General features: G+C 40.9%; 3 protein-coding genes and 1 long non-coding RNA gene across 5 annotated transcripts; 2 read left to right on the top strand and 2 right to left on the bottom strand.

Moving 5' to 3' along the window:
• Positions 1–26,710: 26,710 nt before the first annotated feature.
• Positions 26,711–40,462, bottom strand: LOC129211547 (uncharacterized). Its single transcript, XR_008578860.1, has 3 exons — positions 40,112–40,462; positions 32,719–32,855; positions 26,711–26,929 (listed from the first exon to the last, which is right to left on the bottom strand). It is a non-coding gene; the product is annotated as an uncharacterized LOC129211547 (long non-coding RNA).
• Positions 39,364–61,221, top strand: DBX2 (developing brain homeobox 2). 2 transcript variants are annotated; one of them, XM_054838784.1, is made up of 4 exons: positions 39,364–39,992; positions 52,506–52,601; positions 57,274–57,461; positions 59,854–61,221. In XM_054838784.1, the coding sequence occupies exons 1-4, from the start codon at positions 39,656–39,658 to the stop codon at positions 60,172–60,174; spliced, it is 942 nt and encodes a 313-aa protein (XP_054694759.1). In that variant the 5' UTR covers positions 39,364–39,655; the 3' UTR covers positions 60,175–61,221. The 2 variants fall into 2 exon arrangements, with proteins under 2 accessions (XP_054694759.1, XP_054694769.1); XM_054838794.1 differs by having other exon boundaries at positions 39,501–39,992; positions 59,872–61,221.
• Positions 61,222–68,400: 7,179 nt separating this feature from the next.
• Positions 68,401–72,436, bottom strand: LOC129201015 (prolactin-like). The gene is made up of 5 exons (XM_054812242.1): positions 72,406–72,436; positions 72,114–72,265; positions 71,911–72,018; positions 70,321–70,500; positions 68,401–68,595 (listed from the first exon to the last, which is right to left on the bottom strand). Exons 1-5 carry the CDS (start codon positions 72,434–72,436, stop codon positions 68,401–68,403), a joined length of 666 nt encoding a protein of 221 aa, XP_054668217.1.
• Positions 72,437–120,998: 48,562 nt separating this feature from the next.
• NELL2 (neural EGFL like 2) lies at positions 120,999–281,601 on the top strand. Its single transcript, XM_054806789.1, has 20 exons — positions 120,999–121,459; positions 121,632–121,760; positions 144,598–144,748; positions 158,210–158,383; positions 158,491–158,587; positions 162,519–162,591; positions 162,765–162,847; positions 163,898–164,026; positions 165,303–165,405; positions 185,688–185,779; positions 188,537–188,639; positions 191,665–191,793; positions 212,239–212,364; positions 239,002–239,124; positions 241,633–241,728; positions 263,139–263,279; positions 274,335–274,528; positions 275,485–275,661; positions 277,817–278,041; positions 280,793–281,601. The coding sequence occupies exons 1-20, from the start codon at positions 121,405–121,407 to the stop codon at positions 280,841–280,843; spliced, it is 2,451 nt and encodes an 816-aa protein (XP_054662764.1). The 5' UTR covers positions 120,999–121,404; the 3' UTR covers positions 280,844–281,601.
• Positions 281,602–285,559: the final 3,958 nt, after the last annotated feature.

Below are 285,559 nucleotides of genomic sequence, written 5' to 3'. Positions count from 1 at the left end.
AGATGACCTCCAAAGGTGCCTTCCAACCTCAACCTCAACCTCAACCATTCTGTGATTCTGTCGATGGACATCAGGTATCAGATCCTCATCATATAATAACAACAATAACAAACTAATTTTTGGACAGGTCTTTTATACTCAAGAGCAAAAAATTACTACAGCATGATTCTTTTGCATCAGAATTTCACTTACTTTCACCTCCATAAATTTTAGGCAAGTCTGCTTGAAGTTCCTTAAGGAACTTTTCCTTTCAGCTAGGCTGAAAGGAAAAGGAATGGTATATGTGATGTGCTGTAACCTTCTTCCCATCTTCCTGTTGTTAAGAGGGTAGGGTCTTCTGCTGACAAGTAGACTGTGGTTGGTTCTACTGGAGTACAGGCCTCCTGGGCTTAACACAGGCAACAGTCTTCAATTTTACTCTTGTGGACTATGTCCTTTTTTATGAATATAGTCCATTTTTTACATTGTTCTGCTGTTTCTTGTGCTTATGCAGCTACATCCACACTTCATTTCTGCCATCTTAATACCTCCATTACAAGTCAGTACCTCTGTACACCTTCTTTCATTGCCTAACCCTTTCTTTTAAGGTACAGTGCCCAACAACAAATACTGTATTCCAGGTAAGAACTCACCCACAGTGAATACTATTGCTGTACTGTTGTGAATGTGATGCTCCTTCTAACATATCCCAGAGCGACAATTACTTTTTTTGCAGCAGTGTCACGTTGTCATCTCATATTTCTATTGTGCTCTGCAATAAATCTTAGATTAGTTTCTGCAGGTAAGTTCTTTGTCAGGCTATTTCCCCTTTTGTATTTCTGTAGTTGATTTTCTTCTTCTAAGTGGACATTTTTTCCCCCTTGTTTTTATTACTTTTCCTCATTTGATCAACTCTTTCTCATTTGTCAAGACAATTGGGAATTCAAGTGTTGACTTTCACAGTGCTTGCGAGCTGCTGGGGGACAAAATCCATACTGCTTAAACCATAGTCATAGCAGAATAAAGACCGTGAGCATCATGAAGGCAGACAGTCAGCAAAAGTGGAGGATTGGTAGGTCAAGTGTGCTTAAAAAAATACTTGGAGGGAAAGAGTTTTGTGGGAAAGCTATCAGTTATTGAAAGATACTGTATTAAGGTTGCTACAGCAAGTTATATCGGTGAAGACAAAATTTGGGAAGAATAGCAGGAGACAAGTAATGCTGTGTGAGGAATTCTTTAAGGATATGAAGGTCAAAGTGGTCCCTCACTGTGGGATTCATTCAGAGCAGAGAACACAGTCGTCTTTCTGTTCTGCATTCTTAGGTGGAATGAAAGAAGTAATTATCCCAGAGACCAAACAAAGTCTATTATTTCACATTTCATAAAACATTAGACTTTTTAATAACTGCTGGGATATTTTACCTTTGTGTCTGAAAGCAGGCGAATTTTAAAGCATTACTGAAAGAGTTTGAAACTCAGTAACAGAGAAGAGACCATTTGAAATGTTCTATTAGATAGCCTGCAAAGCCCCTGTTCTAATGGAGAAATAACATCAGAGAGAAAATAAAACCAAACAAAATGGTCATTTCCCATAAGAAATTCCCTTAAGTGCACCGAATTATTCAGAAATTTGCTGCATTAAAAGTCAGCAAAAGAAAATGTAGGAGAATGTACTTCCAGTTCACCAAACCACATTTTTTCCCTGGTACTGTTAAATTAGTGCTTACGGTCTGTTCAAGACTAGAGAAAAATGACTGTGAAGAGTTTGGAGTTCATTTTATTTCACCAAGCTCTTGTGATTATTTCAGTGCAATTCACAGATAGGGAGAGCAGTGAGGCATTAAGGGAAATTAAAATTACCCAAACCCTGTACAGCTCTAGCATTTTTCTTTTACTTTGGTCATGTTTCCAATTGTATGTAATCCTCCCAGATTTCTTAATTCTCACTCTTGCATGCAACCGCCAGTCTGAGATGACAATTTCAGTCTCTTTTGCCCTCTATTGAAGTGAATTGGTAATAACAATTGCCAATAAAATGTGAGCTACAATATATAAAAGAGGATATAAATAATTGATCTCAGACCAGCGGCATGTGTAATTACTTTATGTAGAAGTCTCCTAAGTGCTGCCAAGTCTTCTGCTGGCTCCTACCTATGTGTTCATTTTACTTTCTTTCACTAGCTGTCCTTCATGTGGGATGTAGACACGGTAATTGTACGGCAAACTTTTTGTCTGATATTTCTAACCTGTTTAATACAAAGCTTTCAATTCTTAGGAAAGGTTTATACATGGCTAATGGATACCTTAGAACAATAGACTCAGAGTTCAAATAGTTTTCTTTTTCTAACACAAATGTCTCACCTCAAATAGTTCAGCATATTTAAATTTCAGGGAGTTAATGGGGTTATTTAACCAGGTGAATTACGAACAATCACATACAATCATTTCATTTGCAGTGTGCTATACTGGTTTTATGATACTTTAATTGTACTTACAAACAAATAAATTAGTCCCACATCTGTCTGGATATCCCTAAGTCACAGGAAATGACTGTAGCAAATCTTACTCATCCTTCAAGAGAGAGCACATTCTCAGTCATCTTGGCTCACCCTGCAAGCGCTCAGGAGGCTACAACATTACCACAGCTAGGTGGTGGGGAAGGCAGTCACTCACACAAGTTAGTTAGTTCAGGTATGGTACGTTACTAACATGACTAGTCCTTTCAAAGGTGGCGCTAGTACCTCGGTGTGGTGCTGCCCTTTGCATGGGGATGTACCAAGCTGCTCCGAATTAGCTGCGGTACCTGGGCGTCGTGCTCAACTGACGGAGAAGGTACGTCCCACACTTGTGAGACCGCAAACAGATTTTGTCTTAGTGCTCTGACAAGATGCGAAGAGGTGCATTTAGTACTTACCTGAACCCCACGGAAATTGTTAAACTAATTTGAGTAGTGTAGTGCAGCATTACTGAGTCCAAGCACTGGTACAGTCTGGATGGGAAAGGAGAGGAGTACACACAGCCACATCGCTCGACTGAGTGTTCAGACTACACTGGGCAGTGCTAAGAGAGGGATATATATTCTCAAAATAAAACCCTGAACTTACCTTGTGATAAATATGCATATGGGAGTTAATTGATGTTAAGGTCACAAAGGGCGGTCATGACACAGTCAGGCTAAGTCATGTGGGTTACATGCCCTCCCCTCATCATCACCCTCTCCCCTTCCTGTGGTGGCCAGTGCATCCCACACTGCAGCTAGAGTTCATTTTTACCGTACTTCCAGCGGGATAAGCAAGTGCTCCTTCTGCGTGCCGTCAGAAAGGCTCTGTGTGGTAAGCAAAGTGCTTTCAGTGACTGCTGCTGAGCATCTCCCCCACCAATTGCAAGCATGGATTTTCCATCAAAAGTTGGAGAGAGGGAAAGAAAGAGGAATTCTGAAATCAATCCTACAATTAGATAAGTGAAAACTTAATGTCAAAATACTTCACAGCACTTTTAAGGATAATTTGGTCCTATCCTGTGGCCATGCAACAATCTTGAAATAACTTGTCAATAATGGTATCCTGCAGGGATAGAATAGGACCTTCTGGCTTTAATGAAAAACCTGGCAATCAAGCTTCATAAGGCTTTACTTATAGCTGAAAGCTTGAATATAAATGCACAAGAAAACACTTAGCAACGGTTTGATTCATGTTTGCAATTTTGCTACTCAGCAGTTCCTCCCAACAGGTAGAGGGAAGCTTCAAACTCCTTTGGCTCCTTCCCTTCCAGCAGAAACGAAACAGCTTTCTGCTATTTCCGGATCAGACTTTCTAAATCAGTATGGGCAGCTCTGCTGCTGGGGCTGGTCTTAATTTGCAACAGGCCCTCATTTAATCTTCAGTAACATCCCTGTTGCTGGGTTGTTCTGCTGTTAGATGCTACGTCTGTACTTGCTTGTGGTCGTGTAACTGGTGTTCATCAGTGGACTCTATAACTCATGATGTGAGAGCTTTGATGCTTGCGCAGGAGGTGGAGGAGCACATACGTCTGTCTGTATGTGCACGTCAACTCCCCTTCCTCTCTGCTGCAAAGGGAAACGGTCTGATCACCAGTCCTTCCTCCTTCTCCACTCCGTTGTGCCATGTGGCACCTCACTGTATTTCACCTTTTTGATCCAGGGAGGAATTATGCTGATAAGCAGACAGGCAGAGTCCTGATCCTCCTAAAAGATGTGGAAGGAGGGGTTGTGCTGTATGCTGGGTTGGAGCCCCAGGAGGAATACCAATGTGCTCTGCAAGGTCTCCTCATTGCACACAAAAGAGAAATTGATCCTTTTTCACATATCTTCCATGCCTTGTAAAATGCAAGATAGAAAAACACTCTTACTTATTTCTATGAAGCATTAAAAAATAATAATCTACAGAGTGAATTTCCTAACCTCAAGGTATGAGTCAGTTCTAAGCAGCTTCTTTTTTGGATGGAGCACCTCTCCTATGAGGACAGGCTGAGAGAGTTGGGATTGTTCAGCCTGGAGAAAAGAAGGCTCCGGGGAGATCTAATTGTGGCTTACCAGTACCTGAAGGGGCCTACAGGAAAGATGGTGAGGGACTGTTTATCAGGGAGTGTAGTGATGGGACAAGGGGTAATGGGTTTAAGCTGAAGGATGGTCAATTTAGATTAGATGTTAGAAAGAAATTCTTTACTGTTAGAGTGGTGAGGTACTGGAACAGGTTGCCCAGAGAGGTTGTGGATGCCCCATCCCTGGAAGTGTTCAAGGCCAGGTTGGATGAGGCTTTGGGCAACGTGGTCTAGTGGAGGGTGTCCCTGCCCATGGCAGGGGGGTTGGAACTAGCAGATCTTTGAGGTCCCTTCCAACCCAAACCATTCTATGATTCTATGATTCTATGATTCTTTCCCTGTGTCATTTTTCTCTTTTATTTTCTATCAAGAGTGACCTTATATGAGCCTTAAGCTATTAGTTGGATAAGACCAATATCAGTCACCAGATAGAAGTAGGAAAGGGAACAGATAGATGTGTGAGGAAGTTAGGACCACAGACTGAGTTACCCGTCCTTTGCCGTGCGTTTGACACCTGCGGTGATTTTAAAGTGAGGAGTTTGCTCTGTTTGTCTCTGTGGCTTCAGCCTCCTCAGCGCAGGCTTCTGCATTGCCAGGAATGTGGATGCTTTCTGCTGCCCGGGATCCTGTTTTGTTACCACTTCCTCCTTCAGCCTCTCGCCAGAAAATCACCTTGGAAACCCAGGCACCAGTTACCATGGTCACTTGGAGAAGCATACGTTTCCTTCCATTGCATTGGCTAGTAGGAGGAGGAAACCCACAAGCTTTTTTTGCCAGAGTAAGTTTGGTGAGGTTGGACTCAGAGACCTGCATCCCGACCTTATTTCCTCATCAGATGCCCAGCGAAACCACCGGAGCTGCAGAGTGTAAACAAAGGCAGAATGTGGCTTTACGTGAATGTGCTCACAGGGCTGTGAAATGACGTCTTGCAAACAACTTGCTTCTGACATTACCAACCCAGAGAAACTCAAGAGTGAGATAAACAGGAGTAAACCAGAACCTTGTTCTCCCCTAAATGCAGGCACATAGAATTCCTTGAACAAGAAATAAAAGCCTTTGAAAGCACTCACCTGATGGTTGAGGTGAAAACCAGCAGTAGCTGGTCAAACTGAAGGTATGACTGTGCCAAGTATCCCGTACTCAAAAATGGCTTGGGGATGGTTGTGAAAAAAAGAAATAGCGTGAGCTTTTTTACTAACTCCCAGGGTCTGGAAATCAGCTAGTTGGGTTCAAGCACTGTAGGATCAAAGGTTAACTGTCCAGATGAGGAACTTGTTGACTTCCTCTAAGGAAAACCAGAAATGTTCCTCTAGCTGGTGTGTGAAGAGCTGAAGCTCCTTTCTATTGTGACCACACACGCTGCAGCAGAAACATCCTCACATCAGGTATTGTATTCAGGCCAGGGGAAATACAGCAAATACATAACGCTCCTCTGTAGCCTGAACTTTTCCAGGTAAAGGTTGTCACCATTCCCCTTCCATCTCAAGGCTAGTTTCCTTCTGAAAGGTGCTATACCCATCTAGTTCCTTACAGAAAAAAGGTGCCTAACCAGAGGGTCCAGGATGCTGATGAACTGATAGATGACAAAGTGACCAAGGCCACACTGTGATCCTGCAGAGTACCAGGGTATCTATTTAACACTTTGCAGCAGTTTTCCAAATCTGCAATCTGAAGCCATTGTGATTGCTTGGTGAACAGTAACTCTGCTCGTTGCAATTGGAAATGAACGCTTCAAAGCAAGAAATCCTCCCCATTTACAGGTGTGACCGTTCTCAAGCATGGGTCTGAGACACCAAATCACTACAGCTCCTGCTTCTTCATTCTCCCTTTTCCTAACCTTCCATTTTGAAGCAAAATTATTAGGGAAACAGTAAATCCAAAGTCAAATACCACAAGAGTATTTTCTGTGAAATTCGATGTTTCACTATGGGGATGTAAGTGGAGACACATCACTGCCAAGGCACAGAAGGGTGTGAACAGATTTGAGCTTATTTTGCCCAAGCTATGAGCTGACTAGATGCCAGCCAGCCAGTCCAGAAGCTACATAAACATGGTAGCATGTCTGATGTATTAGTATCTCTCTCTCAGCCAATATGCCCTTGCAACCCAAAATAGCCCTGCATATTATTTCCCACATTATACTGAAGTATGAAAAAATGAAATTATAGCATTGCTGTGGTCCTTTCAAAACCAGTTTAAAGAGAATCAGTTCAGAAAATTCAGGTTGCTCTGTCCACGCTGGATAGTCCATCAAATCACGCTAACTCTCACGGCAACATATCTGTGGAAGCTGCTGTTGCACGATCAGTTATGTGATATGGGATGCTTTTACTGTATTTGTATTGCCATCAGCAACTTTGATTCCCCTGAAAGCAGCTGATGGTTTTCAGTAACCACAGCTCAAGTGAAGTGATCAATTTTGTGCATATCCTGCAGTCGTGCATAGAGTTACAGCCTTTTACTGCTAACAAGTAAGAGGAGAATCAACTCTGCTTATATTAACTTGCAAGCTCACTTCAGAAACATCTATCTGCACTTTCACTATCTATTCATTTGCAACGTCAGCACCATGTTTTAGTATTGCATAACTTATGAAGTTCAGTTTCTAAACAGATACAATAAATTCTGTGGAAATACTGCAGCACAGCCTTCATCTTACCATGGGCAGGGTGCAATCAGAATTGGACCCTTCCCTATGCCTCAAGGCTCCCCAAGAGACTGTGTTCACTTTTAGTGATTTTTTTGTTGGCCATACACTCTGATTGCCCTGTACATGAACTGTTCCAGCAAAGTCTAATATTAGGCCTGGCTCAGTAACCTTTATTTACTTCTTTGTTATGAGGTTACCTTCTTTCTAATTATCCATCCCTAAACTGCAAACATCAGTTTCTCTTAACCTTCTTCTCTTAACTGCACAAGACTAATATTAATGCTGTTACAGTTAATTTCTGCTAAAATTGTTTTCAATAATCCATTATTTTCTGGTCCAGTTTTTTAGCCAGGAGGAACTTGGCTTGGATGTAGGAATGTGGCATGTCTAACTACTCTATTTGTCACTCTTCATCAAAAGACATTAAAAATAATTAAACAACATGAAATGGCTGCGATATTAATTGAGAAGAATTTAGGAAATGCCAAAATGCTGGCTGTCTGAACATCCTTAGTGGATTTACTCAGTGTATGTACTTTAGTGTACACCCCATAAAACAGCATCATGTTACTTTTTTCCCATAAGTCTTATGGGAAAAGCAATAATAATAACATAATTACACATAATTATTATGTGGACAAAAAAGTCCACATAATAACTAGCCCTCAGGAACGGAGCCTTAGCTAGCTAAAATAAGATAATATTAGAGCACCGCCATGGGAAGCCTTATGAATAAATGCTTGTGAGAGAGTCACTTTAGAGAAGGAGCGTCACAGCAGAGCCCGTAGGAGAACTAGTTGAACCCAACCCTGCACATGGACCATGGGAGATGCAGACAGCACGATTAAAGCAAAACATTAAATGGTGTCTGAGTGGGTCACACTTGCTGTCCAATGGGTCCTGTGGCAAAAATAGTATTTTATAATGTAAGTGCAGTTAGTGTCAGAATGTAAGCTGCAAAAGCCTTTTCTAACTTGGAGATTCCTGAATTTACAACTTCCAAGTTTTTTCAACAGCAGTCTACATGTAATACAAACCAGTTTATATTGTCTGTACAGCATTTACTTCATTTACAACAGAGAAGGAAACTTCAATAAAATAATTGCCCTGACTGTTTCTGTAATTGGTGGATATCAGCCACAGGAATGCCACAGAATATATATTGTATCCAGCTTTATTCTCAGTCACTGAGTATAAATGTCTTGCTCCACGCTGGACTCGGTTGCATCTGTGATTTTTCTGGTTCCAAATGTGACTGGCAGCTCTTTAGAAGTCTTATCAAACAATGTCCACATGCTGCAGGTATCTGCGGATGCAACGCTGGTAACTTCCCTCGTGTTTGCCAACGCGCGTTAATGTTTTGACGGTCAGTAAGACCTTTTCAACACAAGGTCATGCATTAAGAGGAAGGAGGATGTGGTATTTTAGCCAGGCACACGGACCACCAGTAGGCTGCCCTGGCAGTGACCTACCCTTTGCGTTTGCAGCAAGAAGCTCCTTGTGAATCCCTACACAGTCTTCAGCACAACTCGGCACAGATAAAATGGATTTTGATTTGGTTTCTTTGGGCTTGGTTTAAGACACAGGAGGTTGTACAAGCCAGAAGGAAAACACCCCAATGCTCTAGTCTAGAGGGCCATGAAAAGCACTCCAGTATTTCAGGGAGGAGATGAGGATTTTAAACCTTCCTATTTCATTCTCAGGGAATGTGGGAATCCATCCGTCTCTCTGTTAGCAGGGGTAGGGGAGGGGGCAGCCCTTGGTGGGGCTCACCTCTACGCTGGTGTGAGGGAAATGTGGTCCCTTTTCATTCCTTCCATGCACGTCTCTCCGCTTAGGGCCCTGGAGATCCTTCACGTTTCTGGTCCTTCTGGCCTTGGAGATACACCTCTCCCAGTCCCACAAAGGGCCCTAAGCATGCTTTTTCCCAGATGTTTCTGGGGATCACCCTCCTGGTGCGGCCTTGCAGGGATAAGAAACAGTGATGTTCTGTGACATGAGTGTGCTGCCACACTAAGGGACATCAGACAGCACTGGTCTTTAAAATTACAGCCAGGCACACCTGGTTGTGAGCTGAGACCAATGTGCTGATGGGTTGGATGATGACAGGAGCCCAGTATAAGACAAGAGTTTCCTGTGGTCATAAGGGAGGTCAAATCTCAAAGTCAGAATTTCATTCTGCAAGATGGTTTCAGTGAGGGTTAGGGTGCATTAGGCTAGAGCTTGGACAAAATCTCCTTGTAGCTGCTGTCCTAACAGCTGTTTTTCATTCAGAATAAAATGTAAGAAACAGTAAAGCTCCTTCATAGAATTAGATAGCTGAAACAAAAAGAGCTATTGCCAAGAACATAGCAATACACACCATTGTAAGGATCCAAGATAAAAGAAGTTTTCTTTGGGCTGAATATAAATGCAGAGGTGTGGGCAGTTTGATGGAGCTAGACATGAAGAGAAGTAGCAAAACTATCACAGGCTGAGACAGAAACATCAGAAAAGCAAGGAGATAACCAGACCAAGCATTAGGCATGTGGCCTCATAAAAAATCTATAACCAGAGATGACTTTCCATAAGAGGTCTGCTGAAAGAATTTTGAAATTGAGAAGAAAGTGCTTGCCCTTTTTTTTATAATTTCATTTTAGTCTTTGTAAGTAAAAAGGACAAAAATCAGAAAAAGATCTGACTTCAACATCAATTTTTCTTCCTGAAGGAAACTTCCAGTAAGACTCCAAACACTGAATAGGAGTTAATATCCAAAAAGGAAAAGCACCTCTCCCCACAATCTTGCCATTGTTCCAGCAGGCTCTGGGTGGGAGCTGGGCTGGGGCAGCCAAATCCTGTCTGGCAAAGGGCAATTCAAATTGTAACCATTTGAAAACATTGTAACCACTTAAAGAATGCAAAAATTGAAAAAAAAAAGTAAAAACCCTAAATCGTAACTATTTAAAAAAAGGTGAAACTCCTTCAATGTACCACGCCATGAATAATTAATAGGACAGTAACAAGAGCAAGACAGAAACATCATTATAGCCTCTGCTTGTTTCTACCTCAACTAGAACGACTCCCACTCTCCTCCCCTACTTTCACACCAAGCCAGGACAGACCCAGCTGGCAGTGGTAGCACCTCTCCACAGAGACGTGCTGTGCCCAGCCAACGGGAGCGGGGTGTCTGGCCCAGGCGCTCTGACCTCGGTCAGACTGGAGGAAGATCCTTCTGCCCCTTACTGGGAAGAGCAATGGCATTTCCAGACTACCTAGCTTCAAGTAGCATTTGGAACCTTGAAAGCTAGGAGTAGAGTTTCTTTCTGATCCCACAAGGAGCTATAGTTGGCCATGGAAGCATCATGGAAGGCCAGCCACTAGGTCTAACTGAGTTTGAGCATTAGATTCTCATTCTCTGGTGGGTTTCTCACCTGTACAGTAGTTCGGACTTCCTTGAGGAAAGCCTCTTCCTACATAATCTGCAAAGCTTCCTGATAGCTTCCTCAGACAAGAAAAATCTTCTTTTCCTGTGAGGTCAAAGGGCCAGCACCTGTGGAGCATCCTTTTGACTCAACTGGTCAAAGTTTAAAGAGACTCCGTACACCACGATGTATGAAAAAGGAAAGGGTGGTTGTAGCAGAAGGCCTTCAGGGGTTGTGCACACAAAATGAGTCACCAAGGGAAACTGTATATTAAAGTGAAAGTAGGTAGGAAGCTCCAGCCTGAAGCACAGACTAGCAGCAGTTCCTCTGAAGTTTGTTTGTGCATTCGTTAGCCTGAGCCTTGTGGGACTAGTTAGTTCTTCAGTGAATTTCCATTTCCTAGAGCTCTTTGAAACTTTCTCTAGTTGCACTCATCCCTGAAAATCCAGGCTAGACTTAGTATTTAAAATGTGTTTATCATTTTTGAAGTGCAGAATATGGGATGAGGGTGCTGACACAAACAGGGTACAGACAGAAAACAAAGCAAAATGATAATTTTCTAAACATATGCTTTCATTAAGAATGAATTACCAGATGGTTCTGGCTGCTTTTGTTATGGCCAGTGGTACAATGCACTCACAAATTCAAAGGGGAGCCGCTATCTCTTGTGACTAGGAGAACAGCTTAGTAGGGGAAATAGTCTCAGAATAAATACCACCAGTACGAAAGAAAAAAAGGCTGCCCCTTAGCTCCTAATAAAACTAGAAAATAGAGTGGCCCTTGAAAATTGGCCGTTCCTATTTACATTTTGAAACAGGTATGGCCATGCAAATGTTACGGGCTTTGAATATCTGGACATTGAGAAACTGCCTCTTCAGGGTTCAGGAGAGGTGCCCATCAAGTAAGCCAAACTGTTGGGATCTGTCTGGCTTTTGGGAGGGGTGCAGGAAGGCAGACCGATGGGCACAGGCAAGCAATGTCTTCTGGCTGCTTTTGGGAGATCGGGACCTTTCAGCCATGCCTGCCAGCACATACGAACAGTATGCAACTGTCCCCATCTCCCGCTGCCACCTTCAGACGGTCTCAGTGTTCAGTGGAGGAGCCAACTGTCTACCTGGTATTATGGATATTTGGGTGTTTTAAGGGGTCTAGATGAATCGCATTGCTAATCACAACTATAGATGAGCCCTTCCCCTAGTCATACCTGGGGTGGCTTTTCAGGGAAACAATTTATTAACTAATGTTCATTAGGATCTATAAGGTGGTGTGTGTAACAATGGTACTGAGATAGTATGTGTGAAAAAGGCATTTGTAAGCTGCTTCACCCCTATAATGTCACTCACCACTGTGGGAGGCAAGCTGTTACTGCACTCTCCTGGGGAAGGGAAGCCATTAGGCATTTCGTCTGGAGGCAAATGCTTCAGAACTCCTTTCCAGTCCCACAGAGATTAATACCTGATGATTATTTAGTTGATCTTGATCTAAGGATCACAAGACACTGCTAGGCTAAGAAACTCACCCAAGATCACAGGTCTATCATTGATAGACCAAGGAAAGGCAATGGAAAGAACCCAGACTCACAGATCTGTAAAGACAAGTATGTTTTACTTACAAGAGGACTTGTGTCTGTCTATAAAAATGAGTCTTTATGGAAAAGGTTAGCTGAATAGTCCAGGATTGGATGGTTAGATTCTCTAGGAAAAAGGAAACTCCTCATTAGCATTGGATAAAGTCTTCTATTTTTCTTTTTTGGTGTATAAGTTTTTCTAGAAACAACATTAAATAAATGATCAGAGACTGTAAGGGCAGCATGGAGCTGCAGTACGAGCATTTTTTTACAGAGAAAGTCTTAGGGAAAGCTCTTCAACTGACACATATTGAGGTAGCTCCAGTGACTCCAGTTGTGTTAGGAGGCTTACACCTGCCCAGTAAGTATACATATGTCTGTAATCTAGAAATATACTTAAATTGGTACTGAAAGTAACTAAAAAAAAATCCTAATACAAATACAATGTTTGACTAATAAGATTAATATCAAGTTGTCATCTTATAAGAAAGAGTACACAGTTACTTCATCTGGGCACTTCTTAGTTTCCTGATCCTGGTTTGAAAAAGTCACCGCTAATGTGGAGTGATTTCCACTGCTGTGTTTAGCAATACGTGGCAGTCATGCTAGTGCAATTAAACACACACTCACTCATGCATGCCCGGTGTAGGCACTAATAGCCACTTAACTAAAGTCACTTTTAGCCATAATTTATATGCAGCCCTGGGGTAGCTCATTAGTTCTCTCTCATTGCTATTTATATACCCACGAGCCTTGTCAAAGAGCTGGGGATTGTTTATAGCTACCTTTGAAGCAGAAGGCGAGCCGCTGGAGGAAACCCAGAGCCAAGGCAGCCGGCCTGAGGGTGGCAGCACGGCCCCGCTCACCGCCCCGGCAACGCAGCCGCGGCGCAGCGCGCTCGCCCTCCCCGGCAACCGGCAGAGAAGGGGCAGCAGTTGGCGGGGGGGAGGAAAAAAATGGGGAAAAAAAAAAGAAAAAAAAGGAGAAAAAAGAACAGAAAAAAAAAAAAGAGAGAAAAGAGAAAAAGGAGAAAAAAGATAAAAAAGATAAAAGACAAAAAAGAGGAAAAGAGGAAAAAATAAAATGGAAAAGAAGGGAAGGGAAGGGAAGGGAAGGGAAGGGAAGGGAAGGGAAGGGAAGGGAAGGGAAGGGAAGGGAAGGGAAGGGAAGGGAAGGGAAGGGAAGGGAAGGGAAGGGAAGGGAAGGGAAGGGAAGGGAAGAAGGAGGCTTGTTATGCTAACAGGTTGGGGTTTGGAAATGTTATTAAACAGAGTAGGTGACATTTCTCTAGAAAAATAAAAATACATTTAATTACTGTTTTAAACTTCTGGAGGCCTTTAAAAAATAATAATAATAAAAAAACCCAGACATCTGTTGGCATTTTAATATAAATTTGACCACACACAATGTAAGGAGGAAAATATTTTGTATCATTTATATCCTCATGTATGCAGTCAGTATTTGAATACACTGATTTCTTTCCACCGTATGTAAGTTCCTTTAGTAAACAGGATTTAACTCATAACTTAATGGAATAAGAATGCAATGGTATTTTTAACCATGCAAAGAATTAATACACAAGAAAATACACAAGTTCTAGTCAGATTTTGCCTCCCAGTTTCTTATTTCAGTGCCTAGTAGATGATTTTTGAAAGGAAAGAAAAGCTTTCACTTGCACAAATTAACTTGTAGTACTGAAAATGTAGGTTTGCCAACCCAGCCTGGGGGGTGCAAAATAGAACACTGCATGAGAATCTGAGAAACAGACTTGTGGAAAATTGTTCCCCCAAACAGGCGGTCTTGGTCCCAGGGAGTCCTTTCTTGACATCTGTGTACTGGAAATAAATTTGCATCTAGGAGAAGGTGATGCAGTGTGCTCATGGAGTTTCCATCCATTCCTCCTGCTGATCCCCATACCAAGAATTAAAAAATAGGCAAAATTTAACACAGAGAAAATTAAGAGTGAAATCCTGAACATTTTGATCAACTTTAACCTTTTTTTTTTTTTAAGACTTACCTTCTTCCCTTTCCAACCTTAGCCCACCAAAGGCATTTATCCCAAATCCACCCCACCAAAAAGGCATTACTTTAGGGTTTTTTAAAAAATACTTTTTTTTTTTTTCAGCTGGGCCACTCTTAAGTTTCATTCAGTATAGCTCAGCAGGAGAAGGAGGGTAAAAGAGAAGTTGTCAGGACGCTTATAGTAATTTCTTGAGTTTCATTCACTTGATGCTGTTAGAAACTCAGAGACAGGTATGTCCCATCCCTGTTAAGCAAGGTCTGTCTGGACCTCCCTTTGGTGGAAAACCAAATTGTAGAACTCCAGTTTGCCACGTCCAGCTACTCTCAGTCCCTGGTAGGCTCCTTCCTTGACTCTGACATGCCCGTTTTCCCCTCTTCAGGAAGGAAACCCCAGGGGCAGACCGAAAAGTAGCGGCTTCCACCAGCTGGATTTCCATGTAGGTTGGTTTTACAGAGAGGGAAGGGACCTTCGCTATGGAGACGCGCTCAGTTAAACTAATGGCAGATGAATGCCTACAGGAACTTTCCCTTAGCAAGGAAGAGGGACAATGCAATAACATTTTGGGATTTTGCTCATTTGTTTGCTTTCAAATGCAAAAAACTGAGTTCTGACCATGAGTCCTGTGTGCTGGATAACATGTTTTTTGTGTTGAGAGTGGTGCTTAGAGGCTGTGTGTTCACTACATTTTAGGTTTAACATATTTTTCTTCTGTCTGCAAGGGGCATTATTTTTTTCCCCAGAAAATAAATGAAAATGGAGGTTATCTTTATCCAGCATTCCCATCTTTGCTAAACACTTAAGTAGAAGCAGTTGCCTTAGCAGAAGAAATGGGGTCCCTTATAGGACCCTATGGAGTCCACTATGGGACCCCATTTTGCTGTGAAAGTAATCTACCCAAGTTCTGTATGCTGAAGTAAAATAACTGGATTCAAAGTGTTAGCCTTTATATTTTAGTCTTCTTCCTCTACTCTCAGCCACACGAAGAAGTGCATTATCTGTTTTCACTGTGACAGACTGGTACTTAATCTGACTCACTAGACTGCAAATCCATTTGCAAATAAAAGGAATTCAGACAGGATGCAACCATTATGCAGGAGTGATTCAGATGTTTGATTTTGCCTACAAGGGAAATGATGTCTCATGGGCTACAAAAATAGAGGAAAGTTATGCTCACATGTCCCATGTTGTCTCTCAGAGTCCTTGCCAGGCTTCCCTCTAGCACAATGCAAAACAGGTATGATATATTGACGTGATGCTTCTTTGAGGGTAGAAGTAAGATACCCTTCGGTACTTAACCAGATGGGAAAATATTTGTTGTTACACATTTTGCACCTTCACGCTAGGAAGAGAAGATCCATTATTCTGATCATTTGAGTGTAGTTTTGAGGATTTGCCTAAGTTTGAGACTGGAGTATTTATTCTTCATTTTATCATTGGTTTTAATTCTGTCTGAACAAATAACTGTTAATTTACCATTACTGGAGAGACAATCTAAGCCCAGGACACTGACCATTGAACAGGCACACTTTCCCCTGACAGGCTACCTATATTCTCAGAAAGTTTTGTAGGCAGAGCTCTTGCTACCATTGCTATACTGAAAAATGGTATTTTTTCAGAATGAAAAAACAGATTCCAGATTTCCAGGAAAGGAATGGTATTGCTAATTTCATTGTTTGCACTCTTAACTTTTAGAAGATGGAATACTTTTAGTTTGGAGTCACGTGTACTTGTACTCTTGACTATTATGATTTGAGTTTGAAGTAAGTCGAGTTAGCCTTACCGTACTCATTCTTCTCCAGCTGGCAGATGCAGTCCAGGATTTCAGTGGCAGTTGGGGGAGAAACGTGGCCACAGCCCTGACTTGTCTGTTGGTGTTAGTGCACAGCCTTGTGCGAAAGCTGCTACTGGAAATGCATTTATTGAGCTCTGTTGTTGCAAACGAATATAACAGGATAACAGGTTATCGCTATATTTTATTTCTGTCACCTTTGTCAGGGAGAAGATTGTCCTATGTTTGCTGTCAGACTATTGTGAAATGGCATATGTTATTATTCTAAGTATATTAATATGGTAACATACACTACATCATTCCTACAAAGGTAGAATTTTGTGGTAATGGCTTTTGCATCCTGTTTCTGTTCTCTCCATCACCACAAGTGAGATAGACCACTTCTGATAAGATCTGTTCTGGTCTCTGTGAGCGCTCACATAAGTGTATCAGCACTTATAGTACATCTTTGACTGCTGGGAATGAGCATAAATTCAGCTAAAAGCTAAGTGATACATGACATAATACATTATTGGAATGAATACTTACAATCTAAATACAAGAGACTTCAAGATCCAAGATACACAGCAATGCATGTTCTGGAGAGTTTGCTCCAGTTCCTCAGAGTTTGCTAGATCTCTCTCATTTATTTCTAACAATGTAAACAGGTAAAGAATGGATTTTTTTGATTTTCAGTGAAGCAAGATGGAGTGACATCTGGCTAAGTGACTATTTTATTAACAGTAGTAGTAGTATAAATGTTAAAATATAATTCAGAAGTTATATAGCTCCTGAGAGAGAAAAAGCATTATAAAAGCACATTCCTTACCTACGAATGGGATGTTCTGCTGCTGTTCTGTAAGACACTCTGAGTGTGTTTATCCTCCTGCTCTTCAGAGCCCTGCACAATATAATAGGTTTTCGAAATGACTAGTTCCTTTTCAAAACTTGCATGGACACATAGGTGAGGCCCTCATATCTAGGCAGAGAGATATAAACTGGAATAAAACTTACTATGCATAAACTTCATATTCCTGTATTTTGCAAGGTTTATTATTTTTTCTAAGTATGTTCCATTTTTTTTAAATACACACACATATATATGTATACATATATATATGTGCACACATTGTTATAATTCCTTAAGAGAGATTTTTATTCCTCAAGAGAGAAGCTGGGAGACAGACAAGCAATTTCTGGTGTCACTTCTTCTGGAGCTCATGAATTTTATATTTTGAGTGCATCTGCTGCATGCTAGACTTATGTCCAGTCGAGTATATGCCTCTGAGTATGGATTGTACTTTCTTATTGAATTAGAAAACCTGGGACACTTGGTTTTCTCTGGAAAACACCAATGTCTTCAGGCCAAGTGAGAACAGTGAGAAGTCACATACCATATTAGCCTGAGGAGCTTCATGATTAAAGTAAACTGGTATGAAATATCAAACAGAAATGAAATTAGCTGGCCACAGCTCTAACCCTCATGTTCCAAAGACCATACGGTCTGAAGATGTTATCTTTTTCTTTACTTACTGCATCATCCACACCAAACTTCATGAGACGTGTGGTCTGAGTCAGATCGTTAAAAATCAGAGCACAGGTCCCCATTCAATCAGTGCATCTCAAACCCACCACCTGAAATCACATCTGAAAAGTGATCTAGAAGACCTAAATGATGAGCAGGAAGCTGTCTAAGCTTAACCAGTGGAAAATGCAAGACAGAAAAGCCTAACACCCCTACTTGCCTCTTTAACTAAGGCATATTTCATATATTCATATATAGTCCTATTTCAATACTTCACATACCACTTGTTCAAGAACTAAGAGAACTGGTTTCAAGTCCTCCTCTGAGTTTGTGTTGCTTAAATTCTTGATTTAATGCAGTGTTTCCTTGATGATTTCACCCACTGCTCAAAATAATTTGTGACTTCATAACATTTTATTTATACAATAATTACTTTGATTCTCATTAAGCTTGGTTCATAACTGGATTGTTTCATTGTAGTTAGTTTTCCTAAAGTTAGAATAGTTTGGTTCAGATTTTAATTAACTTTGAATTGCTGGCTTCATAATTTTTCAATAAAAAGCTTAAAATCCTGCAGAGGTTTTGTTTTCTTTCAAGGCTGCAACATATGTTTGCCAACCATGGATGGTATGAAGTAACCTCAGATGATAAACTTGAAAGTCGTTTTGTTCTCCTTCTGTCATGGTTTAACCCCAGCTGGCAACTAAGCACCACACAGCCTCTTGCTAACTCCTCCCCCACCCGGTGGGATGGGGGAGAGAATCAGAAGGGTAAAAGTGGGAAAACTTGTGGGTTGAGATAAAGACAGTTTAATAATTGAATTGAAATAAAATAACAACAATAAAATTCTAATGAAAAGGAAAATAACAAGAGAAAGAAACAAAACCCAAGAAAAACAAGTGATGTACCTGAGAAACAATTGCTCACCATCGGCCGACTGATGCCCCGTCAGTCCCCAAGCAGCGATCACTGCCCCCAGTTTACGTGCTGAGCATGATGTCATATGATACGGAATATCCCTTTGGCCGGTTTGGGTCAGCTGTCCTGGCTGTGTCCCCTCCTAGGTTTTTGTGCACCCCCAGCCTTTTCGCTGGCATGAAAAGCTGAAAAGTTCTTGACTTGGTGTAAGCACTACTTCGCAACAACTAAAACATCAGTGTGTTATCAACATTATTCTCATCCTAAATCCAAAACACGGCACTATACCATCTGCTTGGAAGAAAATTAACTCTATCCCAGCCAAAACCACGACACCTTCTGATCTGATCTGATAGTCTCTGGTCACTTTGCTTACATTGCAGTGGGGAAAAAGGCACCTACTGTCCTGGAGCTCTGAGTATGTCCTCACTGACAGAGGGAGGAAGTTGGTTTTTTGTGTCTGAGTCAAATTCAAAATGGAACAGAGTCCTAAGTCAGAGAAGATGTTCTGAAGATGTTACTTTAACTTCAGTGTTGATAAAATTTAAGCTCATAATTGATGCAGACATGCATACTCCTGCACTAGAGCTGCATTTCCATCCAGCATGGTGGTCTAGCAGAGCGTCACCTTCTTGACTATAATTCTGGTGTCCTTGTTCTTGTGGTAACTTGCCAGCGGTGCTGCTACTGGAAAGTGCCAGGTTCAGCCATGTAGGGCTTCTCCATGCAAAGCTTTGAGCTATACCAAAGTCTGGGAAATCATATTAGAATACGTGAGTTCAGCGAGCTTTCCTTCCCTACTCATGAACACTGAGTTCAAAATTTTAAAACACAGACAACCTTCAAAATAATTTAAGAATAATGATTAATATTTAAAGAATTATTATGTTTTATGATGTTTTAATGATTAAATGAAATGTTGTACCATTAACTTTCAAAAATGGAGGATGAGCACCGAATTCTTCTGCAAGAGGCAGCAAATAGTAAAGTTAGTAATATTAACCCTCTTTGAGTGCCGTGGCAATTACCTTGGTTCCCCATCTTTCTCTAGCAGTCATGACAGAAGTCAGGGAAGCAATTTCTCTCTTTGCTTTTCATAACCTCCTCCTCCATTGTACAGCCTGGCTTGCTGTCCAGACCTGAGAAGTCTGGAAATGTGGCCAAGCTGATCAGCTGGCTTTAGAAGCACAACTGTCATGGGCTCAGTTTTCGTGCTGGACAGGGAGGTCTCCACCCAAGTCCCCCAGTGAGACAACCACAGTTTTATGAAGTTTCTGCTGCCACCTCTGGATGTTGGACCAGCCCAGCTCAGCATCTCCCATCATCTCCCTGATCAACTCAGGGAAGGCTCAGCAGCATGCGAGTTTCTACACAAAGTCTCTGTGGAAAGAAAGGCACCCCCGGAAGAGGACTTGTTTCCATCAACCTATCAACCTTTAATTAACCTCAGAACAAAGAAAAAAAAATAATCTGTATTTTAAATACCGTGTTTGCAACTGTCCTATGGCAGAAAAGCAGTCGATGCTGCTCCATTATTTTCAGTTGCTGACCAACAGAAGAGACCAGCCCTCCTGTCCCTTGGGAGTCCCCAGGCAGGTTGGGGTCATTCTTCGTTCCCATCACCTGCAAGCACGTACTGGTGAATGCCAGGTTAGAATGACGTCAAATGGGAAAACGTCTTTCATTCAAAGTAAAAAGATTTTTTAATTTAATTTTCTCAAATTAAATATAATTAATAAATTTACCAATATTTGTTTTGCTTAATTTTTGTTTCCCATTTCAAGCACATCTGTGTGGGGCCTTAGTTCAATGGGACAATACACACTCCTCATAGAGTAGCTGCTCCTTGAAGTATACTATTGGAAAGTATTTTGCTCTCAGTTAGTCACTAAAAGAGAAAGTAAACTCTGCCCAATGGAAAATTATTTTTTCAGAAATGCCTTTTTGCCCCTTTCAGAAAGCTCACCAAATCACTATTTATATGTACATTTTAATTCTTCTAACAACACAAAATGGAGACAATAATAAAAGCTCCTTATCTACAAATAAAGTTTAATATAGGGTTATTTCAAATATAGTGTTAAGCACTTCTGGGCTTACAAACATATGCCTATGAAGAGAAGTTAAATAATTATTAAATAAGCTGTTGAATTGCTGATCCCTGGTGTTCCTGAATAACTATTTATTCCTTTGCTTTAATTAGGGATTTCATTAGCACATGCTACTTTATTGTTTCATATTAAAATGAATGTTAGAGTCAAGAAGGCTCAGGCCGCTGAGCATTGGTTCGTAATTTAGCATGAGTTATCAATTAACTTTACATTAGTCAGATGAAACATTATTTGCACAAATAAGCATTTCAGGGCTAAACTAAAAGTGAGAAATCTCATCTACTTTCTAATAAAATCATTGATCTACCAGTACTGGAATGTCAGCCACTGAATGAATAAGCTCTTTCCTTCTCATATGCAAATAGTCTCTTACAGCAATCTGATAGATTAGAGGGTTTTTTTACACATGGGTTTTTCAAGGTCCAAGATTAATGAGAGGTTCTGATTAATATTATTGGCTAGATATGACATTTAACACACATTAATGTAATTAATCATTTAGGGCATGTAGGTAAATTGTGGTGTTTATAATACAAGGATGCATTGCAAAGTTATTTCATACATGGGGGATTTTCAAAGTCCCGCGTGATGACATTGATATAGTGCTACTACTCTGTTATAATCTTTGTATATTATTTAAGTGTAACAAATACTTCATTCATTGCCTGCCCTAAACTTTGCATTTGGTGACATTCTTGCTGCTGTGTTAATATCGGGTCTATTAAGCTGGACCTCATGGTCCATTACCCTTTCTTTAGGCCTGACCCCATGAAGTTTAAGGGTCTTGAGCACAGTGTGAAAAAGCAAAGGGTTTCACTCTCACCCAAGGAGCTCATTAGGACTTTATAGAAACACAAAAAATACTCACACAGTACCAACATTTGCACTGAGGGATACTCACCAGACAAACAGCCTGGTGTCAGGAGGTGTTCATTGTTCTCTTTTTCCAGGCCTGCACACCAATTTAGCAGGCTAACTAAAGGGATCGCTCATTTGTAATCCCCCATTTCAGCCTTTGTAGCAGAGATTCATTTGCCAGCATCTTTTAACTTTGCTTCCTTGAAATACCCATTTCACTTAGGACAGTGTATTTGAAATGAACTGAAATAAGCTGGCTAGGATTACATTTGCCAATTGCTACAGTGGGATTTGGAGATTGTCTTTGTTTGCTGCCTCAAGGCAAGTAAACAGTCATTCACAGTACATTTTTAAAAGACCTTTCTGCAAATCACTTATTGACTGAGGGCCAGGTTCTGCTCTGTTTACCTGCCTTGAATAATACTCCTTTTCTCCTGGATTGCAATTGAGTTACTGAAGGAGTAAGGCACTACAAAAGCTGCAGAAGCTGTCAGAGTCTGACCCTAACCAAGATAAGACTAAAGAACTGCTCTTCTGCCATTAACAAAACAAGTTTGCTCTTCTTGGGCCGTAGTCCACCTGTCTACCTGTCTCTACAAAGTGTCAGCATCTTTGGTAAATATCCTGTGTGCCATTAGTGGACGATAACACAGTTCACTGTAGCTTTGGGGTCAGTATACAACATCTCCCTACATAAGACACTGGATTGTTAAGGCTTTTGCAGCATTCAGCCTCTAAGCACAACGATGTAGGTAGTGTCTTGACCATATTTTAAACTGTTTTTTTGTTTTTTGTATTTAAGACTCTGACATGAAAACTCGAAGTATTGATTTTTAAATCATTTTTCTTTCTTTGAAAGCTGGTGCTCATTGCCTTGGGCAGCAGCAGGCAGCTCGCCAGGCAACAGCCTTCAGTATCATTTTCAGAATTCCAACACTTTCAGTAAAGACAGTAACAACAAATTTGCACATCACAGGGACCCACTTTACATCAAACCGTAAGGGCTTTTTATTTTTCAGGGAAACAGGAAAATTGTATAGATAATTCTGTCTGGCAAACTTTCGGTATTTCACAATAAGGTACCTTTCATCAGAATGTATTTAGATTCCTGGCCATTTCCCACGTTCACTGTGCAAGGTTTTGCTCTAAGAAAGGGCAGCTGACATTAAAATAACTACAGCCTCGGGTTTTGCCAGGTGTGGGAAGCTGAAGTAAGAAAATTGTTGCTTGCACATATATGGCATCTAGGTGGGGTATTCCTGTTATTCCCTTATGTTGATATACATTATGCTACGAAATCAATGGAGAAACTTATGGCAAGTGTTTGTTATTCTGTTTTAATATATCAGCAACACAAAAATAGCACTGCATGACACCTGTGTATCTTCGCTGTGAGCAAAACTAGTTTTGTTAGTCAATGTGGAATTTTTCTACTTTAAAAAGAGCTACCCTGTAAGTCAATTTGCTGCTGTCAGTGGATACAATGTAAAATAAATACAAACAACACAGTCTGCTAAGGAAATGCCATATCGCTTTGGACTCACCAGAATGGATTTGGGTCACTGGCACAGTGCAGGAATGCTGTACATTTGCTGACATATAAATTCAAAGTCAATCCTTGGTCAATGAACCCTGCCTGGCAAATCAAGTGTGATTTATCCATGGTCATGCCTAACATAGAAAAGCCTGTATCCTGCTTGTTTGAGAGCCATTACGAAGCAAAATCCTGGGATTTCCACAGCCACAATTTGGTTATTTTTTAGTTACTATGCCATCTCCATGTATTACCTCAACTCATAAGATTATAACTCTCAGAGTTCCTTAGCTCCAGCCCCCAACTGTCTCATCTCAGCTTACCTTTAACTAAGCCAAAACAGTTAATATAATTTTGAAAGGAATTATGAGGGAGCGGGAAGGAAGAGGCCAATGGAAAATTCTGTGCCTTATTCAAAGGCAATTGAAAGAGTGAAGGCAGATGCTGAGAAAGATGCAATTAGGTGAGGTGGTAGAAAAGGGAAGGAACCACTGGTCGTCTGGGTCACATGCAGCACAAATGGGGAATTTTTGAAGATAAGCAGCCACATACAACTTCAGTCCCTTCGACAAGTGGGAGGGCCAAAGGACAAAACACAAAACCAGTTAACAGCAATTTCAACATAGCCTCAAACAGCAACGTATCCAAAACGGCTCATGTGAGGACTCATGCTTCCTTCACTGCAAAGGCACTGAATATTTCCTAAACAGGTCTTCACAGCCCATTAAATTTATCTGATATTGCTGATATTTGGATTCAGGAAGAAGCAGAGCCCTTTACACAATCTGTTTTGGCATCTCCACTTTGGGGATGCAGAGAAAGGGGGCATGGAAGGGCAGTGGCATTCAAACAAGTGTCATTTCTGCAGTGAATATCTGATTGTGGCCTAGGATTTTGGCCTTTGGCCTCCAAATATATTTAGTCTGAGACATGGTCAAGACACTGTAAACAGGAAGGCTCCTGAAGCTATCACATTAATAATCTGGGATTTTCACTTTGTTCTCTCAGAAGCAGCACAAACAAACAAATGCAGAAACACTTCTTCCAGCTGCCATTGTTTTTAATTACAACACAGAGGAAAAGTTAAGTCAGCAGTTAATTGAACTGACTCCAGTAAAAGTCACTGCTCTTTAACAGCAAAATTATATGGCTTGAAGGCTTGTTAGATAAATTGTAGCATAAAAATCACCAGTAGGTCATTGACGATTTTAATGTTTCCCGTATGGATTTATTGGCATTCTTAAACAGGCAGAAGCTGTGTGTAACATTATTCTTTCAGCATTTTTCAGGATAATATTTTTATATTAGATAAAAAATAAGCTGCATCTTCACTCTGGGTTCTGTTGTGTTCACCAGAATTTTACTCCCAGGTGCCTAAGTACAAGTCCTTGGTGAGACGGCAGAAGCTAAAAAGGAGTGCCTGCTGTGCACCACCATGGGTGCAAGAAATAAAGGAATAATGTATTAAAATCTTACAAATAGCATTGGACCCTCATTGCTGCGTTTCAAGGGTCCGTGCTCTATCTGATAGTACTGCTCAACTTCAAAGTTTTCTTCAGACTTACTTGAAATAGAAATTGAGGTTTCTAAGTGCTATCAGTGAATAGTCATAATGTACCTATGGCTAAATAAAACTCTCATCGATTTTTATATTTGCATATACAGCTCTTTGCACAATGGACCATGAACAGCTGATCTCTAGACTTCCAATTATATTACCACTGATAATGTAAAAGTAATATAATATAGTAAGTATAATATAATAACATCAATTAGGATAACTAATAGGACAACTAGAATAGCTGTAAAATAAATTTATGTTTTCTAGTGTTACCTTTACAAAAAACAAACCAGATGTACAGCACCTATAAAGGATCATACAGGAAATTCAACAGAACCCCATACAATGGAATGATCCTGTACAATGATATAAGAGTAGTAGGCCTTCTAAAGTGGTATCAAATGGCAAAAAATTCATAAAGGTGGGTTGAAGTAAGACCAAAGAAAAGGGTGATTGCATGAGATCTGAAAAGAAGGAGAGATTTATTGCATGAGGTGCAAAGGTTGGGCAGGGGTCTAATAAGGGCTAGGATATTACAAATGCGTCTTCAAGCGGAGTTATGAAAACATACTCAAGTACAGCTATGGGTTTGATATCTAGGAAAAAAACAAAGAGGTAACTGGATTTTGAATCAAAACAGAGTAACATTTTTGTAAATTAGACACAACAGTAAAAAAAACCCCATGTTGTCAGCAGCTGATGAGGTATTGCCTGGAAGGGTCAAAGAAAAGATCCTGTAGTGGTGACCAGCAATATTATATTTCAAGTAGCTTGAGAATAAAAACCGTCCCTCCTGTTGAGGCTGTCATGAGGACAGTCAGAAAACCACATAGCCATAAACCCTGCAAGTAATCTATTTCACAATCACAATTTCTGACCTTTTGAAATTGCATTCCCAACTGTAATAATAACTGGGGACATTATCATTTCCGACAAAGAGAAATTTCAGGTAAGTGTTGCCCCTGAAACATGTAGATGATTTTACTGTTTCATTTTGATGAGAGCGATTACTCGGAATTTTAACATCAAACCCAAGTGACAATAGTAACAAAATGTAAGGTTTCAGTTTTGTTAATGAACTTGTAGACAAAAATTACTGTGGTATTTTCAAATGAGTGTTTTCCAACCCAAAACATTTTGTCAGCAAGTGTTTGACTAGCTGTAATGACTTTAATAATGAAAAGCAAATGGTTCTTATATGGTACCATTGAGATGTTATTCATTCTTCTGTGGAGTAGAAAAATAAGACATTTAAAGTACATGAGTGTGTGGGGAAGAAAGAAGAGAAGAAGTAATTGTATACAAGGGAGTAGGTGCTATGCAAATACCTGGTTAGATTACAATCTACCTTAATTGAGTAATTTATCATGTCCTTTTGACTTCTATTTCAATGACCTGAGAAGAGGGGTTAAATAGGAGTTACTGTGTGCAGTAATGTGCTTACAGAATCAAAGTTTATGTAAATAGGACAGACAGACTAACAAACAGTGATAGGTTAAATAACATGGTAAACATGTACGAGGGCCATTCCCTGGCAATTACATCTCTTTGTAACATTAGGATATCTCCTAAATATTTTTTCCCTGTTGGCCCAGTGTCTCAGTCAACCCATCTCCTCCCAAATACATAATACCTGGGTATGATTTGTTACATTGAAAAAAACCCCCAAAACACAAAAAATGTTTCAGTAATTATTTTGAAAGATAAGGAAACATCTGAACCAATACGCACTAGTCAGCATGGATATATAAACGGAAAATTGTGTTTAACTAACGTGATTAACTTCTTCATGGGAAAGACAATAAAAACTGACAGGTGTGAAGTAGGAGACATCCGAAGTTGACTACAAAGAAGCTTTTTGATTTAGCATCACATAAAAGATTGATGTGTAACATCATCAAATGCGGTATTGATGGTGACATTGTGGAAAAATGGTTCCTTAAATGAAATAAGAAAGATGTATTAAATGGATATAAATTGAGGGATGTCATAAGAATTGTAATTAGGTATAGCATTTTTTCCAGTAATATATAAACACTCCATAACAGATGCGCATTTGTGCAAGGCAGAAAAAAAATCGTAAGGCTGAATTTTAGTGAAAAGAAAGAAAATTAATTGGTGAAAGTATTGGAAAAGACAGATATTTTAAAGTAATGTATCTTAGATCGCATTTATTGTCAAAATTTATTCTTGCATTTCTGTGAAAATAATCAGTAAAAGTTTTTTAGAGTAATAAGAGAAATTCAAACACATCACTTGATACTTGTAAAAATATGGGGAAGGAAATAGCTTTGTTATTTGTTTGCTTGGAAAGCAAAATTTAAATTAACATCTACAGCTTGGTATGCTAATTTGGCAGCACATTAAAAGCAGACAAGTGAAGAATGCAAAAGACATCGAGTGCAGGTAATAACAGAGCATATCTCTCATCTGAGGAGCTTCTAATCTACAGAAACAATTCTTTTCATGCCGACCTGTCAGGTATGAAAAGAAGAAAAAGAAGATTTCTTATATGCAATCCTGTATTTTCACCACAGCACAGTTTTATGCACATAGACTTGCACCCCATGATACTCTGAATCCCATCACTCTCAAAACATTTAAGGTATAACCTTAATCTTAAGTGAAAGCTTAACAGTATTAACACATGCTGGAAATAGTGTTCCATGTCAGGAAAAAGCCATCGGTACACTGAGAGAATGAGCACTATTCTAATTTGAAAAGAAGTGTTTCTAAAATAGATAATGATCTTTTCACTAATTTTGACTTATGAATTTTCTAAGTCAAATGCTCAAATTGGGTAAGACCCAAAACAAAGGTGAGAGAGAACTTTCATTTTTATATTTGACTTCATAAACCCTGAGTATCTCTGTGGTTAGGATGAAAAATACTATTGCTGCTTCATACTGCTTATAATATAGTTAATCTCCAAAGACGTAAGTACCCTCCTACTGGCTATAATCATTCTAGCTACAATTAGCTCCAACATAAACCCCTGGAAATTTTAATCATATGCTTTCAACCAGATCCTCATCAGACATAACCTTTGAAGTACAATTACAGGACCCTGTGTCTATGGCATTGGCACGACCAGACTTCTCGCCAGCTTTTGGGCAACTACAAAACCTGTATTTTCAACAGTTAAACACCCCATGAGCTCTGAGATCTCCCACGGCCCAGGAGAGTCAGTCACCCCCCAAGGCAGAGGTCAGCACCCCAGTGTCCATCCCATGCCTAAGCCTTCACTGGACCCCATGGGTAGGTTTGGTTTTCCATCTCTGGAAGGGTGGGTATAATGGATGGAAAACCTTAAAATTAGATACAGTAGTTAGGGCCTCTTTTAGCCAAAATACATTCAGTGACAAAGACAATACTCATTTTTTATGCTTTAGCCAAGTGTATAGCTAGGCAGCCTCGGGCCAGCTGATGCAAAACCTAGAAGCAATGCCAGAGTAGAACATGAGGACTCATCCCCACGTCGCAGAGTGGGGCTTTTCTTAATGTCTTCTCTCCTGCCCCACAGACCTCCTAGTCTTCACTGTGCTCAGCTTAAGTGCCATGGCCTGTGACATATGAAATAAAAAAACCAGTATTTTGGTCTAAAAAAGGGTATCTGCAAAAATAGGAGCTTACAATCTTTACCCAGAAGATGCCTAAATACAGAAGGACTTGAGGTTTTGTGGATCCTAGTCTTATTGCAGTATAAGGACCTGTAAGTAAGGGCTGTAGAGGTTCTCTAGGAAGACCTAGGAATATTCTTTCTTCACGACCTTCTCTCAGCTCAGGCAGCTCTCTCTTGAGGTCCAATATACATTCTGAAGCCTACTACATGGAAAATTCCCAGTTACAACATTATTAAAAATTGGTTTGATGTTGCATCATAGTTTACACAGACCTTTCGTCAGGAGCTTTGTTCCTGAATATTAAAATTGGCTCATAGGATAATTCAGGCTGGAAAGACCACAGGAGGTCTCTAGTCCAACCTCCTGCTCAAAGCAGGGACATCTCTCAGCTCAGACCAGGCTGGTCAGGTCTTTATCAAATTGGGTCTTGGAAACCTCTGGGGATGGAGACTGCACAGCCTGTATGAGCAGCCTCTTCCACTGCCTGACTATCCTCAAGGGAAAAACGTTTTTCCTTCTATCCCGTCTGAATGCCTCTTGTTTCAATTTATGCCTGTTGCCTCTTTTTCTCTCTCCATGCTTTGCTGTGAGGAGCCCGACTCTTCTTGCTAACCTCCCCATAGGTACTGGGGGGCTGCTGGTTGCCCCCTGAAGCTGTGTCTGTTCCAGGCTGAACAAGCCTCCTCACTGGGCAAGTGCTCCAGTCCCCAATCAGCTTGGGGGCCTCTGCTGAACCCACTCCCGTTTGTCAATCTCTTTCTTGCATTGGTGGGCTCAAAATTGGATGCAGTATCTAGATGTGGTCTAATAAGTGCTGAGAAATGGGTAATGATCCCTTCCTACAGTCCAAACGCTGCATCCCTGTTCATGAGGCAGCTGGCTGCTCTTGCTGCCTACCGGGTCCCCAGGGTGGGCCATTCCCACAGAGCTGCCCCCCAGCCTGGGCGGCTGTTCCCCTCCTGGGGACAGCACTTGGCATTTGTCCTTGCTGAATCTCACAAGGTTCCCTTGGTTCTTGTAGTTCCCCAGCTTGCCCTTTTTGGGGATGTCTCCAGTTGTTAGGGACCTCTAATTCTCTAGGACCTTTCAAAGATGACAGATAATAGAGAATCATGTGTTATACATGAGGATATAGTTAAATACAATTTATTCCTATTTGCTACAGGGAAAAAAAAAAGTTTTAACAATGTTAGGGAGACATCATTTTGTTCAGAGACCTCAGATGCAGTGGGTGAAATTTTGGCTCGCTGGAAGCCTCTAGCACAGTTCCTGCTGTGTCCAGAGGGAAATATAATAGCATTTATAGTTCAGTTAGCACTTGGATTTCCTTGCTCTGAAGCTGTACTTCTCAAAGTAATAAAAAGCAACTTTTATTTTTTGAAATATACCTATGTTTGCTCTAAGCATGACTCAAAGCCGCCCTGACAATGAAAGACTATAATTTTTTAGTGTACATTAAATCAGATATTTAATGTGAAAATTTCTGTAATTAATTAACCTTGTTAATCAAGGGAAAAATAAAAAATCTGCAGGGATCTTCTAGCTGCCATACAAAGTTAGGAGGGTTAGCACTGCTGTACTGTGCTCTATATATCTCCGCTATTTTGCATTATTTTAATTGCAAGAACAGAGGAAATTTTCAGAAGAGAATAAATGGATGCAACAGGTCATTTTTTCTAATTAATCTTAGGAAGACAGGCAGATTTTATTGCTGCGGGAACGCTTGGGCTAAACATATTTATTTTACTTTGTCTAAATCTAAAAGTTACTTATCTGAAATTGTCTTTCTACCTGACAATCAAAGAAATAGTGGGTTCCTGTAGAGATTAAGTCAGGAAGCAGTTTTTAACAACAACAACAAATTGAAACGTTTACACAAGGAAGTGTTGCTTTTATAAGTGATGGGAAACTTCAAATTTGATTACAAGCAACCTTTGGCTTCCTATCTGTTCAACAATAGGCCATGTTGTTAAGGGCAATTTCCATGCACAGCATGTGGGTCCCATTTTTTCATCCTTAGACATGGTTGTTTACTGTTCAGAACTGTTTATGCATTTTAATCAGGCTTATTCAGCAGCCCTTAATAAATCACCACTAAGTGAATGTACCAAAACAAGAACTATTATACAGGATTTGTTCCCCTTATGCAGTATTTGCTGCCCTTAGATTTCACTGGATATAAAAATAAAGACTAAATGGGTAATTGAGTCAAAAGAATAATTATGAGACATATGATTTTAATGCCTTTTGCTGAGCCGTTGCCTCCAGCAACTTCCGCTAGCTACAGGAGCCTGCCTTTAAATTCAGCCCAGGCCAAAATGACTTAACAATTGGAACCTGCCTTCAGCTCATGGCACTGGAAGGCTTTTTGATGGGATGAAGCTGACAGCCCAGTTCCTGCCTGGCAGACGTTCACATGAGACAAGGCTGAAGTCATATAGATAAGCACTTAAACATTCAGGTGTCTTGGGCTCTGGAAACAACAGAGGAGAGCACTGTTGGTAAGAAATTGGTACACAGAAGTAAATACATCTTTTTGGTTATTCATATCAGGAACAACTAGAATTTTTTTTTTTCCATAGTCTGGTGAACAAAAAAATTCCAGAGGAATTTTAATAAATGCTAATGGTTTTCTGTGATAGTTCTAGTTCATAAATAGAAAGAATTTCCAGAATTTAAGTTATTTAATTTTCAGTAAAGGAGTATTTAATCTTGAAAGATTTTTCCAATCCTGCTTTTACTGGATGTTACTAGATTACTATCCCTTCCTGTGAAAAACAGGGGTATTTTACAGACCTATAGATCACATGCAGAAAAGATATGACACACATGGCATGGTGCCCTACACATGTCAAAGAGTTACGTCTGGGAAAAACAAAGTAAAACACAACAACAAAAAAGGCTTGTACCACGTAGGCCAGACTTTCCCAGAAAATACTACTGAAATGCAAAATATCATTTTGGAGATTATTTAGCAGGATCCTTGCCTCGGTCTGTCAGTTTGCCCCACTGAAGCCAGTAGGATAAATTAGGGTGGGTAGATCTGAGCTCTATTCTCTTTGCTTGCAGAAATCCTGCTTTCCTTTGGGTCAGTGCGGTCAGTCAGGCTGCCCGGACCCTAGGTTGCTCATAGCAATAAAAGCTTTGTCCAGCAGTCAGCACCCATGCAAGATTCTCCACCTACCCCCCTGCTGGACCATAACGCCGACTGCAGCTTCGCAGACCTTTTCTTCTCTCCTCCCGCCCCCCAAATTGTTTGTGAAGCATTTATGCTTGTTTCCCAAGAAGCAGGATATTTGGGAGTTTTGCTTCAATCTGTTATTGTTTACCATGATAATGAAAGGTTCCTTTGTGAGCAGAAAAATTGCCACAACATAGCAAAACTCTGATAGCTAAATAGTGAGATTTCCTTTGGGAAATTATAAGGCCCTGTTCTCCAAAAGCCTAACTAATATGAATGGTCATCTTGACTTTAGTGGTGCTCAGCTACCATGATCAGCACAGCGTGTAACCTTTCAGCTAGCTGGATCAGGTAGGCTCGAACCTTTCAAGAATACCACACTGAAATACTACTATTTTCTTTAGTAACATCTTGGCTAGACCCACACAAAAGACGATCCCTGAATTGTGCAGGCAAAGTGCTCAATTACTAATATCAAACGGGCAATTGCACCATTCTTCCTTTGAAAATAGATTACAGTCATTCCACCTGCCGAAAGAGAAAGGATGTTGTCCTTGGATAAATGAATGGCTATATTCAACAACAATGCTGTTTTATTTAATTGTTTGTTATTAAGGAAAACATAGCCAAACCTCTGTTTGTTGTGCACCATTTGCAAAGCATGTCCAGCTCAGACCACATTTTCCTCTTTGTTCTGAATGTAGATTTTTTGTTATTCTAGTAACAGCCTTGCTTCTCTTGGTGAAAAAAATAAAATCTCCATGATGTTATGATGGTGTCCAGTGAAGAGAAACTGCCACAGGAAACCAGTCCAGTACTTTCTATGCAGTGTTACCTGAGCAGGACTTTTGCTTGACTAATGAACCTTGTAATTGTATCGTAAATGTTGGGTTGAGACCTAGCTGTCAAGATTTTACTTCTTTTGCAACTGCAGAATTTGTGTTTTTCTGTTAGTGTTTTTCTTTGCCTTGAAATTTCATTATACTACCTAACACTTCAGTCAGGAAGTGTCAGTCATCCAAGTCAGCCATTTGGGATCTAACCAAATTGTGAACCTTCACTTCTTGAGGGTAAAATGCTTCTGAATGCAGTAACCCACCTCACATGCTATGTTACAAAGTTTAAAGAAATAAATGATGTCAACAAGTGGACAAATACTCTCTTTTTCACACACACACCCCACACTTGATTCTCTGCTATTTTTGAGGGAAAAATATTTCTAATGTTTAAGGAACAACGTTTAAAAAAATAACTGAAGTTGTTCTTTCAAAGGAAGCATGAAGAGGGTACGCACCCTCTGATAATATGATGGTGACTGATTTCTCTTTTAATAGCATTATCTGCATGTGCCTTATTGTAGAGCTCTTCTAGGTACAGTAAAGAAACCAGTACAGTAATTGAAACATATGTAGGTAATAGAAACTGTCCCTCTGTCCCAGTTATTTTGAGACAGACTCACCTGTGCTGAAGCAGTGCAGCAGCAAGCCGCTCCCTCTGACCTGGAGATGTTAAAGCTTTGGAAACAGTGGCAGCAGCTGTAAAACAGGAAACAGCTTGTTCTCTCCCATGGTCCATCTTCCTCCTGTTTCCTGGCTCCTGGAAAGGGAGAGGAAATAAAGAAAACTGTGACCCTCTCGCCTTCTTTAAACTACTTAAATCTATAAATTGTTAGGAGGACATTTAATAATTTAGTCTTTTGCTAAAAATACAGCCTGAAACTATGATCTGTGAGAGGATCACAGTGCTCTGACCATTGAAATAGCTGGTACTTTTGAGTACTACGTGGATTTCAGCTGGTTAATCCAATATTGAAAAACATTCCTTAAAACAATTACACAAGTCTCTAACCCCATCACTTTCCCAAGAGGACAAAGGTACACAACAGAAGTGTGAAATACCCAAGACATTCAGAAAACACCTTGCTCTGTTTTTTATATCACCAGATGCCTGAAGTATCAACACTGCTGTAAATCATACCAAGGTACAGAAGATGATGCTGGACAGACTATTGGATAAGCTCTGTATTTCACATCAGCAGAGCTGTAGATATGATTTATTCTTAGGAATATCAGTAATGTTCTGAGAAATCATCGTATGTTTTATATACTGCCTTCTGAATCCTTTGTATCAGAGTGGGAGCAGTAGATCCTGCTACTGTCTAATTAAATGTGAATTACAAGTTCCATTATATAAGCTCTCTTTCACACACTCTGCTTTATTCCCGATATGTCACAGATGTGAAAAAAAATCCAAACTATGAAAATGAAATTTCCAAGTAAAATCCTGTAGGACCAAAGTTTTCCATGTGTGGTTTTTGCAGGGAGAAGCATAGTTTTAAAAGTTTGAGTCACATCCATATAGCTAGCTTTCAACATGTGTTAAAATCATGCACGAAAGTCAGGGTGCATGCTGCAGTAAAATTTTGTGCACATCTGCAAGATAACTTGACAGGGAATCAATTTCTTTTCACACTTCAACATTTCAGTTCTGTGTATTTTTTTGCAACTTGCTGAGATCTAATGCCAAGCCAGATTTGACGGAAATGACTTCAGTCATTTGAAACTGAGCTCTTGAAGCTTTTTATGGAACTGGATTGAAAGAATGCTAATTCCATCTGTGTTTGTTCAGAATGATGGTGATTCCTAAGCACAGCAGAGTTTCCTGGTGAATGGTTAAGTTCAGCCGGGAGTGCTGTGAAATGCTTTAGCTAAATCTAGACTTCTCAAAAGCCTGACTAACCTGGCAAAGTTTATATTGCTTTCAGGATGTCAGGACTGTAAAAAAAAACCAGCAGGAGGTAGGAAGAGAAGTAAGTGTCAAGGCGAACTGCCTCCTCAGAAATTAAAATGGCAACAACAGGGTGCCCCAAATCTTCTAATGTTGTGGGCTGGATGCCAGTTTTGCTCCTCCCTCATAAGGCAGCTGTGGCTTGCAAGGTTTGGGAAGCTTGCAATGGCTTGTGTGGGCAGCTACAGCGGAAGCCCATATCCAACACAAGCCCACCCAGGCTCTCCTTGAGGCTGCCCCTTGCCGCTACACACAGAGCAAGACAGCAGCATAGTTTCCTACTCTGTTTTGTGAATGCTGCCTCTGCCTCCCAACTCACAGAAAATACTTCCAAGCCAAATGGAGGAAATACTGAGCGGTGACAGGACCCCAGCCTGGCCAGAGTGCACAAATCTAATTTTTCTCTCCTTCGACACCCTGCCCTTTCCTGGAAAGAGATACCAAAGGCTTCCCCAGGCTGTCTGTGATGACCGAATCATGAAGTCATGATGACCCAATCATAAAGTGGTGCAGGTAACGCTCATCCAGTGAAAGTCTGCACAGGGCAAGTCACTACAACATTTTTTGGTGTAAGCTACGCTTAAGAAGTCAGTTTATAACAGGTTCATGCCACACATTACACAGGTGCCATACTTTTTATTTGAACTGTGTCCTAAACTTCATGGTACACAAAGCAGCAGGTGTAAACTGAGGATGGTACTAGAACATAGATATAAACTTACGGTCAAAACTTAAATCCCTCCTGCAGAGCTGGAGCTTTGCTCCTAGTTTGCTGAGTACCTGTGCTACTTCTATCACTGCTGTTCTGTGCGTTCGCTGGGTTGGAGCTAACCACAGTGGTTTGCACCCAGGTTAGCAGAACCTGCCAGTGAGTTGCTTTCTCAGGCTGGGACACTCAGGCTCCCCATATATGATCATCACCAAAATGTCAAAGGAGTGATTTTTGAGTAGGGAGGGGAAATTTAGAGCAAAATAAATAAAAAAGTCTACAGCAGCTCTGCAGTGATGACACGGCCCAGCCTCAGCTTGCCAAGCTTGGTATTACTTTGAAGAACGTACTTTTGCAGACTCTTGTCTACCATGCTCAGGTTAGTCAAAACAGTATGAGGCACCTATCTCCAAGAGTGTGGAAAATGCATTCACTTAGAAAATGGCAGAGAATTATGTTATGAGAAGTGCATTTTGATGCCTAAATCCAGGGCATTTTTTGCCAGAGAACTTCAAGAACAATCTCAAGAAGTGCATGTACACTCTGGTAGGATTTGTGTATTATTCCTTTGGCTAGAATACGTCATTCCAAAGCTTACAAGCAGAAAAGAGAGAAAGTACAGTATTATTTTTGCTGGAAAAGCAAAGTTGGAAATAATTAATAAGTGAGTTCAAATAGATGTCTCTGAAGTGTCATACACAGAATCCAGTAAAATTATGACTGGGTAGAGCTGCCTTTAGCACGCCTAAGCAAAGAGAGCATTAGAAAAGACCTGTATTCAATTACCTCATCTCTGTCTTCTGCAAGTGTGCATCTGTTTCTGTATCAAGGTCCTCTTAGCTATATGGAATAAAATGGTAGTAATGCAGTTTGAGCATCTCAGGCTGCCTAAGAGGAACATTGTTTGGAGGCAGGGAGGCAGACAGCTCACACGTGAGGTGTTCACACCCAGAAATGGCAGGTGTGCTCAAGTTTTTGTGTACCTGATTTTAACAGAATGTAAAGAGTATTTAAATGACCAATTTCTTTTCTTAAATCAATTTCAGGCATTTTATCCATGCTGATTGGAGATGCCTTTGGGAAGACTCAAGTCAGTGTGAATTTGCCCTGGGCTAGGTAGGACTTTTACCCTATTTACATGCTGCTTTTGAATTACAAGGCTTTTCAGCTGCTGCCATCACAAGGTCCTGGAAAATACATCTTCTCCTGAGATAGCTATGCTACCAGTTTCCAACATAGCCCATGCAGTAAAATAAAGGAGCCTCCCCATTATCCTTTGGATACCTTGAAGTAATTTACTGGAGTGCAGACCTAAACCTTAGCTGCTTAAACCTTAAGCAGCTGTCTTAGCCAGGGAGGTTCTCCTTGTCAAAAAGCACTCGCAGAAAAATTACATCTATGTAAATCTGGCAAATAATGTAGATGGTGATTGAATCTGGTAGAGTGTAAAATAAGGACATTAATAAAGAATTGTTTCTGTTATTTGGATTTTGTGGTTGGCTACTGCAGCTTATGGCTAGCCATACATTTGGTAACTTTAGAAGAAAGTAAAATGTCAACAAGTTAGTGAGAAATTACTGGAAAGAAAGTTAACACCTGATGGCTAATATGCATGCTTCCTGTTAAGCAATGGGAAGGTTCATAAGAAAAGTTTGAACTAATGACAGGATTCAGCTTCACGTGAATTGCTACAGGGAAGGAGCTGCAAGGGAGAGATCCCCCAGCTCAAAGATGGAAATGCCATCTGAGAAAGGGCAGAGCTGATGTAAAAGAGGGATCAGGAGGGAGACTTTGATTTAGCTGCACAGATCTTGTGCTTGGGACATTAAATCAATTGTCTGCCTTGGCAGTAAGAGTGTATCCAGGACTCTCATTGGGGAAGGCATAACAGAGAGTGCAGAGCATTTCATGTATATTCCATGTACCCCATTTTCTGAGCTCTGCAACCCGAGAAGCTCATCTTCATGTTTTCCATCTAATGCAAGCCAAGATATCCAGTTAAGGCAAACTTTCTGCTCCTTTAGTCTGGCTAAGGTAAAAGTAAATTAATAAATTGGCAAAATCCAAATACAAAGTAAGCACCTTCCAAGTGTTCAGAACCAAATGAAATGAGAGCTATTCATCATGTGAATACCATCTCCACTTACTGTATGTATCCTGGTAATACACAAGCAATGACTTTCCAGGTCCTTGGCTAAGGATCTGTTTGTCACACATTTCTAGGCTGCATTCACCGGAAAGGATCTGGGTTTAGGGATGCCACTTGTTTTTACACTCAAATTAGTTCATACTCCACATCTGAACAAGGAACCTGTACTTGTACTGTGCTCTCCAGCATTTGACAGGTACTATCTCTTGGGCCTGACTGCACCCAATTATTGCATGCCCAGAGGATAAACAGAATTTGCTAGCTACTGCTCAGCAAGGTTATAGACGTGTCCCCAAGACCAAGTGCTCAGGGGGCTGCCCTGGTTTCATAAATTCATTCAGCTATTCTACTCTACCACACTTACTTAGATTCACATAACTGGTTTTAGGCCTGCACTGGGAATCTCTTGAAAAATAAGATTTTCTGACTGTCTTATTTAAAACCTGGATGGGCTCTCTGATCTGGTTCATGGTGCTTTGTTAGTATTTTTTTAGGCTATGAGTGGAGCCAGAATATGACTGAGAGGCCACTGATGGATGAAAATGTGACAGAGGAAGGGTACTGCGTCAACACGTGTTGCCATGAATGGGTTGAACCCTGGAACTACAGATGAAACCTGACATGAATTGTTAACCTATCATGTGGCAACTGATCACTCTTCCATGAAGCACAGCAAATTGTCAAATGCTACCTGTGTTGGGCTTCTATTTCACAGAAATGTGCAACTTGCTAATCATACTTTACCGAGATTAATGCAATAGTAGCCACTTTGGCATGAGAAATGGCTTTGGAGGAAACCAAACCCCAAGCTTGTCTTTGAAGGGTACTGTCTTAGAGCCATCTTTTCCTTGGTGAATACCTTTTATTCATGCAGCACAGCTGCATGGACTAACTGCACTTTCCCAAGTGTTGAATTATGGTTTTCAGTGTCTCAAGCCCTTGGAAACTCTGTGAGAACTTGGTCAGTGAAAGGAGAGACAGAATAAATCCTTAAGTGGGAATAAATTTATGAGGGGTAATTGGAAAGGCAGCTACTTGCAATGCTCAAAGCAGGTGCCCTCTTGGGAAGACTGATTTCTTTCCCTTAGAAATGTGACAAATATATATTTCTGCATCTTAATATTATGACAATAAATATTACCTTCTGGTGCACTCTGAGATCCACTAGGCTAGATTCTGTCCTCTTCTATGGCAAGAAGCAACTCCAGTCTCAAAATACTCACAGGTAAAATACTTGCATTAATACCGTGAGTTTACAAAAATGAAAGCCTCAGCTACAAGTGCTTAAGCTTTAAGCTGAGAACAGTTAGAAAATAGGACTGTATCAGGGCAAAACTATCAAAACTATACATTCCTCATGCTCTTATTCTTCCTCATACTTACAGCCACCGCTGAAGACAGGTCAGACTACATGGACCCCTGGCATCCTTACCAACTCTTAGGTTTCCATTCACCACAGGTAACAACATCTTGGTGCCAATAGATTAAGTGTCCAAACTCTGGCAGGGTCAATCTATCCAAGGATGTGAAGGAAAGCTTGGGACATCCAAGCACTTAATTCCCATCTCCCAAGGTATTACTTAGTACTGTAGCAGTTACACCATCCTTCCCATCTGGTGTTTGAGGACACGGACGATTCCACTTCTCCAGCTAGTTTTAGCTATGAACTACCCTGATATCCAAGGAGTTATGCCCCTACTGCTATAGAAAAATAAGGGACACCTGCTCCAGAGGATATCGCAGGGAATATCCTTGAGATTAGATTGGTGAATAGCTGCTTTGAAATGAGAGGATTTCTCTGCAGAACAGTGAGATGCTTTCAGGTCTTTGGGAACAGCATCCAATTTTAACTTTCTGCATGTGCGTTTCAACAGGAAAATGAGACATCTTTGCCAAATTACATGGTTTGTAAGAGAATAAATAAGCATACATGCAAGGAAGCATAAACCAACAAAGCCACCCTTGCCAAAGGATGTTTATGCCACAGAAAGCCCACGTCTTGAGGAAAACATGATTAACAGCGCCACGCTGATCTTAATCAGATTTATTGAGACAAATGTTGAAAATCCAGCGTGTGTGTGTGTTTGGGAGGGGTAAGGAAAAAAAAAAAAGCCCAGATAAAAATGCCCAGAGGGACTGAGCTAATGACTGTCTTCCCATTACCTCATGGGATCATTAGGTCGACATGATCTCGCCGCGGCCTGCACCGAAGCCACCTCCCCGCCGGGACGGAGGCCGGAGGCCTTTCCCTTCCCCTCCACACAGGTGCAGCCCCCACTGCGGGAGGCCCGGGCCCGCCGCCATGTCGGGACGCCGGGGGCGCCCCTCGGGGGACGCCCCCGGCGTCCCGACATGGCGGCGGGGCCGGGAGGGCGGGCGGGTAAAGCGGGACAACCACCCCCGCATCAGGACGCAGCCGGGTCCGCTCAGCTCCCCGCCCTACCCCCCCCCCCTTCCCCCGGGGCCTGCCGGGCAAAGCGGCATTGTTGGCCGCGTCCATCACTCCCCGTCCCCGGCTGACATAATGAATGCGCTTGGACACACCTTCCAGCCCGGCGAAGAGGCGCGCCGCGTCTCCACGGAGAGCCCCTGCGAGCTCTCCGCTCCGTTCCCCTCAGCCCTCGGGGAGGCGCCCCGCAAGCCCGCCCGGCCCCATAGCCCGGCGCCCCGTCCCAGCCCAGTGAGGGGCCGCGGCGGCCGGGCTGGGCTGGGCCGGGCCGGGCAAGGCGAGGCGGGGTAAAAGCCCTCGCTATGCTGCCCAGCGCCCTGTACTGGGACCTGGTGGGCTCCTCGGCTCTTCTCAACCTGCCGGCGGCGCCGGGCTTCGGCAACCTGGGCAAAAGTTTCCTCATCGAGAACTTGCTGCGGGCCGGGGCGCCGCCGAGCCCTGCCCAGCTCCGTCCCCTCCCCGCCAGCCCCGTCCCCCTCAAGCTGTGCCCCGCGGCGGAACAAATCAGCCCCTCAGGGGGTCCCTACCCGACAAGATGGGCTTTTCAAGTGCTTAACCCCTCCGCAGCGGACGGCGGCCGCCTGCCAGCGCGGGCTCCGGCAGCGGAGAGAGGCAGCGTCTTCCCGCCGGCAGCCACAGGTGAGCGCCGGCCCCTTCCCGCGTCCCGCCACCGGGGAGACAGGCAGAAGGGGCTTCGCGACGGGTCAGCCCCAACCTCCGCACAGCGGGGACGGCAGCAGAGAGACGCGGCCGCTCACCTCCTGCCAGTCGCTCCGACGAGCCTGGAGGCGGCGGCGGGACGCCGTGCCGTGCCCTGCTGGGTGCCGCACCACCGGGGGCTTACCTCCCCGCGGCGGGGTGCTGCCGGCGGGACTCCGGCGGAGAGTCCCGCCGCCAGCGCGGGACCCCTAGGAGCTGGTGAAGGGTAGCCGGACGGCGGCTTTAAACTACGCGGTCCGGCGCACCTGTGGGCGTAGTGAGTGCGGCAAAGCCTTGCGCTGGTAGCGATCAGTGCTTTTAACTGCCCTTAACCGCAGTTCTTTCAGGTCTACTAGTTCTTCACAGCCTGAGGTGACGGTAAAAGAGCGTTACCGCCAACTGCTATGTAAAAGGTCTGTACTTAGCCATTCGGGCGGGTGTTAAAGTGAAAGCGCTTTGCTGGGTGGTGGGATGCGTCACTCGGGCGGGTTTGAGCCGTTCTCCGGCGGCCCGGCCTGCCCACAGGCTTTGCTGTCGCGGGGGGTGGCTGTGACTTTCTACCGGACAGGCCCGCAGTAAGCTGTGTCACTGAATTGGAAAGAAATAGTTCTACAAAACAGGTTTTGTTTCTTGAATGTGCCGATTTTCTTACACGTCTCTTTTGTCTGGGCATGAATAACCTTTAAAAGCATTTTTTGGAATTTTTTGAAGTTGAATTCAAAGTTAATTCATAATTCATAAAATTCGGTGTCAGACTCACCATGTATATTGAATTTTGCCTTTCTGTTATACTATACCAACTTATTTCAGCCTTTTGTACTGTCAGAGTTTTTATATATGATCACGCAGTTTTAAATGTGCTTAAAGTGAAAATCAAACAATAATATTTATTGAAGTAAGGCTTTAAGGTATGAAACCAAAAGGCTCGTTTTAGAACCAGAATTAATAACAGTTGATTTCAAGAATATTTTTACTTCAGTTAAATCCTACAAACTGTTCTCCAATATCCAAAACAGATTTTAATCCTTTAGCAGGATGTACTTTAAAGGTGGACAGGAGAGAGTTAAAGAAGTGTACATTAACATTTCTTGAATATTCCAGACCTCAGCTGCCAGAAGTGTTATCTTAAGCATATTGGTTATTTAAATATGTTTATTTTAACTAACTGTAGGCCAGGCCAGGAAACAGGACAAGTATCATCCTTCTGGAATTAGGTGCGTATTTCCCTCCCCCCCCAAAAAAAAATCTCTAGAGAAAATGCTACATTTATGTGTACAGAATACATGTAAAAAGGGAGATAGCAGATGCCCCAGCACTTATCGCTATAGATAAACTTTTTCTAAGTATTGCTGAAGTTCCTGACTGCCAAATTTTTCAAATGCTTGCTTCTGGGATTAATTCTTTGATCGCCCTACAGTGGTACTTGTGAACTTAGCAAAGTGTTTCAGGTCTGCCTGGTGATTGGGAGTCCAATCCTATGTTTCTTCTGATCCCACAGCTCCCAGGGATTTCAGAGGGAGCTTTGGGCAAAAGCATCAGGCTCTTATATTTGAGCAGTGAAAAATACTAGGTTTTCTCATGCATTATGCACTCAGAAAAAAGTCTCCTGTGAATGTAGATGTGCAACAAAGATGTATATATTCTGATAGGAATCTATTGATTCTGATCTGACTTACATGTTTTAAAGTGATGAGGGCTGTTAGGTGTCTGAACTTCCATAAATGTAAATTAGATTGGAACTGTCCTGCTGAGCCAGATTTTGTGGTTTCTAAAGAGTCTCTTCTCTCTAGCGTAGGCGTACGCTGGGGGGACTGTTCAGACTGGACACTTGCATTTGCGAGCAAGACTGGGGTGGTCAGGCTGTGTGTTATGTTTCTTGTTTATGCAGTCATAGGGCAAAAGAGTGTTTTGTCAGAATAAGAATTTTAGCGTTCACGGACTAAGGAAGGTATTTTAACTAAGGAATTCATACTAGGTAGGGGTTTTTAATTTACTGATTTTTGTGACTATTCACTGTTTTTTGGGAGTTTTTTGAGGAATAAACTCTTTTCTATTTGGACCCCTCAAATCACATGGCATTTTGGAATACTTGATCTAAGTCTTTAGTAAGACTATTGAACATGATAAAGCAAAATGTTTTTTTAATCTTTCTGAACTAGCAAATGCTTTACAGATCATGCAGGGACTAGAAGTGCTCTAACAAACTAGCTTGGCATAGTCCAAGATTTTTAAAATTAAAAAAAAAAAGCTATAGAAAAGATAATTGAACTAATCAGACTTTTTTGGAATCTAATCTGTATTGCTCACGTAGTCCCAAATTCTGGTGAGGTCACCAGAAGTTCTCAGAAAGAAAGGAATATAAAAGCATACCAGGGACTGAGCTGAATAAGCTGAACCTTTTTACAGTTCCAAAACCAGCATGTATCCACAGCACCTATCAAGGAAAGACATGAAGAGAGCACTCCATTTTAGGGTACCTTTTAACATTCCATAAAAGTGTTAAAGAACGAAAATCCTGTATTCTTTCTGTAAACTGGAAAACTCTTATCCATCGCTGCAAAGGAGACAGAGTGAGATGGCACTCTTGACCTGTGACATCTGGTCATGGTAGCTTTTCCCTTTGTAACTTCTCTGCAGCAGAGTTTTATCAGCAAGTTTCCATTCCTGTAATTTACAGGTTCAAAGGATTTAGTTTGACCATCTAAAGTGCTAATCTGCATATGTATTTTGAGTTCTCCTCCAAAGTTATCCTAAATGAAAAACTGAAAAAGTACTCTCAAAGTATCACACCATAAGATACATCATCTAATGAGTGTGCTTGAGAGAAATATATTTGTTGCCTGTAAAAGATTAAAATCATCACTTTCCATCATTACACTGATTTTTAAAAATGAAATGTAATCAAATCATAGGTTTTTAAAATTAATTTAGTTTATTTTGACTTAAGAGTGCAACTGCATGAACAGGCAGCATATTACATAAAACTTAAGAAGGAAAAGCAGAAGGACTGCTATTGTTAGATGATAAACTCACTTGCCTTCTGCAGTGGTATGCTGGTTTATACCAGCTTGGAATTCCTGTAGGCTTTCTGGCATCTTGCTCTGAAGCCCCGGTGCTGGTGATGAAACACTGAACTGGGCTCACTGGCTCCAGCAGGCATGGTGAGCACCGTGTTTCTGTCTAGCTGAACTGAATTTCTCCTAACCTGTGTGCTATGGGCCTGATTCTTCTCTTTTAAGACCTTTTGCCTTGATAAAATAGATGTATAATGCAGTCTTCTACTTTGTGAGAACTTTGCATACCGTGTGTATTCGTAGCCCTGAGTAGGTAAAGCAGTGCAGAATCTGGTTCTGATTTTTAAACACTGGATGCCCAGACTGTGTTCTTCCTGGCTAAATACTCTAAAAATTGCACTATTGTAAAGCAGCATTTCTCAATGAAACATATTACAGCTATGCAGCTTATACTTGCACTGCCTCTTAAAGGATGAGGGAAGCTCCAGATAAAAGTTCTGAGCAAATTAATAGACCCTTAAGTGTGGAGGAAGTCCTCAATTTCTGCTTGCTAATCTGGGATTTGGTCCCTCTCCTTGTACTTCAGTCCTATCATTATCTTCTGGATAAATAAGAAGACTTGATAGTTTTGCTCAGTGCTTTCTGACATAGGAAAATTGTCTGGAGGATGCTGAGATGCGGTCTGTTGTAGCACAGGTGCTTTGAAGAGGTCCACTCCACATTTTTCCTCATGACTTGGTTTCCAGAAGTACTGGCTGACACCAGGTCAGAGTAACCTCCTTGAGAAATGCAAAGTTACTCTGCTACCTGAAATTATATTCTGAAAATCTCTGCTTTTCTCAAGTAATTTGCTCTGGAGGAGGATGAAAGTAAGTGCTTTACAGCCTGAATATGGTCAGTAGTAGTATGACTATGAATATCGTCATATGTGGCAAGAACCTGGCTTTCTGCTTTCATCTTGGCATTTTGATAGATTAACAGAGAAAGGAAACTGAAAACCACAATGAAACAAATAAATATAACAGTGAGATACTTCCATTGCAAAACTTGCTGAAAAATTGAGTTTATTCTGAGCATCAGAATACAGTAGAGCAGAATAAAGTACAGTACATAGAACACAAAAGAAAGCAATTAGAACAAGTATATCATAAACATAAATTGGACTTACAATAATAAACATCCATTTTGTGATATAGATGTAACTTTTCTTTCTGCAACAGTTGAGTACTTTACATTTTAATGCATTTATCATCACAGTGTGCCAGTGAGATAGGAGAGATTTCTACTGCGTAGAGGAGGAGCTGGAGCAAGAAGAAATGAGGTGACTTGCCTAAGGTAATACAGAAAACCAGTAGCATTGCAGGGAAATAAAACCAAGCCTTCCTCTGCAGGCCAACTCTTTGGACCAGTGTCAGTTTTTCCCCCCTCATGTGATGACAGCAATTCTATGCTGCAACACTCCTATTTTAATCAATATACCTTGTTGCCCATTTTTAGTAAAATCTCTTGTGTTTATGACAACCAGGAGATAGTTGAATTACTGAAATTAAGTGGGGTTTTTTCCCTTCATTTTGGACCTTCTCTTAGTGAATAAATGCTTATTAATTACTGATTTCAAACCAACTAGCAGCCAGAATGTGTCCTCAAGCAACATGTAACACTAACTTTCAGTAAAATAAAAGGCAGGAAAGGGCCAAGTGTTTTATCTCAGCTCCCACTAGGCTTGCACTAGCCTCTGGAAAGTGCTACCCTCACGCAGGCAACAAGTTGACTAACAAGTCTCAGGATTTTCCTGTTTCGTTGGTGTTTTCTGGGGATAATTAGTTTCTTTAGAGTGGGGAGATCTATTTGGCATCTTTTCTTATGCCCTGATTGCCAGGAGCACTGAGACACCTTCATTGTTTTAAGTTTGTCTTTGGAGACAGAGACGTTTCTGTAAGTATTAGAAATCACAGACTGTGTGCAGCATCTTTTCCTGCTTCCAGTTAACTTTGTGAGCTGTTTAATAGAATCATTTTGGGGTGCCCAGCATACCATAAAAGAGTGGCTGCAAAATGTCTTTTAAAGGACAAATCTTTGTCCTCATTGTAAGGTTGCCAGAGCCAGACTAATGCCAGCTACTCTCCGACCCTGCCACCAGTCTGGCAGTCCGGACTCAGCAGGGCATATGAGCATTGGCTGGGCAGTGCTCTTGCCTCTGGCAACTCCTGCTGTGCCATCTCTGAGAAAGGAAGAGGAACCCGAGTGTGGTCCTTAGTAAGATTTAAGCACTGCCAGAAGATCTCAAAGCTGCACTAGGAAGACCTGTGGTGGGGGTTTGTAGAAAAGCAGTTCGCTGAGGGGAAGCTGTGGAATCAGTCATGCCTTCAGGTAGTGAATTAACTTATGTAAAATGTATTCTGTATTGCAGAATGATCTGATCTTCTGAAATCTTGTAGTATATTCTTCATGGTTTTAGAAGACGTATGAGTGTGATAAGGATTAATCTCATCAGGCAAGTTCTCTACTTGAGTGCAGATTTCAGGTTTCATTGTACTGTGAATTTTTTGCATTAATGAATTCCCCTGAATTTTGGAATCATAAAATCATAGAAGCATGGAATGGTTTGGGTTGGAAAGGACCTTAAAGATCATCTAGTTCCAACCCCCATGCCATGGGCAGGGACACCCTCCACTAGACCAAATTGCCCAAAGGCAAGTTCTCTGTCTCCATTGGCCACCAAAGATGTTATGCATTCTTGTATAATGCAGTTCTGCAAAATAACTCTTATTGTAATTTTTCTAAATGGTACTTTTGTGGTCCATCATGACCCATTGCAGAATTTTGAAGGGCTTTTTTTCCAAAGTGAAAAAAAGTGCATGTATATAGAGCAGTAGGAGGCTGTTTCAAATGTCAGATGTGTAGACCCTGATCCTTCTAAAGTTGGACACCTAAATATTTTCAGTAACTTGGGCTGTGTTTCTTTGAGGTGAGTCATCATGTAGGAGGATAAGTGGCCTTTGCTTTGTGCTGAAAAGCTCATAAAAGTTTCCCTTGAGAGGCTGCCTTTTTCTGAAGTTATACCACATAATTCTGTTGAGGTGTTTTGTATGTATGTTGAGGATTTTACCTCTTCTGCATGAATCTTGGACGATATGGTGTTGCTAAAGTCCTCACCCCTGGAATCTCAGATTTCAACTTGAAAAAGTATTTCCTTTTACAAATGTAAAAAGACTAAAACCCTCATTTGCTAAAAAAAAAAAAAAGAAAAAAAATAAGAATCCACTGTTTGTTATTTTTTCTTTTTAACAATGGTTAGCTGATCTTGTGACTTTTGTCTGGTTGGAGCTGGCAATACTAGAACAAGTGAAGATTGGTCCTGGCACTAAATTTTAGCTAATCAGTGCACACCACTGCAATAAATGGTGCATTTTAACCTGTGGTAAGATTTCAAATTAGGGCTGCACCAATGAAAAACCAGCGAATTGTCCTCTTGCAGCATATGACCCTAATTTTGCCTCGCTTGAGGAAGTTATTCCTACATGTTTAAATATGTTAAAAATCAAAGAAAATAACTTTAGTGCCTTTATGGCTGAATTTTATAATTTTTTTACAGAGTCTTTATGGCTGTACAGAGGACTGTATTCTTTTAACATTGCCTATAAAGGATAAGAAGAATGTCAAAGCAATCCAACTGTTTAATAAAAAATACGTGTCTTGTCTAATCTAGTTGTCTAAATACCTTGTCTAATAGTCAATACAGAGAGACTCCACCAGAGGATGACACAACTTATCTTCTTAGACATCTGTTTTAAGGTGATGAGTCATTATGTAGAGCTACTTATCTCTTCTTATTGACTGTACAGGAGGCCCAGACGAGGAGCTTAGACAGCACACTGAACTTTTAGACAGAGAAGTGACAGTAATGCCCCTTTTGACAAGAACCAGTAAGCAAGACATGGTGGGGCATACTAGCGCATGGGCATCTCCTTCAGGAGAAGGACAAAGCTGGAGACAAAGCTAGTGAATCCACAGCTTTCCAGATCCCCGTCTTTCTTCTCAGTAGCAAGGGTGGAGGCCACCTTTAGTACTGACACCAGGAGACCCATGGAGTCTTTGGCAACTGGTGCGGGGTTTGGTTGTTGCTTTGGGTTGTCACAGAGGTGAAATCTGACCATGTATAGTCACCAGCCTGAGGCTCTTACGTTTCCTCAGGCGGAGAAAAAAAAATCATACATGTACAGCAAATCATGCCCTAATAATAAGGCATGTGAATGATGCCTCTGAAAATTGACACTGATTCCCGTGATCTCAGCTAATCTGCAGCGTGACTCTGTCAGCCACTATGTTGCTATAGATGTAAGGAAATGACCATCATACTGTTAGCACATTTCAAACCCTTTTTGGTGTGACTACTCTGCTAATTTTTGAAAGCCCCACTGAGACCCAACATAAAAATGCAAGTCCACTTCTCGGATCTGCCTTTTGTATAGGATTTAAAATTATTTATTTAGAGCTCCAGAACCCTTTCTATGGACATTTGCAGTATTTTAAAACTGCTCTACGTATGCTGCTCTGCCCTGCCGTTTTGGCTTCACTTCGTTTGAGCATTCATGTGGTCGTGTTTTACAGGAATGAATGGGAAGCAAATAGACAGTGACTTTGGGAGTGCAGGAAAGCCACCTCTGAGGGATGCTGTACCACAGGCTCTTGCAGTAAGTTTTGCCAGGTCCATGCGGTGGTAACTGCCTTTGGTGGCATGTGGCAGCAGCTGTTGCTTCCTTCTCACGGTCAGGGGCTCCCCTTCAGCTGGCTGAAATGCTTTGGGGGTGCACAACTGCTGCTGGAACATTGCACTCTAAGCACAGTAACTGCTGGGGACAGAGCCATGGTTCATTGTGAGGCCCAGGGCTTGTGGTTCAGGAGCAGAAGTGGTGCCTTGTGGCTCAGCTGGACCAGTAACCTGGCAGAGCTGCTGCTGGACTATTTGCAGGGAGCTCTTCATCACGTGAAACTTTACTGCAGCTTTGCAAAAGCCTGCTTTAATCATTGCCAAGAATGGATGTAGGTAGGAATTTGCAGTTTACTTGTGCCCGCTTCATGGGCACAAACCATCCAAGGTTCTCAAATGATATGGGATCATTTTACTAATAATATTTTTAATTTGCCTGCTAGGGCTGGAGCCTGGACATCACTGTGGAAAGCAGTTCTTGTGGGCTTATCAATACTTGGAGAACTAAAATGTTCATGCAGCTTGAGGTCTGTCTGTTCCTATGCTTACTGTTTATTGTTAGCTGGCTCTAGGCAGCTTTCTGAATCATTCTTTGGAGGTGTTTCAGCTCTCTTCACAGGTTTATACCACATTTTTATCAGTTAGCTTTAAAAAAAACCAACAAACTTAACGGCATGTGCAGTGAAGGAGGCCTGTGTGGGTAATACCAGAAATTTACTGTCGATTCACTTTTCCTCAATAGCCATTTTTCCTTCATACCTGCCCCCTTTCCTGCTGGCTAATGGTCTACACTATTTCCTGAATCATTTCACAACACTAGGATTAGGAAAAGCAAACAGTGTCTTTAACAATAAGCCATTTTAAAATTATATATCCATTTGAACTGAATTGTACTTAGGAACCTTATTCTCAAAATGGTGGATAGTTAGAAGGAAAACTTCTGGTCCCACTGTCAGCATGACTTTTTAGTATGGGAGGGCTTTTGAATTTAGTGTATCCTCAGAGCTAGCAATATGTTTTAAAATATCAGTATCTGAACTAATCTCTGATTTTTAGCACTAGATGAGCTTGGGGTCCATTTGCATGTTTAGTATCATTTTATTGTCTGTTTGTAAAATGCTTTTTATTCACAAAGCTGAATGTAAATGAGCATTATTACTATAATTGTGCATGTAGCAACAGTGTCAAAAGAATTTATCTTTTGTGAAAAAATAAAAATTATTTATTTAATTTTAGATATTTCATCCCTTCATATTTATGACCTGATAGATTTTCTTTTAAAGCATATAGTACAATTTTTAGAGTGCCAAAAGGCACTTATATTGTACTCTGATATTTCATTTTCATGCATCTGTGAAGCTAAACCTGTGAAGTCTGACTCTTGTGAAACATTTAGTTCCACACAGTCTCCGTTTTTATGAAATGAGAATGCAAAGCAGAAGAAAATTAAGTATCTTGAATACAAATTATTAGGATTTAGCCCCTGGTTAACGTGTACTCTACATGACTGGAAGCAACAGCTACCTTTTGGTTACTGTGTACTTTATTCTGGCCAATAAATACAGAATATTCTGACATTTCAGCAATTTTCAGCGTTATGTGAACAACAAACAATGTTTGCTTCAGATTTCTTGACCAACAAATATTGGTAGAGTGGCCATGATGTATGTGAACAGAAAATAAAAGCATAGGCAATGCTTTCCGTATATTGTCCTCAGCACTGCTAGGTATTGTGTCATTCCTACAGGTACAATCATAGTATAATTCTGAAATACATGTATGTTAAATACATAATTTTTCTCTGAGCAATTTTCATTCTGTTAAAGCAGTTTCACACAGACAGTGGCAGCCATTTAATGCAATGAATAGTCTCTGTTGTTTCTATCAAAGATAAAAAATACACTTGGATGCGTTGGGTTGAAGCATTAACATTTTTCTCTACATAGAGCTCCCAAGCTAGAGCTGAGTATCTGCCAGATTTTTTTACTGATATAACTCTGTAACTGCTACACATTGGTTTAAGTGCAATGGCTTCAGCAGATGTGACCTGGGGATGTGGTTTGATATACTTAACATAGAATTCACTTGTGCATCAGTGTAGTTGGAGCACATGGAAGAAGTTTATAAACTAGACATACATGTTGGCTGTAGGCTTAAGGGGACATAATGCCATTGTTTATTCCACAGGATCTGGAATAAATCAGTCTTGAGAAATGGTCTCAGGAACCGTTTGGTTCAGAGTTATATGAGGGTATCACCTGCACCTTACTTCTTAAGCAAATGTTCTGCCTTAAAGGGGTATGTGCCATGCAGGCAGAAAAGACAGCAGTTGGTTGAGGGAATTAAGTAAAAAGCCCAAGAAATGCAGAAGCATGATTTCCATCGACTTGAACAGAATTGGTGCCAAGATCTCTACTGTTTGCATCATGGTGCTGTGCTAGTGCATTAAATCATTGCCAGCAACATCCATGGAAATAGGTGGTTTGATTGGAGTTTCCTTAAGCAAAATGTCTCAAGTTTTGACCCTGATCCATCTCCTGACCTTTATGCTTGCAGCTTGCTTGTTGAGAGATTTAGTGAATGGAGAAAGCCTATCCTCTCCTATTCCTCTTTATTTGCAGGAGTGTGCTATCTGAAGCAATAACTTACTCAATTCTGATTTATCCAGGTATCTCCTGGCTGTATCACATATCATTATGAGCACCACATTATCAAAAAAGAGCAAGGGACTGGAGAGAGTTAAGAAACTATAATGGGGAATATCAAGAACAGGCCAACACGTCTGACAAAAATCATATAGTACACTGTTCTATTTTTAGAAGTAGAAAGCTTTACCTGACTAAGGGAAACTTGATAATGACGTGATGAATGTGGCTCCCAAGGAAGGGAGGAAAAGCTCTTTACCTGGGAGTTTGGGAACTGCAGCAGATAAAAGATACTGTCAAGAAAAAGTTCTCATGTTCAGGAGGATGGCTGTCTGGCAGGTCTTTACCTTCTCTGTCTCCTCTGCTTCTTCAGTTACTTAGACACCCCACCAGTTGCATTCAAGCCCCCTGGATACATAAGATAGGTAATATTTGGCTGCACATTCTTGACTCTTTTAAGCTCCTTAAGGATGCAGTTCCATGTTTGATGGTCACGTGTGGAAGAGAAGCTTTAGAATACTAACGCCTGCTATAAATCATTCCTTTTCGTAAATGTTTTGCAAACATACACCTTAAATATAGGCAATTAGTTCCTTTCAGAGTATATTTATATTTCATTAGAAAGAGCAAAGTGTTGATGAAAAGCTGTAGTAATAAAACACTTAGCAATTTATAATTACAGTTGAAGAAATTTTCACCTAAGCTTGTAAGAATTCAGAAAAAAAATAGAGGTAAATATTTTAAAAATGTTTAGAGTTAGGCTTCTACAGCAATAGCTTATTGCTTTGGAAGATCAGCAGATTTGACAGTCAGAAAACATAATATGATGCCCTAAATTGTACTCAGGAACCTAATTTTGAGTGATTTTTTTTTTTTTTAATAATTCCAGTTGAAAAACCTTTAAAAAATTAACAACGTGCCTTAGATACTTTTCTCTATTTATCTGTCTTTATTCCTGATTATAGATTTCTTATTTTTTTATCTTAATGTACTTTTTTTTTTTTTTTTAATTAATCAGGTTATTTCTAGAGATTTGGACAAACTATAGTACAGGGTATAGAGCTGTTTATTTTCTACCTAAACCAAAACAGAAAAGTGATGTAAATGTTTTGATGTTGATCACATTTTAGAAGTGTACAGTTCTAGCAAGCACGATGTATCTATTTAAAAAAAAAAATTCCAAGTTTCATAGTTGACTAGTACAAGCAGAAATTAAAAGGTGATTAAGATTAATGGAAAAGTCCATGAGCTTTATAAAAAAAAAATAAGGGATTATTAGATAATGAAGACCTTTCTAAGATTTGGAAGCACTTTTTAGACATAACAGAGACTTTTGATTCATTGGTTCAAAAAATTCTGTAGAAATTTTACCAAATATTACTTAATTCTGTGGGATGATTTTGCAATTTTTTATTGTGTTAAGCAGAACCTTCTTCAGCAAGTGGTTTATTTAAATTTAGCACACTTTCCCAGCAAGAATGAGTTTACCATCAGGATAGCAGAGTCAGGCCCTGTAGTTTGTGCCTGTAGAGCTCAGTTGGATCATCTCATTGCATTTTATAGAATTTATTTGTAAAGGTTTCTTATTTTTTGAAGTCCTTATTGGTTTAGGTGCTAAGAACAGCATCGGAGTACAAGCAGAAGAGACAGGATTTACTTTTAGATTCTGTTTTTCTAGGATATCATGCTTACTAGAATTATTTAAAAGAACTTTTTCAGATGCATTATACTCTTTATTTCAACAATATATTATTTAAACATGTTAAATCCCAATATTTACAGAAAAAAACCCATAATTGTAACAATTACAGAAGTAAATTTCAGATCTGCAGAGTTTCATTCTTATGATAAAGATATCAAGAGTTTTACATATTATATTGAAGCTACATGTATAAAATAACCTTGCTAAATTAAAGAGCAATTACTTGGTTTATCATTGTTTGCCGTAAAAATATCACCATCTTGAAAAAAGGAAAAAGAACTTGTGGGGCAGGACTTTACACACTGACTTTTTGGAGGACTGTTGTTATGAATATCACCTAAGCTCAATGGATAATCAATTAGATCTATGCTTTCTTTGCAGCTCTTTCCAAACACTTTTTTCTCCGAGCCCCGCCATTCTACTCAGCATGCTGCGGTGGGTCCTGTCAGCACCCTGCATCCCCCACTGCTTTTCCAAGTAAGTTTTTATGCTTCATCAGTAATGCTTGAGTTATTCTGTAAACCAAAGCAGCAGGATTTAATGTGTTCTGGAAAACTAATTGGTGATGCAATGGCAGCAGCTAATTCCTTAGTAAAATCACAGCAATCCTATTCAGAGGGTTTCCAAAGATTTATCAAACTTAAGTACACTGAGCAATTGTGAGAGGTTTCTAATGGCATTGAGACACCCAGACAGAGCTAACCTAGGAAAGCTCCTTGTTTTCAGTTTGCTAGAAAAGATTCTTTAAAATCAGTAACTCTTTAAAAAATCTGTCTCAATAAACATTTGCAAATAGGAAAATAAAAGAGTTGAAAGATCTTAAAATGGATGCTGCATTTTAATCTCTGTTAGGGATAAATTATGATTCAGGAAGCCTTAGCATTATTTAAATAAAACAGTCATTCTTTTTGTAGCAGTCAAATGCATGCACATGTTTAATTTGTTTTTCTTTTTTAATTATAATGTAAAAAAACGAAGAAGTAAGTTGAAGAGAATTTTGGCCCGTATATACTATATGTTCAGGATTAAGACCTGGCACACACTTCCATTTAATCAAAATCTAAATTTAACCTTGATTGTGAAGTTTGCATGCAATAGTGTAAGAATGGATATTCATGATTTTATGTGTTTATGGCTCAGGAATGCAAACAGAGGCAGCATTTCCTACTCCTTCAAAATGAAGAAAAAGCACAAATTGCCTTTCAAATCCAAATGAAAATTGGAACTTATGCGTGCTCTAGCATATACTTTTTTATCACAGTTATATTCAATTCTTTCCTGACTACGTGTGTGTGTTTTATGAATGTTTCAGAAGGGCAGTTGCTAAGTTGAATGATTCTTGACAAGTGAGGCAGCAAATGCTGGCAGTTTAATGAGCTGCAAGTTTCTGAGCACCTCTTTAGGGGGCTGACACTTTCCCACAGAGCATTTTACATGGCCCCGGCTCTCCCACAATGGCTGACAGCACCATGACCAATCACCACTTTCACTTTACTCATCCACACGCGACCTCACCACAATTTTTCACTGTGCAGATGAACTTTAGGAACCATTTCACATTGAAAAGGCCTGGGCAAGGGTCAGTTGCCCTTTTGTATGGCCATAAAGCAATACTCTATGTGCCAGTCTTTTCTGCTGTCTCACATTCCAAGAGATTTTCTGGACACCATTTAAAGCACTTGACTGAAAAATAAAGCAGTGAATGAAACTGACTTTTATAGACTCATTCTAGCTCATCTTCCCATATAACCCTGTCTACCTGAAAAGGGATTTAGTGGATGAGCTGAGTGTATACAGGGACTTGCTGAATACATAGGCCCATTATCAACTGTGGGGATTGTTTATTAACCAGGACTGATACACTACTATTTTGGAAGTGACCTATTAATTGTCCATTTAACTAGAATGTATTGAATTCAAATGAAAAAATGGAAACCATGACTAAAGCTTTTACTTGCTCCTTCAAGGTGGTCTCTGCCATGAAGGCAAATGAAGATTGTTCCACAGATTAAGAGGACATTTATCACTATATATTAGGATACAAAGGAAAGACTTAAAAAAACAAAGCAAACCAAAAATCAAACCAACAACATAGGAAATAGTTGGTAACAGATTCACATTTATGTCAGCAGAGTACTAAACCTTTTCATGCACATTCAGAGCCACAGGCTGCAAACTGACATTTCATTTTGATAGAATTGTTGTGATGTACGAACAGCTACCTATCCCGACATACAGAAAAATCCTTTAGTCCACAAACGGAAATTTAGGTTTTGTGTGAACAATCGGGATGCACTTTGGAATATGGGGCATTCTTAAAAAAATTCTCAAGGCTAGTCAATTGAGGGTGAGTATTCATTATCCCAAACATGAGCTTCACATTTTTTGACCCAGTGGCTGTTTGCTAATGCTTGTGAGCATTCTGCTCACCATTAAATTTTGTTTAGTTAATCTTTTAAAAACAGTTACATATTGTGCCTTAGAGTGTGTAGATTCTTCACTGTTAAGTTAGTCTAACACAGGTGTTAAGCTGTACCCTACATACTGCCTGTATGGGAATTAATTGGCACCTCGGGGCTCTGGCAGGAGGTTGTTTCTTTGCTGATTGACTGTTAACAACCAGCCAGGAAAGACAAATTTTAAGGGGTCACATAATCTGGCATCCTCTGTCCTTGGCTGACAACTCCATTGTGGAATGGAGGCCAGGAGGCAAGGACCAGCCCTGTTACGCCTCTTCCCTCACTGGTGTCTCTCATCCCACAGTGAGGATGAGGGAAGGTACCAGCTCTTCTGCTGTCAGACTATGCCTTCCAGTAGACTTGAGAATGGCTGGTGACTCATCAGAAATTGCTCAGAAGTTACCTGGAAAAAGATACCTAAATTCACCACATTTGAGCAAGAAGGAGAGAAAACATGCTTGAGGAAGAAGGGCCAATGTTTGCCCCCAGCTTCATGGGCAGGATGGGAGCTCAGGGTGGGAGTCATGAGCAGGCTACACACTTCTCAGAGAAATGTGAACCTGGCTTGCCCTTTGCAGAAACCTCCATTGTGGCATTTTGACTTTTGTTCTGCAGATAGTTTATTTTGGTTTGGATGTAGTCTGACTATGTCTCACTGTGTCATAAATATCAGGATAATAACCAGTAGGTTATGATTTTTGTATCTGATCTCAGATATAATTTTGAAAATTGAAATATGTCTGTATAAATTTAGATTTATTTATACTGTAGCATTTTAAATCATAATAATTACTTTTTGCCGCAGGCTGGTATGGGGGACAAATACAAAGATGGGTTCTTAAAGCGTAGAAAAATTCAAGAAAGGCATGTCTAGCAGAATGCAATCATCCCTAAATCAGTAATGTTTGACACTGGCAGTGTATTTTAGGGAAGGATCGTTGTACACTTACGCAGCTTCTGATATTATTCTTCTGCTGGTCACAGCTGGAGGCAGGATACAGCGGTAATGTATGTAGTATCAAACCAGTCACACATGCACCACAAAAGTATTTAGTCGACTTTGTAAGACATACACATATACACTTTAGTTTCTCATCATTATACACACACAGTTCTACAATATCCTTGGTATATGTTTGTTTGTTTCTCTGTGGGTGCTTAAAGATACGCATACCCATGTGTATATATGTATAATACACAGAAGTTGAAATGTGACGTAGCCCAAAGGAACAGTTTGTGAAAGCTGCATCTGGATTTAATTAGTATTTTCAAGAGCATTATATCTATTGAACAAATGTATTTACACCCCCTCTCTCCCGCTACAGCTGACTAGAATAGATAGACTTTTTCATGAAAGAATGTGCAATCTTTTAGAAAATCTGCTTTATATGGGAATTTTGCCATTGGCTTCAATATGAAAATGATCCTTGACAGAAATCGAACACCAGCACACCTTTGCAGCTGCTATAACTATAAACTGGGATGGCAATCTTGGCCCATGTACATGGGAAGGCGGACAACAGGAGGACAGCTTGCACCTGTAGAGTCTAACTTGCATGCAGTACACACCAAAGCTATCTTCGTGGCTGCCCTCTCACATAAAGATTGTAGGTGTCAGTGGCTGTATAGCCATGGCACAGGTTTCTGAATCAAAGGGCAGCTCTTTCCTGGCCTGCTTCTAACTGCCCCATGCAATTATCACACCCAACACTTGGTGACAGGCCCTATTCAGCTGGCCTCTGGCACTGCTCCCCGGGACGAGCATTTGGGGAAGCTGGGAGTGCTGGAGGTGTACCAAACCTCACCAGGGACTGCTCCCCATACAGCGCATCCTTCTAGGGGAGAGGGAGCATGGGAAAGCACTATGGCTTTAGGCTTTATTGGGAGTGAGGAAGGCGAGCGATTTATCTGGATTTGAGTTTTCTGTCCTCTTTGTGAGGCCAATGAAGGGACAATGTGAACACTTCTCCGCTCTAGCTCTTTCCCCCAATTTTGAGGTTGTTTTCCAGGGTAGGGTTCCCTCTAGGCATGGATCAAGGGGATGTGATTGGATTCATTAAAAACTGCCCTCCCAGGACTTGCTATGAGATGTCAAAGGATTAGAAACCAGGCTGAAAGGAGTAAGTTCAAGTACTCCTCAAATCCTGTAATAAAGAAATTGCTGCAGTTTCCAGAATGAGTAAGTGAATGGCCAGGGATTTTCTGAGAAATAGTTCACTCTGAAAGCCTTTCGTTAGTAAACAAAACTAAAGAAAGCCTATTTAGTTTCTTTGAATCAGTATTACAGACCACTTTTATCTGGTTCTGCATTTCACACAAGGAGAAAATAAACTCCTAGGAAAACTTACTGCAGTTTACTCAGTGATGATAATGTGCAAAGGAAAATGGAAAAGTTTCTCCCTGATTATATTTGAATTTTACAGTAGCATGGGCCCTGTGTTAATGTTCCTCTATGAACTCATCTGATTTACTTTTTACCATGTCAAGGGGAGACTTTTGACCACTGACAACACCTCTAGATCCAAGTGAGGATTTAGTCCTTAATGAACATGACTGAAGCATTACGACACACTTATAACACCAACAAATCAAAAGTGGGACAGTAGTCTGCTAGCATTATAATGAACAGCATTTAATATTTCTCTGATATGTGTTAGATACTATGTGAAACTCTCATCCATTTCCACTAGGAGAGGAAAGTGTCCTGCCTCTTCTGACCCAGGAGTCTAACTCCAAAGCCCGGAGAGGTATATTAAGAAGAGCTGTCTTTTCCGAAGACCAGAGGAAAGCTTTGGAGAAAATGTTTCAGAAGCAGAAATATATCAGTAAAACAGACAGGAAGAAACTGGCAATTAACCTGGGTCTAAAGGAGTCTCAGGTAAGGAATGACAGAACATCTGTGACTTTCTGTCTTTTTGAGGAAAAATCTTTAAAATGGCTTCGAAGGAGGAAAATTGAACAGCACAGGGGCAGCCCTGAGCTCCTTCACTGAGCAAAGACCTCAGTAAATCAATGGCAGTTTTAACCAAGGAATGCTTGAACAGGCTCCTACTTTATTTCCTGAAAGTGTGCATTCAAAAGTTGATCGCTCCATTTTCACACAAAGTGGGAGAAACACCACCTCTGCATTTCATTTCCAACTCCCATTTTGCTGTCTGACAGAGCCCCCTCCGGAACTCTGGGCAGGGAACTATGCTCCGTCCCACTGTCTGATAGGCGGAGATCCAGGCAGAAAACAGCCGAGCATAGAGCCCTCCTGCATTCCTCTACGCACCCTTTGCGCTTGCAGATGAACAGCTAGTGACAACGCAATCAACAGCACCGCTCTGAAACCATTCTGCCCTAAGACACAGGCAGCCATCCCTACAAAAAGAAACTTAGCTGCACAAGGAAAGAGATCCTTGGAGCAGAGAGGAACTCTAGAAGGAAAAATTTTGCAGGGTGGCCTTCTAAAATGCTCCCACTTTACTTACCAATTCACATTTCATGGGATTTTTCACGAGTCCACGTTGGCCTACTGCAGGACTTGAGAGTTTAGCTGAGGGTCTGATACCTCCAGTGAGCTGTTCTAACTGAACTGTTAGTGGCAGTGCTGAGGGGCAGTAGCCCAATCTGGAATCTCAGGGCCCTGACCTAGCTGCAGATAAAAGCAAAGGAAAAGTGCCTGGCTTGAAGAGCACAAAACCTGAAAGAAACTGGAAAAAATGTTTGTGAAGGCGTGTAACAGGAGAAAATGAACGTGGTAGCAGCTGGCAGGTGGGATTCTGAAGGTGCTGAAGTAGATGCAGATACCTAGAGTACAGCTAGAAAGAGTGAGAGAGTGACAGTACAATTTTATTTCCTTGCATGCAGCAGGAGCGAAAGTGCTTAAGATATGTAGGGCAGAAAAACCTGGGAATGATGATGGGAGCTCTCATCATCTTTATCTTGGAGATTTTCAGAACTTGACAAAACCCTCAACAATTTGATCCAACGTTGCAGTTGGCTCCACTTTGCGCAAGAGGTTAGATCTTGTGGTCTGTAGTGGTTCCTTGCAACCTGACTCTGATTTCCATCACAAGTGCTGCAACTACAAACAAAAAAAGCAGCACAGTGTGGTGCTTCTCAGTGTGATGAACAGAGCTGTAATCTCTGCGGGATAAACTATTTCAATGAAAATGTGTAATTGCACTCACCAGTGCACTGCCTAAAAATTTCCCAATATGTAGTCAAATTCCTAATATTACAATTATTTCCTTGAGTTTTTCTTCTGTGTTCTTTATATTCAAGAGAGCCCAGGGGAGAAAAAACAGTGGAATGGCAAATATATAACAACTACCACTACAGGAAAATAATTTAATGATAGTCTGTGTCTTTTTAATTTTTTTTCCTCATGAAAGGAAGAGCAGTTGCCATGAAGGTTACTTCTTCAATTTTCTGACCAGTTGTGCTGGAGGAACAGTACCTGCCATCTAAGGCAATGATTCTCAAACCTTTGAAAGCTTGGCCACTTTGTCTTCATATCAAGCATCTAAATACTACAACTAAATGCAAATATTAAAGGGAGAATAGAACACAGTCTGAATAATTTGATTGATCCTTCTCCTCCCTATTTCTTCTCTTTATGTAAAACCAGTTCCCAGATGTATATTTCCCCAAGATTTTCCCAACATTTCATAAACGCCTTTGAACGCTTGTGATCAAGCTTCAGAAGTTTTTGAAAAATTAATTTATCTCAAAAGCACATAGATTCTAGGCAACTCCTGGAAAACTATAGTCAGGCAGACAAAATGTCTTTAAATCCTCACTACCCTCTTATATGTCATAACACACATTTTGAAGCTATATGGCCAAGCTGGTTTTAGCTATGCTTGTGAATGGGACAGTCATAGTTCTTAGAGCCTCTTTTAAATAGAAGGCTTCGCATCACCAGTAGTATCACTTAGCTTTGTTAATGATGATGCTGATTTACTCTGAGAATCCTTTTCTGTCTAGAAAGTTGTTGCTATAGGAAGTTTCTCTATCCCTAGCCACTGGGCTGTCCTTTTTCCAGTCTAAGCCAAATAATCACCCGTTTGAGGTGGTGAAAGTGAAGGAGAGCGTTTAGCCCAGCTGAGGTAAATAGCGATGGGAAAATCCTCAGATAATGTCGGTCAACTTCACTGGATCTACTATAACAATGAATAAGGATGGAATTTGAAACTAAGGGGATGGAAAGAAAAAAACCCTTGTTAGGGCAAAGTTGTTTAAAAAAAAAGGATGATAATAAACTCTCATTAACTTGCAAACAGGTGAAAATTTGGTTTCAGAATCGAAGGATGAAATGGCGAAACTCCAAAGAAAAAGAAGTGCTTTCAAACAGGTGCCTCCAAGAAGAAGGTCTTCAGGAGAACTACCTCTCACGATCCACCGTGAATTTTACCTCGCCGTGCCCATCTGTGTGGGAAGTGTCTCAGGAGCAGGCAAGTCCAAGGTGGAGGGAGAATTCTCCAGGAAATTCTGAAAGACTGACTAGTACACAACCACCTCCAAGAGCAAATTCATCGCAGAGCCCGTTGTATTTGTATCCTGACCAAGACACTGCAAATAAAGCAGTTACATCATCGGCCTAAGGAAATAGGGGCAGTTTGTAAATTGAGTGGAGAGCACAGGCTTCAAGTAAGCAGTCTTCTAAGACTAACAATATTTGGACATTGTAAAGCTAACTAGTTTATGCTTCAGAAATTTGCTAAAGTCTAACACCATTAAAATGACAAACAACTAATGATTTAAGAAGTATTCTTCAATACTCAGTCTTTTCTTGTGTCTTTTCCAGTCTTGTACTGACCTTAAAAGTGAAATAGGAACTGATGGTAAGTAAAATGAAGCGAAGAGCATGAAGCTGAAGTTGTGCTCTGATTTATACATCTCCGTTGTATACAATATTCATTGAAAACACACTGATAGAGAATCACTTTTATCTCTCATTGCAGTCAGACCAAGTAATTTCTTTTGTGCACGAGATAAGAATAACCCTGTTTCCCTCAAAATAATAAGTTGCTTTGGGTTGTTTTTGAAATGAATTAAATGACACAATAGGTTTATATTAGACAAAGATAAGCATTTTTACTATGTTTTCTCCATCTGTCCCACCTGTATCAGTATTTAGTTAGTTTTAAATAGAATGGTCACAGGTCAGCTGATAACCCTGGTAAAGTATGCAATAGTAAAAGACAACCAACCAAGCCTGTAAAATATTCCGTGTTTAAATCACTTTGATTTGAATGCGTACTGGGAAACGCAGTTCACTAACTCCTGCCCTTTCTCTTGTAGATGAACCTTCCAGCATTCTTTACTCTGAATTTCAGTGGCTTTTGTCAACTGTTAGTGCAATCTCTTGTAATCTCTTCTGTATTTCAAAACTGTAATGGTAATATGCAGAATTGTAGCCCAAATGCACTAAGCAACAGAACTATAATTGGAAAAGCTGCCACTACAGCCATCTCAGAGAAGTACTCAAGGAGATAACGTACTGTAGTGGCCTTATTCCTGACTTATTCCTATTTAAACTGGTGCCAGTAAGTACACATTAGCATATGTCTGTATCAAAGACAGGACAGTACTCTGTGTAATACAAGTAGCCTGAAATAATATTATTAAAACTGCTTTACTTAAAATGATTTGCATGCTTCCTCCACTTTAAGGAAATCACTCTCTGAATTTAAGTATCGTTTGTTGTTTATTTGCAAGGCTTTCTAGCTCAACACGGGCGCAGAACTGGTTTTTCTTTGTCATACATTGATGAATGCATTTGTTGAGAAGAAAGACTAAAGGTATTTTATGTTACAGGCAAAACCGTTTGGAGAACCTTATACTTTTATAGGGACTAATTAATATCTGGCAGATTCATATATTTTATAGTCAAAAGAGATGATTATGTTAATCTAGTCTGGCTTTTCTCATCATGCATGCTATGAATGTTTCTAATTATTCTTGCCTTGAGCTCCAAAGCTTTTTGAACTCTATTGTACATCTTTCAAAAAGCCATACAATTGTTACTTAACATTTTACCTTTTGGTAAAGGTAAACAAGTATTCCCCTTGTTATGTTGTATTATCTGGGAAGTGAAGTTTAGGTACGTTTGCAGCTATAAAACTTGAGATTGCAGTGATGAAGCCTGTATCATAAACTTTATGCATGATCAGGCAAGTTTTGTATCCCGCCTTGTGCATGTCTTGCCTTCTAAGTGGTCAACTGTGCAGTCCTAATCTTGCACTATGTCATTTGTTGCATGTGATTTCCTATGTTTGTTTTAAAGAAAAAAGAAATGGCAGAAAAATTAAGAAGTGATCTCTTCCTGTGGTTGCAAACCATTATTAGCGCAAGCTGCCTAGATACCTACCCTCAGAAGGCACTTGTACACATTTAGTATGCCATGTGTTATATGCTGTTCAGTAACGTGAAAAGTTTATCCCTATCCTGCAATTGAAATCCCAAAACCAACTCATATTCTGCCTAAGACCTTTAGGGATAGATGGACAGATTGTCTACACATGGGGATGAATTTACTCTCTAATTGTCCTATTGAAGTCATAGTCCTGCCCTGTTTGACTAACTCCTGCCTGAAGGACCAGCAAGTGTTGGTGGCCCAGATTCTTCTGAAATGGCATTTACTAGTATCTGCCTGCAGTGAAAGGCATGCAGGTATTTCCAAATTACCATGAAATGATCACATGAGGATACATGTGTGGGGGTATTCATCAGTGCTTCCCGTGTTGGGGGAAATCAGTGTGTGGTGGGGGTGATTGGGGTTTTCCCATCTCACCTTTCAGAAAAAGGGAGTCTTCACAGCTGCTCATATCCTTTTACTGGAAGTCAGTCGAGCATCAGTGTTAGAAGCAATACTTCTGGAGAGGGGAGTCAGCGTGCTCCCTGGGAAATTCTTTCAGTTGATGGTGTTCTAAGTACCGAATGTGAACTGCTGTCAAAACTCTGAGCTGATGTGCTAAACAGAATACAGTTGAGGAATGTCTCACTGAGGCAAAGATTAAGCAAGGCAGAATTGGTTTCACAGTTATAATGTTGTATGTGTTTTAAATTGAGCAAGTCCTGGTTTCACTGTAGCTATTAAAACTTACACCATTTCATGGCCCTCTCTTAACACCTCCTACCAGTATTCTTATTCCACAGCTAGAATAAAGTTTCAATGTGCCAGATAAAACATTCTTTGCTCAAAGATGCTGATCAAGCTTTCTTAACTCTGAAAGTATACAGTGAACTTTGAACTATACCTAAAATAGTCTGATTCAATTAGTCAAAATGTATTTAGGCCCATGACACATACGACCTTGATTCCTCTCATTTTAAGCTATTTAAAGGAGAAGTTTCCCTTCAGTCCATACTGTGAAAACTTGGTAAATGAGAAACAGCAGACAGTATGAATACAAAAATATTACATGCTTACAGTGCCAGTTGTTTCTGTGTGAAAGATCAAGTACTAAGTATTCGTTTTCTTCAAATAATGTATGCACACTAGTTATAAAAGAATGAAGCACAAATTATACGCAAAATCCCCAGCAGGTGTTTGAAGTGCTTTGTGAGAGGTACATTGCAGAGGTGTAAGGCACAGAATGCATCTGGTGTTATGGAGTGACATGATAGATACCCATGGCGTCTCACAGTTAAAACCAGCAACGCATCACTTTGACTTCAAATGCATGGTCTGGTGGATGACCTTGCAGCATGGTTGGAGGGTGTCTATCTGAGGTATTTCCTCTGTGTGGCATTTTGAGACTCTAGTTCCAGGCTGTAGAATATCATGAAAGACATTTGTTGGGATCCTGGGGCTGGGCAGAGTTCAGGTACCTCAAATTCCAAACCGCAGTTTAAAAACCCACCTCTTCAGAGGCCATTAACAATGCAGATACTTATACTCGCTGGGCACCTCCCTGTTTAGTCTGGCAACTTATCAATGCTAATGTAATACAGAATACAACAGGGAAAGGGAGAAAGGGCTGAGACTCAGTACTGGCTTTGTTACCGGAGCTGCAGGCTGCCATGCCCTCAGGCTGTGTTGCTGACATAGGGATCTGGCTGCACAACCCAGCAGCCTCGGGAACAGGAGAGGCTTTTCTCACCGCACCTCTTGGAGATCCTCCAGACAGGTCTGAATGCAGATCTTGAAAGTCTATTCTTAAGGTCAGGCACTCAAAGGAGCTTCTCTGATACCTAACAAGAAGGTCATGGTTTCCATTCCTAGGTCTGGCTCTTGGATTTTTAAAAGGTATCACAAATGATGCAGATGATGGCAGTCTACATCAGGCACAGTCACGTTTTATTGCGTGTGAACAGCTGTGAGACTCTGAACGTGAGAGGTCAACTAGCTCCTCCATTGACCTCATATAACATTGCTAAAAGCTGGATTTGCTGACCACACCTGTGTCAGCACTCACACTTTGGTTGTACAGATTTATAGCATCAAATAATTTTCTAAAAGTTATCTTCTTTTTATTGATTCTTTGCCAAATAGGAATTAATTGTTACGATCTGCTGAGGAGAACAGGACTGCTTTAAGGCACAAAACTGCATTACTAACTTCAGTGTCAGAACAATAGTACAACGGTCGAATGTCACTCTTGAGCTGCAGTAGTACATTGGATTTGTTTTATCCGCTGTGATTTACTAGTACTGGGTTTTAAATACCAGTTGCCATCACTGTAGCCACACAGCTCCTCTGATGAATATATGTTCCACAGTCGAAAGACTGGCATAAATTAAGCACATTCACATGCTTCAGCACCCTCTTACCAACAAGACCATTACTGATTTTCACAAACTAGAAGGGAAGATGAACCAATTTCAAGCAAGTTAGCTGTGAATTCAGCACCCTCAGAAAGGCCTGGAGAGATATTAGGGCCCAATTAACTTCAGACTTAGTTTTGGGCCACAGGGAGACCAAAAGGCCCCTGGAGAGAAAGGTTCACAGTGGACAGAATTGCCATTGACTATAGAAGTCTTCAGTGACCGTGCTGCTGAGTTACGTGCCTGATGGCTGCTGCTGTGTAAGATAACCTGAGGTACGTAAGCCTGCATCTGAGATGCTCCCCGTGCGGACTCACACCTAAATTAGCTGCCAGAAAACAGCAACTCCCACTTCTTGGTTTCCTATGGATACCGATTGTATTTCTAAGCAATGCAGCTGGGCATGGCGGATGGGGATGTCACAAGGCAACATGTCATCAGCGATCCTTCTGTACTCCCCCAAACACACAGACATCTCGCCTTTTACAAACATCCAGCCCTCGAGGAATTCTTAAGTTTTTCCAAGTCTTTTTTTTTTTTCTTTGCACGTCAGTATTTGAATGTAATATGAGGTAGCTGAAAGTTAATGCATATTGTTCAAAGAAGTCTGTTTCCGTTTGTGTCTGCTTTGCTATCATAGTTTTAGATAAGAGTTAAACTACAAGTTTGTCTTGTGACATCTGTCACTTAATCTGCCATGCAAACATCAGCACGTATCAGATTCAGTCTAAATTTAAGAAACACTATCAAAGCCATTTAGCACATTATGAAAGAAACAAAATGAATTCTCAGTCACTGAGTGTGTCTCTGTCATATCCTCCATCATCCTGAAAAAAAGAAAAGTTATGACAAGGAAATCTCTAACGTACAAAAGCAACTTCTAATAACTGAAAAAATGAATTGGACTATACAAAAATGTCAATATTCTGGGGCTATCCCGCAACTTTTCATGTAATAAGGTGTGAAGAACGATGGAGATATTTTTAATTCTTAAATTTGTTTGGCTGACAAGGAAAGTTAATGGAAACATGCCATTCCACAAACTGAAATGACACCATGACTGACCTGTAACATACACTGTTACAGATAGTTGCATGTGAGCCCAGCACTTAACTGGAAGCCCATCCTGATTTTCTCATTTTCCATCACTTTGCAAAGTTGTTTCTCCTAATATTCTCAGACACAAATGCTGCGTTTTTCAACTCTGAAGCGTTTGACTATAGCGCACAATCTTACATTTTCAAATATTCCTGACTAGTGTCACTGCTGTCTTGGAGACAAATCGTGCAGGAGATGAAGCATTCCCCTGTGCAAAAGGAAGCGTCGCTGGTGTTTCTGTTTGGGGCGTCAGTGGCCACAGAGCAAAACGTGCCCTTTTCAGCCAACTGCTCAGTGTTTTCTCAATCAAAAGAGGAAGCAAGGTGATGTCGGCAATATAGGGAGGCTTTTGTTTCACCAACACGCCTTGCTTAGGCCAAAGGCAAATCTTGAAATGTAACACTAATTTGTGACGGCAAATGAGTATGAATGACTGTGGGTAATACTTTGGTGCATTGTTGTTCCTCCTGTGGCACCCACTTCCTCATTTTCTCCACTGCAAAACATTCCCAGGGTTTTGCTCTTTATAGGAGATGAAAATTGGTTTTATCATCTGCTCCATTTGCAACATGTTTGCCACCTGACCCTCAGCTGCAACCCCTGCGGTGTCTTCCCAGCTGCGGAAGTTCCTAGTAGCGGTCATGGTTGATTTCCGAGACACCTTGCAACTCACTCAGAGAGATACCAGGCTCCCCGCCCGCGGGGACACGGCCACTGCCCACGGGGACATGGCGACCTCCCACCCTCGGGGACACGGCCACCCCCGCGGGGACACGGCCACCCCCGGGGGGACACGGCCACCTCCCACCCTCGGGGACACGGCCACCCCCGCGGGGACACGGCCACCTCCCTCCCGCGGGGACACGGCCACCTCCCACCCGCGGGGACACGGCCACCTCCCACCCGCGGGGACACGGCCACCTCTCACCCTCGGGGACACGGCCACCTCCCTCGGGGACACGGCCACCTCCCGCCCGCGGGGACACGGCCACCTCCCGCCCGCGGGGCCCCGCGGCGCCCCCCTGTGGCAGCGCGTGGCACAGCGCGTCAGCCCCGTCCGCAGGGCTCGGGGGAGCGGAACGGAACGGGACCGGCCGGGCCGGGGCGGGACACTGCCGGTCCCGGAGGGAGCGTCCTTCCGCCAGCCTGGTTTGGCCCAGTAACCCCCGCCCCCGCGTCTGTCACCTTTCGCGTCTGATGTAGGGCAGCCGTGGCGGACCTGCTGTGCGCAGCGCCGCCTTTGCCGAGGTGCGGAGGGGTTACAGGCTAACGCCGCTGTGGTTCTTAAGGAACGCACGCTGGCCCAGCTGCAGCATTTCAGAGACAGCGATGATCCCTTGCTGGCACAGGAGACACACCACCACCACCACCACGCTGCTGTACTCTGGGGCTACTGTCCCACTGTGTGATGGGATAAATGCTGCAACTATTAATTGCTGCTACATCTTCTGTGATTGCGGAGACATGCAGGCAGAGTGGGCGTCCCTCTCTGGTTCTGTTTGCCCAGAGGAGCCTTCCTGTACTCTCTTTGGAGCTGTCTTTTCTTTCCAGAATTTCTTCAAAATTTGCACATGAATGCTGCTATTTTGTTATGTGTTTGTAGTATCTCGCTGCTCAAGGAACTGCAGCTAGTAACTTCTTCAGGGCAGGCACCATAAAACCCCTTGCATTTCCACCATACGTGGCACAACAGGGACCAGATGTGAACACTCACAGCTTCTAGCTGAGCAAGTACATCAGCTGACAAAGTACATCAGCTGTCTACTAGACAGTAGATATCTGAGGATATCGGCAGTTACAGAGAAGTAACTGAAAAGGTTGTTCCTCTGTTCTGCATAAATGTTTCTTTGAAACGTTTTCCTGCTGAGTTTCTCCAGCGCAAATCCAGTATCATTATTAAATAATCATCAGCATTTTACTCTCCATTCTTGGCAGCCTGAGCTCCAGCTACTGTCAACAACCATCAAGATCAGAGGAGGCCAGAAAAGAGCATTCAGGGATGAAATAGTCAAGAATATTAAAGATAAATCCATGTTGATTATAAATGCCTGTTCAAATGGCTCATTTAGGATCTGAATGCAAAGATGTTTTGTTCTGTAAACAGCCATCAGCACCACCCCACTTGTAGGAAAATGGGATTGCTATAAAATATCTGTCAGCTTTCAGATTTTTATTTGCTATGGAGTTTATCATCATTACTGTAAAACCCAAGCCCTGTGTCAGCAGGTGTCATAGGATAGAGACTTATTGCTACCTCAGCCATGCTCAGCCCTCAGACTGAAACGGTATTTGGACCAGAATTCTCACTTACCTTTCATACAGAAACTTTATCTTCAGGCATTTCCACTGAAATCGGTGAAGCCATTACAGGTATAAAAAAAGCATTCCAAATGAATACAAGTGCTACAACTAGATCTTATAGGATATACGTGAAGGCCCTTCGAAATTAGTAATTATGACGTGAACATAAAAGTCTGCCATGGGCCCTGCTGTTACATGAACTGATCAACAGCAATACCACTCTTCAGTGTTAAGCAATATTCTGCAGGTATGTATGTATGTAGAAATGAGGGGAATTTTTTTTTAACATAAAAATATACTGTATTGATAGTATATAGATGTATTTGTACCAAGGTTTAACAGACTGAACTTCACTTTCAACTATGTATATATCTAAACTGTGTGAATCAGCCATAATATAGTCTGCCACAGTGTAATGTGCAAGGACATTTATTTATCTACTGCTAGAGTACTCCTTTTTATCTGGAGTGTTAACCCACATACACACACGATGCTTTATTTAAATATTTCATCTGCATAGGTCAACTGTGTCAAGTAGCTGCCAAAGAATTTCAAACCCACTTTCCTATTAAAATTACTGTAAGTGTGATAATCTATAAATTCTATTTTTTCATCTTTATAAACAACATGCTGAAGACTACTTGTCAAGAGATTACAACTCAACAACTATTTCCTGGCATAATCCTACACTTAAGAATTTTTAAGTAGCTTTGTACTTTATTGGAGTCTCTCCTGAAACAGTGAATGAAGTCAGAGTCACTCATCATGTTCGCTTCATTACTAATTGATAAACCAGCAGCTTCAGATGATGCCATTCCATTTAAAGAATTGCTGATGATCCCCATTGACTGCATCTGTATTGAAAACAAGAAAAGAAGTACAACTCGTAACTACACATACAACAAATCCTTAAAATACCAGTGCAGAAGTCAACCGAGGCATCACTATGTTGGACTGTTCGACTCCAGATCTTTCACATGCTTACTGAAGATATAGGTGAAGGCTCCTTACATAGAATAACATTGTCGTTTTATTTTAACAGTATCTATACAACCTTTAGACTAGCCTGAAATGAACTGATATATGCAAGAATACTGGGGTATAACTCCATCTGAATTTAACTAGAGGAACCCCTGTTATTTGGCAATCATTATTTCCTCTTGAAGTAATAGAGCAAATCAGTCTTGAGATTTTTTAGTCATTTATTTTAATGAATTTTGTGAAGGAAAGCTTCTAACGTCAGCAGTCATCAGTGCTGTTTAACCTGGTGAACTCTGCAGGCTGTTATCAACTCTCAAAGTAGGAGCTTCACAACAGAACCAAGCTTAGTGTCTTACAGAAAAACACAGCTGCAAAATATTGAAATACACTTGCATTGTTTGCTTAATTTTTTAAATTACATTTCTACCTTGTGCTATGTCCATAGTACAGAGGTGTCAAAACTTCAAAGCTTTCCTTCTTAGTAATTCCTTCAAAGGTGTTTTAGAAAAATAAAATCAGGTAAATATACCAGAAGTGTGTAGCTAGTTTAGAGTTTGATGGCTTGCTTCAGTTACAGAATGAAGCAAACAAAGGTCAAGCTTTGAGGTTGACACCTCTGAACTTCAAGGCCATTTTAACCCAGAACCATGGCTGCACTTGGAAGATGGACTTTCCATTTGTAACTCTGAGTCACCCTAACCAGGGCTGCATTTTAGAACAGGGTAGGATTCCTCTTATTATAGTGATGAGCTGCTCATCATTTTAAAGCTTGTATTCCCCACCTGTGTTCATGAAGCTGAAAGGTGAGCTACTAGCGTAAGATACTAGTTTATTATTCACTTTTTTGTGAAACAGACTCCTTGGCAGTGTAGCCATTTCAGAGAATGGACATACAGCCCTCATTTCTTTAGCCAAAATGACAAATAATTTTAGATATGAATGCACAAGAAATACAAAGATCAGGACTTCTGGCTAGTAGTGAGAAGACAGAAATGGAAATAACAAAAAATTACATCCAATAATTTATATATGATCTGCCAGAATTTGGAACGGAGTTTTGAAATTGTTTTGGGACTGGCATCTAACTTAAGCAATGCCACTGTTGTCTTGAAGAACTTATCCCAGCATAAAATTGTTGCCTTAGGAAGGAGCTCTTTGCAGCAGACAGCAGTGATACTTGAATTATTTAGAATGTAAATCCAAATAAAACTGAAAACAATAATTAAGTATTTGTCACGGTCTATCCACATCTCCTCTACTGCCCTAGAAAAGTCAAGTCATTACTGGCTCATATATGAAGCTGTAAATGGCTCTAGTCTTGGTACTTGTGTCTTTCTTCCATATATTTCAGATATTAATAAAATATTGCTCTACACATATAGGCATATATAATGTCATCTATTTGCCAATCCATAAACTAAGTCACATCCTTTGACTGAAAAATTCCTGTATCTGTAACAAAGTGCAGCGTTGCTGGCTCGAAGCCTCTGTTGGCATTAAGGCTATAGCCCAAGTGAGAGCAGACGTTGCCCCTTTTCCCCGCCAAGTCACTCACATCACATGACTGGTATAAATAAAAGCTACATTGAAAATCTTGCCTTTTCTGTTACTTTCTCAACTCCAGTCTTCAGCTCATGTACCATATTGCTGATTTGCTTAGCTTTGCTAAGGCTGTCATCAGGCAGCTCTTGATGGTGCTCAATATGCTGGTTAAAGTGGGAAAGGGGTTCTTTCCAGGCTTGCAAAAGTTTCAGTATCAAGTGAGTCAGTTCTTCTCTCTTATAAATTAAAATAGTAAAGAGTTTCTCTGTTAGTTTGCAGCAGGTCATATGAACACTGTCTTACTGTGAAATCTCAGTGGGATTAAGATTTAAATCTGCAATTCAGTATTTTTCAAATATTCAGAACTTAAGGGCCACTCTGTCTCTGGTTGTTTGCTTAAATATAAGCAACACCCAAAAGTTGTATTTGTCTTGTTTTCAGCTTTCTTAGGCTCCTAAGCTCTGTAATACCTAAAACTATGGAGAACAGCATTAGCAAAATGATAGCATTCCTGTCAAATGTACTTGTTATTGAAAAAGTTTTCAGGAACTCTTAGATGTCTCAAAAGCCCAAGAAGCCTCATCTAGACATCTCTGTTTGCTGGTATGGAAGTGCAGGGGTTTCCTCACACCTGCCGTGGTTATGGCCGTGTTGGGAAGAGGTTCACTGCAGGCGTACTTCCCAGAAGGTGCCCGGTGCTCAGGACGGTTGTTTCTCTAACAGAAACTCAATGGCCGTAAGACCTCTCTTGCAATGTATGTTCAGAAATACAGTTGACTGGTTAAAGCTTTCTAAAGCCAGCAGGGCCTCATTTCCCATGCCCTTTCTACGCATCTTGGGGCAATCTCCTCACTCCCATCACAACCAAGAGCAAAACGTTAACATTTGTCGCTGCCTGTCTCCTCCTAGAGGCAAAAGTTTCTCCTGCTGCTGTATCCTCGACTTTACAATATGCTTTTTCTCTGTCTGAAGAAACCCTTTTTGCCCTTCTCTAAATTAATAACGATTTTTTTCTCTTTGCCATTACATCTGTCTAAAACAATTTGCTGTTCTTTTCCTCTTGCCTAACTACTGATTCAGAGATAACGACTGTTATTTCTTTCTCCTGATTGCTTTTTGTACTTTGCAGTGACACTGATTAATTTATCTGTCACGTGCCCAGTTTTCTAACTTGCTGTTCCACAGACACTGCCACAACAAAATCAAAAGGATGTCTATCTGTCAGCCATTTGGACAAAGTACTGCTGCGATACCTCTGTTATAACTAATAAATATGATCTAAACATATGGAACCATATACAGCTTTTTTTAACAGAACTAATGATTTATATGCAACACCTCTGTGATGTGCACCTGTTTGGAGTCAAAACTTAGCAGCTTCTTCAATCCAAACTGTTGGTGAAGCAACGGAGGCAGAAAAACCTCTCTGCCTATCTCCAGCCCCACTGGGGTGGGGGATCACCACAGCGCGATGGGTGAGACTTTTGGGGGCTCTGACGGGACGAGGGGTATTTTCCCCTTTCTTCAGGGGGGAGCAAGGAGGCGGTGTGACCCGAGGGGCCCTCTCCCAGTCCCCCAACCCCAAGGGGGGTCCGCGGTGCCCCCCACCCGCCCCGTCTCCGCCCTCCGCCGCCGTCCAGCCTTACCGGGATTTTTTGGGCGTATTCTTTGCCGTTGGGGGTCAGCATCCCCGACGTGTGGCACTTCCGAAAGGGCTTCCCCAGCTCGTTGTCACGGGGAGGAAAGTGCTTTTCCTATGGCGGAAGAAAACCTAAAGAAACACTGAGAGCACCCCCTCGCCCCGGCGGCAGCCTCTCCCAAGGCGGCGGGAGCCCGGCCCGGCACTCACCAGCTCGGCGTAGAGCGCCGTGGAGAGGCTGTGGATCCTGCCCGAGTGCCGGATGACCCGGTCGAAGAGATCGGCCACGCTCAGGAGGCGGCAGCCGGCGTCCCCCGGGGCGCAGACCAGCAGCCACAGCAGCGCCAGCGCCGCGGCGGCACCTGCGAAGAGCCCGGCGGCGTCGGGGGGCGCGGGACGTCGGGGGGCGCGGGACGTCGGGGGGGGCCGCCCGGCCCGACCCGGTCCTCTCTGCTCTGCTCCGCTCCCCTCCGCCCCGCCTCGCTCCGCCCGCCGCCCTCACCTGCTCGCCCCGCCGCCCGGGTGAGGGCCATGGCGCCGCGGAGCTCGCTGCCCGGCGTGGAGCGACTGGGACCGGCCGGCGCCGGCGTTGCTCCCGCGTCCCCTATATATGCCGGGTGGGGATGTGCGCGGCGCGGGGGGGATCTCCTGGTCATGACGGGTCCCTCCCTGACGTGCGCAGCCCGCGGCCACCGTAAGCAAGCCGCCCAGAGCGGGGCTCCCGGCTCGGCGGGCGGGCGGGAGTCCCCTCACACAGACGGGGCCAGTCCTCCCCCGCCCCCGGCAGCCCACAGGACCCGGCAGAAATTGGTCTCCCGGGCTCTGTGATCTGCCGGGCTCTGTGGTGGGGCTGCTACAGACCCGCGCAGCGCCCGTCCGCCGTGGGACCGGGGCTGCCCCGGTGTCGGTGTCACAGCCGACCCCCGTGGGCAGAGGCGGGCGGCTCCTGCGCCCGCACAGAAGTGGCGTGGCCAGGTCTATACCAGCATGTCCACGGCCATCGAGGGGGTAAAGGTGTGAGAATTGAGAACAGGCGAATAAACTGGGGGGTTTATACAAGGACAGCAATGGGCAACATGAGGGGTAGAAGACTGGCCTGATGACATTAATCTCTTAACCATCTCTTCAAATCACACAGTTAAGATCAGATCTGCTTTCCCTGCTCCCTTGCAGGTGGTCAGAGGTAAGACCACTGACAGTGTGATAGCTGGTGACTGCATGCTTGGTGGTGCAAGCATGCCTGAAGACAGTTGGTGATGCCCCATATGGCTAAAAGATTAAGGGAGTAACATGGCAAAGCATGGCAGATCAGGATCCCCAAAGGGCTGCAAGTCCGAATGAACTCGGTTGCTGTCCTCAGTTTCTTGGTGTGAGATCCTGAGCAACCCTGCAAGACGTATAAGGAAAGTTGAGATGTTTGTCATGAGGCTCATGACTGCTGACATTTAGATTTCCTTTCACCCAAAGGAAGGTTGAAAAGATAGCACATGAGAATGAATATTCAAATGTCTTTCTCAGACAATCTACATTGCCTTCATTCATACAGACATCTCAAATGAAGGTTATTTCTCTCTGAGAGCCACCCACAAATCTTGTGTCCTTCCAGGGAACTTGTCTTGCCATGATGTGCACTGAGCTAGCTAGATTTGATTTAGTTAAATGAGTGCAATTTCCAAAAATAAGTTACTTTTTTCTTAACAGAGTTGGATCAATATAAGCAAATACTAGAAATCTCACTACTGGGCTAGTCCACACGCTCCTCAGGCTCTACCAGCAATGCAGCTTAGACAGCCCTTCAAACCAATACATCTCTGAACCCAACAGACCAAACTCACTTCTCTAAAATTCCCCAAAGTCACTTCTGAAGTTCGATAGCATGATGCATCCATAAGACACTTTTTATCCCTCATTTTTTTGAATTTCTAAAATTAGTTTTAAAAGCAGTTCATTAAGATATGCTTAAAGATCTACGCTATTTAGCAGAGGTTGTTCTCATTCTCTTACCTCTTACTGTTTTATCTCTAATGAATAAAACAATGCAGTTAATTTCAGTGGTTAGAGCTGCTGAGCCAGTTCTTAATGGGGATCATACAGGAAGCCTTGGCAATAGCTCCGAGCTCGTTGGTAGCTGATAAAATACTGCTGGCTTGTGGTCCAACTGAAGGCTTGGAATATTAGTATTGTTTCTGATAACTATCAGAAAATGAGCAATCATGCGTATGACAGGATCTGACAAACACTGGTAGCGTGCATATGGGAAGCACATAGATCGGTAACTTATTTTTATGGGCCAATAGCCATTTTCTTTTGGTTTTCACATGTCTTGGAGAAATCCTGACTAATACAAATCTTATCCTAGAAAAGGCTCCTTAAAATGTTAAGACAATTTTTGAGTTATGAAGGAGCTGTGAACTTGTGCTATGTAAAATGACTTACATGGCAAAAAATGCAGTGCAACTTAGAGGAAAAAATCCACAGTAAAAGATGAAGTTTTATTTAAGGTTCCAGTTTCTAAAACGAATGGTATTTTCTTAACCAGTGATATATTAATGTTAAAATAACTGTTTTTCCTGGTTCTTCACTGATATTTTAAGTTTGTAGATGACACCAAACCAGAAGAAGTCACTAGCATTTTAGAATATAACATGATCTTGAAAATTAGAGAAATGGCCTGAAGAAAGTAGGGTACAGTTCAGCAAAGAAAAATGCGAAGTACTATACTTACACAGGAACTTAGACTGCCTAAATACAGAACGAGGCAGCAGTTGCACAGAAGCGGATTACAACTTGTAAGAAATAGCAAGCTGTACCTAAGTCAGAAGTATCTTACTGTTGCTTTGCATTGTTTATGTAGTCATTTGTTTTGCAATCTGGGGTTTGTACTTTGAAGAAGAGTTAGAATCATAGAATCATAGAATGGTTTGGGTTGGAAGGGACCTCAAAGACCATCTAGTTCCAACCCCCCTGCCATGGGCAGGGACACCCTCCACTAGACCACGTTGCCCAAAGCCCCATCCAACCTGGCCTTGAACACTTCCAGGGATGGGGCATCCACAGCTTCTCTGGGCAACCTCTTCCAGTGCCTCACCACCCTCACAGTCAAGAATTTCTTTCTAACATCGAATCTAAATCGACCCCCCTTCAGTTTAAACCCATTACCCCTTGTCCTGTCACTACACTCCCTGATAAACAGTCCCTCTCCATCTTTCCTGTAGGCCCCTTCAGGTACTGGTAAGCTGCAATTAGATCTCCCCTGAGCCTTCTTTTCTCCAGGCTGAACAACCCCAACTCTCTCAGCCTGTCCTCATAGGAGAGGTGCTCCAGCCCTCTGATCAGCTTCATGGCCCTCCTCTGGACTCACTCCAACAGCTCCATGTCTCTCTTGTACTGGGGCCCCCAGAGCTGGATGCAGTACTCCGGGTGGGGTCTCACAAGAGCAGAGTAGAGGGGCAGGATCACCTCCCTTGACCTGCTGGTCACGCTGCTTTTGATGCAGCCCAGGATGTGGCTGGCTTTCTGGGCTGCAAGCGCACACTGCCGGCTCATGTTGAGCTTAGAGTTCTTCTGCTATACCTTGCGTTTTTAACGCCTCCGCTAGAATAGTGTGTTCAGTGTTGGACATCCCATTTCAAGAGACATATGAGCCAGATGGAGAACCCGGAGGAGAAAAGCAAGAATGATCAAAGGTTAACCCCCCCCCTCCCTCCATGTCTTACAAGGAAAGACTGAAGGAAGTGGGGTTGTTTACTCTAGCAGGGAAAGACAAGGCAAGGATACAATTTTCAAGATGTGCAGAAGAGGAAGGGAATCAATTATTCACCACATTCATTATGGATACAAGATATAATGGGATTAAACTGCAATAAGGGAAATTTAAATTAGACATTAGAAAGAACCTCTTAATGGTTAGGAGAGTTAAAGACTGGAACAGATTGCTCTGGGACACCATGAAATCTCCATCATTATCTAACCTTTCTTATAAACTTTCAAACAGTTTTCAGACAGTCAGCAGTGGTGTTCATCCTGCCGTGGGCAGGAAGGTGAGTGGGCAACATCAGACCTCTCCTCCTTCCAGCCTGCTGAAGTTTTATAGTGCAAGACCAACTGGAGTTCATTATGTATTCAAAACCACTCCTAAATTTACATCATGAAGGCGTAAAAGCTGAAATGAAAATGTTGGTTTCAAACAAACATTTTCCATTATTGATTTACCCTTTTCTTATGGCGACAGGCACATTTTACGGCATGAGAAGGGGCAAGTCACATGCTTTTGCTCTGAAAGTTAATAATACGAGCTCTTGAATAAAACAATATGAAAACTATGTAATCTGGATCTTAGAAGTGAAATGAAAAAAGAGCTGACTACCCACTTGAAGGCGTTGGCCATTTTTGGAAGGCTGGATCACAGACCCATGGTTTTTCCTAGTTCTGTAAAGAAAAAGGCATACTTCTGCTTTTATCACTTCATGTAGAAGTGTTTTCTCACTTCTAACTTTTCTGTTCTTCTTTCTCTCCTCTCTTGAAAAAAGCTTTGTCCAATTCAGTGTCTCCCAACCTGCAGTTATACATTAATCACTGGATTTGGACTGTTCTTGATTGTTGCAGCCTTGAAAATCCAAAGACATAGGCAATACAAGGTAAGTAATAACAGATCGTATTTTATATAGCTGGAAAAAATGAAAACAAGCTTTTGGGCAAACATGACCTTTCTCTGAGTGAATCTGAAAAAAATTGTCTGTTTGTCCAACTATCCATTTCTTTAAAAATTAATTGTTATCAAACCTTGTCTTGCTCTTGGTTGTATATTTCTTGCCTTTATATCTTTCTTTTACTCCTTCCTCTCACCCTTTCTTCACAGTATAAATAATCTTTAGTCCCCTCATCTTGATTCCATTTGTCTCTCTGGGCAAAATCCTTCCCCACCCTCCATCACTTTTAATAACTCTTCACTCACTGAAAATTTGTTTACATTCACCAAATAGATCTCTTTCCCTTTTATGATCTTTTCAGTCATGTTTCCCTGTTGTGATCTTCACTGAATCTTCTTTTGTTTATGCCTATAATGACATTTTATAATCGAAGCTCTCCATTGTCATCTCCTATAAAGTCTCCTGCTTTTCTTGTCCTCTCTTGGTTTCTACAACTATGCCCTTCACTGTTTCTACTGCTGCTTCTCTTATTTCTTACATGGACAACCCTCCTCATCTCTTCTCCAGGTTTATGTCAAGGCTTTACAGGAGTTTGTCTTGCATTTTACAGTCTCATCAGCAAAAGCAAAAATTCAGCTACGGCTTCTTCCTGTCACTTGGAGTGTGCCTTCCTGCTCCATATTGGTTTCCTTATGTCCAAAAGAAATCTCAGCTTGCCTCTTCAACATGTGCTTTTGGGTGCTTAGCTTTCAGTTCAAACATAAAACAACTAAAGGAAAGCACAGCTCCTTCCCCCCCCCTCATATAAAAAACATTTTATTTTTATTCTCTGTGCATCTCAGAGTGCTTGAACTAGAGATATGCATGTGTTTGGTATGTATGCTGATGAGTTCTTGATCCATGGCATTCCAGAAAAGGAGTTTGATTGAAGACTAGCCTGGGCTGCCAGAGCTGCTTTCTGCATTTGTCATGTTAATTTGGGGAAGATGGTTCAACAGAATGAAGTGTAGCACCCTCAGCTCTCCTTCCACAAATCCCATCTTGTTCTCTTCTGCACTGTCTTGCTTATGGCCTTACTCTGACCCAAGGAATAACGTCCTTAAAAGATCTGATCCTCCTTTCAGCACTCTGGAAAATGAGGCATCGAAATAAGAATTTTTCCTGTGGAGGATGAGGCCTTTATGGGACAAACTTCTAGAGGAAAGGACTTTGTCATCCTTCATTTGCAAAATACTAAAGAGAAATGTGTGTTCAGAGCATGCAGTGCGATTCTCTTCCAGTCGTTCAGGACAGGATTTCTCCCCTCCAATTTTAGGCATCTACACTTTAGAAATGGGCACCTTCTGAGGTTCATCTGGAGATAGGTGTCCATCACTAATCTCTGGTGGTGCTTGGTTTTGCCTGTTGATTACCAGAGGAGCTTAGGGTCATGACTATAAACTAAGTTAGGCCAGTGGAATCTCATTTTCTGTTTGCACATGTAGACCGGGAACTGGTGGAGCATGTGCTTGACACACCAAGTGGAGCAGGAATGCTGCTTCTCTTGCTACTCCTCTCCTGGACAACCTGTTAGACATGTTGCATGTTTGCCTCCTCCAGGACTACAAAGATTATCCTTAGCAGCCAGGAAAACATCCTCCTTACTATTTGTGATAGTGATGGTAGTACACAAGTAGGGAGAAACATGGTTTTGAAATATCTGCTCTATTCCAACTCTCTGGAGAAGATTGCCACAACTGTATCCTGGGCTGCGTCAAAAGAAGTGTGGCCAGCAGGTCCAGGGAAGTGACTCTGCCCCTCTACTGCGCTCTGGTGCGCTCTGGTGAGACCCCACCTGGAGTACTGCGTCCAGCTCTGGGGTCTCCAGTACAAGAAGGACATGGAGCTGTTGATGCGAGTCTAGAGGAGGCCTACAAAAATGGTCAGAGAGCTGGAGCACCTCTCCTATGAAGACAGGCTGAGAGGGTTGGGATTGTTCAGCCTGGAGAAGAGAAGGCTCCGGGAAGACCTTATAGCAGCCTTCCAGTACCTGAAGGGGGCTTGTAAGAAAGATGGGGACAGACTTTTTAGCAGGGTCTGTAGCGATAGGAGAAGGGGTAGATTTAGACTAGAAGAAATTTTTTACAGTAAGGGTGGTGAGACACTGGAACAGAGAGGTTGTGGATGCCCCCTCCCTGGAAACATTCAAGGTCATGTTGGACAGGGCTCTGAGCAATCTGATCTAGTTGAAGGTGTCCCTGCCCATGGCAGGGGGGTTGGAACTAGATGACCTTTAAGGGTCCCTTCCAACCCAAACTATTCCATGATTCTATGATTAATTCCTTAGCTGATCTGCTGACTACTCATCAGAATGAACTGCTGTGCTATTTTAGGGAAGGACTGTATGCACTTAAAGATCAAGTAAAACTGAAGATAAAAACCCAGTTATAAATTCAGGTACTTTAAGTTGTGGAGCCCTTCATCATACATCCTGCTAAAGAGGTAGAATCAATTGTGTAAGGATGGATTGGGGTCTATGTGGAGTGTCTGAGCAAAAATTTGCCACGTTAAAGAGATATTACTGTAAATCAATGGTTTCCACCATACTAAGCATCACACAAGTCAAGTGGGAAAATCAATGTCTCAATGTTTTATTTATGAAGCTATGTTTCTTTTGGATATTGTTTCAATTTATTTTTTGAGAGGAGAACATTTCTATTCTCATCTCTGTTGACTTCAGTGGGATTGCTTATACGTGTGCATTTAGTTCTACCTGATAAAAGATTTACTTAATCATAATGATTTGGAGGGACTGATCCAATCACAGGGAAAGGTAGGTTCTATGAAAACTCTGATCTTCCCTGAAACTTGAAAGGGTAATATGTCCTTTCAGGTCGTGACTTTGAATTTTAGATCCTTTTCTACACAAACTTTTGTTTGTGAAATTTAACTATTTCAAATTTAAGTTGTATATTTTATATTAGATTTTGTATATGTCAATTTTACAACACGTCAGTGTGGCCCGGAGAAGCAAACTACTGAATTTGAACATGAAAGTTAGAATCTATAATTAAAATATTTAATATTATTTAGACAATGAAACATTAGGAGAATATAAGCTCTGCACTCTGGGATGTACAATTCCATTGAAGAATGAACTTGTAAAATATTTCTAAAATATAAAAATGGAAGAATATAAAAAAAGATTTTTAAAAGAGAAAGGTGTGATTGAATCCTACTATTTGAATATTTACAAATTATTTTATTGCCTAAAAAAAGAGAGATGGATGAGATGTCACATTTAACAGCTACGGATTTTGTGAAGTGGAACTTGATTTTCCTCTAAACCGCTATAAAAGAAGCCAGTCTTCTCAAAAAAAGCCACACTCTAACTATAGAGGTGCATCGCCGTCCTTTTTACTCCTTACAGTGTCCATATAGGATAGTCTGTACAGTACCTCTGATGTGCTATAACAATACTAAATATTTCAAGCTTAGCCATGTTTCTTCCAATATAATCCTATGCCAGCAGGATCAGCAGTAGCATAATAAAGAGATGTGTTAAATCTTACAGGAGACAGACTCCTATTTGGAGCAACCTTTTTTGAACATAAAGATAAAATTATGCATTTAATGTTTGTAAGTGCCTCAAGCAAAAATGCATTCTTTGGCTCATGATCAAAATTATTTGGAGATAAATTTCAGGCAAGGTCATTACCCCAAATCTGAGATTTTTAAGTAAATATAGATATCTTCATCGTGCACTGGAGGCAATCTCAAGGTGATACCCTAGTGCCACTGAAATCTGTAGTTGGCTTTGGCTGACTGTCATAAACACTGGGGTAGACCATCACGCTGGCATGGCTCAATTAACTTTGATGAATTCACTTTTGGTTCACACCAGTGTCACAGAGACCAGGTTCAGGTCCTGAGTCTGTATTACTGATAAGCACGCACAGTTGAAAATGAACTGTAACCCCCGGGGTTAGTTCTGTAATACCCATCTGGAAAAAATACATGGTATGTCCTCTGTTTAGGGTATCAGATTATTTAGAGCATTTAGTGAAGTAGGGAAGAAGACACTAGCATTACGCTATGCACATTTTGGGTTTTTTTCAGGACTGTCCACAAATTTGAAGTGATGCTTCATTTAAATTGTGACTTCCCATCTGTCACCATATTGAAATCATCGTTGTAGAAGAGAAGCATGTCAGAGGTACCAAAGGTCCAAGTTTTTTATGAGTGTAGAATGGACATAAGTTAACTACAGTTCATTTAACATCTGGCTAGTGTCAGGTGTTGCCAAGCTGTGTCTTCCCCCCTGGCATAATAATATTTTACAGCATAGAATAGTTGGCAAGATCTCAAGCTTTGCTCTTTTATAGCAGGACTCATGGGCAAAATGACATAAATATACGAGTCCTCCATTTTGTGAAATACTTTGCAATTTCTGCTATACTCTTTTCATATTCTCAAATATTATAAATAAATTTATTATTATAAAATGCTCCTTACTGCAGTTGAAAATGCTAAGTATGCTACGGAATCTTCATTCTCACTCCTCGTGCACATAAGCATTATAGGCTTTAATGACATGACCGAATGTTTGTTGTTTTTTCTTCACATGGTTTCTGCTTGGTTTAGTATACTGTAATCAGCTGAATAAGCAGCTATTGAGTTTTGTTTTTCTCTTGTTGCTCACTGTGTGCTCCCATGCCTTATTCACAGCACACTGTTCAAAACCATTCTGAATACATAATAATTTTCCTCCTTGATTCTCTCTATTGCTCTTGAATATCTGTCTGTTCACAAGCATTAATTGATTTATTATCCCAGCATACTCCTGAGGTGAGGGGATGTTATCATACCCGTTTTCCAGATAAGTGAAGAGGCACAGTGAAATTACATACTCATTTGGATAGTCAATTTGCAATGTAAAAGATATGAGGAATAGCCTCACATCAGATTATGAAAAACTTCATATATAAGTACTACCTTTACTGAATTCAGATATAAAAATCTTTTGTTTAGGTCCCAGCTCTGCTATTCTCAAGACACTTTTATCCCCCCCTACCATAGGGGAAAAAATACGTAGTTTCACCCAGCTCTGCTTGGAACCTTGAGGTCTGTTTTCAAACTTTTTTCTTTTAGGGTAAGAAATTGATAGCAGTGGTAAGTTGTCACTCATTTGTGAGGAAAGGGTAAAGATATTTGCTGACACTAAGGTGACTGTAGGTAAGTGAGACCTGGGAACATTTTGTTCCATCTCAAACTGTAAAGGGGCTGTGCTGTAGTCAGATACAACTGATCTCCATTTACATCTTGTTTCTTTGGTACCGAGACGCCAACACACGGTAAGTATTCCCTTCACCAAATACGCTTAGTATTTAGATTTTTTCCCCAGTTCTCCCTTGCCTTCTTGTTTTGAGATATCTGTTTAGCCCCTTGCATCCTTTCTTCCTACCTCTTCTAGCAGTCTTTGTCCACAAACTTAGCTTCTAGTTATCCTGTCTGCCCTATAACCTGTCTTCATTAAACCCTAATGTTCATTTCCTTGCTTGCACCAAAATTTTTGCCCCGTTCTATTTGCCTTCTCACAAGTCAGGCCTGCAGCTTGATAGGACATACCTGAAGCTTGGTAGGACAAATTCAGGTCCTCCTTTCCTCCACCTGTGCTTCCCAAACTGCTCTATGCAGGACTAGTCCGTATCCTCTCTGTATTTGAATTGGGCAAATTCCTCTTCCAGGGTTTCAGAGCACAGCATGGAAGCAGAGGCAATGCAGAAGAGATGTTGCATATTCTGAATTCAAGTGTCATAGCCAAGATCTTTAATGCCCTAGTAGCTTAGAGCTGCATCATCTCTAATGGAGGATGCTGAGTGGAGGCGGGATTGCTTGGAAAGTTTGCAGCTAATACCGAGAAGGTTATATTGCATGTATACAGTGTTTTCCAAAGGGTTACAGTTTGACCATGTGAGAGCTGATTTGCACAAGAATAAAAAATACCTATCCCAGATAGGAAAACAACTCCTGATACCATGTGTCCAATCTCTTCTTTGAAAGTGGGGTTGAAAGGAGAGTACTGGAATTTTATAAAGCAAATGTTGCCTGCTCTTTTTGGAACATAAACAAAACAATCTTTTTCCCTCCTCTCTTTTTTTTTTTTTTGGAAACAGCCCCCATGATTCAGGCTGAAGTCTTTCAGAAAATCAATAAACGTTCACTAGATCCTGAATTTTTTGTAATTTCAATCTAAAAAAGCAAGGCTTGGGAAATTATAAGGAATCGGGAACGAGGAAAATACGCAACCTCCTTTGTGATAGGCACTGTTATCAGCCTGGATTACAATGAGAAATAACAGAAAAACATGAGAAGTCATTTTTAATATGTAGTTCCCTAATCATCTTTGAAGGTTGTGTGTCCAAGACGCTCTTCAGTTGTGACACCTTCCCTGCTTTTCCTTTGTTTAAGGGAGGGTGGCTGAGGATTTTCTGTGCTGCTTCCATGGGTGGTATTTTCTCATTTAGCCCCACTAAGATGCCAGTATGTGAGCCAGTGAGTGTGGGTGGAGTGGAAACAAGGTGCAGAAACTATTTCTTCTCTCCAGTTCTCCAATTCGTTGATTCCGAGTAGGAATGCAAGAGAGCTAGCAGGCAGCTGGCCCTATTATACCTGCAGAATGAAAACCAAGGAGAAAAGTGACGACTTTTTTTTTATCTTTTCCTGAACATGGGTAGACTAGTTAGGAGTTCATACCTCCATATGGGACAGGAAGTTTTTCCTATTTTCCTTGACAAATGTTTTTCCTGGATTTGCACTATTGCTAAGACTCCCTGCTCTGAAGCTTACAGGACACCTGTGTAGGACAGCTTATAGCTGTCCCGTACGTGACTTCTGCTGAACAAATTCTGCTCCCTTAACTCAAAGGCTTTTCCAGCCCCTGCTCACCACACCAGCAGTGCTCAGGGGCCAGGGGAGCCGGAGAACCAGCTCTATTTCTCATAGGAAGTACTAACAGTATGCACTATCCCACTTAGGGGTTAGGAGGTGTTTTTCAATTCCATTGTTCGATGGAAGAAATACTGAGTGGAAAAGTGACTTATCCAAGGTGGTGCAAGGAGTTTTCCTGGCTAGGAATAAAATCCTTGCCTTTCGGTTCCTGTGCTCCAACCTCAGGAATCCTTCCCTGAACAGACTGGGTGCTCCTTGGTGAGGCAGGACTGGTGCACATGCTTCTGACATTTATGTTCTGGCATCTGTAGGAAGTTCCAAATTATACTCTTGTAGCTTTTTAATAAATATTGTATAAAGTGACAAATTATTCAGAATCAGAAAAGAAAAATTGCTCCCTCTTGTTCTCTTAATGTTGTTTTTCTAGAGGTTTTTTTGTGCGTTTCCAAATCACTGACTTGTACTTCCATTTGTGTTTACATGCTTATGGGCTTTATTCTTCTGTCATTCCCTGACCGCAGCCATGTGACAGCATAACGATAGTGAGAAAGCCTGCAGGTTTCCTTACCAAACTGCTGCAAACCATTTAATAGATTGGAATAAGTGGTTAACCTTCCACTTTCTTATGTAAGATGAACATAGATTATTTATAGAGGCTGCTGTCTCTAAATTTGTTTACTGTCACATGGACTGGGTGCCTGTCTTTCACGTGTCTCTGTCAAAACTCCTTGGAAAAAATCAACCTACCACCAAATGCTAAGAACCCACTGGTCTTGTTGTGTGTTGTAGTTGACAAGGATGAAAAATGACATACTTATAATAAAAGAAATTGGAATGAGTAGTTGTGTATATATGTATAATTATCATGCTCATATGTTTACATCTAACTCATGCCAAAGGAAATCATTAAATGCCAAATTACTGTAATGTAACTTTAGGCTTCATTTCAGCATTTTCTAATAATCCTTTGAGTTCTGAGGACAGGAGTTATTTAAAGTGGGTGGCTAGAACATCCTTCCAAAAGGGAGAAGCAGTCATGAAAGTTAAAATTTGCTTTCTCCTGTGTATCTCCTATAACTGACCTTTGTGTGAAAGAAGTGCAGAGAAGTAAAAATCCTCCTATCCTGAACCAAGCATAACCAGGCAGGAGTACAAGATCCTTCCAGTCTGCTCTTCTCATCTTCTCGTATTTCTGAGAGAAGGAGTAACCATCTTTACTACACTCCATACTGGAACCATAGGATCTGTGCAACTGCAGAGTTCTTCTGGACTGCGCTGAGGGGACCAGGTGTGTCACTTGTCAAGATCTCCACGGCTCTTGGGAGCATCCCTTCTTGCTCCAGCCGAGCCCAGGATGCAAAGGGAGCAGGAGGCCAAGCGCTGCTCTTCCTTGTCCACTGACCATCATCTGGTGCTCCTCATGCTCCATCGGCCCTACAGCCCTGTGCATATTGATGTGCCTGGTCCTGCCAGGAGCCAGTGCTATTGAATGACAGAGTTTAAATCACAAATGATGGGAAGAGTTCTCACCCAGAAAATGTTTCTGAAAATGCCTGCTGACGTCCCCAATTTGTATACCAGACACCCTATCACTTCTTAGTCCATATCTGTTGCCAGGGATGAGTCATTCCAGATGCAAGTAGGAAGGGTAGAGACTGTCAGAAGAAAGGGGAATTGCAGCTTTGAGCAGTCCAAAGCTATGTGCAACACTGGCATGCAGAAGACTTTTCCTCCTCCTGACTCCTCTCTCATCAACCTGACTACAAGATGGAATAGATGGAAGAATGACGTGAGCAGAGACAAAGTGACCTGCTTATGGTGCTTATGACCAGCATAATGGTTTGTGTTTCTGATTAATTCCATGATGTTATAAGACTCAAAGCCTATCTGGTCTTGCAGTGTTGTGTGGCACACTATCTGACCACTCCACTCAGCCACATCTCCTTCTGAGGGGTTCATAAGTCTGTCTAAGGTGTAGGTGACTGGCTGTTCAGTAGCCTTAAGGCATGTCTGAGTAACACCCAACTCTTTTCTTATTGGGTGTCCAACATGGTAAAGTATATAGTGTTGAAAGAAGGAAAAAAGTGGAAAAAATGGTCTGGAAATAAATTGGCTCAGGCTAAGCGAAAATCTGAGAAGGAAAAAGTAAACACTGTTAACAAGAAACATGAGCCCAGCTGGAAGGAACTAATGGACTTTTATGCAAAAATGGCTCTGATTGCTTTTCTCTGCAATGACGGAGGAAAATGTGAAGCCTGGAAGGAATAGGAGAAATAGGAGGGAAAGCCATTCTGAGGGCTAGCTACCCTGGTGAAAGGAGGATGGTCCTGGGGGTGTGGGGGGGAGATGTTCAGCATTTCAAGCTCGCTGCACAGACTGGTCTGTCACTCAGCGAGTGAGCAAAGTTTTCCTCAACTCTGAGACAGGCCAGAGAAAGCTTTGTGTTCCCATCCTTTCTGATTTACATTTCTCATTTCCTTGATAAGTGGACTGTTAATAATGTTGTGGTGGTTTTTTTTGTTTTGGGTTTGTTGTGTTTTTTTTTTTTTTTTTAAATCTCAGCTGAAAATAATTTTATTGGAAGAAAAAAAGAGAAGAAAACCCAAAACTATACTTTTCTCATCATTGTCCAATGGATGCGTTGTGGGAGTTTTCCTTTGTTCTTAGGTATGCAGGTATTTTAGTTCACGTTGCACAAAAATGAATGAACCATCACATGATCACGTGGAAAACTGTATGTGGCATTAAGAAATAAATTATAATTGTGTGTCACCAGCTATGAGTGGTCTTCAAGAACTGACAATTCTGATCAGTGAAAAATTGTCCTAGACTTTGTAGTGGAACATGTGAACCCTGAAGGAACCATTACAGGCAGACTCATTAGCAAATGCTCATTTATTTAAACTACAGACAGAATATGTTGACAGTGAAACTTAATTGCCAAGAATGTATTTGGTTTAGAATTACTGAACCAAATACTAGGAGACTTTTATAGGGAAGTATGTTGTCACACCATCTTTCTTATTTAAATGGGGCCATTAATCATCATGCTACAAATCCAATGCTTAGCAAGAACAGTTCTATTTTTTCTTAAATGTGTATAGATATTGCACTGTAGCTATTTCATCATTCTTCTCTCCTAATGCAGCATTAATATTTTCCTATCTCCCACTGTCAGGTCTATCATGTAAGTGTACATAAGTGTACAAGGCATTAAGTGTGAGATTAAGTAGCCGTACTGAGTTATAGTGACTGTTTTCTTGAATAGCAGTATACGTAAGCCTGGAATAATGAAATTAAAGTGGTGTGGTTGTCTGTTTCTTTGTCAGTGGCAGAGTATGTCTTTAGAAGGGAAAAACTGTCAAAGAACATGAATATAAAGACATCAGCTCTGCAGAGTATGAAAATATATGGCTATGAATGTATGCTAGTTGGACTGATCAGTCTGACAGCTGCAGGATTACTCAACGTTACATCTAAACACCTTTTGGAATCAAAGCCTGAAGTCTTAAGGGGTAGATCCACATAAGACGTTCTGCAGCTGTGGAGAATCCAGGCCTGATACGGTGCTGTGAAGGACTGACAGCAACAAGGAAGCTCTGCAGAACCACGTCTGCTATTTTAGGAAGTGGCAGCTGAAATTAAATACTCACAGCTGAGATTTTCCTTTTACTTGAGATTCTCATTCACATCCAGAGCTAATATAAAACTAACTTCAGGCGAGATTTTAAAGTTCTTCTTCATTTGAAGTAATGACTATTTATAATACCAGCGATGTGACAAATAATATTAACTAGAATGAGGATTATTAAAATCTACAGTGCTAGTGAATAGATTGATTTGCTATTTTCTCTGTAGCGTGCATTGCACATCGTTTAATCGGAGAGATCTGTGTTTTGGAGTTACATTGTTGCCTAAGTAGTCTGACATTTATTGGATGATTTTTCAAAGGGACAGAAAGACAGAACAGCAAAGAGATGGGAAAGTCAGTGAGAGCTGGAGTCAGGGTCTTTGAGCATGTTCTTTTTAATTGTTTTTTAGGTAATGTGTAAATATTGTCCAAGAAGTTCAGTCTATTGTTTAACAAGTTAATATTTTGTCTTTGCCCATTAGCAAATATTTGACTCATACAATTCAAATCATTAAAAGTGTTCTTCAAGCATGAACACGTGTGGAACTAATTTTTGACTGGTGTCCTTATCATGTGGTAGGTTTTAAAGATTAGGAGGCATTGAATGAGTCACTTCATAATGCAAGGTTAAATAAGGATGACCTTTACTAGGGTTTATTCTGTCTTGAAGGGAAGGAGATCAAAACACGGGTTTTTCTCCATTGCTCTGTAAATTCACCTTAATTTTGACCTGCAGCAATAGTCTCTAGTTAGGCAACAGGGAATTTTAGTTTTATACTTAATTAATTTTTAGTCATCCTTTGAAGTTGGATGCTGGCCTTCCTGCTCTTGTCGTAATTTGTGGTATTTGTCAGTTACATGACAAAGTGAAGTTGATTTGAATTAAAGGCTACCAAAGGCCACCAAACTTATGTCAATTGTAAGCAATAAATCCAAAGACGGTATAGTATTAGTGGTTTATCTTGTAACTGGATTTTTTTTCTTCATATCTATTGTACATGGTATGTGTTGCCTTTACTGTTAGTTCAGTTTTTTATCATAGCTATTTTGACAGAGCATCACTGACTTCCATGGAGCTGTGTTTGCTTATAGCAGCAGATCTTCCAACCCTAACAGGAAAGTTTGATTCTTTTTGCATTGCAGATTAGAGTTTCTTTCTCTCTTCTGCAGATAAATACTCCATAACACTTCAGAAAAGAGAAAATCAAGGAGGAGATCAGTCAACTGAGCAGAGGTGGGTGTTGAACAGCAAAAGCAGTACTTCCACAGAGCTATGGCTCGGTATTAGAGAGCAGCTAAATACCAACCTCCCGTTATCCACATCCCAGTCAGCCCTTGCCTCTGGGGGCAAAAAGTCGGGGCATAGCATTTTACACTCAGTTTGAAGAGCATAAAGAGGATCAAGGACCAGGATGGCAAGGCTGAAGGTGATGACAAACTGTCTCTGATGAATCTGGCGTTAGCACTGGGTGACTTAATGGATACAGTGACACTGAAGCTGATGAAAGGCAGCATCACAATAACAAAGAGATGCAAAACCGTATAGTCGGAATGGGAATGGAGGATGACAAAGTATAAGCAGCCCTGAGGAAGAGTGTGACTGCCTGCCCTGTGGCACCATTAGCAATCAGGATGCCCTGACACAGGACAGGCGTACAGGCAGATCTCCCCAGCATGGTCTCTGGGAAGTGGATGGAGGGGACATGATTCAATGGAAACCCAAAGGGGAAAGATGGGGCCATTCAGTCCATTTGTGGGGATATTTGTGGACCAGGTTGGAGAGAAGAGCACTATTAAGAGAGAACAAATGCAGAAGAAAAGTGCAGGGCTGGCTCACTTATGAGCAGAGTGGGTCACTGAGGGTGGCAGAATTACTAGAGATGGGCAGATAGTTTTTGCTTTGGCTTGCTGAAGTCAGTAGGCCATCCACCTTGATGAAAGTTGCATGACATTTTAATACAAGTGTAAAGCTAACTGAAATTACATGGAATTCAACATCTGAAAGCAAAATAATTTTTCAGTCCTTCTGGGAGGAATAAATCAAACCTGAATAAATCAAACCCAAATAAATGTGGCAGTTTCCTGATGCAAAGGAAAGAATAGATCAGTATGATTTCTAAACATCCAAAGATTCATCTGGCCAGAGCAAAAAGCCATTCAAACAATGGGCCCTCAATCGAATGCAAACATGCCAAGCCTCCATGATATTTGGCAAGAATGTTTTAGTTTAATATGTGTATATATTCCCTTTTTTATCCATAGAATTGTAAAAGGTATGGAGCTGAAGAATAACTTCAAAATAAACACTTTTATTGTTAGAAGAGTTTAGCATTTAATCATTTAGGAAACATCTTTAAAATTATATTTACAGTCATAAGGCACCTACTGAAGAAAGTATTTTGCAGCTTCCTAAAAACTTCACAAAACTCCACACTTTCTTGCCTTGCAATTCTATAATCTGTTATTCACTGGAAAATGTCAGGTTTTGGGGAGGGACGGTTGTTCTAGCATTGTGTAATAGGGAAAAGAACCTAAAATACATTACAAAAAAATTGCAGACAGTATTATTACAAGCTGTAAATCATGAGAAATGTTTCTAGAGGAAAAAATTCTTAAGCAGTTCAGTGCTCTTGTTTCTCTTCAGCCAAATGGCAAAAAGAAACAGCGTTTTGATATCTAACTCTGCATTGTGGTCACAGGCAACACCTGTGTTTGCAATCCAGGAGCTAAATGTCAGTGCTCTGCTTTTTATTCAGATATGAATGCAGAGGTCCTGGTGAGGGCTCTTCGGAGATGTGACCTACATGTCTAGCATGTTACTGATAATACATTTTTAAAGACAGAAAGGTAAAGGAGAAATTGGGATTAAAACCTAACTATAGCAGTTAAAGCAAAATGGCTGCTGGGGAAAGGGTCATGGCTTCAGGAGTTGCTTTGCTGCAAATTGATGCCTCCTGTCTGTAAAGACATATGTAGATAGTTAACAGAGGATTGGTAAAAGTACAATATATCCCAGAGTAAAGAAAAAACCCCAACCTCCTGAACAAGCAAACTCTTCTTTCTTTAATGTTGAGGCTTTTTTTCTTTGCTGAGGTGAACACTGAAGAGTATTGCATTTCATTCCTTTTTTCTCTCTTTCTTCCTCTAAAAAGAAATTCAAAAGAAAAGGAGACAGGTTATTTTTTCATCTGGAAAAAAAAAAACACTCCAGAAAATTTAGAGCAGAACTTCCCCCCCCCGCCCAAGCTGTATTTCCATTAAGACATTAAGTTTTATTTACTTTTTCCTAATAGTTGTCTTCCTGAACTATGCAAAGTGTGAGGGATGTGTGTAAATATTTGAAGGACTGGAGCTTTACTCATTTGTCTTTGATTTTTGTTGGACCAACTGGCTATCAGAGCATGAGGTTTTAGACCATTGTTTATTATGAGAAAATTTATACTAAAAGAAAGCTTCCCAGGAGACTCTCTCAACTTTATTATTACCTCGTTTGTCCACCTGTTCTTTTCCAAAGTTTCAGATTGACTTTTTTTAAAATTTTTTTTTTTTAACAGGTTTTGGCATTAACAAGATTTCTGGATTGCTTGTTCTGACCTACTCAAGGCTTTCATTAATCTAAAAGTACTTCTATTCCATGACTAGATAATACACCCTACATCTACCAGTTCAATGGTTTGTAGCTGTTGTAAAGTATCGGTAATCCGTGCCCAATTTGTGTTAGTCTAGTCCTGCAATGTTACACTTAGTTTTCACACTCTCCAGATTTTATACCTCTTTTTTCTTTCTTTTCTTTTTCCTTTTTTTGTTTTTGTTATCAGATACTGCAAATTTCTCTGTCTCTAGCACATGTTTAGCCAGCATCATCACACATGCTGTTCCCTTTCATTAAATACCTCTAACAGGAACTAAGACTGATCTAAACAATTAGTATATTGTATAATGCTTTTTATCTGGTGTAAGCATGCTGGAATTAGATCTGACAGCAATTAAATGTTCTCAGATTATCACACATGTGAGTTGAACCTGATCTGCTCTATATACTTTGTCTCTGCCTTTGAAAATTGATTGTTACTGACTGTAACGGGCTGGGCAGTTCTCGCTGGTTGGAACGCTCAAAAAAAGCATGATGTCTCCAGCTACCTGAATAATAGCCACTGAATATGTACAGGAAATTTATGGTCCTTTAAAACAAAGAATTCTACAACTTTAATGATTTTTCCATTTTATGCATCCGAACTAATAGTCTGTGCAGACGAGTAAGTGACTTTTTTTTCTTGCTCTCTCATTGGGACCAACTCTTGTTGAGAATCTCTGCAGAATGATGACTCTGCATATCGAAGCACTGATATGAGACACCAGTATATATGAGATTTTCTAGCTCGTTATGATTAGGTATGGGAACACATGCTAGGGTTGCTCAGCAGGGATTTCCAGAGCCTGAATCTATTCATGAGAGGGATGGGAGTGCCTCTAAACTAAAGATTTGTAGATAGAGATTTCCAAATTTCTTCCTGGTGCTAGGGTGGGTTCAAGTGGTAGCTGTTGTAGCAGTATTTCTGAAACAGAGAAAATGCTTATTCAACAAAACTAAAAATCTTTCTAGCAGGAAATCTCTCAATGCAACTGCAATATAATAGTCAATTTTTCGTGGTTCTTTGCATAACATTCTGTGCAAGCAACTCTATGAGATGTACATTATGAATATATCATGGAATGTAAGCATATAATCAACATAACCTACCTAAAACAATGCATAAATCTGCATCTGTGCAGGAGGAAGAGATGTGGAGATGCTGGGGCTAAGGAGTGAAGACAGGTTGGTGTCAGGATGATCATACAGAAAAACACACTGATGAGTTTCTGGGCTGGTCTCAGGGACAGATATTGGTGCTGGGCACATATGGGGTGCTTTCTGAGGGTGCCATGGATGCCAAAAGCACCCTGAGGACATCAAGCTGGGATTGTTGGTTTAGGGATGGTACCTCAAACTACCGATATTGTCAGGAAGTTTGTGTGTTTCCACTGCCTAAAGTATTGAACATCTTTTATTGGTGTGTTTGACACCACAACTCAATGGGAGAATCTCTTGCCAAGAAGAGACCACTTGAAGCACTTGGGAAACCCGTAGTGGAAACCTGATGAAGAGTGGGGAGAATTACTACCTTGAATCCCTTTTTAGGAAACCTCTAGCAGAGAATAGTCATTCCTTAAATCAGATCCTCTGTTTAATATTTAAAGCTTTTTATTTCCTAGCCACAAACAGTAGCCTATTGGCAATTTAAAATGGATTTTTCTGCCACACGATGGCACTGCAATCCTTTAGATAACAACGAGGGACGGTGGCAAACTATCTTCGCTTTCTAGACAAAAACTTTCAGAACATCCACACAAAACAATGCTTTGAAGAATCTCTTTTCAACAGGTTTTAGAGTTTAAGGAAAAAAAGGGCATGATAGTTGTTTTAACTGTTATTATTCACAATGATGGCCAAAATAATTTCCCCTATGCCTGAACATGTGCAACTGCTGTATAATTATTTGGCACATAAAAACAGTTCCATTAAATAGATTTGAACAGCAAATGAGGGATTTTGTGGTGATACACTTTATATGCATCCCAGATGGCTGCAATATATGGATGGCTTATTACAGTACATTTCTTTTGCCTGTACCTAAATGTAATCTCCTGCTGCCTGGAAGAAGGTTGCATCTTAGAGTGTGCCTAACTGCTTTGTGGAAACAAGATCCTAGACCACTTTCTAGTTTGAAGTCTGGCACTTCTTTAGCTTCCTGTCCTGGTTTCGGCTATAGCTGGTATAGTGCTGTGGTTTGGATTTAGTATGAGAATACTGTCGATAACACACTGATGTTTTCAGTTGTTGCTAGGTAGTTGTAGTGTCTACACCAAGTCAAGGACTTTTCAGCTTCCCACGCCCTGCCAGGTGCCCAAGAAGCTGGGAGAGCACAGCCAGGACAGCTGGCCCAGGCTGGCCAAAGGGATATTCCCGACCATATAGCAACATGCTCCGGATAGAACTGGAGAAGCTGCCAGGAGGTGGGATCGCTGCTTGGAAACAGACTAGGCATCAGGTTTTTTTTTCTCTGCAAGTAGTGAGCAATTGCCTTTGTGCATCACTTGCTTTATATGTTATTATTATCATTGTTATTGTTATTCTCTTCCTTTTTTATCCTGTTAAACTGTCTTTATCTCAAACCACAAGTTTTTTTCCCCTTCTCCTCCCCATCCCCTTGGTGGGGGGAAGGCTGAGTGAGCAGCTGTGTGGTGCTTAGTGAGCGGCTGTGTGGTGGTTAGTTACCGGCTGGAGTTAAACCACGACACTTCCCCAACCTCCCTGCCACAGTGTCAAATTAACTGCAAGAGCATTGTTGGCTTTTATTTTTCTTTTCTCAATTGCCTAGAAGTTTCCATCTATGTACCAGCTGAGATAAATTCTGTGAAGAAATGAAGAATTCCAGCTCAGAGAATGAATCAAAGATGGCAAGGTAGGAAAATAAGATGAGCCAAGGACCACAGTTCACTCCTCCAAATGCTTCCTTCATAGAGATGTGGTAAGCTGTATGATTTGGAAAGTTCCTTGAAGGAGTTTCCATTCTTTTTATGTACAGCCAAAGGCACTCAAAGATAGTTTGAAAAGGTTAACTTAAAAACCTGCTTTGTTGTTAAGGATTTAAAACACAATGCCTGCCATCAGTATATAATCAGCATATAATAAAGGCAATTAAGGAGACACAAATTTGTCTAATTAAGTATAATAAGATATGTCAAAATGTCTCATTTTTGTTGTTGCATTGACTTGCAAAAGCTGCCTTAGGTAGGACATGGTTAAAGTCTGGGCTTGGCACTCAAAAGCAGCTGAGTGCAATTCTGCTCACTGCCATGCTTCTGCGTGACCTTGGAGTCAAGGAGATGCAGAGAAGAACAGGGAGAGTAGTTTTTCTCTCAGTGCCTCAGTCCTCATCTCTGAAAACAGAATTACAATTCATTCCCACTTTCTCATTTGATATCCCACCTATTTTGAACATAAGCACTTTAAATGCTTCTGTTTCTGTACATTTGCAAAATTTATTCAACTGAATTGTGTCTTCCAGCTACTACTGTGATATGGCTAACACTGTAATTAAATGCACTATCATTGTAAGAATTAAACTGCACTGTGACTTGGCAATCTTGTGTTAGATAAGAGATTTTCTCATGGATTTATTATACCAGGTCAGTGTTATACACTGTCCTTATTTACATGCTTGCTAATATGGAGATTTTTTTTTCCCCTCAGAATACTTCAATTCACCATTTTTCTCTAACAACAACACATTTCTCTGGCAGTACGAAGTGTTACAAACTGGCTTTTTATTTAGCTGAATTACTAAAAACAGTCAGGACAGGTGTAAGTGAGGTTAACAGGAGCTCCAGTGACATGTGCATGGAGGATTGCAGTCTACTACATGCTCTATAATTTGTAAAACAGTTCAGCTTTTGGGGAATTGCTTTCATAAAGTTTATCTTTGTTCATAAAAATAATGCAGTGTTGATGCATGAGAGCCACAGGTTTTTTTCTACTTTAAACCTTTCCAGGCAAACAGGCCACAAAGCTTCCTTCAGTGGCTGGCAAGGAGCAGGCGCTGCAGTCCCTGCCCCATGGTTTACCTCCATCGCGACATGTGCCCTACAGCTGCCCAGTGCAGCGTTCTCTGCTTCTGGCTCCACTGTGGGTATGTGCAGGTAAGCCCTAGCTGCTGCCACGAGACCGGCCCTGGCAAAGGAGGCAGACAGCAGTGACCTGTTAGTGCAAAATAATCATGGGGTTCCTCTCCAGCTTTCCCCTGTTTGAGCAGGTCAGAGGCTGTAGGCTGGATGAGTTGGTTCGACTGTGCCTTCATGGACACCCCATGCCACAACAGGAGATGGACAGGACACAGGGCAGCCAAGCCTTACGAGAGGCAGTGACCCAGTGCCACCTCCACAACAAGGTGTTTGCTCTGGGACAGCTGCTGGGGAGCATCCAAGGAGGGTCTGGAAGGAGGAAGGATGTGGTTGCTGGACACGCTGTGTTGGTTGGTTGGTTGGTTGGTTCGTTGGTTGGTTGGTTGTAGGCTGACCATCTCCACCTTAAGGAAACTGCCAGGTTGGGAATGGTGTATTTGTAAATAGAAACTAAAAATTCTCAGGCTTACAAGTAATAAATGATGCCTCTTTTTTCTTAACAGTCACCTTGTCTCCCCATTTTGCATTGTATGAGGAAGAGCATGAATGCATGAGACCTAGTTGGAAAGAGCTGAGTTAGTGTCAAGAACACCTACACTTGTTAATGAAGCATGAAATAAAACTCTGTGTTGTAGCTAAAGAAAATTAATATCGACCATGAAACTTTCTGTTTTATAAATTGGATTAAGTGTATCTGGTGCAGTATATCACTTTTAATAGATTATGCTTTAGTAATCTTAGAGAACTGACTCTTCGGTATATCTGTGGCCTGTAGCACTACATACCACTAAGCCTGCCTGATTATAAAAGACAATTTTAACCAATTTTTATGATAAAGCTGAAGTCTGTTTTGTTTGAAATTCTCCACACTGAGATTATAGCCTCTCAGCAGAATTATTTTAACAGTTTTGGCTAAAGCAGCCCAGCCATTCGTTGGGAAAGAGATTGTTTTGCTCACCAGCCTAGGGAAGGAGGCCAGAGACTGGGGAGGAAGTGGAAAATCACTGGGCAAGGACATGATGAAAAGTCTGGATGACTCTAATGTGAAGACTGAGACTGAGTATTACTTGGCAGGAAGAGACAGACTGGAGAGAAATTGAAGGACTCTTCTGGAAGAAGAATTAGTACTGAGATAAGAAACTTGAGATATAGAAATACAGATTTTCTGTAAAAGAAAATACGATTGTACTGAATGGAGAGGAAAGAGACTGACAAAGAATCTTGAGAGCAAATTAGAAAGAGCTACAGAAATAGCAAAAGCATTTGCACTTGTTAGTGAAGAGTTGGAGGAGAAATAGTCTGAGGATATGGATAGGAAAGCAACCAATCAGAAGCAAGCTTGGAGGAAATGGTCAATGAAGGTCACATATCCCTCTACGCTGGAAAGGGAACCTTAAATTTAACAGCAAACATCTTCAGACTATATGTATATGTCACCTGAAACTGATTACTAATTTTCTGATGTACAGACATTTGTTGCACAATATTAATTTCCTTCTTTTTCTTTTTTAAAAACAAGAACATAAATACCATACTCCAAAGGAGAGGTTTCTCAGGTTAGGGAAGGACTTCTTAATCAGAAGGAGGGAGAAATACATACATGCAGATGGGATCTAATACCTGATTTCCTGCACAATCTGAACTCTTCTTGGACAACAATTATTCATTTCCATCTTGGCTTTTATTATCACATCAGAATGTCCCATACATGCAAAGCCATCTTCATGACAGTCCTGTGGGATGTGTGTGTGTGGTTACCAGGATCCTCCTCAGATGAAGACTTCAAGCATAAAAGCTTAAAGAAGAAAGTGCCCACTGGTTCTGAGATGTTTAAGAACTGGTTTTCAAAGCACGAGCTCTTTTATGTCCGGCACAGTTTCCACTCAAGAATCTGCCTTATGTTTTGGCTGGAGCGTCAAGAAATTGCCAATGGCCCTGATTTTTATCCAGCTCACTTGACAAAACACAGTCCTACCCCTGCCAGAACTGGAAACCTTGTTCTTTGGTGACCCCACACGTCCTCACACCTGACAGAAAAGGGAAAATTTGAATCCAAGCTTCAGGAGTCTGACCCAAAGGTATGAGGTTGCTCATGGTGTTTCCTCCTCTCATCTTCATAGCTCTCTCTGTGGTTTCCTCACTTTACAGGTACTCTGAGTTTTTTTCTCCTGAAGTATTAGTTGCTACAAATCACTTCAAGATGGTGTTACCTATGTTTTCTGAGACTTGTCCCTCATTTCCGACATTTCCTTCTACAGGGTTTGTAGGATGCACAGATCAGTGCGTGCTGCGTATGAACTGCCCATGGATGCTTGGCCCACACGTCCCATCAACCAACCCAAAGTTCCTTGTCAGTCACTTGAATTAACATCCAGGCATTCCAAATACCCCTTTACTCAGATTGCTCTGTGATTTTCTTAAAAATCCCCTGTGTATACACATTATACACAGAAGATTGAGTCTAAGCAGGTGTAAAGAACTGTCATATTCAGAAACTTACTGAGCTTTGGAAATATCTGTTTACTGTGTATGAAAACACCTGCAGAGAAGAGCATTTGATTTAAATAACGTGCATTTGTTTTCACTAATGACTTTTCTTCCTTTATGCTTCTACTAAATATTTACCAAGCAACAACCACAAGTTGACCAGGGTCCAGACCACCTGCATGCACGTGATAATGATGATCCTTACTAGTTACTGGGCTTTTGTCTTCTCCTCCTTTACTGGCCAGCCCGGGCTGCAGGCTGTGATGCTACCCATCAAACCTTGTCCTCGTTCAATACAGCTTTGTGTCACTGAAGCCACGCAGATTCGGAAGTGCATGAAAACCTCTTGTTCCCTTTTGTTTCTTGTCAATCTCTGCCTAAAAAACCATAGTTCCTATAGCCCTAAACCTACATTAAACAAGGTTATTATGACTGGAGGCTGAAAATTCACACTCGGTGACCTGAGTCAGGTTGTTATTGCTTCTCTCACCTGTGAGCGCCTTCTGTGCTAGCAGATGAACTCTTTACCAGGAGCTTCTGGTGCTATGATATAAACATGTAGAGACAGTGAGTAAACATTTCTAAAATTAAAAGAGTGTTTTATTGTGCGTCCAGTCATAAAATGGCTTCAACAATTAATGACTGTGTTTGCATCATTTGGACAGATTTTGCAGGAAATGGTTAATCCTTGCTTTAATTTTTCTTTGCATTGTTTCTGATTACATCCAGGAAGGTCATTAATTCAGCTTTGCTAATTAAATTCCAAGAAATTGCATCTTTCCTCCCTGAACCAGAGTAATTACACTGTCGGAGCACTGGCTGTGGACTCCCCTGCTAATAAGACTGTGGAAAACGCAGTCACAAAATCCTTGTGGATTATACAATACTTGGGAATCCAGCAATTTATACACACAGCTTTTTTTAAATAGGAGGGAGTTGTAAAGAGGAGGGTATTTGCCAGCATAAAGTTAATGGAGAAAAGCATGCTGACTTCTGCTTTGCTTTTGATAAAGTCAGTTTGGAAAAAAAAAAGTTTGAAAAAAAAAAGTTTAAAAAAAAAGTGATATTCAAATCTACAAGCCCTCCTCTAGCATCAGGGCAGCAGAACGAGACTAGACTCATGGTTAACACCAGAATGATTTAAGGCAAAAGCCAAAACCTGGAGGAAACACATCTGACTACTTCACTTTTCCTTTTCTGCACCACTTCACTGTTGCTTTTCTTCAGCTACTCTCTTTCCCCATCTCCATTTGGGATACATTGGGAAATGCATAAAACCCAAAATGACTGAAATAAGCACAAGTAGAAAGAAGAGGCAGCTGCAAGAGCACAAATCAGTCAAAGTAAATACACCAGAAGGCAAACAATTCAAAGAGCATATTAGAAATTATGACATGAATTCAGCTGACAGTGTGATTTATCATTTGGGGCCTTTCACCATCACAGCTGAGAGTCCTTCACTGAATGAATTGTAAGTGTTCGGGTACAGTATCTGTTACCATTTCTATGGGAAAGGAGATCTTCTGAAAATGGGCCTAGTTAGTTCACAGCTGATATTTTCAGTGGAATAAAAATAGCCAGTGTGGGGGAAGGGATCATGGAAAGTGGCAAAAAGCAGGGACTTGTGGGTGTAAGCCTGAAGGACTGATGGAGAAGCTGCTCTCTCTGCTGCAGCAACCTCCTTCCAAGGTGAACATACGCTGTGCAGGCCCCAGAAAAGCAAACGGTTTGTGGGAAGTAGTTTTTAAGAGAGATTGAAAGAAGCCTTAGCAAACCTTCCCTGTCAGCAGTATGGTGCACAACCTCCCTGTTGGTCTATGGCCCAAAAGTCTCCTCAGTGAATCACCACCCAGGGCTAAGAGATGCTGCAGACTCTGGCTGAGGCTTTAGCAGGTTGGGTTAGAGGAAAGTGAGGTCTCCAGATGACCTGTCTTTAAAGTGCAATGTTATCGTGGTTTAACCCCAGCTGGCAACTAAGCCCCACAGAGCCGCTCGCTCACTTCCCCTGGTGGGATGGGGGAGAGAAGGGTAAAAGTGAGAAAACTCATGGGTTGAGATAAAGACAGTTTAATAGGTAAAGCAAAAGTCGCACACAAGCAACGCAAAACAAGGAATTCATTCACCACTTCCCATGGGCAGGCAGGTGTTCAGCCATCTCCAGGAAAGCAGGGCTCCATCATGCGTAACGGTGACTTGGGGAGACAAACGCCATCACTCCAAACATGTGTGTCCCCCCCCTTCCTTCTTCTTCTCCCAGCTGTATATGCTGAGTATGATGTCATATGGTATGGAATGTCAGTTGGGGTCAGCTGTCCCGGCTGTGTCCCCTCCCAACTCCTTGTGCACCCCCAGCCCCCTTGCTGGTGGGGTGGGGTGAGAAGCAGAAGAGGCCTTGGCTCTGTGTCAGCACTGCTCAGCAGGAATGAAAACATCCCTGGGTTATCAACACTGTTTTCAGCACAAATCCCAAACACAGCCCCATACTAGCTACTACGAAGAAAATTAACTCTATCCCAGACCAAACCAGCACAAATGTGAATGTACTCAAGTCTACTCAGGATTTGACTTTCTCACCTTCTCTGCTGAGCCTTGCTTTGACAGGTGCTCTGTGCAGCCACGTTAATGTTGCCTTGGGTTCAACTAAATGTCCTGACATTTCATATCTGACACACTATGGACACACCATGGACACACCCTTTGCCAGATTTGATTTATTTCTAATAGGACTTCTTTGGGAAAGTAGAGCTTTTGGAGATTCATTAAAGTCTATTAAGAGAAATCTAGTTTCACTTCATCTTCTCTAGAGCTTCAGAGACTTTAATCCTTTCGCATGCCTTGAAAGCTTTGGAGATTTCATGGTAAGAAAGATAGACAGAATGGTTTTACAAAGGTAACTGGGCTGCAGAAGTCACTGTCCACATCAAGGGGCAAAACTGAACAGAATAAGCTCTCATACAGGATCTTTTTGAACTGTCACTTGTTACCTGAACTCCAGAGAGAGAATAGAAGTTGATACTTGGAAATGAAACTTAGTACTACACTGCTTATTGATCACAGTTTAAGGAAATACTGCTTCTTAAGATACGTATGTTTGATAAAGGCTCCATTTAAGCCCTTTAAAATGACTAAGTCTTTCAGGACAGACCTATCCATCTCTGGCAAGTACAGATGTCACATTGCATAAGGCAAAGCTGGTGGCAGAACTTGGATCAATTTTCTAACTCGCATTATTCTGTGAAAAACTTGCTGTGTTTGGTGATGAATTGGTATGCATCTAGGTCTGGGCTGGTCATCTAGACTTCCTTTATGGAGGGAAATGGGGTCTTCTATGATATTAATAATCTCACTCTGAAGCCAACATCTAAAATGGGCCAGATGAATCAACACCTAGAAGTGTCTCCTTCAGATGAAGGGAATTTAGTGTGATAAGCTCAGATGGAAGCACTTGTATTGCAAATGTTTCAAGTGAGGTGAAATGAATCTACCTATTCACCTTTCTTTCCTGGACTGTACTGTAGAAGACTGAGAAGATTTCTCAAGAAGAACTCAATGCCTACTTTACTTCTAATTTCTTTAGTTCTATTTGGTCATGTTTCCTGGACTGTCTGTTTGAGATCATTGGTTATCAAAGCAATAAAATCTTAATTCTCTAGAGTGTCAGATCTCAGATATCTTGAATTCTTTTCCGCAAGGAGCATGATACTGTTTATCTTGAACAATACCTTGTTGAATTGTTAATGGTGGTCCATATTAGCAAAAAAAAAATTAATTTTATCAGATCTTCTGTGACAAGAAAAGTACTGAAGAAAAATGTGATGCTTTCCTCCATAGGAAGATAAAGCCACAATCCAATCAAATACAGGCAGAAAGGTTGTGTTATGTCATAAGATCTTAGTCCCGGGATGAGGAGCATATGTGCTGTAGCAGGTCATGCTGATGGTGAAGTAAGGTGGTTACAGCCCCTCTGAACTTTCTTTTCTCTCCATTCAGTAAATCTATACTTGCTTTACTCTTGTCAATGGGAAGTCAATCTGAATGAGAGCTGAGAGCAAAATACAGTGTGCTATTCATCAGTTGCAATGGGGGAAATGTTCCTTCCTTCGGGGAAGGAATAACATCTTCTACCCTCTTGTCTTTATATGTGACCTATTCACCGCATACTCATACAAATGAAGTGCCCATCTACCTGTTTCAAGTTCCAAGATGTCCCAATGTGGCACTCTGGTACCTATCACCCCATTGCATGCAGTGATTATAATCTGATATGAAATGTTATAAGCTCACACAAAAATACTAACTGTCCCCCCAGGTTTTTAATCCGTTCTGTGTCATTTTCCAAGGCACATACTTATTCTCTTTCCTCACATGGAGCATTTGTATGACTCAGAAGTCTAAGCAGGTAGAAAGCTGGCACAAACAATGGATAATTGTAGAGACACTTAGCTGTCAGACAGAAGATCTAAGATGCAAAACTCTGGACATTCAGTTGATACTGTGATGTGGTTTTGTTAATATTTTTAGAAACAAGTGTACAGCATGTAGAATATATACTAGAGGATGAAACAAAGCTCTGCCTTCCTGAAGAAAATAGAAGCCATGTGGAATGTTAACTAAATTGTTCTTGCTTTCTTTTTTTTTCTCTTTTGCAAAGGAAAAAAGAGCTTTTTCCTGCTCTCCTAAAAATAAAAGATTGATGAAAACAATGCATGACATGCACATCAGGAAAATGCACCCTGACATTTTTGCACAGAATATGCGTTGCATGTTGACAGATTTTTGCTATAAAACTGACAGTTTTGGTGCAAGCTGTTCCTGCCATGACTATAGGGAATAGATAGCAAAAGGGAAAAGTATAATTTACACTGTGCACACTGGAAATGAACCTGACAGGCTACAAGGTGGCTCAGTTGTTCCATGTAAAGGTACCATAAGGTATCTAAAACTAGTTTCCTTGCCCTTTATAGAACATCATTCCTAAACATTATACTTAAAATGTGGTGTACTGATTACAGGAAAATCACATGTCTCTCTACAGATTTTCACACATATTTTAGAAGTATCGGTGTGGACCAGTGAATTGAAGTCCTTGCGAGATTCCATTTCTTCCCCCAAACCTTCATTGTGCAAGACCAAATTTCCTTTAAAAATTTAGATGAAACAAGACTGCTTATTCGTGAAAAGATTAACAAAGGTGACTATGCTATGTCTGCGTAGTTCTAAAGATTTTTTACAAGAAATAAAGATGGTAGCAGTCCTTGTAGCAAATTAAACATTTGGCTGCACAGAATGTATATCTATTAATTTTAAATGAGAGTACATCCAAAAAAATTCTTTCTTGTTGTATAAAGGTTATCATCAAAGCTATAATATATTCAAATTCAATACAAAATGTCATTTTACTAATAAATTCCTTATGCTTTGAAATTTCAAAGTGGAAAGATCTTTAAAAAGCAATGATTAAATATGCAAATACCATCCTTGCAGCCTTTTTTTTTTTAAGAGAGAAATGTACCTTTTAGAAACCTATCTGCAGAGAAATCTTACTTTTTTCTCATCTTATTTTTCTTCTCCGCCTCTTCTATTTTTAATGATGGATTGCTGTACAGTAGGCTGAACACCACACAGCTTCAGTCTTCCCTATTTAGATTAATCTAGGGAGAACATTAGATTTCTAATCTTGGGCAGTCTCACTTCCATTCTCCCATTGCTTGAGGGCTTATCTCCTGTCACCTCAAGCTAAATCCTTCTCATTTATTCACATGAACCATCAACTTTCATGAGACTGCCAAAATAAATAAGACCAGCAGGTTATGGCCCCATATTTATTTCAGTAACAGCTTTCTTCAGTGTAAGTGCCACACAGTAACTGCTACACACGAGGGCTCAGCTCTTCACACCCACTAGTTTCTAGGAGAACGACTTGATTTTTGTTTTCTTACAGCGTGAGCTATTTAGTAAAGTTGTAAGAAATGGGTAGGTTAGGCATATCCTCCAAACTCAACTCAGTTTTGAGGTATTTTTGTTTTCCTTGGCATTATGGTCTGCTGCTATTCTGCTCAGTACCTCTTGAGGCTCTCTTTTTTTAACTTTTACATGCCTGATCCAGGTTTGGCTCCTTTCTAGAGCTCTCTCAATGGGCCATGTTTGGAAAGTCACACGATTGATAGAGCTAGCCTGATGAAGTACTGGGGGCTCAAGGGTGAAATTTTAAAGCTCACCCAGAAGGTGAATGAATATGATTCTTCATATTCATTCAAGAAGAAGAATCCTTCATACTCAGAGAAGCTGCTGCACACCAGCTAGTGTCAGAGACCCATAAACCTGCTGGAGCTCAGCTGCATCCTTTGGTGCTCATCCCATCTGAGTGCAGGAAACAAGTTGTGGAGTTACATAGGAGAAACCTGGGATCAGAGCCATAAAATAATTTCAATGCCCCTGTAACAGCTTGTGATTCTCAAGACCTTACCTTTTGGGGTCTTTTTATTGGAAATTAACATTTCTCTGGACCCTGAACTGTATGTGTATTCTGCTAATCCAGAGGTCCTCCTGCACCTAAGTGGTCCAGCAGGTTACTGTGGCCAAGACATGAAATTGTGACCAGCAGCACTGAAAGAGGTGATGTGGCTGGCATTACATCTGGCCACCTTTCACTTTCCACCTTTAAAGACCCTAAGTCTAAACAGTAAAGGCAGCTACTGCCCAGTGCATGACGGAAGGCAGAAATGGGGCAGAAGGGTATTCCGGGTCTAGCAATAGCAGCGAGTCCTGGCATCCGATCTCGTTGGTTTGTTTAGGTCTAGAGCAGTGGTTGTCTTGTTTCTTTAAACAGCCCATACGGGCTCTGCCCTCTTCTCCATGCTGGAAGGGACACAGGGCATAAACAGCCTCCCCACGGTGTCTCTCCCTCCCCTTCTCACTTTACTGGAGCTGCTGTGCTAGGTCTCCCAGAATTGATGCTGCCTCTCTATACATCCCTTGCAATCAGCAGCAGAGCAACTGGACCTGGGCTGTCAGGCAGTGACACAGCAGAGGAGGGAGGAGGTTGGGGAGATGGTGTAGTTGATCCAGAGCGTGCAAGGAGAGGCTTACATTGAGCAAAACGCATCCCTGACTTTTGCCTTTTCCTTATACATCTGGTCAATGTGTAGTGCTGCACCTTGTTAAAAAGGCAGTAGGGCTAGAAAAACATCTGCTGCTGCCTACCCCCATTTCTATATTCAGTGTCAGGGTGTCTCACTGCTATGGGAGACCATCCACCAAGGAAGCTGCTGCTAGCTTCATACAAGTAACAGCAGTAGGAATGCAAATTCTCTCCCAGTCTATCCCTCTCCCACAGGAGATGATACAATTTGGGGGCAGCTGAAACTTTAGATCTGCCATCTGCTTCCACAGAGCTGTAAGAAAGAGACTATTGCTGGTCAAAACCACAGATGACAGATCAGTACAAGACAGAAATGTGCTGAGCAATCCAAAAGAAGACAAGCTTCTCTCCTAAAACCAGAATGCAATAATGATTCTGAAGAAAGCAAGGCTGTGTAGTAAGCTGTTAAAAAATGATACTCTGAATGATATTGAATTATGGGATAATTCTGAGTTGGAGAGCTAGAAGTTCATTACCCACTTTTCTGAGCTCAGCCATTACAGTAGTTTCATCTTGGCTACCTTCTTCAAGAGGACTACAGATCCTCCATAATCGCCTACCTCCCCCACAGCATGTCACCCAGAGAGCAGAGTTATCATCTCTCATAGGCTAGTATCCAAAAACATCTTCAGTGTGCTACTGATTTGTTGCAGAGCAATCTATCAAGAATGCAAGCCAGGAGGAGGTAGGAAGAAGTAAGAGTGGAGGGGAAAGGAAGAGTGATGCTTATTGTCATGGAAACAATTCCCCAGAGTATTGTTGGCCAGCACTTACAGATGTGGCTTACCAAACAGTGGGGCAGACCTACAGAATCTGTCAGCAGGGGTACATGTGACCCCGTGTGTGGTGGATGGGGTATTTGCAGTTTTGCTACCATTGCATAGCTACTTGTACATCAGAATCAATAAACTACTTGAGCCTGGTACTCCAAGACACTTGCAGTAACCTGGATACTACACTACTGATGAAGACAAATGTAGGATATCTGCAGACAGCAAAATCTGCTATGAGGCTCTTCTGCATTCTAATGGTTGATTCTAAGTAATGTATTTTCTGACCTTGAGCTCTGCATTTATTTTTGAAGAAGCTTGAGAATCAGTTTCAAATTATTGGAGGGATAGTTGTAATCTCCATTTTCTTCCAACTGCATTGCTTTCAATTCCCATCTGTCCTTTCAGACACCTCCTCTATTAAATGGTCACAGAAGATGAATAACAGTGGTGTGAATTCTTCAAAATTGCATTACATGTTATTCTACTCCTTATTAATGTTCTGTGTTGTTTTATTTACGATAACCTTGTGAACATTAAGATGAGATGGCATCCACATGGTCTCTACACCCAGCTGAAAAATGACGCAGGTGTATTATTAACATTCAAGGATGGGATAAACAATAAAAAGCAGGAACAAAGGATAGAAAGTACATTTTCAAAATTAGGTCAGAAATTAAAGGAGGACTGTTAGTGTTATGTATTTGGATGAGCTCTTTCTTAGTTGCCAAGGTTTTAAAGATCTATTTGTGTAATTCATTTAATTGTCACAAGTTCATATGCTTCTCTTGTAACACCTACTGTATGCTAATGTATCTTTTTCTAATGGATTTTATTCAGAGTTATTTAATACACACAAAAATGAACACTGCAAATTTTGTATTGCCTTTACTGGCTTCAAATACAATGTATATCAGGGAGCTTTGAGATTAAGGGAAGATAGGTTTTCCTTCTACTATGTATTTGCTTCACAGATTGGACTACTCCAGCATTTTCACTATTAGGATGACATGGTCTATGTTGCTTATTCAAAGTATCTTAACAGTATGGTAAACATTCCCTAGATAAGAAGCATGTAGTAGGTATTTAACCATTTTCTACATCATTGCATCTGTAATAAAATATTTTTTAAGTCTATTACGTGTGAAGCTATGTTCTGTACCACTTTCCTGGCTGCTTGAGAAGACTTTCAGGTTATGAAATCTGCTTCGCCTCATGGTTCTTGGTGGCAATGATAGAAAGATATGTGCAATTTTAATACAAGAATTGTGAATCTGCAGGTCCGTTCTGTGTGTGGGTTCCCCTTTCCATTTTCACAGCGCACACAGGCATCAAGTTCTCTCTGCCTCCATTTAGCATGGTATTGCCACCAAGCTCAACACTCAAGAACTGCGGCTCAGACTCCAAAATTCTTCACACTGCTTAAATTGGGATTTTTTAAAAATTCATTTCAGGTATCTCTTCATTTCCTTCTTAGCTTCACAGTGTTTAGGTGCATCTGAGTCATAGTTTCAAGCTTTTATCTATGAACATGAGTGACGAACGCTTTCCTTTTTTCTTTTTTTCTTTAATGAAAGCTGATAGTCTCATGCAATTGCTTGCTGCTAGCTGTGGCCTTCAGAAAAACAGCAAACATCCCAAGAGTCAAAGTAAAATATGAGTGCTGCCGAGATAGCCATCAAAACTTATCTGCTTTTTAGGCTTTTCATGGGGAAGCTGCATAATTATGAAGGGCAAGAAAAGGTGTTAGTAAGTTGTGCAGGGCTTTATGGTGGGAATAAGAGGTACAGGAACAGAAGCTTTCTGATGAACAGAAGGCAGAGAGTAGAAAATATGTTTCTGTCAGAGCCATCTGTTATGGATCTCCCCAGGCTCAGCTGTGGATACGGGTGGAGATCTCTGTAAGATGATGGAAGAATTATCTGTTGGTAGGAGTTTTTAACTTGTATATATAGATTGGAAAGTTATGCTACAAGTAATCGTAAAGTCCTGGTATTCTTGGATGAGAAAGTCTGCATGTTCTGCTATAGGGTCACTATTACCAAGTAAAGATGATCCTGCTTTAAACTCAGATCTTTACAGAGTTACAAAGGACCTGGCTGTCAAAAATCATCTTTGATCAGGTGATTATAAATCAGTTAAATCAGGTCTGTAAGTAAGGTTTTTGGATTCAGAATGGCAATTTTTTCTGGGTATGAAATAAGGCTCAGTGAAGTAAGGAGCTCAAGAATTGTAATGTGAAGGAGGCTTGGAGTTAATTTAAGTCAGAAGTGTATATTATTTAAGAGTTTTCTTGTGTATTGCAGGCACAAAGGGAAAATGGTAGGAAAGGAAGCTTGACCTGCCTGGCAAAAATAAGCACCCACAGAAAGTGTTTAAGAGTGAGAAGAAACCTGCCTCTAGTGGAAAAGATAGTTAGGAGAGCTAGATCTCAAAGGTCAGAAAATGCAGACATAAACTAAAAATATTCAAAAGACTCACTGAGCTGCACCTCATGAAGAAAATTAAAATAAATAGCAGGAGATACTATATCCTCCGAAATAAACAGAACACAAGAAGGCAAGAAGTGGGGGAACTGCTGACTGACAGATGGAAATGAAAGGTTAATCCAGGTATGGCCAAGCAGTAAATGAATCCTGTTCCCAGGATCTCGGAAGGCGATAGCGCTGGGATGTGAATGAGGATGGCGGGGTGATGGAAGTCATCCTTTCCCGAGGCAAAAGCAAAACGGAGGGCACATTCGCACAGCGTGTTGCAGTCAGGCGTGGAGCAGCTCTGCCGCTGCTGTGGCCTGCCCAGGTGGGAGCCAGCTCTGGAGCAGGCACTGCCGAGCTGCATCCGTGCGGTGCTGGCAGCGAGCTAACGTGCCCCGCTGCCAAGGCTTATGGCTGTGGAAAAGCAAACATAGCTCGCATGCAGCCCTACCACCTAGCACTGATTGGCAGCTCGAAAGGCCTCATCCAGTTTCGAGACGTCTTTAGTAAAAACCCAAAGTAAGACTGGCTTCATCGCCCACTCGGAAATGTGGGAAATGTGGTTCCAGTCTGAGCAAGTAGTGGGTGACACTTCCCCACTCCCAAACTACGAGTTAGGCAGATGGCCTTAAGCAAACAGAAATTTTATTGTAGGGTTTAAACATATCGAGAGGGGAAACCTGAGCAATCTGCCATGAGCAGGGCAAACACTTCAAATAATTTACTGGCAATAGTCCTGACCACATCTTCTCCTCCACTGCTGAGTGTTGGGTGAGGTGAGAAGTGCTCGCTGGCTGCCAGGCTGATATGTAAAATGGGGTGCTGAGGGGCCCGGAGAGCCGATGCTTCCCTGCTATATAGAAACTCAGGCAGCTGCATATATATTAAAAACTCCACGAGTCCTGAGCTGTCAGAGCCCTGCACATGTATCTGAAAGGCATCTCAGTCGACTCCCTCGTCCAGCTGAGAAGCCAGTGGATGAGGGAGCTGGTGCCTTTGAGCTGCTCCTGCTCATGTTTTGGCGGATGAGCATATCTGTTGTCATTGCTCAGCAGTCCTGCCCTCTCTGCTCTCTAAGTCCGTCCTCAGGCTGCAGTTTTACCTCGCTTCTGGCATGGCCTGGTCTTCAGCCCTGCCTTTCCCAAGAACCCTCCCCTCTTTGTTTTGGAAAAGCTGCAAGGACAGCCAGGATCCATATGGAGTCCTTGCCAGTACAGGGAAATTTTTCTGAACGCTCTTTCCCTTCATTAAGTCTCTCAGGGTCTTTGAAAGAAATACCCCCAATACTATTGAAACGTATGTTTGATAAACCTATTAAAGATTTAGTGAAAAAAACCCACCACTACCAAAAGTAGGACTGGGTGATGTCCCAAACATTACTTCTCTCTATCCTGACACTTCACCTGCTCAGTAGCTCCTCTTCTTCCCAGAAGATGCTGGCAGAGTACTTGTCCTCTGCTGGCACCTCTCCTCCTGCCATTTCTAGAGAGAAACATGCTGCTTCATGTCAGGAGCAAAAGAAAAAAAAGAAAAAAAAAAAAGGAGTGGAGGAGGGAGATAATCACAGCTCAGTTGGATTTTGTCCTATATGAACCCCAGAAAAGATTTTAGGGAATAAATATGGATGAAAAAGCAAATTAAAAGTGGACTGAATCTATCTAGATTTAAGGAAAGTGTTGAGACAGGGTGTGCCTCACAGGAACTAATATTTGAGTAAGAGATGACAGAGGATTAATTCTGACATTGTAGAACAGAGGAGGCTGCTGAATTACAGGAGCAGAGAGCAGTAGTTACGTTCCTTGTGTGGGCAGCCTTGGACCCAGTCTGGTTTGATGTTTTCCTTTGTGACCTTGGTGCAAAAACTAGACGTGCGCTTACAAAATCTGCAGCTGACACAAAGCTGGTATGTACAACTAATACAGACCAGAGGAAGACTTGATTATTATGCAGGAAAAATTAGATGACCTTGTGGAACAGCAGAATAGAAACAGCATGAAATTTAATAATCCAAAGTGCAAAATCATGCCCTTGAAGACTAATCACCAGAACTTTTGCTGTAGGAAAGGGGTTCATGAACCAGAGGAAGGAGGGATGAAAACTGATTGACCATAGGATGGCCATGAGCCCCCCTGTGCTATATGGCCGTGAAAACAGCTAATGATATTCCAAAATGTACCTGGTGAGAATTTGCAGCAGAGATGGGAAGGAATTAGTAGCAAGGTGAAAGGTATTGGGCTCAGAAGATCATACGTGTTTCTGTTCACCTCTGTTCAAAAGATACTTTAAACCAAACATGCAAAGAAAGGCACATATGCACAAGTAGGAAAGGTCAGACAGGGTAGCAATGATTACCATTTCTGTGTCGTGTGCCTTTTATTCTCCTCCCTCCCTGCAAGCTTTCATACGCTTACAAGATTTGCCGCTCTGCGTTTATGTTGTCCTTACTGAGTTAATCCCATCCCCTAAGGGATACTCCAGTCACCTGAACAGGTGAAGAAGTGAATTCCCCTTTCCACTGATGAATAACTTCATTATGGGGAAGGGGAAATGTTTACCTTCCTTTCATTCATTAGAGGTTGGCTACAGTAGGATATTACGGCAAGCACGTAGAGTCTTCTCATAGTCCTGGGAAATCAGCCCGTGCCTGTCAGCTGTACCCTCTTCACCTGCTCAGGGCTGAAGTGACCCACAGGGCTGCGCAGGAGTGATGGAGATGCCAGTAGCATCCACATTGTGGGGCTGGGTACCACCAACGACAGCTCGGTACTCAAGTGCTGGTCCATCCCCACGCTGCTCTCTCTCACAGCTCTATTGCTGAGTCATCTCTTCTCTGGACTTTGCTGAGCTACTCTGCGTTTACATCAGTGCGAGGGAAAAAAGAGGCTTGGGTTCAGTGCACCTCTGGCATTTTCCTCCTCTTCCTTCTGCCTTTCATGTTTTCCGGAGCCATTTGGGGTGAGAAGGAGGAACGGAAATGCTTCAGAGGATTGGCCAACGGGAGCTTTCAGCAAACTCCCTCCCATCAGCACTGTAATCTGTGAAAAATATCGTGCAATAAGGACAGGCTGTTCATTTTCCTCAGTGCAGAGTCTGGCTTGCCCTGTGTAAGCAGAGGCTATCTTTAGCATGCCGCCGGTCTTTTTTATGAAGAGATATAAAAGCTCCCGCAGCAGGAGTCCTCTGGCTCTGAGACTGGGTGAAGGAATGAGGCTATGACAGACTGCTTAGCTGGCCCCACCGTTCAGAGCCATCTGCTTGCCAAGATTTCTCAGCTATGAAGAGAGAGGCAGACACTGCCCTTCTCAGCGGTGGTATGTCACCGTATGTACTGAGCACTACCCAGAGATTAGGAAGGGTTCAGATAAAATGAAACCCAAACAATTTAAATAGAGGAAGAGAGGATACTTTATACTATCTGCTATTTTAAAATAATCCCTCTAGTTGTAAATAAGCAACAAAATGTAGTAGTTCTCCTCTCCCAAATGCAAATCAGCAAGGCTCTCCCATAACTCGTTCAGACCCCACTAATGAGTCTAAGCAGTTTAAGCAGTTTGCTTTATAGCCATATCTCTGCAGTAGCTTATGCTGAACATAATTTCCTTTCCTGTTGCTAGCTTTGCAACAAGTCCCAAGAGTTATTTACAGACACCTTAGTTTTATCTAATTTAATAGGTTTGTGTTGTCAGTGGTTTTGCCATCTCATTGTATTCCCTCTCTTCCTGGCCATTAATAAATAGATGGGTCCGGAGAAAGAGTGGCATTAATCCTCGCAGCGATCCTCTGGTACAGTCCCTGTGGCATCACACTCTACCACCTTTTCATCCCAATCATCTGCCATTCATCCCCATCCTTTTCTCTCTCTTTAACCCGTAACAAAGACCTTATCTCCTACCTCAGGGTTACTGAGTTTCCTTAAAAGCCTCATGTGAATGATATTATCAAATGTCTCTGTAAATGCATATCCCGTGATTCTCTTTTAGTCAATATTTTGCTAACTCTCTATAACATTTGAACAGATTAGGAAAGCACAATTTATCTTTACTGATAAGTATATCAATTTATCTCTGCAGATCTGTGCTGACTTGCAATTTATTCATCCTGATTTTTTCTCTCTCCTACGTATCACCTGTAGGTGTTTCATAAGTATTTAAAATGATTTTCTCAACTATTTTCCCTGTTAATGAATTAAGATGCTCTAGATTTCATTTCTGAGGGTCAGTCTTAAGAGCTATTTTGAAGATTGCTACAGCGTTGGCCATTTTCCAGCTATCCAGCTGAGTGGCTGTTTTAATGATGAATTACATATCTTTAATGATAAATTATGGTAGGCTGGAATTGTGCTTCATTCTTAGAATTTCCTCAGAATCTCTGATGAATTCCATTTGGTACCATGAATTATTGGAACATATATTTCTGGAGTAGTTACACCACTGCTGTTTTTAATATCTTTTATCCAACAGGGCTTTCACATCATTGCATGTAACTTCAGAGTAAAGATTCACCCCCAGCCCTTCTTTTCTGACACCCAAATAAATCATTTAACTTCACTGCAATTTTTCTCACCCTGTGCTTTCTTCCTTTATACTTAGCAGTCCAATAAGCCTATATATAATAGTCAGCTTTCCATACGTGATTTACTTGCATTACTTACTATTTGTCGCTGTGTGTTTGACTGTGTTTGAGTACTTTCTGAGCTTCATCTTACTGTATGAGTTGTATCGTGCCTGTCAAATCTTCTATTTTATTTGCACTCCTTTAACGTGGTATCCATTCCTGAAAGATGCTTTGGAGATCAAAATTAATCCTTGAATTTTACCATTTAATTATCCTGTGCCTTCCCTTGTTTCTTTGTTCTGAACTGTGGAGATCTGCTAAAGCACAGGTTATAAATAGCTTCCATTCTAAAGTTATGAATCACATTTTTTTAAAATGATTATTTCTCTGGAAGAAAAAGTCCTGTTTTAAATACTGCTATTTTATTTTAAAAATGCTGATGCTTTGCATATAGCTTCAATTATTTAGCCTGAGTGTGATTTCATTCACCCATACTTGTAATTCTATTGGCTTCAAGGGAAATATTCATGTAAATAGGGATATCATAATTATTCTCATCTTAATTATTTTACTTGGGACCATACTCTCTGAACCAAGCCCCATTGTTACTGAGCTAATGAACTCCATTACACATAGCATTTCTTCATGCTTACTCATTTTGATCCACAGGTATGTGGAGTGTTTACAGCTCTGGATTTATTTTTCTAGGATCTAGAATTTGTGTGCTAACAGTTAGTTTCTCCTACACATCCTTAACAGTTTAGGTGGCACACTTTAACTCCTACCTTTATCCTCCTCTAAAAGAAATGATCATCATTGAACATCTTTTTGTGTTCCCTTCTAATAAAAGTTACTTATTCACAGTTGTTTCATTTCTTCCCAACTAGGTGCTGGTTTCTCAACCACCAGTAACCCTCCTGTCCTGTATCTCTGTCCCTTTCTGTGACTTACACACCTGTGATTTAGCATGCTGGCTCCTGAATCCTCTTCCCCATCCAAGAATGGGGAAGTACCTAACCACCGATGTTATTTTAGATGTTTAATTTATTTCTCAAGGTTACACTGTTGTTAGAATTCAAAACCAAGAATGTGAGGAATTCCCAGCTTCTAAAATTGTTTTTTCATCAGTGGTTACTTCAGTGGTACTGAAGCTATTGACCGCCACCTGTCCCCATTAACAGTCTAAATCCCATAGCCAAGCAGGTATGTTCAAATACAGGATCTCTAGCTTTACATGTGCTTGAACAAGTAAGGAGTAAGACTGCAAGTGATGTTCATGAGAAATGTCTAGTGCTCAGACTTTTGAAAAACAGACCACTTAGATTAGGACTAATCAAGCATTTTATGGTAAAATAATTTTCTGCTGGAAATAACTCAAGAGTTGGGTGCTCAGTAGCAATAGAGATAAGCCAGGATGAAGCATATGCTGTAATCAGACGAAGCAGGTACTTGAACCTGGTCCTCCTAGCCCTATGTACGTTTCTGCTATTAGAGGGACAAGGAGTGGGATCTAAAATATGTGTTAGAATTTGTCTCTAGATGCTAATTTTTAAGAAAATGTGGGCCCAAATCTTTATCTTCCTTTTGTTTGTTCAAAAAAGGGAATAATGGAATTTAGTATCATGTTCAGTAATGATTTAGCTATATTAATTAATGGTAAATTGTAATTTTGTGGCTTAAAAAGCAATGCTAAAATGATACAAATTTTAAAATACATGATGTACATGTACACTCTGGAATTGCCAATCAAATTTGTCACCAGACTGTTGGTTCTGGCTCTTTGGAATTAGGGTTTCTTTCATTACATCTGTAGGACTAACCCAATGAAGCGTGGGCCAAGGCGCAGCATGCATTTCCTCTTCTGGACGATGCAAGTCAGGAGGTCTCCCTTCAGCCGCAGGCAGATTTGGAGAGGCTGGCACTGGGCATGTTTAGCATGTGCATTGAAGCAGGCTTCAGAAATCCCCAGACGTCGCTGTGCCGGAGCGCTGCGCTGTTCAAACTTGCCTCCTCGGGTCCAGAAGCCACCCACCGTGTCCCAGCACCACAGCATCTCAGCTAACAAGTATTTACAGATCTCCCAGCAGAAGAGTCTGATACGGCTCAGGTGTCTGCACCAAAGTGTAGAAGGCCCCTCACCCCCCAGGTTTTCACCTTTCTTCTACATTTTTGTCTCTAGGCAGTAGAAACACAAGGTCCTTTAAGAACTGGAGTTTGATGATGTGTTGATGCTGCTACATAATGCTACTCTACTTAAAGGCCTTCTTAATTATCTGATATACTGATAGAATCATTGAAGCTATTCCAGTTTGCCCAATAAATATGCCTTTGGGTATGAAAACTGTACAGATCAAGTTTGAAAAGCCTATTATTTGTCAGGCAGTGTAAAAGATCCTGTGATACTTTCTTTCCAGATATTGCAGAAGTAATTAGACTACACTAGGAACTGTTAAATTTGTACCTTTGAGGTCACAAGCACATTTTAAACTGTTTTTTTCCTCTCTCTGCAATGCAAGAGCCAAAATCTGGCTTTGCTCAACTGAAAACTAAATGGATGTATGACAGGTATTAATATTCTGTTCCACTGCAGTCCCACTCATGACACACCAGGCAGACGGGATTTCTTTGAAATTATCTGTGCTGGATTTGGGGAATTTGTTGGTACGGCAGCTTGTGCACACGAGAGGGAAAGCAGAGCCCAGTACCGCAAGTGTCTGCCATGCTTTTCGAGTGAGCAGGGTCTGGGGACAGGGTCTGGATCTGCTTCCTCATCCAAAGTAGCCTGGAATCTCTCCACTGACTCCGACCACCACAGCAAGCTGTAAATGTCACCCACTGACATCTGTGTCAAACCTGTAAGAACAGCCTGTTCTCTAAAATGGCATCTGCTTTTAATGAGAATAAAGCCTGGAGAATTCGTCAAACCCTTTGCGGTCATGAACAAATTCTGCTGTCAAGTATGGATTTGTTCTGATTTGATTCTCAGCTACAGGATTTTGTTTTCCCTTTGTTTTCTACAGTAGAGAGTCTTCTACTGTCAGAAATCCTCTCTCCACTTTGGTACTTGCAGATGGAATTACCGTATTACATTAGGTGGTGGAAGAAGAAAAAAATTGCACCACCCTCTTTCAGGGACTCGTACTCCAGCCAGTGTCTAGCTCTAGTGTGGGCTGCATAGACGTTTTTTTCTTCTTTATTATAAGAGTAAAACACACCAGATTAAAGTCTTTCCATGCCAGCTTTGTTATCATAAATATTTGTGATGGATATGCTGATCTATTTTTTAACAGGGGATAATATTTCAGATGGCAAAATGATCAAAACACAGAGTACACTTGGGTCAAGGTAATTTAACTCTAATCTTGCCTAATTGTTATTGCGGCCTGGACTGACAGAACTGAGATAATTAAATCCTGATCATGAACTATCCTCGTCTTACTTCATATGGTTCCACGCACCAAATACAACGCCAGCACTCCTAGCTGACATTTTCTGTGGAAAGACATTTTTAGGCATCATAATGTGTGAAGGCTGCCAGCAGGGCAGTCTATCACTTCTACCTTACATCAAAGGGATGTGCACCCTCTTCGAGGAAGAAAATAATGCTAGTATAAAAAACAAGACTTTAGCAAAGAAGGTTAATGTGGGCACCTTGCAACTTTGAAGAATCAAGGTTCAAGTTTGGGGAAAAGAGAGCGTAGCCTGCACTTCCAGCCCTTCTTCCTTGCCCTTGAATCAAACAAGAATCTTTGGGAAAACTTCCGAAAAATACCTTCATCTCTACCTCTCATTAATGTAATTGCTTCCATTTCTCTTTCTGCACCCAGAAGAATGCAGCCGTAACAACCACCTCGTAATTTCCACCACTCCTGGTGCTGCTTCCGCACTGCTGACTGCGCCAGTCCGCTTGCCAAAGCTGCAACCTCAGGCACAAGACATGAAGTATCCTCAAGTGGGATAAAAAGCCAGGAAGATGTGAAACTTTAAGAGACGTAAGCTGTGTTCCTTAAATAGCTATAGCTTTTGTTTCACATCTCTGTTTTCTGATGGTAAGATGGTAAGTAATTTTTGCAATTACAAGTGGGGCAATATCAAATCTGTATGAAACATTCATAACTGTAACTAAAATGGGTGACATCTCTTCAGCTGATGTGTGCTTGAGAGGAACGCCTTTGACGCCAAGGCATTTTAACTGGACTGGTACTGTCACGGTCGGGTGTGTAGCTTAGTCATTTTGACAGTCTCTGCTGGGTCTTAGCCAAATGCTGTATTTAAATCCCAAGTTCTTCAAGGCTTTCCTGGTCAGAAAGACAGAGTTCATTTCGGAGACGGGAAACCTGCAGCATGCAGGATGCTAATACAGATACCAGCTCCTACGTAGGGGAGGCTGCAAGACAGACAAATTGCAAAGAGAAGATGAGCAAAGGAGTGGGTGTGCATCCACGTTTGTGTGTGAGAAAGGGGAAAAGAGAGACAGCCCCTGTGCGAGGGAAAGATGCTAAAGGGCAGAAAGCATTTGGGGGATCAGGAAGAGAAGACTATGCAAGTGGGGAGATGTGAGGAGGGTAATGAAGCAGCAAAAGTAAATCGTCTGCTTTATAGAAACAAATAGATGTGTGTATGTGTTGGAGGGAGAGGGTGCCACAGGAGAAGTTCCCAGATCTGGTCAGGAAGCTGGCAAGAGAAAACTATCTAATAAACACCTGAGGTTTATTCAAGAAGAGCATCCGAGCTTTGCTCCTCGCTGTTGAAGCCATCATTTAGAAAACAAGTGAAAATTAGTTTGGTGGTCTCACCTTAGTCCCACAAGGCATTTTACACATCACACAACAACTGTACGGTCTTTACACACGACTGTTTTCATAGAAGGAAAATCTGGATCATAATGATATAACGGTGCAGACAGAAGTCCACATTGAAGGGTATTAACGGAAACTGCAGCAGCATAATTTGCCTGCATTTTCCCTGACAGTAACTAATAAAAGCCCTCATCCCTTGCAGTATCAAATTTACTCAAATTAAAATGCTGCTTCTCTATGACAACAGACTATTCTCCTTGTTCCACTTCAAAAAGTATTAATTATGGAACATCATGTTTTACAAATATTTTTCTGTATAAATGCTGCATTAAAGCAGTATAATGTTGGGTAAACAACTGTGTGTGTTTTGCAATATAAGGAAGATAGTTTTCTATACTCTCAGAAAAGAAGTTGCATCAGTGTTTTATAAGTAGGTCAGTGACAGTTCCTTACGTATTTCTTAAATTCACATGGACTCTCCAGGTTCCGGCATAGGAATACATGGGTAAAACTACTGTGAATGAAATATTCATGCTTTTCTTTAAAAATAAATAGACCCAGATAAGCTGCAGTAAGAGAGGTAATGCCTTCCCAGTGCAGGATTGTCATCTACATGCTTTAAGAGCTTTACTCAGTTCAGTTTATTAGCATATAATTAATATGAGTGTAATTAATATGAGATTCCCTTTGCAATGAAATCATTCATGAATTTGGGGCTTGTAACACAGCCCTTAACTTTTCATTTGGCATGAAAATTGTTGTATTAGTCATTATTCAGAAGACTTACTGATTTTTTTAGGATCTAGTAAGAGGTTAGATGGGGGTGTGGGTCAATATCACGATATCTGTTTAACCCAAAAATCTAATTGAAATTGAAACACTGATGACCAGAAGACTGTTTGTAAGTCAGTTGTATTACAGAGCGTCAAAGTTGTGTTACACAGTGAGCTCCTGCTAGTGTGACTCAAGCATGGTGGACTCACTTGCCTGTCGGGCAGCGACATCACCGCCAGGGCCATTCCCCCTTCCAGGAGATTTGGTGGCTGAGCCCAGGTCAGCTCCTCAGGAAGCCTTTCCACTTGGACAAACTGTCTATGTGGTACTGTTGACATATCCATTGCTGTGGAATTACAGGATGTCACTGCATCCTAGAGGTTTCGTAAAGAGAAGGCTGTTTCACTGTAGGTGTGGTAAGGCCTATGACCAGTTGGTATTCTGAAGAAAGTCACAGGAGAAGTCCCATGGGCAACACAAAAGATGAGCCTTGTCTCCTGTGGATGTCTCTGTGAGCAATCCTACTTCTAATGTTTGTAGAGATCAGAACTCTCTTAGCTCACAAAAAAACCCCCAAACAAAAAAAAACCCCAACCCACAAAAAAGAAGATACCTCTGAGACTCTAGAGAGCCTTGAAACTTGCAGAGAGCCTTAAAGGTTAATATCTGGAATGGGCTGCTTTAGACAGAGACCTTGCTTAATATAGAAAGCACTAGAATATTGTGCTTTCACCAGTACGTGGTACTTTTATGCTGTGCCACTTTCTTAGGTCTGCTACCCTTTGCCCTGTGTGGAGTAGATGATGGTGAGCCTCAGTGTGATGTGTGCGTAGATCTCTTGGCTCAAAGACATGGTTCCCATCAAAGGGAAGAGCATTCCAGCCAACTGAAGGCATAAATCCCATTTTCTTTCAGGTATTTCCATAATACCCAGATTTGAGTAAGGACATGCATAGAAAGACTGCAAAACTATATGTTTCTAGAGTGATCGAAAGTGATTCTATGGGTAGAAATACATGTGAGGTTTAGCCAACTATTTGAAAGATCTAATCATCAATATCATATTCCTTGTACTGGTAGAAATTCTCATTTTGCTGTTCGCTTACTTCTTGGTTAGCTGAATTATGTCACTATTGACATCTCACACAGCAGAAACACAGCTCTGTGCAATGCATATAATGTCTGCCCTGGGCTCCACATGGATAAGAGGGAATAAATAAAACAGGTTGGATGGTGTTTTGAGTGATTTTTCATGTATGTGACATGAAGATGAGTGGCCACTCCCCAGAGATCTATTGAGAGAGAAATGGATTATCAAAGGGGCGGACTCCACCTGATTTACACGCTTACTCCACTCTGGCAGCCCCAGCTGATGGAAATGGTCAGTGGCTGCTGGCAGATGCGAAGAATTCAAGGCAGATGTTTGCCTCTTTGGGTTTGTTCACCTGTGTGCCTGACTCAACTGGCGGTGGGGCTCATTACGCACCATTATTGCTCTAGACTTTCTATTTCTTCTCAAATTAATTGCTTCTGGTTCAGTTATCTGTAACCAATGTGATTGAAATAGCATGAAAACAATCACTGATGTGTGGCTGTTGTCCATTAACTGCCCCAAGAAAACACATCATCCATTAGACTGCTCCGGCAGCCAGCGGATTTTGAGTTCGGAAGCACAGTTCCACAGGCTGGAGACAAAGCTTTGGTGCAGAAGAGGTGCTCGGCTGGTTAGGATGGGGATGGGATGCCACTATCTCCTCTGCCTATGCAAGACACAACAACAGGGATGCCGTGTGGCCAGTTACATAGCTGGTACCAGCAGCAGGACTCCTTTTTTGGTTTTCAGGTGAGTTGCAATGGGCAGTGGCTGTAGAAGCACCTCTCACAGGGCTGGACTTGCTCCACCACCTGGAGGAGAAGCCTGTAGCTCTTCCAAGGGTGACACCTGTGGTGGGGCATGCTGGAGCTGTGTTCTAACACCCCTGTTGTGGATTTGGGTTGAGGGATAGATTGCATTTTCCCGCTTTCATCTTTAGACCCTCCTCTCTCCTTTTTTCTTATAGGAAAGAAAGTGTTTGCTTTGTACGTTGCCTACAATCTCAGTTGGTTAATCTGGCCTGGAAGGGACATTTACCATCGACTCCCATGGTCATCTTTGAAGAAAAAAAAAAAAGGGAAAAAAAATCCCTCTTCTAGCCTTTGGAATTATTGGGAAAGATTTGTAAAAGTTACTTGTAAAGATGTTATTATTTGTAAAGATCATAGAGGATGAATTTGGCGGAGGTCAATAAACAATACTGGAATCATCAGCTGACATCAGGGTCTTGCTGACATGCATGTGAAACTAGAAAAAAAATTAACCCCCCAATCCTTTATTCCACAGAATTTGACAAACTGGCAACAAGACATTTCTGCCTTGCACGTTGGGAGTCTATGAAAGGGAAGGGAAGAACAAGGCTATTCTTAGCCCCCTTTATAGGCACACAAAGTGAGGCACAGAAATGTCACTTGCTGGGGGGGAGGAAGGTTTGTTAAGGAACCGAGGACAGGACTGCTGTGTAAAATCGACCTTCACGTCAGGGCAAACGGGAACCTGCGACTGACAGCCCTGCCCTAGCTCCGCACACTCCCATCTTAGTCAACTACTGGAAACCTCCCGGTTTCTTTTTCACCCCGCAAATTGTTTTTATTCGTGCTCAAAGATGAGGCTGAGGTTTCGCCAGAGCCTGGACGGCATTACCTCGGGATGGGAATTCAAGCCGTGACTTCAACACGGGCGGACGCCAACAAAGCGCCGAGGCCGCACCGCCGGGAGGCAGGGGAGCGCCCCGAGGGCTCGTTCCAAGCGCCGCCCGGCCGCTGCCAGCCGCTGCCTCCCGCGGGGCAGCCCGGCCCTCCCCGCCGCCCCCGGCCCTCCCGCGGCGAAGCTCCCGGGCGGCTCCCCTCAAACTTCCCAGCCCGCAGCCCCCCGACGGCGGGTCCCTCTCCCCTCCGCGCCCGGCGATCCCCCGACGGACGGGGCGGCGGGGCGGCGCCTCCCCCCGGCCCTGCCCTGCCCGGCCCTGCCCGGCCCGGTGGAGGCGGTGGGCGGCTCCTACAGCCGCGGCATAAACCGGCGGCCCCTCCCGCCGGCCCCGCTGTCCCCACTGGACGGCGGGGAGGAGACCGGCGCTCCCGCGGGAGCCGGGCGGAGGCTGCGGCGGCTCCCCAGCCGAGGGGCTGCGCCTGGTGCCGGCGGGGCGGGGAGCTGCGGGGCACGGGCGCGCCGCCTCCGCCTCCTGGCTGCCGCGGCCTCGCTTGCTCGCTCGCACGGCGGCGGCAGGCTCCGGCGGGCTCCCCCCATTGTCTGCCCGCGGGCGGAGGGCTGCGCTGCCCGCCCGCCCCCCGCCCTCGCCTTTGTGTGCTCCGGCCGGCGGCGGGGCGGCGCGGCGCCCGCGGTGATGCGCGCTGCGGGGCGGCGGGGGGTCCGCTCCTCCCGGTGAGAGGCGGGGAGGGACCCAGCCTCTGCCCCGGAGGTTTTTCACCCGCAGCAGCCGGAGGAGGGGGACTATGGACTAAGCGCATCGGTGTACCATGGAGTCGGGCATCCGCTTGAGCACGCTCTGCCTTCTCCTCTGTCTGGGGCCAGGTAGGCGGATGCCGGACCCGCCGGGCGGGCACCGGGGACCGGAGGAGCTTCGCGGCGGCGATGCCCTGGTCCCCGGGCGGCCGCAGGTGCGGGGCGCGGCGGCGGCGGAGGGAGGGGGGTGCTCGGAAAGTTGCAGTGTCGGCGGGTGGGGTAACGGCACTTTCTGGGTCAGTTGCAGGCTTTGGCGTGGACCCCTCGCTGCAGATCGACGTGCTGTCCGAGCTACAGCTGGGAGGCTCCGCGGAGGGCGTGCGCCAGGTGCCGGGGCTGCACAACGGGAGCAAAGCCTTCCTCTTCCCAGGTACCGTGCCTCCAGCCCGCCCGGCCCCGCTCAACTTCGGCCGCCGCGGTCGGGCCCCTGCGCCGCGCACGGGGGGCTCGTCCGCCCCCCCCCCCCCCCCCGCCGCCCGGGGTTTGCCCGCTCCTGAACCACTCGGGGTCCTCACCCATCCCTTCCTGCCCGCTTTTCTTCCACTCTTTTTGTCCCCCCCGCCCTTTTTTTCCTCTCTTTCACCCCCCCCCCCCCTTTTTTTTTTCTTTGACTGGTAGACGCTTAATTAAAGTACAGCAGGAACGGGGATGGCAGATGGCTTATTTTGTAAGTCGTGGGGTGCAGTGATGAATAATAGCACCACCCACTCTTCTGCTTTACTTGGGAAACGCTAAACATACCCCAATTCCAGCTAAGGAAATGCTCACTGAAAGTTTCAAGCAAAATGCTGAAATGAAGTGCCCCGGAGGAGTGAGGCAGATGGCTGAAAATAAGACGACCCTTTTTTTTTACCGAGGGAAAGTGGCCCTTGTGAGCTTCTATGTCATAACCCTTGTGAGAAACAAAGAATGAGTTTTAGTCTCTTTTAGTGCTCGTGATTGGGTTTTAGTTCATATTGCAAATAGAAATGAAATGGTAATCTTGTTCCATCTTTCAAAAATACATTTAGGAGGTTTATTAAAATAATTAAACTTCCTTATACTGTAATTCATAAAGGACTGTAAAATAACTGTCAATGGCTAGTTGAATTTATTGGCATAGGTTACATTGCCTACACTCGCTCATTATCAGTGTATTTTTGAATTATACTTTAATAACGTACTGATGCGTTAAATGAAGCTGGAGTCAAGAACACTTTCAGGAAAAAAAAACCCTGTCTTAATTAAAAAAAAAAAGCCTAAAAATGACCTTTAGAAGCAAGTCTCTTCTCTGAAAGATGATGAAATGCTCCTTGGAAACATGACTAAACAAGAGCAAGGAATATGGCTCAACATCTGGTGGAGCAAGAGCAAATCTTCGCATCAGCCTGTAGTTTTAAAATAGGGAGACTTGAGCGCTGGCTCCTTGTGTCATGCCAGGAGTTTCAGCTCCGATCTGAAAGCATTTCTAGCGCAACAGGCAAGAGGCTGTGTTACCCGTACAGAAGAGTTATAATTCAAGGGAGATAAGATCTGGAAAGGGAATTTCTTTTTCATGTTTGCATTAATGAGATAATTTATCAGAAGCTAATAGTTGCCAAAGGCTTTTTTTTTTTTAAGGTGATCTCTCTAGTGGTGTTCTTCCCTGGTACAGCCAGCATGTGTCACTATGGACATTAATGTGGAGACGCATGGGTATATGTGTTCAGAAACACTGACACATGCTGGTTTTAAGCATCGTGATGGGCTTGTGGCTGCAGGGCAGAGTCCCCTGTGAAGGGGGCGACTGCTTGGAACCACAACACGTTTGTGTGGCTGTGGGCTTCGTGTCCTAAAATAGCTGTAATTTTAAAGTTACGGCTCTGAGTTGAGGCCCCATTGTGCTATAATGGGTTGGGGTGAGGGGGAAGTCAAAACTCCCTTTGACTTCATTGGTAACAGGATTAGAGGTTTGTAAGAATAAGACATTTCATTGTATATTTTCCCACTGTTGGGACAAAAAAATTCCTGGGATACTAAAGAATTTTTTTAAGTTGTTCCCTCTTTCTTTGTAATTATGAGGGTACATAGTTCCCAAGTGGGTTAGCAATTTAGTTGTAACAAAAGGAGATAGGAGTTTTAAATTTTCACGCCAACCTTCTTATTTTGTTGAGAAAAATTGGAGGAATAACAAGGATGAAAACACTTGAGTCTAAATGGTGGTTGAAGTCACTCTGTATCCCTTGGGAAGTCTTCAGCTCCCTGCAGGACTGGAGATATTTTTCCTGCTACTGCATAAGATGACTGCTGATTTTTCTTATAGTAAATGGGGTCCTTACTGAGCAGACAGATTTTCATTTTTGAACTTGCATTTAGAAATAGAGACATTTCCTTCCTTTATCAGACCACTGGGTCCACTTAGTCATTTTTGTTCTGCTCTTAGAGCTCACACTGTGTGAACATTGCTGCAATGTATGCCTCTTAATGTACGTATTTGCAGTATGTGAATCTCAAATATATGTACATGCTGACTTTAAATTTTGTTTTGCCTATGTGTTTTTTCCTTATTCCAGCTAAAGCCTTAGTCCTAGACACAGATGATTTTGTGAAGAGGCCACAAATTACTTTAAATGATCTGTGAACTTACTCTGGAAGCTTTAACTTGTGATCCTTTGCCTTTTGGTTTCTTCTATACATGTTTATGACATTTTAGTATGTTGCCTTTTTTGATAGACCGCATTCTCAACTGGTGTAAAGCCTTACTTTACATAGGCATAAAACATACAGAAAGCCTAAATGCTGTTCTGTATTTTAGAAACAAATTATGAAAGCGGCAGGTTGAACTGCCAACAGGTAACAGACAATTAAAGATACATGATGGGAAAATTGTACATACAGCTAAAGCAGAATAGTCTCTTTCCTTCTGTTTCTAGGTGAAAAGTCAGTTTTGACTGCTTAATTAGATGTAGTAACAATTTTCAATACAAGGGTTTTAGCATCTAATTGGCTGTTCTGACAAATTCTTTGCATAATTGATTTTCAAAGGTACTTACATTTCTAGGCCATATAACACAGTAAGCAGTTACTCTCTGAAGGTAGTTTTAGTCTGTTATAATCCATTCAAGAGCATTTACATTGGTCCTTATACAGCTCCTGATTTAAAAATAATTATAACCATTTGAAATTTACAGTGATTTGGACTTTCTTTTTGTGTTCAATCTGCTCTGTCACTGTACAAATCTCATAGAAAGTATCATATTCGGGAAGCAGAACTCTTCCCACTGATTTCAGCAGGATTAGATGCTTTGGTCTTGAATTCTAAAGCTTTTTAGGTGCCTGACGCTCCTTGGTTGTAGTGGATGGTAGCACCTGAATGCTACTGTAATCTGGCTCTAGTTAGCTCCAGGGACTTCTCTTTCTGGAAATGTGATTTGCAAAGTAATTGTAAAATGTTCCAGTGTAGCTTGTGGGAAGATACAATTATGAACAGAAAACAGGAGGAAGTCTTCCAAAATGTTAGTGTTGCTGTATGTGAACATCTGCCAGCACTTCCTAGCCAACAGCAGATATTATTATGTCAAAATATGTTGAGAGGAAAATTATTCCTCTTCTGGTCAGAGTGGCAGAACAGAAGTCAGAATATCTACACCACGAAGTTCTCTCTGTTTGTGACCGTTTATGTAAGTCAGTGAAATTTTCAATACCTTAGTTTTCCCTTTGCAAAACAGAGATGACACTAAAGGTAAAGCCCACAGATGACACTAAAGGTAAAACCCAAATTACTGAAGTGTAATTAATGTAGTTGAAGAAGGCTTTTGGAGGAATACCAATTGTCATTCTTACAATTCTTTCTTTGTAAATATATTGTGTTAATACAATTTGAGGAGATTGGTGAAGATGAAAGTCAATGTAGCCATTTTCCGATGCAAATACAAAAATCATATTGCTGCAAGAGCACTTGTTGCGTATGTAACTGCAGGGAAATTTGAGAAGGCAGACAAAACCCCAGCAACAGAGGCTGGAGGGTGCTGAGGGTTTTGGGTGGGTCAGACATACCTGACTGAAGTCTATGCTCAGGAGACTTAACGTTAACCACATGCAAGGTCCCCATGGAGCCAGGTATTTCAACTTGCAATAGGAGATGGTGTTCTGAGGTGTGAGGATCTAAATACGGGCTGCAGGAGTAACTTGGTCTCCTCTGGCACTCCTCTAGGCGGTAACTTTTTGTCACCCTCCCTCCTCCCTTTAGACTCTGTATTATATAACTTTTATAGATATAGTATTTTTATAGTCTTTCTGGATCTTACTTGCTGTCGAAAGCAAATACTACGTATCAGACTATCTTTGTCCAAAGAGTGTATGTGGAGACACCCTCCAACTGCCTCCAGCAGCAGTGGAGGGTGGTGGAAGGTACACTGTAAATCAAGTGATGAGAGGCACTAAAAATGAAAGCCAAGTGATATGTAAGGAAGATATACGCCCATCAAAAGGTGTATATACTCCTCAAAGAGGAGGCTAAAGGGTGGACAGCAGCGTGCAGTCAGATGGTTGCCAGTACAGGAACATGCCTTTAAGGAAAAGATGAAAAGGATACGACAGTCATGAAAATGTGGGAGCTTGTGTATCTGAATGCAGAACTTGGAACTCATTCAGAGGATAAGCTTTTTCTCTGCCAGTTAGGATATGCAACTCTTAATATGGTTATAAATAATATTTAGATATTTCTGATGAGGTGGGACAGTTCTAGAGGCAAGATATGGTATAGTCTGATGGGGAACAAAATGTGCTATAAAACAGCAAAGAAATGATATAATCTGTCAGTGGGATGCGTGAAAGAACTCAGCACTACTGTTCTTTGAATTGGGGCTTGCTGGCACAAACTACTGGCAGGAAAAAAAAACCCCTCTAAAATAGGCCTCTTGGTGTAAATGATTTGTTACCTATTGCTGCATGACTGGATCATTAGCCCATTATTTTAAAATGCTAGCAAGACAATATTACTATGTATATAATATCTATCTTGTATCCCTTTGGAAAGATCACTGATTTTTTGCCCATGACATCATCTCTGGACATTACTAAAGGAGCTAAAAAAAAAAAAAGCTTTAAGACCAGATATGAGTAAACTTTCTCTTACAGAAAGAATATTTACATTACCTATGCACTTCACACACACTTTTTTCCTTGCCACCTGTCATTGGAACTATGGACAGATGCTTTCTCCAGGTTCCAGCTGAGCGTGCTGAAAATATTACTGTTCCCAGCTGCTTGTCACCGCCCGGGAGCTAGAGGTTACTGTCCCCACAACTTTTCCAAAGCAAGAGATCATATCATCGTTCCCACGTCTGCTGATGGCAGAGTCGGCCAGCTTCAGGAGCGAACCTGGCTGACTGCAGTGACATGGATTAGAGAGTCCCGTAAAATCTCCTTTCTCCAGCTGTACTCATCTCCCAGAGGAGCAGTAAGAGACAGCTGGGGGAGAGGATGCTAATGTTGCCAACTGGCATGGCTGACTGCAGAGTGAATACCTATCTGCAGCTTTTTTTTTTTTTTTGTCTTGGAAGCAAGCTGGTTTCTCTCAGAATCACTGAATCCTCAAAATGTTGGACCTCCAGCATAGAGATCATCTGTAGATAATAAAAATTCCCAGAATTTTTCAGAGAGACAAAGAAAATCCCTTGCCCCCTAGTTTTCAGAAAGACTGAAATAATTGAGTTTAATTTCAGTAAGTACTGGAGTGTTTTTCAATGTTAGAAACATCTGGTGTAAGCAATTACTCTATGATAATGTGGTAGCCAGAGAGATCCAGATCTTGGTGTATCTAGAACAACAGCCTATGCTTGCCCACCATTGCCCCCACCCCCTTCCACATCTGGCATGTCCCAAAGTCACCTCTCCACCTGTGCAAACAGTAACCATTGTGGTACGGCACTACCAGGGTTGTGATTGATGCTGCTGGGGAGTTGGGCTGGATGTTGAAGGCGAGCCCTAAAGAGCTGGGCTGCTTCTGCTAGGGCCTGCAGAGCAGGGACTGCTGCCGTGAGGCATCCCCTTGCTCCCGAAGAAATGAATATTCAGCATCCTTCTGTTAGCAGTGGTAACAAAAGGAGGTGTTTGGGAAGCATCTGCTGCTTGAAGAGCCTGCCCAAAAAAGGAGGAGGTAGTATGTGAGAATCCTGCATCCAGTTCCCATCCCCAACCATGCTGAGTTACCACGCATGGAGAACTAGGATGGGTTTACCCACTGCATAACCATACACTGCTGAATAATCATGGGTATACCTAGTACTGGAGGCTGCGTTGCTTGCTGACTACTGCCATGCTGGCTTATTTGTAAAATAGAAAGGGAAAAAGTTATGGGAAGAAAAAAACCTTAAATACCGCGGGCTGGTGATTGATGCTTGTAAGGGTACAGCAGAGGGTAGGACTGAGAAATGGAAAGTAAATGAGGTCCTAATATATGGCAGATACCGAGGAAAGTCAGGTTTCCAGAGAAGAAAAGCTTGTAATCCCTGTATGTGGTCATTAGTGCACAGTTGATACAAAATAATGTTAAGGAATGACAGAAAACTTGGCCTGTGGCATTTGGGGATTGCAACTGTCTTAGTGCTGAAAGTTTCAAATAAATAATGTTGCTGAGAGCATGTATTAGGCATATAAAGCATCACAAAGCCGTAAGTGTAGAACAATAAAGTTGTTTTAAGTACGGCTCTAAAAATTATGTCGTTCATCGCAAGAAAAGGTATTTTGCATAAAATTTTCTTGTCTTTTTTTTTTTGTTTTGTTTTTCAACAATGGGCTTTTTGGGGAGATGGAAAGGAAATAAGCAGAAATTAAATATTCCCTCCATAGCCTTTAGGTTTTAATTTTTTCGTACTCACATCTCTTGCCGTATGTCTTGATATGGTCACCTTCCAGTCTGTTAAATTCTTAAGAGCATGGATTCTGGAAGAAGCTACAGCGTGAGGAGAGAAATGATACCTGCTTGTTGGTGGAGGCACCGTACCTTACCTGCCTAGATCCCCTTGGGAGATGGTGCCAAGCAGCTCGACTTCCACGGCTTTGCCTGGGCTTGGTGGGACAGCTGATGTCTCCAGCCTTTGGAGTGAATTAGTACCTGCTTCTATTAGTCAGTGAGGGTGTGACTCCTTTTAGAGGAATGTCATATTTTATTGTGTTCTCATGGGCCTGACCCAGTGCTTTTCACGGCCAGATGCATCTAATATCTGCAATAAATTGAAGTCCCTGGGGGTCTGTTTTCTACTGGGGCAATGCTGATTCTCTGAAACTTTTTTTTTTAATGACTGTTTGGTTGTTCAGGTTAATTCAAATAACCATAGAATCATAGAATGGTTTGGGTTGGAAGGGACCTCAGAGATCATCTAGTTCCAACCCCCCTGCCATGGGCAGGGACACCCTCCACTAGACCAGGTTGCCCAAAGCCCCATCCAACCTGGCCTTGAACACTTCCAGGGATGGGACATCCACAACCTCTCTGGGCAACCTGTTCTAGTACCTCACCATGTTCTGTTTCTACATTCAGCATTGCCCAAAACAATTCATACTGATTAATAACGGACAGAATTGCATTTGCTTGTTCCTACCTCTACAATGAGGCCTCTTCTAAAATATTGCAAGTACAAAAGCCTTGTTGAGGCTACTATTATGTCAGGGCTCAACCCAGCACATTTGTTGGAAAGCTGAAGATGAGTATGATGTGCAGCTCTGGGGCATGTATGGAAGCAAATACCTGAAGACAGTGTCAGTGTGGTGATGCGAGGCAGAGCCCTGGTTGGTGCCGTGAGAAGGGGCAGGATGGTTGGAGGAATGGAGGCCAAGGAGGCCTCTCTCCATGCTGACGTCCCCATCAGGAGCAGCCAAGTGCAGATGGCTGCTCACCAGGCAGCCTCTCCTGGCAGCATAGCATGGGATAGTGGTCTCAGCTGAAGTTAAAGATGAGATGTTGACAGCCGGACGGCATCTGTCCTGCGTGCCAGACAGAACCCAGCACCTGCAGCACGTGTGCCATCAGAGGGGGGACAGTGACTCTTCTGGGTAGCTGTCAAGCACATCTTTCCATATTGCTGGGGGAGGATTGCATTAGCAAGGGGTAGTGACATGGGAAAACGAGGTCTTGCTACCCTTATGTAATTGCTTTTGCTGTGACATAGTTCTGTAGTCACGAAGCATGGCTGAGACTAGTTAGGTTAATGGGTTTTTTTATAGTATCTCCCCTCACTGCAGCATGGTTCATTCTCCAGTGAGGTTTCACAGAGGACAGCAGCATTTCCTATACATCCCTTCATCTAGATCAGTCGTAATGTCTGTTTTTCCCCTACTGTTTGCTTATAAGATGTGGGACGTAGGTTTCCGACTCTTCCCCCCATTGCTTATGTTCTTCTAGTCTGTATCCTCCAGGGCATATAGGTGCCGGCTTGGAAAAATAACTTCAAGAATGGTTAACTTCACTGCTTCTACTGAGTCTTAAGGGAGGCACAGAACTGAGCTCGTAAGTTATTTAAAACCAGTGGATAAGAGCTGGAGATTATATATAGCTGTCACGGGAAACTGTACTTCCATGTAGTGACTCTTCAGGTCCCTATATTTTGTTCTGTTTGGTTGTGTGCCAAGGTGCAGATCCACAGAGCAGCTGTATTCTCCTACCTGCACTCCTAAGGTACAGCTAAATAAGGGGTGAAAAATGATTTTTCACTGATTTTTTTCTGACAATCTGTTTTGGCTAAATTCCTCTATATTTTATCTCAATGTTTAAGAAACGCTATTTTTTCCATCTTGGTGTTGTCCAAAAGATTTCTTCTCAGGAAAATCTGAGAAGAAATATGCTAAGAAAGGGTACTTCAGTTCTTCATTTTTTTTGCCTGGTCATGTTTTCCATGGTAAATAACCATTATGAATGTTCCGTCAGATATTTCAGGTAGCTGTTAATGAACTTTAAAAACTTATATCAAACTTGTACCAAACATGTTATTTAAGTTATGGTCCCATTTGGGGAGTAAATGTCTTTTTTTTTTTTTTTCTTTTATTCCCCTTTTCTTTAAACCATGTTTGGGTGGAAAAAATGCTGTAGCCCTTTTCAACATGGGAGAATTTTACAGCAAAATTTTCTCATTATTTGTTATGTTAAGCAATATTTTGTTTGCTTTTCTTTTTTTATGTGCACACTTTTTTGGGGGTGTGTGACCCTAATGACTTCAGAGAGAAATGCAAGCTTAGAAAACTAACTTTTGTGTTGAGCCATCTTGGGAGACGCTACTCACAACTGTGCTGTTGCAAGATGCTAAAGCAATGAGCACAGTCTAAAGGGATGTGTAGTCTAAAAGAGACTTCTGAAGACGGTGTTCAAAAGGGTTTAAGCAGATTAACATATTTGCAGCAGCAACAACATTGCTACGATAGACTGTAATGTTTCCAAAGGAGCTATTACAATCAATCTTGCTAGTGATCCATAACTGAGAACTCTTTCAGTGGAATTTGAGTGGCAATTTCCCTCTCTGAAAACATAGAGGGAGTATAATAAGAAAAAGACCTCCAGTTGTAGAATTGTTCTCTCTGTTAGACAGAGCAATGTTTATACGGTTTCCCCAGCATAAATGCTTATTTAAGTATAATTAGACAGTGGTAACATCCATACTGTTTATGCTATCAAGAGAAGAAGACATGTGCCAGCCTTGACTCCATGGCTGAAAGTCTACCAGTCTCTAAATACAGCTGTGTAATGATCTGGAAGGGTTCCAAAGGAGCTTTTGTGGTTTTGAGGTCAATAACCTGTGTTTTAATAACTCCCCAAGCATGCATTTGTGTATTGGGCCACGGCTGTTCCGACGGCGCTCTTAAGATTTCCTGTAACATTGGCTAATAGCCCTTGAACTTGAAACAGTCCCCACAGTTGCTCAGCACCCATTCAAGGAGTAGGGTAGACTTGAGGAAAAACTTGTGTACCTTGAACTTGAATTGTTTTTTAAAGTGAGATTGCATCTGGGTTATTGCATTCACTCTGGGTTTCTCCATTGCAGAAAAATATCAATGAATTGCAGGGAGTGAAGAGAACAGCAGCAAACCTGATAATACAGTAAAAAGGACTGGCTTACTAAAAAAGCTTTTGAAAGAACTTGAGTATGTACGGCTTGTCTAAGCAGTGACAGAAGTGTTGTATGATAAGTGTCTAGTATTAGAAGATTCTTAGGGGTTTAAAATGAAGGAAATATTTAGTATTCAGAGAGCTAGAGGTAAGAGTAATGTAATGATATTATAAATGGAGAGGATTTGAGATAAAAGGAGACTTTCACAGTGAACTAGTTTAGATTGTGAAATAGCTACCGAAAGGAAGTGGTGGAAATCTCCAGACTTTTGATTTTGTAGAAGATAGCATGAAATAAAAAATCCAGGAAATATTAGCTACGCTGTAGTCATTGTGTGACATTCAGGCAGTGTGCTAAGGATGGGGTGGATGACCGCGTAAGTCTTTTCTGTACTCTGGAAATCTGGGGTGTTGGTGGAATTATTCTAGTATAGGGAGAAATTTTCAAAGACACAAAGGGATATCAAACACCTAATACTCATTAAAATCAAACTGGTGCCTTTACATTCTCCCTAAAACTGTTCTTTTGTGCACTTAAGTATATTTTAATGGTACTCACCTACAAGAGCAAGGAAGTCAGGGTTTTGAACATTTCTAATTTTAACTCATCCAAGCTTATAAATTAGGCATGTGTTTAAAACCTGTAGCTGATTCACCAGGGCTAGCAGGCACATTCATAGAAGCATGGACTCCATTAATGCCTGATTTAAATGAAATGTTCTTGCAGGAGAATCTGAACTCTGGTCCTCCTCAGCTTCCTTGGGACCTCTGGTAACTAGCTTGAGTCCCTGTGGTGGGTTGACCCTGGCTGGGGGCCAGGTGCCCACCAGAGCCGCTCTATCACTGCCCTCATTCACTAGACAGGGGAGAAAAGGCATAACGAAATGCTTGTAGGTCGAGATAAGGACAGGGAGAGATCACTCACTAATTATCGTCACGAGCAAAACAGACCAAACTTAGAGAGGGAATTCATCTAATTTATTACTAGGCAAAACAGAGTAGAGGAATGAGAAAATAAAATCAACTCTTAAAACACCTCCCCCCACCCCTCCCATCTTCCCAGGCTCAACTTCACTCCTGGCTTCAACCTTCCCCCCACCTCAGCGGCACAGGGGGACGGGGAATGGGGGTTACGGTCAGTTCATCACACGGTGTTTCTGCCGCTTCTTCATCCTCAGGGGGAGGACTCCTCTCATCGTTCCCCTGCTCCAGCATGGAGTCCCTCTCACGGGGTGCAGACCTTCAGGAGCAAACCGCTCCAGTGTGGGGTCCCCCACGGGGTCACAAGTCCTGCCAGCAAACCTGCCCTGGCGTGGGCTCCCCTCTTCACGGGTCCACTGGTCCAGCCAGGAACTTGCTCCAGCGTGGGCTTCCCACAGGCCACAGCCTCCTTCAGGTGCCTCCACCTGCTCCAGCGTGGGGTCCTCCACGGGCTGCAGGTGGAATCTCTACACCCCCTCATCCTTCCTCCATGGGCTGCAGGGGGACAGCCTGCTTCACTATGGTCTTCACCACGGGCTGCAGGGGGATCTCTGCTCCGGCGCCTGGAGCACCTCCTCCCCCTCCTTCTGCACTGACCTTGGTGTCTGCAGAGTTTCTTACATCTTCTCACTCCTCTCTCCAGCTGCAAAAGCTCTCTCTCTCTAAGTGTTTTCTTCTTCTTAAATATGTTATCACAGAGGCGCTGATTGGCTTGGCCTTGGCCAGCGGCAGGCCCGTCTTAGAGCTGGCTGGCATTGGCTCTATCAGACACAGGGGGAGCTTCTAGCAGCTTCTCACAGAAGCCACCCCTGTAGCGCGCCCCCACTACCAAAACCTTGCCACGCAAACCCACACCCAGGTACTTTCTGTCTGTCTGCCTGGCTTATAGCTGAGCTCTGTGTATGGTATTCCTTGGTATCCCTTCTCTTTGATGTTCCCTATTAAAAATCTTTCTAACCTTTTCTTTTCCTGGCATCAAAACAGATGTCAGGTGAGTGGAGATTTTTTCTGAGAATGCCAGTAAGACTGGTGGCTTGGGTGTCCCTCCTCTCCCCTCAGGCGTGGTCCCTCTGCTGCTTCCCTCTTGTTTCTCCTGGTACCTGAAATCTCTTTACGGTTCAGTCTCCTGCCTTCTCCTCCCATCTGCTGCTGTTTGCTCAGCCCGCTGCCAGAGAGCTGTGGCTAGCAACAAAGTAGTTGGATGTGTTTGGCATGCTTCAGATGATAGAATTTTTTCCAGTGGTGGCCTCCCTCCCCCTGCCTTGCTGTGCTGTTTTTGCTGTTGGGATGAAGGTTTGGGTTTTCTGGAGCTTTCTGAGTTGGTGACTGTTGAGTGTTCTCTTGTGTCAGAAGTTAATCTTCCATGCAGACCACATCATCGTGGTCATCTGGGAAATTAGGGTTAATTCTTAAGCTCACCATTGTGTTGTATGAAAATAAATCAGCCTTAACACTTAAAGTTTGGTGAGCTGAAGGCAATTAGCCCAAATGTGGGTAAAACCCAATTATACCCCAGAAAGCCAGAGGTGAAGGAAAACTAAGATGAGAGATCCAAACCATTTGAAAGTGGGAGAAACAGATTCTTAATGGGGAAAAAAGCTAAACCCTCCAAGGCATCCACAAATGATTGGGGTTGGGCTAGATGACCTCAAGAGGTCCCTTCCAGCCTAAATGATTCTGTGAAACACATGCTGCAGGTCGTAGGTCCTCAGGAGCACCATACTGGTCACAGGCAAAGGAGGGTTTGAGAGAAAATGATGGAGCGGAGACCGTGAGTAGGTCTTACTGATGCTTGCACAGTGAGAACCAAGTGAGGGAGAGGTGTGGTGTGTTGCTCAGAGGATGTAGGAGTTTCCACACCCAGCATGATCCTAATCCAGAGGTGCCCTGGTGAGTGCTGGTCTTCTACAGTCTATCATCATATGACCCAATTCACCACTGGAATATGATATATTTGAGAAGTCTGAATTGTGACATATCTTTGGGAGGAGGGTAGTCCAAGTACTCTAGCTTGATCTACACCTAGAATAATCTGCCTGCACTGTTTATTATTGCCATTAAGTTTGTACTTTTTTTTTTTTTAATTGATTAGGCTTTGTTTACCTTAGGTAGCTTGCTTTTTCATTTGGAAAAGGCTGACAACACTGCTTCCTCCTCCTGTCCTCCCCCTCGGCGTGACTTTTTAAATCCTGACCATGCAATACGACTAGGGACTGGAAATAAATTCAATCTTTTAGCAGTTCTCATGTGTGTCATGCCCTTATTACAGTACCACTAGGGCTGGAAGGCGATGCATTTTTTTTCTTGTGCTCTTCAATCTGTGTCCCAGTGTTAACAGCATTGCTTGGTGTAATATTTTTGTTTGTTGTTAGGTCAGTTTGACACAAAGTGCTCGTATGACAGTATGCAGCCAAGCATAACTAGGTGCATATGCCACAGATGGCAGCAGCAAGGAAAACAAGACAGGCTTGATTTTCTCCACAGGTTTCAAGGTGTTCTCAAAGCAGCTTCTAGAAAACTGCTTTGTGGCTAAAGAGGTGTGAGCTGTGCATGTAGATATACACATATATATTTATAAAGCTATAGTAGGTGCAACCTTTTAAATGTAGCTGGAACCTGTCTTGAAGAAGCAGACAGAAATCCCACTCTGTGCTACCTCTGTGTCGCTGTTCAAACATAATAGGTTTTATAGTGGCATTGGTCCTGAAAAACCTAAACAACATAATCGTAAGTAGCAGCGCTTGATACTACCTATGAAGGAGTGAATATAAAGAGTTTTCAGAATTTAAAGAGGAATTGAGAATAGTGTTGGAATATAGAACAGGGAAAACTAGTAATCAAAAAAGCTATTGCATCATATAATTGCTAATCTGGAACCTATAAATCACCAGAAAGCATTACAATAATAAATACCTGGGGCAGAGCATACCATACAGTACACATTTTAATTTCTTAGGAGTGGAATTTCTGTAACAAGAACAGAAGTAATCTTTTGTCTTTGTCACCTTGTTATCATGTAGTAAGTCCCCACTGAGTAGCACCCTCTCTCCTGGTGATAGTAACTAGCATGATGACAGAGTTACAGTGAAAAGGATAGTATTTCTTGTGGGCAAGGAACAGTGGTTTTCTGTATCATGTGTGCCTTTAAAAATTCCTGATAGTACTTTTGTATAGTGCTTCCCCCTGTGTTGATGTGCACATTTCTTATATTCCTTTCAGAAACGTTCAGGAGTGCACATTCACATTTTCTTTGGCAGTTTGGTGGGAGTTGTTTTAGTAGCAATCTAGCGTGGTAGGATCTGTGTTGTTTGTTAAGCAAATCAGCTGCTTCAGCCTCCTGTGCTAAGAACAGACTTCTAATCTGGAGCCCTACACATTTAAAGTTCAGATTTTCCTACAGTTAGGTTTCTTATCCTTTCATTTGCAAAATGTTTGAAAAATTGTCAGAAATACGCTGTTGTAGATGCAGTCCGCTCTTTTGGAAGAGCACACCTGACTTATTGCGGTGCAGCCAGGCTGCTTTACCTTACAGTACATGGCTTCCACTTGTAATCCTGGTGTAAATCCCTTCTTTGCCAGGGGGACCACAGCCAAAGGGAGGATGAGAGACGTCTGAGTGTCTTAGCATTGTGCTCTGGCAAATTAAGGCTGAGATGGAGAGAGCTGTGATACTTAGTCCTGATGCTTAAATGGATGTTCATAGTGGTGTGAACCTGCCACTTGATCTCTCTGCATCTATTTCCCCGTGTCGTTCGGATCTACTAACGGAGCACAGGTGCTAGGTATGGCTGTTTGTATTGTGCTACTGACACAGTGAGATACGCCACCGTTGAAGGGACATTTCCCTGATCTGTAATTCAGGTGGGGAATCATGCCAAGCAGCTGCACCGTTCATTTAACAGCTTCGCTGAAGCAATTGGATTCTGCTTGGGTGGTAGGTGGTTGGGCTGGAAGCAAAGATCCACCTTCCCCACTCCACACAGCGTGGTCTAGTTAAGTACGTGTGTGCCAGAAAGAATGGCTTCATAGCCCCAATCTCAAGATCATTTCAGGGGTTTGGCCATGTTTTGAAAGAACTTGATTGTATGTTAGTGGCTAGCACCCGAATAATTGTTTTGTAGACTCACAGGGATGTGAAGAAGGTTGTTTCAGCAGGAGAAGTTAGTAGTCAGGCTGTGGGAAGGTAAGCTTCGCATTACAGAAAGATTCAGCTTGATGTGACTTTCCTTGGTTTCTTGAAGCAGCCAGTACATAAGCTCGGAGGCTTAACCCAGCCACTAGTATAATCACTCTCAAACTTGCATTGTATCATCTTTTGCAGAACGCTTCTAGTCAGATTTCAGTGGTATTATTGTCAATTTACAGTGAATGCATAATATATTAGAGCCGTAGTTTGCCCCAGACAGTCTTGGATTTGCAAACTCTTTCCTTAAGAGTCATCCAAGTCAGTGCCAGGAGCTGGCAGAAATGTTTGTGGACTTGCTGCCGCTCAATTATCCCATTCTGTCATATCGGGTAGAAGGTTTTCCCCCTATTAAATATATTCTATTTTAATTTCATTCGCATAGTTGACAATTTTAAATGTTCCTTTGGCTTAAAAAAAAAAAAAGTTAAAAAAGCAAACAAGCTTAACAAACCAAGCAAAAATTCCCTGGGGACTTTGACCATGGAGAAGAAAACATTACAAACAAAGTGCTTTGAATGAAATCGTGATTACTTATGCAAATGCACAAACTACTTCCGATTACGCAAGCAAGTTAGGTCCTTAATAATGGTTTGGTTATTTCAGATCAGAAAAATTGCAGCTGTACACAAGAATATGTGTTCAGGCTCTCAATACCTTTCCCCCCACTTGTCCCACAGTGGATTTGTGTTCTCAGCTATGCCAAAATGACTTTAAACGCGTAAGTACGTAGCTTGTAGGTGAGCCAGAGTTTTGGCCAGAAGTGATATGATTAACATTTTTTGAGGATATAAGTATGAGCAGTCAATATAATTGTGGGAAAAAAATGTATGCGTTCAGAGACAGGTCCTCTTTGTAGTCTCCTGTGTTAGTTCGTAGTGACTCCTGGGACTTTGCATACAGTTTGAGCTGGAGGAAAGCCCTTGCTGGATGACACACCAAAGCTGTAGCTGACATTCAGAATAGAGAAAGCTACAAAGCAAAGGCAATTGGAACCTCCCCAAATGCTGCAAGAACAAACTGTGACATTTCCCCCTTGTTTTTATTTGATTTAATGATTTGGCTTCAAGTCAGTTTTTGTTTCGATTGTTTAGTTTCAGCCGAAGTGCATGTTGCCCTCCTCCTTTTCTCCTTCCCATCCACTGCAGTTCTTTCTGCGTATATCCTCGCTGAGGCATTTCTGTAATGGAAATAAGAAGCGAGGCACACAGAATTGGTGATCACTGTGGTGGTGTCTAAACTATAAGGGCAGTTGGTGTGATATCCCCTTTAAACGTTCTGTGGGGTATCCCAAGCTCCTGGTCATTCAGCTTGGGAGCTTTATTAGAATCTTTACTTTGTTCTGGTGAGACCAGGTTGTACCCAGGTTTTAAGGAGCACTTGGGTGCATAAAAGTCTAGATGCACCCAGTTGGATTCTGATGTACAATTAGATTGTAGTCCCAGTGTTCACCCAGACTTGGGAACTGGGCAGTGCTCCTGGGCCCTGCAGGTCATGCACACCCTTTGGGAACAGCCCCAGTGGGAGTCTTACAGGGTCAGTGTTTACCCCGTATCTTGTAGTCTTTCACACTTGAGGTGTAACTGCAACACCTTCCCCCAAAACTCCCGCAGAGTTCCTTCCTACAGCCTTGGAGAAATCAAATCAGGTTCACGTGGATTTGAAAAACTGTAGCTGCTCCTGTTTTGCTATTCTCTCTGAAACAATTGGGAATCTATGAGAATATAATGAACAAATGTATAGGAAAAGTAGCTCAAAATGTTTTATCAATCAGTATCTTATGCATCAGTTCAAAGAGAGTTAGATGTATTTAAAAAAAAAAAAGGCAAACCAATCAACCTTCCCACTGAAGTATCTAAAGCATAACACATCTAGCAGGGTTTTGGTCTAATAAAGGTTGTTTTACTTCTTTCTATCTTCAGTTTTCATTACAGGAATGCAAGTCCTGAATTTGAATGCACCATGCTCCACTTAAAAACCCGCTGTACCCTTTCAACCTTGTAAAGATTCTGGTTTTGGATTGGCTTTGCATGCTGCCCCATTTGCTGGGAGCAGCTTAGCCCACGTTGGTTATTTAAATAAAAGAACAATATAAAGTAAACAGTCTCAGAAACTGTTGCCCCTTGTAGGCTGCGTGAAATCCCTAGTTAAGAAAAAGATTAGCCAAAAATTTTAATATAGGGAAGTGACACGATGTGAATATATGCTTGTGACACTGATCTCAGCTAGTGTGAGAAAATGAAACAAAATTAAGCTAGCCTTATTATATTTTTCAGGCTCTTTGTAGCCTGCAGTCCTCCTTTTCTCACAAACCACTAGAATTTAATTTGAGTAGTTCAGACAACCTACGGTCAGATGCAGAATTGATTTATAGATGCTGCTATTAAAAGCTGATTATGTGCACACGAAACAAACTGTAGAGCTCAATTAATTAGAATGCCTCCTTCAAAGACTCTTCTGCAGGAGTTTGTTTTATAATTTAGTTCGTACTGTACGTTTAGCTTTAGATGCACTTCAGAAAGTCAAGAGCACACCCTTTGCTAAGGCAAGTTATCCATTCCATTTAATAACTGTTTGTTTTTATTGTGGACTGGAAAACATCTGTAATGAATGGCTTGTCCTAAACCATATTTGCATGTAGTCTTTTCACTGTGCAATTTAGTACGCTGCTGGTGCTGTGTATGGAAGTTTTCCTGCTTACCTCTGGTAACTTGTTCATGGCTACTTCCAACACCTTTTTTTATCTTTTTTTTTTTTTTGCAAGGCAGAGCTTGGCTAGTAATAGCTGGAGCAGTTGCCCGATACAGTTCCTCGTATGTTTGCATGAATTCAGTTGTCACCATAGGGATGAGGAGAAGGAATTAAAGGCTGGTGGCAGAACAAAGGGTGAAACCACCTCTTTCTGCAGCGCAAGTTTAGACTGGCGGACGTGCCTTTGGACTTGTGGAGTGAGTACTGTTAAAAGTTAGACTTACTATCTTGGTTATAGCGTAGTGACTGTCATGTCATGAGCATGACTGAAATATCAATGTCTACACTTGACACCTCTAGGAGACACTTGTGTGGCTTTGGTGTTTGCTGCAAAGCTCTGACTGCAGATTGTCTGTGAGAGGGAAAATGAGTCCCAGTTGTGATGGTTGTTGCAAGCGCATGGTAGAGGCAGCCACTCAGATTGCCCTCTGAAGGGTTGACTTCCTGCAGGTCTTATGGTCAGTGGTTTTCTTCACTGGGTTTTCAGCTTGCTTTGCAATGTTAGATTTTAAAAGACTTGGTTTTCTGCATCTGTGGCCAGCTGATCACCTCATAACTAGGTGTTGCAGCTGAAGGTTGACCACCACCTACTGTCAGTCTGTGTCTTTGTAAATCATTATCATTGCCAGCTATGGTATGAGTTAATTCTCCCTTCCTCCAGCCTCCTTCCCCCAGTCTGCTGTGTTGTTTTCAGTACTTTTACTAACTTGCATATCTCAAACCAGCTGCATGTATTACCACATGAGCGTTATTATTCCTTGTAAAGGCATTTCCGTGCTATAACCTTTGACTTGAACAAGGAGTGCGACATGCTTTGAGTTTGGGTTTTTGTTCCTTTCATTGTCACTTTGCACTTCATTTTTCTATAAATTAAAGATGGAGTGTTGACACTATGGGTTTGTGAGTTGTTATGGTGTGGTCACACCAAACGTGCAATATTCTAGGAAAGTAAACCCAATATGTAGGTATTATGGCTAGAGACAAATTTCTCATTCAAACTAATAGTTCTCTCCTTATTTTTGCACTCTAATATCACAAGATTTATGCCTTTGGTTTTGTGTATTAGAAATGTTCACAGTATGAAGTTTTTATGTAACTGTTGAGAAACCACAAATTATTATCTGAGATACACCAGTTTGATTTTCCAAGCTATTATGGAAGAAGTCCAGTTCCAGTAAAGTATTTTCCTCGGGTCTTAAAATGATTACTAGAAGCCAAATGTCAAGAGCAAGCCTGAATCAGTATTTATTGAGCACAGCTGGTGATCTATCAAGCACCTACCGCTAGTGTTCAAAGGCAGTTGGAATGAGGGATTTGCACTGTTGTGTTAGTGTAAAAAGAATGGATCTAATGGATCAAGGACCTTCAGGTGGTCTTTAAGAAATCCAGCTGGTGCCTGCCCTGAGCAAAGGGTGCTGTGCTTCATCAGAGTAGTAATAATTCAGAAGGCTGGGTTGCTTTTTGGTACAGCAAATATGAACTGACCTATTTGCAATACCAAAAGCGAGTGGCCATGTGTTTTGGCAACTTAATACTCTAGCAGTTAATGTGGCAATAATATATAGGCTTTCAGCATGATCTAATCGGGTCTTGATACTTTCATCTGTATACAAGAAGGTAGTGTAAGGTCGTGATGAATGGTTATAGGGTACCCAGATACGGCTTTATAGATAAAAGGATGGAAAACTCTCATTCAACCTAGTGATCGGGTAATGATTCACAGGGGTGACATGAATAGACATTAAAAAAGATTCCTCTCTTGCAGGCATAGAGACAGCTCTGTGTTTCCCCCTCCTCTTCCAGCGCAGCAATGAGCACTGGGAGGGCTCTGGAGAGCTCCAGGGATGGCGAGGGTTTGTTTTGTTGCTAAAGCACAGGCCATCTGTAGCACGGTGTTTGCATCCCAATAGCTTCAATTAGAATAAAAGTGCATGGAGGAGGAGGAGGAGGTAATTATTTATGTGGATTGGAACTGGCCTTGTATAATGGTAGGGGTGTTATGCATATACTTTCTTTCATCAGTTGCTAATGAGAATATCATAGGAATTTGGTGGAAATTAATATTTCTTTCTAACTGAAAAGTTGTGGATTTTATTTTTGTTAGGTAAGCATATTCTCCGTGGACTATTTTCCATCTCCAGCATAGAGCATTTATGATTTACACTGGTAGGGTGTGATAGTAGTTAAAAATAGGAATGATGTAGAGGGATAAACCAGGGGGTAACCGGGACAGAGAGGCACCCTAGTATTTTCCAGGGTTCAGAGCTGCGCAGGGATAATCTGCAATCTTTGGAAAAAGGTAGTTGTTCTGCATTTCTCATCTTCCTTATTACTACCATTTCATTGTCTTGAGGGAAACCTGGAAGAAATCCATTGGAGACAATGGGAACAGAACAAGAACACCCAGGGAATTTTCTGCAGTTCTGCTGTTTCCCACAATTCTGACCTGACTTCCTCTTTTTTGTCTTGCTTGACTTTTTTCCCTCCAATCCTCTTCCTATCTCTGTCTTTGCATCAAATTCACATTTGATATGTATACCTCCTATCTGTTCCTGCTGCCATATTAAACCATAAATATTGTGTGTCCAACTCCAATGTACATCCATGGAAATTGATAGTATCTATTCAGTACCTTAATGCCTCTATAGATTCCTGTGTGCTCACTCTCTAAATCAGAGTGAGACTGAAGTGTCCAGACCCAGGAGCTGTTGGATGAAGGACCTGCGCAGTTTCTTCACTAGCACGTTCGCGTGGATGTGTGCTTTATCAGCCCTGTATAAATGGCAGGGAGGTGAGAAATTATGATGTGGCAATCATCTTCATAGCCCTTTTTCTCCACCCTCCCCTTTTCTCCTAGCAACTCTTGCAATGTTTCAGGTGAGGAGGAATCAGCCTGAATTAATGTGGCTGAAAAAGCATAGGGTGTTCATGGTATATACTCTATAGGCTTGGTTTCTATAATCTTATCATCTACTGAAGTGAAAGAGAAATATCTCTACCAAGAAAGTTTAAAAGAAGTATAAAAGGTTGTTGGAGGGACAAGAGTGTTGTTACAAAGGAGTAACAATTATTAATACGTAAGCAAGATGACTTCCCACAGTGGTCTCAGCTTGCTCTGGGTTTTGTTTTCTCACTTTTATTTAGTTTAAGTTACAGGGCTCATCCTGACTGAGGCTTCTGAGGCTGCAAGCCCTTCAGGCAGGGGAGCTCTGCCCCTCAGGGCAGACACTCTTGACTACGCACACAAGCATGCAAACATAGTTTGATTATGCTTCATCAGATCATCTGTCATTAGTCAAAATGACATTGGGCTCATTTCAGTGTAAACATGTAATATGTTTGTGGGCCCAAAAGCAGACTGTAGATGTACTAATGGTAATGAACCTGTGATAGAAGAGGATGTTGGTTGGGCTTTCTAAGCTGAGAAACCCGTCTCCCCCTCATAGCATACAGGGTTGGAGGATGTGCTTTGCATCTAGGAATCAGACTCTACAGGCTTTTAAGTGAGTTCCACATCTGTATTTTCCTGTGTTCTTCTCTATCTTGGTAGGAAAGCTGCTGCTGAGAGTTGCAGTGCGTGAAGATCCCGTGATCGTGATTAGAGAATATGTTCCTTGTGTGTCCTTCCTCTGCTCTGTCTCTTGGGAGTAGATTGTTTATATTGCTAGAAATTGTTAATGCAGTTAAACTATCTTCCAGCATGCAAACCTATGTCATTCCACTCTGTTAGTGTCCCTTGGCTAAAAATGAACGCTTTGATGTAATTGTATTTGAGTTGCCTTATGATTTATTAACAATTCCATTAAAATACCATGGAATTCTGCTACAGTGAGGGAGTTATGCAATCCACAGTAGAAAAGACGTGAACTTTCACCAAAAAAAAAGCTTTACATGATCTTTTCTTTCTCCCTCTCCCCCCTTTTTTTTTTTCTGTCTTTTGGATTCCCCTTTGTAAAAAATGAATCAAATTCAACCTGGTGTGACAGTGTGCAGGAGCTTCGTTAGGATTGCAGGGTTGTACAGGTTGTTGCATTTCTTAAACACATATTAAAAAAATATTCCTGGTCCATAAAGCACAGTAAACTGCTGTTAATACAGAGTAGCATCTTCATAGATACAGCTTAAAGCATAAACCTGTTTTACAGCAGAACAGCAGTGTAAGCTTACTTGAGAGCTCAGCTCTGGCACTGCCGAAAGAAAAACAGTTTCTGTTGCGGTTAGCTCTCTGCTGCTGTTGCTGTCCTTGAATTAGTGTCCCTGAGCTAGAGCTGGATGGTCAAATTGCAATGACAAGAAGCTTGTGAATTGATTTAATTCTTACACAGTTGATTACACACACTAATGAATTGATTTTGTGCATTAAAAATATATATTAATTTTTTTCTAGTGTAATGTATTATGGAAAACCTTGGGAATTGTTTTTCTAGCATTTGACATCTTATTTTGTAAATTATCTCTCTAGAGGGCTTAAGGTTGGGCCTTTTTATTTTCTATGTGTGTTCCATGCAAATTCAGCAGAAACATTGCTTCAGTCTTGGTTGTGTGGGGTTTTTCAAAAGCAAAATCTTTATTGTGTGTGTGCAATTACTCCATCAAATGTTCATGACATCTTGTGCAAGAAGCAGCAGCAACATATTGCACAGCTGGAGTATATAGTGATTAATTAGTGACAATATATTTTGAAAGATGGTGAGTTTTTAAGTTAATTTATAACTATTACTTAAAGTTGAGTAAATTGTCCCTAAAGAGATGCTACTCTTTTTAAAAAATAAAATAAAATAAAAACAATTAATTGTGTGTAGCTATTAAGCATAACATTTTTGTAGAAGTCATTAAAAAGTTGCTCAGGTTGCGCTTCACAGCTCAGGCTCATGTCCAGTGTTGTCACTCTGTGCTTTGCTGCTACTGAGTCCATATTTAGGACAAGATATTAAAGGTACCATCTGGCCATCCATGGAGAAAGTAAAGGAGTTATGACCCTGTCTTAAAACCAAAACAACACTTCCCCCTCCCCCGAATAGAGTGGATGTCCTAGAAATGTGTTCTCTTTCATTGAAACGACTCCCATTGCATGTAAAAGCAGATGTTTAATAAAATACTTTGGTCCCTGCTTTTGCCTGTCTGTTTGTTTATGCTACTCAGGAGTAGCTTGTTATTTTGTAAGCTCTTTGAGTTGAGGATGTAAAGTAAAATAAGATTTTATACTGAGTGTTTTTTCTGTTACCTTTTTTTTAGATACTTCAAGAAGTGTCAAGGCATCTCCAGAAACAGCTGAAATCTTTTTTCAGAAGTTAAGAAATAAATTTGAATTCACAATCCTGGTGACCTTAAAACAAGCCCATTTGAATTCAGGGGTTATTCTCTCTATTCATCATTTAGATCACAGGTAAGTACTGCCACCTGTATGCTAGTTAATGAAAGCGGATGTATCTATGCAGTCAAAAATTGAACATAAATTAGGGCAAAATTGTTGTGTGGCAGGCCATTTGCAGATATTTATAGTGTTTGGGCAGGCATATTGTGCAGATCCATAAAAAATCACAAGTCCAAATCAGCCAAGGGAAAGTGGAACAGCTGTTACTCTTTAAACATCTCTTGCCACCAAGGGCACGAAAAGCCAGCTCTCTCTTGTCGTTCATAACCGTAAGGACCAGATCCTCAGCTGGTGTAAAACTGTCACGTCAATATAGCTACACTGATTCACGAAGCCTGGCCCTGTACGTCCACCTCTTCACCAGTTGGTTTTTAATGCTGCAAGCAGTTTAAATAAAGCAAAAAAAAATCCACCAGTTACGGGCTTACACCTCCCATGAACGGCGGAGCACTTTACTCAAAATGTCAGCCTTAAAAAACTAAAGTGAATGACACAGAGCATTTAAGGATTATCCCTTTGATAGGATAACGACTGCTAGAGAAATAAAATATTCTTTATATATCTGTCTGAGTAATAGCTATTAAAGATAACCGCCCCATGATTCTGTGACAGAACAAAAAGGCGTTTTAAAATGTGTACTTTCTAAGCAGTTATTAGCACAAGCAACAGATGATCTCTGCCTTAGGTTCATAGTCCTTTTTATTTTCCTGTGTACAATCCCAGAATTCTCTCTTGACAGTCTCACTACAAGATAGGGAAAAAAAAAGTAAAGACAGATGTTCAAGCAAAGCAAAATGTCTGTTTCTTTGACTTGAGTGTACAAGTTATTAGCAGGCATGGTGACAATTATTTAGTGGTGGAAGACGATCCAATTCTACTTTTATTCTATTTCCCAGAGGCCCCATCTTCTGCAATTCACCTATTTAAAAAACCAAACAAACCCCCCAAAATACTCCAAAACAAACAAGAAAAAGAAGAAAAAAAGGGAAAACATTCCCAAGGATCATTATGCCAGGTTTATAATAGCATGTTTAAACATTGCATGGGAGTGGCTGAGTGCCTTCTGTATGATGTTTACAGATGTTATATCATAGAAGAGCCAAGGGGCTTCATGTGCAGGAGCGAGCAATTTGCAAGGGACAGAACTGGGCAACTGTGATTATTGAGTTTTGAACTCGGACTGTACAACCATATGTGCAAATCATCCCAGATGGAAAAGTTTATTCTGTCTCAGATGTGAGACTAGGTCTGCAGAGCCAGCTGCGTCCTGACAAAGCTTGTTTCTACATTTGTAGGAAGAACACGGATTGATTGGGCTGCTGGTAGGGCTAATGCAGCTATATTTGAAGTTTCAAAATTAGAGATGAAACCTTCATGTGCCAAAATAGCTGCAGAGGTGGGCAAAGAGGTCACCAACGTGAAAGTCTCAGAGTCTGGAATAACCATAGCCTTTTGGAAAGGAGGCAATGTTTGCTAGAAAACCTTTCCTGGCCTCAGGAATGGCATGAAGACAGACATGCCGTAGAAGATCAAAAAAATGTGTAGTGTATAACTGAGTAAAACTCGACAAATAAACTTGGACGGTGGCCAACTGGGAGAAAACACTGCCACTTAGTGAACATAAAGAGTGATAAAAGTGCAAAAAATAATGTGCAATGAACTTTCATTGAAGGATTGCAGAAGAATTTGAGGTATTGTTTGGGAAAATTAATTAATTCTTGAAGTAAGTAAGGCTGGGCAAGTAGACCCGCCACTGCTCTTACACAAACAAGAATGCGTTCAATTGGTTCTATCCAGCCATAGCAAAGAAAAGGAAAGGTTAGAGCAGCGCTGGTGTCCACGTTGCATGGCCGTATAAGTGTAATGCTGCTTATCTCATTTGAATCTGAATCATCCATGTCATCTGCCTATGCCCATATAAAATATGGTTATAAAAAGGTGACAAACAGGACTCTGAAAATCCTATTATTTTATACTGGTATATTTTTATGGATGGGTGATTAGATTTTTAACAAAATATGGATAATGTTTTTACTTTTTGAAGAAATTTGCAGGTTTTATTTTTATATTTTCACCATCTTTTGTTTATCTGCATATTGGAAACTGTCTTAACTGCAATGGAAAGCATTTGTCAAGGTTTCTAGCTGAAATCAGGTCTGCATTGTGTGCATAGGTATTTTAACTGTGGATGTATAACTGAGTGGCACTGTTGAGCATTTCTGAGGCCCTTTTTTCTCTTAACTGTGCAAACTGTTAGTACTCTTATTGTAATGTTAAAATGTTAAAGCTATGAAAAATGAAGGCAATACCCAGTTCACACCTTGCTGAAAAAACCTCCTACCTCTGTTTTAGCCCATGTGACCTCTTTATCTTACTATGTCCTCTTAAGTGATGCCTGGTGTTTACAATTTTTTATATAGGGATATATGCTTTATGGTTTTGGGGTCTCCTTATAAGCTTTTGGATAATCAAAGAGGAAGAAAAAAGCCTTCTAGGTTATTTAGGCAAAGAGAGTCACTCATCAGGTCAGCTTTGGATGAATTAGCTAAAGAACAATCTACTTGTGCGTATTTCATTGCTTGCTTTGCGAGTTTATTAGGTAATCTATTTAAAAAGAAACTTGAAAAATTTGTTTTAAAAATGTTAGACCTAATTGATCCCCTTACAGTCAGGGAAAATCTTCATTATCTTCAGCAAGTGTAAAATCAGTCTCAACAAACGTATGGCCAGAAAGAGCTTGTGGCTGTTAAATTAGATGTGCCATTAAGCTTTTAATAAACACATTCTGGTTTATTCTGTGCTAGGATGTGCAGAAAGATGTCTGTGTGCCATAGTAGGGTTTGTTCTATTTAATTGTGCTAAAATGAGGGCTGACTCAGGTGCGGATCTAGCATCTCTGAGTCTCCTATAGTATCTCTTATGGTTTTCATTTTCTTTTATGATGAATGACAACAAAGACAAGAGAATGCAGAAGTTAAAAGGAAGCATTTGGATGGGTTACGTTAAATAACTGCTTCTTCAGTGCTGGATTTCCATGTCTCTGACCTTGCCCACTTCTAACCAGGGACTTGTCTGTAACAACACTTTAGCTGTTAACTTCTTGTGAACTCTCTGTCACAGCAGTCATCATAGTTGGTAGAAGTAGCAATGCCACTCCTTTGCACCAGCTTTAGCCTTGTATAGCTCCTCTGATGTCAAAAAAGTGCTTGTATTGAAGCGCTGCCTTGTGCAATAGAATCACACCTGGCTATATTCTTAATTTACAGAAGTCAGTACTAGCTCTTACTTTTCTGCAGTGAGGAGTGGAACGGTGGTGAGGAGGGCTGGAGGTGGCTGTAACTGGAGGATATAATCAGTTATCACACAAGTACCTTTTAATATGTTTTATTTTACAGAGGTTTCATAACAACTAATGGTTCTAGGGGAAAAGAATTTCTAGGGTACAAGAAAATCAAAATGTTTGTTTAAAAAGTGGAAAAAGGTATGTTCATTTATTCAGTGCCTTGGGAAATCTTTTATGCATTTTTGAAAGTAAGTCAGAGTAAACAACTCATCCTCTCTTTGCATGGGTCTAGGGACTTCGGTGCAAATATGCTAGGACATTTCCTAAATTGCAGTTACTATTTCAATTTTATAATTTTCTTTAAAACTATATACTTAAAATAGTTTACATGATTCAGAGCTTACTGATTCACTCTGTGTTGTCTAGTTTATGGGGGTTTTTTGTTGTTGTTTTTTCTTTTTTTGCTGGTTCGCTTTTGGAGAACATAAAAAATGAATACTTCCACTGAGATATGGTCATGCAACTACTTAAGGCTTTGAGTCTTAAGAAGTTGACAGGACTGCTCTCCCAAAGTTTCCTCTCTTAATGTCATGTGGTGAATGCTATCCCTGGGCTATCAGATAGATGCAGAAGTTCTCCATGTGAATCTGAGGCTTGGGCATTTGCTGAGCCTGGGCTGTTGCTGTCACCACAAAATGTAGCTCCTGAAAGGATTTTCTGCAGATATAGTCATCTTTTGTACTCTATTAAATACTTTTATTTTTCTTTTCCTAATTGAGTATCAAAGCAGTCTTCCCTTTTTATAATGATTATGCTTTTCCCTAGTATTTAATGTATTCAAATCTTTTAAAACTGATCTTAAAGTGAAGGAATCTGAAAAGATACCTGTAACCATCCCTTTCTAATTTGCTCATATTCTTCCACAGAAATTGCTTTTTCCCCCACTGACGAGAGCAGCCAAGAAGTTCAGGCAGTGATAGTTTTGGGTACAGCTTGGAGGTGATACTTTCAAGAAAACTCTTGTGGTGTCGGGGAATCCAAATTGCACATCAGTAATTGTTCAGATGAGTTCCAGACAGCTGAATGCATCTTTCTGGGCAGATTTATGTATGGCATATATCTGAAAGATAGAAGCTACAAATGTTTTCTTAACTTGAGAACATCACCTTGAGCACATAGAGTGCCCTGCCTAAAATGCATTGTACTTTACAATAACAAGGTAAATATTTTTAATTATGTTAATGAAGTGATGCCTTAAGTCCAAGTGGAAGCACTGTTAAACACTGATTGCTGTGTGCTTGCTCTCAGCCTTCAGTTTAACCTGTATTATCCTCCTCATTTCACTTCTGAATTTGTCTCACCTTCTTTTTGATGGAAGAATCAGCAGAGAGATGATTTTAATCTGCAACCGGGTTGTAATATGTGTTAGGTCTCACTATTACATGATATATTTTCATTTTACTGGCAACAGCGGAGTGATGTAATAAAGCTTTTTCCTCCCTTCATGGCTAGATGGCTTTATGCAACTAAAGTTGTATTCATATCTCTTGAGATACTGCGTATTAGGGCCCTTAAAGGATGAAATCGCTGGTTGCAGTTTAACCATTCTTTCCTTCAGTTAATGCTTTTTATATCCTGAAACGGAGCACTGAAATCAATAGAATATTATGGACAGGCATTCCCTATACTTAATTGTGTATCTCGACTAATTTATTCAGTTTCGGCCTTACTTAGCGTTTGTTTTCACAGCTGTCGGTGTCCTGTGACTATCTGCTGTCAAATGGGCTGCACTCTACAGCCGTTTCAGACTTCTTTCAGTGTCCAGGAGGAAATTATCTGCGACAATTTCTCTCTCTTACAGATTTAGCCGTACAAGGAGATAAGTTGCCAGAGGTGAACTCCCAATGCGTGAATTTTGTTCTGTCATTTGACCACTGTATTAAAATAGAGGTGGAACTGTATGTTCCCTGCTTTTGATGTATGAGTGTCTGTATTTCTGGACTGCAGTGTGAAGTTTCCTCTCTGACACCACAAAATCCGCTGCAAACACATTATGCTGAGAAAAACTTCCAATATTTACCACTTAAGCCAATACTGTAGAGTTATGTGGGTTTTGTTTGAGGGGTGCTCTCCCCCTCCCTATCAATAACTTGCAGAGTAGACGTTAGGTAAGAATAGCATAGGATTCATTTTCAAACATTTAAGCTGTATGTGGCTGTTCCCTGTGCCTAAAGAAGTTGTAGCTTATTTCTGCTTTTTAAACCACTCTGTGCTATTCTTTGCAGGAAGAGTGGAGGGTCATAATGTTCTGGATTTTTTGGGGTTTTTTTTTTTTTGGTAGGAAATCTCAGTTTCTTACTATTCTGACAATAATTATGAACCCTCTTAAATTTATTCATAACAATCAGTTGCTTTTGAATTGACTTCCTTTAGCGATTTACAACTCCTCTGGTGTCAGCCTTCTTTTCTTTTGATGCAGTTTGCATGTTTCATGAAAGGGTCAAAAAAAAAAAAAGTATTTTCTTTCGTTCATTCATTGCTTTTCTAGTGCCTGAGAAGATTCTGTGGGACAAAGGATTCTCTGTGTAGCCACTGACAGTTTGGCTTGGCTCTTGCTTATACCCCAAAAGAGAAAAGTTCCTTGTTTCTGTTGGTTTGGAAGATTAACTTCTATCCCCAGGTGATGATTGGAGGAGAGTATTTGTAAAGCAGCAGTTTTGTGTTATACTCTAATTTAATGTCTTCATAACATTGGGAATGACCTGTTTCTTTAAGTGTTGGTTGTAAGGGATAATATTAAATTGATTGATGCCTTGTCACTGTTGCCTGGGTTTTTTTGCTTCGGTTTAGTTTATGCTTCGTGACCAAAAGAAAAAAGAAAAAAAAGAAAAACAATTGCCAATAGGATGTAAATTCTTGTAATGCACTCACCTTAAAACCACCTTCCTGTAACTTTTGTTAAATCAAGTGTAGTCTGCCTGCCTGTCTGCTGATGTAAATCATTGCAGTGCCAACTCATCCAGGGTTATTTGGTCGAGAACTTATTACAAAATGCTCATACGAGCCCAGATCCTGTAGTTTGAGTTGAGACTAGTGACAGACCTACTTGAATAAGAGACAAAAGATTTTTCCCTGCCTAGGACTCTGAAAACCACCACTGAAATAGTTGAAAAGTGAGTTTTGACAGATGTCATTATTTTTCTCCTGTTGTTTGAAAGGATTTCTATTAATGAATAAATAACAAAGAAATTTGTATTCTGTCAGGGCAGGAAACAGAGAGAGTTATGTTGAAACTGGCTCTTGCTTTTACTAATATAAATATATTGGAAAGTTGTTTTTTATATTTGCAGTCCTCTTGCTCTCCATGGAGAAACTTTGTCAAGAAAGGGAGTGAGAGGGATGGTTTATGCCATTTGTTTTTACAGTGTTTGATCTGGGAAAGTTTCTTCCCTCCTCAATTTTTAGCAGAAAAGGAAGCTTCAGATAGACAAAATTGATTTTATTGGGGCTGTTTGATAGTGAGAACAAAATGGGAATAAATATATTCATAAATGGGGTTAGTGGGAGAGATGGGAGGTATGAGAGCAATTGCTCAAAGGCAAGAATTGCGTTTCAAAAAGTATTTCCTGGTTTGGTGGTTTGATTTCATATTCACAGCTTGAACAGGGACGGCATGGACAATGTGCTGTAATGCCAAGTTTAAACTTTTGCAAGACCATGCCAGGACTTTTTGGGAGAATAGCTCCTCTTGGCGTCCTTTGAGGAGCTCGGTGGGACCTCAGGTCTTGCTTCTTGCTCCTGCTGAGCTTCCACAAGCGCTGTGGGAAGGCTGGCTGGGAGCCTCGCTTGGTCATCAGCAGTAACATTAGAGGCTCCAGGGCATCATGCCCCTGTGATGACCAGGGGCTCTTGGATCATAGTGCTAAACTCAGCAGAAGCTGTGCAAACTCTGCAGGTGGGGAAGGCAACATTCTCTCCCATAAACGTCCCAACAGGGAGGGTGTTCCTCGCTGCATGTCCCAGCATGGGGCTCCGTCTCCTGTACACATCAGGAATGCACCTTCCTCCTCCCCAGCTGTCCTCCATAGCTATCCAGTGCGATGAGCAGTCGTCGTGCTGGAACAAAGCTGAAATGGTTGACCTTTTTTGTGGTAGAAGAAAATAAACAGCAGAAGAGATGTAAATGCCAGAACGATCAGTAGCTCGCTGGCTGGGGTGCTTCAGAGGCATTTTCCTCGCATTGTTAATCTTTGCTTTGCCCGATTTGGAGCAGCGACTTGAACTTGGTTCTTTTCCATCTGAGACAAGTGTCCTGAGGAATGTAATTTTCTTTTTTTCTTCCCACTCGATGCAGTAAAAAGCTTTGTTGGCAGTGCCTGGCCTGGGCTGTGCTAGTAAGCCAGACAGCGCTCAGGCCCAGGCTGGAGCACTGGCCTGCTGTTGTCCATCCTGCATAGTTGTTAGCATCTTCCTTGGCATGCTTTTGTTTCCTACAATTAGCACCCTTGCAGATGGTGCTGGGGCACGGTTTGTGGCGTAGTATTGGCCAGGGACTGTTCCCAACAGGCATTGTGGAAAAAACCACCCATTTCAGGGGAAAAAGTGGGAGAGTGTGCCTGTATGGATGTGAGTTGTAGTGGAGCACCGCTGTTAATGTTTGTCTTCAGGACCAGGGAATGGGGCTTGCTGCCTTTATTTGTTAGTATAGACATAGGATTTGAGATCAGCTTACTGTATTTAGGTTGCTCTTGTACCTGACTTACTCTTTTTGATTGATGAATTCTGCGTAGTGGGAGAGTCTCACCAGGTCAACCTGAGAGACTGGTTTTACTGTCCTGTTGTTAGTGCCCTCTGTTTCGAGATGGGAAATACCCTCTTCTGATTTAGACCTCTCTTCACTTGGGATCTCTGCTTTCAAATAGGTAATAACTGTGACATTAAAGTATTTGAGAAAGTCTTTCAGAGCGCCTTAGATTTGCTCTGTCTGTCTCTCATTTTAACAAGCATTTCATCCTGGACCCCACAAACCTTGCTGCGAGAATGTTTGTTTCTATCAAAAGATTTGGTTTTAATGAATGTCCTATGTCAGAAGATTTTTGTCTGGCTCTAAAACTGTATTCAGCAAAAGAAAGGGACAGAAACTGAACTGGTGGCTTTCCTGTCCGCTGTGCACTTGTGCTAAGTGCTACCAACTTATCCAGAAAAGTAAAGACCATTTTTTTATTTATCACTCCATGGAAGAACTGCTGGTTATCTCTTGCCTAGGTAGACCTCTAGATTGTCAGGGAAAAGGGCAAAGTCAGTAAGGCCAAGCAGTACTGTAAATGAGAGGTGGGGACTGGGTTTTTACAGGTATAGTGCAATTACCACTTGGCATATAGAATCCATCTGGGGATATTTTGATGCCATATTGTTCTAGGGGATGCACCAAGCAGTAAAACCTCCTAGTTAATGTTTCAGAACACTTTAAGTGTTACTTCCAAACAGAAAAATAAGACTCACACTCCTGACTGCTCAGTCATCGTGCCGTGGAAAATAGCAAATAATGCATTGCTGAACGTGGTGGCTGCGCGGCGTGAATTGCTTTTACATCTTCATAATGTACACCCAGCAGAGTGGCTTACTGCTACTGTAGCCATAGTTTGCATTGGGTGGGGTCTACTGAGTAGAATCTCTTTTTTATATTTTATGTAATTACATCTAACAAAAAAGCCAGAACTTTTGTATCAAAAATCTTCAGATAAAGGTTTTTGTAAGTAATGGAGATAAAAATTTTAATTTTTTTCTTAAGTACATATTCCTCTTTAATTATATTGGTTTTGCCTTTTCTTTTTAGTGTAGATCAAAGAGCTACAAAGAACTCTTTTAACATTATACTTATAAATGTGAGTAGTAAAAGTTTAAAAAAATCCCCACCCTGTAATAAATTCATAAGCAGCAGACATGATATCTTGCCTTTGGCTTCTAAAATATTTGTCTACATGCTGTAAATTGAAGTCGATTTTTATTAGTTGCCTGGAGTAAAAGTGAGCAGCTGCAGTGTGTGTTTGCTGTGTGAGCAGGGATGCCAAATGAGCGAGCGAGCGAGCGAGCCATCAAAGACTTCATGTTACCAACCCTGGCCGTTAGCTGGAAGGGTCACACCTCCCTCTTCTCAAAGACTGCTACTGCGTACACCAGGACCGCCTGGTGTTTCACCTCCTAAAGCTCCAGCTTTTTGCTGTACATCCTGACTTCTGCTTCCACAGTCTCCCCCATGCTGGTCTGTCGCAGCCTGAAGAGCAGGTCCTGGGCAGGCTCGTGCAGACCACGTGCCCTTTGCCCGGACGGGCGGTAGCAGCTCCAGAGCTGAGTGGATCTGCTGACTCTCAACTCTTATCTAGCAGTTACGATGGATCAGTGCTGGGCAGCAGTAAAAACATCGCTGTTTTCTGTCTCAAATTCCTCTGGGGCATTTGAGACAAATTTCTTCCTCTTATGAAAATAGGCTCAGCCTTAGTACATAAGGGATTGCTATCTGGCTGGTTTCCAAGCAGAGCGGCTGATCTTATGGTGGCCTTGGCTGTTGCCTTTGCAATGATTGTGCATGCACAGCGTTCTGCGGAGGTGTAACAACCTTTTTTCCAGTTGGCATTTTCTTCTCCATATGTCAACCTTAGTAAACCTGAGCACGTATCATCTCCCCATTAAGTTAAATCCATTTGACCCAAAGCATATGTGGTTTTGGGGGGGTTAAAATCAAGTAGGCTGGTATTGATTAAACAACCACAGAGATCATGGACGTTAGTACAAGGGAAGCAGGTTCTGCTGTCGTAATGTATTTCTCATTGTGGTTTATTTTTCACTCCAAGAGCCGTTTGCCTTTTGCAGCGTAGAAGAGCGCCTAGGAGCTGTTGGGAGAAGCAGTAGTGATGTTAGTAATGGGAATTCTTTGGCTGATGCTTTCCCTGTGATGGGTGGCCTGGGCTGGTGTGGATAAGAAACCAGTGATTCAGCTGATGACGTTCCCCTGAACCTTTTCAGTAATGTGTTTCTTGGTCAGGAGAAGACTGCAGTACGATGCAGTTATTGTTTCCTTTGGGAGTAAGTCCTTTAGGAAACAAGATCACCTCTTTTCTCTCTCAAAAGATTAGTAATCCTGAGCATACAGAGAAGTTTAGAGTATTTTTGTCACTATAAATGAGTTTTTAAAATCCAAGTGTTTTTGTTAATGCTTAGCTTGCTCTCTCAAAGACTCTTCCAAATCTTTGGAAAGTGCATACCCAAGTGTGTGCTTTGTTACAGCTTTACTGACAGCACGAGAAGCCTCACTGCGGGCAGACTTTGCATTTCCACCCGTACCTGTTCGTCAGTGCTGAGTCTTGTCCCATCTTCTGAAGCTGACGAGACTGAGCCAGAGCCATTTAACTCCAGGCAGTTAAGCAAATATAGAAAAGTGGAATAGCAAGCACAGTATTTTGTAAAATAAAATGCTTCCCTGTGTTTCAGTGTTACAATGTTAGTCCAAGCTGAAGGGACAGTTCCGGCTGTCATTCCACTTGCTTTTCTAATTGTGTTTTCCTGCTGCCTCTACAGATTATTAGTAAACCATAAATTATTCCCCTAATAATTCTCTTAATGGCTATTATTTTCTTTTGTGTTTTGATGCACATTTTCTCTAGCAATCATCAAGCCTTTGGAAGGTAGATGTATTTGTTAGTTTACCAAATGGAAGAATAAAAGAGATTGCATGTGGATTTCAAAACAGTGCGTTGATCACAGTTAAAACAAACCCCCAAGTGTCCACAGTTTTTGCACAGCTTTGTGTAGGAAGATTTCCTTGCTTATTGCAGCATCATTGAATGTCAGCATCATCTCTCAGCAGTTCTTAATTCCTGAAATTTTTACAGCAATCTCTTCTTTTTATTTGGAAATCCATGTTTCTTTCTCAGAGATTTCACTTTCTCACCTGCGTAAGGGGCAACGTGAGTTTTCATTTTATACCTTCTGTACTGACTGTATGTCTGCTGCTGTGTTTTGTTCCCTGCCTGCATCTCTATGTGCTAGCATCAGTTCTGCCATTGACTTTGAAGAGGGTAGGAGCTAGCTGTTGGTTCTGCCAAGAGATAATGTTTCAACATATCCATCCTTTTCTTTTTCCAGATTGTATCTGCAACTGGGTGGAGAAACTTAAAAGTTACTGGAGGACTCCAGTTCCATAATGTTCCTTTTCTTTGTTAGGTCGCGAGTGACCTTATTTTTATCCTTGAAGCTTGAGTTATGAAGGAGGTTATTAAGTTGACTGATGTCCTGCCACTATTGCCCAATTTTTTCCAGCCAGGCCTTCAATTAGTTTACACTTCTTGCCAATGCAAAAATTATTTTTAGGCCATGAGGAGGTAAATTATCTCAGATTATAAAATTTATTGCTGACTCTAGTTAACTGCTGTGTTAATACTGGGGAGGAAAAAGAAATTGCCCTTTGCCAGTTTTGCAAAAGGATAGCTGTTTTTGTGCTGTGCTAGCCACGTTCCCCTGTGAAACACCCTGAAGGAAGGAGAGATGTGCAGTAAGCCCGCCCTCCTCTGAGGGATAATGATTGTACAAGATGGTTTTGATTTGGTCTCATCTTCACTCCTGAAAACTGCAATCATTGTCTTGACTGTTCTTTAATATAGATAGCCTGTTAAAGTAAACGACATCACCCTAAACCACGTGTGCACTCAGATTACAAACCACCGTCATGCCTGATTACAGATGTAGCAGCAAAAATAGACAAAAATGACTTGTCCATTCTCCCAGTTGTTGTGCTTCTCACCACATACTATGTTATTTTCCTTGCTCATTAGCTGTAGGTTGCACATGATTATTAGAGAATATCCATTTCTGTTTTTCTTTCCTATTTTAAAAGTGTTTTAGAGGGGGACTTTAAAATGAGAAACTTACTACTTAGAAGACAAATGGTTTGTCAAGCTTGTTCCTAGAAGAGGTCTGATATGCAAGAAACAGGCCTGTCTGACTAAGTACCAAGTTCGGTTATGGGGTGCTTTTTAAAATGATCCTCAGGAGTTTCACCAGCAAAGCTTGTGTTTGCAATCTGCAAATCTGGTGTACGGTGCGTTTACCTTGGTACAGCTGCAATACTGTTTTTTTACCATGTTTATACATATATGTGCATACATATACATACATATGTACATACATACACGCACACACCACAAATACACATTCTTATTTAACAAAGTAAATATGTACATAAATATAAATTGTTCTGAAGAGTTAGACTTCCTGATTTTGTATTTCTTTGGAGAAATTTCATTATGAAAAATGAAAGGAGATGTTAAGAGTGTAGAATCATAGAATAATTTGGGTTGGAAGGGACCATTAAAGGTCATCTAGTCCAACCCCCCTGCCATAGGCAGGGGCTTCTTCAACTAGATCAGGTTGCTCAGAGCAACTGACCAGCTGGCCTTGAATGTTTACAGGGATGAGGCATCTACCACCTCTCTGGGCAACCTGCTCCAGTGTTTCACCACCCTCATTGTAAAAAGTACATTCCTTATGTCCAATCTAAATCTACCCACTTTCAGTTTAAAGCCATTACCCCTTGTCCTATCACAACAGGCCCTACTAAAAAGTCTGTCCCCATCTTTCTTATAAGCCCCCTTTAAGTATGGAAAGGCCGCAATTAGATCTCCCTGGAGCCTTCTCTTCTCCACGCTGAACAACCCCAACTCTCTCAGCCTTACATCCAAAAGCAAACAAAGCAGTGTTCAGTCTCAGTTCTTGCTGACTTCCCTGACTGGTAATGGCTAATGATGTCCCTATTGCAAAACTTGGTGTTATCTTTTGTGCATTCATGGCTTCAGAGTATCCTTACTCCACTTTCAGGATATGATGCAATTATTCATAATAGGGTAATTATATTTCCAATCAGATCATGTCATGGAAAATAGTCTTGCTAGAGGAAAAAAAATATTTGGCGTGGAATCTTGTGTACTTATATGAAAGTTGGAACCTGCTATTATGTGTTATTGAGCAGAAGGATGCAGTGCAAATCGGGAAAGTGTCTACTTTCATCTTTGTATCTCCTTGCTTGTATTTCCCCCCCTTTTAAATAGGTCCTGCATGATAGCGAGAAGTTGTGTTATGTAAAATGTTGCTGTGCTGATAAGAATGGTTCATGACATGATGATACATTTATCGTACAGGTACCTGGAGCTGGAAAGCAGCGGTCATCGAAATGAAATCAGGTTGCATTATCGTTCAGGCAGTCATCGCTCCCACACAGAAGTATTCCCATACATTTTGGCAGATGATAAATGGCACAGGCTTTCCTTAGCAATCAGTGCCTCTCATTTGATTTTACATGTGGACTGCAATAAGTAAGTAAAAAGTATTGTTTTATAAGCGTTGTCACATTTGGAACATTCCAGCTCTGAGTAAATGAAATTATAACAACTTGGGACTATATTTTTCCTTTTCTTTTCAGAATTTATGAAAGAGTTGTGGAGAAGCCCTTCATGGACTTACCTTTGGGTACAACCTTTTGGCTGGGACAGAGGAATAATGCACATGGTTATTTTAAGGTATGCATTCCCTGAAAGGAAAAGAGTGAACTTAAATAAAAATAATAGAACTTGGACTATCTTCCATATGAGGAGAGGCTGAGAGTTGAGATTGTTCAGTCTAGAGAAGAGAAGGCTCAGGGAGCATCTCATCAATGTGTTTAGATACCTGAATGGGAGGGAATGAAGATGAGAGACTCAGACTCTTCTCTGTAACTCCCACTGACAGGCCAAGAAGCAGTGAGCAAAAACTGAAACACCTGAAATTCCATCTAAACATCAGAAAACAGTTCTACTGTGAGACTAAGAGTAAGACTACTGTGGAAATTTTCAAAAGCCACCTGGACACAGTCCTGGGCAACCTGCTGTAGCTGATCCTGCCTGGGCAGGGAAGTCGGAGTAGATGATCTCAGGAGGTGCCTCCCAACCAATCTGTGGCTCTGTAATCACAGTGCAGTTCTTAGTGCTGTGGTGTGTTGTGTATCAGCATATCAGATGCAGTGAGCTGTGTTTCCATCAAACTGGACTTCACTAAATAAAGTTGCAGAGCCAGATGTATAGGGCTTAGTGTCACCAAATGACATGGCCAACAGCAGTGTAAGACAGGGAAAGGAAAATGGCTGAGTGCTACCGAATTCTGGGAAATAAATAGATTATTTTCTGTTTTGTAGTTAGATGCATTTATTTTGTGTGTGTCATGGAACAAGACAGTCTAGGGAACTTCAATTTCGTTACCTCTGTAGGATTTAGATTTCATCACAGCATCTTCTTGGCTCAGAAATGAATGAGATGACTAACATCAATGAAGAGGATGCTTTTTCCCCCAGAGGAAGAATATTTGTACATGCTTTTTGCTTACTACTTCTACTTTAACATGTATATATAGCAAGCACCTGGTGTATAGCAAGACTGAAGAAGTGAATACCTTGTTGAACTGGAGTGTAAATTTTGATTCCTCTGAGTCCATTAGGTAGCACTCATTGGTCACAGCCACTATCTGTGGTTTGGCCTCAGTCTTCTTTGGAGCTGCTTTAACAAATGATGGCACCCCTGTGGATGCCTTCCACACTGCTGTCCCATTTTGCTCCCTGTAGGCATCTTTTTACTTGAGCTGCAAAATAGAATTGATGATGTTGATCACAGACCCAATCACTTTTAAAAATATGGCCTGCTAAATCTTTTTTTCAGCCTAAAACACTTTGACTATGATTTTCACAGCAAGTTCTGTGCTTTTGTGCTAAAGTCAGTTTTTGGGTGTTGAAATACTGTTTGCTAAACTTTAATGCCAATTTATATCCTTGTTGTGTATGAAGTATGGAGTTCCAGTGAGGCACTCAGATTTGAAAACCGAAGCATGACTTTGTTTTTATTTTTCAATTCAATTTGTGTTTCCTTTTCCTCCAAAAGACTAAGAAGTCTGCTAAACAAGCTGCAAAATTATATTTCTGGCTTAAATAAACAATTGACTCCAAGAATAAAATCAGAAAATACTAATGCATTGCTTCATCTGATGTCACATACACTTCATTTATTCTACGTGCTTATAATTAATACTTTTTATTATATTCCTTTTATTTTTTTGTGCCTTCTCAGTTTTTGACTTTATTATATTCTTCTTTTTGCCAAATCATAGTCACTGTGAAGAAGCTCATTAGGTGTAGAAAGATAAATACTCCGGCAGTGGACTGTATTTTTTTGTTTCTTTCTTTCTTTTCAAGAAAGATAAAATTAAACAAAATACATGGGGAATTTTGCCTCAGTTACAAATATAAACCAGCTTAACAGAAATACAGAAACGGATAGCTGTTAAAAGAGCATCAATATAGCCAAAATATACTGTGCTAACTGATTTCTCCAGCATAATATAGTACCAATGGGCAAACTGCATCTGAAAATGTGACACTGTTGTACAGGAGATTCATTGGTTTAGCAGATGAGAACTTTCAATGCTTAGTATTTTGGAGAGCATACAGTTTTAGACACTCACTGTGAGACAACTCCCACTGATTTGATTTTGAGAGGTCAGGATGCTTAGCTGTTTCTGAAAACCAGGCTGCTTTGAGTAGATTAAATGGATTGTCCAGAGGGATCATGGTACTCAAATCTGAAAAAAAGATTTTATTTGTCTGTATTTTATTTTGAACCTAATATTGCTGCACTAAACCAATGCGCCTGTAGGCATATTCAGACTGGGATGTATTCGTATCTGTTTCATTGTAAGGTCTGAAGTCTGAGAGCGCAATTCTGGCTATCTGATTTCTGGTACCATGTAACTTCTCTCAATACCTAGCATCCAGCGGTGTGTTAATTTGAGCCACCAGGTTCTTTAGGAGCCGGTGCAAAGCCTCTTATGTACTGTCAGGAGGTCCTGACTTGGGAGCCCAGGTGGGCTAGGTGTCACAGCTCCCTCTTGTGACTTTGGGAGAATGAGAAGGACCCTGAATTCCTGGCAAGTGGCAGAGTCCGGCTCACATCAAAGCTGATGTATGATGAATAAAGCTCCTCAAATAGTTGGAGGAGCTTTACTGTTGGTTAATAGCTAAATTATTTGAATACTTGCCTGTGTGTTCAGTGAAGAGTGTTTTAAACTTGAATGAGTCAGACCCTGCCATTCCTCCTTTTCATGAAAATGCCATAACTTGGCACCGAGGAAGGAAGGGAGGAGAAATTAATACAGTGAGGTTTTTTTGTGTGCTCTTCAAAGAGGTCTTTGCTCCTGACTTCCAGAACACGTGCTGTGGGAGGTCCTGACGTGGAGCCCTGTCTCAGGCACACCTATTTTTTTCACTGTTAGCTAATCATTGCAGCTCCTGGCAGCATCCAGTTGCCCTGGATGGTAGCTTTATTACTAAGGGAGAAAGGTAGGCATGGTACTCAAGTTACCCTCCTAGTTGCCCTCCAGTGACACCTACTCTTCTCTGTAGGTCACTTAGGTTGTTAAGTGACCCCGACGCATTCCCTTGAGATCAAAATTGTAGCTGACTTTGCAACATCAGTATTGAATGCCATGTGTATGTGGATGAAATGTGGACTTTTGCATTTAGTTTGCATTGCGTTCTTAGTGTTGTGAAATGTTGCATTTTTAAGCGTGCTGCAGCATGTGGTAATTATTTTGCTTTTCTTTCTGAGATGGAGTTTTGGAGATGCAGGGAGGGAGGCATGGATGAAAGGGACATCTGGAGTGAATATGATAGGATGGCTCACTGAAATTGCTATTTGGCCTTTGCTTTTGGAGAACAGCAAAGTGGCTACTAATTATATCTTAATGACTAAGGATGCATGTAAATTCTGCCTGCAAGCATGGGATCTATTCTTCTGGGTGAAACCAGCCCTTTCCAGATGGTGTAGTTGAATTTCATGTTAAACTTCCCGTAAGTTCTTGCCAACATGTGACTCTGCAGCTGCGTAACAGACATGTAGTTTCTTGGCATTCTGCATGCTTTATGGAAAGAACCCCATCGAAATCATAAAGGGTTTGCGTGAACGTGTTTCTCCTGACTCAGGTTTCTTTAATCTTCACTTCTATTTGACAGTTTTGGCTTAGTAAAAAATTTGCATTTTATTTAAAAGAGTGTTTCGAAGTAACTGAAACTGCAACTGTTTTCCAAATTACTTTTAAAGGTCATTTTCAAGCTTTTCTGCAATGGCTAACTAAAAATAACAATGCATTCAAAACAACCAAAGTCTCGCCACATAATTACATCTTGACATTTAATCTTATGTCTTTAAAAATGATTCAGTATGTCTGTATTTGTACATCTATCTATTTTACTTTCTGTTTATTCTTCTATCACTGCATTGGGTCCAGGCAAGGAGCTGTGTATTCATAAATATTGTTTTTATCAGGCAGTTTTTCTGTGTGGGCTTTAATGTTTTACATAGTGAATGGAAAACATAATTTTGACAGGTAAAAATAAAGTATCCTTTTTTTCTTCTCTCCACTTACACGTAGGGCATAATGCAAGATGTGCAATTACTTGTCATGCCTCAAGGATTTATTTCTCAATGCCCAGATCTTAATCGCAGTAAGTCTATTAATTCTTATACAAAAAAATGAAAGGTGTGCTTGGTACCCACTTTCTATCCTACTAGCTTTCCTAAACCCTTGAGTTTCAGTGTATTGGTCGTCAACTTTGATGTGATTGAACCTATTGTGAATACATTTTTTTTAATTAGCATACATATTTTCTTATTCTAGCATGCCCAACTTGTAATGACTTCCATGGACTCGTGCAGAAAATTATGGAACTGCAAGACATTTTAGCCAAAACATCAGCTAAGGTAATGTTCACTAGGAGTCTTGGTATGGGAGAAATGAGGACTAAGGGTTTAATTTCTGTCTTTTTAATTATTTGTGCATATGTGGGAGTGTGTGTGGAACATCCCTGCATGGTATGTTTATATATTTGTATTTATATATCTGTGTCTATACATACAAATTCCTAGTTCAGAGAGCTTTCTTGTGTTTTAATATTTTTATAGAATCATATCTTTTAATAGTAAACAGAATCCAAATCCCTGAGCAGGGAAAGGGCTCACAGATATCCAAGCTCTATCTATGAGGCTAACAAGTCAATACACCTCAAATGAAATAGGTTACTGTGCGCTTATAGTGCTTATTGCAGCAAGACTTATTGGTCCAAGGCTTTTCTAGACCTGGGCTGCCAAAGGCATGTTCAGGCACAATATATGCAAGACAAGGAATTAAGAATCCAAAGCAGCATTTTCTTCTTTCCCCCCCTAGAATATCACACCAAAAGCATTGATGTCAGCTGGTGAACATAGACTAGTCTTCTGGTTTTAAATGTCAATTCTTTAAATATCTGCAGGAATGCTGTTACCTGGCTGATTCGATACGCATATGTTAAAAATGCCTTGGTCGAAGTGGAGAAACAATTTCTAACATGTTGTTTTTGAGCTTTACCTCCAATTTTGCCTCTCTACTCAGATTCGTGTCTTTTGCGCATAACCTAATATCTGCAAGTAGTTTACGTAGAGCAAGATTCTTGGTCAGTTCACACATGAGAAATCAGGAGCCATACTCATCTTGACCTACTCACTTTGTTTCATGATGTCCCTGATGTTAGAAAAAGATGAAATGCATTGTGTCTTGCTTCTTAATTTCCATTAAGCTGATGGCTTAATCTTATTGTATTTAACAATAATTGTTTTATTGTATTTGACAATAATTGTTTTATTATCTTTGACTACATTTTTCTACATGTGTTCTCTCATCTGCGTGCTTGACTAATGGGGACAGTTTCAATCATGTTTATACTAATGTGGAAACCACTTACAAATTCAAAACTTTTTTGTGACCTGTAAATGCAGTTGTCCCAAGCTGAGCAGAGGATGAACAAGTTGGATCAGTGCTACTGTGAGAGGACCTGCACAATGAAAGGCACGACTTACAGAGAGTTTGAATCCTGGACAGATGGCTGTAAGAACTGCACTTGCATGGTATGGCTACAGTTTGAGTGGAGACTCAGGCACTCTAGTGCTTCCTCTGATTACAGTTTTATTGAGGCAAATGATGAGAAAACTTCCACGTGTATGCTAGATAGTAACAACAAAGTGCTAGAAAACCTGTTCTAAATTTAAGAAATGGTATTAATAAGTACATTTTCCTATTGTTTCAGCAGTGCCAGCATATAGCTCTCCAATATTTCATGTCACCATACACAGATGCTATGCACTATACTTGGCTGTCATGTTATTCCCATGCACTGAGTTGCAAGCAGTTTGTCTGGATAATTAATTCCCTGCTTTTTGTCACTATAAACACAGCCTTTTTCTTAGCAAATGATTTAACAGATCCCTTGTGTCTGATTCTCTTTGGTTGCCTTCGGTTACATCTCAATAAGTAATAAAGACTAAAATGTCAGGGTCATGGGCATGCTCTGTTATATCACAAAGGAAAAGATTTGTTAGGTGGATGGAAGATTCCCAAAGGTATCACAACTCCAGAAGTGATTGCAAATATCCTTTCAGGTACCAAACCATGACAACTTTGATATTGTCCATTCATGTAAAACTCATTAATTCCATTTGAACTCATTAAATGCTTAATCCAAAGGCCATTAGAATTGGTGAAGAGGATGTTGTCTGTATTGCACCTTAGATTGATTTGCTGCTATCTATAATTTGCTAAATGGTTCTCCTTAAGCTTAGTATGATTTTGATCTTTATATTTCTGGAGGGATATTCATTTTGGTTTTAGTGTTTTGTGGTTGACAAGAAGACTTAGTCCATGATATCAAATCTGGCTGATAGTGATTTAAAATTCTTTTAATTTAGCGTTAAATGCATTACGTATTTTTGTCTCAGATTTTTCTTGCAGCTATTATTTTATTACCTTTTAGAAATGTATTGTCTCTTATGTAAAAATCAGAAGGCAGAGTATTGTTCTGGGAGATTGTTATTTCACACTAATCTGTCAATTTGCTGCTGATTGGCAGAATGTTTTACCTCCAAATAGATTTGCCTCTAAAAAAAAAAAATTTGCTCATTATCATTTCAAAGAACACATCGTACATGTCTAAAAGATTGTATGCATGATATTCTAAAGGTATAGTTTCTGTTCTTGTAGTTATAAAAAGAACCATGTTAAAATGTCTTTTTGGGTGTTGTTAGAGAGTTCATTGCATTTAAAAATAGAATTTTAAGTTCCTGTGTTTGAGAACATCTCTACTCTTGCTAAATATTACTGCCAGTTAAGCCCTTTTTATTCTTCTAGAATGGTACCGTGCAGTGCGAGGCTTTGATTTGCCCCCTCTCTGACTGCCCGCTTAACTCTGCTCTGGCCTATGTGGATGGCAAGTGCTGCAAAGAATGTCAATGTAAGTTTTACTGTGGTGCTTCTTTCTAACGAATATTTTGAAATCTGTAAAGAAAATGGACCTTTCTGTAAGCATGTCAGTGAAAGAACTGGTCAGGGAATGAAATATTTGGGTTGAGAAACTGGGGAACTTAGACTTCTCTGAAGTATTTTGGGAAATTTTTGACCAGAACGTTTTAATTTTTCAGGTGTAGGTATTTTGTTTTATTTTAGTTATGTTATGGTTTTTTAAGCATAGATTTTTCTTATCAATGTTTAAAAAGACAATCAATGTGTAAAAAATTTTCTGCAGACTTCCGTAGCCTATCTTTTAGGCCGAACTACTAGAAATTCAAGAACGATTGCCTGGTGTTTGTTTTGATCAGTTTTTCTCACACCTCCGTCTCAAGAAGAATGTACTTTCAACCTTATGTTGTAGTGCTAGAAATGAAGGTTCAGATTTATGATTCTTCTTCTGTAATTAAGGGAAGAGAAAACTCATACTAGACCCAAGAGACCAGCAAAAACCAGACACCTAGAAATGTTCTTTCACAAAAGGTCAGATAGAATTATACAGGAAACTGGATAAAGGTAATTCAATATTGCCATTTAAGATAGGTGATTACCTTTTGGTTTTATAGCATTTCAGTTTTGTTGCAAATAGGGCCAGAGAAGGGGAATTTTAGGTTAATCACTGTCTGGATGGACTACATATAATATTTCAGGTTGATTATGGACGTGTATCGCATATGTGATGGTTATTTATTTTAGGCTATGGTGGAATCCATTCTTGAAATTGAGCATGAAATGCACAGACTTCTTTAATCTGTAAACGTTGAGATTTTTCTGTGTGGTTTCATCACTCTGCTGCTGCCGTATAAAACTTCTTACAGAGTATAGAGAAATATATAACTGGTTAAAATGACATGTTGTAAGATAAAATTCAGGAAGACGTTTTGTACTCCATTGATCTTGCTCCCACAGGAGTTTATTAATATTTAATTGTGTTAGAAGTTACACAAACCATCCCATTTTATGAAACCTTATTAACTTACTCAAGTAGATTAATTCTAATGGAGAGGAAATGAGAATTCAAATACTTTTTTTTTTTTTAACCAGCTACACAAAATTTCCATGCATATTAGATGGCTCAGGGAATTGGTAATTCAGGGATGTGAGATGTGTGGAGTTCAAGCCTCTACTTGAATCTTTGACCATGTTGGCAGAGTTTGAGAACCTGATCCTCTGAAGTATGTTTTTGTAATGTACTGCCTGTGAATTGAGTTGGGAATTCTCCATCCAGATGTTCATGGGGAACACTCACATCATATGAATTCTTAAAAAGTTGTTTTTATTGGGAGTCTTGACAAAGGTCAAGAAATGTGAATGAGCATATGGACACTGACCTTGTCATACAGCATTGCTACTTCTCCTTCCAATTAAGATACAGCTCTAGTACAGCACACTGTGAAGTTTACTCTGATATTGCCTTTTTGATATTCTTAATATCATCAAAAGCCTGTTAGCTTCCAGTGTTGTTAATTTGATGCCCGTACATAATACAATTTATAACTAACATGCACACATACAACTCTCTTGACAAACTACCAGAAAAATTATATAGATCAAAAATTATAAATAAAAATGTCTTTTTAATTGAACATAATTTCATCTAGGTTATATAAAGTGCCTTTTACAAAAAAAACAAACAACTTTTAAAGTGGCCAAATCCCTGGAACCAATGGATGGAGAGTGTAAATTGGAGTCCCATTGACAAGGTAGTTAAATTCCAGTGAAAGGGTGTAAAGAGTGGAAGTTAGAGGGAATGGAGACTGCAGGACCCTCACTTATTCTCCAGGCGAGTTTGGTGAAATGCTGAGTTGTCAATGAGTTCATGTATATGTGCCAGATGTATCCTGTCTTCTTGGTGAGAAGGTCTCAATCAGCTCAAGGTCTGAGCTGATTGAGGTCACTGTGCTCAGCGACTACTGTTCTTGCGCGAGGGGTCAAAACTGAGTTCCCCCATTTGGATAGGTTCTGAGAATAACCTTTTTTGTTCTCAGTTCTTGGATCAATATCAGGGAACGTAGCATCTGACTAGATATGTAGAGCGAACACAGATGGCACATAATTGGGAAAACAGTGACCAGCAAGCAGGCTTCCCAGTTTTTTGGTTTTATTTTCTTTGTTGTTTTTTTTCTTTTTCCGAGTGATTGAAGATGGATTCATTTTGCATGCTTGAGGCATGCAGAATTTGGGAATATAATCTGAAGTGACTTCATTTACGCTAGTAAATAAAACATGGCAGACACAGTCCTGTGGCTAGGTGGCACTTGTGGCTCACATCTACATGGCTAAACTCTCTTCCCCTTCCCCCCCCAACAGAGTATCTGCATCCAGATGGCTGACTGGGAATGGCCTCTGATCAGTGCTGTCCCCCCAGCCATGCCTGGCATTGTTTCAGAGCATGTTGGCTGGTACAGGCTACAATGGTGCCATGACGTGTGCTAATGCTCAAACTGAACGGAGGATTACAGACCGTAGTCAAGCATTTTCAAACCTGTTGTCTTTTACTGTTTCATTTACCTGTTGTGTTTCATTTACTAGTTATGGGCATCACCAGTTAGGCTCTCTTGATAGTCCATGAAAGAGACTGGTACCTCTAGAGAACACTTGGTGCTGAGGGGGCTAGAAAGGATGGGCTGAATTGCCTTCTGGAGGTGGACGTCTCGTTCCATGGACTGTATAGGGAGCCAAAGCGATTAGATTAGATACTGAACTTTTATACAGCTAAAGTTGTGAGGTTAATCTTTCCATCAGTTACTGTAATGAATATCAGGTATATCAGATAGGAATGGAAAGCGCTGGATTTTTAAACCTGGTCGTAACATTAAGCAGTTATGCTAAGAGACCTGTGGGAGCCTACCATGCTGCCAAGCCCTAGGAACTGAACTTCGGCCCAGCATCTACATATTGGACAGTGCAGCTTTGTTTTATCTCATTTGATGACATTTTCAGCACTTAGAAATTTCAGCACAACTGACTTCATTTTTTTCTTAAATGTTTAGTTCAGGGAAGAACACTTAGTAAGGAATGTTGTACTCTTCTTTTTTTTTTTTTTTGTTAATTAATATTGTTTTGACTTTGGTTCTTCTTGTGAGCCAAAAGAAAAAAACCCAGCCACCCCAACACTGACCTTCTCCCCTAACTCTGTACCTTTGTTTGAGGACATTCAGACAACTCATTCTGTTTTGTCTTGTGTGAAGGTCGATGCTGGTAGCATAAGGAATGGCAATGCATGCAAATTATCATTGTGTTTTCTATTAGCTGTAATAGGCTAAAGGAAGCAACGATCTTCCAAGGCACATAAATTGGCCAGTGTGTGGATATATGTTTCAGCTGCAGACAAACTATTCAACACAAAATTCAGTCCAGCTACCAGAGCATACATCTTAGATCAATGGGAGCTTCCTGTGGAGAATTGTTTGGAGCTGGAAAGCAGAGACTACTTTCTTTTCTATTCCCAGTGCAAGTTTAAACCTGTCTGAGAAGGTATGTGCAAGAGATCATTAAATTCTTTTCTCCTCTGCAAAGACAAATGCATTGTGTGGTGATAGGCACTGATACAAATCAGGGAGAGATTAAGCTCCCCTACTGACCCTATAAAGTATTGCTTTAGACCATGGACTTGGCTTGAGAAGTACAAGGACGAGTTCATTTATTTTAAGTGAATTGTGGAAGGACTGCCAATGTCTTAGTAGCTGAGACAATTGGTACTTGGTCAGCAAATCTTTTTATGGCAACATTTTTATTAGTCAGTGTATTAACACTAAGGCATCACTTCCAATAGCTATGTGATATATGTATTTTTTTTTAAAATGTAGCCAATGTATTTTTAACAAACTAGCTGATTTTCATTTTTTAAAGGACAGAAACGATATTTGTACCCGTATCTGGTGCAGTAATAATTACCATCACCAAAGACTGATCTCCAGGAAGAAATTGCTCTCTTGTCATCACTGTCCTTCTCCCAGTGACACTGCAGATACTTATAGACCTAATCCCAAACTATTTAAATCTATCCCAACAGATTTCAGTGCAGATTAAAGTCTGAGCCATTATGTTCAAATCTGCAGGCTGTGATTTTTGCATGCACTTGTTTTTTTCTGAAACGGGCATTTGATTGTTTTCTGGTGCATTGTAGCCAAATCTGCCCTCTAACCCAAGTATTTTAAGCAACTGTGAGAAGCACAGGGCTGCATTGGATCAGCTCACACTTGTGTTGCTAGCAGGTGTGGGGTGAGTGCGTAAAGGGGTTATGTAACTTGGAAAGGATTTTTGAAGAAAATAGTTAAAACACAAATATGGACATGGTAACTCTTATAATATGCATGGGTTTCTGATGCAGTGATCTCTCTTGCTAGCTTACAGAAACCTTTAATTTTATAATTAAAATTAAGAGGATTTCCACTCTTGCTCTTCATGACGCACTGATTTTTTCCCCAAAACTACACACACTTCCGCAAGCTCCAGCACTTGCAGCCTACTGACACAGAGAGAAAGAGATGTAAAAGTCCATCTGCTTCTCATTTGCACAGCAACTGACCACCAGCAAGAGTGCAAAACTTTTATCTAGAAACTTAGGGAATATTGATTAAGCTTCCTCTGAAATTCGTCACTTATCCAGGTGGCTTGAAGCATTATGGACTTAAGCCTGCGCTGCTCTCTAAGCTTCATCTTCTCACAAAATTGCCACCTTTTTTTCTAAGCTGAAGGAGTGGCACCGTCTTGCCTTAGGTGATGTCCATCAGTGGCAGGGTGCCTCACCAGCCCCCGCCTTGTTCGCCCAAGTGCCGGGGGAGATTCTCCTGCATTCAGTGTGGCACAGAGAAGAGGTTGCAGCCCAGAGAAATGATTGAACAACAGGATTAGTAACCACTGACCGAACAGACCATCTTATCCTTGCAGTACATCAGAAGAAGGGTCAGTCTGGAAAGCAAAGAGCAGCTCCAGCAGGCTGGCTGGGGCACAGCAGGAGTCAGAGGGCTGCGGGGCAGCCAGCAGGCTCAGGGTGACAGAGCAGCCATCGGTACTGGAGGAAGAAGAGGCAGTTTTTAGCAGTGAAGCAATGATTAGTCATTTATCATAGCTTTTTTAAAAAAATGCGCACTTCAGAATATAAAGGAGAAGGAGCATTCTGGCTAATGCAAAAGATTAGTTGTTTTTTGATTATAAATATTTATATGTGGCTTTTTAAAGATACAAGTGCAAATAGAGCATAAATTCTGTTATTTTGAGATTTTTTTTTTTAAATATGAAAAATCAGATAAATTAGCCTACTTCAGAATAGTACTAAAAGACATTGGGAATATAGCCACCACTGAGTTATTTCTTAGAGCCACGTTATTTATTATAACCTGCTGTAGTCAGCATGCAGAATTTCTGAATGTTATTCAACATTTAGCAGAAGTGTCCGTTCAGCCTCTGCTTTCTGGATTTTCTATGCTGAAATGATTCACATCATCCTTATTTCTCAGGCTTTTGACTCACATACACTGATAGTATCACATTGTAATGACAGATAAAAAGCATTATATACACACGTGTACTGCTGAGATGAATTACGCTGTCCATTTTACTGTCCATTTATACCATTTTATTACTTCAGCAACTCTGTGTCTTCAAAAGAAAGGCAGTATTTATATTTGGTTAGAAATAGGACACAAATAATTTTTCTAAAAAATAATTTTGAAGGGAAAAAAATATATCCTTGAACTCATATAGGTCAATAAAATCAGTGGAGCTATTTTAGATTTACAAAGCTATAGTGGAAAAGCATAATTGATGCCTGTATCATTTGTGAATGCAGCATAGCTCCTACAATCTCAGTGTCTCACAAAATGTTTGACGTTGGAAGGGACCTCTGGAGGTCATCTGGTCCAACCCCCCGCTCAAGCAGGGCCACCTAGAGCAGGTTGCCCAGGACTGTATCCAGACATTTTGAATATCTACACAGATGGAGACTCCACAACCTCTCTGGGCAACCCGTGCCAGTGCTCGGTCACCCTCACAGTAGAGAAGTGCTTTCTTGTGTCCAAATGGATTTTCATGTGTTTTAATTCATGCCCATTGCCATTCGTGTCCTGTCACTGGGCACCACTGAGAACAGTCTGTCTCCTTCTTCATTCCCTTCCTGCAGGCATTTGCACACATCATTGGGAAGATCTCCTCAGAGCCTTCTCTTCTCCAGGAAGCGTAACATCTGAGGAAGCTGAGCACTGAGACACTCTAAAAATGTTTTGGGGCTTTTCCTGTGCCAAACTCAAAGCCAGGGGAGACAGGGGAAGGCTCCCCTTGGCTTTGATAGGCAGGGCCAGTCTCACCCTTGACCCTGGCTGCTTGGTCTCTGCTATATTTTCCATGGTAAAGCTACAGAAATTTTCAAACTACTCTTATACCATAGCAATATATTTGGTTTATATCTGTTATATATCCAATGGCAGAATTGTCAAGGGCTTTTTGATGCAGAGCTTGTAGTCTCCAATGACCTTTGTTCTTTGTAAGCTGGGCAGCATACCTCCATCAGAAGGGAAATGTTGAGTCTTTTCGCTTGCAGTTCCCTTCTGAGCAGGGAACTCATGCCTCATATGTCTGTTCTGTGTAAATTAAAATACAGCTTACAGTAATCGGACTCCTCAGAATATTTTGCTCCTACGTTTCCTTTCCTCCTTCCCCACGTCCTTTGCATTTCATTGTTCCACGTTAGCAGAGGAGGACTGGGGCAGTCGCTGCGCTGTGCCTCAGTCAGACTTTTCACGCATCAAAGTGTGGCTCCCTCCTAGGTGAGTGACTTTTTAGCTATTCTGGACCCCATGCATTATGGAATTCCACTGCAAGACTCTAAATCTGGAGGCAATGTATCACTATATGAGGAGAATTCCAGTTAATGGTAAAGTCATCCAGGTTTAGTCTTACTGTGTGCCTGAGGAATGAATTATAAAATAAAGCGTGCTTAAGAAAAGCCTTATTCCATTAAAATACATTACACTGCGTGTATAGCAATCTGCACTAAAGAAGAAATTGGAAGCATAATATTGGTAATTTTATCGACAGAGAATTAAAAATATTTTTTACATGGAAAATTTTGCTGTAGACCATGCTCTGTTCTCCCCTGCTCTTCTTATAACCTATTTTGTTGAGGCTGTCTGGGAAAAGAACCTGTTTTTTCCATCCTTTTTTCATTATGTTCTTACCAGGGATTACACAGAATATAAAATACCTGCAACATATTATTATTTTATTTTATTTCCAGTGCAAATAAAACATGAACATATGTTGGATATGAATATTTTGGCTTTCAGACAGCTGGAAGTGGACAGATTGGCAGTGTTCCAGTTTAATAAGTTACTACCCTGGCTTTAGTAATGCTGATTTCACCAGAATTTGCTTAGTCAGGTGGTAATGAAATAATAATAATAAACCCAAATCTATTCTGTTTATAATTACAAAAATCACCTAGAATATGTGGGTGTTCACGTGGCTATGTGTTGACTTCAGTATGCTTGTTCTCACCACTAATGTGCTAATGTCATTCTGCACCAGCATCATTAGATTGTGTTTTGTGGGTTTTTTTGGTTGTTTTTTTTTTTTCCTTGGGAGGGGCGGGTGGGATTTTTTTTTTTTGTCCCTTATCCAGGAGCACATTACCAAATCAGCAGCTTGTAGCTGATGTTCCAGTGTATGTCTGGAGCTTTTCCTCTTTTTTTTTTTTCTTTTGCAAAATTTCTGTAGTACCTCTAACAATTATCTTTAATGGGCATGTGTTCTGAAAAGAGCAGAATTTGACTTTAGCTAAAAACACCAAAACGGCAGGTTTTGGACAAGGTCACAGAAAAGTAACAAGTTGGAGGCAGAGAGCATTTCATGGACCTGAATAGAGTAGAATATCAAAACTCAACCAACCAAAAGATTCATGGCTTGTTGAGACCTGTACAGTTTTGCAAAGACAAGTTTGCACCTGACGTACTCTTATTTGTAACAGGACTGCCACATCGACAAGGGTCATCTGGGTGGAAAGCTGGCCTAAGGGAGACACTGCTAGGAGTGTAAAAGAAGGCACAGAGTTTTCTGACAGTGCTTGTCATGTGAGATGAAAAAATTGGAAGGTTGTGAAGGCTGAAACTCAATAAATAAAATACTGAACCCCCCACCACAGAATCATCAAAAATGTGATCTTATTTCCCTGGCAGTCTAAGGAAAGGATGGTAAAATATGAACGAAGTTGATTCAGTGAGAGCAATACAAAATGATGTATACTGTTATTCTTTATTTATCTTTTTGTAAAGATAATGATTTAAACTGGTAGCTTTTAGTCTTTTGGACTGCAGAAGTTTGAATTTTTTTCAGTGGAAGCATGTAGCAAATAAAACCTTCTTACTGTTTGGTTTACTTCTCTTAGCCATCACTTGCAGATATCTGAAGTGTGATGTATAGACCTCCAGGCTGTTATTGATCACTGTTTCCACATCTGTCAGCTCATAAAATATATTCGGCTTCAAATAATGGCCACTTTGTCCCATGTGAGACAGAACTTTAAAATTGAAATCTCAGCAGATATGGTGTAACAGTCCTTTCTCATACTTTCCTCATCTGTTTCTTTCAAAACAATCATCGCAGTCCTCTTTATTTGGAGAGTTTCTGCTATTTGCTTTCTTCACTGTATTGGGCACAGCACTGTATCTACAGTGATTCTCATGTTTTTGTATCACTGCATCTTTGCCCATATAGAGAGCGTTTTTACTAATTTTTGCCTTTTTTAGGGGGTTTTACTTGGTACCAGCTTCCACTAAGAAGAAAGCTCTGTCCATTTGTTTGCGAGGGCAGTTGTCCATCATAAGCCTTCCTGTACGGAGTAACTGACTAGTATTTTTTTTCCTACTACTTGTTGAAATTATTTCTATAACTTTCTGCTTGGAAATGAAAATTCTGATACTCCCCTGGTTGCTCTTTGAAAAAATTATATAAACTTCTTTCAAGTATAATTTTGACTGGTTTACCAGATTTCATTTTATTTATAATTGATGACATTTGGTTAAAATCCCTTAAAATTATTTGTCATCTAGATTTTTTCCCTAACAGATGAATAAAATTTGAAGATATTATTAGGTTTGTTGTTTTGCATTGTCGTAAGCTATTATGGTGAAGAAGGGCTTTTGTATCTTGCTTATTTCTGATAGCGAGTATATAATAATATATAGTAGTGTTAGAATGGTATTACAGTGACATCATTGTTTGATGTAATAAATTGGGGCAGAAAATGCCTGGTTTCAATTATAAGATTTTTTTTCTATCCTGAAAGCAAGACAAGAAAATATGCTGAAGTCATCTGGAAAATAGACATATAGCTGTTATTTCTAATGAGGGAGTGCTTCAAATATGTTGAAGGTAGGGAAGATGAATTGGCATGATTCTCCCTATATCATTATTACTTTGACAAAGAGATGTAAATTCAGGTGTTATTTCCTTAAGATGTTTCTTCAGGTTATATTCATGTTCACCAAAGTGCAGCATGCTCTCTAGGCACATTTTGCAGGCCTGTGAAGAGGGTTTGTTTTGTAGATGTTTCCATCATGCCATATCCAGAAGCTTTGTTAGATCCTCAAGGCACCTAAATGAGAAATCAAATCTGATTATAGCATAGAAGAGATAACAATCTTGCATATGGTTGTTATGAAGTTCTCAGACAGGCTTCTTAATAGTAGTAGACTATGACTTTAGAATGCTTAAATCTTGTTCATGGTGTTCTGTGGCTCCGTATGTATAGAGTTGGTAGAATGGTTTAAGCACCTAACCACAATTTTTTTAATTTTACTAATTTTGCAGTATTTTATTGCAGAGTTGCTATGAAGAAATGTGAGAATAAGTCAATATATTTTTAAAAATAAAAAAAATAAAATAGACATGTAAATAAATAAAGGAATCACATCCTCATTTTCATGCATCAGTTCAACCATCTTGATTTGCACATTTGTACCTTTGTTCCTGTTTCCAGTGCGACATCTTGAGTCCTGTGAAAATACAATGGAAGTAACAGGTTGATTCTTATGGTGTGAACAAATAGATTAAAAATCCTCACTTTGGCTTCTGCTGTACTCTGAAAACTAGTCTGTATGTACCTTGCAACAGTTTTTTGTCATCTAGGAAGTTATTTACCAGTACTGTTTAAAGCAAGTCCCAATCATTCTTCTTTCTTGCTGACAATTGATCATGGACAGCAAGAGTGCTGTCCTTCATTCTTTCCAATAAAATTCCTTGTTTTGAAGTCTAACCTCTCCTAAACATATGTGGACAGATATCAAGGTCTGTTGAATAAAATCCTAAGGTGATTGTTGAAATAAAATATTTTGTGGAACAGAAGAAACTCTCTCCCGTGGAGAATGACAGTGCTTTGCATTTTTTCCCCTGCCAAAAGCTTGAAGGTCATATTGCAAGACAAACTGGATGCTGCCTTTTAGAGTGCAGTTCTTAGCAGACCATGATTGACTTGGAAGTAGTTAGATACAGTGAGCAAATTTATTTAAGTAGCTGTACTTGTTATCGCTATTCATTATTTGTATTAAGGTACCTTTAAAACCCTGCTGTTACGAAGAGCCATCAGTCTGGTTACTGTACCCACAAAAGACAGTCCTCCGTTCTGCAGGATTTGACAATTTAAGTGTAAGAGAAGAGAAAAGTCACTGGATATAGAAACAAAGATGTGGGGAGAGTAAGGGAAAATGAAAATAAATGAGTCATTGTCCTATCAGGTTTCTCTCTCAGGTGTGTCCCTGCACTTCTGGCTAGATGGTCATGAGCTCTGCCCTGGAGCTGTTGGCACTGTGGGCTATGCCTTGTTTTCATAGTCTGGATTGTGTCCTGCAGGAAATGCACATACTGAGTTACTGATATTTATTCAAGATTTGAGGACACAACTTTTCATTTTTCTTTTGTCTTTCGCTCAAGATATTTACTCCCATTGTTTTAGCTCTTGGAACAACAGAATTTAGAGGGAGGGGAAAGGAGAAACTAATTTGACTTTACAATATAATTCAGTATTGTAATAAAGTTATCTTATGTCTTCAAACCATGTTTCTAGTATTATGGTATTTTGCTCCTCACATTTATACTGAAGTATACTGAAGTATTCCCCATGTATTGAGGTGATGTGATCACAGGCAATGTGATCACAGGTGGATTCATTTTCTCATTCACAATAAAGTTCGCTCTAACAAAACTAGATTGTTCCACAGGAAAGTTAGTACTTGTTCTTGCCAGGGCAACACCCTAAATTTCTTATCTGTCAGGTTTGATCATCATAAGTCCACAGGTCCTTTATAATTCTACTAAATGTCCGTACTAGATCTCTGCAGTTAACAAAAACAAGGTCTTTGCTAATAATATCTTGAAGCCAAATTCAAGAATTTGTCAATGCAAAGTGCTGTTTTTCTCTCAGCCTTTCAAGTGCTTGGAAAAAATTAAAAACAAGTTTCATAAAATTCATTAAGCATTTTATCTTACTGCTATTTAACCCATTCCAGTAATTTCTGAGATTCTTGGTAATGAAATGAATTACATTTAAAGATGTACCTATTTATTTTCTGTGCCATTGAAATTGCAGAATTGTACTTTGCCTTATGCAGGTTTGATGCTAATAGGCAATAATTAAAAATGAATTTTTTTTTTTTTTTAACTATACTTTCTGGTTCTTGGTTTCCATGCAAAGGTAGTGGTAGACAAAGGAAAAGGAAAAAGAGAGAGTAGGCTGACATATCCGTAAGATGAAAATATTGCAGCTTTCCTAGAGACTGGCGTACACTACAGTCCCATATAGAGAAACGCACGTGGTTGCACAAGCACACAAAATCTGAGTCTAATGTCTGGAAAAGTCCCCTGGATGACAATAGGAGTGTTACCATAGATATAATATATAATTTTTTTTTGGTATTATCAGTGACTTTAAGGCTTTCCCTCATTAATGTAGTTCTCAAACAAAGAAGGAATAGTCCCATTAACAGTTGGTATGAACTCCAGCTTACTGTTTTTCTATGACTGGGTTGGAGCATCGACAGATGCACTCTGGAGAAATTAGCTATGACAAACCAGAATCTGTGAACATCTGCTCCAGCTACTTTTACATTTTTAATTATTTCAAATCCTGAACTGGCTTTAGACACGAAGTATTGTATTGTTTGGGAATGCACAACGGATAATAGTGACTTCTGGGAGCCTTGAGAAACAGGGGCGTGATGTTAAGTATACATAGGTTTCTATTTAAAGTTGTCTTTTGAAAATTTCCAACTCTATTGGTAGCAACTGATTTTTTTCTTTAGATTAGTTTTTGATTAAATGCTATTTGATAATGAATGTTGAGAGTGAGTATATAACAAATTTGGAAAGTGATTTGCATAACTGACTTTAATCAAGATTTCCAAAAATGTGTTTACCTTGCTGTCTGTGTTAAAAACCTTTTGCTGAACTAATGCTAAGGACTTAGCTTAAGAATGTTAAGTAGAGTTCTCTGGAGTGTTTGTGATTATGCCAACTAATCCTGTCATTCCGGCTGAAGTGAGGGAGGAAGATGATGGGTCTCAGAAGAGGGATGGGAGGATGGGCAGATTCCTTATGTGGGAATGCAAATGAGTGGAAGAAGAGTTGGGAGCGTGAAACCCTGTTCAGTTCCTGTATGGACCTCGATACAGGTGCTCTGAAAGAACTGACATCTGACAACAGCAATAGATGTGGTGCTTCATCTGTGCACTAATCCACTCCTGGGAACATCTAAACACATTAGACTGGCCTGTGCCATAATGCAAATAAGGCATACGTGATTCTTACTGTAATATCCAAGTTAACAAGGGGCAGCCATTTGTAAGGGCGAGTGAAAGCGCTTGGATTTGGGAGGAAAGTAAATATGGTAAAGTGGAGCGACATGATGCCAGGTCACAAGAAGTCGTGCCTTTGCCATGGAGGCTTGTGCAGCAAAGTCACAGTGCAGAATTTCTAGCTAAAGTGTCTGAGGAAATTGTTCTGGGCCAAAGAGAGTCTCGTTGAGAATGAGAGCATCAGCAGGGTCCCTGATAGTCACTCAGATATGAGTGTGGTCTGTGAGTACTTAAATAACATGGCAATTTTTTGGAGCAGCTGGTTGGAACCTCTATGGCTTTGGAGCATGGAAATGTTGCTTCCAAGTTATTTTCACCCAAATAAATGCCAGATTTACTATTTTGCGGTGAACTGAGTAGTTTTACTGTTTGCATAGGATGCTTTTTAATGCTGTCAAATGAAACACTGTCAAAATCTCTGAAGGTGCTGCCATTCAGAGGGACTTGCCTTTTACTGAATATGCTTACATGATCTGTGTCCACAAGGCTGCAGAAAACAACCATCTCACTAGTCATGTGCAAAAATGTGTCTTTGAAAGTTATGTGTAATTGGTGCACACTATTTTTCTTGGCAAATATGGGAAAAAATATGACTAGTATCCCAAAATGCTTTATTTCTGCCCCCCGCCTTGTTTGAAGTCTCTGTGGAGCAGAGTAAGTTACATCATGTAAGGGCTGTTGGAGGAGTAGGTGTCCTCTCTTGTTATGTCCGTGGGTGATCTTAACTTACAACATGGCAATGGAGAATGTAACCTGCTTTTTATATAGTAAATTAATGGTGATGGGTGATAACTGTTTACCTCTCATAGATTTGAAATAGCGACTCAAAACTCTGCAGGTCTTTAGCAGTTCTTCATTAATTTCAGAAATGCCCAATACTCAGTCCTAATCAATTAATCAAATTTCATCTTGCATGTGAATCTCTGTGACTTGAGGTTTTCTGATGGGTATATGTGGAAGTTTAAGCATGTCATGAAGTATAAGGTGGTTTAGGGAGGTGTCTATTTACTTTTCTACACTGCACCGTTTTTCTCTTAACAAAGTTTTTAGAAAAGCACCTTTTATGTATGGTTAATCCAGCTGAGAGAAGGTGGAACTGAAGCAGAAATTTCCCTGTCATTAGTAGCTGTTTGCATTTGATAAAATATCTGTTTGCACCTTTACTAAGATACCACCATGTCACTACTATTGCAAATAGCTTGCATAAGGAGTCCATCAGATAATGTCTAATCCCACTTTTATGAGGATTAAGTGGGCGTGTAATGTTTGCACTGGAGTTCTTTTGGTCTTGCAGACTGTTGTGCTATTTATAAACCTTTAATATAATTGTAATACAGCAGTCATATAATTAATATTAACCTTAATTGCTTTTCTTCTCTTGACACCCTCTAGGGTTTTTGTCTTTGCATTTGATTTTATTGTTTGACATTTTGCTGCGGAAGTTGTTTATCAGATGGCCAACATAGTTAATTCGGCATAAAATGGATGGGCATTTTGATCGCATTAGTCATGCCCAAGTTTTCAAAATCCTGTTTAGAGTCCAAAATATTTCAGTTCTGATTGACAAGCAGAATATAGTCCATTGCTCTAAAGGCAATGATGTTGTCCATGTCAGTCAGCAGAAATGTTTTGGCTGCCATACTTAACCAAGCTAAAGTTGCACTGTAGATAGCAACAATGCCATTTTTAAGAGACATTGTCCAGATTGGATCTTTGCTTAACTGGAGACAACCACATGCTCACTTTGTGCTCTATGATATCCATTGGCTTTGATCAGTTGTGAACTCTTTCCCAGACTCCTTGTCCTGCAGCCTCCTTTAAAAGCTTTACTTCATCTGTCAGGTCTATTTGCCTCAGCTGACAACAGAGTTTTTAGTCACATTTTGACATGCTTTTTCAGTGTTCAGATTGCTTTTTTAGTCATTAAAGATGCCTCAAGGAGCCCTCACTCTATGGCTCAGATGAATTCTACAGAAGACTTCCCAGCAAGAACACATAGGATAGATGAATTATGTCATTTTCTCATAGTAGTTGATGGAAATATAGGAAACATAAGAGGTAGGTGAAAAAATTTATAATTTTAGATTGACTCCTTGCCAATAGGACTACACAACCTGTTAGTGTTGTTGGAGGTGGCTTACGCCACAGATGCTTTTAAATGATCGTAAAAGTACTGTAGAACAACGACTTCATGTTTTTGGTGTAATAGAGACATTTAGCTTCTCCAGCTAACAAGAAATAAGATACAAATAGTAACTGATTCCTTATCAGAATGAAATTTCAAATCAGATTTTCTTTTTTCAGCTGAGGAAGCAGATATATGCAGCTTTTCAGCAGTGATTGACTGGAAAAATTAGCAATATATTTTCCAGCTTGAAATCTGGAATCGTTCTGAATTGTTGAGGGAGATGGCATGAAATGAAGTAAGTCTTCAGCCTCGCTGACTGCAGTAACAGAGGAGCTTGTGCTCTCCAGAAAATGAGCAAAGAAGAAATAATGCCTGAATCCCTGCAAAGATGGATGAGAAAGGGGTGAGAGCAATGCCTAGCAATGGCGTAGCAGTCAAGAGAGAGAAATTCAGGAAAGGTGACGATTATCTCTGTGTGTATTTCTAATGATAAAGCAACACAGTGGTTTTGCAGTATGTAAGCTTGCAAAGTAGGATTAATGGGACTTACACAATGCCCAAGCCTTGATCTCTGAATAGTGGAATATGTAATTGAGGCAGTTCCACGGAGGAGGCTGGAAAATCAAATGAATGAGATAGGGTTGGTTTTTTTTTTTTAAAAATGCTAATTTTGAGTGGTGTGTCGTGTCCCCCCCCCAAACCAGCATATGTGAACAAAGAATGCAGCAACATACACTTAATTACCAGATTTAAATTATACATTTATAATTACTGACAAATTTCACAAGGCTTCCAGTCACGTATGCCACTCATTGGGCAATTATGAATACAAGAAAATAAAGTGGTTTGAGGAGTTCACCAATGTGCTAAACTTTCTGCTTTCCCTTTGTGATAAATCTGAATCAAAATCAGCTTAGATACCACAGGGTATCTAAGGGTACATGCGTTCCTCAGAGGAAGGCATATGCAATCTAGATAGCAAAGGTGATAAATACAGAAATGAGAAAAGGTACTACATGATATCCTGTGAACTCAGTGAATGGAAGGCAGGAGTTAGCTGGGTCATGAATTTTGCATGGACATTTTAAGAAATGCAGAAGGAAAGTGTCTTTTGGAGGGCCAGTGGGAAGAAGAAAGGATTGTGGAAGAGAAGTGATGGTTTGACAAACTGTTGATAATTCACTGAGTGAACACAACAGCCAGCTGGGTCCTGAAAGATTCCTTTTGCTGGATGAATATGGAGAAGATGCCATGTCATCACAATGTGTTAAATAATACTACAGGGAATAGTTGTATTATCACTACACCTGCATAAATGTAAGCCGACCTTGCTAATAATTTTTTAGACCCTGTACTAATGCCTATCAATGTAATATTTGATCACCTTCTGTATACAAATAGATCAAGAGTAGTCGAACTTCCTAACGGGTTTTGTAGACTTCCTGTTTCATCTTCTTAGAAACCTGTAGATAATATATGTTGTTTTAGGCACTGGGGGAATGTGGAAGTTTGATGGCAAGAGGAAATGGTTGATGTAATTCAACTGTAGATGAAATCCTACATAGGCAATAACTATCAAGTTCTGGAACAACTAATCATCAGGTAATTTCTTGACTGTGACTCAGTCTGTCAAATGAAAGGACTTAGGAAGATGAAAGATGATATGTTTCCCCAGAGAGATACCAATCACAAACTAATCACAGTATCCTGGGAAGCATCTAGCCAAGCAGAAATTAAATCTTCACTGGACTTTCCAATTACACAGTTCTAGTCCAGATGTTCATGTTGTTGAAATATCTTTATTTCCGAAGGAAAATAAAGACATGAAACACCACCATCATGGGATGTGTACTGGCTGTGACAGTTGCTGTCAGGAAGCAGGAAAAATGTTCTGTTCCACACTGCCTGGGACGTGGGTCCTGGGGTCTTAGGAGCAAAGTGGGGCAGTAGAAAGTTAGTAGCTTTGTCTTTCTAGAAATCTGTCAACCTTAGAGTAAATTTTTTAGAAGCCTTCAGGTAGCTTGATGAAAATCTGCCCTGTGCTGTCTGGCAGGGTGCCTCCTCGGTGGGCAGCAGCAGAAGAATGGGGCTGGCAAGAGAACAGGAAAGAGACAGACATTTATGGGAGTATTGGAGCAGAAAAGTCAGTGTGCACTGGCAAACTTAGACCATCACTAAACCCACTGGTATCTGTCTTGTTAAATAAACATGGAGCCAGTGGTGCTGGTGTAGATGAGGGCCTGTGTGGTTTTCGTAAGCTTGTTCGGCTAGATTAGCATAGGTGAGATGAGAAAAAAAGTTAGCGCTCGGAATTAGAGCTTCTGAGCGTACCTTAGTTCTTGCTGCTTTTTAATGGAAGGAACTGCCCAAATATGGTGGAACCCTCATGATTTAGAGAACACTAGCAGGAGAGAAATAATCCATGTAGTGTTGATTTTGATGATTTTAAGAAGAAATGTCCCTTTTGAATGCAGTCAGTGAGAGCAGCAGTCCATAAGAAGACATGCTTGGGCTTGTGTTCACATTATGCAGGTTAACAGGTGTTCAATTTAGTTTCATTTTAGTTTTTCAATTGGGCATTTATTGTTTGTTGGGTTTTCTCTCTTTTCTTAAACATAATTTGGTCACTCTGTGTAGGCAGGTCCCTGATACCTGGGGGCTTTATAACCTTGCTGACAAAGCCACAGGAAAATCCAGTAGTTGGAAATGTTTATTTAAAGGAATTCAATGAATGAGATGTAATTTTCTTAGCTGCATGATGGCCAGTTGTTGTGGTTGTGGAGGTGGGGATGTGAGCACTGCTGGAAATTTCTGGGACCTGCACAAGCAAGTATCTTGGAACATGCACTCTGCTGCCACATTCTAGCCTTTGAGAAACAATCTTTGAGTGTATAAAGACACATGGGAAAGAGGCAAGGGCTGTCTCGGCAGAGCCATCTCTCACAGCCCCAAAATTTGTAAGTGTTTCTTTTTTCCAAGGCTTTATGGAGAGAGTTGATTTTCTTGCTGAAAGCAGTGTTTGGGATATTGCATCACTGCATTACAATGATTTCATATGCCAAGACTTCTGAAAGCTGTTGGTGGAATCAAGCAATAACTCCATGATTTCACACTAGGCTGGATGTGTTCTTTTAATGTTTTTCCTGTGTACATTAATTTCTAACTTTCTCTGAAGAATCAGAGGTTTGTTGCCATTGATAAGGAGATTGGATTCAGTGGACTATGCTTTGAGGCTGTATGGATACTTTTTTTTTAAAAAAAAGATATATTTGTGGTCTTATTCATATGTTAAAAGTATTTTGGCTTCAGGAGAGTGTTTTCTTCCAAGACAGAATGACAGTGATTTTGGTGTTTTTTGCCTTTCCTGTGAACAGGCTTAGTCTGCCAGTTGGAAACATGGATGTGTTATCCACATGTCCATTGCCATTGTGTGGTCCTCAGGCATTGCTATACTTCCTTTTGTCCTGTCACATGGAGTTGTTCTTAGAAGCTTGAAATGTATGGGGCAAGGGAAAGGACTTAATATATGAGTATTTCAGTTTAGTGTCATGGCCTGTAATACACAGGAGGTGATATATATGACTGGATGATTGCCTTGTCCTGTCTGGATTCAAGATCTGCTAGTCCCCAGTAAAGATTTATATAGATTTTTTTTCACTTCCTTCTAGAAGAGCTTGTTTTCTGGGAGAGGAAAGGGGCATTCTATTGAGCTTTTTTGACTCATTGTGACCTTTCTTTGTGGATGTTGTACAAACTTTCTCCTTCTGTTAGCCCTAGGACTCTGCCCTTGACTCTTTCCTGTGGCTCTTTTCTGCGCTTTCTTTATTAAATCTGACTGCAAGCTCTGCCATTCATGGGATTTGGAGTCTTGCAACGTGCTGTGGTATTACTTCTTGAAAGTGCTGTGCAGGCTTATATCACACAATATACTTTATAAGATATTATAACTCATACTTTGGAATTTGAAAAAAACCCCGCTTTTTTGTCACTATTGTCCATCATGTTTTTTTCAACATCAGTTCCAAGAGTTGACTTTGTACATGCTGACAAAGTAATAAGTTTGTAAAATCAAGAAGCTACAAGTTGAAAAAAAATCTAAGGGAGAATTGAAAATAACAGCAGTAATGGTAATTAATATAGGTCACGCAATAAAAACTCTTGTACTTTTAGATATTTTAAAATTGTTTGCAAATTGTGGTCTATTTAAACAGAATAGATAAATTTATCTCTGTGAATGAATTGCAGTATAATTGATTTACATCTCCAAATCAATGATTAGCAAATTAGACCTCTAACATGTAATCTAGAACTTGAAAGTGGTAACCTACTCCTGTTATTTCATGATTATGCTTACTTGATGAGCCTTGACTGTGTCCTAAGCAACAGAGACAGACATCCGATTTTCTGTACCTAGCAGTTACATTACTTAGCCTTTATACTTTGCATAATGGCACTGCAGTAATGGACCCATTTAAAAAAAAAAAAAGGTAAGACAGTTTGCTGTGAAGATATTTTATGTAACCCTTAAATACTGAATAGGAACTTTAGTGAGCAATCCAGTATAAGCTGTGTCAGCATGCTACTGTAAAACCCGGTACTGCCAGGGCGCAGGAGCGGCGCTGGGCCAGGTCGTGGTATAACAAATGCTGATCCTGGGAGGGGGGGTCATTCTGTCATTTGATCACTGGAGACTCGATCCTACTTCTGTTGGGGAAAAAAGCCAAAGACAGTCACTGAAGGTCAGTTCCTGTGCAGTAAAATTAATTTATCCTAATATACTTCAGCAGTAATAGTAAATAACTGGGATAATCAAGATACTAATACATAACATTTAAATACCTGCATGGGGTGATGAAACATCAGAGGGCTGTGATAACAAATAAATATTTGACCTCAGTGATCACCCTTTGTCATGTAACATTCCTCTTCAAGAAACTGATTATCTATTAATGCCACTCGCACTGTTCTCACATCTCCGTTTTCCTTTTTGACCTGAGCTCCATATTGCTTCACCATCCTCCACCTTCTACTTATGTGTGCTTTTCTGGTTCTTTTGTGGTTTTTTTTGTCTTCTGATTTTTTTTTTTCTTGTGATATCCAGACTCCTGCAGGTGAGTTTAGAATAGTCTTGCAGCTGATTGAATGTTTTCATTTTGAAATGCAGTTGTCTTTAAGAAAGTGCATCGGTTCTATAAGCAGAGTGGTAACACTTTTTTACAAAATCATTGTGGTTTTTTTTTCTATTTTCTCCTGAAGCGGTGTGCATATTTGAAGGCAGAACCTACTTTGAAGGACAAAGAGAAACTGTGTATTCAAGCTCAGGGGACTGTGTTCTGTTTGAGTGCAAGGTAAGAATACTGTTGATGGAAAAAGAATTTCTTGCATGTTAGAAATATCAAAGTCCCATTGAAAGAAACTGTTGAAATACAGGCAGGTCTGCCTTAGGAAGTGGCAACAGAAAAGGCATCTAAGGGGTCCTGTGTTTATTTTGTCTTACTGAGTTCCACATCAAATTTTGCAAATAAATTTACTTTGCATAGCTGCAAGCTTTGATTACGCAGCTTGACAATCAGACTGCATTCTTTCCTCCTTAGGTATCGTCTCCATCATCAGTAATAAAAGCCCACCAGACTACCTCATGTTTCCATTGACACATGTGCAATGTTATTGTTCAAAATTATGTGCTCAGGTATGAGAGATGCACAGACGTGATGGGGGCATAATTTGGAATTCAGGATAAATCTTAGTGGAAAAGCTAGATGAAAAAGAAGGAAAAGAGCTGGCACACCAGGTGTCCGGTTGTATTCCTGGTGATGGAAATTGGGCAGGGTCATTGTTTTATTTGTAAACAGAACGCATCTGATGCTGAGTCAGTCTTGTCCTGCTGCAGGAACAGAGTTGCTCTTCAGGGCACAAATGGACTTTAAGGGCAAAATATACCCCAGGGGCAGCTGCGGGTTGAGAATCACACAAAGTGCTGCAGTGGGTCCTGCGTTGCCTCTCCAGGGGAGGGACAGGGAGGAATTCCCTCCCGTTAGAGAGCTGCATGCTGCGGAGTGGAGTTGGAAACCTGAGCACACATTTCTAGGGCAGAGAAAGAGAGGGGAGCAACTCCTCTGGCCACGCTGCAGCTATCGGACCAGTTTCTGGAAATCGCAAAACATTTTCATACAGTTGTGAAAAAGTGTGTTTTACAAAGTAGAACTGAGGACCGTTGTCTTACTGTTGATTTTAATCTTTGTGAGCTTAGTTCCTGGAATAGATGCTTTGAAACCCTTTTGAAAAAGGAAAGGAGAAGCTTACCAGAAATAATTTTGGATTCAGTCATATGCTTTTCAGGACTGTGGACTCATATTTTCAGTGTGACACCTGGGACATGCATTCCGTGACTAGTTAATGGGTATAGTTAACAACCATCAAAAGTTATGTGATGTCGCCTCATATTTCTTGCAGCTGGCAAGTGCGATGTATGAACAAAATGCCTCTGTTGGCTGCACTGGCCTGTATTTTGTTGATTATAGTTGTTTTGCTGGTGGGCTGCCTGTCTGTCCTGGTAGAAATACAAAGCAGCAACTTTGGCAGATTCAAATGCTGCTTTTTCAAGGGCTGAAATACATACGGTTTCTGCTGAGCACCCTTGTGAATCATAATTCAGAGCAGAAAATCCACATGCTGTAAACTGTGTTGGTCAGTTAGGAAGTCATAGATGGGCACTATTTTATTACTACCAGAATTCTCATAAAAGGATATAATTAATGATTCCAGCTCAAGAGTGGCACAAGTACTGATTTTGTGCTTGAAGGCTTATAATGATGTTATCAAGGGAATGTAGGGAATGTCTTCTTTTTGTCTGCATGTAATTCTAAACATTTTTTGTTTTGTTTGGCTGCTGCAGTTGTGCCTGCTATAGGCAGTCACTTTTCTGTTTGAATATTATAAAACAAGTGAATGAAAAATTCTCATCCAAATTAGAATTTGTAAAAGAGTTAAATGCAATCCAGACTACTCTAATTGATATTATTTCTGTCAAAAGGGATTTTTTTCTCTATTTTGTGGAATTACTAGATTTTGCTTGCCCTGTTGTACAACATACCTGTGGCTGGTTTGCTTTCCTGTATTATCAGGTTAGGGTTGGTTTCTCTGTCAAGATTATTTAAGGCAAAGTTTGAGCTGTAATTTTTATATTGGCCATATTGTTCATGTTTCATCTTTATATTTCATGCTTAAAGAGGATTTAAAATTAAATGCTAGACCCATAATAATAATAATAACAACAGTAACAACAACAACAATAGTACATGCAATGACATATGCATGATGTTAGGCACTTTTCTTGCATGCAGAAATACATGGTCCTGAGTTCAGTGAGGCAGATGTCTCTGAGGAACATGTTGTTGTTTGCCTTGTTTTCTGTCTTTGCCATATCATGACTAGAGCACCGCAAGACACATTAATTAGGGCCCAAGGGAGCCTAAAGGTGGTACATCTGCAGTAGCAGGATTGCTAAGGCAGGCATTTCATGTGATCAAACTGCAATGATTAGTGACCTGCACTAAGTGCCTAAAGATATTCAGATATCATCTTGGCATTGGACATTTCCAGACGTCTGATCCAAACTTAGCTGAGAAATCCTCTCTTTCCTCTTGGGGAATCAGTGCCAGTTTCCCTCAGTGTTACTACCACAGCGTTGAGCTCAGAGATGTTCAAGTTTGATTGTACTTGCTGTATAAATGACAAGCTGCTTTAGAGCATTCATTATGAGGACTCTTGATTCTGGAATCTGCTGCCTTACTTTTTGAGAAATTATTATTACTCTTTCAGGCATAATTTTAAGAGAAACTTCTGAGGCAAGTTGCTTGACAGCTAAGATAAGAGAAGAATGAGAGCTGTTGCCACAATTTTGCGTGCTTGAAAAGGTTTGAGTATAGGGGAGCTCCTGATGTTTTTGTTGCGCTACCTTGTCCTTTCAAATGGTTTTCAAAGGTAACCAGAGTTTGGCATAGGCAGGGATTTTTTTGTACATTATAAAGCTAAAACTCCACTAAACTTATCATTTATCTTTATTTCTTATCTCACAGTATTAATCAATTACCTCAATTTAACAGGACCACAAAATGCAGCGTATTCCAAAAGACGGTTGCACAGCTTTGAACTGCCCAGAATCTCAACAGATTCCTTTATCTCACAGTTGCTGCAAAATCTGTAAAGGTAAGGTAATAGTGGGATATATATATAAGTTCAGTGCAATTTTCCATTCTTATAGCTTACACAGACTTTTTTCTGATCGTTTTGAGTAGGACACTCCTACGCATGATAATCACTGTAGATCTTGGGAAGCTAAATAGATAACATCTGCATTGTGACATCTGAAAATTGTTTGTAAAATGTCTAATAGTGTAAATTCTGTGAAACATGTTTATGTATTTCATTCTAGCCAAAAAGTAAAAAAAAATCATATACATAATTAGTGATTTTCTGCCCTTTGCCCACTCGTGTCCAAACAAAATGAGATTGGAGACATGTCCACGGTCACCAGCATCTTTCTGAGATGCTTTGAGATGTCTCTTTCAGAGAACTGTTTGTGCTATGCAGTTGTTCGAAGGCTGGAGTAACTTGTTTACCTGTTTGGGGTTGTAGTCTGCATTTAGAAGCAGAACCTTTGGGGAATATTTTTGTGTGTTACAGACCTTTGTGTGTTACACCCAGACTGATCCTTACCAAACACCAAATGCTCTGTGTCTTCAGTCTACTCTTTTGATCTGGACTAATACCGATATCTTCAAAGCTATGAGCAATTGCATCTTCAAGTGGCTACATCTGTTTCTTCTATAGCTAAATAATGATAAATTGATACCTGGCATGAAAGAAGATGTTAGACTCTCGGGCTGGTTTTAGGTATACTTCAGTGAGAAGAAGAGTGCAGCTATACTTGTTTCTGTGCTACTCAGCACGAACACAAAGGATATGATTAATGACATCAAGCAGAGAGATAAGAAAGTAGAAGAAAAGAACTTAAGAAAAGTTGATAGGTCTCGAGGTCTATCACAGTCAAAAAGGATTTTTTAATGATAATTTTCTATAAAATCTTCAGTGGCTTAGAGAAAAGAGTTCTGTTTCTTGTGCCTGATGTAGCTAGAAAATTTTAATATATGTCAGATGAGTGTTCTCTGAACATTTTTAATCCTACCTGAACCATGCTGTCTTGGCCTCTCATAAGCTATGGAGCTTATTCTTTAAACAAGAAGCAGCTGTATGCTATTATTCAGCAGCATGTATTTTGTTTATTAATACAGCTAATATGTAAGTGTTAAGAATCTTAAGAAAACCAAAAAATCAGTAAAAAAGCCCTTACCCTTTCTGGAAAACATGTACGTTCTTAGTTAATTAATGCCAAAGTCTGATACAAACCAGTCCAGACCAGGAAATCAAAAAATAAGACTATTGCTTTGTCATTAACTTGGGCTTCAATGAGAAAGACAACAAAAAGGCAAAGAGTCGATGTCACCATGGCCAGAGGTTTCTCTTGACACACACTTCTGCTGTCATCAGTGAGTACTGAAGACCCTCTAATGCTAGTAAAACTGTAGAGCTTTTTTCTTCTGGATGTTCTATGTTAGATAACAGCACTGTGGTAGCTACAGTGAATTATAATATTTAAGTAACATTATCTAAGCGTATCTCTAGGTTACAGGGAGACAATCCACAGCAGAAAAGAAAGAGAGAAAGAAAATCATCTGCCTCATGTCACAGTAGGTCTGTGATGTTTGCATCATGACCATGTCACTGGGTCTCAGCACTAAAACATTCTGCCTTTATGGGCTCTTCTGTTTCTCTTGTCATGTTCTGCTTGGTTCGTGTTGCTTCACACTGTTCCTGAACTGCCCAAGTGCAAAACACCTCTCTGACCTGAGCCCCAAGCAGACTTTCTTCATTGTCCTGCTTGAAGCGCTCATTTAACGTAGCTTCTGTGAAGGGTAGAAGCTCTTTCATAGCAAAATATGAAGCAGAGGCCAGGTGGAGTGATAAAAATAATAATCTTTACTGCCAAAAAATACTTGTTTGTTATTTTGTAAGAGACCTGTGTTGCAGCCTGATTCCAGCTTGCATTCTGGAGCTGTTGGTGTTACACTAGTCCTGCTCCCCTAAGACTGACCCACATTCCCCAGTTCTCCTATGGGAGATTTTGGGACAAGAGGATAGTTATTGGAAAACAACAGTGAATTTCTACTGCTTGACCAGTTCCAATGGTTCAGTTACAGAAGGACATATTAAAGAAATAAAGTTGTTGAGAAAAAAAAAGAAGCAGATAAGGTTCACACCTTTATGGACAGATGTGGAAATTGTGGAAGCTTCAAGTCTGTTACTACAACCAACTTCAATTCAGCATAATAGAGGATGATTTAATGGTGTTCAGCAACATGGCAGCATTAGATTTAATGAGAGCAAACATATGGAATTTTAAAAAAAATACAGAGTTGAAAGGCTCAATCTAAATCTTCCAGCCTGGGAAAAAACTTCAGAATCTTAAAAATTCATAATTCCAATGGGAAACAGTCACACTCAGGAAAAACGGAAGGGAAAAAATAGGAAAATAGGAAATAGGGGTGGCTAAAAGGTGAGATTTTAAAAATAAATTTCTCTGAAATGGAAAGGATGGTGCAATCAGGGCAGAGTATTCAGTCCATGGAGCTTGAAAGGAAGAGATAAGGGGAAGAGAAAAGCAAAACAAGTCAATGTTAATCAAAGACTTTTGCTTAAATGTGGAAGGATTTTATAAATATACCGGGGGAACAAAAAGTGCTAGGAAAAAAAGTAATACCAGTAGTAAATGAGCTACTGAGTGTCTAAGCTATTGAGCTCTTTTAGAAATGTCTAGACAGAAAAAAAAAAAAAAGAAAATGAAGGAAAATATATAATTAAGAAGTGTCCTGTAAAAGTACTTAACAATGACAAGGTGATAATAAGGGGATTTACGCAAGCTTCCTATCCAGCTGCCTTAGATCAATCCCATAACCTGAAATTGAATCGAAGGCCTAGAGACAGTCTGTTCTTCTGGCCTTTACTACTCCTTTCATCTGTTTCATGCTCGGTACAATTTATTTTTCTATATCTCACGAACAATAGAAAGGTATTCTTTGACCTAACTGAAAAAAAGATAGGACTGTCTGCGACAGGGGTGTTTTATAATCCCTGCATTCCTTTTTAACCCTCAATCATATTTGTTTCTGTGCAGGCCATGACTTTTGCACTGAAGGACATAACTGTATGGAGCATTCTGTCTGCCAAAACCTAGATGACAGAGCTGTCTGTAGCTGCCGAGATGGCTTCCGAGCCCTTCGGGAGGACAATGCCTACTGTGAAGGTAACACCTTGTATAGATGCTTAACTCTGCTGTATAAATTACTGTGAGATGAATGTATTGATTCATGAGTGTCAAAGGGACAAGCCTATTAAATGCAACGAATTAGATATGCAGCATATCAATCAACCAAAATAATTATATCTCCAACTAAGTTCTTAAGTTCTTTTAAAAAAAAGAAGAAATCTGATCAGTGTCAAAGTAGCAAGTTAGTATGGCCGAGGTCTTGAATTAGAAACATGCTTCCATAGGATTTCTCCTTTTTTTTTTTTTTTTTTTTTTTATGGTATTCAGATATTCAGGCAACCTAAAAATCAACCATTTGAATAACATATTAGTATAACATTTAGTTTCTCTTTTCACTGCTGCCTGTTCCCATTCTGTCTCCCCAGGAAGTAGGTAAATGCTATAGACTAGATACTAGTGTTGTTAATCATACTGAGTAATGATTTATTATTTGAGCTGCTTTTTTGGTATCAGGGAGTAACAAGCTACTTAATCAGAAGAGAAGCCTCTATAATTTGTGTCTTTACAATCTAGCATAATCCTGTGAAAAAAAGCCCATCCCCAGCCCAGCAGCGAGAGCCAAAGTCCTCTGCACAATCTCTTAGCTTTTGTGCTTACTGTTGCTCTTCCTCACGAAACCCCTGATTCTGCAAACACATAACGCTAGCGTACTATCAGGCCATTCTTATCATAAAGCTTAAGTGTTGGCGGCAGGATGGCCTTTGACTAATAAGCCTGCTAAACTGGAAGTAAAACATCTGTGAGTACAGTCTAAGTTACTTTGCAGTCCCACCTAATATCCGGATTGTTCTCTGGCAATGCACAATTAAATGGGATTAATTGAGGCCTTTTAAGACTGTTCCTTTGGCTGAACTCTGCAAAAGTTAATGCCTGCAGCTTACTTAAGTTAGTAGCTGCATTAATGTCAGTGGGAATGCTCATCTGTAGATTTAGATTTGAGAATTCATGACTGTTTTCAGGAAAGGAGCATATAATTAATGCAGCTTTGCATACCTCTCTGCTTAATGTTTATGGTAAGCATCCTGATGGAAGCCTTTTGAGAAGTAGAGCTAAAAAGCATGCAGAAACAAATCCCTTGCCCCTCATCATGTCTCAGCAGGCATTTGACATCAGGACCTGCTATATAGCTTGTTCTGTGTTGCAACATTAGCCGTGTTTTATCCCATAGTCCTTGGAGACTACGCTGAGGCTTAGGCTGCAGATCTGCATTTCTGGGAACTCATCAGCCATTTCGTTTTCAAGGGAGTTACTAGAACAATGGAGTTACAGCAAATCAGGTGCTTTAAGAAGGTTTTTTCTGCGGCTCTATTGTTACTGTGCTGAATGAAAGCAGAAAAACAAGTTATGCTCTCTTAGTGATCTCCACATCACTCAAATGAGAGTCTGTTGCTATGTGTGGAACTTGCCAGGCATGTCATAAGCAAAAAACAAAAGGAGCTTTTTGATCAACATTGGTAGTGAAATATGATGACACAGTAGATTATCATATGTGAGACTGATGCCTTTGTATTAGAAGTGGATTTACCAGTTTGTGCTGTACCTGAATTCAGTATGATGATTTTTTGAGAAGATTTCTTGACCCAATTGCTTCTGTATGGGCAAATGACATTGTTTCTGGGTGGTAATTATCAGTCTGCTTAAGTGTTTTCAAAAAAGTTACATAAGTGAATAAAAGGTTAGGACATGATATTCACATAAAAATAATAATTATATTACTATGTTTGGATGAAATAAATGCTGTCTTAAAAATGAGTACGATTTAGGGCTTGATCTGGGAACACTTGCTCACATTGAAGATAATGGGAGTAAGTCCCATTAGGAAGATGTGCCCACGTGACCAAAGCTCATGAGCTTGGGTCCCTGCCAGATGAGGTTCTCCCACCCAAGTGCAAAACTAGCTCAGCAGGCAAACCAGCCTAGCTTTGCTGCCAGTTATGTGCCATAGCAGCAGTGTAGGCACCACACTTGAACTATGTGTGCGTGGTACACGGGTCCAGACCTGGCCTTGGCTGGACATCCCTGACTGAGTGTGGAGGTCATATGCTGGAAGGAGGGGAAATAAGGTCACAGAGTGAAACTTTAGGATTGTTTTGTGGAAGAGGAGGGGCAGGGGACTGAAATATTCATGTTTGTTCAGAGTTGTACTTGTTAGTATTGTATCCCTTTTTCCAGCCCAAATGTCTCTTTGAGCACTGAGGTTTTTATTTCTGGAAAGAGACTCTTAGCTTACTATTAAACAATGTAATAGCAAAGGGCACAATAGCAATACTGAAACACCAAGTCTTTTCAGAGTCCTGTCCCTCATCTTGAAAGGCTGAAATGGTCCCAGCCTCCTTTTCTCAGCACATACCCTTTCTTCACTTTGCCGTTATTGTGCCTTTAATTGCAAGCAATGCCAAGTGTAGAAATGTTGAGTTAACACAAAGCCTTTCAGAGAAGACTTTTTGTAATGGCTGGAGCCCATAGGTGTGATAGCTGGTTCTGTGTTCACACTTCACAAATTTCAGATATACTGCAAAATTAGATGTAATTGATCCTGTGTTAGAGCCAAACTTCACTAAATACACCCCTGATTTGTGCCTCAGCACTGTCAAAATTCAAAGAATAAACAGAAGTAATGATGCTCCCATTGGCAGAACATCTCCTTAAGGTAGAAGAACAAAAACAAAAATATTCAAAGCTGTTTTCAGTGTGGGTCCAGAAAAGCTGCATAAATTTCATCTGAATGATGGAAGAGTTTGGCTTCTGTCCTAGAAGGAACTGGTGCTTTTCCAAAGCTGTGTGATGTCTCTAGATACTGTTATGGCGGATACCTTTCTGTTTTATAAGAATAATATTTGTTAATATTTATGTCACATTTAGCTTTCCCTTGGAGGACTGTTAAAAGCAATACTTAAAGAGCTGGGATTTCTTCATTTACATACTGTAAGCCTGATTCCAAGTACTCTGAAATCTATTTTCTGCCTCAGGTTATTATGCGGTTTTAGATACCTTATGGGCAGGTTGGGTATGGATTATGCTGTGCTGCCCAGGTGTAGGTGCTTTTGAATATAGTGTCCTTGGTGTATAGCCTACCTAACATCAACATTTTACAAAAACAGATGTTCTGATGAAGTGTAATTAGTTTTTCCCAAAACAACACCTGCAGTGCTCTCAAACTGGTGATAGCTCTCTGGGATGTATTTCAAATAGTGTTCTATGCCCACTACTTTTGTGGTGGTAGAGTTATGCTGAAGAAGTGTTTAAGAATAAAGTTTGTGACTCTTGGCTATCAGGACATTCTGATGCGTCTGGAGGAGTGAAGTATAACTATATTTCAAATAAAGTGGGTTTGCAAGTAGTTTGCTGGTGGAAGCTTTAGGTGTTCTTCTAAGATCCTTGAATCTAAGCTGTTTTCAGGCACCGTTTCATGCACTTCTGGTGGTCCTCAGAAGATGAGTGTGGGGAGGAAGTGTTACTTGTACCCTTTGGACGCTGCACTGGGAAGAATTGCTTGCAGTCTGAGTTTCTGATTTAATAATGGCGCTCAACTATTGCTGTGCAAAATCTGATTTCACTTCAGAAATGTTGCCAAGGATTGCTGATTAAATAGAGAGGAGAATAGGTTCAAGAAAGACAGGAGAATGCAGTAATCTTTTGTAAGCACCAGGACTGAACGTGATCTGGGAAAAGCAGGTGATTTGCTTTTTAATCAAGAGGTTTTTGTCTGGTGCAGAGGCCATTTTACATCATGTACTGATTTTGGCCAGGATAGAGTTAATTTTTTTCATAGGAGCTTATATGATGTATTTTAGATTTGTGACTAGAACAGTGTTGACAACATAGGGATGTTTTAGCTATTGCTGAACAGTGCTTGCACAGTGTCAAGGCCATCTCTGTTTCTCACTTCCCCCATAGCCAGGAGGCTGGTGGTAGGCCAGAGGTTGGGAGGGGACACAGCTGGGGCAGCTGACCCCAACTGACCAAAGGAATATCCCCAACCATATGACATCATACTCAGCAGTAAGAATGAGGGGTGCTTTTTCTAAGGTGGCTGTTGCTTGAAGACTGGTTGGGCATCAGTCTGCTGGTGGGAGATGGAAAGTGCCTTTGAATCACCTTTTCCCCCTTTTTCCCCTTCACTTATTAAATGGTCTTTATCTTGACCCATGAGTTTTTTCTTACTTTCACTCTTCTGATTCTCTCCCCCATCCCACTGGAGGGTGGAGTGAGCGAGTGGCTGGTGGGTGCTGAATTGCTGGCCAGGGTCAACACTCCACATGTCACAAATTTACCTTATGAGTCTGTGATATTTGGGAATTTAGTTGTATAAGTTGCACAGTAAACAATCTAGCTAAATTATCCTAACAATTTGGGATCATTTAATATTATTAAATTAATTTTTTTGAAACTATTTTCCATTTTTATTCTAATTTATCCTTTTTCCTCACTAACTCTCCTAGTTTCACTGCTGTTGCCATGTTTGTCCCAGTTTAAAGTGCAGCACCTGAAATGAGACCAAAGACTGACTGACTTTGTCTACATTTGGGAAATGCATCAGCTTCACTAATGATTGTTAATCAAGGAGAGAAGTTCTTCAGTTTAGATATCTGCTTCTGAACAAGCTGGCTTGATTTGAGTCATTGTCAGTGGAAGGAAGTAGGCAGTCTTAGAGGATGAATTGTCTCTTTCCAGAATAGATGTCTGAAGCAAGTTGGAAGCGCCAGTTGGTTGGACCTCATCACGTTTCCCTTAGCTCAGAGTTGTGTATTTTCATTCCGCTTGGAAAGATTTACTAATTTATCCCTGTCTTTGGGTAAAAAGACTAATGTTTTACTTAACTCTCTTCCCAAACAACAAAACATTACACTTCATCACATACCTAATTTGTACAAGCTGTTAATCTTACTGTTAATCTTGTTTTTAACTCTTGGATTACGAACATAAACTACGTTTTCAGAATTAGCCAGATTTCTACAGGTTGCAGTGAAGAGAAGAAATCTTACAAACGATACAAAGTAATAATCAGATGGCAGTAGGATAAGTGTTGCATCATATTGGCCAAGAACAGTAATTAATAACATTTTTTCTTTAGGAAACTGTAATATTAGAGAAGAGCATAAGAAAGATCATGATATCATAGAATCATAGAATGGTTTGGGTTGGAAGGGAGCTTAAAGATCATCTAGTTCCAACCCCCCTGCCATGGGCAGGGACACCCTCCACTAGACCACGTTGCCCAAAGCCCCATCCAACCTGGCCTTGAACACTTCCAGGGAGGGGGCATCCACAGTTCCCCTGGGAAACCTGTTCCAGTGTCTCACCACCCTCATGGTAAAACATTTCTTCCTAATACCTAATCTAAATCTACCCTTCTTCAGCTTAAAACCATTACCCCTTGTCCTATCACTACATGCCCTTGTAAACAGTCCCTCTCCAGATTTCTTATAAACTCCCTTTGGGTACTGGAAGGCCGCAATAAGGTCTCCCCGGAGCCTTCTTTTCTCCAGGCTGAACAATCCCAACTCTCTCAGCCTGTCCTCACAGGAGAGGTGCTCCAGCCCTCTGGTCATCTTCGTGGCCCTCCCCTTGACTTGCTCCAACAGGTCCATGTCTTTCTTCTGTTGGGGCCCCCAGAGCTGGACGCAGTACTCCAGGTGGGGTCTCACAAGAGCCGAGTAGAGGGGGAGGATCAGCTCCCTCGACATGCTGGTCACGCTTCTTTTGATGCAGCCCAGGATGCGGTTGGCTTTCTGGGCTGCAAGCGCACGTTGCCGGCTCGTGTTGAGCTTCTCATCAGTCAACACCCCCAAGGCCTTCTCGGCTGGCCTGCTCTCAATCCATTCTCCGCCCAGCCTGTTGTTGTGCTTGGGATTGCCCCGACCCATGCGCACAACCTTGCACTTGGCCTTGTTGAACTTCATGAGGTTTGCACAGACCCACCTCCCAAGCCTGTCAGGATCCCTCTGGGTGGCATCCCTTCCCTCCAGCGTGTTGACCGCACAACACAGCTTGCTGTTGTCAGCAAACTTGCTGCGGGTGTGCTCGATCCCACTCTCCGTGTCACCGACCAAGATGTTAAACAGCGCCAGCCCCAATACCCACCCCTGAGGAACGTCACTCATCACTGATCTCCACTTGGACATTGAGCTGTTGACCGCAGCTCCTTGAGTGCGACCATCCAGCCAATTCCTTATCCACCGAGTGGCCCATCCGTCAAATCCGTGTCTCTCCAATTTAGAAACCAGGATGGCACGTGGGACAGTGCCAGATGCTTTGCACAAGTACAGGTAAATGACATGAGTCACTCTTCCCTTATCCACCAGCACTGTAACCTCGTCGGAGAAGGCCACCAAATTTGTCTGGCGTGATTTGCCCTTAGTGAAGCCATGTTGGCTGTCACCAATCCCCTCCTTATTTTCCACATGCCTTAGCATAGTTTCCAGGAGGATCTGCTCCATGATCTTGCTGGGCACAGTGGTGAGACTGACCAGACTGTAGTTTTCCAGGTCTTCCTTTTTTCACTTCTTAAAAATGGGGTTATGTTTCCCATTGTCCAGTCACTGGGAACTTCACCAGACTGCTACGACTTCTCAGATATGATGGAGAGTGGCTTAGCAACTTCATCTGCCAGTTCCCTCAGGACCCAGGAATGCGTCTCATCAGTTCCCATAGATTTGTGCACCTTCAGGTTCCTTAGTCTCAAACCTGACATTCTTCCACAGTGGGCAGTTGTTCATTCTCCCAGTTCCTGACTTTGCCTTCCATGACTTGGGGTGTGTGGCTAGAGCACTTGCCAGTGAAGACTGAGGAAAAAATGTCATTGAGTACCTCAGCCTTCTCCATGTCCCAGGTAACCAGGTCTCCTGTTTTATTCCAGAGGGGCCCCACATTTTCCTTAGTCTTCCTTTTGTCACTGTGATGGGTTGACCCTGGCTAGGGGCCAGGTGCCCACCAAAGCTGCTCTATCACTGCCCTCCTTCACTAGACAGGGGAGAAAAAGTCTAATGAAAAGCTTATGGGTCGAGATAAGGACAGGGAGAGATCATTCACTAATTACCGTCATGAGCAAAACAGACTGAACTGAGAGAGGGAATTAATCTAATTTATTACTAGGCAAAACAGAGTAGAGGAATGAGAAATAAAATCAAATCTTAAAACACCTCCCCCCACCCCTCCCATCTTCCCGGGCTCAACTTCACTCCCGGCTTCAACCTCCGCACCCCTCAGTGGCACAGGGGGACAGGGAATGGGGGTTACGGTCAGTTCATCTCATGGTGTTTCTGCCGCTTCTTCATCCTCAGGGGAGGACTCCTCTCATCGTTCCCCTGCTCCAGCATGGAGTCCCTCTCACGGGAGACAGTCCTTCATGAACTTCTGCAATGTGAGTCTCTCCCATGGGCTACAGTCCTTCACGAACTGCTCCAGCGTGGTCTCTTCCACGGGGTGCAGATATTCAGGAGCAGACTGCTCCAGCGTGGGGTCCCCCACAGGGTCACGAGTCCTGCCAGCAAACCTGCCCTGGCGTGGGCTTCTCTCTCCACGGGTCCACAGGTCCGGCCAGGAACTTGCTCCAGCGTGGGCTTCCCATGGGGCCACAGCCTCCTTCAGGTGCCTCCACCTGCTGTGGCGTGGGGTCCTCCACGGGCTGCAGGTGGAATCTCTACACCCCCTCATCCTTCCTCCATGGGCTGCAGGGGGACAGCCTGCTTCACTATGGTCTTCACCACGGGCTGCAGGGGGATCTCTGCTCCGGTGCCTGGAGCACCTCCTGCCCCTCCTTCTGCACTGACCTTGGTGTCTGCAGAGTTTCTTACATCTTCTCACTCTTCTCTCCTGCTGCAAAAGCTCTAACTATTTTTTTCCCTTCTTAAATATGTTATCACAGAGGCGCTGATTGTCTTGGCCTTGGCCAGCGACAGGTCCGTCTTGGAGCCGGCTGGCATTGGCTCTATCAGACACAGGGGAAGCTTCTAGCAGCTTCTCACAGAAGCCACCCCTGTAGCGCCCCCCCGCTACCAAAACCTTGCCACGCAAACCCAACACAGTCACTGACATAACTATAGAAGCTTTTTTTGTTGTGCTTGACATCCCTGGCCAGATTGGATTCTGTCAGGCTTTGGCTTTCCTAACCTGAACCCTGGCTGCTCAGACAGTTTCTCTGTATTCCTCCCAGGCTACCTGCCCTTGCTTCCAGCCTCTGTAGGCTATTTTTTTGTGTTTGAGTTTGTCCAGGAGCTCCTTGTTCATCCATGCAGGCCTCCTGGTGTTTGTGCCTGACTTCCTCTTTGTTGGGATGCATCGTTCCAGAGTTTGGAGGAGGTGATCCATGAATACAAACCAGCTGTCTTGGGCCCCTCTTCCCTCCAGGACTTTGTCCCATGGTATTCTACCAAGCGGATCCCTGAAGAGGCCAAAGTCTGCTCACCTGAAGTCCAGAGTAGTGAGCTTGCTGTGCACCCTCCTCGCTGCCCTGAGGATCTTGAACTCCACCATTTCATGGTCACTGCAGCCAAGGCTTCCCTTGAGCTTCACATTCCCCTCCAGCCCCTCCTTTTTGGTGAGAACGAGGTCCAGCATGGCACCTCTCCTTGTTCGCTCCTCTATCGCTTGTAGAAGGAAGTTACCATGAATGCATTCCAGGTGTGTGCAAGTGTCTAACTCCTCTTGTTTATTCCCCATGCTACATGTGTTTGAATAGAGGCGTTTAAGTCCCCAACAAAGTTGACTTACTGACTGGAGGGGCTGGAATTCCTTTGTGCTGCACTTCAGGGTTCTCCTCTGACCTGTGATGCTCTGGGTACCTATTGATGGCACTGGCATCAAACTGGTAGGAGTGGGACGGATTGAGGTGCCCCTCCCCCAGCAACTGTAGTTTAAAGCCCTCTTCACCAGCTTGGCAACCCTGTGACTGAAGATGCTCTTCCCCTTCTCTGACAGATGGATCCTATCAGCCCCCAGTAGACACAAAGCAAGTCCCATGGTCTAAGTCGCTGAACCCCTGGCTGTGGCATCAGTCCTGTAACCATTTGTTGACAGAGACAGAGATAGAGACCTCTGTAATGGAGGTAAACCCCTGAGTATTAAAATATATTCTATTAAGTCCTTTGGGTCTTTAATAACTGGTACTGGGCTATTTGCTAGCTTTGCTGTCTTCACAGTATGCACCGTATTTTTTGGGTGAGAGTACTACTTAGAAGCGCTAAGTCAGTACTGTCAGTTTTGTGAAACTGGGAAGGTTACACAAGCTTCTCTCTTCATACATAAATTCCTTTTTCTAAACGAGATGTGGCAATAAGATCACATATAGCTAAGAAATAAAGATTTCCACCTTCATCAACTGGCAGTGTTTGAATCATCACCTTGTCATTTTGGATTGGGCTGGAAAACTAAGCAAGCAGAAAGAAAAACTTTCACTCCAGGAGGGCAGAATGTTATTTCCGAATCACTATTAAAAAGTAATTAAACATTATTAATATTAACATTAAACATTAATATTTATCGTACCAATATATTATCAAATATTAATTTTTTTTTCTCAGCAAAGGCAGTGTTATCTTATATCCATCATTATGTAACTGGAAAATCTAAATATGAAGAATTATCAGGCCAGTTCTAATTTGTCACTGTGTCAAAGTGGGCCAAATCTTTCTTGTCTGCCGTGACTCTTATGCAGGAAGATAATAAAGCACATTCCCAGCTTAAAGCATACAAATAGTATCCCTGACACCAGTTCATAAAGTGTGGTGCATACTGGGGTACAGGTAGTCCCACTGCCTGTAGCGGTGGGATAGTTTGTACATGTACAAATTGCAGGATGTGATTCAGTGTTATTTGATTTTAATTACTTGTACAGGAAATATGTTCAGACTGATTCTATCATCCACCCATAGCCAGGTCTGACGGTGATGTTATTACGATAAAAAAAAAAGCTGAAACTAATCATATAAAGGGAGCCTCTTGGAAACTCTATTTTAAACTCCTCTGTGCTACCAGTGTCTGGTAACGAGATGCTTTCTTGTACTGAAAGCAGCCCTTTTCCACCAGCAATAAAAGCATATGTTGCATTTTGGTTTTAAATGAGAAATTAAGGTGAAAGTTTTCATAGAAATTGCTTAAATCTGCAACCTCAAAGTGAAAAAGAAACTAAAGCCTTAATTTGGTTCTTGTTTTCCTTTATCTCCAGTTTTCACTAGTAGCTGGGAGGTGACTGCTGAAAGAATTAGATGCTGTCACTGTGCTGAAAAGTACCTAAAGCCAGCCGGTTGGTTTTCTTTCGTAACTTTTAAAACGTCAGGCTAAGAGGTGCAACACATCTTATGATTCGTAGAGGCTGGATCCCCAAGAGTTCCATCAAAGGCACAGAAATGCCTGATATTAAATCAAACTGAATTTAAAATTGTGGTGGGTTGACCCTGGCTGGAGGCCAGGTGCCCACCAGAGCCGCTCTATCACTCCCCTCATTCACCAAACAGGGGAGAAAAGGCATAACGAAATGCTTGTAGGTCGAGATAAGAACAGGGAGAGATCACTCACTAGTTGTTGTCACAAGCAAAACAGACTGAACTTAGAGAGGGAATTCATCTGATTTATTACTAGGCAAAACAGAGTAGAGGAATGAGAAAATAAAATCAACTCTTAAAACACCTCCCCCCACCCCTCCCATCTTCCCGGGCTCAACTTCACCCCCGGCTTCAATCTTCCCCCCCTCAGCGGCACAGGGGGACGGGGAATGGGGGTTACGGTCAGTTCATCTCATGTTGTTTCTGCCGCTTCTTCATCCTCAGGGGGAGGACTCCTCTCATTGTTCCCCTGCTCCAGCATGGAGTCCCTCTCACGGGGTGCAGACCTTCAGGAGCAAACTGCTCCAGCGTGGGTCCCCCACAGGGTCACAAGTCCTGCCAGCAAACCTGCCCTGGCGCGGGCTCCCCTCTTCACGGGTCCACAGGTCCGGCCAGGAACTTGCTCCAGCGTGGGCTTCCCACAGGCCACAGCCTCCTTCAGGTGCCTCCACCTGCTCCGGCATGGGGTCCTCCACGGGCTGCAGGTGGAATCTCTACACCCCCTCATCCTTCCTCCATGGGCTGCAGGGGGACAGCCTGCTTCACCATGGCCTTCACCACGGGCTGCAGGGGGATCTCTGCTCCGGTGCCTGGAGCACCTCCTGCCCCTCCTTCTGCACTGACCTTGGTGTCTGCAGAGTTTCTTACATCTTCTCACTCCTCTCTCTGGCTGCAAAAGCTCTCTCTCTCTAAGTGTTTTTCTTCTTCTTAACTATGTTATCACAGAGGCGCTGATTGGCTTGGCCTTGGCCAGCGGCAGGTCCGTCTTGGAGCTGGCTGGCATTGGCTCTATCAGACACAGGGGGAGCTTCTAGCAGCTTCTCACAGAAGCCACCCCTGTAGCGCCCCCCCGCTACCAAAACCTTGCCACGCAAACCCAACACAAAAATAAATATTCTTTCATAAAGAGTGCAGAGCAATAGCAGCCACAGTGTTTATATCTGTTGTGGTACTTTTTAACTAGTGTGGCCTTTTCTGAGAGGTAGCTAATATTACCACTTTTTTCTGTAGAACAGGCAGTAATCTACTGGATAGGTTGTGGGAATATGCTACATCCTTTAGACCCTACCCACACCCCAAAGACAGTCTAACCCACCCACAGGGGCCTTACTACAGCTTACAGGTACTGTAATGTACAACTGAAATGCCTCTATGCCCTCGTAGCATGGGGAACAAACAAGAGGAGTTGGAGACATGCGCACGCCTGCAGGGCTGTGGTCTCATTGGCATCACGAAGACTCCTATGACTGGAGTGTTGAAATGGAAGGATACAGGGTTTTTAGGAAGGAGAGGCATGGCAGACGAGGAGGGGGTGTCGCCCTCTATGTCACTGACGAGCTGGAGTGCATGGTTCTCTGCCTGTGGATGGATGAGGAGCTGACTGAGAGCTTATGGGTCAGGATTAAAGGGAGGGCAGGAACAGGGGACATTATAGTGGGGGTCTGCTACAGGCCACCTGACCAGGGGGACCGAGCAGATGAGGCCTTCTCTAGACAGAGAGGAGCAGCCTCATGTTCACAAGCCCTGCTCCTCATGGGGGACAATATAGGAGGGGATTATCAAAAAAGGAGGTTCCTAGAATGAGTTGATGACAACTTCCTTCTCCAAGTGATAGAGGAGCCAACAAACAGAGGTACCATGCTGGATCTTCTTCTCACCAAAAAGGAGGGGCTGGTGGGGAATGTGAAGCTCAAGGGAAGCCTTGGCTGCAGTGACCATGAAATGGTGGAGTTCAAGATCCTCAGGGCAGCGAGGAGGGTGCACAGCAAGCTCACTACTCTGGACTTCAGGAGAGCAGACTTTGGCCTCTTCAGGGATCCACTTGGTAGAGTACCATGGGACAAAGTCCTGGAGGGAAGAGGGGCCCAAGACAGCTGGTTTGTATTTGTGGATCACCTCCTCCAAACTCAGGGATGTCGGGATTCATCCCAACAAAGAGGAACTACTCAGAGGATAAGGAATTGGCTAGATGGTCACACTCAAAGAGTTCTGGTCAATGGCTCAATATGCAAGTGGAGACAAAGGGAATAAAGGGAAGACCTGGAAAACTACAGTCTGGTCAGTCTCACCACTGTGCCCAGCAAGATCATGGAGCAGATCCTCCTGGAAACTATGCTAAGGCATGTGGAAAATAAGGAGGGGATTGGTGACAGCCAACATGGCTTCACTAAGGGCAAATCACGCCAGACAAATTTGGTGGCCTTCTCCGACGAGGTTACAGTGCTGGTGGATAAGGGAAGAGTGACTCATGTCATTTACCTGTACTTGTGCAAAGCATCTGGCACTGTCCCACGTGCCATCCTGGTTTCTAAATTGGAGAGACACGGATTTGACGGATGGGCCACTCGGTGGATAAGGAATTGGCTGGATGGTCGCACTCAAGGAGCTGCGGTCAACAGCTCAATGTCCAAGTGGAGATCAGTGATGAGTGACGTTCCTCAGGGGTGGGTATTGGGGCTGGCGCTGTTTAACATCTTGGTCGGTGACACGGAGAGTGGGATCGAGCACACCCGCAGCAAGTTTGCTGACAACAGCAAGCTGTGTTGTGCGGTCAACACGCTGGAGGGAAGGGATGCCACCCAGAGGGATCCTGACAGGCTTGGGAGGTGGGTCTGTGCAAACCTCATGAAGTTCAACAAGGCCAAGTGCAAGGTTGTGCGCATGGGTCGGGGCAATCCCAAGCACAACAACAGGCTGGGCGGAGAATGGATTGAGAGCAGGCCAGCCGAGAAGGCCTTGGGGGTGTTGACTGATGAGAAGCTCAACACGAGCCGGCAACGTGCGCTTGCAGCCCAGAAAGCCAACCGCATCCTGGGCTGCATCAAAAGAAGCGTGACCAGCATGTCGAGGGAGCTGATCCTCCCCCTCTACTCGGCTCTTGTGAGACCCCACCTGGAGTACTGCGTCCAGCTCTGGGGGCCCCAACAGAAGAAAGACATGGACCTGTTGGAGCAAGTCAAGGGGAGGGCCACGAAGATGACCAGAGGGCTGGAGCACCTCTCCTGTGAGGACAGGCTGAGAGAGTTGGGATTGTTCAGCCTGGAGAAAAGAAGGCTCCGGGGAGACCTTATTGCGGCCTTCCAGTACCCAAAGGGAGTTTATAAGAAATCTGGAGAGGGACTGTTTACAAGGGCATGTAGTGATAGGACAAGGGGTAATGGTTTTAAGCTGAAGAAGGGTAGATTTAGATTAGGTATTAGGAAGAAATGTTTTACCATGAGGGTGGTGAGACACTGGAACAGGTTTCCCAGGGGAACTGTGGATGCCCCCTCCCTGGAAGTGTTCAAGGCCAGGTTGGATGGGGCTTTGGGCAACGTGGTCTAGTGGAGGGTGTCCCTGCCCATGGCAGGGGGGTTGGAACTAGATGATCTTTAAGCTCCCTTCCAACCCAAACCATTCTATGATTCTATGATATCATGATCTTTCTACTGTTAGAAATGATATTTCTGAAATACTGTAATGTTGTATTGTGTCCTTTCAAAGCTGTATATAGCTTCTGTCAAGGAATATAGACCTTGAGTTTCTTTGCCTTTATTTTAAGATATTTTCTGTCCTAATAGCCCCCTCTCAAACTGCAGTAGATGGACAGAGAAATCATGAACTGAAGTAAAGATCAGCGATTTAAAATAACGCGAAGGGAAAAGCACCAAGATGTGTACAACATGGGTATGTGTTATCTATGCAGTTTAATTATGGGCAGGGAAAGAATACGCCTTGTGTGAGGTACCAATAATTAGAATTTATTTTTATTCTAATTGATGGTTTAGCCGGCTAGTCAAGATATAACAACCTCTTATTAGTTCAATTACAACAGTGCTAACACTTATAATCCAACTTACCCAGTTTCTTTCAAGGTCAATTAATAATTCAATAAAGATCTATAGACAGAAGTAGCTGCCCATTTTCTCTTACCCTCCCTATGCATTGCTACAGTGAGTTGTCAGTGGCCCAGGTTCTTTGTTGGGAGCAGCATAGTGGGGATGTTGGAAGGTTATTTTATTTTTTTATCCTTGGTCTTTGTGTATGCTTGAGGTTATTTTTGTATGTTTTAACTCAATACATGGGCTATGTTCTTGTAGTTGGTTCATGAGGTTAGTTATATTGTGATTCCTTAGGTTTTAGTGCTTTTCTCTTTTGGGGGAGGAGAGGCACACAACTGCAGAAAGGTAGGCAATAATAAAAATAATAAAAACCCCCTACAACAAAAAACATTTTCAGAGGTAGATCATATATGTGTGACCAGTTGGTAATTTTGCTGTTGGAGCTAGACCTTTTACTACCTGTTGGTAACACCAAAAGCACAGGGCTCATATATATAGGGAGAAAGAAAAGTCAAAGATTATCTACAGAGGGTAAGAGTGATGACAAGTATGGTGGTGCAGTGAGCTGGGATAAATAACATGGGAGATGATTGTGAGAAAATACACAATTTTGACTGAAATTGATGTTAACATCCCTGGAATATGTCAGTTGGAAAAACTGCTGTACTGGGTTTGGTAGAGCAAAGCAAAACAAAATGCAGTGATCAGTTTATGAATGACTGGAGTAACAGTTGTAGTGAAACCATTGGCTTGCCTGGTGATGGAGAGCCTAGAAAGCGTAGTGGGAGGAGAAGGAGCAAGGGCTGTGCCAGGGCCCTGAGATATTTCGTCCTCTTAGGTGGTGAGAAAGTGTATATGCAAGAAGAAACATGTAGGAGCATAGTGTTGTGAAAACCAAAGCATGCGACATGCTTAAACCATGTTGTAGGTGAAAGTAAAGGGAGCCTGGAGAGAACAGGAGCTTGGAGATATGGTCAGGGGAAGTGGGAGAGACCATACTTAAGAGCATTTGTATTGGAACAACGGCCTGGGAAGTTTTAATGTACTAAACACTCAAGCAAGCTGGAAGGAAGAGTTTGAGGATGAGTTAGTGTTCGGTGGTGAAGGGAAAAACCCAATACTTTCACAGATGGGTAAGCTGTTGGGAGCTTTCTTCAAAGTTATGGAAGTTATGGTCTATCCTTTTCCTTTTAAGAAGGAGGAGTAGCAGGTGAGGGAATGGGTTGAAGACAGGAGGAGAGACAAAGTGAGCAATAGCTGGAGACAGGACCGAACTTAGGTAGAAAGTGGGTGAGGAAAACAGTAGAGAAGCTTGATTGCAGAGGTAGAAGGTGAGAAAAGAAGGGCTATTGTGAGTGGAGGGAAGACAAAGAGAAAGAAAAAGGACATAACTTTTTTCCTTTGTGATCCTGTCCAGGATGCAGGACAGGTTGTGTTGGTTTTAAATCCGTGTTTACCTTTTTCAATGGTATTGGTTGCTGTGATTGGTCACTCTTCATTCTTCTCTTTTGTAGTCCCTTAATCAGTGAGTAATATCTGCTGATCTTGTGATGCCCTTTTTCTAGGTCAGGGACCAGATGAGACAGTCTCAACCTTTTCTAGCTTGTGTATTTCTGTATGAGTCAGGTCAGTAGTGATAAAAATGAAAGCCTGAAGGCCCTTTATGGTGACCATTGTTACTGGCATCCATCCTTGGGATTCTCAGCAGAGAGGCCCAAGATTCACAGGAATGGTAAGTAAATGATGCCCTTGCTCTTAGCAGTGGAGCCTTCAGGTCAGGTTGGATGTTTGCTGATGAAGTTGTGTGGGAGAGGTGGAAAAGCAGGTAAATGTGGGGTTTCATATTTATGGGCTGTCAAGACAGAATCTTTCATTACTACAAAAAATTTGGGGTTTTTTTTGGTTGGTTTGTTTTTAAATTATAGGTCTAATCTACTCTACTCTTGTGTTCAGAGTACTTTTTGGATGCCCTTCTGAAATAAATTTTTATAAATAAGCTTTTTATACTCCTGTTTGCTCTCTTCCTAGGTACTTAATATTATTTGTTGCAAATATCCTGCAAAAGAATCTCACTGCCCGCTATATACTTCTAAATGTGACCAGGGAGATCACTTATGCTAAATACCATTGAGTTTTAAAGGAAATGGCTGGAGGCAAGGCACTATCCATAAAGGATGCTCAGTTCTGGAAATAGCCTCCTCTTTTTACAACCCAGATTTACTGACTTAGGACCAGACTCATTTGTTCTGGCAGGCTTTTGTGGTGGATAAAGGCAATGATGGATAGCGAGGCCTAAGGAGATGCTTTGTTTGTTAGCGTGAGGCTTTGGTCAACAATGATTTATAGATTGCAGGTCAAGTTCTCTTCTTATTAATGGGATTGTAAAACATAACTGGGAATTTCACTCTGGGGAAGCAAACTCATTAGGGTGCAGGGGAAGGAATACAGGGAAACTTTTCCTGGGTGATATATTTTGCATAAATTTTGTTTGAGTGCTTGGAACAATAACGAAAGGTGATTTTTTTTCAGTTTTGATGTTGTTGCAAGTATAAATAAATCACCGAAGTGCAGATTCCAAACACTTTTGCACTAACCAATTTTCCCAGAGATGCCTCTTTTATCTGTTTCATTGGGAACAGAGCAGGTTGATGATCTCCATGACTACCTTGTTGTCAGTACATCACAGCTGGTGGCTCAGTATTACATCACAGACTTCAAGCACACAAGTCTTTATTGTTGAATGTGTAGAGCCATTGGAGTGGTGCATTCATCCTATTAAACTGACTTCAGCTTCTTACTGGCTACGCAGTAGGACTTTAATGTGCATTAATATGCTAACTAGGCTTTTTGGCAGGGGAAGATTAAGATAAATGTTGTAGGCTTTCTTAGATATTGAAATGCATCAGGTTTTCTGTTGTACTTAGTGCATTTGTGTTTAAAGGTGAATAAAAGGCTACACCAGCATTTTGACCAGTAAGCAGGATGAAAAGGCTTTTATTTTGGTAGCTTTGAAAGAGAACAGATGTTGGGCTCTTTCCCTGCCCCAGTTCAGTCTTCCTTGATCTGTAATGCTTTCACCTAATGTATACGCAGCTTGCATATGGAATGCTAAAGGAGGAATGGAATCGCATGTTTTTAGTGTGGTCGACTTTGTGTGACTAGTTGTCATTTGACTGTTACTTTACCCTTTTAGTGTTAATTATCTTTTGTATCCAGTGGCGAGGTAGTTTAGTGCTAAAGTTGTAAATTTTTTATAAAAGCAGCTTCTTGTCAGCTGTATGTCCACGGTGTAGAGCAATGGAGTTTTGACACTTGACTAGGATCTTTAGGTGCCAATGTAATATAATAATGTGATAGTAGCAATAATAATCACTTTATGTCCTTTGCATTCTGTATAGGTTTTATACAGAGCTGGGTGGGGAAGAGTTTTGTTTTCCAGTGAGCGTTTAAAAAATGTGGACATATCTTTGCAAATCACTTTGAAAAAAAAAAAAAATCAGATTTGCTCAAATGAAACACTTCAAAATTAACCTGATCAGTTGTGGGTTGTTTTTTGGTTTTTGGTTTTTTTTGGTAACAATTGAACAAGCAAGGCTTTGAAATAAAGGCAATTATAAATAAAACATTTTGCAAAACCTCGATGTGTGGTATGTTGGCAAAATGAAAGCTTTTATTTAGAACACTTCTAAATTAGGAGGTTTGAATCAAAGTAGCTCTGGCTTTAAGTTTTCCACTGCAAAATGAAAACCATTAGTGTTTTGGGTCTCCTGTGGCTATTTACCTGCCAAAGCAATCATTAATGTAGTTTCAGAAAGTTCTATTTAATGCTTTCGAGGCTTTGGATCTTTAAGTAGAATTTTCTGAGGGTGCCAAAGCCAGCTCCTGGGCAGTCTGTTGATGCCAAGAATGTAAGGCCTCTAATTACTCAAAGACTGATGTTGTTACTTAAATACAAATCAACACCATTAATTTAATATGGAGTTGTGAACTGGAATTATGAAAGACACAAGTTGCATCATTTGTGGTAGTAGCTGAGGCATATGTTGTAACTGCTGGCTGGTTTTGTGAACCGCGCATTTATGTTTCTGCGGAACATCTGTATGTCAGGAGATCTGTGCCATTTTCCACTTTCTGTGCAAAACCAGCTGCCTCTGTGGTAGTCTTGTGATAGCATCACCTTTTTTTGCTTTCTCAGATGACTTTCACAAAATGTTTTTTGAGGCTTAATATGCTCCCTGTCCTCACTGTAAACACACATTTATTTGTCTATGTATTTATATACATGGAAATTACAACTGCTTTTCCAAACCAATACCGTAATGTGTAGGTATGATTCTTCCATGCCTGCAGAGGTTACAGGGAAAGGAAGGGAAGGAAACCTGCTGAAGTATATTGACCATGGAACTCTTAGGAACTGAATTTGTGCAAAGCAGGTGGGTGCATCATCCTGAGCATTTGCAGTGGACACCTTCATGGTTTATAGCCAACCGTCCCCAGCTTCTCCAGCAGAATCCAGCAGCAGGGGGTAGAGAAACTGGGGAAAACTTTTTTTGTCAAAACTGAATGAAACTAGGAAATGACTACATAATTGCTAATATTCAATGTGTCACATTGTTTTGTACTGAAGGCAAATTTTCTGGTGGGAACGTAAAGGGAAAAACAGGCAATGAGTGCAGTTGGTAAGTAGCTGTTGATTTAAAGAAGCTGGGAAGAGGAGGAAGAATTGAGAGATAAGCATACGACCTAAACAGGAGTAAAGTACAGGAGTTAACACTGCTGACATTTAGCATCACAGCTTTAAGAAATCAACCCTGATTTGAGTTTATATATCCAGTCTATTGTTTTGAACTGTCATCAGACTCTGGAACACAACACTGTTTTCCATCCGAAGATTTTATTTTCAACTCTGAAAGCTGTAAACATCATTGAAAACAGGGAGGAAATCAAAACTGATAAGCAGGAAAAAAACCAAGCCAATAATCCACCCCTTTGATTTTTAACATACTTTTGTAGCAAGGTTCAGTGGCACGTTGCATGACAATATAGCTAGATGTACAGAGCATCTCAGTAATGCTGTCTTTATCATTAGTATTACAGGAACAGCGTGCTACTAATCACTTTCAAATTAACATAGCTTTTCTGCTTTGCAGCATAATAACAGTGTGCAGAAGGGGTTTTTTTGTTATTTGTGGTGCTTTCTTTGTCTTACCACTGTAGTATAACCTGCTACAAGAAATAAGTCTGATTTTGCAGCCCAAGGGAGTATCAAAACCAGTCAGGTTTTGAAGTCCATGCCTGCAGTGATTTATGTCTGGAGTTTGCTCTAGGACTTAATACTGCAGCAGGTATTCCACCCCAACAAGGGTTTTATCAGGTTGCAATTTTTTCTGTCAGAGAAGGTCTTTCAGATTCTTTCAGGTTCCTTTCAGATATGGTGTGTGTATATGTATCTATATATATGTATGTAGATATGTATAGATACAGATATATGTGTTTATATATATTAAAATTACCGATTGGCTACTTTATAGTTCTGAGAGAAACTTACAGTAAGTTCCAGTGTCTTTTCAGATCTTACCATGTTCCTCACAGTTCCTTCCCAAACAACAATACCGGTTAGATCAAAGGCATACGGTATGCATACAGTAGTGTGCTTATACACTGATGAGTGCAGTGACTATACAGGTACAGTGATGGATGACATTGCAGTGCTGAGGCAGTTGGTTTACTGTATGGGACCCCAGGGTTGGGGTTTTTCTGCTCTAATTTAAATCATAGGAATAACATCATAGGCACTTCAAAAGGAAAGATGTAAGCCAATGTAATCTTCTTTGTAACTCCACTATCAGCTGTTCACAGAAAGCTCATGCTGCTTCTCTTGTTTGAACACTTCAAGCAGTTGTTTTAAAGGAGAAAGCCAAAATTCTTTCCAAATTGCATTGTTCCTCAAGTAACCGTTTATTCTAACCCACTACTGATGGGAGTGAATGGTGATGTGTCGAGAGATTGTAAAGAATGCTGCTGAATTTGACTCACGTTCCTCTTTGCTTTATTCACAGATATTGATGAGTGTGCTGAAGGACGGCACTACTGTCGTGAGAATACCATGTGCGTAAATACACCAGGATCCTTTATGTGCATCTGTAAAACAGGATATATACGCATTGATGATTATTCATGCACAGGTAAGAGCTGTATATTCATGAAAGGAAATAACAGGATGATGGTATTTAGGAGCACTGATATGATTCTTCTGAAGTTAATCTTTGTTAGAGTCACCAAATGTCTACATGAAATGTTAAACAGAATAAACGCCAAAATAATTACAAGGATGTAGTGCAGAAAAGCTAATGCATTTTACAGATTCTGTGTACGTTGTATTCTTTGCCTGAAATTGTAAGGCAGTCTGGATTGTCTTATAGGTCTGCATGGCTTTGTGTGCTGATAGAAAAGGTGAAGGGAGGAGGCTGAAGGGAAAAATAGGAGAGCAAAAATAGTGCTGTGGGTTTCCATGTGGCATACCAGTACAACTTCACTTGCAGTATAATGACTCTTCTGCAAACTTTTGATAGGGTTAAATTTGCTGTATATTAGAAGCGACTGTTCCCTCATTTTGAATTCTCCTGCATCAGCGAGGTTCCCCAGCTGAATCCTGAGTTCAGAGGGCAGGAGCTCTGCCTGCCTTCAGCCACTGGACGACATGGTCGGTCTTATCTCTGTATCTTCCTTTTTTGCTCTACTGCCAGTGGATGCTCTAGAGGAGCTGTTGGGTTCATACTGACTTTCTCTCTTCTAGTCTTCTTTTATTGCAAGGTATTTTAGGGTTATGGAATGAACACTGAACATTTACAACAGCCTTCCGTATCAGAGCCAGGCTGACTGTAAGTGTTCCTGGGAGGAATGTGTTTTTTCCTACCAGGCAGATAACGCAAATATGATTCAAAGATGTGGCACATTCTCTCGGTGAAGAAAAACGTGTGTGAACAAAATAGTACCACTATTTTGTGTCCACAGGGGAACACATTAGCTCTTTCTATAAGAGGATATATTTGTCCAGTAAAACTTTCTTGGAGTTCATATTATCTAACAGTAAAGCTGGCCATAAATGGATGAGAATATTCAGAATGTGGAGAGAGCACTGTGAAGTTAATTTCTAATTTTATTTAATTCTGTCCATTATGTCTTGGCATTTTTTGAACATCAGTGATTTGTCTTGGTACAGAAACAGCTTCTTCATAAACTGGCATAATTTGCTTGCCCAAACATGCACAGCACTCAGGGACATGGATTTGAAACCACATACATGTGATTTTTGTGTGTACTGTCTTACCTCTGCTTGACATTCCTCTCACATACACTGGCAAGCACTATTTTTACTGCAGTAAGCCCAGTTCTTGAAGGACCAAGTTATAGACTGCTTGCAGCAGGTCCTTTCTGAAGCAAGCGGTATGTTTCTGATCACTCTCTCTTGTTTCCACACTCTCAGCTGAGTAAAGCAATTGTTTCACTACCTACTGAGTGTGAATGTTGGGATTATTTTAGGACTGACTTTATCTAAATCACCATGATACTTTTTCCGCTTTGCTTCCCTGAGCTTGCTGTTCCAGTTGAACTCTGTAAATGGTAAACCATCGCAAACAACTTCAGAGAGGCATTCTGTGCCTATAAATATAATAAAGGTATTTCTCGGTACTCTGCACATTGCATTCCTCATATTTGCTGAAACGTACTGTTGTGAAATTCAGTGTAGTTCAAGAGCTCTGGACAGTCAAACTGGTGTAAAACTTGATGGAAATCCATTACAGATCTCACATTCCAGACTGAGTTTGGCTCCACATTTGTAAAGAAGAGTTTCCTGTGAAATCAGCCTGATGGGTGACAAAATGAATGATTTCTTTTCCACCTTTTCCTTGATCAAGCTAGGAAAAGTTAATGTGAAAGGAAGCAAAGTAGATGAAATAGTTTTGTAAGATTTCAAATCTTAAGACTTGCTGTGCCAGATGAACTGTAAGTCAGGCAGTGACTTTCTGTATGTCTGACCAATGCTACTCGCTGCCATTTGGGACCTGGAGTTTTTTCTGGAGTTAAATTGTAATGAATTTTGGATACTGATAGGCAACCATGATGATGCAGTGCCTGTTGGGTGGTAGAATTTCCATGAATGGCAACCTAACAGCATGAAGTGCATACATCACAAAATAACTGCATTTTTTTTTCTGGTTCCACAACTAGTGTGAGCCCCTCCAGCGGAGGCACTGGTCAGTTCCTGAAGTACACCTATGAGACTCTTGCATGACATTTCCACCAAACAACTAGTGAGTGAGAGGTTAATTATGTTTTAAAAATTGAAGGAAACACAGGGTACATTTAAAGTCATGTGCTTTGATCAGTAAATGGCATTTGGTGCTTGTTTTAGTCTATATGAGTGACATTGAGAGCATTTACATTATAGCACTGTATTAAAGCAGGCAGCAAGTGTATATATTTGTACATGAGACTGCTGTAGGTTTTTCACCCCTGAGCATATTCTTTGCTCTTTGCTGGTTTTGCCATGTATTAAAGCTCCTGATTTTGGAGACTTTCATGTGCATTCATTTGCCCAGATATAAATCTAAAAGATAAAGTGAACACAGGTGGGAAGAGTATGTTGCTGCAGCTTTTAACACAGAGCCTATGGAAGTTGGAAACCACTAGATTGGTTAGCATTGTCTCTCCCAAAGAAACTTGCAGTATTCTGAGAATCAGCAAAGGCTCAGTGTAGTAGAAACACTGACTGTGTTTACAGGACATTGCTGAAAGATGTGTATGTTAATAAATCAATGAGAAATAACAGTGGGAGGGAGTTTATGATGCTAGTGACAGTACTTTGCTCTCCTGCAGACAGACCAGCAGGTTTAGTCCAGGCTGTTACGCTTGGGTATAGCTGACTTTTCATAAGCATGATTTTCTCTTACAGCGTACTGTGGTATTTTAAAGCAAGTAGTTTACAAGAAAAACTCGTTATACTTCCCTTTATTGTCTTTTTTTTGGTTTGTTTGTTTGTTTTTAATTTAAGTGGAGCCTTAATAGCAATCAGCTAAACAAATGATATCTAGGACTTGATAAGGAAAAGTAATTTCCAAATATGTTTTGTTTAGAGAATCAAGGCAGTAAAGTGTGTTAGGGATCTCAACCTGTCTCAGCCAACCTTGTATTTGCTCTATTTAAGTCCATCAATTTAATCTGCCTTTTAGGCTTGTAGAAAGCAGCAAGTAGAAATCTTTGCACTTTGAGAATCCAGATACCAACTTGTCCATGCCCAGCACACCTCACTGGGCATCATGAACTCGCTGCAGCTGGGAATTATTTTGATTAAGCTCAATTTTCTTATCATGAGGGTGCTAGTTCCTGAAGTTAAGGACATAAACCAAGCCTTTTTATCTGGCAGAAAAGCAGGACAGGAGAAAAGCAATCATGATAGACCAAAGAGACAGAGCTCTGCAAATTAAGGACATGTTTTTGAAAGGTTTTGTGAAGAACACCCTGTTTAACTTGGCATATCTGTGAAAGTAAGGCTGTGCACTGTCCTTAACAGAATTTTCTGGGGTTTCCATATTTCTTTTTTGTTCTAATAATCAGAATATCTGGCAAAAATCAAAAGTGGGAAAGATGTCTGTAAAAGAAATGGTATTTTAAAACCAGTTCAAACACAGATAGGCAAAATACTTTTACATTCATACCATTGGATAGTCTCTATGCAATTCATGCAAAAAGTGAGTATTGTAGGACGTAACTTCTGCATTGCTCATTTCTATTTTCCTTGACATAGCTGGAAGCATCAGCTTTGCTAGCATCAGTTCTCAGCTACTGCAGAAGGGTATTATCAGGATGCCTCTTGCCAGCTACTCGTGAGAGCCATGCTGCAGAAGCCCCACACAAGGACCTCTTGTGCGCAAAGGCAGTCCTGAGTATTTTAGGGGCATTTTGGTACTTCAAGAATACAACGAAAACTACCAAAGGCTCTAGGACTTACGTTGGTGTGGTCGTATAGTATGCAATTCTGTTCAAATCTCTCACAGAGAGTCTGATACACTTTGGTTTTTGCCAACGTCTGCAACTAAATTTAGTCATTCAAACCTCTTTTGCCTTCTGCAGAATTTAAGTTTTTAGCTAGTCTGTATTTCCCTCTTTGGCAATTCTGGGTTTGACTTGCTAGCTGAAATATCAATGAAACTAAAGAGGAGGCAGATTTTTAATCCAGTTCAGGAATAACAAGAATAGGGCAAACAAGCAACAACTGACCCTGTGTGTTACTAAATGTTAATTTTCAAAATACATTTCAGGTCACACTGTTCCTTGTAATGCTGTGTAATCGAATCACAGAATCCAGTTATGGAACTGTAGCTATGCATAAAATAGGTGACTTACTGTAAGCTGGACCAGAAGCTCTGGTAGCACAGCCTTGTGAATGTTACTAAGCAGGAAGAAAATGTTCTGTAGCTTGGCATTAATATGTCATTGTTTGCACAGGATAGCTGAAGCACAGGAAGGAGATGTTGAAAAATTATACCTGAACCTTGATTAGGCAGGTTATGATGTGAGTGATGTCCATGCAGCTTGCCGGCAGACTAACATAAAATACCTTATTGTTCCATTCTATGCACACATATATAATTTAGCAGCCATTGATCAAAATAGAAAAGAGACATAAAATCAGTGACATTGAAGGGTTTTTCTCCTGTATGAGACATTTGAAAAGAAATCTGTGCTATCTATCTCTGTCAGAGTCCTGGGCACAAAAGACTGATTTAGACAGCTTATAGCTGCTTCCAAAACAGCTACAGTCTCTTTCTTGCTGGCATGTTTATTGCAAGTTTTACAATAGATTTGAATTACATTTTGATTTTCACAACAAAGGATGTAATGAAGACATCAATTTCAGATTTTGTTATTTGTATTCATCTGGGAAGCAAGATTCGCAGGGTTAGACTGAGTTAGTCACAACCATATTTACACAGAAATCTGTTGTTTGTGACTGATTTTATGTTCAGAAATCAATCATAGCTATGAGAAGGGAGATGAGTCCTAAGCTGTACCCATATGCCAAATGGGTGCACAATCTGCAAGTTAAAGGCATAAAAAATATGCCCCGGGCTACCAGGCTTTTCCAACTTTGGTATCATCTCATTCCCCTTCCACTTAGCTCCACAGAACTTGGAATGTAATGGTGTTGTGCTGGGGGAAGGAAGGCAGAAAATGGCTTGAGTCTCTGCTGGGGTAGTTTTATGTGTAGTGGTATGCCACACCATCCCTGTAAGATATGATTAAATCTGAACGCTTTAGTATTTTTCTGAAATAGTAACACTTACATCCTTACTCTGCCTGAGATTACAAAAATGCATGGGCTGTTTTCTTGGCTGGAAAAAGAAAGTTTTCCTTCTAGAAACGAGGATGCAGCCAGTGTCACCTCCAGTCTTTCAGACTGCTGTGTAATCTGCAGCTGGTAGCAGTGCTCTGAGCAGTGCAATACATATCACCATTTATTTTTTTTTTAAATGGAAAAGGAAGAAGTTAAGAAACAAGACATAAGAGCTCTCTTTTTCACACTTGGCTCTAACAGTGGGGAGTTCTGCCTGGCCACAGTGGATGGTTAATCATATTTAGTCTGAACAGATGTCATTAGTTTCTTGCTTGGGACCACTCACCTATCTAAGTAACCCATCAAAGATGGAGCAGAAGAAAGAAAACCCTGTGAGATTTAGTACATCCTCCCTAGATCATCTTAAGGCTGAGGAAGATGCATGCCATGGCCTGGAGAATCCATGGGTTTTCTGAACCCCAGATGATTTGTTTCTGTGCAATCTCATGGGACACTTGGTTTTTTTGGGTGTTGGGTTTTTTTGTTTGTTTGGGTTTTTTGGGGTTTTTTTTTGTTCTGTGGTTGGTTTTTTTTTTTTTGGCTGTCCAGCCAGGATAAAATGGGGAAGTGAATCTGATGGAAGTACTGGTGATGTTCTCAGCCTCTCCTGTGGGTGGGAGTCCCTGAGGTGACATGGGGAAGGTAATGCAGCTGATGTTACCCTCCCAGACAATTTCTCCCCAGGGGCGGTTTTGTTTTCCCACACTTGGTGGTACTGGAGAGGGAGGTGTTGGGGCTCTCCATGAGTGCCCTCAGATGGTATCTTCAGTTGATCGTCCCTGTATGTGTGGTCTGGATAAGGTGGTAAATGACTGAATGTAAGGGAGACATATGAAGTATGGACTGTGTTAGTATCTAAACCAGACTCTTTGAATTAATGTTTGTACATGCCGTGATCTATGGGGTTTGGTAATTTTTTTTTACTTGTTTCTCTTTTTTTTTTTTTTTTTTTGAGAGAGAGAGAAGTGGGTGATCTACAACTTTGTACCTGACACCAATGAGGTTTTACAACGACACAGTACTTTGGCAGGAAATACATATGAAGTCTTAACTGATTAATTATTAAAACCGTATCATGCCTGTTACAAATCATGGCCTACTTCTTCCAAGCCTGTCCCAGCCATGTGAGCAGCCATGTCCATCCCCGCAGCTGCGCTGAGCTGCGTGGGACCGCTCTCCATGTGCAGAGCTAGGCACTCACATCAATATTTTAAATGCATGCAAACCTTGTAACTTTTTTTCATAACCATTTTGCTAAATCCACTCCAGACGATTTTGTCTTTCCTTTTTATTGTCACGTAAGCCAAGTCCTGCTGGTTTTTTCCTACTGCTTGCTTTTAGAAAGAAATTACTTAGAAACCAAAGGAGTTGGCAAAATAGGTGGAGATTCTAAGTCTATGAGGCTTTTATTGTGCATTACAGCCTGGTACCATCATATTTGTGTTCCTGGGTTTATTTTCTGACTTCTGAAGAAAATTGTGAAGAATTTTTATATAACATACCATGACTGTTACGGGAACATTTACAACATTTTTTTGCTCTTCAGTGAGGCATGGTTGCAGGTTCTAAATAGGTAAGGAAGGGATGAAGTACTTCTTTAGAAAAAAAAAAAAAAAGGACTGGGTGGAATAGATGGATGGCTTTGGGCTTTTTGATTTGACCATGTAGAAGGCCTACTTAAAACAATGAAAGATGTGTTGGACTCACTGGTCTTTATTTAACTGCGTGTATCCAGCTGGACCTTGTTAGGCCTCCTCCCACCTCTGCCCCAGTATATTTAAGTCTTTATGAGGCTCAGAGATTTTTCGAACAACATGTTTCCCAAAAATGCTGCCAATGCATTCAGCAGCATTTTTTTGGTTTTGTTTTTTTGTTTTTTTTTTTGCAATAGCCTCTCACAGTAAACTGAAACCTAATAATTGTTTCTGCATAAATTGCCAAGAAGCATGGTGGTAGCAAGTTGAATGACACCTGAAATGTTAATTCTTTGGAATACTGGCAGCTCTGCATATTTTTCAAATCAAATTAAATCACAAATCTGTTGCAAATTGGAAGGAATTCCAAGACCAGCATTAAAATAATTAAGGGTCTGGGAAGATTGACTTGACATATGGGAAAGATTTAAGGAGAAAACTACACATTTAGCTGCATAATGATGATGAATGCGCAAAAAGTAGGAATTATGATAACAATAATACTAATTAATTATTATTTGAGGGGTGTCAATAGTAAAGGGAAAATGTAGGGGAAAGACCTGCACCACTGCAGATCAGTGGCTAGTAGTTTTTGACATTAATTTTTTACATCAGACCCATATCCTCTGCTCTTTACTGATATCATGGGATAACTTTGAAACAAATGCACCTTGTTATAATGCACAGAAAACAGATCGTCACATTTAGTCCGTTCAGTGCTCATGCATCTGATACTCTTTCACCTATCTTTGTGCTTTTTTTTCCCATGCAGCCATTAATGTTTTCTCACTTTGGTTTTCTGACAGGCCACACCATTGTGATTTATTTTACATTTGCTTTGCCCATAATAATCAAAGTTGTGTTCTTTCTAAGCCCTTCTGTTTGGTTCCATTCTTGTAGATAGCTGTGGCTTATAAACAGCCTACACATCTGCTTGGATTTCAGCTAATGCCACTGGCGATGTCCCCGCTTAAGAAAGATACCTGCTGGTTTGGTATTTTGCTAAGCGTTGATACATGGTGGGGTTTTTGAGTGCATGTTTGGGTATGTGTGTACGAAAAAGGATTTTAAAGAAACATCTCTGGAATACTTGTCTCCGTGCTGGCGCTGGGTCAGGAGATGACTGGCTAATGATCTTCTCCAGGGAGTGGGAGACTGTTTTCTTTTAGAACTGGCAAATTTCGTCCACTGCTTTTGAACATGAAGTGTTAAAGGTATAGTTGTAGTCCTCAGTAGAAATTGAAGTTACCTTTAGAGGCTTTTTTGCTCACCTCATCTTTGGAAGTCTCAGTATGTTTTGTACATCTGATAAAAAAGTCTGCTTTGTATGTGCCAGTGCCCAGTTTTCATTATCCTATCAGCCAGGAAATAAATGCATCTGGGTCTTTTTGGTATAGTGTATAGCCAAAGGCTGGGTCTTGCCTCCTTTTCCTTCATTAATGCTTTGTTTACAATATAAGTCTTCTGAGGATGCTTGTGAGGAAACAGAGCCAGTGTCTTTGCAATGCTAATGGAGCCCATCCTTATCCCCTGAGCGCAGATGCCCCGCTATGGGAACCACCAGTCTGGTATCTGGATGGGCTTGAAATGCCAGTAATAGGGACCTGCGATTTTGTTGAAATAACACAGCTCATATGCTGTTTATGGTTCAGGTCCCCAGATTATCAGGGGTTTTGCTGGCTGCCCAGTTGTTACCCTCTGCTTCTTGCAAGATACAGCTATTTTTGAGGGGGCAATACACTCCCTGTCACATGTTTTTTTTGTTAACATAGTACTCTGACACACTTTGGATGAATGATTCCTCTTGGCATCTAGAAACTCGAGTTCATGCAAGTGCATCTGCCTGTGGGCTCCTGTGCAGATTTCACTGGTTTATTTTTGACTTGCAAATCCATCAATTGTTTGGGACATCAACAGGCTGAGAAATCTCTTCTTTTTCCTGTACCGTGCAGCAGAAGAGACGTTTAAATGGCAGGGATACTTGAAAAAAAGTTTTGTTGAATTGCATGAGAAAATGCTGCAGGTAAAATCCATATTTAATACCTAGGGCACAGGCCAGGTAAAATTCCAGACTTGCAATACATTCCTTCCAGATATTCAGGAAAAGTTCATTGGTGGGTTCTGATGTGGGGTGGGAAATGGGTTTGCACCAGTATATGTTGGTAGGAGATAGCCTCCAGCTAGCTGTGAAGTGTGAGTATTTTACAATATCATGTATTACTAGTTATTTTTGATCCAACTGTACATTTCAGTGCTCACAAATGAGTTCTTAGAACTGAAAGGGAATGCCTCTCCTTATTTAAAATGAAGAATAAAATCTAGCTTACATGCGAGGAATGTAGGCTATGTTTTAGCACCTGCACCAATCTCTTCTAAGGGTGGTATAGTTACCTGGGTTTCCATGGAGGAAAGCTACTGTAAGACTGATGTAATCCAGAGTTGAATGAAGTCATCCAGCTTCTGTCTTTAAAGCTGCATGCTTGTCCTCAGTTAATTAACAGTATAAAATTGGCCTGCTTTTTCTGACACACAAGAGCATCCACAAGTCATGTCGAGGATAATAAGAGCTGATAGTGCTTAGTACATTGGTAAACGAGGCCACATTTTAATAAGTGACTAAATATGGCCACAAGATGCAATTTGTTCAGCATTGCTGCATACCCTTTACCCTTCACTGCTGCAAAGAAGTTAAAAAAAAAAAGTCTATGACCTCAGATTAGTTATATGCTTATAGTATACCAGCTTTGTTACTTGAAAATATGGTAATATGAGACATAATGACAATAAAAAAATCTGATTTCTTCCTGTTTGTTTCCCTTGACTTTTGTTGATGAAATCAGCAACACTTGAAGTTTTCCTCAAGTTCTGCAGCTTGTACAACAGCCGAGCTCATTGACTGTGCTTAAATAAAGATTGAGAATAATTGCCCAGTATGGTGCAAGGGACAGAGCAATAAACAAGCTTACTGACAGGGGCTTGTTGTAACATCACCGGAGTGACATACTACGGCTCGAGTAAGGGAATGTTGTAGTCAGCAAAGCACCAGAGAAAACATGCAGTTCTGGATTTATAATGATGTGGGCAAGATGAACCATCTGTCTTTTCCATCTCTGATTTTGGTGATTCCCCCTCTCACCCCCCAGCCCCAGTTCTATTAGAAGTAGCGTGCATGCACATACATTATCACACAGTGTAATCCAGACTCCGCTGAGGCGATGGTGTCCAACTACACTGTCAGGGTTGCTGTTAGTAACAAACACTCTGGAAGTCAGCTTGTACGCACTCAAAACCTCATTTGATTCTGATTTCCTTTACTTGGCCCAGTTTCCATTCTGCTTGATAGTACATCAGCCTACAATGAAGCTCTCAATCCTCTTTCAGGATAAATTCTCTCCAATATCCACTTTCTAGCTGTAAGATAATTCACAAAGCTAATAAAAGAATGATCATTCAGACTGGGCTTGTTGCTAAGCGACTGCATTACTAAGATAAAAACACAAGTCATTTTTATATATCTGCTATATCTTATACAACGGAACTCATTTATGCGTTATTTGGATTGAATCGGGTTATCGTTGACAACTTAGTTTAGAAGGTGTTTTAACTTGGAACAAGACTTTTTTTTCCTTCTTAGAGGATACTTTTTAGGTCCCATTTCCTCCTTGGTTACTGACCCAGTTCATAACAACTGTTCATCTGGCTGTGCAATTATAGCAGGATTGATTTCTCAGCTGATCAAAATCCAACACATTTTTAAAATATCTTTGATAGAATATGATTTGAGTTGATAAATAGAAAATGTATTCCCTTGAAAAAGATATGAATGTATGCTCTTCAGTACTGGACGCTTAATTCTTTTACAGAAATCATTCTTTTACTAAATAAATATATTTGTTATATTTGGTATATATACATATACACGTCTCAATGCATTATAGAGCTGGATTCTCTATTGGCCTTAGGAATAGAGGATGGTAAAAGGATGATATCAAAAGCAAGTCTCTAAATATTTTGCATTTTTACAGCTTCTCTATGCTGTTTAAAATCTGTCTTTCTGCAGAAGCAGACATCAGAACTGATTATTTTGTTTTACAAGAAATATATTTTGCATTCTTAGGGTGAAGAGGAAGTTTTCAATTTATAGAAAGAGGTACAGGTATTGACTTGAGAAGAATATACTTGGTTTGAAACAGTACCTCAGGAAATCATCTTTCATTCATGTAAAAATTCTGAAATTAAAATATTTTCAAACATTAGCATTGCTGAATATTTATCTCACAGTATTACAAGAGGCATCCAGTGTACCTCCCATTTCTCAGTGTTCTGAACCCCTCTGCAGCTTTCAAGCACCCAGTGTCCCTTGACAGCTTCTGCAATACAGTTATGTGCTGTGTCAGTAAAATATGATTGGAAATTAGAGATGTAGGGGTATAGTAAAATTAACAGAGTGTATTGTAAAAATAGGCAATCTAACAAACCATACAGCACTGAATGAATTATTCATTTCCATAACTAATTACATTGACTCTTCATGTTAGAATTTTACTGAAGTTGACACAGGAGGTGAAATTCAGTTTGCAATTAAGATACCGAAATGTAGATGTCTTCATCTAAGCTCACATTGTAATCAACAGAGGTCAAGGATTCAGCTGGACCCAACTCTATTGTTTATTGACAGGTTCTAGGCAGTCATCATCATGGGATTAGCAGATCTGACACAAGATCTACCTTGTAGGTCTTGCACTTTTGAGTGACAGCTGGATTCAAGCAGTGTAAGTTACCTCTTTCCATGGGTTTGAGCCCCTTGTATGTGGGCAACTCAATCCCATGTTAGGTATCTATTTTACACTTGTTGAGTTCTGTAGGTTACCCTGACTGAAATGGGAACTTAGATGTCTATAGCAAGATCTGGTTGCCCAGTTATAGGTCTAGTGCCTTTTTAGATGCTGTAGTGTGTCCTACTTGCTCTCCAACTGCTGTTACAGTCTTCCTGTAGAGCCTTGTGTTGCAACCTTTGCTGATGTCTTGGATACCTGTGAGGTGCCAGGCTAGATGTGACTTTTTAGCTAGGTGTGTGTTTATGCAGTGGAATCCTGCCCAGTAATGCACATGTAGACACCTGAATTTAGATACCTTAATCTGGAGCTGAATTGTTCCCAGAATTACTAGCAACCAAACAGCTGCAGTTTTTCTTCAGAAGAATTTAAGTACAAGAGACTGAAGAGTGCATGGAGTATTGTCTGGTCAAAACTTCTTCATCTGTTCATCCCAGTACTGGACGGCAGTTGTGGACTGTGGGAATTAGGACGATGGTAGCGAGAGGACGGCCAGTGTTAATTAACTGAAACATGACATCCTTTCACAGCTGGCCTTTCCCTCACCCATCCTTCAGTGGATGATCATAGACTGTCAAAGATAGACTGCAAAGATCAGGAAACACAGTAGGTAGCCTTGAGGACAGTTTCTTTGAAGTTGTAAAGATCTTTCTGGCTCAGGAGACGGGAATCTGCTGCTGTCTCATTGAGCGAGCCAGAAGTGAAGGAAGTTGGATAGCTCACATCTATCATGTCTGAGCCAGCTGGTGATTGCCTCGTGCTGCGAGAGCATAGCCTGTTCTCAGAGGGACTCCAGCCAAGGTCAGTGAGAGACTGGAGATACTGTATGAAGCAAGACAATTTTAAAAAAAGGAACAGTGGAGTTATGTAAGGTTATGTGGTCATGCTATATTGAAGTCAGCAGTTTTCTACACATTCACAGTAAAATCAAGGTGACTATAACCATGATATAAATTAGCCAGGTTTTGAGGGTAGTAGAGGGTACTACAGCTGGCAGTATGTGGTTATAATGTCCATCAGTCTGCTGGCATTCTACTGTTGAAAAATATTTCCAATTTTAAGATAACACAGTTGTAAGAAAAGACAGAGGGTAAGAAAGATAACTATCTGTCAAGACTCGTAAGAGGAGATATAACATTTTTTAATTTTGTCCAGGGCTTCAGAACCCTTTTCTTTTAATATTATAGCTGCATGTTTTTTTCTTTAAATGAATATGGAAGTTTCCTGTTTGGACAGATATGAATCCCTGAATTATTTCTGTTCAGACAATCTACGAGCATGGAAACTTTTAATTCTCTATAATTTGATTCCCACTGCATGCCGCACGGCATGTCCACTAGTCATTGACTCCTGAAACAAAGTGTCCTTTGTTTTTTCATGAAATGTTTGTAAGAGATTAACCTGTTTTATGCTAAATGGCAGGCTGTTTCCTTAACTCATGTTTTATACTGTCAGTCATTGTAATTGAGTATTTGTCATCTTTGACAAATCCTTCCTAGGTTTGTGTCTGCAATAAATCTTTATCAGTATTACTCTCTTTTGTCAGTCTTTTGCACTGATGATTCTTAATTTACAAAAAGAGATGTACTTTGCTGCATCAAACTGCTTCTTCAAATTAGAAATTAATTTCTGTAGTCAAAATAATCCAGAAACAGCCCTTTCAGTTACAACCCTCTTTTCCAGTTGTGTGTTTGAGTAGCAGCCTTATTTGTAGTACAGACCCCTCGACCACAGCAGCAGTTGTGTCCTTGGCTGGTCCTTCTTTGCACATGGAATTATGCTGAAATTTACCCTGAAATGTGTTGGTGCACAAAGTAAACATATTGGGCTTATCCACTTCACTGACTCATCCGGTGTCTGTGTTCCTATGCGGAATCCCAAAGAAAGGCTTATACTTTTAGTTCTGCATGTAACTTCTGATTCACACTGAAATGTGCTGCTGATTCTGCAGGCAGGCTGTGGCTGGTCATGCACGAATGCATAGCGTGGCAGCTAAACTGGCACTTTTTCTGCCCTTCTAATTCTGTCTAAAACTAGTTTTGGTTCCAGAATTTACTCTGTCTGTATTCACCAGTTCATCTAAATGAAAAAAGAAGACACAGTGATTGGCAGGACCTCTTTATGGCAGTCAGAAAGGGTGGGCCAACAGGAAGGAAAAATTACCACCTACGGAGAAAATATATTGGAACCCATCCTTAAGGTTTTGTTCTGCTGATGCCCCAAAGAAGACTGACAAAATCATCATCATTAATTTGAAAAGTCATGTTGATGCAGAGGGAAGCATCGCTCTCTACGCTATGCTCCTGTACAAAATAGTCCTAAGGTTCTTGGGTGAAATTTGACTTTTGCTAGTGAAGATACATATTGTAAGGCAGTGTTTCTGAAAGTACCGTGTCTAAAAAAGGTACTTGTTATTTTTCCTGAGGAGATTCTCAATATACAGAAGTGTTCTGTCTTTTTTGTGTGTTTGTTTTTAAGAGAACACTAGTGGTTTTGAGGCATCTTCAGGTCTGAACTAGAAAACTGAAAACAGAAATTATTTCGGAAATAGTAATCAACTTTCTTGAAATCAGTTCTCTTTACAATTTATGTAGTCAGATGTGCAAAAATTGAGGCCCTCTCCATCAGATAATAAAAAACCTTGAAAATCTCAATGTTTCTCAATACCCAAGAGCTCTGTCAACAAGCTTAGCAATAAGATAGGAGGCTGCTCTACCTAAAAGGTTTGTAGGAGTTCTTGTAGGAGTGTTTTTCAGACAGGCTTCCAAATCATCTTAAAAAGACTGTATCTATTTCCTACTGTCGTTATATGCTGCAATCTTTTCCCATCATCTTAAATACATTCTTAGGAGAAATGGTGCGAAGAATTGTATATATTTTGTATTTTAAAAGTATTCCAGGGAAATGCTTGCAGTCAGCTAGCTTGATTAGCCTGTAGCTCACACTGGTCTAAATCAAAAGTCGCTATTGTCAGTTGTCATGAGAAGGCAATAAGAATTAAGTATCTTGATGTTTTATCATTTAATTTCTTTAATCTCATGTTTTTCTTTGGGAATGAGCATTTTGTGAAGATGTCAGTGTACTTATTTATCTGCATTTTATTCGTTCATTTTATTTACCTGTTTCAGTGTGTTTCCCTTCCAATATATTAATAAAAAAATGAACATTTGATTTAAATGGGGAACAGAATTTCATTGTAAATACTTATTTTCTAATGCAAAATAACATTAGAGTGGTAGACTGTTTAATCACGCAATAAAAGATTAATTTATACTATCCCAAATATCTGTCTTGGCAGATATTGGAACTAATTTGTAAATACTTCCTAAGTTAATGTCCAAGTCACATGGAAATGGAGATTTGGACGGGACTGGCAAAGATAAGCAGCTCTGAGTCACACAGACCAATCACCAGGGAAAATATATTGTCAGCAACAGTAATTACAGCAGGTAATTGTGTCATTTACCCTGTTACAGACCACTAAATGTGATGAGTTTGGAACATACCAGCTGTCACACAGTGTTAACTTTGATGTTCAGGGTTTGGAAAACAGTAGTAGAATCTTTTAATGACGGTGCATTTAAGAAAATGAAGATAAAGGTTTCACACTGTTCAAAGTGGGCGTAAACGGCCAGTTCTTTTCAAGATAAGAGGATCAATTTCTGGAAAGGTGGGGGTCCATCAACAGCAATCCCTTTCAATTATTATTCTGTGTTTTTAATAAATTTGGAGTGAGCACATACTTGGTAAGAAGAATTGATTACCTTGTTCCCAGCTCTTCAGAAGGTAGAAATGGATGTAGAATTCAACTTAACTTCTGTCTACATCATTTTAATGTTTGGGATGTTAATAGAGATTGTGGTTGATGGTAGCGTGAATGGGTATTCCAATCTACTTTGAAAACCCTGTATTTATTCACTTAGTACCCTTTCCATGGTGTGGGCTTCATCTTAGTTTAAAAAGTCCTCCAAAGTTGTTCACAGCATCTCAGCTTGAACCCTAGCTTTTCCAAACAGGAGACATATAAGGGAAATAGGATTGCAAAAGTGAAGTCATCCTGGGATATCAGTAGTATTATGAAAATGGAATATCTGGTCAAGGTTTGCCTTTTTCTTAACTCTGTGGTTTGATTCTAAATTCATGTTTTGAGTATTTGAGACCTGAACAATACTGAAGACTTAATGTCATTCATGGTTCTGCTTATTAGAGCAATTCATGGTGTTCTTAAATGGGACAGCAGATTTGATGGCAGAATTTTTCAGATATGTAAAGTTTCCTAAGATATTGGCTGGATGGTTGCACTCAAAGAGTTGCGGTCAACGTCCAAGTGGAGAACGGTGATGAGTGGCGTTCCTCAGGGGTCGGTACTGGGACTGGCACTGTTCAACATCTTTGTCGGCAACATGGACAGTGCAATCGAGTGCACCCTCAGCAAGTTTGCCGACGACACCAAGCTGTGTTGTGCGGTCCACATGCTGGAGGGAAGGGATGCCATCCAGAGGGACCTTGACAGGCTGGAGAGGTGGGCCCGTGCAAACCGCATGAAGTTCAACAAGGCCAAGTGCAAGGTCCTGCACGTGGGTCGGTGCAATCCCAAGCACAACTACAGGCTGGGCAAGGAATGGTTTGAAAGCAGCCCCAAGGAGAAGGACTTGGGGGTATTGATTGATGAGAAGCTCAACATGAGCCGGCAATGTGCGCTTGCAGCCCAGAAAGCCAACTGTGTCCTGGGCTGCATCAAAAGAGGTGTTAACCAGCAGGTCGAGGGAGGTGATCCTGCCCCTCTACTCTGCTCTTGTGAGACCCCACCTGGAGTACTGCGTCCAGCTCTGGGGGCCCCAGTACAGGAGGGACATGGAGCTGTTGGAGCGAGTCCAGACGAGGGCCACAAAGCTGATCAGAGGGCTGGAACACCTCTCCTATGAGGACAGGCTGAGAGCGTTGGGATTGTTCAGCCTGGAGAAGAGAAGGCTCCAGGGAGATCTAATGGCAGCTTTCCAGTACCTGAAGGGGCCTACAGGAAAGATGGAGAGGGACTGTTTATCAGGGAGTGTAGTGACAGGACAAGGGGTAATGGGTTTAAGCTGAAGGAGGGTCGATTTAGATTAGATGTTAGAAAGAAATTCTTGACTGTGAGGGTGGTGAGGCACTGGAACAGGTTGCCCAGAGAGGTTGTGGATGCCCCATCCCTGGAAGTGTTTAAGATCAGGTTGAATGAAGCTTTGGGCAACCTGGTCTAGTGGAGGGTGTCCCTGCCCATGGCAGGGGGGGTTGGAACTAGATGGTCTTTGAGGTCCCTTCCAACCCAAACCATTCTATGATTCTAACCATTCTATGATTCTATGTGCTTATGCAAATATTAATTTATCAATATAAAATGCAGATAAGCATCTATATATGTAAGTACAGAAACAATTATTTGTAAGCTTGATTGGCACTAGCAGTTGAACTGTGGCAACAAAAGCATGGTGTGGGCTAGAAAATCTACCCATGAAACAAGTAAGTTGCCAGTGTCAAGTTTCATACCATTGCAGGGAGGGAAAGGAAGATGAAAGCTAGTTCCATTGCATCTCCATTACTATGCTGTGCTGCTTTTTGTTAGAAGCAGTGCAGACGGCTCTGCAGGGTATCTCCTGGCATCAAGGGCTATGTCTGAACTGCAGAAGCCAGGAGCACTTCCTGGCTTCCAGGGCTGGCTATGTGTGTTAGCTCTTCCCTGACACTGTGCTGTGGTGAGACATGGCTGTGCCATTCTCCCCAAGTGCTTTTCTTTACCAGGGAAGGCAGCGTAGGTGCAGGGTTTGTGAAGGATATATTTGCTGTGCTGTTTTGGTGCACCTCCGTAAACTATCAGGGAGGATGTGCCCTAGGGAAAATCAGGAGCATCATTAGAGACGGTATCAAGGCTGACCTAAGGGCAAAGCATCAATATTGTTCTACTTAACCATCACTGAAGCATATCTTAGTCCCCATTTTCAAGTAGAGAACCGTCTTCAGAATCAGGTGAGCAACACTGAAGGAAGACCTCCTCTTCCCATAGAGCTCAAACACTACAGTTGTCTTATCAAAAACAGTACTGTCCTGCTTGATATCCAGTGAGTCATCTGAGTGCCTGTGTCACAGTACCACCAGGGAAATAAGAGGAACCATCTCATGCATTAAGAAATCTCCCTGCTGCATAAGAGGACAGAAGAACCATTAGTTTCCTAACATTTATGGTTAGGTAAGTTGCTCCAGATTCCTGTGGACAAGAGCAGGATCAAAGCAACAGCAGCATTTCATCCACCACTGTGGTGCCTCTCATTTTCTTTACCTGACAAGCACTATCCTTCATAATGGTAGTGGTGCCGTATGTTGTAACTGTGATTTTCCCAGGAGCCCCAGGAATGAGTTGGCAAACCCTGGTCACAATGCCATCCCCAAAAGAACAGGAGAGAGGCACCAGCTGTCTCCACAGAGCTTTGAGACGCCTATAGTTTATCAAACCAACTTGGGCCAGTACTTGATTGCTGAGACATCTTTCTCCCATCCTGTTGTATGTCCATCCTTCTGTTAACTCTGTGCTGAAAAAGTGTTGTTCAGAGGTGTTTTTGTGGAGCCCTCTGGTTATGTAGATGGTCTGTAAGTTGTTACTAGTGGAATAAGAGAACAGGCAGCAAGTCAGGAGCCTCAGCAGCAGTCAGAGAAACACTTTCCTGCTTTCCTTGTATAACAGAAATATGTGTAGGATGGAGGCCAAATACCCAATACATGTATCTGTTGCTGGTGGCAGACTTGTATAACATGAAGCCTTTTAGTAAGGAAACAGTAAGTTAAAAGGGTTGGCATTAGGAGAAGTAGTAAAATAAACATTTTTCAGTTGGCTGAGGAAATTGGAGTAGCATATTTACAGCTCTAGTCTAGCTATTCTACTAGCCATAAAGTAGGGAGCACTACTATAGGTATAGAATGTGCTATCATTGTCACTTTTGACAACATAATAGAAGATTTTGAAAGCATCAGTTTATCGTAAGTGCCTGGGAGGTTTTGTGTACAATGCAAGTTGGAATTTAAAAAGATTTACCTAGGAACAAATACTGCATCTGGCCAGATTAAAAAAAAACCCAAAAAAAGAATTTATGGAGAAAGTTTACATGATGAAATACCTTTTAAAAGATAGAAATCTTATTTTTAAATGTCAGTGGTAAAAGAGACAAGATATTGAGATCAGTTTGAATTAAGGCAAGAAACAAGTAGGTGACAAGGTCACAGACCTTATGTCTAGACTGAAATCTCTTAAGGTGGGATTTTCAAAATCATTTTGCATTTGCATTACAGTCCTGCCATTGAAATCAGTGGGAGTTACAGATTTTCCTTTAGGGGAAACAGTTAAGCCTGTGCTAAGTGCTTTAGAAAATCCTTCCCTTAAACTTTTCTGTTCAAGAAGGAATATAGAAAATGGCAGACATGAAGGAAAGTGGAGATAAATTAAAGCTTTTTTAACTTTAGCTGTCATACTAAATAATCTTCAATATATTTCCTCTGCCTAACTGGTTGAAAACTGTAAAAATTCACAGGCTGTTACATGAAGTAACACTGATTAATATTACAATAGAAGCCTCCATGAGAGGAGTGTGAGTATTTTGCAAAAATGTGTCTTGTTTTACCCTTCAACTTGTCCATTGTGGCTGAGACCAAGAATATCTGTGTCTTCCCTGAGTTCCAGGAGATCTTGGCATGGACTTCTTGGTGTGCAAATACCACAGGAAGGGTGGACTGGTCAACATTCAAGTCGTGTCTTGGGCTTTTCAAGTTGAGTTCTAGGGGAGAGTATACCCTGCTTACAGCTCTAAAATCCATTATTAGAACTACAGAATTTGGAATTACTAGTGGACAATTCAAAGGAACTTGCAGCTAAGTTACACATTCCTTCAGTCTAGGAGGAAAACCCAGAACAGGAATAACCAAAAATAAAGAAAAGATTTTGTGCAAAGGAAAAAGTAAAAGGGTAGGGAAAAAAATGCACCTCTTGTAGGCTTTGGTGTGTGAAATAGTTTTCTTTAGATGAAAGTCTGTTGTGAAATAAAATGTAAAATTGAAAATCATCTTAGAATAAGTTTTTGAAAAACTAGCGTTTACTAGGGTTAGAATGTCCCATGGTTTTGGAAGTTATATTTGCACATAAATATGCAGTATTTCTCTAGGGATTTTTGGTCCCAGGATCTTTCTTGTGTTAGCCACATTGGTAAAGAACAAAACACATGTTAAAAGTTTTGGTTCTCCTAGAGAGAAAAGAATTTCATTATTGGAAATGGGAGGTGGGTAGGGATGGATTTCATCATCACATTCAGTGTCAGGATTTGTCTTTCTGTGAAACAAATTATACCAGTTCCAAAAGTCCAGCTCAGCCCATGCCTGTCTCGAGTCTCATCAGAGCTACAGCCACCTCGGGGCTTTCTCCAAAGCCCTCCTAGTCTCACAGGCGGATGCGAGGAGAGTGAGTGCTTATTCCTGGTAATGCCTTCTCTTGATTAAGTGTTTTTTTCAGCTGCTTTTAATCCTGCATTAATAATTGCCATTAATATAGATTCCTGGTTATGTCTTCCTAGTAGTATAACTAAGATGCAGTCCTGGAGCTTTTTCATAATAGATATGAAAAGGAACGCTGGATTTTGACTGTATCCCCAAGTGAATTTTCTTCCTAAGGTTTCATTACAGCTTTCTTGTTTTTCCTTTTATATCATATTAACACCAAATATAGAAAAGGTAAGTAAGCTAATAGATAAAAGAAAGAAGTAGACATCTGGATGAGATGATGGCAGCTGTTCTCCCTGAAGAACAACAATGGACTAAGTAATTACAGACAAAAACAGCATTTCAGAAAGCAAGACGGTCTCTACACAGACCTTGAAAATAGAACATGCACGTGCCAGAGCTATTTTTATTATCAACATAATTAAGAGAAAAAAGTAGGAAAATTCTGGATGTAGATCTACAGAAATTGTTATTTATGGCTGCACTGAAGAAAGAATTAGAAAATGAGGACCAAGAGCAGCATGGATATGTGGGAGTGGATGAAGGTGAAAATCAATCAACAGGATTAGCAGTGAATAGACTATTGTAGGGAAACCTGGCTTTTCATATCGCCAGCTTTGAACTGAGGACAGCTGCTGGTGGTCATTAATTAATGATTAATGACTTCAGCATTAGCTAAGGGTAAACTGTGTGATGGCAACTCTATGAGAAATTAAAGCATGGGTTCCATTCGATGTTGAATTAAGGAATATCTATAGTAAAATGAATTGGGACATAGTTGCATTGGGGAATATAAATTAAAAAAATTAACATAAGTCTATGGAAAACAGCATAATCATCAATAAATTTACAGCATTTGCTCTTTGAAAATAGCACGCATGTACTGAGACTTTAAGTAACCCTGCCAATTAGAGTTTAAATTAGTTAATATGAAGTCTTAAAGAAATTAACCATCTGTCATTTCCCAAATGATCTTAATGGAATAAGTCTTCCAAACTACCCATATAATTACTACAGATTTTTGTCTTGTACATGAACCATATGAGGGGAAAAAAGCTTTTAATTAAGATAAACTGTAAGTGGGCATTTAAGTGTGTTGGCTATTGATAATTCAAGTAATTCCTATCTGTTGTCACTGCTGTGACTGTTGTCACTGCCACATCAGATGGCCAGCTGCTCGCTGTGAGTCTGTAGATCTATACCAAATCAATGGGGAGAAGACAGGGGGCAGAAAGTAATTCGAGTTCAAGAACAGAGAGGCATTGAAAGGAGAAAATACCTAATATGTTCTCTTTATTTAAATTATTTTAATTTAATCCTGGTCCACAAGTTCCTAACTCAGAAATTAATATCTGCTGCATTGTGTTACGAGATTACAATTAGAGGGGTGTATTTTATTTATATTTTTGGGAACTTTTATGCATTTCCGTGCCTTAAGTGTGATCTCAGCTCTTATTTTCCAATGTTGGTAATACATGGTTCAGAAAAACTGTCAACATAATACTCTTTACCCATAAGTAAGTGATGCCACTCAGTCATCGGTCCTTTTTGCTGTTGGGTTGGATTCTGTTTGGTGGTTGTTTTTTTTTTTAAGACATTTGCAGAATTTGGATGCTCAAGGCAAATATTGGGAAGCCTTGCAGTATGCAAGTAGGAAATGCTATATGGACTTTTGTTTATTTTTAATCATGAAATACACAGTAGGTGGGGTAGGGGATGATGTTGCATAGTGCTAGGATAATGAGGAGGTGGCAGGTGGCACACATTGTGGACAACATGTTAAATTTTACTAAGTTCTGCAAGAATCTCTGCACAGTCAATAAACTTGGTAAGACAGATCGCCAGCTGTCATTGCATGGACATACATCACAGGATCTAGTGGATCCCGATCAGTTTATGCTAGCAGTCTTTCTCCCTGGGACATAGTACTTCACCCTAGATATCCTTCTGAAGTAATGACATTTTTGCCAAGCTAACCATATGGAATATTCTGGAGTCATATTTCAAAATGAACCGAAGTAAAATACAGTACATCACCCTTACTATATGTGCACATATATATATGTATGTATGTGTGTACATATATTTGTGTCTGTGTATAATCTGTCGCTGCACACCCAAATATGCATAAGTGAATTAATTACATCATCACATAATTTTTTTGCATCTCTAAGTCATCCATGTCATAAGAACTATTTAATCGAACATTCATGCCCACTTATTGTTATTATGGTTATTACCATGGAGCAACAGCAAATTTTGGAGTTGAAAATTTATTTCTATCTAGAAAGACCTGATTCCAGAGATAGTTTGGTCAGTATAAATACTGTATTTAAAACTTCAGCTGATTCCCAGAGCAGAGACACTATGAATTTTAACACTGTCGAGCAGAGTCCTGAACAGTACAAAATGGAATTTACATATATTAGATTATAAAGCTTTAGAAGTAATCATTGAAACCAGAGTATTTGGTCTTTATAGAAAATGTTTATTCAAATTCAAGTTTGCAAATCATTAAAATCTCTCTGCAAAATATTTTTTTTTCCCTCTGTAATACTCTCATACCTGGCCTATCCCCATCTTCATTATGGTATGCAGTGAAATAGGCATAGAACTTCTGTTAAATGTGTGTCACGTGATTTCTAGAGATGCTTGAAATAAATGGCCTTAATGTTGCTTCTTGCAGCATCAGAAATGTATTTGGGAAGTACTGACTTTTCTAAATAATGCAAATAATGTTTCTATACTAGTTTTTGAACTTAAAAACCACATTAATGGCTCTTTTTAAATGATTCTTTCATAAATTGCTTTTTTGCTTCTTTGTAATGCACGGTCCTATCTGCTTCTATGGTTCCTGGTTTGATATTTAAGATTTCTGAACACAGTCTCTGCAATGTCATCCTTATTTAAGGTGACTTTCTAAATGTTTGATTAAAAAAAGAAAAAAAGCAATAAGCATGAATTAGTGAAGAATTATCAACAGACCATCACCCTTTTTATTACAAATAAGTATTTCTATTAAAAGCTGGACAGTCTGCCTTGTTATTAATAGAGAATTCTGGAAGAAGCTGTTTCTGATCATCTCTTTAAATTGGTGTGGATAGTATGCCGTGTGCTGGCAGAGTGAATGTAGTAAGATGCTTTATGTACAGGATTTTTTCTGGTGTAGTTTAACCATTTGTAATCGGTCCATAAAAGAGCCCGTCCTGAAGCGCAGGCTGACTGCTCTTTAGGCGCCACTGTAAGAAGGACTATGAAGAAGTACTGTGTTTAAATGGGTTTAGGTGTGTTACTGAAGCTAAGCTCAGATGATACAGAGCAACAAATCTAGATGGATTGTAAAACATCCTGATTCTTTTTTTGCTGATTTTTTCCATTCCTATCTTTTAAAAATCTCTGCTCCTTTAATTGAATCACAAGATTTCCTTTTACTCTGAGACATTTTCCTCCTAAAAAAATGACATGTAAACTTCAATCCAAGACTCATTTATCAGACCATGAATTTTTCATGAGTTGATAATATTTGATTTAAATAAAAATAGACCTGAAGTTTGAGCAGATAACCACGGAAGTAGAAGTGCTGGCTGTTTTAAAACAGTTTGGGTTTCGTGCTGGACCCTCCTCCTGAAATGTTAGCAAGCATCCTCCATGAACTTTCTTACAGGAGGATATGAAACACTGAAGTTTCTTAGGGCAAGAGTAGAAAACTGGTCATATTATCTTTGAATCCAAGCTCCCTTACTTAGCTGACAGAAAGTTAATTTTATTGATACTGTATGCTTTAAGAAAAATCCATCTTAAAAGACTCAGTAGTTTTTCTTAGCCCAGAGGGTAAATGTTAGGAAGGCACACTCGAGTGTGACAGTCATCTTTTTATACAAAGGACAAACATCTGTGCAAATGGTCTTCAAGGCCCCGGTACTGGAAGACATTATAAACACGGTTAATGCCTTGTTGTACTGGAATGCCAATAGCAAGTTTGCTTGGCATAGAGGCCCGAGCACTTGCCCTGCCTGTGGGCACCCCGATGGGCTTTCAGAGCTGCTCCAGCCGCGCGCGTAGAGCCGTTCCTCTTAGGGCGGCAGTCCGCGATCGCCTGCTTTCCTCTAATGTACTCTTATCCCTAGTAAAGAGCTGCCATATGTGCCGGGGGTGCTTTTGCATTCCTAAGGCGTGGGGTGCATGGCTACACTTCCTCATTGAGACTGATACTTAATTTGTCAAATTCGGTGATGTGAGCCGAGTTTACCAGTGTGATGTACTGTTGTATAGACCCTACCTCCTGAGATACCAAGATAATGGCTTTGGAAGATATTTTGGCCTGCTGAGTGCATAATGTTTCGCACATTTCCATAGTTATTTTCCTGTTGTGTTATACAGAACCTTTAAAAATGAGAAAATAATATATATTTAATATTAAATAGCATACCATATTTAAATAATATCATAATATTAACGCAAACTAAGAAAGCCAGGATATTATTACAGTACATATAACACTTTTACCTAAATTGCATGGTCATTACTTTATTTTTATTTTCTTTTGTGGACTGATTTAGCATAAATACTGTTTCAGCCAGCACGAGAGATTTCGCTATGTTAAGAGGTCAGAGTCAAATATTGTAACTGGATTTTAGAGGGGCTGGATCATTTGGTGAACAATAACAATTTTAGTTATTCATGCTGAGAGCAAAGTAATTAAATCTCATGTTTCAGGGCAGAGCCCTGTAGCCTGTGCTCTGCAGCATCCGGCGCAGGACTCAGCTCTGTAAGCGCTGGTGCCTTGGTGCTGAGGGTTGAGGACAGCGTTGTTGGTGATAGAAGAGACACATAAGTCCTTGTTTAGAAGAAGGATATTAGGTCAGTCCAAACAAATAAACGCTTAACAACAACAACAAACCCACATAAAAAAGAATAATCTAAACCTGCGTAGTGTTTAAAATTGATCAGTTACATTGTGGTGATTTTTTTCCCCTTTTAAACAACAGGTACTTGCCATTACTAGAGGACAATTTACATCTACTGATGGATTAGAGATGTGCCATTCTGCCAGTTTCATACTCCTACAGTTTATGGCCAGTATTGAAATAGCAAGTTGAACATTTCCATAGTGATTTGCAAATGTTAAGAAATTAATTTTCCTGACAACTCTGTGGGGTATGCGCAGACTTCAGCTCTTTATTTATGAAGGGGAAGATTCAGAGCAGTGTGGCATACCCAAAACTGGGGCAGAAGGAGCATCCGATTCCAGATTTGAGACCTGTGTTAGATAGCCAGAACTGGCATAAGCTGCACTAATAAAATTTGCTAAAATGTGCACAGAATGATGGCTATGAAAACCTCACATGCAGGTTAGTTCACGTGTGCTGATTGAAATTAGGTGCCTTTATGTTCCCCAAGCAGTTAAAATTAAAATTTCAGGGGTCTGAAATTATTTATGGATAGATAACTGTTGTTGATTTAAAGAAAATGCAAGGAACATCTCCACAAGATGGAAACATTTCATTTTGATGCCTACAGACTTAGATATTGCATTTTGAAAATAGCAGAGTATTTTATGTAACATTTTGAAATTACACTTTAGAGCATCTTATTTTGAAATTGCATTTTCCATTTCATAAAAATCAAAACTAAGACATTAAAATGTTCAGTAACCTGATCACATATACAATACTTTTTCGTTTCGGATTAAACAGTGCATTGCAAGTTAACACAAAATCATATTGTCCAGACTTTTCCTTTATTCCCAAAAGGTGCATTTCCCAGTATGGCTAAATCTGGTCACCAGACTGAGGAGCTTCATCCATTGCACTCTGGTGCTAGGACACACCATGCTGAAAGTCCCTTGCACAGCAGGCAGACCTCTGTTTTCAGGTCACTTCATCTAAATAAAGTGCAGCGTAAGCACTGGAAGGAAGGAAAACGGGCTACGTTTTGAAGTCCTGCATTCTGCTAACCGTATCTTTTGCAGTTTGGAGCGTGTGTCTCGCACCATTAGTCAGCTTTCTGAAGGAAACCCTCTGAATTCCGCATAAGATAAACCTGCATGAATAAATTATACACTAGAACTAGCATATGGATTTCCAGTATGTTAGCCGGCTCCTTGGCAAATGTTTACGAGAACACTGTAGCCCACGTGGAAAGTATAATGACGGTGGCTCCCTGTTAATGAAACTGGAGTTATGCTGCAGCACAGTTGTCACACACTAGTATGTGCTAAAAATACACACCCTGGCTATCCCATGGTTACATGTTCACGTAGTCCTATTGTCAGCAACTACTGCTGTGTTTCTCTCTTCTTAACGTGGAAACCTATACAAAGCTTTTCTTTTGTTGTGTTTTAAAAATTCAGGACTATCCCATTCTTGTTTCCCTTTTCAGAGCATGACGAATGTATAACAAACCAGCACAACTGTGATGAGAACGCACTCTGTTTCAACACCGTGGGTGGGCACAACTGTGTCTGCAAGCCGGGTTACACGGGAAACGGTACCATCTGCAAAGGTAAGCTGCTGAAAACCCCAGGGGTACGTCAGCCTTTGAACTGGATGACATCCTTTGTTGTAGATGACGCAAATCTGTTCATGCACCCTGAAGAAGACAGACAATATGCGAGGCTAGGCATTTAGGTCCTGCGCCTATAAGAAGATCTTCATAGACAGATATACACTGACTTTGCATTTGGCAGAGTCACAGTAATTTGAGGATGATGCATACATGAGTTAGTATACTCTAAAATTTGAAGTAATTATGTTTCATTTGTCTCAGGTTAAGAGTTTCTATACATGCTACACCATTCAAGGAAGCCCACAGTTACCGGCAAAGTTGTGGCTGTGAAAACATTGTCAGATCTACATTGTCCACAGTCAATCACTTGCTATTTTGTTTGGATGAACTGAAAGTTGTTTGGTATGCTGTGTCTTTTTATTCTAAATGAAAAAAACAGTAGGTGTGCATGCACAAAACCTTGGCTACACACGAGGTGGTGCCTTGTTTTCTAACGTTCTTGTTCACTGGTAAACTTCAGAAGTTCTATTACTGGTCTTGGAAAGATATGTTCCCAGAGATACAATGCTGCTTTTATTTCTGTTGCATTTCACATCGGAGGAGATGATACTTTGTACTGAGGTACTGAGTACTGGGTACTGAGGCCCAAATCCTCAGAAGTCCTCAGGCTCCAAGCATAGGATTTAGAGGATGCTTGAATAAAAGTAGTGTAGCTGTAGGGGAACTGGCTTAGATGTGAGAAGTGGTCTTGCTGCAACAATAGCATACCCAGCATTCCTTGAAATTGTGCCTTGGTCCTCTTGATCTGTAAGCAACCCAGAATTTCTTTAATTTCTAAGCCTGATTAAGATCTTAGCACTAGTTATTCCTTCACCTGAGTCACAGTATGATTTTTCTAAATGTTCCTAACATAAATGAGCTCTTCATAAAGCACGGCAGCCTAGTCCGCTTCAAACACATGGATAGAGGGAGAGATGTCAGCAAATATGCCCTTTTACGCTGTGTTCCCTCCTCTGGGGAATGGGAAAAAAAGTCTTAGCCTGAGGAGGTTCAAACCCAGAGCCAGTCCTCTCAGAAGAGAGCTCTGTCTATGCAGCTCACTCCTGTGCTGTGCTTGGGAGCATTCCCCAGTCCTTCTGCTGGAGGTGTGTCAGCTTACAAGGCAGCAATTGAGATTCCTTTGGGTCAAAGAGAAGGTGCATAACCCTAGAGCACAGCGCTCGGCTTTTCTGCCTGGGTAAGAGCTCTGACTGCAGGTCGGACACTTCAGAGGGCACCTGGCCCCACTGTCAAAGAAAAGGGTATCCTTCCTTCCCTTTTCAATACTGAAAAGACAGTATGCAGTAGAAGGCTCTGAGCCTGTGCATCCCAATTTGAGAAGTGTACGTCTCTGCAGCCCTGGCGTGGATGCCAGCATCCTTCAGAGAGACCTGGATGCGCCTCTCGTCCCCATGGCTTTGGCAGCTTTTCAGGCGCTGTGCTGCCAGCCGTGCTGCCATGCACCGTGTCGTCCTGCACCGGGAAGCCTCAATGTCTCTCTCAGTGCCAGGGGCCTCACGCCACATGGATGGTGCCTGGAACCTGAGAGCTGGAAAGCTCAAGTCAGTAACACTCATGTTCTCTCTCAGATGAGCCTTAAGACCTCAGCAGTGGTGCTGCTACACAGAGCAGCTGCAAACCAAAGCCTGGCATCTCCAGTAGCTGGTTACAACCGCAGGGCTAGACCAGTGCCCTGGAGCAACTCTATACGTCGGTGATAACCTCCATCTGCCTAGTTTCACCTACAGTTTTTTCTGTAGTTTCTTGTGACCAGAGCATTGCTCATTCCATATTATGCATGCAATCAGAGCAATTAACAGCTGTCGTGTTTTCTGTCAGAGCTGGTTGCATTCCTGTGTCTGCAGAAAGGACTCTTTAATGCATACACATATGCACAACTGTTTCTGGAGCATGCTGCACCTAAATATGTGAGCATGGCTTCTCAGATTGCAGCGTGCCAAAGAGCAAACCCAGGGATCGATTTCAAACTGTAAATTGTAAGAGTTTTTAAGTTCTTCAGAATTCCTTGAGACAAAATTACTATTTTTATTGTTCCAATCTAATCACTTAATCAAGGAATAAGGTAGCCAGACAATTTGGTGTTCAGTTATGCCTGTTATGCCCAGACCTTTATCTGGGCAGCAGCGGAGACCAGCACTGCCCTAGGAAGAGTCTGTTCCTGGGGAGGATGCTGCCTTCCACTGCTTCCCAGTGCATGTGAAGGAGCACATATGTGAGCGGTTGTCTTCAGATGATTTACTCTAATCTCCTTCTGTAGCTTGTCAGCCCATCTGGCCAGTGAGGCAGGGGGGCCATAAACCATCTTCATGACCTCTATCCTTAGGAGAAGGCAGTCTCTGCGCTCAGTGCCGCAGGGACCGCGTTTCGTGCCAGCGGCCTGTGGCCACCTGCATGGCTGCTGAGCGTCGTTCTGTTACCCATATATTGTGATTTTGCATTTTGCAGCATTTTGCAAAGACGGGTGTAGGAACGGAGGAGCCTGTATTGCTTCCAATGTGTGTGCCTGCCCACAAGGCTTCACTGGGCCCAGCTGTGAAACGGGTAAGATTATAATTGAATTTACGGTGAAGGTAATCCAAGGAGGATGTTTGAGGTAATCCAAGAAAAAAGGATTATTTGTGTGCCCTGAAAGAGGAAGCTGCTACTAAAAAGTTACTCACTTTTCTTATATGTCTCCCAAGAGAAAATATTACAGCGGTTCTAATTAGAAGCACATGGACTGCAAAAATGAGAACATGAATTAAGACATCTTGGGTTTTGATGTTTCATAATTAATAAGATTATTATAGACTTGCTTTTCACCTCAAATGGCCTTTGGTATCTCCTATAAATGGCAGATAATCTGACATCTAGAAATAAATTCCAGTAATTGACTACTTATGTGCTGTAAATGTGTGACTGGTTCAGTAGCCCACCCTCCTTTGCAATCTTATTTGGAGTCTTCTGATTAGCTCAGTGTTCTGACTCACTGTTAAGGCAGGTTTCGGTGTTCCTACTTTTACTTCCTTTTGCAGGCATTCCTTTCTCTTCCTGCTACCCCTGAGGATGGCTATACCACAAAGCCTAGTTTTAGAAAGTTATTTTTTAAGTCTTGGATCTAGTCAAATTGTATTACCCAGCAGAGTATGTAGAATGTTAATACTTAGCGTCTCAAGTGCCTGTAAATAATTTCTCAAAGTTCAAATGAATAGTTTCAGCACCTTTATTTATTGCTGCAGAATTTTTAAATGCATTCTAACCGTACATGCCTCCAGGAGGTAAAGGGAGAAAGCTCACTTAGATTAATTGGCTTCAGTATGCCTAATAAAAGGGCAGTCTGCCACCTATGATTGACTATTGTTGCTGTTCTACATTGCCTTCAATAAATCTTCCAAACAGAGGAAAGGAGGTCATTTGAGCAAGTATTGCTTTCATCTGACTTGTAAACATGTCCAGTTTAATGAAAAACACAGACTGATCTGAATTCTGTATTATCTGGTCCATTTGAGAGGTGAGAAATGTGATTGTTTTCGTTCTTCTGTATTTGAGCGGATATTACCACAGTGCACCAGAGGGATGCTCTGTGAAAAGCAGTATCCTGATTGTTCATCTATTTCTAGAAAAATGTCAAAAGAGCAAATTTTCAACTATTCCTCACGTTTCACAGACTGCAGATAACATGGTACAGGACAGCAAGGTCTCCTCAATGTAACAGTGTTGTGTTTTTGCTTGGAACAAATTGTGTGCTAAGATAATGCTCAAGGATTAAAACAGTTACTTTGTTTTAGTAATATTTGTCTTATATGCTCCTTGCAGCATTTTGCTGTTATCAACTAAATATAACATGTATAGTTTCAAGGTCCACATTCATCTTTTCCAGCTTTATACTCCTTTCTGAAGTGTGTAGAGTAGAAGCTTATTTGCTTTAGTCTCTGTATAATCAATATTAATAACCACTATCAAAGAGAGGTCTTACTGGCTTTTCTGAATTGCCCCTGGAAGTCCTGCCTCTGCTCCCTTCTTTAGAGGGAAACCCAGGGGTGCTCTGTTCCCAATTCAGAAAGTTCAGGCACCTTAAGGTAACATGTTAGCCTAAGTGCATTCAGCCCCAAATGTCCTTCGAACGCAGCCGGACTGCTGGCCTAACTGCCTGTCCTTCCTGCCCTTCAGGAAACGAATAGGAGGGCAGGCAGAGACTTGGACCAGATCTGAATGCTTTTCTGAATATCCGATCTCGACATTTAACATAGGGTTAGTTTTCACCTGATATCTCAGAGCTGGTGATACTGTTGTTATGATTTGGAGCCGGTTTGCCATCCCCAAAACAGTTTCATAGGTCGGCTTTGCAAGGAGAAGTCCCTCTGTCCTGGTGGACCTCCGCTGGACCTCATGTTTTTAATTACTGTTGAAATAAGTAGTACAAGACATCAGGGGTACAGGTGTGGTAACCTCATTTGGATATTAATGTGCAAGAGTAGGATTGTAATCTACTTGCACATGGCTTTGAAACATACAGTCTGAAATACCATTAGAGTGGCAAATGGAAGAGCTCTCCTGTCCATAAAGAGCAAAAGCTGGTTTGTTCTGAGACTGCATTGTCAAAAAAACGGAGCTGTATACAGCCATAAAAGAAAACCCGAGCTTCAGACAGTACATATTCACTGCCAGTGAATGAAGCAGAGTTTCTTGAAGGTACTTCTCCTTAGGCTTGAAGTGATTCAAGACATTCATACTACAAATAATTTATGCTGGAAGCTTCCCTTTTTGAACAGTCACTTTATCTACAAAGGTGATGTAATCTTTTTCTAGGCAGACATCTTTAGTTGCGATCACATACAAGGAAGTAGGAGGATTGATGTAAAGATGCCAACTCTATTTTTAAATTGCATGGTGCTTATTTCTGTTTATGCTACATGTATTTAAAAAGAATCTTGGCATTTTTAACTTAAAATAAAGCACACAGTTATATAGAAATTGTCAGCAGCTGCTGAACCTATGAATTCATTAATGGGAGATTGAATCCACACCCCAGCAATAACCTAGAAAATACAATCAGCAGTTCTTACTGTTTCCTTCTGTAAAAGGTGGTTTAATAGCTTTGTTTAAAATATTTCTCAGAATCATAGAAAGGATGATGTTAGAAGGGATGTCTGGAGTCTGTCTTGCCTAATCCCCCTGCTCAGAGCAGGATCAGATAGAGCTCATTTTTCAGGACTGCGCCCAGTTGGATTTGGAGTGGTTTTGGGGTTGGAGACTCCATAAGCTCTCTGGGCAACCAATTCCAGTGTTCAATCAGCCTCACAGTAAAAAAAAATAATTCTTTTGGTTACATTCAAATGCAATTTCCCATCACCCTAGTCCCTTTCCTGGGTATGACTGAGAAGCGTCTGGCTTCCCCCAGGACCGTCAGGTATTATACACATTGATGAGATCCCCCTCAGCCTTTTCATTTCCACGCTGAACAGCTCAGCTCTGTCAGCCTCTCCTCGTATGGATGTGGTCCACAGATGCTGTGGTCCCTTAATCATCTTCACAGCACTGCGCTGGATTTGCTCCATGTCTCTCTTGTACTGGGGTGCCCAGCACCGGACCCAGCACCCTAGATGTGATCTCAGCACCGTGAAATAGAGGGGAAGGATCACCTGCCTTTACCTGCTGGCAATGCTCTTCCTAACACAGCCCAGGAAGCTGTTGGCCTTCTTTGCTGCAAGGGCACATTGCTGGCTCATGTTCAATTTGGTGTCCACAAGGACCTCCAGATCCTCTTCTGCAAAGCTGCTTTCCCACTGGCCTGTCCCCAACCTATAGAGGTGCCTGGGGTTGTTCCTTGATAGTTGTAGGACTTGGAATTTCCCTCTGAACTTGATGACATTCCTGTTGGCCCGTTTCTCCAGCCTGTTGACATCCTTCTGAACAGCAGCACAGCAACCCCTCCTCCAAATCTTGTATCATCTGAAAACTTGCTGAGGGTACATTCTGCCTTATTGTCCAGATGCGTACACTCTGCCTTATTGTCCAGATGTTAAAAAGTACTGGTCCTGTACCCAGTATTTACCCAAGCGTACACTGCTAAGTGACTAGCCTCCAACTGGACGTTGTACAGCTGATCACAGCCCTCTGAGCCTAGCCATTCAGCAAGTTTTCAATCCACCTCACTGTCCATTTATTTAGCCTGCACTTTTTATCTTGTCTGAGGATGTTATGAGAGCATCAAAAGCCTTACTAAAGTCAAGATAAACAACATCCACTGCTCTCCTTCCATTCACCAACCTAGTCATCTTATTTTAGAAGGCTATCAGGTTGGTCAGGCATGATTTCCTCTTCATAAATCAATGCTGACTATTCCTAATCACCTTCTTGTCCTTAATATGTTTGGAAATGATATCCAGGAAGATATCATCAGCTTCCCAGGCATGGAGGTGAGGTTGACTGATCTGTAGTTCTCTGAATCCTTGCCCTTCTCAAAGATAGGAGGGTCATTTGCTTTCTTCCAGTTCTCAAGAGCTTCTCTCAGTCACCATGACCTTTCAAAGATAATTGAGATTGGCCTCACAATGACATCAGCCAGCTCCGTCAGCACTCCTGGGTGCATCCCATCAGGTTTGATCGACTTGTGTTTATTCCAATTTATTTAGGTATTGATCCTCCTCCACCAAGGGTAAATTTTTCTTGCTCTGGACTTTCCCACTGGTCTTGGTGACCTGGGACTCCTGAAGGCAAATCTTACCAGTAAAGACCAAGGTGAAGAAGACATTGAGTACCTCACCGTTTTCCATGTCCTTTCCAAAACCCATTCCTGCACACTTGATCAGTGTCTCTGTATTCCTTCCAAAGCCTGAGAGGGATGATGCTGTCCATGCTTATGTCTTGCTTATGGAGCTAGGCTCATGTTGTAGAACAGGCTGTTGACCAAGAACAAGAATAAATCAGAGCTGAAATAGCTGGGATAGGTGGTGTCCAGAGCATCCCCCTACATTCTTGATGAGGCTGTCTACTTTGTGCCAAAGACCAGGCCTGTTTCCTCGGTGCTCATGTTGGTTGGGGAGATGTGCTGTTTCACATGATGGGACTAACAGCTCCTCCTCCTCGCCTTCTGATGGAGCAGAGAGGAGCAGAGGCAGTGACTGATATGGCACCACTGAGTAGCAAGCTTGCAGCCTGCTTCTGATGGGAGAGGTCAGAAGTCTTCTGATAAAATTATCCTGAGATTGAAACGTGGTTTCAAGGCAAACCCATTCACCCAGAACTCAGAGCAGCTTTCCCAGTTCTGGTGGACTAGCACCAGAAGCTCGCTTGGGTTTACAGGCACAACTGTAACACTTCTCACCTGACAGCTGTCATGGAAAGGCTATATCAGATTCCTAAACTCAATGCAACTTTTGCAGAGAGAAGTGAAGCCCTGTGTAATTAAGTGAGGTAATGGGTTTCATAAAATTTTTTGCTTCCAAATGAGTGCTTCTGTGGTGTCAGTAGGAGCCACGTCTCTCACAACCATGAGAAGGAGAATCAACTGCTACTGCTAGTCAGGTATTTCCATGAGAAGGGGTATTTGCTATGGAGTGCTTTGCAGTTAAAAGAGCTATTGCAACACCTTAGCATGATCTGTTGGAAGCCTTTAGATTAATCATGGTCCATGCCCTCTGGAAATGGATCAGTGGAATGAAGAAGCAGATGTAAGAATCATGTGCAGATGTGTCAACCTCCAGCACCTTTTTTTTTTTTTAAATTGGTAATAGGACATAAAAATGAAATGTGGGAGAATTCCTATTTCTCTTCCCAAAGGATGTGGGTTGAGGCATTGTTAATGTTGGGGATTAATTTGTTGGCTTAGGGAGGTGGGGTTTACGTGTTAAAAGATTTTCACATCTCACAAGGCACAGCAGTAGTTAACACAGTAGAGCTGCCTTCTGTAGTATAGAGAACTGATGCTACCAAGGGAATCTAAAAGTATTTGTGCCTGTTAAACTTTTCCAGAATCCGTGACTTAATACTGTCTTGTTTGATCGCAAAATTATGAATTCTTCAATGGGCATTTCTAAATGCTATCTTAAATTGTATTTGAAAAGTATTTTATTTTAGAATCCAGCACAGGATGACTTTGTTAGATCTACTCGATGTTACTGTAACTCTCCTTCAATTTGATGACAGAGCTTTAAGAGTGGACTTGTTCTCCTACTATATATGCATATCTGCTAGTGCATGTATACAAGATTACTGCGGTTTTGCTGCTTGTCAGCTTCCTTTTTGATTTCCCATGCTCATTTTGTGCTTTGAGTATTCCCCTGGACTGCTTTTAATTATGCATGGCATCAAATAGCAGAGTTTCGCTACTAGTAGTGTTTTGAAGTAATTTTTGTTAACAGGTTGGCTGGATGTATATGGCTTTTTTTTACAGATGATTGGCTGTAACTTGTATTTCCTGATAATGTACTTTTCTTGGATATCACAGGAATCATGTCCACCTGTTATTAAACAATCCATGGTAAACTGCTGAAAATAAACTGGCATACAAAGATGTTACCTTTGAAAGGAAATGTTGAGAAAATGTTTAACAAACAGATTCTACATTCATTCAGCCAGACATTATTACTAACAGTTGGCTTAATTAAATATGTAACCGAATTTATGAAAAAGATGGTGGGCATCAGGTATGTGAGATCACCCGCTCTTATCTGATCTCTTATCAGAAATAGCCAAATCCAAGGAAAATATATTACTTGGCTCTTCTCTGTATTTCCCCCCCTTTTTTTCACATATGGAAAGCTCAAACAAAAACAATGTTAGTGTTGCAAGTACTTCATGGAGAAGGAAAAAATTTTGATGTTGCTAAAATAAATTTTTGCAACTTTGTGTTTAACATTAGCAGTTCAAAATACTCAACTCAAAATACAACTCAGACAAGTGATTTGGTAAATAATTGCTATAGGCCAGATCTCTTTAGAGTTTTGTGCCACTTTCTATATAAGCCAAATAATTAGCATGTGTGACTGTTGCTCTTTTCAGCAAATCCAAATTAATTTGTTCATGTGCACTGACCATAATAATAGCAGACTTCAGGTTATTGAAGACTATTATCATTCCTGTTCCAAAGGAAGCTTGTGAAAATCTTTTAATTCTGATACCCCAGTTATTAGGAAAATAATTTCACTGGTATTGGAACAGAAGGCTTTGTCAAAGTAACCAGAAAGCTTGTTAACTTTGCTGATTTTGCAGAAATGAAGTATTTTAGTACTTTTAGCATGACAAGAGACCTGCTTCTATTTAAGCCCTTGATCCTTGGTGTTCAGCTAAAGCAACCACAATCAGCTTGAGGCCAGGTAGGCTCTGAAGCTAAAACTGTGACACAAATGGCATTTGAAGCCCGTAGAGCATTGAACCAATTCTGTAAGAACTGGAATTACTTTTGGCAGAACTCTTAAAAATTCTTGGCCCCAGTCTAATGAAAACTCTCTGTAAGCTATGGAAGTATCACAGTCAAAAGTTTCCCGACAGCTCAGGAATCTGCCATTCGTTCAGTTTTATTTTTACAATGAAGATTGAAATTACTGATAGTTGGATTGGGATTTACAACAATAATACTAAAAGGCTCAAATTTGTGGTACGAGTATGCAAGGTCCTGCACAAACCCAGAGTAATAGGAGTGCCCTTCAACAAGTCACAGTCTAACCAGGGGGAGGAAGCCGTTTGCACGCTGGGATGGGTGAATATAACATACAAACTCCTTGAGCAGAAAGCCTGTTAGGGTTAATTATTTTATTCTCTGAAATCCTTAAGGGGTTTCTGGGCTTTTTAATGAAGGAGGAAGCAAAGAAGGGAGCAAGAGGAAAGCGGTGGAGCGAACATGAAGGCAGCACAGGCGTGGACTGTCCAGAGCAATATCCGTAGGAAGAAGGGATGCCTCCCATAGTTCATCAGTTTTCATAGCCCACCTGACTTGCTTGGATCCTGGTGTCCTGAGAATTTAGGCTCCCATTTTTGGGGAAGCTCCCAAAGTTGAGAGTTAGAAGTTAGAGGATACTTTTGACATGAAATGTTTTAATTACATTAAAGGGCTGACTTCAATTCACAGAAATAAGAAAATGTTGAGTTAATCTATAGAGCCTTGATAATTTTAAAAAAAAAACAAACCAACAAATAGCACTTGAGCATGATTTGCAGTGTAAAACATTTTAATACATCCCAGTGTGCAGCAGGAATCCATCATATTGAAATTCAAGCCTTTTGGAGTCACTCGAGTCTGGCATTTCTGCTTCAGTAATTTTCAGACTTCGTAGGCTATTCAAAACTTTCCCCTTGGTGCAAGAAAAAAAAAAATAATCACCCAGGACAAAACCCAAAGAATCTAAATTATGGCTTGCAAGCAGCTGGGATCTGGCATGGGTGCTGCATGCTGCTGTAGCCCTGCAGCAGTGCTGAGGTTGTGGTGTCAGGTCCCTGTGTAACCCAGAGCCCTGGCCGTGGGAGGAGGTGAGCGAGGAGGGATGCTGGAGCTGACGTGCCCAGCTCGTCGCTGGACTTAGCTGCATGCACAGCCTAGCCCGAGGGTGTCATCGCCATTTCTCCTCTTTGAATCATTCCGAGTGCTCCCCATTTCCTTGGCAAGTCTCCTGGCTTCCTGCCCTGTGGAAATTTTGGTATGTAGCATGTTGGGTCGGGAAGTTTGGCCTTTGCAGCCACAGCTGAAATGTAGATGTAGACATGAACTTCTTAGTATCCTGCTTAAACTGGTTTAACTTAGACTTGTAACAGTAAATATCTAACTGTACTGAATTTCTGAAACGAAAACACTTCTGAATTACTGCACGCACCTGCATTTAATTAATATTTTCTGTAGTTTCCACATCAGCAGAAAGAAACAGGACCCAGCTGCTAAAAATAATGCAATGATTTTGCTGAGGATGCTGAAACATCTTGCTTTGTAACTTGCATCTTTGCTATATAAAGTCACTAGCCAGCTTGCACATGCTGGGTCTGCGTTACGGTCTTGGCCTTCTCAAAGATGGCTATTTTGTGTGTCAATTACTGATTTCACAGGCAAGAACGGTGTTGTTTGAGCTAGCCTTGGTTTATTGAGGTAATGGATGTAACTAGTGTGTTCAGTGATGCCACATCTTACTTTATATTATTCCATTTTAAATGCTGTCTTACTGTAGAAAAAGCAGATAGTAGAATCACAGGCAAACTTAGGGGAAGTATCCTATAACATCAACTTCTACGTCTTTTTAAACATAACAGCTAATTCTACTTAAAAAGACTGGTATATCACTATGATAATTTTTCAATACATTGATACAGAATAATTAATTTTCAAATATATACTTTGTGTTTTGCAGTCCTATCACTGAACTACAACTATGCAATGTGAATCAAACATCTTCACATAGAATTTTTTTTGTGACTTGAGAAGTTAGCAGGAAATGACTATATGAGTTATTTCCTTACAAAGCCATACCAGTATATCAGCTATCTGATTGACAGCATTTCTGCTCTTCCCGTGGTTGCAAAATTTTTTCATGTTTTCAAAATATGAGGTGCCTTTTGAGATTTGTACAAGCACTATTAGAGAGTAGGCTAAAATTGACATTTGCATGGTCGACAATATAATTTCCCTGTTGCCCAGGGTGAAAGCTATTAAATTTTACCTCCTGAATTACTGTTGGCAAATAGTGCCTAAAAGCAATGATTCAAATACTGAACTGTGCCCCTGTGAACTATCTAATACAGTACCTTGGTGGTGGTGATTTCAAATAAATAGTTTTTGAGAACAGTAATTATAGGAATTTGGACCTCCACACTGCTTACATGCTTCTGCATAGTTTTGTTTGGTTAATACGCTTTTTCGAGGTACTGGTTAGGGCATAATATTCTGAGTGGTGATTAATAGGGAAAAATATTCTCAGTAATAGAGGGTGACTGTTCCAGACAGACAGGCCTAATTTGTACTGTCAAATCTGAAATTCTTAGAAAGTCTTTGAAAAATCTTGTTTGGCTGCTCTAGAGCAGAGAGTGCAAAGTAACTTTTGGTTCCTCTATTTTTGTTCCTGCACTCCTGTGAGATGCTTTACGTAAAATCATGAGGTTAGGAGCCATCATCTTCACAGCTTCTGTTCTGATCAGGAGCTTTGTTCATGTGATACATCTGGTGAAACAGTGGAGGAAAAACAGGAAGCAAATTATGGCCTTGATATTTGTGCATTTTCAGCTCCCCAAGACTGAGCAGAGCAGGGGGGGATTTTTTCTCTACCTCACAGCTTGAAGCTGTATGGGTATTACTGAAAAGCTGGTACTGAAAGTCCTGTAGAGTTCTGCTGACGCAATGTTTTATTTTCCTTAGTTACGGTCTTCTGTAGTCAGTCAAAGGTATTGTATTAAAAGTATGTAGTATTATATTTTTAAACCATCTTCCAGTAATTCAAAATTAGTGATTATTTTGTGTTTATTTTTTGCCATACTCCTCACCTGATTAATTTCTACGCAAACCTGATAACAATAACTATTTTCCTAACTGATCTCCTTGTGTTTTCATCTCACCAAAACTGGGTCTTGTATTCAACTGATATAAATTGATACGGTTCTCTTGCATACAGGGCTATGTGCTTTTAATGCCCTGCCTTTGCATATGTTCCAGATTCTCTTGTTTATTTCTATTAAGGAACAATGATAACAAGTTGTAAGGAGTCATTCTAAAATGTCCATTTGTGCGGATGCAAAAATGACTTTTTGACATTGATGGTCAAGATCATTTTGGTATCTCTGACCAACCCTAAGGAAAACAAGGGCCATGAAGCGTGCTGTTGTAAAGCTCACTCTTTAGTATCTTTCTGAAGTCAGGCCTTGGGTGAGCAGGAGTCCTATTAAGTTAGACTCTGGATGAAGGAACTGTAACCTGCAATGCATTCATAGCTTTATTCATAAATCATCTGCCTCCCCCACAACCAATTAGTATTCTAGGTGAATAGCTGCCCAGTCCAACATGCATAAAAATAAAGTAAGTTGCTAGTAATGCTTGTACCTTTAGAAGTAATAGGTGTACTGTGGTTTGAAGAAAGTCAAGATGGGGTTGATTTCAAAAGAGGCATTACTCCCATAAGGATCTCAAATGTGATGCATTTTTTCTAAGCTATTTAAATGAGTTCATGAAAAATATGTTGACTTTGCCTAAGTCTAAAGTCACTGCAAAGCATTTGATATATTACATCTTAAAGAACACTGAGCACTAAAGAGGCAAATACTGCAATCTCCACTTTTTTAATTGGGTTTCAGTTGCTCTTATGAACACAGGCAGACAGACAAGAGCAAACACTGGCAGAAACTAAGCAGAGGCAAAGGTTTTAACTCTCTCCTGACTGTACCTCTCTTTTAACTGGCATCTTCTTTAATGCCGATGTCCAGCAGAGGCAGGGAGAGCGAGCAGTGCGTGGAATGCATGATGCAGTAGCAGCTTTGCTCCCAGGGATTGTAGGTGGCAAAGGGCATATCCCTCACTCTCTCTAAAACAAATATGCTCAAACGAAGAGGTGAAAGTTGAAGGAAGAGGAAGAATTTATCCAGATGCAAGACAAAAGCTCACGAATGATTACATTCTGCGGGAGGAACAACCCAGATTTGATGGCGATCTTAATCAGTTGGGAAAGCAGTAAACTCTAAACCCTACTTAGAGTCTGAGCAATAATCTGGTGGGAATTAGCTTACAAATGCAGCCTGTCCAGGCTGCCATCACATCTCTGTCCCCTTTGACTTGTCTGAGATTTCTCCATTCATTTGTATAAAAGGTGTAAAGTGGCTAAAGTTTTTTTTTCCCACCCCCAGCCCAAAAGAATTTGCAAGATCCTTTCAGAGAGAAGGAGAAACTCTAGCACAGAGTTTCTGCAAAAACTATTCTCCAAGAACCTCTGCAAGAGTTTTTTTACCCTCAGGAAATAATTAATGGATTTGAAGGATTTTAGTCACAAATAAGCTTATGAATCTTGGGCATGTGATGTTTACTGTCTAAATGTAATTTTAGACTCAGAAAGGACTGTTGCTGAGAAGCGAAATAATACTGCATATTCCACAATGCTGATAAAAATGTAGCAAAGAATTAATGAGTGTCATTTGAATTGTTATTATAATTAATAATTCCATCAAATTGCAGCTATGTGCCAGTAAAAGCCAAGTCTTCATATTTTTATTTATTTACTATTACAAGGAGGTTCAAATCAGAAAACAAAAACATGATTGGCAGTCTCAGAAACTGTGGTAGAGAGGTTTTCAGCTAACTCCTGGAGAACGAGCCTTTCCTGCAAGGAATGCTCCATTTTAACAACGCTCCCAGTGCAAATTCAGGCTACAGAAAAGTACACATGTGCAGCCAGCAAATGGGTTGCGAACATGGCATATATGATATAGATAAGCTGTTTGTAAGTGTGAATCTGAAATTCAACATGCTGGTGTTCACAGTAGCTTACTGCTCCTCCCTTTCTCCAAATATTTCCCTTGAACACATGTAATAATATGAAGTTAATGACATGTGCTGGTGCTATAGTCAACCACTCTTCCAAATACCCCAAAAAATTAAAGATCCTTAGAGTGCAACAGAACTGTACAGGGGACTTGGTTTTTTACAAAAAGCAATACTTGTGTTCTACGTTGTGAGATCTGTTTGAAACAAAGAATGCAAGACTTAAATTACTATCAGTGAGCATCCTTGTGACTTCTGTGATCTGTCTGTACTACCAAATAAAGCAGGTGGGGTAGTAAAGGCAGCGGGTGCAGCTTTCATCACTACAGCTTGATGCTCTTCCTCTCACCTCTCTCCAAAACACATTGGCCTGTTCCATAGTTTCTGTTCCTCCGTGTGTTACTGTTCCCCAATCCATGCCTCATCATCATCCGTGGTACTTATTGAATCAACTCTGTTACTTAAAATTCTTCACCCGGATTTCTTTATGTGCAAAAAAAGAGCCTGGTAGAAGCAGTTTCCCCTCAATTTACAGATGTGGAAGTCAAGACACATGGGTAAAGTTGAGTAGGTGACAAGGTTTGCATAAGAAGGCAATGGCAAAAGTCCAGACAAGATACAGGTCATCTCATTTCTGCTCCCCTTACTCCACTGTTCAAATACATCGATATCTGAGAGAAGACATGATGGAGTTTATATCATATTTTTTCAGGTGGGAAGTGCAGCCAGTTCATAAAACCCAAGAAAGAACTTTTTCTTTGACTTTCTAAAGGATATATTCTAAAACTGCTTGCTCATTAAATTGTAGAAGAAGGTTTAAAAGTTGTCTATAAGAGTAAACAAATGAGATCTGCAGCAAGCCAAGAGGAAAGCTGGGGTTCTGCGGATGAGATGCTTTTTGCTCAGCCGCAGTGTCTGGAAGGGAGGTCACCCTAATCCCTGTTATCACCTGAATTTTCCTCAGATATGAAAAATAAGCTCAAAGATGAACAGTGAGACAAGGGCTGGTGACTTCAGAAGCTTGGGAAGTTTTACTTTGCTTTACATTTTTACTTATATTCATTTGCAAAGTAAATCTTTGACAGAAATTAAGCAAAAAATGCCTATATTGAGTCTGATGAGCATTCTGGATTTAGGAGTGAACCCTGCTTACCTCATCCTTTCTGTTTTGCAGCTTAAGGTGCTTTGCTGCTTCATCCTTCTGTGTCTTTTTCTCTCTTAATTTTCCTTGCCTGACACAGTTTCTTGGGTACATATTATTTCTTTCCTCCCTCAGAGTCCTTGTCATTTTTAAATAACAAAAGATTTTTTTCTCTGCTGAAGAACCAAATACTAGTACTTATCTTTTTCTCTTTATATTTTCTTTAGCTTGTTGCGACACTGCAATCCTATATGTAGCAGCCAAAAAAAACCCACCAAAACCCAGCGAAACTGAAACCAGGGAAAGAGGGTGCTACCAAAGAGCTTTGAGGAGATGGGATTTTTTTGTTATTTGTTAAAAACATCAAAATGCATCTACTACTTAGCTATTATTTGCAACGGGAAAGAACCTCCTTTACTAAACATGAAAACTAAAATTTTGATTAGGTTCTTAAAATACAGGGGTCTATAAATAGAATGTGAATAGTGCAGCTGGGCAGCATTATAATAGAATTTCCTTCTGTTCTGTAAGGGAGATAGGGATGACCTTCATCACTCACTGTAAGCTCTCTCTTTTATGAATTACGAGCCATTCAACTATTAGTGGAATTAAAATCTATAACGCTGCCAGTCATTGCCCCGTATCCCTATGGAGCCCTTCCTCTTGCTGTCAATATGAGGGAGTATGCAGTTTCTGCAGATATCTATGTGTTTATAGCCCAAGCAAAGGAATAGTGTGGTTTGTTCTTTTTCTGTGCTTCAGAAATTTTGTACAGTCTCTAAATGATTTTACACTTCACTGTCATATGGACTGAGAGTCTTGGTAACAAGTCACTGGTAAGAAAATGTAGGCAAGAACGTTTTAAACTTAAGCACAAATATAATATGTGTGATGCCCTGACCAAAGGGTAGAAGACCATAGCAGCAGACCAAATTCAAATCAGAGTGTCAAATCAATTCCTAGCCAAAACTTTGAGTTGCTTTGTGGGTTCTTTTCTTTTCCTGAAATAACCTCTGAACTGAATCATTGGAAATTTGCTGTAATTCATACCAGAGCTGAACTGAAACAACTTTTGCAAAGCTGAGCCCAAACTAAGCTGAGAATGTGCTATTTGCATCCTTGGTTCAAATAGGTAAAAGTCATAACTCATGGTTATGACTGACTTGACTCCTCACTGGAGGAAACTCAAGATCTTCAGTCAGTACACTGTGCAAGTAAAGCCTTCCTTCCCACCTGTTAGAAGAGATAACAGTGGTCAAAGTAGCTCTTCCCTTTTCAGACAAATAAATTCTCTTTTGCTTAGGACCTGGCTACCATTACGCAACAACTGACAGGTTTAGTGATAGCACCAGTGTGTTGTCCTATTTCTTACATGTGCAAATGGAACTACGTAACTTTCAAACGCTAGCAGGTATCTAAAATGGGTTTGTCAGTGTATTTCAAGGCATGAAAGTGCTTTCGCTATCTTGAAGAAAATAATTGCTTTTCTTTTTCAAGATAGGGCTAACGAGGAAACAGAAGCATGTGTTACAGTTGAGGTGCTGTACTGAGAATGATGGACAAAATGAAAGCAAACCCACATCTTTGTCAATGACTAGAAATAGAGGCCCAATACCTCTCAGTTAATCTTTCTAATAGGGATTGGCACAATCAGTTTCACAGAATCTTGTTGAAAAATATATTCTTTTTTTTTTTTAACACTATTCATGGATGCACCTAGTTCATCATGGCTAATTACATGTTCTGAATTATCGTCTTCAGTTGTTACAAATGTCGCTTCCTTTGACGATATTGGGTATGTAATAAGAGACTGTCATAGTTTCAGTTATTGGTGGGGTCTGTGATTGATCAATTTTTGACAACAAAGAGTTGTTAACAGGGCTGCATGGTGAAGCAGTCAGTGGAAAATTCCCTTTCATAACGTTTCTATCTAATTTTGGAGTGCCGCCACTGCCACACATGAAATAACAACACGATTGAATTTCTTTTTGCTGGCATTTAGCAGGACCTATGGGGGTGTGCAGAAATCAATGGGGGATCGGGAGTCTGGAAAATTACATACTTGAAGAATTAATGAACTATAATTCCGTATTACATCCTCAATCACATTTTGCTTCCTTTTCATTAATGGAACTAAATTAGTTTTCCATGGACAGAGTACTTTAAAAAATGCAATCATGCTCTTGCTAGGATTTAAAAAAAAAAAAAAAGACAACCTGTTTTAACAATAGTTATTTTTTTGTGCAATTTTTAGTGAAGAACATATCTGCAGCACTGACTCAACCTGTTGAAGCAGTTTTAAATGTGACATTTATAGCCCCAGTTCTATTTTCCTGCCCTTTGAGCCAGATTATGTTTTTAAGGTGACTCAGCATGAATTTCTACTAGATCTGGGAGATGTAGAGATAGAAGCAGCAACTCCAAAGGCATTCAAAATGCATTTTTTTCCAACATGGGCCTAATTCATGCTCTGGGGAGCAGGGAGAGGAAAGGCCATGGTCTTCACTCTTCTCTGAAGGCTGCATCTACGATAACTGATGTTTCTAATGCTATATCAAGAAAGTCATTTTGCTCACAGAATTATGTTATGCTAGGATAAAATTGTGGGTGACTCTTCTCTTTGCTGTGCCCCACAGGCCAGCTGTCATCTGGTCCTTCGTGACTAAAACTGGTTGAAATGTTGGGATGCAAATGCAGTTAAATTGAAGAATATTCTATGGTTTAATGAAAACTTTGATGTGACGAGAATGAAAAGCATGTCCTAGTACTCACGACACAATATCATATCTTTAAAGAGTTACTGGAAGCTGAACAAATCATAGTGAGATTGTAAACAAAATCAGGCTCTAGGACTTGCATTGACCAAGGAAGAAAGTTCCTTTGGGAATCAGCAGCAGCTTTAGAAGAAAGGAGTCGATGAGACTTTATAAAACAGATTTAAAAGGCATTCTAAACAACTTTGGTTTTCTGGTATAACTGATATCTTCCTGGATTATTTCAGCAATCTCAGCTTCTGTAGTCTTGGGTTTTTTATTCCTCTGTATGATATTTATATGCATGTGGTGTATGGGAATGTAGTGGGATGGAAATCCCAAAAGATGATACTTTATTTTAACAAGGTAGCTCCAGTATATAGAACTAGTTTCAGGCTTTTATATTTATTCACTGGGACCTGTTTTTTGCATAAGATCTCAAATTAAAGGTCTGATTGAACAGCAAGGTCTTCTCAAGTATCATCATACTAGAAATCTGCTGTCACATGAAAACCAACACAAACACTTTTCTCAAATGCCGGAGATGGGACTCTAGAACTTGCAGTAGAGATAATGAACTCTTCAAAGCTACTCCAGAAAATTGAGTTTTGACAGCAGATACATTATGCAGTACAATGAACTTTCATTTTGTCCTGCTGAATAAGGCCTTTTCCCCCTTGCATACGTATTTACTAAGATCAGATAACTCAGACATCATCTTAATCCTACTGGGCATTCTGTTATCTGAGCGTATGTCTGAATAGTTGGGACATAGTCTTTCATATCCAAGCCAGACATAACATCCTTGAAAATGTATTGACATATGCAAAGAGTGCCTGACTGTTCTAAATGTACCTATGAAAAAAAAGCATTGAAGATGTATCTTTTTAAACAGCTTCATAGTCCCCTAAACCACTTCTTCAGTGTTCTGTTTCTGAAATTATTTTTCTTTCAGTGTTTGCACTTTATTTATACCCTGTATGGGGCTGGGATGTGGGTGGCCCTGGAGGTTAGCATTAGGTTGGAAGGGCTATTGCCTTTGAAATGAGATCTCAAATTTAGCCTAAGTCAGTAGTAACTGAGCAGTAGTTGCTGGCTGCTCATTAATCTTTATAAATATATCCAGTGATAATAACCCAATTAGCATTGAGACAGATTATTGTAATTGGGAGTATCCATTAATTGGCAGTCTTAACTGAGTGCCATGTATTACACTGTCCCAGAAAAACTTCCAGGATAGAACTAACTAAATTCTAAGTCTTCACAGCTGTCAGTCTGTGGTGTTGTCTTCTTGACAGGAGAGGGCTACTGGGACTTCGGTTTGTATTGACCCGGATAAAGCAGTTTATGAAAGAAAGGCTTTTAGGAGTAAGCTGTGCTCTGTGTCTCTGTCACTTTGTGCTTGATGGTGGCATACATGCTTTCCTGAGAGGAGGATTTGATGATTAATATTTCAGTCTTGAAGTGAGTAAAATAAAACGGTATAAACCACCCTCCTCTTCCCCCACACCATGGTTCTTTGTCGAGTGCAGCTTGACCACATTAGAGAGCTTGGTCCTATTGCTGGATGAAAGAGCACTGCTATCTTTCAAATTGGCAATTTTATACCACTTTCAATCTTCAAAAGTTCTTATTATACAGAAATTCTCTAATAATATTCATCAGACAGCTAGACTTCCTTTTTTCTTACTGTACCAGTGGATAATTTGCTAATGATCTTATTTTACTCTTCAGGGAGCAGAGTTTTCTCAGTCTCCCCAAGAGCATAGGGGAATAATAGCTGAAACTGTTGCCACAGTTCAGGAAATGAGTGATTCTGAGGTATAAAGAAGGTGATTTGGAAGAGCAAGGGTTTTCTCATGTCAAGGGGAGCTAGGTGTATACAGCACTTACTTTCAAAATGCCTGTGACTGTGTGCCTACTTTATTAGAGTGGGGCTCCAGTTAGCAAAAAAAAAAAAAAAAAAAGTTTTTTTTCCATTTGAAAAATGGGTAACAAAATATGGAAATAACCAGGCTGACTGATTTCAGTTTAAGAAAAACACACAGGAGAAAACCTGAATATTTGAAAACCAAATCATGTGCAACTTAAGTGTGTAATAATCAGTTACCCTGTTTTGTGGCATTGGGGTATGTACAGGATTGCCATGAGTGCATCCATGAGTTACATAGGGTAGAGAGAGTCCCCGTGTTCCTGGTGGTTTGTGGGCTCATCAGTCTCATGAGTATATGTGTGTATTCTCCAGCCACAGTGTTTCAAGAATCAAAATCACAAATCTTCTGCCATGCAAATGCCACAGGGTGAAGTACAGCCAGAGCAGGCGGTGCTGAAGTGCTGCGGTACAGCTGCATAGCCTTTCTCCAGCTTGAGGTGAAGGTTACTTCTAGCGACTGTCTCGGTATTACTTTCTGTTCAAAACCTGGCCAGTCGTATCAGTGGGGTGGCAGATTTGGTATGTGCAATTGTGCTGTTTATTTGAAAAGTAAAGAGAAAAATAGAGAAAACGCCACCTCCATGATAGCCAGCGGGAGTTCTGCCATAAATTGGAGCAGGGCCAGGATGAGACCATTTGCTCCGGTCCATCACACATCTGAAACTTTATTTTACTTCCTGGATTGGGATGCTTTCCTTTTTTTTTTTTTTTTTACTCCCTTCTTCTCCCCCCACTTTGCCACAGCTTCTTATAGCCAGTTAAAGAGCAGAACTAGCATACTCAGAATAAGAAATCTGTTTTGTCTATTTGCTTAAAAATATCATCACCTGCTATTGAAAAAAATACATCCCTCCTTTCCTTGTACTTAAGCATTTTATTTTATTTTTTTCATAAGTGAAAATATCAAGCCTTTCAGTAACTTCCTTCTATAGAGTAATATTTCATTTTTCATGCCTTTCTAGTACAGCATCAAACAGGACTTCATTAGTGCTGTTAATGTTCCATATAGCCACTGATATACCATAGCCACTGGCCAAGCAAAACTTCAATCATTTTTTCTTCTCTTGTCAGCTCACACCTCTGACTGAGCAGCTGCAAGATGATTCATCTGAGAATGTTTCACCATAGGACAGAGAAAAATTATTTCTGGCTGCTTTTCCCATACTAATAAGATAATTTCAGTTGTAGATACTTTTGCAGCACTTCCTGAGCCATGCTATGCCCATTTGAAAATAGAAATCCTTTTATCCAAATGTCAAGAAAATTTTCCATGAAATCAGTGCTTTGCCTCTGCAAAACACATTTCTGCTGCGTTTTCTTGTTTAACAGAGTTGCGACAGTTATATTTTGTCCCATTACAGACCAAGTCTCTACTAGAATTAATGATCAGCATTAGCTGTGAGGTTTAGAACAAAATTGTGTGCATAAGGAACATCTATATTCTGAAACCCACTGGCACATGCTGTAAAATATTGTTTGCCTAAAAGGTTAGTGGTGAGGAGAATCGTTTTGAATTTCTTTTGTTTGCTGCAAAATCATGTAAGGAGTAATGGGTTATTCAGCACTGATGCAGCAATGGTTCCAATGCAATGGTTTCAGGCAAACAATCTGTCAAGATTAGGACATTTCTTAAAGACCAGCAGCATGCTTCCATCCATGCGTGTTATGGTAGGCTTTCTTACATAACTCCACTCTACTTTGTACGCAGCCATAACAAAACCAGAAGAAAGTATTTCTTTTTTTATTGGCATCTGTAAAAGCATTTCATCCCAAGTAATATTTCTTGTGATACAGGTTTGTCAGCTAGTTTGCAAATAAATACGGAAAAGCTGCTTTTGTTGTCAGTTTACTGATACTAATGTGACATTCAAGGCTTGTTTTTCCTGAATAGTCAGTGAGTTCATCAGAATGCATTCAGCCTGTGCCTGCAGTACTGTGCTTGTAATTATAAGGCTTACAGGTTCACAAATAAATTGTTCTGAAGAGAGGAACACAGTCTTTCTTTAATTCGTATCTGTTACTTTGACCTAAAGAACGCTCTTTTCTCCACTTCATCACCAATAAACACATTCCACTTTCCCGAATAAGAAATATATGCCATCCAGTGTCTTAATGCACGTTATTAAATAGCCAGTATGAAGATTCATATCAAGTCTCAACAACAGCTCTTCTCTTTCAGCCTCTGAGTTTACGTGCTTCATTGATTCTCTGGGGCTTGTGGCTTTGGCCAAACCCAACAAGTTATCTTGTCCTGACCAGGTGATCCCAAGCATTTAGCACCGTCACTTAGATTCTGTTCTGCCAGGCAAGCTGTCTTCCAGGCGGCATATTCCCCAGTGAATGTGAACTTGTAGAGTGTAGGCCTTTCTTCTTTTCCTTTCCTTTTTCTTAAGTAATCTGTGTGTATGTGAGTGAATAGCAGTAGATAAGGCACAGACTGCAAACTAACCTTTTCTCACTACAGTGACATAATTTTCATTGATCCTCCTCTGATCTCTCAAACACCTCTGCGGTCCCACTGGCTCCTGGCTGCTCCCAAGAAAAAGGCCAGAGTTTATACTGATTTAGAGAGAGACACACTGAACAGCGGAAGGTTGTAAAGGTTTGGCATTTCTCAGTCCTGCAGCAGGACTACTTAGATGATTATCCTGGAATTTGCAGTGGAATTGAAAATTCCGTGTTTTAAACCAATAGAGACTTATGACTTAATTTGTGGTACACAAAGCAGCAAAATATATGCTTGTTGCAATATTCCAGCAGTAGTACTGGTAATTTTCATCATCATAAATATTGGTAATGTACACCAGGCACGGCTGGTTAGAGAGACTGTTGATGGAAAATCAGACTGAGGCGTAATAATGAAAATTTCTAATGAAATTTCATCAAGTATCTGTAAAGCTTTTAAAAACCAATATACTCATGGTATGGTTTTACCATTATTCCAAAGACATTCCTTGGCATGTAAATAAAATACCCAGAGCACATCCCATCTACCCCCTGGCATGCATAAGAAAAATTCAGCTCAAAACCAAATGTGGGTGACTGAGCCATACCTTATAGTTTATGCAGGCGTCCCCCCACGTACTTAAGAATTTTCTTACCTTCAAATGTGGAACAAAGTGTATTCGACTCCCAGCTGCTCTTTTTGATGGTGAGAGAGGAGACTGAGAGTCAGAGGTGCTGGTGTAAGTCAGCAGGAACTCCACAAGAAAGAGAAGCCCTACTAACCTAAAATCGGTGTCACCAAGAGGATAAGCAAGGACCAGAGTGAGTATGTAATATTTTGATATGCCCCTAGAAACAATCTTTGTTTATCAGGCAGCCTGCACTACTCAAAGGATTAACATATTGTTTGAACTGGGATCCAGTTCCTTTCTTCCTGCTGTGGGCAATTTACACAGATGTCAGATTACCTGTCATGTATTGTGACAAAAAGAGTTGCTACTATGTAAACAGTAAGTCGGGATTAGCATAACCTCCACTGTTAGCAGGGCCCACACCCTTCGCAAAAGTCCTTTTATGGAAATGATTCAAAACTTTTTCTCTGGATAAATCTAGAAATACAAGTGTCAGTAACGTAAATACTTCTGTGAAACCCAGAAGTACCAGAGTACTGGTACAAGCACCTTGTTCTTCCATCAGACGAATATAGCAATTTCCTCTGTGTGAATCTTCTCCTTCTTTTCCATTGTTCTTACTAAACAGACATTGATGAATGCTCAGATGGCTTTGTTCAGTGCGACAGCCGTGCTAACTGCATTAACCTGCCTGGCTGGTACCACTGCGAATGCAGAGACGGCTACCATGACAATGGGATGTTTTCACCAAGTGGAGAATCCTGTGAAGGTCAGTATCTAAAAAAGGTGGGGTAGTATTATGACTTTCATTACAGTATCGTCTAGTATCTCTGACTGTACTGGTCAAATTTTGTCTTGGGCACTGTATCAATGAAAGTTAAACCTTGACCCAAAGCAATCATGGTCTAAATAAGCATCATAAACAAAAGGCAAAAGAAATAAAGTATGAGTATTCCTAACATACAGGTGGAGCATTAGCGGCCATTTCTATGATTTTCTAAGATAACATGTGAAGTCAGGCATGGTGCTTAAAACACAGTCTCTCTGGCTCTACATCTGCTTCTGTGCATGGTCCTTGCATAAGTGATTTCCCATGGGCTGATAGCATGCACTGTTATCTGTCACTCCACAGTAATATGTTTATATGTCAGATTCTCTGTATGTGGAAATGGGCCTCAATCCAGACCTCAGTTCCTCCACTTCATTCCTCATACACTGAATAGTCTGTGATGAAAATATTTCCCATTGCAAAGAATGATTATGCAGCCCTGATGCCCTTACCCACACCTGGGTTAATACTGTGGTGCTTCTCCTGTGCACAGGCTAACCGCTTGTAGAAAGTTGCAGTTTGAAGAACAACCTTACAAACTGGGAAGCTCAGTGGACCTAGGGCTGGGGCAAGGCGCAGGGCACAAGAGAGTGACAGAAGGGACAAGAAGATGGGAAGGTTTTCTTTGTTTATGAAAAATGTTAGAGATAACAGCAGGTTAGTAAGAAGACAGTTATTTTCAGATGCAGATCTCTTAGTATGCGATGTTATTCAGTGCTTAAGATACTGCATGCTGCTGCTCTTAAATAAGAACAAACCAGTCTGCTTTGCCATGGACTACTTAGGGCAAAATTAGGAGAAGGGAGAACCCTTCTGTCTCTGAGTGCTGAAATATTCACATGGTGTAAGCTTTCCTACCTTGCTGTTTAAACTCACATTGGCGGGCTGTATCGGTCCCAAAGGAAAGCAATTGAATTAATTTCACTAAGGCAGACACACAGACAGTTCTCCAGGAGTGAGAATGACCTTTTCAGTAGCCCCATCATCAATACTTTATTTCAACACATTTTCACCACAGCTGAAAGCCTGTATTCCCAGGAGGAATCAGTGATTTGAGTCAGCCACTGCTTTCATAAGTCGAGCTTGCTTTGTCAAGAGCTAACTAAATGTCAGTGTTAGCTGGCCAGGTGTTAGGACAAGAAGGTGCAAAGAAGAAGTTGTGATTCCTCTGATTATAATGTTGCCCTTTTGTCACTTGTGGCACAGGTAATACTCTAGCCAGCCATTTATGGAAATATTCTCAATACCCCATGTTTTATCTTCAATGTCAATATAACATTTGTCTTGTGGGTTGAAAAGAGTGGTTTGGCACGTGCCATCTCAAGAGATATAAGCGATACAAAGTGACTCCGTTGAGATGTGTGCAAACAAGCAACAATTAAGCAGCAATTTCTAAGCAAATGAAAAGCCAAGGAAAAAGCAATATGAGGATTGCTACATGTATGCAGAAGTGGCAATTATTAGAATGCTTTGACCTTTTCTACAAAGTGCCAGTAGCTCTTTATTAAACATACACAGAGGGTAACAAGTAATTAGAATTAAATCACAGATGCTAGGAAACTATCTTCATTGCTGATAACCCTAGTCGCTAACAGTGGAACACTTTCAATTTGATTTATTGCAGCTCCAGATTTTGGAATGTGTAGCAACTTGAGATGGGGAGGAAGGTTAGATATTTTATTAGTCTTACTACATCACTTTTTATTGGATTGAAGCCTGTGGCATTCTGTCTCAGACAGAAAATAAAACCTGAAAAAGGTATGAAGACACAGCCTAAAATCTATTGCAGTATGGAAAGTTGAACTTCCAATAGCAGAGCACAGTAGCGCAAAAGCAATTGGTTTCTCTGCTGTCAGATCTTTCCACTGTGAGACATTCCCCTACTGGGTTTAAAGAGATAAGAAAATGGATTTCTTTTGTCACTTACTCAGTATCCCCTAGTTAGAGGTGATTAGATTGAGTTGTTGGTGGATGGTCTTTTAGATGCTCACTGTAACAGGGGAGCAGCTTCCAGGCTATACTAACCTCAGATTTCAAATCTCGGTTCTCCACTTCCCACCTGCAGCTGTATGAGCTTCTTGCTGCATCCGGGACCAGTGTCCTCTGAAGCTTTCTGGCTTGGGCAAGTGCTACAGCTTGCAGAACTGTAGGAGGAACAATGCTGAATTACACCAAAGAGAAACTGGGCCTGCCTTGATGTCTTTCTCTTCGAGGGCTTGTCCATTTTGCTTTCTAAGAGGACGACTTTAAAGAAGTGTTTATATGGAGTACATAATAGGCTTGTGTTTGGCTCATCTTTTGTAAGTTTTAGTTGCTTTGAAGAAAATTCCCTCTTTCAGTGGAGAAAACCTTTGGAAGCCAAGGAAGTGTGGGTTCAAATCTTTTCTTTCTTGATTGTTCTATACGGTCTGCCTCAAATCTGGGTCTGTCAGTGTCCCCATGACATGTGCTAATAGTACTACAGAAAGCATTTCTGTGATCCATGTTAGTCAGAAACTTGTTTCCTTCAGCAAAGGCTCCAGTTTTAAAGATTTGGGTGGAAACACCTCTGTTAAGATTACAGAAGCACAAAACCTTATTTTAACAAAATACCAAAACTGCACCTACCTCTTTTGCAGGAAATGGTCCCATTAGGGCATCATAATAAAAATTCCTAGCTAGGGGTGGACTCCTTGGTAGCATTAGACTTTGTCAGTGCTGGATAATGAAATAATAGTTGCTGAATTGCCTGTTTTACACATATATTGACCTTGGCTACTGCTGCTTCTTTGGCACAACTGAGAATATTGAGTATTTTGACTAATGTACTTGGACGCAGAAATTCATAATCCCATTTTATTGTACCTACGGGCAATGGAAGACCTTGAGATTCCTTCTCTATTAGTTTTGCTTCACATTATACTCCTGGGCAGACCTGTGGTCTCTATAACAATTACCGAGAGAGATGATGGGAAATGCAGCTGTAGGGCTTCAACCTCTTACCAGCACTTGCTGCTTTTCCCTTGGAAATAGAATTATGTTATGCATCATCTTATTTCCAGAAAAGTGGTGAAAGATCAGCCGCTTAGTCTTTGAGAACTGCATGGGTTTGGGAAGTCTTAAATTTTATATATATGTAAATATAGCATTCAGCATGGTATATTACCTGGTACCTTCCCCTTTGCCCCCTTACAGCTTTTCTTTATAGTTTCTTTACACAGTCTTATTGGTGTTCTGAAGGTTGTCTCTCATGTACCATTTCATAAAAGAGAGTTGGCTAAGATAGTAGATATTGCAGCCTCAAGCTTCATTGCATTAAAAAACTGGAACACTGAGGGCAAAACCCTAAAATAAGATCATTCAGGCCTGGTTAATATTTGCTCTGCAGTTCTGTGTAAGATCCTGATTCCTTTGAGTTTGTTCCCTGCAATGTCTAAAAGCTTCCAAAATCAGTTGAAGAGAGAAGCAGTATTGGTTTGTACCAGAAAAATGTGGGTTATACCTCATCAGCTGTTGGACATTTTGCATACCTCCACGTCCAAAGGATAGCTCACCTAATTAATGCAGCCCCTTAGGACTTACCAAGAGTATCTGGCAGGTACCAGCTGTTGTTGATACAGAATATGAGATCAACATACCTTCAGTCTCAGCAGGTACTGACCGCATTCTTTAAATGAGACAGGTGCAAATGAAAGGACTGGAAAGCATCAATCCAGAATGCCCGGTTGAAAAAGGATCTTTTTGCCTGCAAGGGTTTATCGGTATGTGAACTCACCATTGAGGATTTCTGTTCTGAAATGTCTTGTTATATTCTTCTTCTACCTTTGCTGTCCTGCTTGCAGAAGTAGAATCCCTTCCTTCTCTGTGTAATAGATAGAGCAGGCTCCCTGACAACACAGAGGGCTAGGGCCCTGAACGATATTTTTGACAATGCAGGATAATGAGGAATGGAGGCATATTAAAAGTCTCAGGATGCTCCCCAGCCTTAATGAATGAACAAAGTCCAAAATAGTCGCTTCAGCATCCATGACTTTGGATATGGAAGGCAGAGGAATCGCTGATTGCCAGTATGTCTGAATTTATCTTACAGTACATCCAGTATTTCAACTAGTACATGAAATTTCTTGTAGTTGAAAAACTGCTGTCAGTTCAGAGTCCTATACTTAGATCTTTCTACAATGCTGGTAATATTTAACAGAAGCTTTGTTACTAATAGCACTTAAGGAGACAGGAAATAAAGAATCACTACTCTTCAGCAGGAAATCTTACTAGCACTCACAAAGATCCATCAAAATCCTTTCATCTTTATTCATGGTCATAAAAGGTCAACAAATAAAGTGACTTTTTTTTCCATCCGTCCCAAACAGAGCTATAGGCATTGAATCTTCATTACTGAGTTTGGGAACCCAGCCTAAGCATCACCAAACAGAAGGCAGATGTGGAGACTCTTTAGTATTTAAATATTCTAGAGTGTGGGCAGAGGAGTGTGGGCAGAGTACAAAATTGGCAGAGTTTCTCATCTTTTATAAAAGGACTAATAAAACACAAACTTGACCACTGCATTTTATAAGACACTAATTTGAACACATTTACTGTATCAGGAAACAACATTTCTGTGAAGCTGGCATTACCGGCATCTGAAGTCTCAGCTCTTCGTCTTCCACATCTGCTAAGCACGCTGACAGCTGGCTTGCATGAAGTCACAAATAAATTATTCACAATTCACTTGCTCTTTGAAGAATGCTTACATCAGTCAATAGATTTACTTAGGACAGAGAAGAATAGAAACCAAACTTTCTGCTCAGAAGAGCTTGGTCTCTCTATCAAATGCACTCCTCCCTGTTTTACCTTAAGCAAAAAAGTATTCGGGTGTCCTCATGTTGTCACTTTGCTGAGCTAATGCTGCTCCCCAGAGCAGAGAAACTTCAGTTGTTTCAGAGCAAAGAAACTGTCCACCATCCCAACCCGTTTCTTCCAATATCATATTTCTCAATGGTAGAGATGTTCATCTTTTCTTTATATAGATGACACACTAACTGCTGTCAGAACGATTCTGTTAGGAAACCGTGTCCGGGGGAGACCTTTTTGGGTTTTATGTGAACGTCCTGCATGTAAATCAGGATAGCTCATCAGAGGAGGGAAAGTTGCAGCCTTCTATCAGCTATATCAAACTGCATCTCTGAGCCCTTTGTCACTACCTAGCAAGGTGTACACAGGTTATTTTCTAATTGTGCCTTGTTCATACTCCTTGTGAGTTTTCTAATCTGTCATTATCAATATTGTATTTGCAGTTGTTGCCCAAAATATTGTTGAGCTGTGTGTTGGGTTTGCATGGCAAGGTTTTGGTAGTGGGGGGGGCCTACAGGGGTGGCTTCTGTGAGAAGCTGCTAGAAGCTTCCCCTGTGTCTGATGGAGCCAATGCCAGCCGGCTCCAAGACGGGCCCGCCGCTGGCCAAGGCCAAGCCAATCAACGCCTCTGTGATAACATATTTAAGAAGGAAAAAAACAGTTAGAGGGAGCTTTTGCAGCCGGAGAGAGGAGTGAGAAGGTGTAAGAAACTCTGCAGACACCAAGGTCAGTGCAGATGGAGGGGCAGGAGGTGCTCCAGGCACCGGAGCAGAGATCCCCCTGCAGCCCGTGGTGAAGGCCATGGTGAAGCAGGCTGTCCCCCTGCAGCCCATGGAGGAAGGATGAGGGGGTGTAGAGATTCCACCTGCAGCCCGTGGAGAACCCCACGCCGGAGCAGGTGGAGGCACCTGAAGGAGGCTGTGGCCCATGGGAAGCCCACGCTGGAGCAAGCTCCTGGCAGGACCTGTGGACCCGTGGAGAGAGGAGCCCACGCCGGAGCAGGTTTGCTGGCAGGACTTGTGACCTCGTGGGGGACCCATGCTGGAGCAGTCTGCTCCTGAAGGTCTGCACCCCATGGGAGAGACTCACGTTGGAGAAGTTTGTGAGGGACTGTCTCCTGTGAGAGGGACTCCATGCTGGAGCAGGGGAACGATGAGAGGAGTCCTCCCCCCGAGGATGAAGAAGCGGCAGAAACACCGTGTGCTGAACTGACCGTAACCCCCATTCCCTGTCCCCCTGTGCCACTGCAGGGGGAGGAGGTTGAAGCCAGGAGTGAAGTTGAGCCCAGGGAGATGGGAGGGGTGGGGGGAGGTGTTTTAAGAGTTGATTTTATTTCTCATTCCTCTACTCTGTTTTGCTTAGTGATAAATTAGATGAATTCCCTCTCTAAGTTCAGTCTGTTTTGCTCGTGATGATAATTAGTGAGTGATCTCTCCCTGTCCTTATCTTGACCCACAAGCTTTTCGTTAGACTTTTTCTCCCCTGTCTAGTGAATGAGGGGAGTGAGAGAGCGGCTCTGGTGGGCACCTGGCCCCCAGGTAGGGTCAACCCACCACAAGCTGTCATTATTTAGAGCTATTCACAGTAGCTCCAAGATCTCTTTCCAGAGTAGATCTAAAACACTGATTTCATTTTTGAATGGGTATTTCCCCATGCACCTTACAATTGAATCTCATCTGACATAGTATTGTTTACTCAGTCAATGTCATGAAATACTTCTATATTTCACCTTCAATTTTTTGTTTTTAATACTTTCTAATCAGCAACCTTTTTCATCTTGCTGTTGATCCATTCCTTCCGATGACTGAGTATATTGGGCAGCACATATTCTGGCACAGATTCTTGGGGAACTTACCTGGGACAACTCTCCATTGTGAAAGCCTGACCATTTATTCCTGCCTTTTATTACTTAGGAATTAACCCGCTATTAATCTGTGAGTCAATGCCCTCTTTTATTCTATTGCACATAGTTCCTTTAAGTGCATGTATTATGCAAAGGAGCTCATGAAGTTTTCAGATAAGAATAGTACATTATATGAAATGTATCCCCCCCCTTTAAAGTCTTTTTCAATAATACAGTATATGTTTACTCTGAACCTATAATATAGTATCTTTAAAAAATCTTCTTTCTATCTGAAAACATTTTATCCTTTTGGCTGCTAGTTTTAATTTATCTTTAAAACGTCATCATTTTAACATAATTCAGCCTTTGAAAATAAAAGCACTATCACAGAGATTTTCCGTAGCCTTTTAAATTCCTTTAAGGAAGTTGAACTTGTGTACATTATGGTCACTGTTGTTAACCAATACAGAGTAATTGTTCAGTAAAGACATTTTGAATCACAGCCTGCACACTGCTCAGGGCCAAGTCAAATGGTGCTTTGTCCCTTTGGGATTCTTTGACTATCTGTTCCAAGACCAGTCAGTAAATTTTTAAGCACAGCCTTGGGTCACAACGTGGTGGGGCAATTGAAATTCCTGTATTTCTGAAGTTTTCTGCCCTTGCAGTCTGTCAAATATTACAAATGAAGTTTAGTCATTCCAGGTACTGTCACCATTTTGGATAGCTTTAGTCCAGTATTTTTCCTGTGTAGGCATGAAATTGCTTGTGATACAATTAACTCCTAGCTTTCTTTAACATGTATCACTGCTTCTTCATCCACGGTACTCCTTTGTCATTGCAACATTAAGTTGTACCCAGGGATGATGGTAAGAAAAGGAAAATCCTTAAAAGTGTGCCAGATCAAAGCTGCTGCAATTTTTAGTGCGCATTAGATAGATAAGGACTGGTCCTCAATTTAGCATTAGATAACTAGTTACACTTTGTTTCTGTTTTTTTCAGAGGAAAATCTCCAAGTCTTTTGAGACTTATTGTTCTAATGTTATAACATTCAAGCTGCTTGGTTCCTAAGCAGTGTGTTGTAAATAGCCTGAAGTGAAATTTTTTTTTTGTTTGGCTTTTTTTTTTTTTTGGTAAACAATATGGGTGAGATAATAACATGCCTGTGTGGCTGGATATGCTGGAAATACGCAACCTGTAATCCTCCCCTTTCCCTTTTTCAGACACAAAGGATGCAGGGGCCAGTGTACCCTGTCCATATGGTTATGGAAATTGGAGAGCTGGTTATGGCTGTAAACAAAATGTCAGTAACATTATTCACCATCCATTATAAATCCAAAGTAAAAAAGCTGAACAAAGTTTTGCTTGGTATGGATGATTTATGTGCAAGTTCTTTGTAGATAATGCCTGACGTTTGATAGGGATGAATAATGCAGATGAGAATTTCATGCATGCAAAGTTCGTGTTTCTATCGCTGCGTTATAAACACACTGTTGTTTCTGATTAAATTAGAATCAAAACCTAAATAGCTCCTGCTTTGAGCAGGGATATTTAAATTGCCCTATCCAGAATATTTATTTTCATGCATCAAACAACTGAAAAAAACCAAGGTTGAGATTTTTCATAAGTTCTCAATGTTGGATAAGCTCAGCACAATACCAGAGTCAATGATGAAACCTCAATTATTTTCAATAACAGTGCACTAACCATTACCATGTTGAAAAACAAACCTCAGAAGCCTTTTCCTCATGGGAAGATTGTGAAATACACTTGTACATAAGTGCCAAATGCAGACTTAGTGTTTATAGGGTCACCATTTGTTGTTTAAAGCAAACTGTTCTTATTTACATGACAGCTGAACTTCGTCCAAGTGTCTCATTAAATATGGCTGCTTTCAGTTAAGTGACCAGGTTGTTGAGAAGTGATATTATTCATTTATGACACTAGCTATGTGAAAGCTTTATACAAAAGAGTGTTTTAAACAAATGAACACAAGTGTTAATAAATGTCAGAAAGTCATTTATTAAAAATTACTCCAATGATAAAGAGAATCCTGTTAATCATTACATTTAAATAGGATTTGTGTTTGTTCTTTTTGTTGCATAACTTAAAACCAGTTAGACTGAGTATATGGAGATGTTAATTTTAAGTTGCCAGATTGTATACTTTCAGTAGGGATTTAAGAGAAAATAGAGGAAGGAGAGAGCAGTTCTTCCATCCCCCTGCTCTGCCCATACCAGCATCACTCAAACCATTCCCGTTAGCTACTTGTCTAAAAACCTTCAAGGCTGGAGGTTGCACAGCCTCCGCAGGGCCGTCTGTTCCGCTAATTATATATCCTTACTGTTCGACTCGGTTTCCCTGTCTGATGTGCCTCTGACGTTTCAGCTGCTCGGGGCCATGCGAACAGCCGCACTGAATTAAGTTCATCATCCCAGTTGTCTTCTGCCCTATTGCAACAGTGGCTGACTCCAGATGCTTCAGAAGACAGCGAGGTGGAAGATGTGGAGATCCGAGATGATTTGCTGTTCAGGATTATCTGATACATAACTAAGGGCACCATAGACCCTAATGCATGAAATGTAATCTCTCTTCCAGAACCTATTAGCATTGCAAATTGAATTTGAGCAGCCTGATCTAGTGGAAGATGTCTCTACCCATGGCAGGGAGGTTGGAACTAGATGATCGTTAAGGTCCCTTCCAACCCAAACCCTTCTATGATTCTATGAATATTCTTTCTAGCTTTATACACTTTTCGCTATGCTATTTTTTTTCCCTCTTACCGCTCTGTGGCAATGAGTGTCATGGTTTGTTTATGCATTATATGACAAATTATTCCCTTTTATCAGACTTAAATTTCTTGTCTTTCAGTTTCATTCACTGTCCCCTGTCTTGTGTGTTAGGCAATACAAAGAACAAAAGCTCTCAAAGTGTCTTCTCTGGAGTATTCATTATTTTTTGGGTTATATCCTTTCTTGCTGATGTTCTTTCAGAGTTGAACAATCAGTTTCTTTTCAGTTCTTCTCAAATGACATTTTCCTCATCCTTCCCAGAAGCCCTAGTAACTTTGCAATACTTTTTTTTGAGATGGTGCCACTATTACTGCACACAGTATTTGAAGGAAACCCACAATGCTGCTTATTTATACAATGGAATTCTAATAATTTCCCTGCTGTTTTTCATTGCACTTCATATTCATGTTAGCAACTTGTTTACTTTTTTTTTTTTGACTGCAGCCACACTTGGAATTGAAATGATAATTGAGTTATTTTGCTTTAAACTGAATGTGCTTGAGGTGAATTGGAGGTTTCATTTCCATTGTTGAACCCAAAGCTGAGTGTTTTATTAAGTTTTTATGCTGATGGTGAAAGATACGTTCATGACCACATTGCTTATTTTGTCCTGTTCTGATCTGTTGGACAGTTAAATATCACGATGCTACTTTTTAATGAAGTCTCATTAAGAGCTTGGGCCAGACTGTTGTGAAATTGTATGTGGAATTGAACTCTTCTAGTTTTATCGCATATAGCTGTTTACTTCATGCCCTTCAAAGGTTTTTTCCCGGATAACTTTTCTCCATATGGACAGCTGAAAAAGCTAAATAAAGACTATTCAAGAAGAAGGCAGTGCGTGCTGCTAGATTGCCCTTGCAAAATAATTGTGTGTATCTTGATGAAATAGGCCTTTAAAGGTACTGTTGAATTCTTTGAGATATGGTTGTTTTGAAGTCATTTACCTTTGTTCACTGGAGACATTAATTTTTTTTCTTTATTTTCTATGGTAGACACAAGGACTATCGATGTCACTGCAACTTGAATAATTAAAATATTCTAGTTTGCACACCCTAATGAAGGATACAACTTAAAGCATGGTGTGCTTGCTTAAATGAGCTTACAGGTCAGACGTCACCTTTCACATTAACTTCTCAGCAAGTGAACTCAAATGTGCTAGACAGACCCAGCAAAAGGTTTTGAAAACAAAATTCTGCAGCCTTTCTTGTTTAACAGCACATGTCTGAGGAATGGTTGCCACAAACTAATGCTCTTTAGGGAGCTGAGAATTATTTTTGTTTCCTGTGATTTCTTCATTCTAACTACCTTACTTAATAGCATTCACTTAGAAAACTCAAAATATCATGTTTTAAAAGTTGATGTGACTTGAAAAATCCTTTTTGTGAATTTGTAAGTTATTTCCCCCTGTTCTGCTGAAGCGCAAATTAATTTTCAGCTGAAGGCTTTAATGGCCAGGAATCATTTATATTGACTTCCGCAAGAACATTTTTGTTAATTGAATGTGGTCTAAGAGCATTACATGACATGTTTTCACAGACATTGATGAATGTGGAACTGGAAGGCATAGCTGTGCCAATGACACTGTTTGCTTTAACTTGGATGGTGGGTATGACTGTCGATGTCCCCATGGCAAGAACTGCACAGGAGACTGTATCCATGAAGACAGAATCAAGCACAATGGACAGATTTGGGTGCTGGAGAATGACAGATGCTCTGTCTGCTCATGCCAGGTCAGTAGAAATAAAACTAACTGCAGCTGCAAGATGGTGGTAGGGATGAAGGGAAGAGTGTCGTGATTCAGGTGAAATTCCTGGTTTGGCTGTCTTCTCAGGTGTGCATGTAGTGCTACACAAAAGTGGAATTATATATTATATAAAGTTTTGGGGAGAGCTTCTCTCTCCAATCTGCACAAGCAGAACTTCCACGGGAGGTTTATTATATGGTACAGGGAGAAGGACGATAGTACTATTTTCTTAGCAGAAATGCCACCTGTGTTTTCTGGGTGGGAGTAGCGGCATTTTCATGCAAAGAATCTGTCTGTCTAGACACATATTGGCGCTGGTGACTGACGCCAGTATCTCTAGCAGATGACTATAAATAGAAGTAGGTTCTGTATCTGCAGAGTAATTCAGTTTTGCTTTCTCAAATGTTTGCTGTGGGAACCTTGATCCCAAGCTAAATGCTGATGGAGAATGAAGGCCCAATACACTGCCAACAAAGTCCTGAGCATTTCAGCATCTCAGGTTTCATGGGCATGAATTCAATATCAGACTACCTATCATCTTCCTTATGTGAATAATTAAAGAAGAGAGGGACTGATTTGGAAGTTTAAAGCAAGACTTGACTAGCATCTGTCTGAGAATGACATAAACTTAGTGCAATCCATTAAAATTCAACCCTTGGGAAAGACGCCCTTGTGATTCATCAGCGTAGGTGAGAGCTGGCTGAAGGTTGGTTGAACGAAGGATATATATAAGACAACAGGGGAACTTTTTTGGTAGTTACTGAGTGTGTATTGCGGCTTCTGCCTCTGTTTGAACTGGATTTTGACAAAGATATTGTATAGTGGAAAAACTCATGAGCTGCTAATGGCTTAGAATCATGCACAAAAATGAAGTTTTGGTACAAGTACTGCTGGAGTTGGTGACGTTTCTGACATTGCTCTATGCCTGTCTTCCAACAACAGAGTGGCTACGTGATGTGCCGGCGAATGGTCTGTGACTGTGAAAATCCCACCGTTGACCTATTTTGCTGTCCTGAATGTGACCCAAGGCTCAGCAGTCAATGTTTACATCAGAGCGGGGAGCTTTCCTACAACAGCGGTGACTCCTGGGTACAGAACTGTCAGCAGTGTCGCTGTTTGGTAAGGCTCCTGATTACAGCAGCAGAAACAGGAGGGAAAAAGGATATGAGATATTCTGATCCGTGAATAGTTAATTTTCATGCATTAGCATCCATTTAATTTCCTCTGGAGTATGTGCATAATCAAAATCTGGTTTTCATGGATATTTGTCAGTATTGTCAAGTTCCAGTCAAAAATGCATTTTGACACAATAGACATAATATAAATTATTTAATCATGAAGATTATTTTAGCAAAGAGTGGAGGTAATTTGGATATGGCACCTACAAAGCAACACTCGTGTTCACTCATTCAAAGAGCAATGTAGCTGTATAAGGAACTTCTATATATGTATCTATTATCATGGTTGATAATGTCAAAGATGCCAATAGACTAAATTTTTTTTATTCATTCATTCTGAGTAACAGCAAAATAATAAGACTTGATACATTTTTCAAAATAGTGAAATCAGTTTTGAAAAAAACCCAACAAACCCACCCTTTAAAGCTTGTCATCTTTTTCCTAGGCATGTATTTCAGAGTCTGAGCAAAAACTATTCTGCATAATGCTGCTCAGGAAGTTTCCATGACAGAAAAAATCCCAAGATAAAAAGAACTAGCTTTTATCACAGGTTATCTCCAAACATAAAGCCTAGTCCATCTAGCAGCTTTCCCTTGTCAGAGTGTCATGAATAACAGCCAGAAACCAATTTTTGTAGACATTGTGCTCTCAGTGTTAGTGCTGCTAAAATCCAATGAAATAGATTCCCAGGTGCTTCATTAAATGTCTTAAAAACAAAACAAAACAAAACAACCTACAGTTTGGGATCTCAGTAGATGTTTCTTTTTTTTTCAAGATGCTACTTCTATAACTAAATCCTACTTTCTTTCAGTTGTCAGGGATTTTGGCTTTTTTTAATGTCATTGTATTGTCTATTCTTTGTACTGTCCATCACTTCAAAAAATAAATTGAAATATCAAGATCAGTGACTGGTTTTAAAATTGCTTTCATTCTTACCATCATGTGATTAAAAAATAGGAAAATTGACCCAGGTGAATATTTTGTAAAAGAATAACTTCACAGTACTTTCTGCAACACGAGGAGTAAATTTGGAGCTATGGCAAATCCCTGGGAATTTTTTTCAGCTTTTGCTCTGGAGATACGTAACTCTTCATTCTCAAAGCCTTAGATACAGTTTCTGTGAATATACTTCTTTCCTAGGGACAAATGCTATTCTCCTTAAATCCAGACTACTCAATCTGTGTTTCAAATGAGCTAAGTTGGAGGTCAGAGATGGACCTGCTCCAAAAGAAATGCACATTAATGACTTCTGTGAAGTCTTATCTTTGACCACTAGATCTGAAACTTTGGCCTTTGTCCAGAGCTGAAGGGAAGCTGACCCCAACTTCTAGTAATTGACGTGAATAATTAGACATCTTTAGATTTGTGTACAGGCATACAGTAACTTCCCCTAAGAATATTCTAGCCCAGCGCAGATCTCTGCTTTGAACTTGTCATACCCTGACTGTACTGAACCCATCATGCAGAAAGTGTGATTAAGTTTGGAAGTTCAGATATTCTGATTGCGACATCCAAGATGGGTGGTAAGTGGGTGGAGATCCTCTCACTGAAAATGCGCTGGTGTTCCCTGCTGCGGTGGGCTGCTGGTGGCTTGACACCCTTAGTCCAGCCAATGCATTTGTAATGGTGGCAAAGATAAACTCTAGCCCATCCAGACCTGAACATTTGAGGGTTTTCTGTGGCAAACCAATGGTCCAAATAGAAGTAAGAACTAGGGGAAACAGGAGATTTCGAAGCACTTTTGCAGTTATGTTATGCTATGGCTTCTGTCACTCGCAGAAGCAGGACTTTACAAGGACACATCCATATTCTGTATTTCATGAAGTTTATGGAGAATTTTCAGCTGCAGCTTGATGCAGAGTGTGTTGAAATAGGTTAAATCTAATGCACTTCCTGAATAGCGTGCAGAAGAAAGTACCCAACTTGCTGTGTCTCCCACAAGTGATGAATATCAGTGTTCTCTGCATTGACTTCTGAATAGAACCAGAAGGATAAAATTAACCAGCTAAGAAACATAATTCTGGGTGAGTTGAATAGGTAATGAAACAAAATAAGAGCTAATAATCTTCTCTTGTTCTCATAATATTCGTACACAGCAAGGTGAAGTTGATTGCTGGCCCTTGCCATGCCCGGAGGTGGATTGCGAATTCAGCGTCCTCCCTGAGAATGAGTGCTGCCCGCGATGTGTCACTGACCCCTGCCAAGCGGACACCATTCGCAATGACATCACTAAAACCTGTCTGGATGAAACCAATGTCGTTCGCTTCACTGGATCTTCTTGGATTAAGCACGGCACAGAGTGCACCCTCTGCCAGTGCAAGGTAAAGAGCATAAAAATTAAGCTGAGATGCCTCTTTCCCAGCTCGTTCTGTGGCATATAAATATTAATGCGCTGACTCCGATCAGTGGGTAGTTGGTGTCTACACTTATTTTAAAGCAGCAGAGATAACAGTAAAAGTGTTCAGCTTGGTTAACTTTACTCTTGCATGTGCTAGAAGGATGGTTTAACCTGCTAGCAGGTGAGAAGCAGGACAACAGCCCATGCTGCAGTGTGCTGTGGACAAGTTAGTGGGCTTGGCTTTTCCACCAGGATAGCTCAATTCAAGCTTGATCATAGTTTTTACTATACAGCTCCATGCTATCTTGGAAATGTATAAAGTAACAAATAGGTATATAAGACTAGACTTCACACACAAAATTTGTTCTGTGTGATACTATAGCATTATCAGAACTGATTGAATTCCTTTTTGAGAATAGTAATTGTTTTGAGAATAAAAGGACTAGTTACATGGTTACATAGCTTTCTTGCTTTAAAATGAATAGTAGAATCAACATAATGTTTAGAACATTTAATACTTTTTGTAGTCAATGGAATTCATTGTCTGAGGAGAAAAATTAATGGCTATGGGCTTATGTGAATTCTGGCATCCCTTTTTAAAGATGCAAAAGAAAAGGAGGTTAAAATAATTTTTCCATTCATAATAAACCTGTAAGGTGAATTGTATTTTCCACCATCCAATACTGAAGAATGACAAAGAGTGTTTCCACTTCAGCCAAGGAGAGAGAGACAGCAGGATTCATCCAGAGGTCTTTAATTATTACTGAAATTCAGAGTTGATTTTGGTCTTTATTCCATGTCCTTCCCAAGCAAGATACTTCGCAAACTCTAGTACATGGTACAATTAACTACTTTGAAAAGGTGCTCATAAAAAAATAATCTAACTTCAACACCTCCTCTTGGGAGAGATGGGGAGTAACTTTTCATTTAGCCGAAGCTGCCAAGCACCTTCTCCCTCCACTTTGCCTGATGCAGTACTGGGTGCAGCGGCAGTTGCTGCTGTCAAGGCATAGTCCGTTCATGAGGGAAGTGGTATGCGCCAAGTAAGTGTAGGCATTTGTCTTGATGTCAGAACAGGTCGGTGGTTAGAAAAAAATGCTGTGATCTGACAGAGTGGCTAGTGGTTAGAAAGCTAGCTGCTGCCCAAAAGGACGTTGAAACAGGCTTGCATGCAGAAACCCATACTTTTGGGGTCCATAGCTGGTGGCATAAACCAACTCCAATGCTAGAAGTTACTTTTTGCTTGGGCAAGTTGCTGAGGTTTGTGTGCATCAGTTTCCTGATCTGTAAAACAAATAGTTATGTGTGATTCTTCTCTAAAGCACTTCTGAGATTTGGTGATGGGAAATGTGTTCTCATTGTTGTACTGCTAATCAATGGCAATGCAGAAGCGATGCACCAGTTCTGCTGATGGCCACCTGTGGGCTGCTCCCATCTGCCCTTTTCTCTTAAGCAAAGACTGAACCTTAAGCGTTGACTAATTTGTATTCAGTGTAAACACATACATAGTCTAATAAAAATCCATTGCTGCTTTGTGAACACATACAAGATTAAAACAGATACTCTGCCAAACCCTGTAGATGTAATATGGCTCAGGTGTGAATCTGCATAACAGTGAAGATGTACCACTTTGTCCCTAGCAAGCCAAATCTTACTCAGTTCTCTTTACAGAACAGTTTTCTTTTTGAAATATGCTATCTGATCATATTAGCAGCATTTTAATATTGTAGTTCTGCATGCAAGCACGCAACTCCCTCCAGACTAGGTTAATGCTGTGCCCAATTTGTATAGTTCTCTGTCTCGTTCATCCTGTGTCACCCCGCTCTTTTTCTTGCAGAGCATCACACGGAAGGTCAAAACTCCAGTCTAAGCCTCTCTAAGCAAGCTATAGCAAAATAGATTTACACAAATCCTTTAAGAATTCAGAAACCTGGGCATCAGCTAAAGCTGACTTAGCCACAAAACCATTTCAAATCACAAGTAAAGAAGGTGGACAGTAGGATTGTCTAACCTCCCCTAACAGAAAGAGTGAAGGAAAATGTTTAAATGATTCAGATCTCAGTCTCAAATCAGTCCTAGCAGTTTAGCTAACTGAATGTAATTGGAGTAATTTAAAAATAATACACACTTTTATTTGCATGGTAAGAATCAGACTTAAGAAAAGAAGCAGTAGAGATGCAGAAAATAGTTTCTTCAGTACTTTAATGATGTCCGTAGGCAATCTGTTCCCTTAATTGCTAATATTCTCAGAAGAATGTTTGGACTATCAGGAAAAACTTTACAGATAAATGTTTGCTGGTGTTACAAGGATGTATTAACTTGAATCATTCAGGACTAAATAAAACCCAGAGTCCCTCCTGCTTGATCTAAATAAAACTCCCAAGTGCTCTGTCTCATTCAACAGATTTATGTACTTGAGCAGATGCCTGATACTTTTACGTCGGCAGCATTTCTTCCACTGATCCCGGCTTCTTTCAGTTTGACTGTTGTAGCTCTGGGATACAGACCACAGTGAACCAAGCAATTAGAGAAATCACAATAACCCGTTCTCTTGAACAAGAGAAGGACATGACAACAACGTCATGAATCCGATCAAAACCTGTAGATGTCTTGTAATTTACAAATCTGTATGTTCAAATGTGATGGGTGTTTGCAAATGGCTGAGCTTGTTAAATTGCCTTGGTTTGTACAAAATGCTAATTGTTTCAATTCTTTCTGTTTTTCCTTCTTTTAGAATGGCCACGTCTGTTGCTCAGTGGACCCACAGTGCCTTCAGGAACTGTGACACCAACACCCATCTCTCACAAGCAGTTTCTGGTTAAAGAATTTTCCTTCACAAAAAAAGACCTTTAAACCAAAAATTGTACAAAATTAAAACTAAAATTAGATTGGTTTTGTCCATCTAAAGTGCAGATATGTGATGAACTCAGTTACCCGAATCAGACTGAAATTTATGGGACTCAAGACAAGCTCAGATGTGTAAACCTTTGTCTGAGGTTAGGCCCAAATCTTCTGGCTATTTGTGTGACATCATAATGCAGAATATTTAGGTTAGTGTAAAGTGACACATTGTAATGCTGTACATAACGATGTCAAGATCCAAAATCAAGGAGGAGCTCTTACAGGGTCTTCCGAAGCTTTGAGAGTCCAGTACTTGAACAGATGCAGAGATTTTTACCTAATCATATTTGGATCTGCACAAATGTGTTTGATTGCTCACTGCAGAATTTAGCAGATGTTTAAGTAAAAGGATGAAGCCTTCAGGAATAAAGAACCTAGCAGCTAAGATGTGATATGTACAGTATGTGCGCTGGAAAAAAAAAAAAAAAGATAGAAGTTATTGTGAAAACAAAAAAAAACCCAAAAAAAAAAAAACCAAAAAAGAAAAACCGTGATGCACAGGCATGGCTTCTTAATGTTTTCTGATGGGAAAAGTCATCAATATTTCCTTGTTTTACTGCACTTACTATTATTTCTTGATTGAATTTGTTCAGTATAAGCTCGTTATTGTGCAAATTTAAATAAATATTTCTCTTACCTTAAGTTTCTGTTTGTGCCGCCTTTCCTTTTCAGGGATGTCATTTTCATGCGTGCTGTTACCCTTCCTCCTTTGCCAGCATGCCTAGGCAGCTGGGCAATACAGGTGGAGTATCCCCAGTCTGGTTCCTCTACGTGTGGGAGCTTCTTCCCAGCACAGCCTCATGCCTATCAAGTCTTATCTTTGTTATTCTTCTGGGAATACATAAATAACTTCATACATCTGAGCCACTACGGTGGATTGAACAGAAAATTGATGTGCCTAAAGATCAGACCCTACATGCCAGCGGGATGCTGTCTCCCAGAGTGGGTACAGACCATTTGTGTGTGACTTGCATCTGTTCAGATTTACAGGGGATCTTCTCCAGATTCCTCCTCTCTCCAGCTGCCCCGGGTTGGTTTGTCTTTCTATAAGCTCCACAGCTGTTTTAGTTGTTTGTGTAAAGTATCTTAATGCATGGGGATCACTTCAATATGCAAACCCTATTTTCACTACTATACTGTTGGGACAATAAATAAAAGAGGCTATGTGACCAAAGCTATGTTATTCTGGGAAAGAAATAAAGAATAAAACAGTGCTTACAAATTACAGGCTGAAAAGGCTGAATTGTAAGGAATGAATCTTGAACAGCGGAGGCAAAACAGGAGAGGAAGAACTGCACAGGATGACTGTGTATTTTAAATACTGTTTTAGTAGTTATGTTCCTTTCAAAGTACCTCGCTTCTCTTCAGCATCTCTCTTGTTCAGTAGATTGCCACGCAATCAGGACAGGCAAAACTTCCATGAATATTATCTCTGTGTAATATTAAGTTACAAGGGAAGTCCATGTATATGTTTTTTACAAAACAGAATTTCCTGCAAACAGATGCTACTTCACAGTGTTTCATGTACAGCGGGAGATCAAAGGAATGCCACGCAACTGCATGTATCTGGTAGGTATTCCCCTGAGCCCTAGTGTCTGTTGACTACTGAGTATTTTTGGAGTAGGGAATACAAGAGATGCTAGGCCACTGACTGCAAATAATACAAACAAACCAAAGAAACTAAAAATCCGAAAAAAAAAATGCAACACCCTCCCCCCCAATTGATAGTCTCATTGGACCATTAAAGCTATGAAGATTTTCAGATCAAATAAACCTTTTTCCTCACCTAATCCATAAATAACTGATTCTCAAGGGTTTTACTGTATTGTCCAGTTCCTGGCAAGCTGCAATCAAAGTTTTTAAAGAAGAATGTTAGCTTCTTGAAAAAGAAGCTGCTTTCTGTACAGTGTTTTCTTGCCTGCTGGTAATTGTTAGGAGGTCATGTTTTCCTCTCAGATGCAGAGGCACATCTCCAGTGGATTTCAGAGGCAGCTGCATGCCTATTTTTGAAAGAAGGTTTAGCAGAAGGTGTTACCATTTAAGAATTGCACTTCAATTTCATTCAAGAATAGGTGTAAGATAGACATAGGAAATGCATGAAGACCAGACATTTTTTTGAAAAGAGCAAACATTTCTCAAGGGCAGAATCCTCGGGCTCTGTCAGACGCTGTAGAAAGCTCTGGAGGAAAGCAGTGGAGCTGGTGAAGAGAAGGGCAGATACTCACAGAATAGCTGTAAGCATCCCCATGAGTTATGGGTGAGGCAGGTGTCCCTGCGCCCTTAATCTGGTTCAGTGCATCCACTGACATCAGATTTAGACCTACAATAGATATGAGAACTGGAAGGAAAATTATCTCCAAATTTTTTCTCAATCCTTTCTCAAAAGCAGGGTAATACTGGTGTTTAATCCCAGCTTTTAATCAAAACTAAAACACTGTCTAGATGGGAAACAAGCATCTCTCTCCTTTTGTTGCCTACCTTGACCTGAGCGTTGTAGGATCTTTCTGCTGTTGTAGGTTCGTTAAGCATGGTGCAATACACTACAAAACAGGCTAAAAAGTCAAGAGTTGAGACATAACATAATAGCTAAACCTTGAATCAAATCCTTGGAGAGACAGTTAGTGTTACATGTATGTAAAGAGCAGGAGTCATACTGCTGAACAAAGCTGGAATCCTCTGCTAAATAAAAAATGAGAATGGGCTGACTGAATATTATCTAATTTATCAACGTTCAAGGTTACTAATCAGTTGGGAGTTCTTCTAAAGGTCAGCAAACTCCAATGAGACATCTCAGTGACCCTCATTTTCATTCCCTTTCGCCCCCTCTTCCCCATCTTCCTCCTGTTCAGTCAAGCCAGTAATTAGTAGCTCATGTTTTTAATTTTCCTTGAAAAGTAAATTTAAATATTATTAAAAATTGATGTCTAATTTCCAGACCTAAATTATCTGTCAGATGATATAGTCCATAAAAAAAAATTATATTTCTGAATGATGCAGGTACGTTGTGGTCTCTTACTGGCCTTTCATTATTGATGCACTGTTTGCAGTGTTTGCAGTACCAGAATTCAATAACTTCCATAAAGGAATTGTCACCTCTCTGCAGAGTAATTGCCTTAAGTTAATAGACCTACAGATATAAAGGCAGAGACGTCTTCAGTTACAATGCTGAATTCAATGCTATCGTGAAACAAGTTGACAAAAAGCAACAGCGTCGTAAACTGTTGGAAAGAGAGCTAACTGTGCAGCTGCAAATTTCTGGTACTCACAAATTTACCATGGGCAAGAGCAGGGGCTGCCTCAGACCTCCTCACGGCTAAGGACATCTTTGCCTTCTGTGGGAGCTTCACCTTTAGCAGCACAGCTGGTGAAATACGGTGTGGTGGGCTGATCCTGGCTGGAGGCCAGGTGCCCACCAAAGCTGCTCTATCACTCATTAAGGCATAGCTGAAATACTAGCCATTCCTTTTTTCTAGGATGCCTAAAAGTGGGTATTTATGCAGGGAGTGCTGTAAAACTGCCCGCCTTCAGTGCCAGCACAGACTCTTGCCATTAACAGCGTTGGGCTACAGCAGATTCACCCTGGGACCCCTCAGAGAAGTACAACTTCATGAGTCACAGAGCCCAGGTTTCACATCGTGCTGACTTCAAATGCAGGATGTGTATGGGGTGATATCTCCTCTTCCACAGACGTGGTGAGTCTCACCTTGAACAGGTCACCTGTGTCCCTGCTGTGGAGAAGCGCTCAGCTGTGGGGTAGCTCGCATGGGCCAGACAGCACTTGTGGGTCTCCTCCAAAGTGGAGAAGGCTCCCACTGCAGCACAGCGATGGTGCTCAGCTCACATGGCCTCTCAACAGGCTGGGCTGCCTTGATTTCTCAGATAAAAATAGCAGTAGCTTTAAACTAGGGCTCAGCTAGTTATTTTTTAATAGTGAAACTTACTTACAGGCAAATGCAGTTTAACTTGTCCCCAGACCAGTTAATAATTTAAGTTAAAAATCACCAGATAGCTTTTGCCAACTATATAAGGAACATGTTTCAGAGTAATACCAGTAAGAAGACTAGAGCAGCTCTGGTACCTCCTGAGTGGGTGACCTGTGGAGAAGCCTCTCTTCTTCTGTGCACGGTAAAGCCCGCTGCAGTCGTGTCTTCTGCCCAAGTCACGGCCGTATGCACCAAGTCACCAATCCTGGCCATCTCTTCTGTTATTTTAATTTCTAATTAAAAATTTAAAACTTCTTGTTGCTTTAGCATAGTGGCCAAATCTCTGTCCTGGGCAAAAAGAGAAAGTGTACCAATGGACTTTGGAGTAAGAAGAAGCGTTTTAGAGAGGGCCTGAAAAGAAAAAGACAGTATTGCAAACCCCATTTCTCGGATTTCCATGGCCGTTCATCAGCCATGTGAACGGCCACCAGCATGTCAGTGTATTTCACTTTTTTGTTTTTGTCAGTATGGTGCTAATGCAAAATGATAAAAATAAAAAATCAATTGTTAAAATCAATTATTCATCCAGGGCTGCACTAATCAGTATTTTCTTATTGCCAGAGTTTACACTGTCTGTAAAATGCCAAATAGGCGTTGTTTACTATAACAGGAGATTT

This window comes from Grus americana, chromosome 1 (genome assembly GCF_028858705.1).
Source record: "Grus americana isolate bGruAme1 chromosome 1, bGruAme1.mat, whole genome shotgun sequence".
Lineage (NCBI taxonomy): Eukaryota > Metazoa > Chordata > Aves > Gruiformes > Gruidae > Grus > Grus americana.
Note: the sequence above shows the minus strand (reverse complement) of the source record. Positions and strands in the feature narration are given on the sequence as shown.

Bases quoted from the DNA above. Each gene is read 5' to 3' on its own strand.
- LOC129201015 (XM_054812242.1), bottom strand. From the start codon at position 72,436: ATGGCCCTCACCCGGGCGGCGGGGCGAGCAG. The intron at 72,266-72,405 runs GTGAGGGCGGCG...GGCTCTTCGCAG, and splicing joins CCGGGCGGCGGGGCGAGCAG to GTGCCGCCGCGGCGCTGGCG. The intron at 72,019-72,113 runs GTGAGTGCCGGG...CTTCCGCCATAG, and splicing joins CGGCGCTCTACGCCGAGCTG to GAAAAGCACTTTCCTCCCCG.
- NELL2 (XM_054806789.1), top strand. From the start codon at position 121,405: ATGGAGTCGGGCATCCGCTTGAGCACGCTCTGCCTTCTCCTCTGTCTG. The intron at 158,384-158,490 runs GTAAGTAAAAAG...TTTTCTTTTCAG, and splicing joins TTACATGTGGACTGCAATAA to AATTTATGAAAGAGTTGTGG. The intron at 164,027-165,302 runs GTATGGCTACAG...TTATTCTTCTAG, and splicing joins GTAAGAACTGCACTTGCATG to AATGGTACCGTGCAGTGCGA.
- DBX2 (XM_054838784.1), top strand. From the start codon at position 39,656: ATGCTGCCCAGCGCCCTGTACTGGGACCTGGTGGGCTCCTCGGCTCTT. The intron at 52,602-57,273 runs GTAAGTTTTTAT...CATTTCCACTAG, and splicing joins ATCCCCCACTGCTTTTCCAA to GAGAGGAAAGTGTCCTGCCT. The intron at 57,462-59,853 runs GTAAGGAATGAC...ACTTGCAAACAG, and splicing joins TGGGTCTAAAGGAGTCTCAG to GTGAAAATTTGGTTTCAGAA.